This window comes from Tenrec ecaudatus, chromosome 1 (assembly GCF_050624435.1).
Source record: "Tenrec ecaudatus isolate mTenEca1 chromosome 1, mTenEca1.hap1, whole genome shotgun sequence".
In the NCBI taxonomy this organism is placed as follows: Eukaryota; Metazoa; Chordata; class Mammalia; order Afrosoricida; family Tenrecidae; genus Tenrec; species Tenrec ecaudatus.
The window spans coordinates 267,604,185-267,858,715 of NC_134530.1; the positions used below are offsets into that span (position 1 = coordinate 267,604,185).

At 43.2% G+C, this 254,531-nt stretch overlaps 3 protein-coding genes and 2 pseudogenes across 5 annotated transcripts; 2 read left to right on the plus strand and 3 right to left on the minus strand.

Moving 5' to 3' along the window:
• Positions 1-62,851: 62,851 nt before the first annotated feature.
• On the plus strand, positions 62,852-137,701 carry HEATR1 (HEAT repeat containing 1). Its single transcript, XM_075532296.1, has 45 exons — positions 62,852-62,954; positions 63,235-63,404; positions 64,710-64,926; positions 66,880-67,021; positions 67,825-67,926; positions 69,562-69,702; positions 71,445-71,656; positions 71,794-71,927; positions 72,650-72,752; positions 85,342-85,452; positions 85,800-85,917; positions 87,087-87,194; positions 90,190-90,285; positions 90,733-90,821; positions 91,442-91,653; positions 91,940-92,061; positions 92,701-92,892; positions 97,606-97,789; positions 97,932-98,068; positions 98,865-99,057; positions 107,165-107,334; positions 107,848-108,006; positions 109,834-110,076; positions 110,940-111,071; positions 112,914-113,017; positions 113,241-113,384; positions 114,204-114,322; positions 114,410-114,531; positions 115,325-115,453; positions 117,842-118,072; positions 119,045-119,171; positions 121,033-121,193; positions 124,144-124,190; positions 127,863-127,986; positions 128,744-128,884; positions 129,277-129,566; positions 130,005-130,155; positions 131,184-131,342; positions 131,467-131,601; positions 131,693-131,797; positions 131,909-132,077; positions 132,765-132,919; positions 133,667-133,825; positions 136,453-136,561; positions 137,401-137,701. The coding sequence occupies exons 2-45, from the start codon at positions 63,263-63,265 to the stop codon at positions 137,487-137,489; spliced, it is 6,429 nt and encodes a 2,142-aa protein (XP_075388411.1). The 5' UTR covers positions 62,852-62,954; positions 63,235-63,262; the 3' UTR covers positions 137,490-137,701.
• Positions 75,872-76,347, minus strand: LOC142429829 (large ribosomal subunit protein eL24-like; annotated as a pseudogene).
• A 1,260-nt stretch (positions 137,702-138,961) lies between the features above and the next one.
• On the minus strand, positions 138,962-156,535 carry LGALS8 (galectin 8). Of its 3 annotated transcripts, XM_075532303.1 has the most exons (11): positions 156,462-156,535; positions 153,689-153,827; positions 149,385-149,473; positions 146,463-146,673; positions 144,694-144,813; positions 143,890-143,946; positions 142,918-142,944; positions 142,715-142,822; positions 142,203-142,291; positions 141,365-141,530; positions 138,962-140,482 (listed from the first exon to the last, which is right to left on the minus strand). In XM_075532303.1, exons 2-11 carry the CDS (start codon positions 153,731-153,733, stop codon positions 140,333-140,335), a joined length of 1,062 nt encoding a protein of 353 aa, XP_075388418.1. In that variant the 5' UTR covers positions 153,734-153,827; positions 156,462-156,535; the 3' UTR covers positions 138,962-140,332. The 3 variants fall into 3 exon arrangements, with proteins under 3 accessions (XP_075388418.1, XP_075388420.1, XP_075388424.1); XM_075532305.1 differs by lacking the exon at positions 142,715-142,822; XM_075532309.1 differs by lacking the exons at positions 142,715-142,822; positions 142,918-142,944.
• A 10,802-nt stretch (positions 156,536-167,337) lies between these two features.
• On the minus strand, positions 167,338-167,787 carry LOC142437474 (calmodulin-alpha-like). The gene has a single exon (XM_075540621.1). The coding sequence runs from the start codon at positions 167,785-167,787 to the stop codon at positions 167,338-167,340; it is 450 nt and encodes a 149-aa protein (XP_075396736.1).
• Positions 167,788-218,992: 51,205 nt separating this feature from the next.
• On the plus strand, positions 218,993-232,930 carry LOC142440487 (N-acetyllactosaminide beta-1,6-N-acetylglucosaminyl-transferase-like; annotated as a pseudogene).
• Positions 232,931-254,531: the final 21,601 nt, after the last annotated feature.

Here is a 254,531-nt window from a genome sequence, read left to right on the forward strand (position 1 = left end):
TCTCTGTATATACTCGTCAGTTGTTTGTGTCAGACTGTCCTGCTTCTTCGTATGTTCTGAAACTGCTGTCTCCACAATGTCACAATGCAGGTGTAATGGATACGATTGTGGCTGAGTCTGGGGACTCTGTCAAGTGGTGTAATAATGAAAACAACAAAACATGGGGGAAAACCCACTCTTTCAACAGGTTTCCCTTTAGCCCCGAAGAACAGCAAAGGGTATGTGGCCTGAGTCTCTTTTGCGCTCCTTGGCTAGGCCCCACCCTCAGTCCCACAGAGCTTCAGTGGGGTTAAAGCTGAAGCTTAACATGCAGCTTCACAGGTGAGGCAAAGAGGGGAAAGAGTCATATTCTAACTCTGTTAGCTTTAGGTCATAGGCAGCAGCCATGCTGTCAGAGGGAGTAAGCTGGCTCTACCTTGATTGACAGCCTGTAAGTTCCATGAAGAATAAAATATGCCAAAAGATAAAGTAATAGGAAAATGTCATTTGTGGACTCTATAGTCCCTATATCCCTCTATAGCCCAGTGCACTTTCGAAAGTGTGGCCTGCACTCCTTTCAAGTACCCAGGACTCCTGGGGCAAAAGGACTGGTTTGACCTTCACTCTGCTCTCCTCCTAGACAGTGAAGCAGCTCTATGGTGAGTTCCACCCAGTCTTATGTCCACACTCACAGCCTTAAGGGTATGAAAGATTCTCAATGTGCTTATTTCAGTTCACTTTTTTTCTTCTTCTGAGCGTCCAGTTACCAGCTGTTTCTTTGTTGGTGGTGATCTCCTTAGTTGCTGCAGAAGGATTCAGTTGGAAATCTTTAGCCAAATATATTAAAAGTCCATCCATGTTGAGGATGTATCAGTATTTCATTTCTCATCATAGCTAAAAAAAACATTCCATTGTAGGGGTACACAGTACCACATTTTATTCAGCCACTTAACTTTTGCTGGGTTGTGTCCATCATAACCTCACAGCCAATAAGTGCCAGATGGGGAAGAAGGTAATGTTCTTCCTCATATCCTTTGTAAACGGGAAATTTTTTTTTTCAAAAGCACAGAGAGCATTGTAAAGTCAATTATGGCAGATGTAGTTAGGCTGAAATGTATTATCTTATCATTTGATCTCCCTTTGGGCCTATTTAAAGATTATTTCAGTTTAAAAAAGGAAAATAAATGAAAGGGAAGTACACATGGATTAAATGTGAGGGACCAGCCTCCAAAACAGAATGAGTCCTAAGGGACAGTTGTGTAATTGAAGGGTAAATTAAAGAAACAATAGACAAGGCATGCAAGGGCTCATCTCTTCTGTGGAGACCGGAACCAGAGAGTGGGTGAATGTATTCTCTCACAGGCTTTTATAATCTTGGGCATACTAGTCACATCATACTCATATGTATCAGGAAGAGGAGGTAATAGTGGCATACACATGACAGGAAGGTGCAGACATAACAAGGTGGGCAGGTTCTAGAGTTAAGACGGTCGATTTACTTTGGTCATCTCTGAGCTGGCTTGACCTTAAGTGTCCCTGAGCTCTTCTCCAGAGGAGCAATCTATGAGCCTTATCAGGAGGGAGTGGGTTATACTTGGGATGGGATGGCCTGATTGCTTTTGATGGCAGACAGCAGATTACCTTCACTCTATAGTGGCAGCCATGGACTTGCAAGCAGCATCTTAAAATTGGCATGATTACGAGGGGACCCTATGGGGAATATGTTGGTTAGGAGAATGGGACTGAGATTCTTCTCCAACCCAACAATGTGAAGGCCTCCCACCATGAGAGTCTAGCCTCCCAGACTCCTTAAAATACAGGTGTAGAGAATTTGTCCACATACATTCTTGTCCCAGTTCTCCGTTTCCCACAGAGTAAGTGTCTGGTGAATCCCCTCTGATCATGGACCAGGGAGGTGAACAGTCTTACTATCATGCAGCATGCATCGGACAGTGGATTATTGCAGATGCCATCAGGGTAACTCCTTGTCTTTTAAAATTCCTTTTTATTCACTTTAAATTTTTCTAGCTTTTAATATTTTCTGCTCTTTTTGATTGAGCTTTTTCTCTGTTGGACGTTGTTATGGTTGTTAGTTGGGTTTTCTTGTTTAATTTTTTCCATATATGAAATACAGGATAGGGACATCTATAGAGAGAGTAACCGGATTACTGGTTTCTTGGGAGTGTGGCAGGGGAGGCTGCAGGGAAATGGGGGGGCTAATGACGATGAGTACAAGAATAAGGAAAATGTTCTAAAATTTATTTGGCAATGACTGTACAACTCTTCTTAATGCGATTAAACTATTAGATTATATGATTTGTGAATAATATGTCAATAAAACTGGTTTTTAAACAGACTTCAAGAAAGCTGATGGTGCCCAGCTATCAAAAGATAAAGCATCTGGGGTCTTAAAGGCGTGAAGATAAATTAGCAGTCATCAAGTTGAGAAGCAACAAAGCCACATGGAAGAAGCACACCAGCCTGTACGAACATGAGGTATCGATAGGATCGGATATGAGACATCAAAGAACAAAAAGTCACATCATTGTGAATGAGGGGGAGTGCAGAGTGGAGACCCAAAACCCCTCTGTAGGCAACTGGACATCCCCTTACAAAAGGGTCGTGGGCAGGAGACAAGCCAGTCAGGGTGCAGTAAAATACCGATGAAACATACAATTTTCCTCTGCTTCTTCCCAACCCCCAACTATCATGATCCCAATTCTATCTTACAAATCCAGCTAGCCCAGAGAATGTACAGTGGTACAGATAAGAGCTGGAAGCACAGGGAATCCAGGACAGATAAACCCCTCAGGACCAATAATGAGAGTAGAGATACCAGGAGAGTAAGGGAGAGAAAAGGGGAACTGATCACAATGATCTACATATAACCCCCTCCCTGAGGGACAGACAACAGAAAAGTGGGTGAAGGGAGTCATTAGACAGTGTAAGACATGAAAAAGTAATAATAATTTTTAAATTATCAAGGGTTCCTTGAAGGAGGGAGGGGAAAAATGAGGATCTGATACCAAGGGCTCAAGTAGAAAGAAAATGTTTTGAGAATGATGATGTCAACAAATGTACAAATATGCTTGACACAATGGATATATGCATGGATTGTGATCAGAGTTGTATGGGCCCCCCAAAAATGATTTTAAAAATAATTAAAAGAAAAAGGACAATCCACCGAGGGGAAAAAAGAAAACATAATAAGATGTAAAGGCAGCACAAACATTAAATAAACATAGATCGCTCTCTGGGGGGAAAACAGACATCAAATCAAATAACATAATAAGAGACAGAATGAAGACAAAACAAACAAAAGCTGCAGTAGTCTTTTGTTGGTCAGAAGGGTGACAGTTTCACTCATAAGCCAATCATTAGCCAGATGGTACATTGGATGGTACACTGATTATATGTTACTATGTAATCTATATATACAAGATATATAAATAATATATAATATTATATAGAATAATACAATATATGGCATAATACTATATTATATATAATATAATACTATGGTATATAATAATATATCATATAGTGTTGTATAATAATATATTATATATAATTATAATACTATATTATATGGTACTATATTTAACAAAGAAACTTTGGTGGCACTATGACTTAGGTGAAGAGATAGTTAGCTGCAAGGCTGATGCTTCAAACTTATCAGTCACTCCCTGGGAGAAAGAAAAGACTGTCTGCATCCCTAAAGATTCACAGTCTCAGAACCTCTATATAGGATCACTACAGGTCAGATTCAATGCAATGACAGTGATTTTAATAACAGCAACACATTCTTGCCATAGAGCTGGTTCCAATCAGAGAGGACCTAAAAGACTGAATACGACTGCCCGATTGGGTTTCAAGGCTGTAAATCGGTTTTTTTTTTAATTGTTTTTGTGATGGTTACATAATCTGGTGTCAATTTGGAACTTTAGAGGATTAAGAGTGAAGGGGTTGAGTCTAGTCTGTCAATTGGGTCATAGCCAATGAGGCCTCTGTGTGGGCCTGGCCTTCTCCTGAGGATTCTGGGAACTCCTGTATTTCTTCCTAGGAAGTGGGAGACACACTCTCTCTCTTCACTCTCTGAGGGATGCTCTACTGACAAGACATATGGCACTACGTTGACAGATCCAGTGCCCTGGGAAGTGGAGGAGCCAGGTGGGGAGCCTTGCCAATGCTGAGATGCTTCCACTACCACTGGATCCACAAGAATTTGGACCCACTGGCCTGTGATCCTCCTGCCTTTAGCATCTTTGCATGTGTCTTGTGATTCTGAAGAGGACTTTATAGATTAATATCAGACATATGGGCTAATGTCAGACTTATGGACTTGATCTGGACTTGGCTGGGATCTTTTCTCAATATTCAACTGCTCTTTTATATAAAGCTCTTTCCTATACACATATAACTGTCTCCCTGGATTTGTTTCTCTAGTCTACCTGGACTGGCACAATTTTATTAGCATATACTTCTCACATCATACAAGGTAACCATTCAATCATATTAAGATTTGTGAAATCACACCACAATCAATTTCAGAACGTTTTCTTCTCATACTCATTGTTGTTAGCTCCCTGCTCTCCCCTCTGTCCTCCTCTGCCATGCCCTTAGGCAATTATCAGTCCATCATTGTTTCTAGAGATCTACCTATCCTGAATTTCATACACAGAAAATCATATAAAACACAAACAGGAAACAAACAAATAAAACACAACAATAATGACTTGAGAAAACAGAAAAACTTAAAAAGAAGTCAGAAAAAAATTTAAAACTGAAACAACTTTAAAATGGGTCACAAGGAAAATCAAATGATGAGGCTTTACATTTTAACGGAAGTACATCTGACAAAGATGAGTTAACAATACTCTCTTTCTGATAACAAGGCCAGTCACATCCTTGACTACAGTCATAGGGACTGAAGAGAAAGCTTAACCCATGTGGGAGACCTGCAAATGGATTTTGGGCTTCCACTGTCCTCCATATCCTTCTACAAACCAGGTGTTCACAATTTAAGCTCTGATGCCATACCCTGCTTCGTATTTGAATTAGATTATTTGCAATTTCCTTGAATCACACAGGCTGTGTGCTTCTTCCATGTGGACTTCGTTAATGGCTCACTTAAATAGTTGCTTGTTTGAAAATAAGCCTTCAAGATCCCAGATAGTTTTCTTTCTGATAACTGACACCATCTAGTTTCTTCACCACACTTTGTTATAACACCCATATTTTCAGTGATCTCTTCAGGAGGCCAAGCATAAAGCAAGACCATGTCATGAAGACTAATTGCACTTAAATTGGAAGTAGAATTAAGTACAAGACCCAAATCTACTACTATATCTATAGCTATGGTTTATATATTTTTCTGATTCGTTTTAGAGTCATAATTATCATTTTATGATGGAAAACATTATAAATCATCCCCTCTGGGGCATAAGGTACAAGGGGTACAACCCCTCCCCACCACCAGAGTTGCACTGGGCAGAGCAGAGTTTTCTTAGTACTCATTTTATCCGGTAGGCGAGAATTAAGCAATTCGCTTTGAGTTAGTGCACCCAGTGGCGTCACCTGGGAAGGTTTGCTCTGGTTACAGTGAATTTTTTTCATAAAAGCAGTTTCACTCGAACTTTTTTTTTTTAATGACCTATTTAAGAGAACAGTATGTGGCTGTGAAACTTTATTTCCTGCTTGGGAAAAAATGCCGCAGGAACTGTTGTGATGTTGAACACAGCTCACAAGGACAACACTATGGGGGAAACTAAAGTGTATGAGTGGCTTTTCTCATTTCAAAAAATGTGAAATGCTGATTGATGACAAAAAGTTGACTCGTAGTGCAGTTGGAGTTCATTCTACCAGGTCAAACTGTTAAGCAAGCTTTCTCTTTAAAGGTTCTGAAAAGATGGTGTGATGGTGTGCGACAAAAAAGGCCTTTGTGGCAGATGGGGACTGTTTTTTGCCACCACAACAATGCACCTGTTTTTGAAAAGATCAGCCTGCCTCTCTTGCCACATGTACCTTACTCACCTGACCTCATTCCATGAGACTTATTTTTGTTTCTGTGAATGCAGAGGGACATGAAAGGACAGCAATTTGACAATGTAGAAGAGGTGAAGAAAAAACAAACAAACAAGAGAGGTGCTGTCAGCCATCCAAGCAGATGAGTTTAAAAATATTCCAAGAATGGAATCGCAGCTTTGACAAATGAATTAAGTGTGATGGAGAGAACTTTGAAGGTGATAACGTTGTGTTGTAAAAAAAAAAATTAAATACATAGCCTTGAAAAAAATTCCAATTTGGGGGGGTACCCTCTCATAATCCTATAGAGTGTCATTAATTTAGTCAATGGTATAGAATTTTAAACACTGTTGAGAAGAGAAAATTATACAAGCATATTCTGGCTTCAGACCACAACACAGAAATTGTTGACTTGGACAGATTAAACTCTTAAGTAACTGGACGCTATTTACAATGGGGGTGGGTGACAGGGGAAACTTAATAACACCCATTCACAAAGGCAGAACCATGCCTATGAGACGAATACTCATCATAAGAAAGCAAGAGGGCATAAACATAGTAAACGCATGGTAGTGCGGGGCCACCAGTTATTGCGCACCCTCAAAAAGGTCTGAACCAAAGTCCAACAATCCCCAAATCCATAACCTCGAGGGAGTAGTCAGCTGCTCCTCACACTAGGGAGTTTCAGCGTTTAGTTCAAGGGAGTGGGTTGGGTTCTTAAATCTGGCACAGGTGAGTCTGAAGTTAAGCCCAGTTCACTTAGTGAGGTGGCTGGACATCTTTACAGAAGCAGACTTCGCCTTTTCCCTCTATGTAGTGGCTAGTAGGTTCAAACCACTAGTCTTGGGGGCGGTTGGGGGGAGTTGTTTGTTCCTTAGGCAAATGGGACAGGACCACCACACCTCTCTTGGCTTAATGTCGTGGAAGCATGCTGATAGCTCTACCATAGGAGTTAATGATGCAGCCGTGGCCTGTCGTTCCGTCTGAGATAAATAGACACTTTGCCCTGGCAGGGCAATTGTACTAAAGCCTTGACCTAAAGCCTTGTAATATAGCTCTGGACCCTGGAGTGTCTTACTACAGGGAACCTCGCGCCTCAACTGCATCGGTCCTTTGTCTTATCTATAAGTTTCCTCATTGCAGATTGTACCTCTCTCAAACCTGTTCAATTTGTAAGATAAGAGCCAGTCTCTACATAATCTTACAGCCTTGCTGTGAGCATGAGTGCTTAATCTCTGAGCCACCAGGGGTCCTACTAACCAATTGCCATTATGTTATTTCTAACTTGTGGTGACCCGATATAGTGTTTCTGAAGCTATAAATCTTTATAGGATCAGAGAGCTTCATTTTTCTCCCTGAGGAATGCCAACTCGTTCTTTTTAGTACAGTGACTCTGTGTATTCTTTCTATCTTCTTTGGATGCATCCTGAATCATTCAATAGTTTGTCAATAGGATCTTTCAATATTGCAATTCGAGGCTTGAATTTTTCCTTGATTTCTTTCAGTTTAAGATATGCTGAGTGTGCTCTTCCCTTTTGACTTTCTAATTCTGGGCATTTGCATATTTCATTAAAATATTTGGCTTTGAGATTTTCTCATTGACTTCATCCTTTCTTCCATTTGCTTTAGCTACTCTACGCTCAAGATCAAGTTTCAGAATCTCTTCTGACTTCCACTTTGATCTTTTCTTTCTTTCCTGTCTTTTAAATGCCCTTTTGCTTTCTTCATGAGTGATGTTCTTGATGTCCTCCCACAGCTCACCAGGTCTTCTGTGTTGAGTGTTCAATGCATCAAATCGGTTCTTGAGATGTTCTCAAAATTCAGATGGGATAGACCCAAGGGTGTATTTGGGCTCTTGTGGATTTGTTTTCATTTTCTCCACCATTATCCTAAACCTATATATGAACAATCGATGATCTGTCCACAGTCAGCCCCTGGCCTGGTTTTAACTGATATTGGTCTCTTTCCATAGGTGTAATCTTTTTTCCCCCCCGATGTAATCATTTTGATTTCTGTGTATTCCATCTGGAGAAGCCATATATATAGTTGCCTTTTGTGTTGTTTAGAAAAGGTATTTGCTGTGAACAAGTCATCGGGTTTTCACAATTCTATCAAGCTATCTCCAGTTTTATTTCTATCACCAAGTCCATATTTTCCAACTACTGTTCTTTCTTCTTTGTATTCAACATCTGCATTCTAATCACCAATAATTATCAGTGCATCTTGATTGTATGTTGAAGCACTTGATAGAATTCTTCAATTTCTCCAACATTAGCTTTGATAATTCCTGCATAAATTTGAATAATAATTGTCTTGATTGGATTTCTTTAAAGATTGATAGATATAATCCTATCACATACAACATTGTGCCTAATGATTGATTTTGCAATGTCATTTTTGACAGTGACTGTCACACCATTCCTCTTGATTGTATTATTCCTGGGATAGTAAATTGTATTGTATTCTGATTCAGAATGGCCAGTACCAGTCCATTTCAGCTTATGAATGCCAAGGAAATCAGTCTTCATGCATTCCATTTCATTTGGACCACTGAATAATGTAATACCTAAGTGATGTTAGAATTAATCTTTTAATTAACTGTTTGATTATTAATTAATTAATTACTATCAGAATTATCTTACAAGTAAAATGAAGTAATAGCTTTTGGAAAGCCAAACAATAGTTTTTCTTTTTATAATATTTCATTTTTAAAAATTTAATGCTATCCATAATTTTCTATTCTAACACTTTTATTTATTACTGTTATCCCTTTTGCACTGTAAATTGTACTTTAAAATTAAGTTATCACCTTATTCAACTATTTTTCTGTTTTCTTTCTATGGTATTTCTTCTATGATGATTTTTTATAACATCGATATTGCTTCGACACACATAAACTTTTTTAATCACAAGAATATTATGTAGTTATTAAATATTCAAAGATTCCAAGTGGGAAATAACTTGCACAATAAAAGAAACTAACTTAATATATACCTAACACAGTGTGCCCATCCCAACGGAAACCACACAGCTCGAAAGCTGTGAGGACTCAGAAGGGTCCTTTAAAAATAACATTGAAAGGAAGTCTGCTGTTCTAAATAAATTGAGCTGACATTAAGCTATTAATGAAGCAGCACTCATTGATACATATGACGACAGGTGGAGAAACTACAAATAGCATCAGCTTGGGAATGGAAAAAATGATTAGCTGGGTCCAAGATTTCCAGTGTGACTTAATGATAGGAATGCAAGGGGAAGACTTGGAAATACAGAATCGTGCATTACAGGCCCCTCAAAGGACCTGTGAGTGCTGGGTCTCTGGGCTGCGATACACCCTGGTCCACTCCCAGACTCAGCTAGTAAAACACAGATGTTAGTTCTTTACCAAGACTAGAGTCTACAACAAGGGAAGTGCTACCCTGTCCTGTGGGTTCGCTACGAGTCGGCATGAGTTTGATTTTTGGAATGGATCAATCAGCCTAACAACTTCATTTTATGAGGCAATTAAGGGCAAGGTGAGCTGTGTGAGGCTTCGAGTTTGCTCCACTCTCTTCTCCACATAATGATTTCCACAGCGCCAATTGGTCCATGCCATTAGTTAATTACTCATCATCTTTTCCTGGTAGAACCAGCTCATATGCCAATTTTAAAGAGGACATTCAAACACTATAAGTGTTCCAAGAGTCTGAAGGTGGAGCTGGGTTGAGTACAGTGCTCTTCAATCATCCCTTGGCCTTTTACAGGGCCGCTGGTTCATTTGATAGCCGACAGGTGGCCTGAACAACATCCATTCCTCAATAGCGTTGAGCCCCCTGCTGACCAGCACAGCCTGATTATTTCTGAGAATGGGGGTAATGACAGACTAACTGAGGGTTTTGTTTAAAATATGGGCACGCTTGAGTCACATTTTACGGATCCTTTGTGCCAGGCCTGTAGATTATGTAGAAAGTGCTGTTTGCAATCACTGAGCAAATGTCATTTTGAAAAGCAAACCCACTCCTTTGCCTTTGAGTGGACTCTGACTCATGGTGACCCACTGTATCGCTGTGGGACTGCACTCCACAGAGTTGTCAAGGCTGCAACCTTTCAGAAGTAGAAAGCTTAGCCTTTCTTCTAAGGCTTCTTTCCATGTGTGCACACTACCAACTTCGTGGTTAGGAGTCAAGTGCTTATCATTTGTGTCCCCAAACTGCTCCAGCTCTTCAAAAATGTTTATAGGGTAGAGAACTTGGCCCTTTGTATTATAATCGTTGGTGCATTCTCTATCCAGTCTATCCTTCAGATTGGTTTGCCACACGATCTACCCCTATTAGAGGCAATTGTTTAGGTGCCCAGCCTGAAAGCACACCCACGTGGGACTGATTACACGGTCAAGTAGACTGACCAAGGTCAAGGCTAGAGATTCTCACCAACAAAATGAAGACATCCACATCTTTTTATAGGATGGCATTTCCTACCTTGGCCTACCCGCTTGGTGGGTTTTCCTTTCGTTCAAAGCTGATTCTTACAGATGAAATTCAAGACTACAAACTTTAATATCAATTGCACTTAAAAAACACTCTAAACTAAAAATGTCATGACTGACCTGAAATAAAACAATGTGCAGTCAGCTCTGACCTTCTCTGATTGTAAGAGGGAAGGAGAAGCCAATCCCATGCCAGTCCAAGGCCAATTTCTATGAGGCAAAAGGCTGACATGCCGCCGCCCTCCATCCCGCCTTACCTCATTCGGAAACCAACCACTCTCCCACACACTCTATGTCTTTTCTGGGTTCAATCATCCATTGCAGTGACCACACAGAACCCACAGACAATACTCACAACTATGGGGGCTTACGAGGGAAGTTAACAAGCTCTATTTTCGTATTAGGAAAAAGGGTAAAGCTATGGTTCTTTCTTTTTTTTTTTTTTTACAATTTATTGGGGCTCATACAATTCTTTTCACAGTTCATGCATATACATACATCAATTGTATAAAGCACATCTGTACAGTCTTTGCCCTAATCATTTTTTTCTCTTTTCTTCTTTTACATTTTATTAGGGACTCATACAACTCTTACCACAATCCATACATATACATACATCAATTGTATAAAGCACATCCATACATTCCCTGCCCCAATCATTCTCAAGGCATTTGCTCTCCACTTAAGCCCCTTGCATCAGGTCCTCGCTATGGTTCTTTCATCTGCAGTGCCTCTTCCCAATCACGCTGGCAGGCACGTTTCTCTCGCTCGGGCCTGAGACCGCTCTGCCATGCAGCCCCTTGGCCTCTGCCTGCTCAGGGTTATAAGGCACCCAAAGCATCACATTCCGCAAGCATATTTCCTTCCCGACGCTACTCACCCTTGCTCTTTCTGTGGGTTGAAAGCTCGCCATTTCCATCGCATGCTGCAGCTGCCGCTGCCGCCTCTCTAGGAAGCGATCTCAGGTGTACTTCTGTGCTTCCTATTCCTACCTAATCTGTTTGATGGAAATTACCGAGACTATCGACAGAAGAACCACAGAGCGTAATTTCACAGTCCTCCATGAAGCAATAAGCAGCAGCAGGATTCATGGGGGAAAGGTTGAACCTGTCAAGGATTTCCTTGGACTTGGGTGCACAAGCAATTGAAGTAACATTCAGAAAATCAAATGATACATTGCATTAGGAAAAGCTGCTGGAGGGGGGGTGGGGGAAGCTCCAGATGTGCTTTATACAATTGATGTATGTATATGTATGGATTGTGATAAGAGTTGTATGTGCCCCTAATAAAATGTTTTAAAAAATGTTAAAAAACAATTATGTCCCCTTGAGCACTGTTGCGTACATGAACCAAGTCATTATATTTTCAGTTGTCTCATATGCATATTAAAGCTGAAAAGTGACTAAAGAAGACTGAAAATGGATGCCTTTGAATTATGATGTTAAAGAAGAATATTAATTATACCATGGACTTCCAGACGAATGAACCAATCAGTGCGGGAAGACGTACAGCAGAATGCCCCTCAGCAACAAGGGTGGAGAGTGTCTTCTCGTATACTCTGGAAAAGTCTCCGGAGGGATCAGTCCTTGGAGAAAAGGACATCATCCTTGGTAATTAAAATTCCCAAATCACTGCCATCAATCTATTCCGACTCATAGTGACCCTATGAAACAGGGTGGAACTGTCCCTGTAAGTCTCCGAGACTGTAACTCCTTATGGACATAGAAAGCCCTGTCTTCCCTCCCAAGTGACTGATAGTTTTGAACTTCTGATCTTACGGTACATGAATACTAAGCAACCTGGGTTCTTCATGGGCGTAGAAAGCCTCATCTTTCTCCCAGATGCCAGGTAAAGTCAGTGAAAACAGACAACTCAGCAGGATGGATGGACACAGTGGCCACAACAGGCTGTATAGTACAATTGATACCATTTATAAGAACAGCTGTTGGGACGGCACAGGACCAGGTAATGTTTAATTCTCTTGTACGTATGAAATGTTTAATTCTCTTGTACGTATTGCTATGAGTCAAACCAACTCAGTGGCACATAACAAGCACAACAATCTGTCATAAACCTTTTGCCCTGCAGTATCAAACAATCTGAGAAGAAGTGGATGGCCACCAATCATAACCATGACTGCAGAGTTCTCAGAACAGTGAGTACATGTTCAGATGGAAATTTGTTGTGTGGGATACCAGGAGGCCTATTTCACCAAGGGTGCCATCACCCACAACAAACTTGTTTGCTTGCATTGCTGAAATAGTTCTCTATTCACTTTATTTATGGTAAATTCAACACACACCTCAGCTTTCACTCCAGGACATTGCCCTTAGAAAGATTCTGGGTTTCAGAGTGGGGACAAGTCATGGGTACCTGTCCACCAAGAATGGGCTGACTAGGCTGCTGCTTTCAGTACCAGTCCTAGGAAATTGCCTAGATGACAAAGTGTTAGCAGTCTGGAGCGGAAAGGTTCTATTTCATCTAATATGGAGAAATCACTCTAAAAACAGCAAGAAAATTCACCCTTTCCTCCATGAATTTTGTGCCACCGCCCCATTGTTTGCCCACAGGTAGACAGTGCACGGTATGCAAGAGATCACCTGACTCAAAACACTTTCTGTTTTTCTGTCATCGTTCGTTTGTGAGGAACTTGAAGGGAATGGTGCTGTGCCATGCATAACCTAAAACAAACAAAAACTAGTTCCTGTCACTTCTAACCCTTGGCAACCACTCATGTGGCCAGACTGACACTGTGCTTCATTTGGAAGCCAACGTTCAGGCCTCTCATCTGAGGTAGACTCGAGCAGCCACTTTAGGAAAGAGGCTGGATTCTGCTGCCACATTTCAAGTTCAGAGGAATTTGAAGAATTTTCTTAGGCCCATACTGATGGACTCAATCATACCCTTCATTTGGTTAATGTTAAAATTTGTGACATGTTACATTAGCCGACATCATTTTCCATTTCATCCTGCCTTGTAAGAATAATGTGCTTTTTAGTTCCATTTCCTTGCTATGCTGCATTTAGAATTTGGTCAGTTTAGGTTGGACATAGGAGCAACAGTAAGCCAGATGCCTGTGACCTCATGTTGAAACTAAAACAAAGAATATCCAGGCAGAAGACTTGAACTTGAGGAACCAGCTGCCCAGCCCATGTGCACCTGCAATAAACAGCATGGAGGTGGGCATATCTCATCTTCTCCGGCTTCCTTATTGCCATGAGGTAGCGTCGGACAAGCTCTATGGTCTGTCTTTCTTTCCTTATCTTGGCAACAACCAGTCCTCCTGTGCCGCTTCCATCTAGAATGGGTTTGATAATTCATTGCGCTGGCACAGAGAAGTCCCCGACAATTCTCACAGTTCAGGGGGTTTATTAGAGAAGGAATAGGTTGCCACAAGTCAGGAGGAGCAAACAGTAAGAATATTTTCCCAGGCAGCATCCAGGCCTCTTTCTCCTGTTCTTAATCTCTCAGCCACTTGGCTCCTTAACCAGAGAGCCAGCCCACCTGTCATTCTGTCCTATAGTTCCATACTCTTGAGTCAGATAAGGAGAAGATACCCCATAGTCTCAAGGTACCCAAGTTTCTCTGCCCCTAAATCTGCGTGCCAGTCTTGATGCATCAGTTCTCAGCAGCCTCTGCCACTTCAGAGAGAGAGCTTGAACATGTTCTTCCAAACTCTTCTGGGTTTCTCTCATCTCTACAATTGCTTCAAAGAATGCTTCAGTGGGGGTGTTAAGTAAAACCAAACAATCTCTCTTAGTGTTACACATACCCTATTTGCATAGTCACGCCCAACAATTCGATAGGAATTACAAAAACTTGGGTAAAGAGCCATGTTAGAAAATTTCACTCCACCACAGCACCATCCCATAAAATGTAATGGCACCATACCCAGAAGCCTTTACCTTAGATTCCATTTCAAACACCTATTGCTCTCACACTCAATTACTATAATCTCTACCATATTGAGATCATTAAAGTTTATTGTGTCAACCTGGCCGATAAACATGTGGGGTTAATTCAAGGACGTAGAGATAAGTGGCTCAGTGAGCCTCGCCTTTCTAGTTCTCGGGTCTCTTGCTTTGTGATGGTCCAACCAGGATGCTTCTGCATTAGCCTGTTCCCTGCTTCAGCTGGCAAGGCTTACTTCCTGCAAGACATCCCTGAGGAGAAGCCTCATGGACCTACGCCGATGCAGCCCTGGGTGCTGGAGCAGCCATGTGGAGACCCCTGCCAGCGCTGAGATACTGACACGTTCACTGATTCAGCTTTCCTCCTGCAGTCGGCATCATTACGTATGTTTTGTGAAATGGAGGAGGACATTGTGGATTGGTGTCGGGCATATGGGCTAATTTTTGACTTGTGGGCCTGGGCAGCACTAGGTTGGGGTGTTTTCTTGATGTACACTTAACCTTTATATAAAACTCTCTCTTCTACATACGAGTTTCTGTGGATTTGTTTCTCTAATGTATCCAAACTAACACACATATCAATTCAATTCCTGGAATTCTTCACCTGTTCACAAATTAATATAATGTCCTTTCCCACCTAATCTCTCTTATGGATGACAGTGGAAGCCTAGAATCCATTTGCAGGATCCACACATGGACTGTGCCTCTGGTGAATCACCTCTGCCTCAAGTCGAGGGGTGTGACTAGCCTCGTTATCAGACAGAGAGCACTGTAATGTTGACTGTGCTGCATACAGTTAGGTTAGAGTGTAATATTTTATTTGATCTCCTTTTGAACCATTTGAAAGTTGTTTAAGATTTTTAAAATCATTTTATTGTGGGCTCCTACAACTCTTATAACAATCTATACTTCAATTTCATCAAGCACATTTGTAAATATGTTGCCATCATTATTTTCTAAATATTTTCTTTCTGTTTGAGCCCTTGGTATTAGCTCTTCTTTTTGCCCTCCTTCCCCAACCCAAGTTTGTTTGTTTGCTTGCTTTTTAAAGAAGGGGAAATACATGTGAATTAAGCCTCCTGTGAATCCCCTCTGACCATAGATTAGGGGTGTGAAGAGCCTTGTTATCATGCAGAGTTCACTGGAAAGTGGATGATGGCAGATGCAGTTAGGCTGAAATTTATTACTCAATCATTTGATCTCCCTGTAGGCCCATTTTAGAGATGGAGTAGTTTTTAATATATTGTACTTTTTATTTAGGTTTTTTTGGTTTCACTTTGTTATCCTTATTTGTGTTTTGTTTGTTCTTATGTTTTTCAATATATGAAATCCAGGGTAGGTAAATCTACAGAGACAGTAACTGGGTTAATGGCTTCTTGGGGGTTTGGCAGGGGATGTTAGGAGGAAATGGGGAGCTAAGGACAATCAGTACAAGAAAAAAAAGAAAATGTTCTAAAATGTATTGTGGTGCAAGCTGCCGAAGGGATCAAGTATCAAGCATGAAGGAACAAAAAAAAATCATATCATTGTAAATTTGGGTGAGTGCCGAGTGGAGACTCAAAGCCCATCGGTAGCCAACTGGACACCCCCTTACTGAAGGGTTGTGGGGAGGAGATGAGCCAGTCAGGGTGCAGGGTAGCAACAATGAAACATATAACTTTCCTCTAGTTCTAAAATGCTTCCTCCCCCCACTCTCATGATCCCAATTCTACCTTACAAATCTGGCTAGACAAGAGGATGTACATTGGTAGACATAGCAACTGGAAACACAGGGAATCCAGGACAGATGACTCCTCCAGAACCAGTGGTGAGAGTGGTGATGCCTGGAGGGGGGAGGGAATGTGGGGTAGAAAGGGGGAATTAATTACAAGAATCTATGTATATATAAAAAAAGAAAAGAATCTACGTATAGCCTTCTCCCTGAAGGATGGACAGCAGAGAAGAGGGTGGGGGGGAGACATCAGACAGTATAATATATGACAAAATAATAATAATTTATGAATTATGAAAAGTTCATGATGTAGGGAGGAGTAGGGAGGGAGGGGGAAAATGAGCAGCCGATATTAAGGGCTCAAGTAGAAGGTAAATGTTTTGAGAATGATGATGGCAACAAATATACATATGTGCTTGACACAATGGATGTATGTATGGATAGTGATAAGAATTGTACGAGCCCCTAATTTAATGATTTTTTAAATTTTATTGTGGTGATGATTGTACAACTCTTCTTGATATAATTGAACTATTGAATTGCATGATATTTACATTATGTCCCCCCAAAAAACTGTTTTTTTGTGCATGTGATTTTTGTTTTTTTTTTAATCTTTGGGAGTAGTTCTGCTGTGTACCACATGGTTCACTATGAGTCAAAATCAACTCAGAAGCAATGGATTTGGGGGAAATAAATAAAATATAATTTCTTAATCTCTTTTTCATCCATGACAATTGATATTGTATGCAACTTTTAATGATGCTTTAAAATATCAGGGAACAGAATTGCTATCTACTTGTGTCATGTACTGATTTAATCCTGTTCTAACATTCAGATCCAAAAGGTTAACTCAGGATACTTGAAGAATATCAAGTCTATTGAGTGCTATTTCTGTGCCAGTGAATCTCTGCTCTTGTCTCTGTAAACTAAGCCAACAGGAGATGAGCAATATTTTGTACATAGTCTTTTAGGAGACAATGATCTCATCTCAAATATACTGCTGAGCTTGAAATTAAAATTTTAATCCTATATTATATTTCCATATGAAATATTTTTGTTTCATTTCCAGAAACAAACATTTTAAATAATCTGACTGAAAATGGAGAGAGGCAGGGTGAAAAAAAAGTGGGGGTGTGATTTGATAAAATGTAGCATGAAGTATGCTTCTCGTTTTATTTGTTTATTTTGCTGGTATTGTTAAAAATGTAGGAGAGCTGATGAAGTGGTAGGTACACATTGGGGTGTGATCTATAAGGTAAGCAGCTCAAAACCCCCTGCCACTACTTGGAAGAAAGATGGGACTTTCCTGCTCGATACTCACCTTCATGAAATGATCACTGAAGATAAGGGTGCTACAGCAAAGTGTGGTGAAGGAAGAAGATGGTGCCTGGCTATCAATTGGAACAGAGTCTCGGGTCTTAAAGGCTTGCATTCCAAATAAGCAGCCATCTAAGTAAGGCATCAACTAAGTCCACATGGCAAAAGCACACTAGCCTATGTGATCCAAAGATAAAAATAACAAAATCCATTTACGATGAAGGGGAAAATATCAGAACTTAAATCGTGAATTCCCAATTTGTTGGAGGCTATGGAGGACAGTGGGAGTCCAAATTCCATCTGCAGACTAGCTAGTCAGATTAAGCCTCTGGCAGATCCCTCCAGCCACAGGGCAAGGGACCTGAACAGGTTTGCTATCGGGCAGAGATTTTGTAAACTTGCTTATGATGGATAGAACCATGGTATCATAAGATACTTAGTCAGTTGACCTCCCTCTTGGCCAACCTAAATTTGCTTCTAGGCGCCAATATTTCTTGCTTATTCCACACCAGAAATTTCTTCTCTGGCTTTTAAAATATTGATAGTAGTCTTTTCTTTCTTACTCTTTATTTGTAGTTCTGTCTTCATATTAATTATTATTTTCTTCTTGCCAGTTTGTTTTGTTTTTGTTTTTTATTGTTTCTGTTGGGTTTCCCAGTTTGTAAAGCACAGGAGTAGATGCACAGAAACAATAACTGATGCAATGGTTTATCTGCGATATGGAGGTGAGGTGGGAGGTGTGGAGGGTGGGGGGATTTGGAGAGAAAATAATGAATGCAGGAGGGGAAAGGGATCTCCAGAACTGATTGTGATGATGTATATACAACTCATCTTAAAAGAAAATTAACCTTGGAAGCATAGGATAGGTGAATGCTATATCAAGAAAACTATTAGAAAAGAAGATGAAGAAAGAAAGAAAGAAAGAAAGAAAGAAAGAAAGAAAGACACCAAACTTGACCGATGGTCACCATGGGTGAAGGAGAAAGAGCTGTTGCTTAGCAGGCATTGAGTTTATGTTAACAGTGGTGGAATAATTTGGAAAAGGATATCAATAATGGTTGCAAAAAATTAAGAGTATAATCAATGGCACTGAATTATATGTGTGGAAGTGTGGGGCTGTGGGGAGATGGGACTTTCTACTCAAGTAAACCCTTACCTCTCAGAAACTCACCCCTCACCTCTCAGAAACTCACCCCTCACCTCTCAGAAACTCACCAGGGCAATTCTACCTGCCCTATGAGTTGGAATTGATGTGATAGCAGTGGATTCTATTTTTTTGGTTTTAATATCACAAAAGAAATAGATGAAATCTGGACCTGAGATCAGAAGAACTAGATGGTGTCTGGCTACTACTACTAACTGTTCACAATAGATGGTCCTGGGTAGAATGAGAGAAAAATGCCGAACAAAACTTAAAATAACAACAACAACAAAGGTCAGGCTTAGTGCTTGTGTTAGTCTGGGTACTTTAGAGAAACAAATGCACAGAAATTCATATGTATAAGAGAGAGTTTTAGATAAAGGGTAAGTGCACATGAAGAAAACATCCCAACCCAGTACTGCCCAAGCCCACAAGTCCAACATTAACCCATATGCCCGACAACAATCCACAAAGTCCTCCTCCATCTCACAAAACAGATGCAATGATTCTGACTGCAGGGGAAAAGCCAAATCAGTGAACGTGTCAGTATCTCAGCGCTGGCAGGGGTCTCCACACAGCTGCTCCAGCACCCAGGACTGCATTGGGGTAGATCCATGTGGCTACACCTCAGGGATGTCTTGCAGGAAGTCAGCCTTGCCAGCTGAATCAGGGAACTGACTAAGGCAGCAGCACCCTGGTGCAACCATCGCAAAGCAAGAAACCTGAGAACTATAAAGGCGAGGCTCACCGAGCTATTTATCTCTCTGCCCTTCAATTAACCCCACATATGTTTATCGGCCAGGTTGGCACAATAAACATTAACTATCTCAGTGCTCAAATAAAGGCTGATGGAACCCATGAAATTGGGGTCCTTTGTTATCCTTCATGTCTGGAAATGAATTCATCCCATGTGTGTTAGGCTGGGTTGACGAGAAACAAATCCAGAGATACTCATATGTGTATAAGAATAACTTTATATCAAAGAGTAATTGTATATTAAGTCCGTAAGTCCAATATTAGCCCATAAGCCCAATAGTAATCCATAAACCCTTCCTCAGTGTGGGGAGCAGAGTATGGGAAGAGAGTATATATTAATGAATCCTTTAGTCTCACATATTAAGGAGCCTGGCAGGCTGGGTTTCTGGGGTGGAGGGAGGCCTTAACCCTTATAAGTTGGAGGTGAGTTCCAGTCCCATTCTCATAATTAATATTGTTCCCCACTATATCCTCCCATAATAGTGCTAACTTAAAGTTACTTCTTACAAACACATGGCTGGTTGCTGTGTAGCCGGCAGCTTTATCTATAGGAGCAAACACATGCTACAGCCACTCCCCCTTGCCTGCCCCGGCACTGGTATTAGGTTACTTCTCCAATATATTCAGGGACCTTAATGTAGATATTATCCACGTTGTGACATATGTAACTACTGAATATGCATGTCTATGGCTACCAATAAATGTCCCGAGATAGTGAAGGTTCTCTCTCTTCTCCCAGTTCCACGTGGACCATCAAGAGGGACTGAGGTGAGCATGCTACCATAAAATGTATCCAACTCCTTTATTCTCTTTCCTATCCTCTATGACTTTACTATAATTTTTATATATTATCGCCATACAATAGCACCTACTGGCCCTTAGTTGGAGACTGGTTTCATCTGACACTTCAGACTCATGAGTCACATGCAATGATGCAAAATGCAGGATGACCACAGGCCAGTGGGTACAAAGTCTTGTGGATCCAATGGTGGTGGAAGCATCTCTGCACAACAAGGGTCTCCACATGGCTCCTCCAGCTTTCTGAGTGCCTCAACAGCAGGAGGGTGAAGCAGAGAGATTCTCGCAGGGTTCATCAAGTCTCCGTGTGGCTTATCAACAGGAAGAAGAAGGCAGAGAGAGAGGAAATTCCCAGAATCCTCACAAGAAAGACATGCCCACAAAGAGGCATCATCAGGTTGTGACCTGATTGACAGATTAGACTCCACCCTTAAACTTATTTTCCAAGTTGACATGAAATTATGTAACTACCACACCATGGTTCAATTTTCAGCTAAATAATGCTGTTGCATGCTCTCCATCTAACTCCCAGTGACCCTATGTACAACACAACAAGACAGTGTCCGGTTCTGTCCCATCTGCACAATTCTTCCTAGGTTTGAGCCCCTTGTTGCAGCCACTGTGTCAATCTGTTTCGTGGAGGGTCTTCTGCTTTTGATTTTACTCATCGAATATTTCAATATTGCAATTCAGTGCCTGAATGTTTTCTTCGGTTCTTTCAGCTTGATCTATGCTAAGCATTTCCCTCCTTTTTGCTTGTTTTTAATTCCAGGTCTTTGCACATTCCATTATAATACTTTACGTTGTCTTCTCAAGCTTTACTTTGACATGATCCACTCAGCTCTTTCATTTCATCATTCTCTCATTGCCTTTAGCTGCTTGTGATAAATGAATGTATGTCAACTAAACACTCCTGGCTAAGGGTAGAGTAAGATCTATCAGTTAAGTGGTAGCTTGGTGACACTTCCTTGGGTGGGGGGGGGCTTGTAACCTTTTGTATGAGAGTCAGGGACTCTGGGAATTGCCTCTCTCACTGGGGCTTCACTGGGACTCTGTGTCTGCCTCCAGGGGTGGCCCCAAGCAGGCCCTGATAGTCCTTCCATGTTTCCACGGACCTTGGATCCATGTGACTCTGCACTCACCAGCCTGTGATCTCTCTCTTCCCACTTGACCTTTTAGCAACAGCTGCATAACTCTGAACAGGGCCCTGCCTGGAACTGGACCTATGAACTTGAGTTGGACTGGGCTGGGGCACCTTCTTGATGTAAAGGTGCATCTTGATATAAAGTCCTTTCTTATACATAAATGAATGCCACTGGATTTGTTTCTCTAGACAACCAGCCTATCACAAGCACCATCTCCAACAGCATAGACAGTGAATATATACATGAACTTCCCTAGAGGGAATACATAGAAATAAAATTGATTACCTTTGTGGGAAGAGAGGATGGAGAAGCTTAATATCATCAACCAAAACAAAACAGGTGCCTATTGTGGAACAGACCATCAATTGCTCATATGTAAGTTCAGATTGAACTGAAGAAAATTAACCTATCACAGGCAACATTGTACTTCAAAATAGATCTTGAAATGTTCTCTTTGATGCTGAATGTGATGTAATTCCTCTTGAATTTGTCATGACCAACATAATAAGCTCTATGACTGTTTGATTCAAAATGGTCATCACCAGCAGTCCATTCCAACTCGTTAATACCTAGCATATTCTATTGATCTTTATGTGTTGCATTTTATTTTTGATGACTTCCAATTTTCCTAGATTTATTCTTTGTACATTCCAAATTCCAATTATTAATAGATGTTTGCAGCTGTTCCATCGCATTTTTAGTTGGGCCTCTTCAGCAAATGGAGGTGCTGAAAGCTTTACTCCATCCATGTCGCTATGGTTGACTCAACTGCCTCAATCTTGTCTTGAGTGCCTTCTGAACTGAGGATGCATCTTCTGACACTGCATCTGATGTTCTGCTGCTATCCAGTGACTACATCCTCAGAAATGGACAGCTGTTCCTCCTTTGTAGTCTGTTGTTAGTCTGGAAGCTCAGCTGAAACCTGTTCACGTTGGGTAAACCTGCTGATATGTGAAATAACAGAGCAACATTTAAGCCACCATGGCGTGACAAACTGACAGATAATCATAGCGTTCCTCAAAGCTAGTGCTTAGAATTTAAGCTCTAATAAAACATCAAATTGAAGGGAGATTCAGGAATAGGGGGGAGGGTGGTGGCAGAAGGACCCTGTCATAGTTATATAATTTCATATCAACTTGAAGATGTAAAAGTGTAGGGGTGGAGTCTAGCCTGTCAATCAGGTCACAGCCTGATGGTGCCTCCCTGTGGGTGTTGCTTTCTCAAAAGGAGGTTCCTGGAACACACATACACACCCTGATGCCCTGCCTTCACCTTCTTGCTGGTGATCCATTCTGAGACCTGCCACAACCATGGAGATGCAACGACCTCCATTGGATCCACAAGACTTTGCACCCACCGGCCTGTGATCTTCCTGCATTCTCCATCATTGCATGTAGCTGCATGAGTCTGAAGAGGGACTTATGGACTAGTCTAGGACAGATGGACTTGAGTTGGACTGGGCTGGGATGTTTTCTTGATGCATGATTGCTGCTTGAGATAAAGCTCCTTCTTGGACCTATATGAGTATCACTGGATTTTCTTTCCTCTCTGTTCAACCCAGATTAACACAGACCCTTAGATTTCATTGAAGTGAACACTGGGCTAAAGAAGCCAGAATTAGGGACAAAGAACTGAGATTTGGGAGCTAGAGAGTTTAATTCAAACAGAAGCAGTGAGGCCGAATCAGGGGAGAGGCTGGTTTGAATGATTTCTTCCAGTCTGCCTCGCTTTGCCAGTTGGTTATACGGGCAGCACAGCATCGGAAAGAGTGCTGGTAGAGCAAGAGTTAATTTCTCAACAGCTAATGGATAGAATGTTTGAGCCCAAAGTACTAGTGATTGGCTTCCATACAGATTATAGCTCAGGAAACCCTATGAGGCGTTCCACTCTGTCACAGGCAGTCACTGTAAGTCAGACTCGGTCTGACCGTACTCAACAAGAACTGCATCGAAGGTCACCTCAAGGCAGTTGTCTCCTGGGGGTGATGGAAGGCTGGGTCTCTAGGGGATCAGGAAGAATGGCCTCTGGCCCTTGTTCATCGCTCCATCCTACAGCCTGTTTCTGGTGCTCAAACAGCACTGCTCTTGCCAGAACATTCGTACAGCTTTGTCAACTTCCGGTCTGTCCGCAACTTTCAAACACAACATGCTTATGCACAGGTACGTTTCATAAGTAGTCGTTTTCTTTGTTCATGTTCTTTTAGGCTCAGAGAAGTCTCTACATATGCTTGCCCCCAATTCACTGCCAAGTTGATTTCAACTCACAACTCCCAAGGGTTTCTGAGGCTGGAAGGCTTTAGGGGAGCAGAGAGCCTCATCATTCTCCTAAAGAGTGGCTGGGGGATTTGAACTCAATCTTAGCAGCCCAGTGCTTACCCAACAGTACCTCTAGGGCAGTGACTCTCAACCTTCCTTTCAGACAGTTCCTCATGTTGTGGTGACTCCCCAACCATAACATTATTTTCGTTGCTACTTCATCACAGTCATTGTGCTACTGTGATGAATCAGACAACCCCTGCGAAAGGGTTGTTTGACCCCCAAAGGGGGTTGTGACCCACAGGTTGAGAACTGCTGCACTAGGACTTCTTTAGTAACAAACTGCCATCAAATGAATTCTGCCTCCTAGTGACCCTGTAGAACAGAATCGATTTTTTTCTCTGAGGATTCCCAAGCTGTAATTCTGTAGGGGAAGAGGCAGCCTCATGTTTCTCCTGAGGTTAGCTGCCCCAGTTCTCACCCCCAAGGGCTACTTTAAGTAAACCTGGGCATGGAAACTGTCTAGCAAAGCATTTCAAGGCAACCAAAACCTGTAGTACTGCAGCCCCTCCTGTCATATAAAAAGTTCCCATGGACTTGAATCCAACTCACAGTGACCCGGTGCTCCAAAGGGTTTTCAGTATCTGAGTTTTCAGATATATTTCATCAGGCATTTCTTGTAAGGTTTCTCTGGATGGACCTGAACTTCTAATCTTTTGGTTAGCTGCCAAGCAAGTTAACTGTTTGCACCACTCGGGTCTATATTTATTGTATTGCACAGAGCAGGCTACGCCTTGGAGAGATTTTAGCACAATTTTCTGTCAATTAGGAAAGCTTTCGGAGACTGAAAACAAAAAGTGGAACTAACAGTAACTTAACCAAATAGGGTTTATCTGATGTGACAAAAAATTAGGAAGCTGCTTGATGATGCCATCCAGTCTTCCCCCTTTCATCATCCGAAGAAACCATATGCTTTCCCCCTCATGGTCCAACATGGCTGCTTCAACTCTGGGCACCCTGCACAACAGAGAGAGGAAACGGCTGCTGCTTGCATGTTCTTGCTTCCCACTTCAATTTTTATAAAGAAGCAAACGTTTTCTGAAAAGTAAACCACAGTTCCTTATCTATTTTTCTGGTGAGAACCAACATACATGGTGTGTTCGTCTGGGTAGACTTGAGAAACAAATTCACAGACACTCAGATGTGTATAAGAAAGAGCTTTATATACCCAGAGCAGTTGAACATTGAGAAAACATCCCAGCCAAGTTCAAATCAAGTCCATCAGTCCCATGTTAGCCCATATGTCCTTTATCAATCTAGAATGTCCTCCTCAGAGTCATGAAACACATGCAATGATGCCAAACCCAGGAAGATCACAGGCCAGTGTGTGGGAAGTCTTGTGGATCCGGTGGCGTTGTAAGCATCTCAGCGCTGGCAGGGGTCTCCACATGGCTCCTCCAGCTCAGGGTACTAGCATAGTTCCATATGTCTTATCAGCTGCAATGTCTCCCAGGGAGTGAGCATGTGTCCCCCCGCCAGAGAGCTATTTATCTCCTTAGCACCTCCAAATGAAGTCATCAAGCTGCGACCAGATTGACAGGTAAACACCACCCTTTCACGTGTAGGTCGCAAACTGACAATAGATTATGTAACTACCAGACATGGCCACTGAAAGGCAGGCCAAGAGTGCAAATACCTAATTGTCTGCTTGCATGTGTGTTGTCCAGCTTCTAGTGTGGGAGGCAGACAAGGAGAAGGGGGAATCGGGACTGAAGACACCAGCTCTGGTTTACCTTATATGTATTAGGATTTCAAAGGCGATGGAGTCATTTCAGTCAATGCTAAGACAAATAATGGACTGTATTTCACAACAAGCAAGCATCCCTTCTGTGTTCACAGCATGGGAGGGAGACAGTGGAAGAAAGCATTTGTTTCCTTCTTCAACCCTTGCTGCAGGTTCCATTGTTGTTTGTGCAGTCAGCCTGCTACGCAAAGACTATAAAAGACACACTTGCTAGCATCCACGCTCCAGTTCTTAGGCAGCTCCAAAAATCAAACCTAAGAACCTCAGTAAATTGTTGCCAGCTCTTAATTCCACTCACCCACTCTCCCTATAATATGAAGGAGGGCAACATTAGTAAGGGTGGCCCCAGAGTTAGGCTATCTGACCATGAGACTGACCATAAGTCCTTCATAACTTCCTTTTGAAATGTCAAGAACATTGTGGGCAAATTGCAGAAAGTGCCGCCTCCTATCAAAGAGCTGTGCCAGCGGTTCTCTGATAGATGTTGGGTTGGGAGGTGGGAGATAGGACCACCGGAGAAGATTTTGCAATCTAGACTCGCTCATTCCATTTTCCAAACTTCCTGGAGACTAGTGTCTCCTTCCTATACCCTGGATGAAAATCACGGCTCTGGGTTGCTCGAAAAGGGATTTTGAAAACTTAAATTTAGCATGTGTGGTTGTAGACAGCCCTCTGTCTGTTTCTGAGAAACAACTGTTTACTATTCTAACACCCCAGAAGCCTGGCAACTGATGAAAGAAGCGCTGGCAGATGCAAGCTCACAGGGTTATGCGGCAGCTGCTTTGGAAGGGACCCCAGACCTGAGCGCTCCTGCCCACCCAGCTTGGTGTCCATGGTAGAGAGTGTTCAAGCCCTAGAGCGTCACAGGGCTTAAAAAAGGCAGTTGGGATCTATTTTTTTTATGATCCCAAGGAAATTCCATAAAGTCCACACGGCTTTTCAAAGTATTTTGTTCCCTTCTTTCTTGATCCTTCTTGTTCTATTTCTGTGTTTCCCTGTCCTAAAGAAATATTCCTAGATAAAAAGTCGAATCACTAAAGATCTCTGCCTTCACGAATGGGACAGAACTCTGGTTGAAATTTCAGGGAAATTTGCAAGGTCACTGAAATTCTTTTGTTTTGTTTTGTTTTGATGTGGTAACTTATATTTTCATAGGAAGTTATTAATTTAATCAAACTTTCCAAAATTATTTACATAGAGTTGAATAATTTTTGTTTTGCAGTATTTTAAACTCATCTCTATTTCTATTTTCATCTCTGTCTATACTGAAAAATTGCCCCCTTTCCTTAATTGCCCTCTTTCCTTCTTGCATTGGTCACCTATTATTAATTCCATTAGTTATATAAACATATACACTCTTCTTTAAAGAGTCACTGAAGTTCTTGGTAGCTAAAATGAAGTTTTGTTTATTATCACTTCCTCCAAGGAAAATGTAACATAGTTATTATATATATATATATATACATATATATATATATACATATATATATATATATATATTCATCAAATTCGTTACCAAATGCTGAGTAACTACCCTGTTCTAATTTTCTTTTCAAAACGTTTGCAACAAGAAAAGCCCCCCTATTGAGACCCTCTTATGCTAAATAATATGCATAGCATGCATTTGGTATGGAGATGGGGTCACTGGACAGTAGTGGCAAAGTTGTAATGGGAGCTCTATAAGTGACATGATATGTACCCCATACATACCACGTGATCCCCAGGGCTAAACTGAAACTCGAGTGGATGGAAGGAACGATGATGCGCGATACCTGAGAGATATTGTGACTTCAGATGAAGTTCAGAGCCAGGATTATATAAACTGAACAGGCTGGGCTTAAGTATTTATGAGACATTATAGACAATGCTACGGAGTCATGTGTTAGTCCCTGCTGGAAGAGAGCATGTACTTGTTATAGATCAAATAAAATAAATCACATATAAACAAAATGCTAAATGTTTGGGTATGTGCCCGGGGGGAGAATAAAATGAATGCATTTCATGAAAGTTGCCCAAACCCACTACTTCTGCTGTCATCTTCAATTTATGTGCAGCACACCACCTATCAGTCAACAGATTTCTATGGAGCACTTAATGCTGAAAATCAGGAAAGATCAATTTCCAGTAAAGGCATCATGTTTGATAAATGGTCCGTGAAAAGGGTGAAGCCCTCAGTGCAGTGAACTTAGGCAATAGCGGCAACGATGTGTTCAAATATACCAATAATCGTAAGAATGGTGCACGGCTGGCCGACCTCCATTTCTTTGATGAGGCAATGGCCACTAACCGCATAAGCTTGTTTATGAAAATATTTTATCAAATGCTTCTTAAGAAAATACACAATTTCTTCTGATATCATAGTAATGTCCACAAGGATCGACACCAGGAGAGCAGTCAGAGAGGCGGAAGCCCCCACTTACTACTCATTTGTGACTGTAGGTTAGCCTTTAACACCATTTTCTCCAACTTCTCCTGGGCCTCAGGAAGTGGGGGAGGGGAAGGGGAGGCAGGAATGCAGAATACACTTCCTCTGGGACAGAGCGAGGGGAGGGATTACTTTGCTCTGAGTGCAAACAATAAAGTGAGGATGAGGAACATGTGGATTATGACAAGAATATGGTTGAGCCCGATTACAAGGAGCTACATGTGACCTCCTCCCTGGGGGACAGACAACAGAAAAGGGGGTGAAGGGAGACGTCGGACAGTTCAAGATATGACAAAATAATAATTTATAAATTATCAAGGGCTCATGAGGGAGGCGGGAGCGGGGAGGGAGGGGGAAAAAAGAGGACCTGATGCAAAGGGCTTAAGTGGAGAGCAAATGCTTTGAAAATGATTAGGGCAAAGAATGTACAGATGTGTTTTATACAATTGATGTATGTATATGTATGGATTGTGATAAGAGTTGTATGAGCCCCTAATAAAAGAAAAAGAAGGCAGAAGAAAGAATATGGTTGCACATGATGTTTCTCAAAAGCATACTTTAATGTTTCAATTACATGAAAGAAAATATTGCTGCTACATCACCAAATATATAGTCTTTATATTTTGAAACGGTTGTTGATTAATACAAATTTTATTTAATTTAAATGCTAGCCATTTGTAAGGTTTTAATAATTAAACTGATTCCATTAAAATTAAATTTAAACACTTCTGGTAATATTGAACTGGGATGTCAATGGGGAAGGAAAGGGTGAAATCCAACATCTTTTGTGTTCATTCTATTTTAGGAAAATAGTTCACAGTAGTGGAAAGTTCCTAAGAATTTTTCCAAAAGGTTAAAATGAGGAGTCGAAGTATATCCTATAAGCTTTTTCTTGATTAAAAGGGAAAAAAATTATGGTTAGCTAGCAGCAAATGGCTCGCATGCTCTTCTCTAATTTACACCCTCTTGTTCCTGACCTCTGAGAGCCATTCTCTCTCCGAAAGGTCCATAGCACGCTTGTGGAAAGTCAAGTAACTTGGCATGGAACACAGGAAATCTCCGTGATAGAATACCAACGCCAGGCCTACTGCCTTCTTGTCTATCATCTTCGTCATAACAATGGTGGTTGTACCCAGTAGATTCCTATGCTTCTTGTATGTAGCTATAGTCACTGACTCTACTACATTCACTTACTTTCTGTCATTCCATAACAGTCATTGCCCAACACTGTGCATCCACACACATACGCATGCTTCATCCCTCCTTTTCATTTCCTTTGTATTGTAGAACCACCGTTAAATAAAACCATGTTCAGCCAGTCCTTCCCACCATATGACTCACCCACCTGTCCTACAGCTCTCTGCATCCTCTGGAGCTCATATGAGCGTCTCCATCTCTAAAGTGAGGATGCCCAGCTCTTAGATGAAGGTAGGGCAAGAGAGAAAGCCTCTACAGAATGTCTTTAGCCCTTCCCTCTCCACAGACCTACCCCTCCTTTTAAAAAAAATATTGCTTCTAATATAAGTATCTCCATCTCTAATGTGAGCATCTCCATGTCTTTGGTAGACAAGGAGCAAAAGAGGAAGCCCATAGCCCTACCCTCTCCATCGGTCCCCAAACTTATTTGACTTCTCAATCCCTTTTCAGAAAAAACAAATTACTTAGTACCTCTCTGCCAAATAAAAGTTTTTGTACTATAGCTCAGAATTTAGGGTAAAGTATGTTGTTCAGTGCCCTTGCATGGATTCCACCCCACAGTGGACTTATGCACAACAGGACTAAACACTGCCCAGTCCTACACCAGCCTCACAATTGTTGCTGTTTGAGCTCATTGTTACGGACACGATGTCAATCCATTTCTCTAAGGGTCTCTTTTTAGTTCCCTGCCCCTCTACTTTATCAAACACGATGTCCTTCTCCAGGGACTGGTCCATCCTGACCCCATGTCTGAAGCCTGTAAGAAGTCTCGCCATCCTTGTCTCTAAGTCTCACCATCCTTCTCCAGGGACTGGTCCATCCTGACCCCATGTCTGAAGCCTGTAAGAAGTCTCGCCATCCTTGTCTCTAAGGGGCACTCTGGCCATACTTCTTCCAAGACAGGTTGGTTTGTCCTTTTAGCAGTCCATGGTACTTTGAATAATCTTCTCCAACATCACAATTCAAATGCACAGATTCTTTTTCAATCTTCCTTATTCAATGTCCAACTTTCACATGCATTTGAGTCGATTGAAAATACTATGGCTTGGGTTAAGAGCCCCTTAGTCCTCAAAGTCGTATCTTTGTTTTTCAATACTCTAAAGAAGTCTTGTGCAGATTTACCTAATGAAACTCATCTTTTGATGGCTTGACTGCTGCTTCCAGGAGCATTCATTGTTGATGCATAAAAGACACAATCCTTGACAACTTCAGCCTTTTTCTGTTTATCATGATGTTACCACTTGTGAGGATGTTGGTCTTCTTTCCATTGAGTTGTAATCCTTGATCTTCATCAGCAGATGCTTCAAGTCCTCCTCCCTTTCAGCAAGCAAGGTGTGCCATCTGCATATTGCAGGTTGTTAATAACCTTTCCTACGATCTTGATACCACATTCTTCATATAATTGTTTCTCTGAGCTCAGCGTACAGACTGAGTAAGCATGGTGAGAGGATACGACCCTGTCACCCACCTTTCCTGATCTGAAACCATGCAGTGTTCCCTTGTTCCCTCCCCTTTGGTGCAGATGCTACATCCTGAAATAAAGGTGTTAAATGATGAGATGTTAAATTTTAACCTAACTGCATCTGCAATAACCCACTTTCCAATGCATTCTCCATGACAACAAGGCTATTTGCATACCGGGTCTGTGGTGAGAGGGGTATGCTTAACCCACTAGTATTTATCCTTCACTATTTTTTAAGCTTAAAACAACTCTAAAATGGGTCAAAAGGGAGCTCAAATGATATTTCATTTCAACCTAACTACGTCTGACAGAATTGACTACACTGCTCTATGTCTGATAACAAGGCTATTCAACCTCCCAACTACGATCAGAGGGGATTCACTGGAGGCTTAGACCATTTGTGGACCCTGAAAATGGATTGGGGCTTTCACTATCATCCATGCACAGCCTTCTGCAAACCAGGTGTTCACAATTTAAGCTCTGCTGCTATTGCCTCCTTCAGATTTGGATTATATTATTTATAATTCTTGAATCACACAGGCTGGTGTGCTTCTTCCATATTAGGTTTGGCTAACACCTCACTTAGATGGCTTCATGTTTGAAGGCAAGCCTTTAAGATCCCAGGCGCAATTCCTTCTGATAGCCAGGCACCATCTAGTTTCTTCACCACACTTTGCTATAGCACCCATATTTTCAGTGGTCTCCTCAGGTAGGCAAGAATCAAGCAGAGCCATGTAAAAAGGACTGATTGTTCTTGGACTTGGGCTAGAATTCAGTGCAAGTTCAAAGTTCATTACTATCTCTATGGTTTATATATGTCTCTGTTTCACCTCAGAGACATCATTGTCATTTTTTGCTAGAGAACATTATCAATCATTCCCCTGGGGAAGCAATGCAATTGACATCAAGTCACTGCTGACTCATAACTACTTGCTGTAGGACAGGGTAGAACTGCCGCTGTTAGTTTCTGAGACTGTACATCTTTATAGGAGCAGAAAACCTCATCCTTCTCCCGTGCAGCTGGCTGGTGATTTCAAACCACTGACCTTACAGTTAACAGCCCAATGTGTAACCACTATGCATCAATAGTGTCATCCGTTTAGCCAATGGTATAGAATTTAAAACACTGTTGAGAAAAGGAAATGATATGCATATAGGTCAGCTATGAACCATAATAAATGAATCACTGATTTGCACAGATTAAACTCTTAAATGACTGGACAGTATTTGCACCCAAAAAAGGAGGCTGGTGATAGGGCAATGCTTTCAATAATATTCATTCACAACCACCTATTCATGCGTCACAATGAAGCAACTCTAACTTCTGAGCTGATGTTGACTCATGGTGACCCTGTAGGACAGAACTCTCTACAGGAGTAGAAAGCCGTTTCCTTCCCCCACTAATGAAGCAGGGAGGGCATTAAAGTAGTGACTATATGGTAGTTCTGGGTCACAGTTCATTAGGCACCCTGAAGGCAAGATTTTCAAACCAAAGTCCATAGACCATCAGTTCTATGCCCTTGGGCTAGCACTCATCTGCTTCTCACATGGGTGGGTTTCGGCCTGAAGTCCAAGGGCTATCGTTGAGTTTGAGGTAAAGCCCAGTTCCTTTAGTAGAGTTTCCACACTGTTGTGGCCTATGAAGGACGTTGTGGCTTTGAAGGAGCAGAATCTAACGTCCCAGCAGTCTATCAACACGTGGCCCGGGTTACCAAGGGCTGCACAGAAACTAGGCCAAGAGTGTCCAGTTAGGGACTAGTACCAGGCACATGCTCCCCTTGGGTTCTAGGTATGGAAGTATTGCTCATCTCTTTCTTGCTCCTGCTGAGGTAAAATCACTACTAGTAGTAGCGGTCATAGCTTGTAATTATTTAATCCATCCATTGTACTAAGCAAATGCTGAGAATTTTGTATTACTTCTACTCATCACAGGAGGAAATCAAGGCGCAGAGTCTACTCATAGTTCATGGATTGTAGTATTGCCCAACCCTTGGCAAGTTTCTTTACCTGGATTAGGGCTAACTCTTGACCCCTGAACTGGGGTTTGAGGCCCTGAATGTTAGCCACTTTTCTCCCTCCCTCCTTCCCTCCCTTCCTTCTTTTTTCCGCTTTTCTTTCCTTTATTGCCTTTTTAAAAATTAAATCATTATTCTTTTGAATACTGATTTAATATTTGATAGATATATAACATAAGAAAGAAACAGTTAATTAAATTATAAAGCACTCAGAAAAATGTAGCATATAGCTTTATTACTTGCAAAATGAACACGTCTGGGTACTTAGAGTCAGACTAATCATTAGAATATTAACAGCTTCCTTGAATATTAACAACGCCAACCTGGCCCCATTCGTGTTCTGCAAAGGTAGCCGCCACCATTACTTATCTTATACCATATTCATTTAGACTATCTTGGAGATTTATGTGGATACATCATCTGATGGTCTTTTGTATCCCGTGTCTATTGCCTAGCATGTACTTATGATATTTAGTCATGTTACTGTGCACAGCAATGCCGCAGTAGTCAGTGGTATGACCATGCCAAATCTGTGTATCCGTTGTCCTATTGGTAAACATTTGGATTGTTTTCAGGCTGGGAAATATTGCTATGAATATTTATGGATATGTTTAGGTGTGTGAATATATGCATACCTATTCATAGCAATTATGAAAGACGATTTTCCAAACTATTTGTATCAATTGTTACTTCACCAGCAATGCATGAGAATTCCAGTTGCTTCAAATCACTATTAACATGTGACATTGTTAGTGAGGTAGTTAGTTTATTGTGCCAACCTGGCTGATAAACACAGGTGGGGTTAATTGAAGGGCGGAGATAAATGGTTCAGCGAGCCTCACCTCTCTTGTCTCTTGCTCTTTGATCATCAGACCAGTGTGCAGCTGCCTTGCTTGTTCTGTGCCTCAATTTGCAAGCCACACTACCTGTGGGACACCTAACCCATGGACTGCGTCGCTGTAATTTGAGGTTCCTTCATGACCTGCTTCGCCACACCATTGGAATTTACATCTCTTGAACTGAGGACCGTCAGACCTGTCATCTGGCTGACTGTGGGTGACCTGCCTTGCTGTTTGCTGCCTGTGCCCAGATAGCCTGAATTGCTCTACAGAGGACTACCCGGCGGCCCTCAAGACTTGAAGGACTGCCAGTGTCTCACAACTGTCTCACGGGGTGAGTTGCACAGAGCCATCTGTACTGCTTTATAATTTAATTAACTGTTTCTTTCTTATATATCTATCTGTATAAATTCATATAAAATTATTAGCATTCTGGTTTTGTTTCTCTAGAGAACCCTAACACCGTTAGTTATTTAGTGGTAGTCATTCTGGTGTATATATAGTGAAATCTCATTGTGGCTTTAATTTGACTGATTGCAAATGAGACTGAAAATGTGCTCACATGTTATTATATATTCAGATATTGCCTTTTTGAGGTAACTGTTCAAGTCTTGTGCACTTTTCTGGTGAATTGTCTGTCTTACCTTCTTGATTTAAAGGTGTTCCTGGTATGCATATTGCAAATGTGTTCAGTGGCTTGCTTTGATGATTTCTTAGTGATATTTTTGGACAAACCCATCTCCGAATTATCACTACTCTTAGATTGGCATTGCTAAGCTCTCCCTCTCAGTGGGGTGTACCCAGTTTCCTCTGGGACCTCTCTAGCACTGACTGTTGCGTATACCCTTGCCCTCAGGATAACATCGCTGCTAGTTGCATTGAGCTCGCTTAGAGTCCAGCGCACCTGTTCCTGTCTCTCCAGGGCCCGTCTGCCTTGTCCCAGCAGACAGCTCTGGTTCCAGGTTCTGGCACCTTTCGGTCTGCTCAGACTCCCTGCAGTTAACTAGCTGTGCCCAATCATGCTCTGAAAATAAGTTCAGGATGTCCAAACAATTGACTTACAAATGAACTTTCAGAACTCATGCTTTTGTCCATTGGGAGAGTCCCTTAGATTCCATTTTCTTCTGTCTTAGTCACCTGGGATCAAGTCCCTCTTCTGGCTTCTACCAGCAAGTGAACTCACACATGAAAACCATGACTGCGAATCACCAAGACATCTCTGTAATCTAGTACCAGCCCACCAACCCATGGAAGAAATCATCCTATGAGAAATGAAGCTGTTAAATCAAATAGAGAAATTCCACAAAAAATTAATGATTACTTAATATATTGCAACCCATTAAAGAGGGCTTGTACAAAAGATTTACCAATGCCATGTGCCCTTTGATGTCTTGACAGCCGCATGTCTTGACATGAGCACTGATTATGGATCCCAGCAAAATGAGATCCTTGACAACTTCGATCTTTCCTCCGTCTATCATGATGTCCCCATTGGTCCCGTCATGAAGATTTTTCTTTTCTTTACTTTGAAAGTGTTAAAAAGCAAAGATGTTACTTTGAAGATTAAGGTGCACCTGACACAAACCATGGTCTTTTCAATCACCGCGTATGCATGCGAAGTTGGACATTGAATAAGGAAAACTGATCAATAATCCATGAATTTGAATTATTGTGAAGAATGCTGAAAGGACCATCGCCTGTCAAAAGAGCAAACAGATTTGTCTTGGAAGAAGGACAGCAGGCATGTTCCTTAGAGGCAGGGATGAAGAGACTTTATCTCTTGTACTTTGGACATCTTATCAGGAGAGACCAAGCCCTGGGAAAGGTCATGAGTGGAAGAGGAAGGCCTTCGACAAGCTAGATTGACCCCGTTGCTGTAACTACAGGCTCAAACATAAGAACAATTGAGAATGTCGCAGGACTGGCAGCGCTTTGTTGTGTTGTACAGAGGGCAGAGAGGAGTCAACTGGTTAGATGGCACCGAACAACAAGCACAATGTAGTCCATTCACTGTCCCAAGCACTGATAAAAGAGAAAGGACGTAAACACCCGCAGGGGTAAACACGGCACTTATATTCTAGAGAGAGAGATCGCAGACAAGGGAAAGAAGTGAGAAGTTAGCATTTCAGTTACGTGTCAAGGGAAGGGAGATGAAGAGTGTCACGATGGTAGATACTTAAGCAAAGACTTGACAGAAGAAAATAGTTGAGGAACGAACATTGAAAGTAGAGGGAACAGCGAGGGCACAGGCTGTGGAAACGTGTGTGTGTGTGTGTGTGTGTGTGTGTGTGTGTGTGTGTGTGTGTGTGTGTGTGTGAAAAGTCGTTCACAATAAAGAAGGCAGGTTGGCTGAAACTGAGAAACACACCAGTCTGTGACAGAGACACTGAGAGACCAAGCTCACTTTATATGTCGACAAGGAAGGTGGATCTAAATTGGGGGCTGTTAAGAATTGGTAATACAGTGGTTGAGAACTTGGCTACTCACTGAAGGTTTGGCTGTTCAAACGCACCGGCAGGCCCTCAGAAGAAAGATGGGCAGTTTGCCTCCATGGAGACGACAGCTTTGGGACCCCCAGCGGAGCACGTCCACTCTCCCTCTCACAGCTGTTACTAGGGGACCGAGCTCCCTACTCCAGGCGGCTTCTCTGCAGGGGCTGCTGGCATCTAGAGGCTCTCTCTCTCGTGCCTTAAGTTACTCTTGAAAATAGAGATCTTGAGTATATTTTGTTATTTTTATATGCAGAACAATTAGTCTCAGCAAACTACCATGACTAGAATTAAGACTTCTTTTAATTAATTTTTAAAATAATAAAATTCTATCTTGCTAGCTATACAGTGTGAATAGCACCAGGGGGTCCACAGGTGCCATCATAGAGTCAGTTTGTCTGTTGTGTGTGTCTCCTTGGCTTCTTGGGCACGGGGAGACTACACAAGTGCACGCGATCAAAGTTAATCCACCCACAGAAGGGTCCACAGAGCTGACTGTACATATTCTTCCCAGGATCCTCACCGAGACCATTGACTTCGGCTTCCAGGCACACAGAAACTGCTAAAAGTCTCAGGAGCAGAGGGTTTTTGTTTGGTTTGGGTTTTAGGTTTTTGATTTGTTTGTTTGTTTTTGTTTTTGTTGGTGGGGGAGTTGCTTGTTTGTTTAGGAGCAGAGGCTTTATTCACACCTACCAGCTGCTGCAGTGAATCAGCTCCGGCATAGAGAACGAAATTAGAAGTGAGCCTCACTTACCTGTCACATCCCTAAATTCCCCACCGATGTTCTAAAAAATAAGATCGAACCACTTTTCCAGCTGAAATATTGGGAAACTATTTAAGTAAATTACCCTTAAATTACATGTTGGTCTACTAACCACAAGGTCAGCAGTTCAAACCCATTAGCCACTGCATAGGGGAAAGATGAGGCTTGTGGAACTCCTGTGAAGATTTACATCCAGCCTTGGAAAGCCTCGTAGGGTTGCTGTCAGTCAGAATGAAGTCGCTGGCAGGGGCTTTGGTTTGAGAGTTATGTTACGTAGCTATGAAGGGAGATTTTAGCATGGGAAAGTGTTCCTGGAGAAGAATTGGTTTGCAAAACAGTAGATATTCCAAGGGAGACTCCTCTTGCCTTCGTGAACAGATGTGTATGTAAATGGTAAATGTGATGCTCTCTGGGATTAAGGAGAACAGATGGTTTTATAGTTCTTTTTACTCAGCCAATTCAAGAAATATCATGCAATGTATGATTTGTGTATAAAGTGAAAATTGTGGAAGTATTTTGCTTTTTTTATTTGAAAGGGTTTGAATTATTTGGAGTTTGGAACGCTGTGCTATTTATCTATGTATTCTCATGAAAATTCTTGGACATAGTTGTTATTTTTCGTCAGGTGCCATATTGTTGATTCCAACTCATGGCGACCCCATAGCGGAAGAGACGCTGCCAGGTCCGTGCCATCCTCGCCCCGGTGCTCTTACGTTTGCGCTCACGGAACACGTTATGCGCTTCTAACAAAGACATACACTTTAGGATGCTGAGCATGAAATTATGCAAACAAAACAATATTAATTTACATGGACAGCTGACAAATAAATCGGCAGTGGCGCCTGGGTCATCGCTCTCCATCCGGCGCTCTGTAGTGGGCGGTGTGGGTTTCCTATCAAACTACGAGGTTACCGAGGCCACGTGCAGTGCACTTGCGCTGACCGACATGGCATGGCGGGTCCGGCGGACGCGAGACTGGCTGCTGACCGGAGATCTGGAGCAGGTCGGAGACCCCAAAGCAGGTCAGAGATCCGGAACAAGCAGGAGATCTCGAGCAGGCAGGAGATCCAAGGGCAGTCCAGAGACACGGAGCAAAAGCCCGCAGCCTCCTCTTGGACGCTGAGCTAAGTCAAATTGCCCCCTGCCAACCCCGAACATCATAATTACGGCACCGAGGGTAGGGGAAGAGAGGAGGAGACCGTATAACCCCACTCAAGGGAAGTGAACTACAGAATTGCATGTGAATGGATATAGTGGATGGTGTAAGAGACGGCACAAATAAATAAATTAATTAATAAGTGTCCTAGGTGGTAGGATGGGGACGGAGGGGATCAAGGGGAGCGGATATCAAAGAGTTCAAGAAGAAGGAACCTGTCTTGAAACTGATTGTGGTCGCAATTGCACAATACTGCTTGATGTGATGGGACTATGGGATGTTATGATGTCTGTAAGAGGTCCCACAAAATGATTTAAAATAATAATAATAAAAATAAGCCCCCAAGTCTAGATTCTATTTGATGTGCTCAGTGATGAATTTCAAAGACCACCACCTTCATCATGGGTTACATTTGAATGTGAAGAGCACAAAAATCCTCACAACCGGACCAAAAATCAAAAGGATGATAAATGAAGAAGAAATTGAAGTCATCAGTAATTTCATTCACCCAACATCCATGAAAGTAGAACTCGGGAAATCAAATGATATGCATTAGACAAATCTGCAATGAAAAGACCTCTTTAAGATTTTAAAAATAGAAGCTGTCAAAAATGTCACAGATTAAGGTATGCCTGACCCAAATCTTTTGTATAGCTTCCTCTACATTTTAAAAGTTGCATATTGAAAAAGAAAGATAGAAGAATTAGGTGCTGAACTAGGTGTTGGCAAAGAATGTTCACTATATTGGGGCTTGCCACCAGACTGCTCCTCAGAAACAAGAAAAATGAATAATAATAATTCACAAAGTGATATAAACTACAGGGTTAAGTGAAGAGGGCTATTCGATGTGAATTAAATTGAGTTACTCCCCTGAGGAATGACCACATAATTACTTTAGTCGGGATAAAGCTGATAAATTAATTTAGTCAGGGTAAAGGATAAATTAATTTAGTCAGGATACAGCTGATCTTGATTGGATAACAAACTAACCACTACACCTGCTGCCTGTGTCCTGTACTCTTGTTAGGTTTGAACTGCAGATGAAATGAGCATGAAAGGACTTGGGGATCAAAAGAAGAAGAATCGCGAAGACGGTGAGAGTGGCTAGCTTACGCTGGACGTGCGGGAGGAAAGCTCAGTCACTACAAAAGACCATCACGGGTGCTCATTTGGAGGCTCGGCAAAAACAACAGGACCCCTCAGTGGGGTGGACTGACAAGACCGCGCTAACAGTGGGCTCAAAATACCAGTGACCACGCCGCTGGCCCAGGGCTGGGCAGGGCTTCATTCTGTTAACCAGAACCTGGTCAGGAGTGGAGCCCGACCAGGGTCAACTTACAGCAATAATAACGTCTATGAATTCTCCCAACCCTAGACTCAACTGCGGCAAGCTACTGTGCTTCGAGGCTACAGGGCTGAGGATGGAAGATGGCATGGTTGCTCGGAAGGAATTTTAAACAAATGAAATTCACAGATGACATACTATTTCTTGTTTTAATCCACAGTTTCTATATCGGTCCTGGCATGACTTTTAAAATGGGTGCTACTAGTAGGAACAAATGATGGATTTGTCGTAATCCTTCCCGTTTTGGAAGCAACCCTGGTGGCACAGTGGATTAAGCACTGCGCTACTAACCACAAGGTAAGGGTGGAGACTCCCAGCAGTTCCCAGGAAACAGGTGTGTGCTCTCACAGAGGTTTACAGTTCTGTTCTGTCCTAGAGGGTCACACGTAGTTGAAGTGGACTGACTGGCTGTGGGCTTGGTTTTTAGTTTTACTATTTTGGTTCACCTCCATAATGGTTGGTAGTGAGTATTCTATTGGTTTTGAATATTAGCGTGAAGGAGGAGAAAGAAGGGACCAAATGAGTCACCTTTATATAATCAGCTATTTACTCAAATGAATCCTTGCTATATATATTTTTTTAATTTTCCAAAATCTGTTACTCACCAAGAGTGAATGAGATTTTTTTCCCACCAAGAACACTAAACAATAATATATATGTTGTATATATGAAGAGGTTTATAAATTATGATATCAATGTGGTACTTTAATGCTTATATTATTTTTAAGAATGATGAAACTAAGTGTAACCTAAATCCTATTTTCCAGAGGTGAATGTGATACAAAGGAGGCCAAATAAATTTCACAGGGTTATTTGAAATGCTAATAAATAGATGTAACATTTTTGTTCAAGTGACCTACGTATAATGGAACTCTGGTGCTGTCGTGGGTTATGAGTTGACTACTAACTATAAGGTTGGCAGATCAAGCCCTCTGAACTGGGAGCTGTTTTGAGAGGGAGAGATGAAAATTTTTGCTCTCATAAAGATTTACAGCCTTGCTCCCTCATACAAGAACACTTTGTTCTAACAAAATGACATTTTGTGATACTCACACCCCACCCCACACGATTGCTGAAGACAAAATAGGTGCATAGGCAGATGTGGTGCCTGGCTATTAAAAGATGGTACCCGGCTATTAAAAGATAAAGCATCTGGAAGAGGCACACCAGCCAATGCAATCATGAGGTGTCATTGGGACCAGATAACAGGCATCAGAAGATTCATAACAAACAAAAAAATGCGTTGGTGAGAATGAGGGGGGTCGGAGCAGAGACCCAAAGCCCATCTGTAGACAATGGAGCATCCCCACACAGAGAGGTCGCAGGGAAGAGATGACTCAATCAGGGTGCAGTAGAGCACTGATGGATCGTACAGTATCCCTCTGGTTCCTTTAGGCTTTCTCACCCCCCACTATCATGACCTCAGTGCTGCTTCCCACTCTGGACTGGACCGGAGCATGTACATAGGTATAGACAAGAGCTAAAACTCATGACACATGGAATCCAGGAACAAGAATGGGAAGAGTGAGTGATACCCGAAGGGTAGGGGGAAGGGCTGGAGAGTTGGGGAGGAAGGAGGTACCAATCTCAATGACAGGCACATAGCCACACACACCCTACAGGGAGGAGAACAACAGAAGCGAGAGGGGAAGGGAGACAGTGGTCAGTGTAAGATATGTAAACAATAACAATCTCTAATCTATCAAGGGGCCACGGGGGGGTGGGGGTGGGGGGAGGGAAAACAGAGGAGCTGATACCAAGGGCTCGGCTAGAAAAGAACATCTAGAAAAGAATGATGGCAATATATGTACTCATATGTCTGACACACTGGATGTATGCATTGTAACAAGAGTTGTAAGAGCCCCTGATAAAATTATGTTAAGAAACAAACAAATTTAACCTCACTGCATCTGCATCCTGCTTGACACAAGACTACTCACAACCCTGGTCTATGCTCCGCTTGCTTTGCCATTGAGGTTTTTCTCTGTTTTGTTTTGTCATTGTTTGGTTTGCTTCCTGATCGTGTTTTATATGATTTTCTGAGATGAAACCCAGGAGAAGTAAACCATAGAAACAGCACCGGATTGACGTTTACCTGGGGGCGCGGCCGGGGAGCTTGTGGCCGGGAAGTGGAGAGGTAACAGTAGTGAGAGTATGAGAAAATATGGTGAACTGGAGTGTGGTGATGGATGTACAATTGTTCATAGTATGACTGAACTATTAAATTGTATCTTATGTGAATTATATGCCCATAAAACTATTTTTTAAAAAAGATTGACAGCCTTGGAGACCCACAGCAGCAATTCTCCTCGGTCTTACAGGGTCGCTGTGAGTTGGAATCAACTCGGCGGCAGTGGATGCAAGTCGAGACCTACGTAATGTGGTCAAGATCCTTTCTCTTCCAATTCAAAAGTTTCTGAACTCTTAAGGGAAAAGAAGGTAGCAACCAGAGATTTGTAGTTTTCCCTTTCTGCAATCCTAATTTTAATTTAATATGATCCTAATATTTTATGATGACTAATTCAGCATCACCTTTCTAGTCTCCCCTTTACCCAACTAGTGTGTCAGGACACATGAGAGAGTGCTTTGAATTACAGACTCAGCTGAATAACAAAGCTATCCGCCAATGTCATGAGCCAGCAGGGGTTTATTGGTATGGGTCATCTTGTTGGGTGTCCTCTGTAATTGTGGCTTCAGCCTTAATCCCTTTAAGTTCAGACAACTGCTACCTTTTCATATATTTATGATCCTTAAAAATTTTTTGAGATCCCCCCATGTCCTGGACACAATTGCTAAATCCTAGCTGGAAAATGGGATTGAGTAAAGCAAAACTGAGTAGAGATAGAGCATTGAAGAGTCTTTTTCCATTTTATTTTCACTTTATAACTGTATCCCTTCCTCTCCCTTCTTCCAGTAAGTGCCTGCCTGCTCTGGATTTGTACAGTCTGTATAAGATGCACTCCCCCCAGATGTATAAGAAGTTATCTTACTTCTGTTTCCTCTCTGTTCTTCCTCTTTCCCCTCCTTATGATTGAAGTTGTGTGTGTTTGTGGGACGTTCAATTCTTTTCTCTATTAGCAAGTGTAAACACAAATTAATATAAGATTATGTCACTCTCTTGTAGGAGTACGTAAATCTGACTATTGTCAATAGAAAAATATGTTTGGGAAGTATTGCTTTAGATTACGTAGTCTGTGATCAATTTCCAGACCTTCTGTTTTAAATATATTTTTCTGATGTCATTCTTTTGTCAAAATGAGCAAACTGAGAAATATAGAGAAGAGAGAAGCATCAGTCTGAGTCTCATCATCCAGGAAGTTATTACTAATATTTGCAAACATGTATTTCAAGACCTATTTTATACATATATGATTGTATACAAATTAGATTTTTATGAAATTGGAATTCTCTCAGCCACACATTTTGGCATCCCTTTTAGCTACCAACATAATTAAACTTTTTAGAACATGTTGTATTTCAAAGTCTACCTGTGAATTGCTTTCAAATATTTCCCTCATGTATTACTTGGTGAAAAAAAGTAAATCCAATAATTTATGATCATTCTAACTCCACCTCTCGAACTTTTTATCACTAAAATTACAGTTACAAAATAAATCTATTGAAAGTCTGTTGTTGCTGTAGATTTTAAGGGAAACTAGAAATGTGGACGCTTCATTTAACTTAATGGAGAGCAGTGGCGCTTACCTTTGTGAGCATCAAAATGGAGCTAAATATAACAACGACAGTTGAGTAATCGTGCAGAAGATGTTCTAAGAACACATGAGGAAACATGATAGCAAATTCCTCTACGGTTTGCTAATGGACTTCTGTGCTCTATTGGAAAAGTCTGGGTCTCTGTTCAACTATGAAACAATATCTGAGCTCTAGTTCTAACCCTGTATGTGTTAGTGGCTAGGGAAGTACTCATATCAGTAAAATGTATTCACTATGAATGAATATTTCTTTATTTCAATTGTATATGAAAAAAATCTTCAGAAGCATACTTTATTAACCAAGAACCTCAGAAATATATTTGGAGGAAGGGAGATGCAACAGACAGTGTAAGATATGAAAATAATAATTTATAATTTATCAAGGGGCCATGAGGGTGTGGGAGGGAGGGAGGGAGGAAAAAAGAAGAGCTGATACCAAGGGTCAATAGAAAGTAAATGTTCAGAAAAAAATGATGGCAACATATGTACAAATATACTTGATACAATTGATATATGGATTGTTATAAGAGCCCCCAATAAAATGATCTTTTAATTTTAAAAAAGTAGAAAGTCCTACATTTTATGTACTTTTGAAAGAAATGTAAGAGAAATAGAAAAGACCTGGACTGGATCAGAAAGCCTGAATTCCATTACTCTTTTCCAGCCACCATCTCAGTAACTTTGAACAAGTTACTTCACCTACCTGAGGCGCAGATTTTTCCCTTCAAAGAAGAGTAAAACATAGGGCAAAGACTGTACAGATGTGCTTTATACAATTGATGTATGTATATGTATGAACTGTGAAAAGAATCGTATGAGCCCCAATAAATTGTTAAAATTTAAAAAAAGAAGAGTAAAACATGCCCATTTAAAAAAAATGTAAGTAAATCTAATATATCTATAATTTAAAATATGAAAGTTCATAAATAAAAAATGATCTCATTGCACTCTTCATTTTAACAGAGGAGTAACCTGTTAAAAATGTGGTGCATCCAGGGTGGATGATACCTTCAGGACCAAGGGTGTGAGGGACGATTCTAGGAGAGTGGAGGGTGAGTGGGTTGGAAAGGGGGAACTGATTACAAGGATCCACATGTGACCTTCCCTGGGAGAGGGACAGCAGAGAAGGGGGGAAGGGAGACTCCAGATAGGGCAAGATATGACAAAATGACAATGTATAAATTACCAAGGGCATATGAGGGAGGGGGGAATGGGGAGGGAGGGGGAAAAAAAAAGAGGACCTGATGCAAGGGGCTTAAGTGGAGAGTAAATGCCTTGAGAATGATTGGGGCAGGGAATGTATGGATGTGCTTTATACAATTGATGTATGTATATGTATGGATTGTGGTAAGAGTTGTATGAGTCCCTAATAAAATGTAAAAGAAGAAAAGAAAAAAAAATGATTAGGGCAAAGACTGTACGGATGTGCTTTATACAATTGATGTATGTATATGTATGAACTGTGAAAAGAATTGTATGAGCCCCAATAAATTGTTAAAATAAAAAAAATGTGGTGCATATCTCTGTATATACATTTCTTTACAAACATTTAAAATATATTTTATAAAAATGGGTGCATTTTAATACAGTGTCCTATAACTTGCTTTTAAAATCCCCTTATTACCAAAGCCCATCTGTAGACAATTGGACATCCCCTTACAGAAGGGTCACAAGGAAGAGACGAGCCAGTCAGGGTGCAGTATAGCACCGATGAAACACACAACTTTGCTCTAGTTCTTTAATGCTTCCTCCCTGTCACTATCATGACCCCAATCTACCTAACAAATCTGGCTAGACCAGAGCATAGAAACACAGGAATCCAGGACCGAAAAACCCCTCAGGACCAATTAGGAAAGTAGTGATACCAGGAGGGGATGGGGAAGGTGGGGGAGAAAGGAGAAACTAACCGATCACAATGATCTACATATAACCCCCTCCTAGGGGGACGGACAACAGAAAAGTGGGTGAAGGGAGACATTGGTCAGTGTAAGACATTAAAAATAATAATAATTGATAAATTATCAAGGGTTCACGAGGGAGGGAAGGGGAAGGGGAAAATGAGGAGCTGATACCAAGGGCTCAAGTAGAAAGAAAATGGTTTGAAAAGGATGATGGCAACAAATGTACAAATGTGCCTGACACAATGGACTGATGTATGGATTGTGATAAAAGCTGTATGAGCCCCCAATAAAATGATTTTAAAATAATAATAAAATAAAATCCCCTAATTAGTGTGCCATAGACATTCTTTCATTCTGATGGTTATCGTTGATAAGCTCCAATGCCCGGCCTTCTGTTGGACAGTCTCGTATCTCTGATCTCTGCTCGGTTTGCGTTCACTGATGCAGCTATTGGGCCGATCCATTTCATGGAGATCGTCCCTCGTTGTTATTGACCGTCTACTTTATCAAGCATGATGTCCTTTCTAGGGACTGTCTGGATAGTGTGTCCAGAGGGAGAGAGCCTAATTCTCACCTCAATTCTAAGCGGCATTATGGTTATATTTCTTCCCAGCCTGCTTTTGTTTGTTTCTTCTGGTGGTTCATGGTGTGTTTGTTTTCTTCTCTAATACCACAGTTCAGAAACAGCATTTCTTCTTATTGTGGGATGTTGCCGTTGGTAAGTGCCATCAGGTGGGTTCCTACTCAAAGTAGCAGAACGAACCTCTCCCCAGTCCTCGGCCATCCTCACCGGTTTTATGCGGTTTGAGCCCAGGGATGCAGCCACTGTGCACTCCAGCTTGTGGAAGGTCTACCTCTTTGTCACTTCCCCTCCACTTTACCGAGCCTGATGTCCTTCTCCAGGGACTGGTCTCTCCTGGCAGCATGTCTAAAATCCATGAAACCAAATCTCACCATCCTTGCCTCTAACGAAGGAGTCTTCTGACTGGACTTCTTCCAAGACAGATCTTTTTTGTTTGTTAGGCTTATTAATCTCCATTAATGATGGACATTAAATTGACTCTAATTGCTCACTATCTATAAGTGCTGCAATAAGTACATTTGTACATAGATCCTTAAACAGGGCTTCTCAGTTTCTTTAGAATGTTCCAAATGAAACAAAAACCAACCCAAATGCACTGATGTCAAGTTGACTCAAATTTACAGTAACTTTGTAGGACAAACTAGAACTACCCCACAGGGTGTCCAAGGTGGTAAATCTTTAGTGAAACAGACTCTCACATCTTTCCCCCAAAGTCCAGACTGCTGATTGTTCACAGTGCCTCCAGGGTTCCTTTATTTCTTTAGGATAACAAACAAACAAACAAACTCAATGCCATTAAGTTAATTCTGACTCATTGTGACCCTAGAGGTCAGTAGGACTGTCCCTATGAGTTTCAGGGCTAGAGATCTTTATGGAAGCAGAAAGCCTCAGGGATTTTAGTTCAAAACCAGTGGCTTCTCTGTGGGAGAAAGATAAGGCTTTTTCTGCTGCAGAAAATATTTCGTCTCAGAAATCCACAGGGGAAATTCTACTCTGTCCTAGGGGTCACTGTGAGTCAGTGATCTCAGTTAATGTCCTCTTTCTGGCTAACTGTTGAAGATGTAGATGTTATACTAATGTAAATAATAATAACAAGCTCCAGTTAACCCTAAGGGAAGGAAAACGATTATGACAGTGTGATGGTTACATAATCTGTTGTCAATTTGAGACTTAAGAGTGAAGGGGTGGAGTTTAGCCTGTCATTCAGGTTGCAGCTTGATTACCTCACTTGGAGGTGCTAAGGAGATAAATAGCTCACTGGAAGTGGGACACACACTCACTCTCACTGTGAGACATTCTTGTTGATAAGCCACATGGAGCTAAGCAGATGGCAGCCAGAGCCTTGGAGCCGGAGGAGCCTTGTAGAGACCCACTCCAGCGCTAAGATGTTTCCACCACCACTGGATCCACAAGACTTTGCACCCACTGGCCTGTGATCTTCCTGCACTTGGCATCATTGCATGTGTTGTGTGAGTCTGAAGAGAAATTGACAGACTGGTACTGGACATGTGGGCTAATATCAGACTTAAGGACTTAATCTAGACTGGGCTGGGATGTTTTCTTAATGTACAATTCCTCTTATAGAAAGCTTTTTTCCTATAATTATATGAGTGCCTATGACTTTATTTTTCTAGTCTACCCAGAATAACACAGACAGTAATGGAAAATCTACCAGGGGAAGGTTAGTTTGACTGATGTGTCCCTTTGGCTGCAACACCAAGTTCTTCCATTGAGAGGTAGAATTTCTTTTCAATAGCAATTTGGAAGCCAGTTCCTAGATTTAAAGCATTCGTGAACTAACCCTAGGCTGGATAATGGCTAAATTCTTAATCACTGTTGTTAAGGTTTTTGTTGTTTTCTAGTGCCTTCTAGACTGGTAACTATTAATTTTATAAAATCTTTGTATAGTTAAAAAAAAGTCTTTTGGCTTTCTAGAGTTCAGTAAAAATGCTAAGAATAGAAGAAATAATTTCTAAATGATATTCATAGGGAAGTTCATTAAAATCTTGACTTAACCCCACTCCCACCCCCAGATGCTATTTAGTGGACCCCCACTTATGGTGGCTCTATGGGAGTCAGCGTAGAACTGTGCTTCCTGAGCTTTTGAGGACTGACTTTTCAGAAGTGGAATGCCAACTCTTTCTGCCTCCCTCTGGGCAGGTTTGCACGCCAACATTTGCTTAACAGCTAATGGCGTTAACCATTGGTACCCTAATCCAAGGACTGAGCTACTGCAGGGCCTGCTACACTAGTCCTTCTGCTCTCAGTCTCTCCCCACCCCCACCCCCGCCACTGCTCTTAGCTTCACGTTACTGCCAGAGTGAGTCCGCTCTACAAAGCAGCTGTCTTCTTTGACCTGACCTCCACCTCCCACTGCAGCTTCCTTCATTGCCTTTTTCCTCATGGCATACTGGCAGCTCCTCAATCACTTCCCCCTACTGCTGTCCTTTCACACCCTTATCTCTTCCTTGGAATGATTTGTCTTGCAGCATTTCATCCTCCTGTTGGTCTCAATTTCTCCTTTCAAGTGACAACTCAAATGTCACCTGCTCTGGGAAGCTGAACTCCCCAGGGAAAATTGACCATTTGATTATCACGCCCATTCAATAGGATGACATAAGATATTTTAAATGGCTGCCTTCTGCACTAGACTGGCTCCGACTCACGGTGACCCTTGTGTACCAGAGTAAAATTGTGTGTTCCATAGGGTCTTCAATGGCTGATAGTTTAGAAGCAGATCGCCAGGCCTTTTTACCTGGAGCACTTCTGGGTGGTTTGACTCATCAATCATTCAATTACCACCCCAAATCAACATTTTTCACCAACCAGGGACTCTACATTTTGTACTAGGCTCTGCTAATGCTTCTTTGCTAAAGAATAGGTCCTTCTTGTGCTGAATCTTAGCTCCAATTTAAGAACAATTAGTTCTTCCATCGTGGCCCTGCTTGATACGCACCCTCAGAAAGGGAACACAGGATATATGGTGCTCTAGTAAGGTGTGGTGAAGAAATTAGATGGTGCCCAGCTATCAGATAAAATAGCATCTGGGCACTTAAAGGCTCGCTTCTATACAAGCCACAATTGAAGTGAGATGTCAACTAAGTCCACATGGAAGAAGCACTGCATCAGTGACCACAGGGTTGCAAATCACATACTCCAAAGCCAAGGGAGGAAACTGTCTCCCAACAGAGCTCAAACGGTGAGATTCTGGTTTGCAGAAGGCTGTGGATGACAGTGGAAGCCCAAGATATATTTGTAAGATCTATACAGGAAATAAGCCTCCGGTGATCTCCCTCTATACATAATGGAGGGATAGGAATAAACTGGTTATGAAACAGTACAGTGGAGAGATGACTATAGAGCAAAATGACAAACCTGACTTGAACAGATAAAAACTTGTCAGTTGACTCCCTCTTTGATGCATGTTGGGCCTCATCTGGTTTTCAATATTTTCTGGGTTTTTTAAATTTTATTTTAATTTTTCTTTCTTTTTTTGTTCTTCATGTTGGAGCTTAGCTCTGATGTATTTTGTCATGGGGTGTGTGTGAATCTTTGGAATTTTTGTTATGTTTTTCAGTATATGAAACCCAGGATTGATGAACCTATAGAGACAGCAAGTGGAATGAGAGTTCCTGGGGGTGGGGGCTGGGGGCTGGAGTACAATAGGAGATGATAGGGGATAAAGGGGAAATGATATCAAGGAGTTGAAAAGCAAAGAGAATGTTTTGAAACTGATTGTCGTAGCAATTGTATAATACTTCTTGATGTGATTGAGCTAAGAAATGACATATTTGTATTAGCTACCAATAAAAAGGTTTGGGGAAAATTGTTTATCAATTGTAAGGTCTCTCTCTCTGGGACTAGATTTCAGCCTTGGTCCTTGGCTCCGCGTGAGAAAGATTTCATGCCGAAGCCAGGCTCGTGATCCAAATGAATTTAATGAGAGTTAAAAGAAGCTTCAGGTTTTACGCAGCACCCATAGGATTCCTTTGACCTTGCGGCCTGGCAGAGACTGCCCCGGGTCATGCAAGGATTTCTCCCTTCCCACGAAGACTACCCGACCCCCCAAGCAAGCCAAACTCCTCTTCTTTCCGGTCCCTGCCTTTTCAAGGGTTCCCGGGGGAGGCGTGGTGAACTACCCCAGGTCGAGCCCATTGGCTGAATTGCAATCACCTGGCCCAGGTGGGCTGCTCCAGGTGTAACACCCCTCGGAGCCCACTGGTGGGAAAATCCAGCTTTGTCCTTTGCTGGCTCTCCTGGGCATGCGTAAATGGACTTCCCAATTCCCTAGGCTAAGCTACCTAACACAATCTTTTTAAAAGGATCAGCCCTTGTGTCTTAATCACCTTCCCATCATTTATGCACTGGCTTGAGTTAAGGGACGTGGAGGCCAAGCTCCTATTAGTTAAAAACTCATTATATTGGTAATCTTGGCATAAGATCCATGAAAGAACAAATACGCTATAATTTTTGAGAGATCCCATTATAACAGTCTACTAATGACTAGTCAGATAAAAATGACTAATGATTCATTTCTCTGAGAAAACGTCAAATGACAGTAATTCCAAACTCCTTATTAGTGGTTGAAGGAAATACAAGAAAGCTTTCATTCTGTATTTTCTAGCCTTCTTTGATATATTTCTTATACGCTAGATACAGCTCCTTAAGACTCTGAGACCTTTTGAAATGTTTTGAAGTACATTCAACTAAAATGTAATACCAACAACTTGTATACAATACAATAGAATTTACACTGCTCATCTAATTAATTTTTTAAAATATGCAATCAGGTTTCCAACCTGCAAAATGTTCAAATAATTCTGACCAGTTCTATTTTTGAACCTTCGTTGTTTGAATTCTCCCTTTATCTATCTGACAGTCCAAAATAATAACTGTCTTATGAATAAGGCATCAAGGCCTTCATGTTCATCAATATCTAAAATTGCACTTACAATGACTCTACATAAGACTTCCAGACGTCCTGTGCAGTAGATTTACCCAATGCACTGTGTTGTTGGATCGCTTCACTACTGGCTCCAGGAGCATTGATTGTGAATCCAAGAGAGATGAAAACCTTGACAACGTCAATCTTTTCTCCATGAATCGCGATGCTACCTCTATTGGTCCGATGGTGAAGATTTTTATTTCCTTTACATTGACTTGTAATCCATATGGAAGGCTTTAATCCTTGAACTTCATCAGCAAGTCGTCCTCACTTTCAGCAAGCAAGGCTGTGTCATCTGCATACTGAAGGTTGTCAATAACCCTTCCTCCGATTCTGATGCCACACTCTTCTTCCTACAATCAGCTTCTCTGGTTCTTTGCTCAGCACACAGATAGAATAAGTGTGGTGAGAGAATATAACACTTTTCCTGATTTTAGACCATTATATTCACACAACTGTTGACCTGTTCACACAACTGTCTCTTGATCTATGTACAGGTTTTCCATAAGCACAATGATGTGTTCTGAAATCCCTGTTCTTCTCAAGGCCATCCATGATGGTTTTTATCCATACAGTCCAATGCCTTGGCATGGTCAATAAATCATAAATCAACATACTTCCAGTATTCTCTGGTTTCAGTCAAATTCCATTTGACATCAGCAGTGATAGCCCCTGTTCCAGAGCCTCTTCAAAATGCAGGTGAATTTCTGGCAGCTCCCTCTCAATGTCCTGCTGCCATGACTGTAGAATGATCGTCAGCAACATTTTGCTTGCATGTGATATCAATGATATAACTCAATAATTTCTGCATGCTCTTGGGTCACCTTTCTTTGGAGTGGGTACAAATATGAATCTCTTCCAACTGGTTGACCAGGTAGCTCTCTTCCAAATTTCAAGGTATAGACAAATGAGTGCTTCCGGTGCTTCATCACTTGGTTTATTAGGGAAGTGAATTAGTTATCACAAGTCAAGATCAGTAAACAGCAATACCTTTCCTCAGCCAACAGCCAAGTCTCTCTCTGGTCCTCAGCTTCTCAGCCCTGTGGTCCTTTAGCCTCTGCCTCCAAGGACCAGGAGAGCTGTCCTCACTCGGTCTCACAGTACCATGTCTCAGCCCTGCTCATTTGCTCTGTCTCCTGGTTTCCTGGCCTCAGTCTCAGGTGTGAGCCTGGCTCCTTTGCTCTGTTCAATAGTTCCCATGTCATAGTCTCTGGTGCTTCTGGTCTCAGCCTCCACCATGTTAGACAGGAGATCTTGAATGTGCTCTTCTTCCAGAGGTCCTGGGATTTATCTCTGTGTCTGAGATGGCTCTCACACAGGAATAGCTATGATGGAGGTGTGATTATGTATTTTAGCCAACCATACAACCATGGAAACAAAGCCTTTGACTTGGTTCACGCCCTCTATTAAAGTCAGGACTGAACCCTACTTTAATTTTGTCTATAATATAGCAGAGAACACTCTCTAACATGGGATTATAGCCACAGGCATAGAGTCAATGTATCACATCAGGAAGTATGGCTAGAAGGCTATATTAATTAATTACATCAAAACTGCATTTTGCATTTCAAAATTATCAGTAAAATTACTGTAATATTTTATGACCACACCCTCTCTCACTCACTTCCATTGAGTAGATTCTGACTCATAGAGACCCTATGGAAATAGTAGACTCATCGCTCCCTCAGAGCGGCTGATGAATTTAAACTATCTTGTGGTTAGCAGTCTAATTCTTATCTCATCATGCCACAAAGTGTCCTTATAACAAGACTATTAGTGCTCAGATTAATAATAATGCAAATGGATTTGTTTGGCAGACAGTATGAAGAAACAAATAATACCTTCCCTATCATTGACCTATGCCTGTATTTGTTGGTACCTAGCTGTGTTAGTCTGGGTACTTTGGAGAAACAAATCGACAGAAACTCATGTATAAGAGAGAGTTTTCTATAAAGGGTAAGTAAGTGCACATCAAGAAAACATTCCAACCCAGTGCTGCCCAAGCCTACAAGTCCAACATTAGCCCATTAACCCATATGTCCAACACCAATCCACAAAGTCCTCCTCCATCTCACAAAACACACACAATGACGCCAACTACAGGCGGAAAGCTGAGTCAGTGAACGTGTAAGCATCTCAGCACTGGCAGGGGTCACCACACGGCTGCTCCAGCACCCAGGGCTGCATCAGGGTAGGTCCATGTGGCTTCTCCTCAGGGATGTCTTGCAGGAAGCAACCTTGCCAGCTAAACCAGGGAACTGGCTAAGGCAGCTGCACCCTGGTCCGACCATCAGAAAGCAATAGACCTGAGAACTAGAAAGGCAAGGCTCACTTAGCCATTTAGCTCTCCGCCTTTCAATCAACCCCATATGTGTTTGTCGGCCAGGTTGGCACAGTCAACTACCTCACTAGCTATGGAGTAGTTGGCACCTGGGTGGGATAAGCTATTAAGCTTTGGGCTACTAAATGTAAGCTTAGTGGTTCAAACCCATAGCTAAAATACATACATCACATAGTGACTTGCCGTTGCTAATTTCATTCATCTTATTTTGTTTCTCATCAATAGATATATTTTCTAGTAGATGCTATTCTACCAGCTGTGATGGATGATGAATCAATCTACTAACAATAAAATCCTGAAGATTCAGAATAATTTAATAGTACCTCAAATGTTCCAAGTTATTTGTATAACAATGCTACTTTTATCTACTTGCATCATGAACTATAGTTCTTGAACATAAAAGAGATCTAGATATAGGTATGTCCATTTGCATCCATTCATTCATCAGCCAATAAATATATATTGCCAGCCGTGTGCCAGGCAGTCGGCTTCCAAGTGCAGATTCAGGAGTGAAAAAGTCCTGGTCCTCAATGCCACCCATGAGCCTAGTCAATACCCTGTACCCTGCATATCACAATCACACAAATAAATACATTTCTTTAGTAATGGGGGAGCCGCTCTCCTTCAAAATCTGTTATTAGTACAGCCCCTAACCCTAAACACTGAGTCTCGTGCTAGTTGAATGATTTCCTGTCAACTAGACACTTGTAACTAGGGTTGGAGTCAAACCTGTTAATCAAGTGGTAGCTTGATGACACCTCTTTGGGGGCAGGGGTGGCCTTTGGTGTAAGAATTGGGGATTCTGGGAACTGCTTTCTCTCTCTCTCTCTCTCTTCCCCCACCCCCACCCTGTAGCTTTGGCTTCCTGACTCCTGGGACTCTGTGCTTACCTCAAGGGGTGGTGCCATGTGGGAAGCCCGGCCCTGAGAACTGTGTGCACCCTGCCATGTTCCCGCTGCGCTTGGAGCCATGTGACTCTGCACTGTGATCTGTGATCATCCGCTTCTGGCTTCACTTTTCGGTGTCGCTGACCTACAGCTGTGCGAATTGGAGGAGGGACTTATCGACTATCATTGAATTTAAGGACCTGAGTTGGACTGGGCTGGAATACCTACCTTCTTGATGGGAAATTGCTTCTTGATATAAAGCTCTTTTTTAAAAAATACATATATAAGTCTCAGTTAATTTTTTTCCCTAGACAATGCAGCCTAACATATCCATGATTAATATTGTGTAGGTTCAATGAAACATGCCCTCTGTGCTGGGTCCGTCAACCAGATAAGCGTGTCTGAATGCTCTGGATGTATGTGGGTTGGGTTGTTTCTGAACACTGCTTCGGAGTGTGTGGAGGCTTGATGGCTTAGGTAGGGAAAAAGACAAATCAGTGAGCTTATCAAATCCTTCCTCTCAGACAACATAGACAGAATGGATTTTTTTCTGTAGAATTAAGTATTATTTCTGTAAATATTATTAAGTAGTATCAAGCATCTAATTACTTCCCCCCCTCAATGCATTGTTTTCAAAGTTCTCATGGAAAAAAGAAAGTACTCATGGATGAGAGTCATATTTCCAACCATCAGACATAGCAGCTTTATTGATTCAATATGTGTTCACTTATACTACATGACAATATCAAACAATTCATGACTCTTAAATTTAAAAATATGAAGACAGAGCTGTAACCTGCAAGGTGATATCAATTCTTTATATTGGTAATTTAGCAAACACCAAACAAAGTGAGAACAAATTCACTGCCATCAAGTCGATGTCAACTCATAGCAATGTCCCTGTGGGTATCTGAGACTATAACTGCTTATGGAAGTAGACAGCCCTGCCTTTCTCCTGCAGAGCAGCTGGTGGTCTCGAACTGTCAACCACGTGAAACATAGTCTAACACACAGATTGCTACAATTATGGATAACTCATTTCTTAATAAAAATAGTTAATATGGTGCTCTTGACTACTAGCTCACAGGTTGGAGATGTGAGCACTCCCGGCGGTGCCCAAGAGAAAGTACGGCAGCCTGCTTCTAAACGCTGATGGCCTTGAAAGTATACACAACGCAAGTCTATGGTGACACAAGGGGCTGAAATCAACACCATGGCAACTAACAACAATAATACTTAGAAAATAAATAAAACTTTAGCTCTCTTTAAGTAATTGCATTCAGAATTTTGTCATCAATTATAATTTGTATCTTGTCCTCTCAGAATAAAGATAACTCCTTGGAAAACAAACGGAGACTTGGATATATGATTTTTATATTGATAATTAATTATATATTTTTACTTAATCTATGTGACTAATGAAAATATGTTCACATGTTATAGACATTGAATATAATTAAGTGTTATTTTAAAATCACTTTATCATGATGAGTAGTGGGATACAATTATGTAAAAATTTGAATGAACAGTATAATTGGTGAGTTGGCTAAAATGAAGGCAAAATTTTACAAGTTAAATATGATTATGTTTCCAAAAATTTATGGAGAAATTCAATTACCTTTAGTTCTATTTTTTGCATGAACTTGTTGAAGTTTTCTCATATATAGGAAGTATTTCAGTTATATGTATCTTTATACCTATCCCAAACTATCAAGTAATCAACAGAATACCCAAACAAGTACACTAACATTTGAATTCAATAATTTTTAGTATTTTGGATTTTTAAAATGCTATCATAAAATGGCCATTTATCAAAGTGAAAGGGTATAGTATATTCTAGCTAACAGTGGCAAATCCCTGGGTAGGGCAAACAATTAAGTAGTCAACTGTTAACTAAAGGCATCTGGAAGACAGGTGTGGTGACTTGCTTCAGAAAGGTCATGGTCTTGAAATCCCCCAACACAACTAACAAGTGGCAACTGACAAGGAAAACAAGAGTTCATAGTGTGTCAGGCTGAGTTACAACTTCTAAATATTTATCCTTAGGGCAGTGGTTACACATTGGGCTGCAACCACAAGGTCAGCAGTTCAGGAGCGATCCAGCATCACAAAGAGTTACTGTCTTGGATACTCACAGAGCAGTCCCCCCACCCCTCCCCATCCTATGAGTCAGCAGTCACTCAATGGCAGAAAGAGCAGCTAAGTCTCCATTAGCATTCAGGCTCAGGCTTCACAAATCTGAGTGATAGGCCTACGAGCCTGCAGGAAGCCAGTGTTCTCATGGGGGACACAAGAAATAAACTGATTAACAAGGGCAGCAGAAAATTTCAGGTAGTGGTGAATTCTATAAAAACAATAGGAGCTTGGTATATTTAGTGCACAAAAAGAATTAGTTGTGATGGAGTGGCAGGTGAGAGCAGGCCAGCAGGCAGACGATGTCAACTGGGCATTTTGTTGCTGGGCTTGGTGCCCACCTGGGCGTTCCCAGTGGCTGGTGGACCAGCAGCTGCTTTACTGGAGTAGTCTCTGCAAATGGAGCAAGTGTAGGGGGACCTGGGAGGATGTCAACCGAGTATCCCACATAGCAGAGACTCCACAGAAAAGAGTGCAAGGAGCCACTGAAAGGTATATCACTTCCAGGCCACAGGATTTTCAACATCAAGATAAGGAGACTTAAATTTACTACTATTAGAGAGCAGCAATGTTGGCCAGTTAGGATCCCCTTGATTATCCCCTTGAAGCACTAAGGGACCAAACCGGGATTGGGGTGAATAAAAAAATTAATTGCTCTCTGCCCTGACCAGAAGACCCGCAGTGGATACCCAACAGCCAGGGGTCCCCAACAACAGGGACAACACAGCCTACTGACTGTGAAACTATAAGGATGGGCTATATATAAAAAACTTTTAATATATACATATATATATTACTTTTTCCCTCCCAATTTAATTAGTTTATTTTCTAGTCACAGAACGTACCATATACCCAGAAGTTAGCACCCACACAAAGACTAAGCTCCTGGGCCAAGCTTAGAGTACAAACATACGTATATTAACAGCTCTCCTGAATCTGACTCTAATATTATTTTTCCTTTACCATTCTTAAAACTTTAATCTCTTGATCTTTCCTTTAATTTTCCTTTCTTTAATCTAAATATCTAAAGTTTTACCTCATAACATGATTAAACTATCTTTTAGTTTCCCTTTTCTTCTCATCAAACCTTTGCTTAACTTCACATCCTCAAAAAAACAAAAGCTGGGAGGGCAGAGAACGAACAACAACAACAACAACAAAACAACCCAAAAGCTGACACTCTCACTACCTCTTTTAAAATAATTTTTTCTCTCAAATACCCATTCCTCCGCCATTGCAAATCAGGCAATTTGGGGGCCTAATCTCCCTTCCTTTAACCTACCAATTAACACTACCTGATCCCTCCCACTTTAAAAAAAATTGAGCGCTCTTAATCGCTCTTATCACAATCCATACATATAGCCATTGACTGTATGTTAAGCACATCTGTACATATGTTGTCATCATCTTTTTTCAAACATTTTCTTTCTACTTGAGCTCCTGGCATCAGCTACTCATTTTCCACCCCTCCTTCTCCCGTGTCCTCTTGATAATTTATAATTCTTTTTTTTTCATGTCTTACACTGACTGCTGTCTCATTTCACCCACCTTTCTGCTGTCTGTCCCCCTGGGAGTGGGGGCATACATCGATCGTTGTGAAAAGTTCCCCTTTATTCCCCTCCTCTTACCCTACTAGTATGACTGCTCCCCTTATTTGTCCTGAGGTGTGTATCTGCTCTGAATTCCCTCTGCTGAGAGCTCTTATCTATAGCAGTATCCATAGTCTGGTCTAGCAAGATTTGTAAAGTAGAATTGGGGTCATGATAGTGGGGGGGCATTAAAGAACTAGAGGAAGGTTGTGTGTTTTGTTGATGCTATACCGAACCCTGACTGGCTCTTCTCTTGCTTCCATCCCTTATGACAGGGGTGTCCAATTGACTACTGATGGGCTTTGGGTCTCTAGTCTTCCCTCCTCCTCATTCCAATTGACATGCTTTTTGTTTGTTTGTTTGTTTTGTTTTGGGTCTTGATGCCTTATACCTGATCCCATTGACACCTCATGATCACACAGGCTGGTGTGCTTCTTCCAAGTGGGCTTTGTTGTTTCCCAGCTAGATGGCTGTGTGTTTATCTTCAAGCCTTTAAGACCCTACATGCTATATCTTTTAGATAGCCAGACACCATTAGCTTTCTTCACCATATTTGCTTATGCACACATTTGGTCTTCAGCAGAAGGTGAACATCACAGAGTGTCATGTTAGTAGAACAAATTTTTCTTGCATTGAGAGAGTATTTGAGTAGAGGCCCAATGTCCATCTGCTACCATAATACTTTATAAATAAATATATGTACATAGATCTATTCCCCTGTCATTGTATACAAATGTATTTACATATACATGCCTGTATTTAGACTTCTATAAATGTCCTTTGCCTTCCAGTTTTTCCTCTATTTCCTTTTACTTTCCTCCTGTCCCACTATCATGTTTGGCCTTCATTTGGGTTTAGGTAATTCCTCTCGGTGTCATTGCCTTGATCAATCCTTCCCCCCTCCCCCCAAGCATCCAATGCCCTCCTCGTCATCAATTTTAGATCACTTATTTTTCCCTTGGCCCTGGGCTTGATGACACTCCCCCTATCTTTTTCCCCCATCTCTCCCTCTCCCATGTCCCCCCTGGAACCATCAGTCCCATTGTTCTCTCCTCTGGATTGTTTAATCCCATCTTTCTTGTCCAGATAGACTTGCATCGACAATAATATGCACGAAAACAAAGCAAAACAAAACATAACAAAAAATTAAGTCAACAACAGCTAATACAAGAAAACAAGCAAACAAATAAAGAAAAATCAATAGCAAAAACTGAAAAGCCCTCAAACAGTTCCAGGTCTGTCCATTGCCCTTTATGAGCGTTTCTAGTCGAGTCCTCTGGGGTGCCCCACCCTGGCACGAAAGTCCACCTTTGGCATTCCTCGGGGACTTTGTAGTTTTGCTCCCCTTGATGCTCCACCATACACCTTTAGTGCTCACCCTGGTGCAGTGGGGTCGGATTGGGCACATCTTCCACACCGTGTCCCCAGTGCTGTCCCTTTAGCACTATGTGTCAGTGAGGGGCATTGTCTTGTCTTGTGAAGGGGCCGGCCCGGTGACCCTCTCTGGGCATTGGCTGCTCTGAGCCAGAATATTTTCCTCGGGGCTTGGTGGGCTAGTGTGTGTTCCACTCTTCCTTTGCTCCTGATCAGACACGCCCCACTTCCTGAGATGCAGCTCCTCTGGAGTGGGGGGAGGGGGAGGGATGCCCACGTAGTAGGGATTGGGGGCTGGTCCGCAGACCTCTCTATTGGTTCCCTGTTCATGCCTGTATGTTGCATTCAGGTCTTGGTGCCAGGGGTTGGAGTCTGGTCCCTCTCTTCCTCCCACTTTGTTTGACCTACTGCTCCTTTCACTTTCCCTCCCCTAGCACTTCCTCCCCCACTTTCAAACCACTCCCTGAACACCTAATCTGACACTCTCCCCCAGAGAGTTAAACAGTCAATCACCCCTCTACTGCACCACCTAACGGAGTTAACCACTCCCACATAACACCACCTACCTGACCTCCCAATAGCAACTCCAAGATGTCAAGGAAACAACAGAAGATATCAGTGGCGTGCACACACACATACACACACACACACACGAATCCCCAAGAGAAACATAAACAAATAAATGAATTCCAACCAGACTTAAATATAGTGCCCGAAATTGAACAGGCTATGGATTTACAAGAAAACGAATTTAAAACAATCATTATCCCGGCTATCTAAAGATATAGCACCTGGGGTCTTAAAGGCTTGAAGGTAAACAAGTGCCCATCTAACCCAGAAGCAACAAAGCCCACATGGAAGAAGCACACCAGCCTGTGTGATCATGAGGGGGTCGAAGAAACCAGGTATCAAGCCCCAAAGAACAAAAAAATCATATCATTGTGAATGAGGGGGAGTGTGGGGTGGGGACCCAGTGCCCATCTGTAGGCAACTGGACATCCCTTTGCAGAGGGGTAGCGGGGAGAAGATGAGTCACTCAGGGTTCAGTGTAGCATCGAGGAAACACAACTTTCCTCTAGTTATTTTTTTAAATCATTTTATTGGGGGCTCACACAGCAATCCATACATAAATCCATTGTCAAGCACATTTGTACCTTTGTTTGCATCATCATTCCCAAAACATTTGCTTTCTACTTGAGCCCTTGCTATCAGCTTCTCGTTTTCCCCTCCCTCCCTGCTACCCCTACCTTATTAACCCTTGATAATTTATAAATTATTATTTTGTCATGTCTTATACTGTCCAGTGTCTCCCTTCACCCATTTTTTCTGTTGTCTGTCTCCCAGGGAGGGGGATATATGTAGATCCTTGTGATCTGTTCCCCCTTTCTACCCCACCTAACCCTTACCCTCCTGGTATTGCTACTCTCATTATTGGTTCTGAGGGGTTTATCTGTCCTGGATTCCCTGTTTCCAGTTCTTATCTGTACCAGTGTACATCCTCTGGTCTAGCTGGATTTGTAAGGTAGAATTGGGATCATGGTAATGAGGGGGAGGAATCATTAAAAATTATAGGAAAGTTGTATGTTTCATCGGTGCTATACTGCACCCTGACTGACTCATCTCTTCCTTGTGACCGTTTTGTAAGGGGATGTCAAGTTGCCTACAGATGGGCTTTGGATCTCCACTCTGCACTCCCCCTCATTCACATTGAGATGATTTTGTGTTCTTTGATGCCTGATACCTGATCCGATCAACACTGTGTGATCACACAGGCTGGTGTTCTTCTTCCATGCGGGTTTTGTTGCTTCTCAGCTAGATAGCCACTTGTTTATCTTCAAGCCTTTATGACCCCCCACACTATATCTTTTGATAGCTGAACACCATTAGCTTTCTTCACCACATTTGCTTATGCACCCACTTTGTCCTCAGCGATCGTGTTGGGAAGGTGAGCATCATGGAATGCCAGTTTCAAAAAACAAAGTGTTCTTTTTTTTTTTTTTTTTAAGAACAAAGTGTTCTTGCATTGAGGAAATACTTGAGTGGAGGCCCAATGTCCATCTGTACCTTAATAATAAACCTATAAATATATGCACATTGATCTATTTCCCCATCGTCCTATATATATTTATATATGTACATGCCTTTATTTAGACCTCTCAAAATGCCCTTTGCCTCCTAGTTCTTTCCTCTATCTCTTTTTACTTTCCTCTTGTCCCACTATCATGTTCAGCCTTCATTTGGGTTTCAGTAACTCCTCTGTTACATTGCCCTTGATCAAGACCTACCAGACCTTCTATACCCTCCTTGCCACTTATTTTGAATCAATTGTTGTTCCCTTGTCCCTGGGTTGGTTAACACCCACTTCATTTCCTGCACCTTCCCCTCTCCCATGTCCTCCCACCACCACCCATTGGTCCCATTGTTTTCTCTTCCAGATTGTTTATCCTGCCTATCTTATCTAGATAGACCTGCAGAGATAATATGCACAAAAAAACTAGAGCAAAATGATGCAACAAAAGAAAATAAAACAACAACAAACCAATGACAAAACAGAGAAAGGCCTGTAAATAATTCAAGGTCTGTTTGTTGACCTTTAGGTGTGTTTTCTCTGGTCAAATCTGATGAGGTGCCACATCCTGGCCCCCTAATTTATTTTTGGTATTCCCTCGGCACTTCCTTGCTCTGCTCCCCTTGCTGTTCTGTTGCACCCCTTAGTGTTTTGCCTTGGTATGGTGGGATCAGATTGGGCGCAATTACTACACCATGTCTCCAGTGTTGTCCCCCGTAGGGCTATGGGTCAATGGGGGCTGTTGTGTCTCGTAGTAGGGCCAGCCATATGGTCCTCTCTGCATTGGCTGCTCTGAGCAAGGATATCATCCTCAAGGCCTGGTGGGCCAGGATGTGTTCCACTCTCTTCCCCTTCATTTGTTCCTGTGTGCTCTGATAAGACATGTCCTGCCCCCTGACCTGTAGCTTCAGTGCTGTCCTCTGAAGTAAATTCTTCTGGGGGGTAGGGGGACTGTCCCCTTAGACTTCTCTATTGATTCCCTGCTTCATGCCGGTATGTTGTGTTCACATCTTGGAGCAACAGGTTGAAGTATGGTTCAAGGGGAAAGTTTTTAGGGTGATGTATATAGCTATGTCTTGGTTGGAGATAGTTACATCTACATAGCCAAAAATCAGTTGCTATGTACAGTTGTGTTCCATAAGTGTTTCCATGGCTGGTTTTTCAGAAGCAGATTGCTGGGTCTCTCTTGGAGGTGCTGGTAATCATAATTGTTTGTACCACTTAAGAACTACACCAACACATTACTTTGTTAAAAATTAACTGTTCAACTGAAGTATTTATTATAAATTGTTTGAACAAAGTTAGTTGGAAAAGAAAGAAGTACAGTAGGTGCCCTCCAGGAATGCAAACCAAGCCCAATGGCCTGGTGACCCTAAGACTCAGGATGGTGGTGTGCATTTATCAAACGGTGTAGGATCACTGGTGCTGCCCTAGTCATGCATTGGGCTGCCATCAGCCATTCCAAAGCAACGCAGCTCCGCAGAAGCAAGACTGGACTTTCTATTCTCAGAAAGTTAGTCTCGCAAACCGCAGGGGGTTGCTGAGGCAACATTGGCTCGTGGCAGTGAATTTATTTTGTTGTTTTGTTTTTTTTGGTCAGACCCTCGAATGAGAACCTAGCTCATCTCACTAATTCTCCGTCTGCTCCCATTTTAAAGAAGAGGTAATTATTTAAGAAGAGGTAATTATTTAAGTCTCTTGTGAGAGACTTAAATAATTCGTTAACGATTTCACAAATGATCGATCGGAGCTAGCATCATCATTTGAAACTAGGCTAGGTCACTTCACTGCCATACTTTTAGTCGCTTCGCGAAGAGTCCTGGTGATGTGTGGTGGAGTGTTGGGCTGCGATCCGCAAGGCCTGCAGTTCAAAACCACCGGCGGCTCCGCAGAAGTCGGGGTTTTCTGCCCGTAAACAAACCCACAGGGGAGTCGCTAGGAGTCAGTGAGGGAGAAGATGCTCGTACAAAAGTTGTGCTGTTTAAAAGAATGATTCCAATCATAGGTCTCTCCCTCGCCGCCATCGAGTCACTGCAGACTCGTAAGGACGCTATAGAACGGGTCCGAGCCGCCCTCGTGCGTTTCCGAGGCTGTAACTGCCCGGAAGTAGGAAGTCTCCTCTCTCGCCCGGCGTCCGCCCTGCGCAGGAGCGCCGCCCAGGCAGAGCGAGGCGTTCCAATCGCTCGCGGAGCAGGGAGTTGGGTCGAGCCCAGAAAACCAGTCGCCGAGCGCTGGGCGGGCCGAGGGGCGGAGCCTTGCCGCAGAGACGCGGCTTTGGGTCGTATTTCGAGCAAGCTTGGGCCTCTCCCCTTGCCGTAGTGACGCAACAGGAAGCCCGGGCCCGAGCTCCGCTCCGGGGTAGCATGTGGGTGCAGTAGCCGGGCGTTGGTGCCTTCCAAGTCCCGCTGGAGAGTCGCGCTCAGGTGAGAATGGGCTTGGGGGGCTCGGGCTCCGGGTGGGAGGCCGAGAGAGAATGCGGGGCGACCAGGTCGCAGAACACTGAACAGGACCCCAGACTGTGGTTCTCATGCTTTTTGCGTTTGCCTCTGGGATTCACGAGTTCCCTGACAGCCGATTTTACGTGTCCACGGCGCAGGAAGAGCTGCCCGCCCGCACGGGAGACATTTACTGCTCACAGTTAAGCCCCCTTCGCAGTTTTAGCGATTTCTCACGGTGATTGTGTCTCTTGGTCTATATTTTTAGAGATCCGCTTCCTTCCCTGGCGTGAGAGATGACATCCTTAGCCCAGCAGCTCCAACGGCTGGCCCTCCCTCAAAGCGACCCCAGCCTCCTGTGCAGAGATGAAGTGGCCTCTTTGTTGTTCGACCCCAAGGAAGCGGCCACCATCGACAGGGACACCGCTTTTGCTATTGGTAAGCTACTCTTTAACTTAGAAAAGCTCTCCGATGCGTTTGTTTTCTGCATGTTGATGCATTTTCTGTGTTTTTCTGCCCGCCTCCTTCTTAGCAGTTTCCAACTTGCTGATTTAGTTTATAACGTCGATTGAACAAATAATCATCTCCTAGGTCTGTACGAGATGCTTATAAGTACTCATTCTCACTGCCATCGAGTCGATGGGACTAAGAGTGACCCCCTAGGACAGATTAGAACTGCCCCTTGTTAGTTTTTGAAACTAAATTGTTTTTGGTACCCATTGCTGTTCATGGCATTATTTTTCTTCACCTGTGGCAAAAATATACACCACAAAACATTCTCCAGCTTCACAACTTCCAAACGAGTAATTGAATGTCATTGATTATATTCTTAATGCTGTACAGCCATTATTAGTATCTGTTTCCAAATTATTCCACCATCACTAACATGAACTCAATGCCCATAAGCAACAATTCTGTCTCCCTAACCTGTGGTAACCGCTGGCCAAGTTTGGTTTCTTTTTTTAGTATATATATAAAAATTCGTGACTGTAACTTCTCAGGAGTAGAAAACATTAAGTGCCTAAATTTCACAGGTGGGGAAACAAGGCTAAGGACTGGTTTTGAAGAGGAAGACTATTTAAAGGGAGAGCTGGAGGATGTGGCTGGTGTGGAGGAGTCTGCCCAGAGAACAGGCTATGGGGTCTTCAGTTTAAAAAATGACTGGGTTTGCCATCAAGTATTTTTAGTCCTGAAGTTGGAGCCCTTCAGCTTCTACAAGCTTCAGGGTCAGCAGTTTCAGGTGGCTTGGAGGCTTTCTACTCTAGCATAACTGTGAGTCTCCATGGCAGTGAATTTGGGTGTTGGGTTTGGTAGTTGGTGGAATAAAAGTTAACCTGTATGCTGCCGTTACAGGGCATGTGTTTGGACAGATTATACATTCTGGAATATTTCAGAGACTTAGGGATATTGTTTCCTAGCCAGCAAACCTCTTGTATAGCCACTCCCGTCTGTCAGTGGGGCCTTGTGTGCTGCTGTAATGCTGAACAAGCGTGGGTGAAGCTTTCAGACTAAGACACTGTAGGAAGCAAAGCCTAGTGATTACCTTAAGGATCACAGTGATAAGATCCACAACCAGTTATGGGGACCAATGCACAGCTGGGCCCTGTTTCCTTCTGTTGTCCCTGGGGTTACCATGACTTGGGGACCAACTCAACAGTGGCTTCACAACAATCAAAACTCTAAAGGAGAGGTGGCATTGTTTATGCTTGCAAAGAATTATGAAATCAATTCATCTTTTCCTAGGATGCACCGGCCTGGAAGAGCTTCTGGGAATCGATCCTTCCTTTGAACAGTTTGAAGCACCATTGTTCAGCCAGCTGTCGAAGACCCTGGAGCGCAGCGTTCAGACCAAAGCAGTGAACAAACAGCTGGATGAAAACATTTCTTTATTCCTTATGCACCTGTCTCCTTACTTCCTGCTTAAACCAGCACAGAAATGTCTGGAGTGGTTAATTCACAGGTATGCACTAGAATTACAAAATGAATTGTGGGCTAACTAATGCTTCAGTAAGATAATATTAGTATCTTCTAAAGTACCATAATGTAAAAACCAAAACAGTAACAGCTAACATATTTATTTACTGTTTATATTCTTGTCCCTTTGGTAATCATTTTGCATGCAGTATCTTCCATAATCCTTACAACATTCCAATGGGAAGATTACCTCCGTTTTAAAATTGAGAGCACTGAGGCTTATTAGAGGTATTGGGTTGTCTGAGCCACACAACTAGTGTATGGCAAACTGAAGTCCAGTTCTAAGGTCTTATGTTTCATCTATTTTGGGAATCTCAGTCAGTTTAGTTAGTGTATCTTCTCACTTGCATCTACTTACACATTTTATTCTCGCAATATGTGTGTTTTAGTTTTGTTGCATTAAAAACTGTCCTTTAAACCATTCCTAACTGTATCATTCCGTGGTACTAATTACCCTAGTTTGTAAACACCACAGAAGTTTTTCATCACTTGAAACAGAAGCTATGCCGTAATTCCTCATTTCTCTCTTTTTTCCAACCCTTGATAACCATTAATAAACTTTTGTCTCGGCGCATTTTGCCTATTCTACACATTTATTTAAGTGAGACCACAATTTGACCTTTTGTGTATTTAGCATATTATTTTCAAGGCTCATCCATATTATAGCACATATCAAGACTTCTCTTTATGGCCGAACAGTAGTATTCCATTACAGGAATTTGAGTATTGTTTAAATAATTAAATGCACAACTACTAGCTGAAAGGTGGTGGTTTGAACTTACTGAGAGTTATGGTGGAAGGTAGGCCTGGCAATCTGCTTCTGAAAAGTCACACTCATGAAATCCCATGAAACAGTTCTACTTTGTATACATGGGGTTGTTACGATTTGGAATTGACTTGAAGGTAATTAACAGGGAAAAAATATATACATACACACAGATATGTGCGTAGATGGATGGATCAGGTTTTTGCCCAGCAGTCTGTTGATGGACTTGCCGGGGGTGGATTGATACCTTTTGACTATTGAGCATTACTGTGAACATTGGTGTCCACATATCTTTGGGGTGTCTGCTTTTAGGTCTTTGGGGTCTCAACCTTAAGAGTAGAATTGCTGGTCATATAGTGATACTATGTTTAACTTTTGAGGAACCAAACTGTTTCCCACAGTATTGGCACCATTTTATCACAATTGGACAAGGGTTCCAATTTTTCCATGTGCCTACCAACACTTGTAAGTCTTTCTGATAACCATTCTAGTGGGCATAAACGCAATTGTCTTTTAAAGTAGAAGGATTAGTTCGATTTCATTAGTTAGAGTATGGGGATAGGGTGATTTCCCTTCCGGAAGCAAGTGAGGGTCTGAGAGAACAATTTTAAATCGGATCTTCTGATTAGCAGAATATTAGGGTAGAGGGATAGACAAAGTATGTGAATTTTCTGACCAAAACATGTAATCTGTAAGTATAATCTAAAGAAAGTAAGATGATTTCTTTTTAGTCTTTTGGTGTTGGAAGTATGATAGCTCAGGAAACTGAGGAGGCTGTGAAAATGGGCTTTGGGGCCTGGAAGGAGGTAGGCATTGTTGTGGGGAAGCAGTTGCTGTTCTTTTGGTTTGACTGTTGTGATCCCACAGCTACATTGACGTAGCAGTGTGGAAAGAGGGTGACAGAAAGTAAATGCAAAGTACATTTTGACATCAAATATTCAGTTATAACAGTGCATGATAATTGCCAGGACCGTATTTAATTGCCAGAACCAGGTACATTTCAATGTAAAATAGAAGGCTTAGAGTGTTAAGATCTGTTGAGTCTTTTTATAATTACACAGTTGTCATTACTAATACTCTTATAAGACGTCTTTGCTAGAAGAATTGGACATGTCAGGAAATGTGTGCCTTCAAGTTTGGGGTCAATTTGAATTGTTTGCTTCCCCCCCGCAGGTTCCATATCCATCTGTACAATGAAGATAGCCTCATTGCTTGTGTCCTGCCATACCATGAAACAAGGATATTTGTGCGGGTCATACAGCTTCTCAAAATTGATAATCCTAAACACAAATGGTTCTGGTTGTGCCCAGTTAAGGTATGATTGTTGAGTGATAAATATCTGTGGTCCTAACTAGGGGTTGTTAATTTGAAAATGATAAAGTTGTGTAGTCCAAATATTACCATTTATCTCTAACTTTCAGTTGAAACTATTGTTATTAGCATCTAGCTTCTAATATCTGCATCAGGCTAGGACATTATATTGCGTTACCGTGGAATCTTGGAAGTCTCCATTTTTACGGATCAGGGCAGGCCCAGCGAATTTCCTTGCTAGAGTTCATATCACTAAGGTGACAGCTGGATCTCATTCAAAAGCTTCTGTTTCCATTTGTACCATGCTACTTGGTATTTTAAGTTTGGGATCTGAGAGTTTAAAAAGTAGAAGTGAAGAAGAGCCGAAAACACCTATAAAAATTAAAAAGATAAAGGTAAGTTGGAGAACTTGAAGAGAGGATTAAATTATGAAAGAGGTGCTTGGAAGCTATTTCTAGATGAGTCAGAATAGGGTGTTTGCATAAAGGTTCTGGGTAAGATCAACTAGCATGGTTTTTTTCTAGTAAACCCAATGGATTTGCTTTCCCCCTTGTTACATAATATATGGTGGGGGTGGGGGTCTGCATGAGGTGTACATTAGCAGAAACTTCTCTGAATCTCAAGCACGGTGATCCAGGCCAGGGAGGAGAGTAAATGGAGACCACAATAGATTAATAGACTAATGGACTGGAAAAGGGTAAGATTACTGATGGTAGGAATTAATAAAAATGCAGGGATGGGAAATATCTTACCAGAAGAATAATGAAAGATTTGGGTAAAAGCACTTGCTCTTCCTATCGTCAACAGCAATCTGGCGTGCCCTTAGCTAAAGGAACTTTGATTACTCACTGTTACCGAGATCTTGGATTCATGGATTTCATTTGTCGTCTTGTGGCACAGTCTGTGAAGGTGAGTAATACATATATAAAACCCCAAACCAAACTCGCTGCCATTGTGTCAGTGCTGACTCAGAGCCACCCCTGTGGGTTTCTGATACCCTAACTCAGTGGTTCTCAGCCTTCCTGACGCCGCGACCCTTTCACACAGTTCTTCAGGTGGTGGTGACCCCCAACCATAACATTATTTTTGTTGCTGCTTCATCACTGTAATTCTGCTACTGCTATGAATCATCATGTAAATATCTGATATGCAGGATGTATTTTCATTGTTACCCATTGAACACAATCAAACAAAATTAAAGCATAGTGAGTAACAAAACAATATATAATTATAGTGAAATATTTGCGTTTTCCGATGGTCTTAGGCGATCCCAGTGAAAGGGTTGTTCGATCCCCAAAAGGGTCGCGACCCACAGATTGAGAACCGCTGCCTTAACTAGTTATGCGAGTAGAAAGCCCAGTCTTTCTCTGGGAGCTGTGCTTTCGAACTGTGGACGCGGATCACCAGGCCTCCTTAGTATGTATACAGGCAGTCCTCAACTTGAGATGGGGCTCCCTGCCGACGTCTGTGCTGTAAGTTCATTCTGGCATCGGTGGAACCTCCTCCCCTCTGCCGTTTTCATCGCCTGAGTAGTTTTATAAATCTGATCTTGGCCAACATCAGTGTCCTAACAGTGCCGTTGGAGTCATGAGGCTATCGGGCATGTGTCCACTATGCATATCCTTAGGGTTGAACGTGGCCCAACCTCCCAGTCCTTACTGTGATAACACTGGCACTGGCACTAACTTCATTGCAGGCCAGGCAATGTTTGGATCAAGTCAACATTGAGCATCAATGAGTGAACATCCGAGCACAGTAACGGCAGTGAGCTATGTACTGAAACATTGTATCAGCAATGTCAGTGAGCTATGTACTGAAACATTGTATCAGTAAAGTCAGTGAGCTATGTACTGAAACATTGTATCAGTAAAGTCAGTGAGCTATGTACTGAAACATTGTATCAGTAAAGTCAGTGAGCTATGTACTGAAACATTGTATCAGTAACGTCAGTGAGCTATGTACTGAAACATTGTATCAGCAACATCAGTGAGCTATGTACTGAAACATTGTATCAGCATGCTTTTCTAAGGCTCCAAACCAAACACCCAGCTGCACTGCAGTCAGTGAGCTCATGGCAGCCCTTTAGGCCACGGTAGCCTCTGGGTTCCTGACGCTGCAAGTCCGTGTGGGCGCAGAGAGCCTCATCTCTGCTGAGCCAGCCGGCGGGTGCAAACACGGACTGCTTTCAGGAGCCCATCGCGTAACCCGCTGTCCCACCTGTGTGCAAGGATGAGCAATTTGATCATCAGTATTTTCATGTGCAAAACAGGTCTTTGTTTAAAAACCAATCACTAGTGCTTGCTGAAGTGTGTTTACAGTGGCTATCCAACTAGGCGACAGCATGAAAATACCAGGGAGATTGCTCAGCAGGTCATTCTTTTCACACTAACACGAATCATTAAGTGCGCTTACTTGTTGAGAGTTTGCAAGTTTGACAGAATTAAATGCGTGGAAACATGGGATAGTTCAGGTTAGCTGCAAGTGTGTATTTGTATCTAGTGGGTCTCACTTTCAAATGTTTCTCGTTTGGCGTCTTTGTTTCAGGTTTTTGCTGAATGTCCTGGAAGCTCAGCTCAGCTGAGGGTGCTGTTGACGTTTTATGCTTCCACCATCGTTTCTGCTTTAGTAGCTGCTGAGGACATATCAGACAATGTAGTCGCCAAGCTATTTCCATACATCCAAAAGGTTTGTTATGTTCATGTGTAAAATGTAAAAAAATCTATACTTAAGGAATGGTTTTGCTTTTTGAAAATTCCCATTAGCCATAGATGTTTAAAAACTGACAACTTACTTCAAACGATTGGTAAGGCTTAATTTTTAAGTAAAAATAGATTTTTGCTCAAGAAATGATCACAGTAGAAATTTAATTAGAGCTCTTTAAGAGTAAATGTTGGACCACTATATAATTGCTATATCAACATCCTCTTTGCCTTCTTATGGCATGTATCAGTGTGATGGGCACGGCTCTGCATTTGTAAATGAATGTTGCTTGGAATTTTGCCCTATTACCAACTCCCATTGTTAGAGTCCAGTCTCTACAGAGGAACACGCATGTAGCACGCTTTGCATCCGTGCTATACTGGTGTAATTTCCTTTTCTCAACAGTGTGTTACGTTCTATACCAGTGTATAAACTAAGGACCTTCTCGATAGACCAGCCCTGGTGGTGTAGTGATTGTATGTTGGACTGCGATCTGGAAGGCAGCAGTTGAAAACCGTCAGCTGCTCCATAAGAGAAGGATAAAGTTGGTCTAGGAAACCCACCTTGTCCTCTAGAGTTGTTCTAGCACATCACTGACTCGATGGCATGAGAGAGATCAACAGAATTGCCCGTGCCTCGGGGGATGACTGAGTGTTTGCAGCATCCCTACCTGGATGAAGTCGCAGGGGAGCCCCCTTGATCGTCGTTGAGGAGTGTCCGTAATCTTGCTACTAGAGCACATTGTAAAGCCGATTATGGCAGAGGTAGTTAAGGTAAAGTGTAATACCTTATCTGATCTGCCTTTTGACCCATTTTAAATTTGTTTTGGATTTTAATATTTCCTGCTTTTCAGTGGAGGCTTATTTTTGAATGTTTTGGTTTTTCTGTTGTTGGGGGGAGTGCTGTCTGTTTTGCTTTGTATGAAATCCAGGACAGATAAATCTGTAGACGGTAACTGGATTAATAGTTTACTGTGGATTTGTGTGGGGAGGTTGGAGGGACATGGGGAACTAGTGCACTGAGAACAAGAAGGAAGAAAATGTTCTGAACCTGATGGTGGTGATGATTATACAACTCTTTTTGATATGACCTAGCTGTTGAAGTGTATAATGTGAGAATTATATGTTAATATGTCAATAAAACTTTTTTTAAAAGGATTAAGGTTGGCGTCTTGGTCTTGCCACTAACTATTAACAGCCATGTTACCACACTAGCAAGAGAGTGGATTAGAAAATCTGTTGTCGGCATTGACAGTCTGTTCATTGATTTCTGGTGCTTAATGCTGTCTCTTCTCAAGCACCTTGTTGCTGACAGCCCCCCGCCATCCACTTGAGGTGCTGCTCTTTTGCTTCTTACTAGTGTCTCTTAATTATTGTCATATTTAATCAGAACACCCCCCCTCCTTTTTTTACATGTTAGTCACCTGGTGGAAGTTTCTTTTATTTACAAGAAAATGTTTGCATATAAAAGAGGAACTAACAAAAAATAAAATTTTTAAATAAATAAATGAAGAACTTGCAGGCAGTGTTTGTGGAGCGGGAATGTCTTCAGTTGGGTTAGCCAAGGTCCCATTCTTAATCTAGAAGAGTAGTTTCATTTCTGTGTCCACTTAAGAGCAGGTGGACTCTCAATTTGTGCTCTTAACTATAACTACAAGGTTTTAATTAGGGTAAAGCCACATTTTAAAATTGGATAAAATAATATGTTTTTAATCTTTTTATCATTAGGGGTTGAAATCATCTTTGCCAGATTACAGAGCCGCGACATACATGATAATCTGTCAAATTGCCGTGAAGGTGACCCTGGAGGATACCTCTGTGAACGCACTGGCATTACAAATCATCAAAACATTAACCAAAATCCCCTCTTTGGTCAAGGATGGACTAGGCTGCTTTATAGTACTCCTGCAGAGACAGAAGCCAGATAGGCTGGGGAAAAAGTATGTATAATTGAATTGAGATGTGATGATAATTACAGGTGAAATTATTTTTTTTAATTTAGAAGTTGATAACCATTATTTTAAATAGCGAATTTAGCTACCTTGTAGAGTCATCATGTGTATTTGCTTCTTTGAAGGCCATTTCCTCACTTGTGTAATGTTCCTGATCTCATTACCATACTTCATGGAATTGCTGAAACATACGACATCAGCCCTTTGCTGCGTTACATGCTTCCCCACCTGGTTGCTTCCATCATTCGTCATGTTAGAGGTATGAGGTTTGTGCATTTTGTGTCCAGAAACTTATTTTCTAAGATTTGAGTCTCTTAAAAATAGGAGCCACATCCTGTTCAGTATCTTCACTATTTGGAATACTTGCTATCCAGTTATTTTCCTGTAGCTCATCTATTTTTTCTTAAGTGGGGAAATTTAGAGTGTGAATAAAGTTGGTTCAAGGGATAGCCTTGTTAACTGACTTCTGTTTGTTTGCTTTTTCCTTGCATCTGTATTCCTAAACAGTTTCTACATGGAAAAGAGAGATTTATACTTTTACAAATAAATCTGCAATAGAAAATGATAGGTCCTACTTCAGTATCAAGGTGTTGAAGTGGGAGTTTAGCTAGTTTTCAGAGGTAGTTTTTCCAGGACTTGGTTCCTTTGTGTATTAACCTCACCACAAACTTAAGATGTCAACTAGAGAAATAATGTATATTTTATAGACTTTTGTTTCCCTAATGAAATTGGTGTAACACTTGTTTAAAATATATAGACTCAGGTAAAAGACAAATGAGTGTAATGTATGAACATAAATCCTCTACACCGTTTGAGCAACATAAGCCACTAATTAGCTAGAATAACCATGAATATAGGTAGAAAAATACATATGTGTGTGTGATTTAAAATTTAAAAAACATTTCTGTTAAAAATAAATGTGATCATATGAGCATGTGAAAAATAGTTTCCCAACTGAGTTCTAAATTATTGTCTACTCAGGAGAAGAAACTGAAGCGTTAGATGGAGATGTCTGCAGGAGACACTTGGAAGCTATACTCACAAATATATCTCTGAAGAACAACTCAGACCATTTGTTGGCTAGGTAAGCTAATACTTTTATTTATTTATCTTTAGCAACTGTGTCTTTGGGTGCCATCAAGTCAGTTCCAACTCAGAGCAACTCTGCAGGATTAAGCTGAGCACTTCATCATTGATCCACTAGAGCTCCCAGTAACCACCTTGTTGCCTCTGACACTTGGTACAACAGACCGAAACACTGCCTGGTCCTGAGACATGCTCGTGACGGTTGCCTAGTTTGGAGTGTCAGTCCATCTTGCAGAGGATCGTGCTCTTTATTGCAGATTCCCAACTCAATTGCTGTCCTGCTTTGGGGATGGCCTCTTCCAATAAATTGCCCGAAGTAAATGGGGTAAGATCTCACCATCTTCTCCTCTAAGGAACTTTTTGACGATCCCTCTTTCATGGGGTGCTTACTCTTCTAGTAATCTATGATATATTCCATATTCTTTGCTAACACCAGATTCTAAGGCATCATGTTTTCAATCTTTTTCATTTATTATCTAGCTTTTGCATGCATATAAGGTGACTGAAAAGACCGTAGTTGGGGTTAACTTAGCCTTCATAGTGAAATCTTTGCTATATAACGCTGTAAGGAAGTCTTTGGCAGTAGATTGCCCAATGCAAAAGGTTTGCTTCTTTTGTTGCTTCTCTGGGTATTGATTCCAAGTGAAATGCAATCCTTGGCAACCACAGTCTTTTGTCTGCTTATCATGCTGGACGTAGTGGTTCAGGTGGGTTTCTGACTTTCTGTACCCTGAAGGCTGCAGCTTTCCCCTTTCTTCAGTAAGTAAGAGCTTCAGGCCCTTTTCACTTCGGCAAGTCAGGTTGTGCCATCTGCACATCAGTATTGAAATACCTGGATTGTCCCCACTCAGCCCTCTGTCGACCCCTGTATACACTGCCTCGCCCTGTGACCGTCTTCCCAATTGATTGTGTTTGAGCTCCTTGTGGACGGCACTGTGTCAGCGGGTCTTTCTCTTTTCCTGTCACCTTCTACTTTACTTCCACATGATGGGGACCTCCAGGAAGTGGTCCTTCCTGATAAACATGTCTGCCATCCTGGTCTCCAAGGAACGTTCTCACTGTACTTCCTCTAAGACAGATTTGTTCATTCTGGCAGTCTGTGGCATACTCAGTGTTCTCCAACACCACAATTCAAATGCGTCCGTTTATGGCCAGTCTTCCTTATTCACCGTCCAACTTTCACATGCAGATGAGGTAATGCAAAATAACGGCCTAAGTCAATTGTATTTTAGTTATTAAAGTGACATTTCACACTTTAAAGTTGTTTTGTAGCGATCTGCCCATGTTGAATCTGTGCTCCCTAATTTATCTTAGTAAAGATCAGCTACTAGGTGGGGCCTGGAGCCATTCTCAGTCAAGGTCAACTGTAGGGTGAGTCAGAAACTGACTGACCATTGCAAGCTGCTTTTGTGGATGGTAGACAACCAATCTTTGGTAGGAGCCCAGATGGTATAGAGTGGGTTACAGGCTGGGCTGTTAACCACAGCACAGGGCCAGCATTTCAAATCTACTCAGGTGACAGGTGAGGCTGTCTTCTCCCGTGAGTGTCTGTTCTGCTCTGTCCTGCAGGGTGGCTGTGTTTGTTTTTAGGGGGGTTAGGTAAATTGTCAGCCAACGAGGACGCTTTAAGCTGCATTTGTACACAGTAAACTGATCAGTCCTGCCTGCAAGCTGTTTATAATAAGAAAAACTAGCCAGTGCTTTGTATGCACCAGTCCAGCACCATGTAAGAGAAACCCATTGTACCGCACTTTTCAATTTTCATGTTTTTTCTTGATGTAACACTAGCTGCAGTGTTGAATAGTAGTGGTGAAAGCTTTCAGTTTTTCACCATTGAGTATCATGTTAACAGTGGGTTAATATAAATATTTTTGTTATATTGAATTATTTCCCTAGTTTGCTAAGTGTTTTTATTATGAGACATGTTAAAAGTTTTGTCAAATAGTTTTTTTTGCATTTGTGGTTCTTTGTTTGTGTTTTTTTGAGTTTTTTGTCTACATGCAAGGGTTGCTGGTCTTTTCATTTTCTTGCGGTTTCCTTGGCTTCACTAGCAGTGTAAGATGAAAGGGTATTCTATTTTGGGGGTGCACTTTAGTAGGAATAATCTTCACTCTTTAAATATTTGATAGAATTTGTTATTGAACTTATCTGGTCCTGAACTTTTCATTAGGAAAGTTTTGATTAATGATAGAATCTTCACTTAGCACAAGCCTTGAGATCTATTTTTTTCTTGAATTTATTTTAATAATTTGTACATTTCTATAAATTTTTTCATTTCCATCTAGATCAGTGGTTCTCAACCTTCTTAATGCTGAGACCCTTTAATACAGTTCCTCATGTTGCGGTGACTCCCAACCATAAAATTATTTTCGTTGCTACTTCATAACTGTAATTTTGCTACTGTTATTAATCAGGTAAATATCTGATATGCAGGATGTATTTTCATTGTTACAAATTGAACATAAGTAAAGCATAGTGATTAATCACAAAACAATATGTAATTATATATTGTGAAATATTTATGTGTTTTCCGATGGTCTTAGGCAACCCTTGTGAAAGGGTCGTTCAACCCCCAAAGGGATTGTGACCCACAGGTTGAGAACCCTTAATCTAGATTATTTGATTTGTTGGTATATAAATACATAGTATAATTTAAATCCTTTTAATTTCTGTAAGACCACCTTGTGCTTATTTCTTCTGATTTTCTTTCTTTTTTTTGTTTTGTTATTGTTTGACGTGAACTTGTTTATCACAAGACTCCAAGTCCATTTCAGTCTCACTTTCCTCCTTTTTCCTTTAAGTCATTCAGATCCCTGTTTAGGTTTGAGGGCTAAGGAATCTGATTTTCTTTACTTGTATCTTCTCAGTTATTCGATCTTAATCTAGCTAATAGTTTGTTAGCTTTGTTGATCTTTTCAAGAACCAATAATTTTGTTTTGTTGACTATTTTTCTATTCTCATTAATATCTCCGTTAATATTACTGTTTTCCTTCAACTAACTTTAATTGAAGTTTCTCTTTGTTCTTGTTCTGTGAAGTGTAAAGTGATACGTTCTTGATTTGATTTTTAAAATTTGTTTAATAGTTGCATCTTTATTGGAAAGGCTCATCTGCCAACTTACAGTTTTCCACCAACCCGGGGAGCGGACACGTTCACAGGCTTTACAAGCCTTTGCTTAGGTGCTGCCTTGGTGGGGGCCTTCATAGCAGCCGTGGCTGTCTTTTCAGAAGCCTGCTTTGCCCTTTTTGCTTCCTTGGCAGCCCTGATAGCCTGTTCTCGTTGGACCTTTTTAGCTTCAGGTTTCTGATTCCTCTTGGCTATTATGTCAGCAGAGATGCACCAGGGATGGCCCTCTGGAATGTGACTACACGGCGGCTTCTTTTCTTTTGGATTTCTTCCGATTGCCCCTTCTTGTGCTTCCTTCTGTAGAGAACCGTCTGGTTTATCTGCCGAGGGTTCCTCTTGGAAAGGAATGCCGATTCGCATTTTGCATTAGAGAACTGGAAAACCTTTCCGTCGGTGCTGGCGTAGCCTCCCGTGTCCGGGCAAATCTTGTACGCACTGAAACTGCACAGCTCAACTTTCACGGCAGAGGAACAGGGTTTTGTTTTTCATTTTCAGTGTAGGTATTGATAGTTACAAATTTTCTTCTGAGTACTGTTTCTCCTGTATCCCTTTAGTTTTATTGTGGTGTTTTTTGTTTTCATTTATCTTAAAATATTTTCTAATTGAGAATTTTTTTATGACATAAAATATGGTTTCTACTCAGAATGTTCTGTATGCACTTGAGAGATAAAGGTACTTTGTTGTTTGGGGTGTTCTGTGCTTTTATCTGTTAGATAGAGTTGGTTTAAAATATTGTTAAGCATTTTATTTACTTACTGATTTTTCTAAGTGTTCTATAATTTATTGAATGTGGGGTATTTGAATTCTCCAATTGTCATTGGAGAACAATAACAATTCAGTTCTGTCGACATTTCCTACCTTATGGACTTTATTGGTTTTAGTGCATATTTCTAACTTGGAGTATTGGTCCTCTTATGAGTATATTGTGTTCTTCTTTGTCTCTTATAATAAACTATTTTACTTAAAAGTCTCTTTTTATCTGGTATTAATATATCGACACCAACTCTTTTTCCATTACTGTTTGCATAGAATATCTTTGGTCAGCCTTTCATTTTCTTTTTTTTAGTCATTTTATTGGGGGTTCATACTACTCTGATCACACTCCGTACATACATCAATTGTGTAAAGCACATTTGTACATTCATTACCCTCATCATTCTTAAAACATTTGCTCTCCACTTAAGCCCCTGGCATCAGCTCCTCATTTCACCCTCCCTCCTTTCTACCCCCTCCCTCATGAAACCTTGATAATTTATAAATTATTATTTTGTCATATCTTACACTGTCCGATGTCTCCTTTCGCCCACTTTTCTGTTGTCCGTCCCCCAGGAAGGAGGTTATATGTAGATTCTTGTAATTGGTTCCCACTCTCCCTCCACCCTCTCAATATCACCACTCTCACCATTGATCCTGAAGGGATCATCTGCCCTGGATTCCCTGTGTTTCCAGTTCCTATCTGTACCAGCGTACATCCTCTGGACTAGCCAGATTTGCAAGGTAGAATTGGGATCATGATAGTGGGTGCTGGGGTGGGGAAGGAAGCATTTAGGAACTAGATGAAAGTATGTTTCATCGTTGCTACACTGCACTCTAATTGGCTCATCTCCTCCCCATGACCCTTCCTTAAGGGGATGTCCAGTTGCCTACATATGGGCTTTGGATCCCCACTTTGCACTCGGCCTCATTCACAATAATACGATTTTTTTGTTCTGATAATGCCTGATACTGATCCCTTCGACACCTAATGATCACACAGGCTGGTGTGCTTCTTCCATGTGGGCTTTGTTGCTTCTGAGCTAGATGGCCGCTTGTTTATCTTTAAGCCTTTAAGACCCCAGACACTATCTCTTTTGATAGCTGGGCACCATCAGCTTTCTTTACCACATTTGCGTATGCACCCATTTGTCTTCAGCGATCGTATATGGAAGGTGAGCACACAATGATAGATTTTTTGTTCTTTGATGCCTGATAACTGATCTCTTTGGCACCTTGTGATCACATAGGCTGTTGTGCTTCTTCCACTTGGGCTTTGTTGCTTCCTGGACACTATATCATTTGATAGTTGGGCTCATCAGCTGTTTTACATTTGCTTATTCACCTGCTTTGTCTTCAGAGATTGAATTGGGAAGGTGAGTATCATGGAATGCCAGTTTAACAGAACCAAGTGTTCTTGCATTGAGGGAGTTCTTGAGTGGAGGTTCAATGTCCATCTGCTGCCTTAATACTAAACATATAAATATATGCACATAGATCTACTTCCCCATCCTCATATATAAATATATTTACATATGTACATGCCTGTATTTAGACCTCTTTAAATGCCCTTTGCCTCCTAGTTCTTACCTCTATTTCCTTTCACTTTCCTCTTGTCCCACTATCATGCTCAGCCTTCATTTGGGTTTCAGTAATTTCTCTCGGTTACATTACCCTTGATCATGCCCTACCAGGCCTCCTACACCTTGCTCACCACTGATTTGGATCACTTGTTGTTTGTTCCCTTGTCCCTGGGTTGGTTAACACCCACTTCCTTTCTCCCCACGTCCCCTTCTCCCATGTCCCCACAGAATTGTTGGTCCCGTTGTTTTCTCCTCCAGATTGTTCATCCAGCCTATCCTGTTTAGACAGACCTGTGGAGATAATAACATGCACAAGTACAAGACAGAGCAAAACCAAGCAACAAAAGAAAACAAAACAATGACAAGAAAAAGCCAATGACAAAACCAAAACAACCACAGCCCAACAACAACAACAAAAAGATAAGCTTGTAGTTAGTTCAAGGACTGTTAGTTGACCTTTAGGAGTGGCCCCAAAGTCTATTTTTGGTGTTCCCTGGGACTTCATTGCTCTGTACTCCTTGCTGTTCTGTTGCACGCCCTTAGTGTTTTGCCTTGGTATGGACGGATCCGATGGGGCAGAATTCCCACACTATCTCCAGTGTTGTCAGCCTTTCCTTTTCAACTCTTTGCTTAGGATTTTCTATGGCGTCTTGGATCAAAATATTAATTATTGGTATCTAGGCACCATTCCGTTTATTATTTCTCCTGGCAGAGGAGGCAGTTGTTGATGGAGGAAATTAACCACATATTCCATATTCTTCTATTTATGATTTCCCTCTCCCTTCTATTGCTGTAGGTGAATATAGACTGTTGTGCCTTAGATCATTGTGTGTCCTTTTGGCTCCCCAGTTCTTCCATTCTGCGTTCTTTTGAATTTTATTTTTTTCCTTGTGTACCTCTTCGATTCCTTGATTCTGTCTTTATTTCCTTTATATATGTACACATTTATAATGTTAATTAATGGTTATTATGAAGATTACATTTAGCACTAAGTTTGGTTGGGCACTTGACTAACACTGCCTTCAAGGCCAAAACATGACATTGAAAGAACTGGGACTCGTTGATGGGCAAGAATTGACCATTGCTGTTACAGAGAAGTCATAATATATACCACAGGCTAGATCCTATTCAAACTTCATTTTACTTGTTATGGAAAATAAATCTTCACACAATAGCAAACTCATGGAAATACACTCTGTGACTGCTAAGAAATATGTAATTTTTAGTAATAGTGTTGCTGGAATTTGACATTAAAAAATACAATGAATCACCTTTAAAACTTTAATTTACCCTTGAAGACAGAATTTTGAGGTTGACACCTCTAAGCGTTTTCATTTATAATATGAAAAGTTAAGCCTGAACAATGACGTGTGATTGTGTTGCTTCTTTAGGGGAGGAGGCAGATGCCTTCTTGTGTGTGAATTTTGGTTGCTATTGTTCAAAAAACACATTTCTCAGCTTTCAGTTGTGTACCCACTTGCACAAAAGGTGTCTCTTTAAAGAAAATAAGAAAATGAAGCTTAATATATATTAAACTTTACCACTTATAGGATAGCTAGAGCATAGTAAACAAAATAGTTTTTGCTTGATTTAATATTCACTTATGTGGCTGTCCAAGTGAATATAAATTATTGCAGAGGGTTGTCTTGTCCATACTAATTTATAAATGCATATTTTCACATATTTATGGTAGCATATAGACCAATAGATACAAGTTTAAAACGAAAATGGTTGAAAAGGACAATAATAAGACCCATTGCTATCAAGTCATTTCTGACTTATGAACGGATGAGAAATTTCCCACAGGTCTCCAAGGTTGTAATGTTTATGGAAGCAGACTACTACATCTTTCTCCCGAAGAACCACCCACTGCTGGGTTTGAACCCCTGACATTTTGGTAGCAGCTGAATACTCACTACCAGCACTTCTCTTAGATCTTTTTACAAACTGCAAAAACCCCACACCAACTGCCCTCCAATCAGTCTGACTCACATCAACCGTACAGGACCGAATAGAAGTGCTCCCTAAGGTGTCTGAGGCCGTCGCCCAGTGCCGGGAAGGCTGCACCTCCTGGTCCGTTGCACAGTGGTTGGTGGAGTCAGATTCAGGACCTTGTCGTTTAGCAGCCTGGTGTATAAATCTACCATGCCTCCAGTGCTCCAGGATCCCTCGGGAGCTGCTTGTTCTTTGTTCTCGTTTCTCGTGTTCCTTAAACAGTCGTTTTCATTGCCCTGTATTCACTGGTTCTTCTCTCAGTTCAAATCTGCTGTTGAACTCTAGGGAGTTTACAATGACAGATTTTATATTTCCCAACTCTCGAATTTCCATTTGGTTACTTTCTATAATTTCCATCTCTTGATTATTATTACCTGAGTTAGTTAGTTTGTGCCAACCTGGCTGATAAACACAAATGGGGTTAATTGAAGGGTGGAGGGACAAATGGCTCCGCTCGGTGAGACTTACCTTTCTAGTTCTCTTGCTTTGTGATGGTCGCACCAGGGTGCAGCTGCCTTACCAATTCCCTGCTTCAGCTTGCAAGGCTCACTTCCTGCAAGACATTCCTGAGGAGAAGCCACATGGACCTACCCTGATGCAGCCCTGGGTGCTGAAGCAGCCGCGTGGAGACACTTGTCAGCCCTGAGATGTTTACACATTCACTGACTCCTTTCCTCCTGCAGTTGGCATCATTGTGTCTGTTTTGTGAGATGGAGGAGGACTTTGTGGACTGGTGTTGGACATAAGGATTAATAGGTTAATGTTGGACTTGTGGGCTTGGACAGCACTGGGTTGGGATATTTTCTTGATGCGCACTTACCCTTTATATAAAACTCTCTTATATGTATGAGTTTCTGTGGATTTGTTTCTCTGATGTACCCAGACTAATACATTACCTACTTATATTGTTTTGCTCATTGCCTTTAGTTCTTTGTGCATACTTAAGTAAATTTACAGTCTTTGCTTAATATATTCATTGTCTAGACTTTTTCAAGAATGATTTCTTTTGTATTTTTATTTTCCTGTGAACTAGTCATATTTTCTGTTTGCATGCTTTTGAACTTTTTGTTGAGTTCTGGACCTATTACAGTATTATCACTCAGGAAATTAGATTCTTCCTCCTCCTCAGGCATTATGTTGCTTCTTGTGGAGGCTCTGGTAGTCCTTTTGTTTAGTAATGGTTTCTAACTCTGCATGGTCCTTAAGTTTGTTTCATTACCTTTGCAATTAGCCTGTGATCAGACAGGTGGCGTAGTAGTTACTCATTGGGCTGTGATCTGCAAGGTCAGCAGTTTGAACCCTCTAGCCCCTCCTCGAGAGAAACATGGGACAGTTCTACTCTAGGGTCACTATGAGTTAGCACCGGCTCGAGGGAAGTGAGTTTGTTTTTTTTCACACAGATGTCCTGATTGACAGTTTATTTCTTCACCGAACCCTCTCTTGGATCATGCAGATGTTCAACTGGATGCCCTTGGTGGGAATGAAGTGATTCAGTAGCAATTTGTGGGGGACACTACCTAGATCTATCTATTCTGTTATCGTTCAGTGACATCCTAGATCTAAATATTCTTTTGACATGATTTTGGTTTACATTTTATAAGTATTTTTCATTGTGATAGCAGAAAAAGTTATTTATTTTGAGTAAAACTATGTATGATAGCATTATTTAAAACATAATAGTCAATCCAAGCAGTTTAGGGATAGTCATGTAAAGATAGTAGAACCATACAGGGAATTGCAAGTTATTCTGATAGGTTATTTTTTTTTTTTTTTGGCATGTTGGTAGTGCTTACACATCATGGTGAAAGTTAATAGTTATACCTAGTTTAGGGTATAAAACTAAATATGATTTGTTGCTGCTTAAAGTTTTCTATTTTAGTAAGGGGGGTGTAAAATGCCTGGAACAGAAATCACAATTGGTATTCAGGAAATATTAACTGAAAACTTCAAAAGTATAAGCGTGCAATAAAGATGACATTCCCCTCTTTTTTTAATTAATTAATTTATTTTTTTCCTTTTCTTTTTTTACATTTTATTAGGGACTCATACAACTCTTATCACAATCCATACATATACATACATCAATTGTATAAAGCACATCCATACATTCCCTGCCCCAATCATTCTCAAAGCATTTGCTCTCCACTTAAGCCCTTTGCATCAGGTCCTCTTTTTTTTCCCCTCCCTCCCCGCTCCCCCCTCCCTCACGTGCCCTTGGTATTTTATACATAGTTATTTTGTCATATCTTGCCCTATCCGGAGTCTCCCTTCCCCCCCTTCTCTGCCGTCCCTCTCCCAGGGAGGAGGTCACATGTGGACCCTTGTAATCAGTTCCCCCTTTCCAACCCACTCACCCTCCACTCTCCCAGCATCGCCTCTCACACCCTTGGTCCTGAAGGTATCATCCACCCTGGATTCCCTGTACCTCTAGCCCTCATATGTACCAGTGTACAACCTCTGCCCTATCCAGTCCTGCAAGGTAGAATTCGGATCATGGTAGTTGGGGGGAAGGAAGCATCCAGGATCTGGGGGAAAGCTGTGTTCTTCATCGGTACTACCTCGCACCCTGACTGACCCATCTCCTCTCCTAAACCCCTCTATGAGGAGATCTCCAGTGGCCTACACTTGGGCCTTGGGTCTCCACTGCACTTCCCCCTTCATTCAATATGGTGTATATACACACACACACACACACACACACACACACACACATATACACACATACATATATTCTTTTTTTTTTGCATGATGCCTTATACTTGGTCCCTTGGGCACCTCGTGATCGCACTGGCTGGTGTGCTTCTTCCATGTGGGCATTTTTGCTTCTGAGCTAGATGGCTGCTTGTTCACCTTCAAGCCTTTAGGACCCCAGACACTATCTCTTTTGATAGCCGGGCACCATCAGCTTTCTTCGCCACATTTGCTTATGCACCCATTTGTCTTCAGCGATCCTATCATGGAGGTGTGCAGCCAATGATATGATGATTTTTTGTTCTTTGATGCCTGGTAACTGATCCCTTTGGGACCACTCGATCACCCAGGCTGGTGTGTTCTTCCATGTGGACTTTGTTGCTTCTGAGCTAGATGGCTGCTTGTTTATCTTCAAGCCTTTAAGACCCCAGTCACTATCTCTTTTGATAGCCGGGCACCATCAGCTTTCTTCGCCACTTTTACTTGTTCACCTACTTTGGCTTCAGCAGTTGTGTCGGGAAAGTGAGCATCATAGAGTGCCAATTTAATAAACGAAAGTATTCATGCATTGAGGGAGTGCTTGAGTAGAGGCCCAAGGTCCTTCAGCCACCTTAATATTAAAACAATAAATGTAGACACTTAGATCTATTTCCCCATCCTCATATATATGTTTGCATGTACATGTCTTTGTCTAGACCTCCATAAATGCCCCTTGACTCCCAGCTCCTTCCTCCATCTCCCTTGACTTTCCTCCTGCCCCACTAACATGCTCCGTCCCCACCTGGGCTACAGCTATACCTCTTCTCTATGCAACCTTACCCTTGATCGTTCCCCATCAGGCCTGCCACTCGCCCCTCACTACCATTTTGGGTCCCATGTTGTTCCCTTGTCCCTGTGTTTGTTAACACCACTTCCTTCCCCTCCTTCCCCTCCCCCACCTGGAGCTGTCTGTCCCCCCGGAACTGTCTGTCCCATTGTTTTTCCTACAGATAGTTCATCCAGCCTGTCCTATTCAGACAGACCTGTGGAGACACTAACATGCACGAAAACAAGACAGAGGTAAACAAAGCAACAGTATACAACCAGACAACAAAACAACTAAAACAAACCACTGACAAAGAACAAAACAAAACACTTCACAAAAAAAAAAGCTTGTAGTTAGTTCAGGGATTGTTTGCTGGCCCTTAGGAGCGTTTTCCAGTCCAGTCTGTTGGGGCACCACGCCCTGGCCCCAAAGTCCACTTTCAGCATTCCCTGGGGACCTTGCCACTCCATTCCCTTGCTGTTCCACTGCACTCCCCCAGTGCTTTGCCTCGGTGTGGTGGGATCAGGTCAGGTGCAATTCCCACACTGTGTCTCTGGTGCAGTCCCCTGTATCGCCCTTAGTCACTGAGGGGCATCATGTCTCATAGTAAGGCCAGCATGTTGTTCTCTCTGTGGACTGGCTGCTCTACTCAGGAACATCATCCTCATGGCCTGGTGGGCCAGGCTGTGTTCCACTGTCTCCTCCTTCCCCTTCATCTGCTCCCGTGTGCTCTGATCAGATATGTCCATCTCCCAGAGCTGCAGAATCAATGTCATCCTTTGAAACAAATTCTTTTTGGGGGAGGGGCAGGAATCCACTTAATTTTTGGTGCTGGGGCCAGCCTCCCAGACGTCTCCACTGGTTCCCTACTCCACGCCGGGATATTGCATTCACACCTTGCGGCACTGGGTTGAAGTCTGGTGACATTCCCCTCTTTACAGCTGAGTGAGCCACCTCCTACCCGTTACCGCCCCCTAATGAAAGGGCAACTTGCTACTGTGGGAAGCCTAGGCATTGCAGTCCGAGCGACATTTGAATCCTACCTCTACCACGTCCAGTAGAATGGCAGTGTTATTTTTAGGGTTTTAAACCCGCCACTGTATAGCACTGGCAGGTACCCAGTTACTGCCGTGCGTATTTGTCCCCATACTCAGAGAATTGGTTTGTGAATTCCTGTTTGGTAGAGTAGAATTCTGCTTCATTGGAAAAGAAGACTCTCAAGGAGATGGATCGGGACCTTGGCTGCAACAGTTAGCTCAAGTGTAGACAGAGGTGTTCCTGGAGCTGGAGCGGGCAGTGTTTCCTGCTGCTGTGCACAAGGTCACTACGAGGCCGGCGCTGACTCGATGGCATCTACCAACGTGCATGGGGAGTACTGCTTAGAATTGGACCTCAGCTATCCAACTGTGGTCAAAATCCTCACTCTTTTTTTTATGGCACCAAACAGATCACCAAATGTTGGCCACTGTAATTTTACCTCGGGCAAGGGGATATGATGTTGTTGTAGCCATAGTTTTGTCGTCTGTGAACTTTCTAAGTTACATTTTGTAGGATTATGATCATTAGTGGGAATATTTTTAAAGCTCTGTAAATGGGAACTCTCATATCTGCTAATGTTTTTTTTTGTTTTTCAGCATTCTTTTTGAAGAATATATTTCATATCTCTCACAGGAAGAAAGCAATTCTAATAAAGTGTCTTTGCTGAATGAACAGTTTCTTCCACTTATAAGGCTTTTAGAAAGCAAGTAAGTTGTGTGTATGTGTTTTCCCCTTCTTTAGTGGGTACCTGTTATGGTTAAAGATAGGAGACACCTATTATAGATAGAGTGCATTTTTATCCCTCTTTGGGAAAGGATGGATGTAGGAATTATTCTTGAGATATAAGAGGACATGGGTTTGTGTATGGACTGTGTAGTCTAATTGTTTACACAGATATTTTTATTGTTGGAATATGTCAACTTATTTATGTATACCATTTGTTGAAATGTAGAGGTTATAAATGAGTCGCAGTCTCAGTAAGTTTAAAGCTTCATCTTGCCTTTATCCACGGTGCACTGACAACACTGAGTTAACTCATTTAATTCCCTCCTAGATACCCCAGCACACTAGATCGCGTATTAGAGGAGCATTTAAAGGAAGTTACAGATCTAAAATTGCAAGAGCTTTTTCACCAATTTATTTCTCTTTCCACGAGTGGAGGAAAGTATCAGGTAACTCATCTCCATAGAAATTGTGACATTAGTATATGTATCTGATTATTTGAAGAACTGCAAAGGAAATTTGCTACTTCCTTCCTCCGTTGGGGAAGAAGGAGATTTTATACTACTTGTTTAGTTATCTTCCGTTAAAATTTTGGTTTGAGAAAAGCAGTGATTGTTAAGTAGCTATGAACATGATGCTTGTTTTAAAAAGGTACTTCCTGGGATTTAATCTGTTACATGCAGTAACAGTCATGAAGACAGGGCCTTACATAGGCATCCAGCGTTCTTTGTCTTGGTCTCCGGTCTGCAGTGTGGAATTTACTAGCCAGATAAGTTACCCAGATTATTTTATGATGTTAGAATTGCAGAAATTATCCGGTGATTGTACCTGTCTTTAGGATAGAATTTAGGCATATCTAAACAGGAAGTCTTAAAACTAGCCTACAAATGGATCTTTTTTTTTTTTTAACAAATGGATCCTTTGAAGAGAAATGTGATTTAGTTTTTTCTTAAAAACTATCATCTCTAACGGTGTTTTTTAATATCAGTCTTATGTTACTGGACCTACTTTGGCTAAAAATGTAAGTGAACTAAATATTTATTGATTTATCACTTACTTCATTTAGATAAGTTGCGCTTTGTTTTCAGTGATAAACTTTTTTATCTCCATTTAGGTACTTTCCACTTTTGAATCAGATTTACATAAAGAGCATGAAAACATCATTATATTAAACCTACAGATAAACTCAAGTTACACAAAATTACTATTAAAATAGTTGTAATCTTTGCTTAATCTCTTGTAATTTACACCATGTTGTGGAGACAAAGATTTTGCTTTACTTATTTGTATGTAAAACTGGTTCTCAACCTTCCTAATTGCCATGACCCTACAATGCAATTCCTCATGTTGTGGTGCAAACATCCCCCCTCCCTGACCATAAAATTATTTTTGTTGCTACTTCATAACTGTAATTTTGCTACTGTTATGAATCTTGCGACCCCTATGAATGGGTCATTTGACCCCCCCAAAGGGGTTGCAACCCACAGGTTGAAAACTGCTGATGTAAAATTAGATGGTTGTTATTGAATATGTTGGGCATTCTGGGCTGGTTTTTATTGATTATTTGCTACTCAGATTTGACAGTAAAATCATTTTATAATTGTGATGAACCATACAGATTTTAGCAGATTCTGATACCTCCTTGATGCTCAGTCTGAATTATCCTCTTGCTCCTGTGAGACTCTTGGCCATTAATCATCTGAAAAATATAATGGAAACATCAAAGGTTTGTGTGAAATAGCTTTTTATTTTTCTTTAGAGTGAACGGTGTAATTCTTGAATAATATTTTCCAAATTTTTATCTTTTAAGTAATGCCTTCACAACTCTTGCTGTTATCACCTAGTCACTGATATATTTTCCTTAGCTTATTTAAAATGGACTCTTTTCTTTACGTCACCTCAGATCATAAATTTGAAGTGCTAATATACTGTAGAAACAAAGTAACAGTGTTCATCTGTGTGATGCATGAAATATCAGATATATCACTGTTTATATTTGTAAAATTTCTGGAATAGAGAAAATTAGTAACAGAGTTTAGTAGCATGCAGCAGTTTACACTTGCTGACCTTGAAAGAACTTTTCTCAGTAGTTATTAGAACCAGATTTCTATGAAAGCTTATATCTGATTTACAGACTTCTTTTATATTTTTAAGTAACTTATGCCTTTTTTAAAAAAAAAACAGGCTTAGGCATCAAAACCATATTTTACTTAAAGGGGTTGGTGTATCTAAATTTGACAGTTGTTTTATTTGATTAATTTTTAATCTATGCACAATGTTTCTTTCACAAATTGTGCTGATAAAATTGCATTGAGTTGTTGAATAATTGAACTCCTTGCATACTGGGCTTTCTCTTACTGGAGATTTAGAGATCTAGAATAAAAAGGATTCCTGGAATCTACTGGTGTTCCTAAAGCTGTTCTTGTCCACCCTTTTTAAATGTTTTCTCTGTTTCCCTTGTTCTCCTGTGGACTTGGTTGTTTATGAACTAAAGACTTTGAGTAGAATCAGGTTACATGCCCAGGTATTGTAATTGCCCTTAAGATCTGTGTTTGCATATTAGACTTGACTTTCTACTCAATGACAGGACATAGATTTCAGGTATTCCTGATTGGGATATTTGGCTACTTTTAGTGCTTACGAAAACTGTGGTGGCATTGACACATGAAATTTAAACTTAAATTTGTGAATAGGGATTTTAGTTTCTCTCACGATGGAGTAACCTGTTCCATAGCATTAAAAAACCATGTTGGGATGTGTTCAGATTGTCAGTCTTTTTTTTTCACCTTTGTTATGTTAAAAAAATAAGATCCAGAAGAAAGAAGATACTTAATTTTGTCAGACTGGCTTTGTTCTTATGAAAACGTAGATAATTGCTAGTTTTTAATAGCCTTTAGGAGTACATTTCCAGGGAACGGCCAGAGGTTCAGGCTGGATTCAGAAGAGGACATGGGGGAGCAAGGGATATCATTGCTATATCAGATGGATCTTGGCTGAAAGCGAGAATACCAGAAAGAAGTTTACTTGTGTTTCCTTGACTATGCAAAGGCATTCAGTAGGTGTAGACCATAATAAACTGTGGATAACCTTGAGAAGAATGGGACTTCCAAAACACTTCAGTGTGCTCATTGAAACTTGTACATGAATCAACGGGCAGTTGTGTATACAGAACAAGGTCATCCTGCATGGTTTAAATCAGGAAAGGTGTGTTCAGTGTTGTATCCTCTCATGATACTTGTTCAATCTGTGTAGTGAGCAAATCAGAGAAACTGAATTATATGCAGAGTGGCGTCAGAATCGGAGAAAGGCTTATCAACAACCTGTGGTACACAAATAACACAACCATACTTGTTGAAAGTGAGGAGGCATTGAAGCACTTGCCAATGAAGGTCAAAGACTGTAATCTTTGGTAAGGATTACAACTCTGTATGTCAAGAAGACTAAAATCATCACAACTAGACCAATAGGTAACATCGTGATAAATGCAGAAAAGGTTGAAATTGATAAGGATTTTGCCTTGCTTGGATCATCAAGGCTTAAGGAAGCAGCAGTCAAGAGATCAAATGACATATTGCATTGGGTGAATCTGCTGCACAAAACTTCTTTAAGAGTGCTGAAGAGAAAGGAAGTTACTTTGAGCACTAGGGTGTGCCTGACCCAAGCCATTGCCCCATCTGCATGTGAATGTTGGACGTTGAATATAAGGAAGATTAAAAGAATCAAAGCCTTTGGTTTGTGGTGCTGGAGAAGATAGCGAGCGTAAAATGGACTGCTAAAAGGACAGATCGATTTGTATTAAAGAAGTAAGGCCATCTTATAGGCAAGGATGGCAAGGACAACTTTGTTTTATATACTTTGGACACCTTGTCAGGAAAGACCATTCCCTGGAGGATGTTATGCTGGGTAAAGTGAAAGGACAACAAAAAATAGGAAGGCCTTCAACAAGAGGGATTGGCACAGTGGCTGCATCAATGGGTTCAGGATAGTGCTGGACATTGCACTGTTTGGTGCTCTGAGCACAGGGTGGCTGTGGGTTGGAGCAGACTTGTTGGCACCTAACAAGAGTGCTGGTGGTTCTTTGAGAAAGCCATTGAACTGGTTACCATAAGATGGGGAGTTCTAACCCACCAGCCACCCTCAGGAGAAAGATGAGGCTAGCCGCTCCTGAAACCCCATGTAGAGTCACCAGGAGTCAGATTCAGCTGGATGGCAGGGGTTTGGTTTGGGGGTTTGCTACATTACTGTAAGCAATTACTGTTTTAAGTCCTAGCCTACACTATTGAATCCTCTTACAACCCTTTGAGATAGGTACTGTTACTAACTCAGTGTCCAGGGTTGGGATCTGGAAAATTTTAAAACCTGCCCAAAGTCACACAGCTAGTGGCAGATCTGGGACTGAAACCTATACATTTTGATTCCTTAGTCTAACGCACTCTCAACATCCAAAACCTTACTTTGTGTAAGTGCAAAAATTATATTTGGATGATAAAATTAGATTTTCCATGGAAGCTGGAAAAAGTGTATTAATGTAACAGGATTAATAGAATTCTGTTAGATGTCTACTTTGATGAAAGTATGCTTTGAATGCTTGACTGTCTCAGCCAGGGATCAGCCTGTGCCCCTTGATTTGTTTATGGAGTATACCCCACTTCTTTCTCGTGTAAAATCGTAATGACAATTTAAGCCACAGGACAAGTCATCTATTTTTTCTTATCCCTCAGGAGTCTATTGATGAGTCTTTCATAAAAGAAGCTATTTTAGCTCGATTAGGTGATGATAATCTAGAGGTCGTTCTATCAGCTCTCAGTGCTTTCAAGGTGAGTGAATTGGTTGCTCATTGAAAAGTAGTTTTTATTTGTAAATATTTTCTTGCCCTTCTTACATGATTCTGTGTTCTAAGCATAAAAATATTTCAAATTATTCTTCCATTGGAAAGTTGTACTCTTGAGAGATCACAGTCTAAGAATTACCTGATTATACAATTTTTTTCATTTTTTGTACAATTCAGTATATATGAAATTCAGAAATTAAAGGTGTCTTGTATTTTAATAATTTTTATTAGTAGTCAATACCTTGGGGCCATAGAAAATAGATCCATGAATTCCCCTTTTTAGAAATTATTCCTATAATACTTTTTAAGTTACACTAGCATTCTTAAGAGATAACTTTTTACAAGTTCTTTTCCAAAGCTTATTGTAAAAGTATCGTGTATTTGAAGTAGCTGGAAATTCACTCATTTTTGTTTGTTTTCTTTTTCCTTTTAGACTTTCAAAGAACATTTTAGTTCAGAAATAACTGTTTCAACTCTTCTGAAACTCTTTCAAAGAGCACAACCTTCAAAGAATAAGGAATGGTATGTATTTATTTCTTACATACTTTAGAGTTGATAATTTTTGCTTCAAATTGGTATTCTTTTTTTAAAAACATTTTGTGTACCTTATAATTTAATTGTATGATCCTTCAGCTATGCTAGTGGGATTTCTTCTGTAAAAATAATTAATTACAGTTGAACTTTTAAAAAAACATTTTATTAGGGGCTCATACAGCCCTTATTACAATCCATACACACATTAATTGTGTAAAGCATATCTATACATTCATTGCCCTCATCATTCTCAAAGCATTTGCTCTCCACTTAAGCCCTTTGCATCAGGTCCTCTTTTTTTTTTCCCCTCCCTCCCCGCTCGCTCTAGAGTTGAACTTTTTAATAATAAAAATGTAAATAAGTATTTGATATATGAAATAATACTAAATTCTGAGAAGAGGGATTGGATAGGACTTGAATTGTCTACTCTTTTTATATTTGGTTTTGTTTTCCTAAGGATTACACATTACTTTATAATTAAGAACAAATGCCATTAGCTTTAAATGATACTTTTGGAAAGGAGAATGGAACATAACTAAAGCAGTGATGAGTTTTTGCTGAGTGGATTTAATGCGTCTCTCCAACCAATGAGCTTACCTGTCTTTCAGGTACAAGGTACTTCAGATCGCAGCAGACATTTTGGTGAAAGAAAAGACCCTGCGTGAAAACCAGCAGTTGGCAAATCAGGTGGTGGTGCATTTACTCCCCTATATGGTCATCATCAGTGATGATAAGGACTCTGCTGAGATAAAAATTGCTACCTATTTATCAAAATCCGGAATTTGTTCTTTGCACTTTCTGCTAAGAGGCTGGAAAGAAGGTAAAAAAAAATCAATTGTCTTTATAGAAAAACTTGATAACTATTTTGAAGTTGGTTAAAAAGAAAAAAAAAATTTTGTTTTAAAAAATTTTAAACATTTGTTAATATTAAAAGTATACCATGAAAATGAAGTAGACTTACAGGCAAAATCAGATTTTGCTGAAAGAGAAAATACAATAAACTTCATAGGAAAACAGTAGTTTCCTAGATTTCCTAGTTTACACGATTCTTTGGGTGAATGTTGGTTACACAAGTGATTTCTTTATGTCTCTTTTCTTAAAAATAGCTTTTGAAAATGTGTGTAAAGGCACAAAGTCGGGAAAACTAATTGGTGTAGCAAATCAGAAGATGATTCAGTTGTTGGCAGACAACTTAAAGTCAGGGGATCCTTCTTCAAACTTAAAGATGGTAGGTGCGCTGTCAGCGTTCACCCCTGGAGTTCCTTCTGAGAACTTCAGTGGCTTCTCAGCCTTGGCTTCCTGGGACTCTGCTCCTGCTCCTCTCCCCTCACCCCACTTCCTGTCCCTGCTGCTTTTCTAACCCCCTGTCTCTTTTGTCCTCCTCTTTGTTTTTAATATTCTTGTGCTTCATTATTTTTTCCCAAACTTATACAGTGTTTAATATAGTCTACAGATTATTTGAAGCCTTTAATATTTTCATTCATTTTTTTAAATGTGACTATTGGAGCAGTTAAAATAACATGTATATTTAACATTTTCTCTTTTCCTCATTTAAAATACTAGATATTAGTCATATTTGTTGTCAAAATAGTAAAATATAACAAATGGGAGAAAATTACTATTAAGTAAACTTAAGTGAAAGTAATAATTGTGATTTCTAAAACAGATCTAAATGTAGTCATGAGCTTTACAGTTTCTGAAATTATTTTTATAATTACTTAGAAATCAGTATTTAATCACCTTTTTCTAAGGCTTTGAATTTGTGCGTTTAGTTTTCACTTGAAACGCCTGGTCGTTTGAAAGACATGACGTAGAAGAATGACTTTTTGAAAACAGCTTGCGGTCATGGCTTGTGCTTACCTTCAAGGTGGAGGACTTGATCGGTGTTGTTGACAAGGACGCCTGTAATGTGAGGCAGAAAGTGACGTTTCACATCGTCACGTCTGTGCTCGTCGGTTGCTGTTCATCTTTGAAGGAAACTCATTTTCCATTTGCGATAAGAGTCTTCAGTCTGCTGCAGAAGAAAATCAAGGAGCTGGGAAGTGTCAATGCTGCAGTGGTGAGTTGCGGAGGGTCTCTAGAGAATTGTCTGCTGTGTAAAATAACCGCCTGATGGACGGACTGTAAGCGAGGTCTTGACAGTCGGCGTGTGCGATGCTGAGTTTGGGGTCCTTGCTCAGTGAAATGCAGTGCAGCCTGGAGCAACAGTGGCTCTCTGTCTTTTACACAGAATTCAGTTATAAAATTTCAAGATTGCAAAGTGATTTGTGAACTTGTATTATCTTTATTCAATAGCTATTTATGCTATACTTAATGTACCTCTGATGAATAGATCTTTTAGTGTGCCAGTGCATGAAAATAATATTACTTTGGTCTATTGATTTCTAAAAGTAGAACTTTTAGATTATTGTGATCATTATATAACATTAAATTTAAATTGACCGTGCCTTTTATTAGTTTTGGACGTATTTGAACCAGGTATACTTGTACATTATACTTAAGGTCATGAGATCATTGATGTTTAAATACCTACCATATCTAATAGCATTTTCTTTTTATTTGTTCTCCAAACCTCAGAGGGCTCCCTCTTCATTGTACAATTTTCTAAATGAATACTAACTTTTTTTCATATTTGTATGTGCCTTTATATTTTGTAAGTTTGGATCATAGCCATTTTTAGCTAAAGATATATAAGCTTTAAAAAAAGCACAACCTCATGTTTTAAAAAGAAGCCCAGAAGGGCCTTTCTTTTTCTTGTTTTTAATACTTTTTTGGAGGGCTCTTACATCTCTTACCACAATCCATACATTCCTCCAATATGTCAAGCACATTTGCACATATGCTGCCATCATCATTTTCAAAGCATTCTCTTCCCACTTAAGCCCCTGTTATCGGCTCCCCATTTCTTCCCCCTCCCTCCCCCATCTGCCCTATTTTTTCCATATCTTACATCGTCCTCTATTGCCCTTCACCCACTTTTCCATTATTTGTCCCCCTGGGAGGGGGTTCTAGTTTGGTTCTTGTGATCGATTCCCCATTTCCCCTCCCCTCCTCCTCTAATCCTCCTGGTACCTCTACTCTCCTTGTTGGCCCTGAGGGATTTATCTATCCTGGATTCCCTGTGTTGCAGCCTCTTATCTGTAGCAGTGTGCATGCTCTGGTCTAATCCGATTTGTAAGGTAGAATTGAGGTCATGATAGTGGGGTGAAGGAATCACCAAAGAACTAGAGGAAAGTTGTGTGTTCCATCAGTGCTATACTGCACCCTGTCTGGCTTGTCTCTGTCTTGTGACCCCTCTGTGAGGGGATGACCAATTGTCTACAGATGGACATTGGGTCTCCACTCCGTATCTCCCACCCCCTTACTCCCACAATTCACCTTGAATATGGTTTTATTCTGGGTTTTAGATGCCTGATACCTGATCCCATTGACACACCTCATGATCACACAGGCTGGTGTGCTTCTTCCATGTGGGCTTAGTTGCTTCTCAGCTAGATGACCGCTTGTTTATCTTCATGCCTTTAAGACTCCAGATGCTCTATCTTTTGATAGCCGGTCACCATCAGCTCTCTTCGCCATATTTGCTTATGCACACGTTTTATCTTCAGAGATGGTGTTGGGAAGGTGAGCATCACAGAATGCCAGATTGTTAGAACAAAGTGTTCTTGAATTGAGGGAGTACTTGCGTGGAGGCCCAATGTCCATCAGCAACCTTAATTCTTAACATGTAGATCTGAGTACATAGTTCTATTCCCCTCTCGTTATATATTTACATATGTACAAACATGTATGTAGGCCTCTATAAATGTCCTTTGCCTCCTGGTTCTTCTATTTCCTTTTACTTCCCTCTGGTCCCACCATCATGTTCAGCCTTCATTCGGGTTTAGTAATTCCTTGCTGCTACATTGCCCTTGAATGAGCCCCACCAGGTATCCTATGACTTTCCTTCCATTGATTTTGGTTCTCTTGTTCCCTTGTCCCTGGGTTGGTCCCCACCCCCTTCCTTTCTCCCATCTCCTTCTCCTGTATCCCCCCTGGAACCATTGGTCCCATTCTTTTCATCTCCCGATTATTTATCCCGCCTAGCTTATCTAGATAGACATGCAGATACATTAATAAGTGCAAAAACCAGGCAAAGCCAAATAAAACAACAAAGGAAGACAAAACTAACAAAACAGTAACAGCAGAAAGCAAGAACAAAATAACAAAAAGAAAGCCACTGACAAAAATGCAAAGCCTGTAAGTAGTTCAAGGTCTGTTTGTTAGCCGTTACAAGTGTTTTCCAGTCGGGTCTGATGGGGTGCCACACTGTCTCCCAAGTCTAGTTTTGGTATTCCCAGGGGGTTCATCACTCTGCTCCCCCTGCAGCTCTGCTGCCTGCCCTCAGTGCCTCGCCCAGCGTGATGGGGCAGACCGTGCACTATGCCTGCACTGTGTCTCCAGTGCTGAAGGGGGGGAGGGGGACGGGCTGTCTAAACAGTCGGGATTGGGACTGGCCCTGCAGCCCTCTCTGTTGGTTCCCTGGTACATGCCGGCATGTTGTAGGCGTGTCTTCGGAAGGACCTTTCTTAGTCTCTACATTGTTTTCATGTTTTGTAAAGTATTACAAAGTTGGTTTAAAAATTGCTACAAAATCATTGAAAACTTTATTAAACAGAAATAGCAAACATATGAAGCTATTGCTTCTCTATCTTCCCTCTAGGTCTGCGCATTTCTAAAGATGATGTTTTCATACCTCTACTCTTTTCCCAAAGAATCGTGTTCCTTCATTTACATCATGTCAAAATGGCCGTTTGGGCATCCCTAAGGGGCACGAATCATGCTGCTTTTAAATGTTTTTTGAGTAGTTTGAGAAACAAAAGGATTTTTAATTGGGTGATATCAAAGCTGTGGGGTGGTTGGTAAGATTTCCCTACAACATTCTCTTAGGACAGCAATTTTTACCCGCAAAGACAGAGCCAGGTGCATGGATTGTCCTGATGAAAATGTTTCTCCCTGCAGCTTTTCGGCCTTTCTCTATCAGTGCCATTTAAAATTTTCTCCCCCCCCCCCCCCAGAAACTCGCATGAATGTCCTGTTTCCATCAAGAACATGTTATCAATCCTAACTTCTAAGCTGACCTCTCTTTCCTTGAGCTAAACTGGCTCATTAGATTCCCTCGGAAACCCTTGATCATGTTTGTAAATCTAAGATTTATCTCCAGTTCCAACTTCATAAAATCATTTTCATTAGGCTTGGTCTTATTTAAAAAACTGATTGGCAGCCATTGGTGTAAAAGTTTACTGATGCTGAGATGTTTGCTTGTGCCTGTAAATACTACACCACGTGATATCTTGCTATCAGTAATTACTTTGATTCCTTTGACTGCTGGAAGAGTGAACAGATCTGTCTTGGAAGAAATACAGCTGAATGCCCCTCAGAGGCAAGAAGAAGGAGACTTCATCCTATGTACTTTAGACATGTCATCAGGAGGGGTCAATTCCTAGAAAAGGACTCATGCTTGGTGAAGTTGACGGCCAATGAGAAAGAGGAGGCCCACCTGGAATGGGTTGACTTAGTGAGTGTAACAGTAGACTCACACCTTGGTTGTGAAGACGACGGTGCCTTGTGTGTGTGGGCTCACTATGAAATGCAGCCAGCCCGGCAGCCACGGTAGTGGTCAGAACAATATTCATTCCACTCTTCTTTCCTGGCTCCGGGCTCTCAGCTAGTCTCTTCCTGACTCATCTTCGAGGTCTTCCCCACCTTCTCGAAAACATTTGAAACATTCAAACAGCATTACTGTAAACTGGTTGCAAGGGCTTTGGAAAGTTGTCCACTCGTGGGGATTTGCTGTGAGCCTGACCTCAAAAGCATTTTTCCCCCTGACTCAAAAATACTGTTTTTTGAAGGAACCCTAATGAGACATGCACATATTGCAGCAGTATGTTTGAACATATTTTGTTTGGAATAAATCCAGCATGTGTGAATTAGGACCCTAGAAGATAGGTGGTTTTACTTACCATTGTATTTCCCTCTGGCTTACTCCACCTTGGCAGACCCTTCGACAGGAGTGCATACCTCAAAACACTTGAATATGTGGTCCCACCATGCTCAAGCATGGAATTATTTTGAGAAAGGAACTTCCAAAAGTACCCAGGAACCCAGAAATCTACTTAACAAGGGTTCACCTCCATGACACGTCCGAGAATGTGATACCACCCCACAGGCGGCATCACCTCATGCAGTCTCTTGTAAAACTAATACAGCATCTGGTACTCACACGCCGACTTCCTCCATCGCAAGTGGGACCTTCTGGAGGGCCAAAGAAAAGAGTCTGCGTATTATGGAAGCGCTGGTGAAAGTTAGCAATGCTTTAGCAGAAAATGTCCAAGAAGGCTTCACAAGAGAGCCCTTCTCCATCCCGACAGTGCTCCTGCTAATTCCGCATATCAAACGAGGGCAGTTTGCACTCGTTTCTGTGGGAAAGCATCAGTCATCCACCTCACAGCCCTGATTTGGCGCCTTCCGACTTGGCTTTGTTCCCTAATCTTAGGAAATCTGTCACGGGCACCCAGCTTTCTCCAGTTCATGCTGAAAAGACCGCATGACTGTAGTTAAATTCCCAGCGCTCTCAAAACTGACACGAACTTGATGATGCTTACAGTAGACATAAAGTTTATCTTTTTATTCTCGGTTTAATTCCTTGTTCCTACATTTTTGATGTTCTCAAATGCAAGGCTTAAGAACCTCTTTAACTCTGTGCTGACGTTGGTTTCTTGTACCTTTCCAGGAGCTGCCTCCAGAGTGGCATTTTGAGCTGATGCTGGACCGCAGCATTCCAGCCGAGTTATGGGCGCACTACATAGAGCAGCTCCGTACGGGGCAGATGATTGCTGTGGAAGATTCTGTCTTACTGGTATTTGCACTGAAAAACTTTATTCACGCACTGAAGGCTCCGAAATGTTTTCCTAAAGGTAAGATAGGTTTGGATCTTTTCAGAGTGGTACTCTGGAAAAGCAAATATACGATTGATTATTTATGGTGCTTGAAAGGCATCTTGTTCACCTAGGTTTGTGTATGTATGTATGTATTTGGTTTCTCTTCCTGTCCACATAGCTGACGGATGGTGGGATCTGGACCATCTGAAAGATGACAGCAGGGACTACCTGCACATACTTATTGAGCTCTTCGAGGTTATACTCGCTGGCGCGGATGCTGTTCACTTCAGGGTTTTGCTGAAACTCTTCATCAAGGTATTCATCCTCCTTCAAGCACACACATATTTTGAGAAGGTGTTGCAGATGATTTCAGTTATCACAGTCCACACGTGGGAAATTGAAAGTAGACTTCCAAATAGTGGGGAGTAGGTGAGAATAGCGTGGCCTTGGGATAGCCAGGAAGGGACCAGTTATCAGTATGTCGGCCAGAGATAAGGCACATTGCCACTTGCCTACTATAATGTGTTAGTGCCCTCCTTTCATAATCACAGCATCGCAGTCAACTTCCAGTTCACAGATGAGAAAACTGAGGCTCACAGAGGGCATGCGTAAAGCTACTCAACTAAGAAATGCCCCCTCCCTGTGTTGCCGGTTCAGTCGTCACTTCATTGTTCGCATCAGACACAGAAGTTGATCGTTCCACTTAAGTTCCCAGACACTACACTTGTCTCCATTTCCTACATAGTGCCTTTGTCTCTTTTGTTCAGGATGTTGAATGAAGTAGAAAGTTATCAACAGGCCTCTGAATATCCCTGTTTGTTTATATCCTTCGCAGTGGTTTAAATGCCAAACACAGGATAATTTTAAGGGTCTGCTTGACTTCAAGGTTAGCAGATGAGACCCACCAGCTGCCCCCTGGGAGAAAGATGAGGTCACTCCCATGAAGATTCCAGTCCTGGGAATTGCATGTAGGGATGCTGTGACTTGGGATCAACTCAGTGGCAGTGGGTTTGATTTGGTTTCAGACAAAGCAAAACATATTGCTTGCCCTCTCTCACTGTACAGTTTTCCTCATGGCCAAATAAGTTTGTTGTGTTTTTTTCCAAATTAGGTACATCTAGAAGATGTTTCCCAGTTATTCAAGTTCTTCCCTCTTTTGTGGACCTATGGTTCCAGCCTTTCAAATCCACTCAGCTGCAGTGTAAAGACAGCGCTGCAGACTAGAGCTCTGTATATTGGTTGTACAATGCTCTCCCCCCAGAAGGCAAAGGTTAAACACCAGCTGGCGTCCGTCTCCTCCCCAGGTACGGGAAATCACGTGCTCTGTCTTGACCAGCTGTTAGTGCTTTCCTGCTGCTTGCTATGTATGTTGTGGTTTTGAAAAGTAGAACTTTATTCTCTTTGAAGTAACATACACACATGCACACACTATAAAACCTTTTTCTGATCACTTTTAAGTATTGCTGTTAGTTAAAAATTTCACCAAACACTAAAATATCATAGGAATGGCTGGTGACTACATGGGATTTAAAAATTTTTATATATAAACACATACACACATTCATTCTCTGAGACCCAGCAATTATAGAATCATATTAGGACATCAAGTGATCATAGCACAATTCAGTATTCATTTGACTACTTACTCTATCCTCAACTTGAGTTTGAGTTCTCATCAATGAAGCACCCAAATTCTGGAAAAGGCAGTTTCATGAAGTTGGTGAAAGTGATGTTGAAAATGACTCAATTGACTTCAAAGCTATTGACAAATGAGAGGACATGGCAGAATTGGACCAGCTAACATTGTAAATTGCAGTCGAGGATGTGATTGATGCATCAGATTAGAGTGTTTTTAATAACAATGGCCTTTGGGGTATTTGGAAATGCCCTTGATTGTATGTTTCCCCCAAATCCTTCTTTATGAATGTTGTTAAAGCAAAGTGAATGATAATTCAGGGTTCAGTGAATAATTTTTCACTTTAATTTTCCAGTTCATACATTTTGGCATCTTTCCATATTAATACATATAGAAATTTGGCCTTTTGTGAAATGCCTGCTGAGTATTTCATATTTCGTTATGGCCATGTAACATAATTTATGCAAACCAGCATCTACTCTTAAACTGTGTTTTCAAAAACGTCCGTGTGTTTAGAGAAGATAACTTTGAAGTTTCCTAATGAAGGATGTAATAGCTAGTGTACTTTGACAGGGAACGCAGTTGCCCTTGAGGAATAGATGCTCTTTGTCTCTAGTAGGAGCGAAAGACTGGTTTTTCACTGGTGTCACTGCAGGAGCCCTTCCCTCCTTCCTGGTCACCTATCTGCCTAACCCGACTCACCCCAAAGTGCTTGCACATGCTTGCGGCAGAGACGTGTCCGAGCACGGCACTGGAAATGCAGGAGGCACCTTTCAGTGGAATCCCTGGGGCCCACTAGCTTACTGCACCTGCCCTGAGCATGCAGAGTTTCTAGCCCTGCGCCGGAAGGAGTCAGGAGGACTGTTGGCCAGCCACTTTTATATATTTAGAAAATGTGATGATCAGTACACAGTATTATCAAAGGCTACAGCTTTGGGCTCTGTGAAATGGGGATATAAGTTCTGATATCAGATGGGTTTGGGCTAAAAGTAGAGAATACTATAAAGATGTTTATTTGTGTTTTATTGTCTGTGCAACCTCCTTTGACTGTGTGGGTCATAAAAATATAGATAACATTGCTAAGAAAAGAAATCCCAGGACATTGACCTGTGCTGTGTGGAACTAGTACATAGAGCAGAAGGCAGTAGACTACTGTGTGGTTTAAATTAGAAAACGTGGCGTCAGGGTTGTCTCGTTTCCCACCGTATTAATACATTCAGCAGGCTGGCAGAGTAATCTGAGAAACTGCATAAGGGGGATTGCAGCAACAGGAGTTGAATAAGACCAAGAAAAACCTTTGATAATGCAGCTGACGCCACCTCTTAAGCAAAGTAAAGAGGACTTGAAGCACTTACAGATTGTAACCTTCACTGTGGATTACCCATCAACATAAAGAAAACAAAAAAATCCCCTAACTGGACCCGTAAGCAGCATCATGATAAAAGGGGAAAATATAGAGGATTTTATGGATTTCCTTTTACTTCGATCCACAGTCAACACCCCGGTGCAGTGAGCACCAAGCAAAGCAAATGATGAATGAGTGTTGGGTAAATTTCCAGCAGAAGGCCCTTTTACATCTGTTGAAAGCATAGGTATCACTTTAAAAGCTGAAATGTGCCTGACCCAAACTAAGGTGTTTTCGATTACCTCCTGTGTGCGAAAGCTGGGCCCAAAAGGAATGGGTCCCTTTGACTGATGGTGGTGCGGGGAAGAATACTGACCACACCGTAGACTCACCTGTAATGGAAGCTGTACAGCCAGGATGCTCCTTCCTTTGTTCAGTAAATTGTGTAACCCTAAATTTTCTACAACACTGAGATTAAGATCAAGCACTTTTGTTTTCTGTTACTTTTGAAGAACAACTGAAATGGCTAAACTGCCTTGAATGAAACCATTTGATCACCAACCCCCCCCTTTTTTTTTTCATTTCAAAGTAGAAGGAAGACTTTTAAATAGACGAAGATAGGAAAGGTGGACTATGTATATGGGGTGTTAGTAACACTTGAACAGGACAACGACAGTAGTTAGTACTTTGAATTTCTCAGCAAGCTCGGCTCCATGATACAGGGACTATTAACAGATTCTTTGTTGGAAGCCACCCCTTGTGGGAATTTGCTTTTTCAACAATTTGGTTTTGACTCTTATTTTATCAGAGACGAGAAAGGTTTTCCATCTTAGGATAATCTCTACTTCTCAGGCAGGTCTGAAATCTTGCCAAGTTCTTTTTTAGGATTTAAGAAACTAGAATCACACCCAGTTTTCACTGGATGGATTCTGCCAGAGCAGAGTTGCTTCAAGGAGGTTTTCTTGCTGTATTGTTATGCAGGCAGCTTGCCAGGCTTTCCTGCATCTACCATTGGGTGAGTGAGTACCAACCACTTTGGGGTTAGGGGTCAAGTACCAAAAAAAAAGGTCTCTTTAAATTATTTGGCTAAGATATGAACTGGATCATTTTGAGAAAAATGCAGATTACCAGTTGGTTGAATGCAGTAAGACCTAAGTAAATAATTACCATGAAAGGAATATAAATATCGCTTTGTTCCAGAGAGAGTTCTTCAAATCCATCTTAGTTGAGTTAGACTCACTGGTGCTTTCTACCGGAAACTGATTGTTCTGCTGTTGTTAATTAGCTACGGAAGGGAAGCTGCTTGGTTTAAGACAGTATAACTCTAAGATGATTTTTGAGGGACATAGCAGATAAAAGACCACATCGTGAGGTGCCAACTCATCAGTTCTGGCCCACAGCGAGCACCCGCATGCACAGCAGACCGGAACACTGCCTGGTCCCGCGCCATGGGTGCAGCCACGGTGTCAGTCCCGCTTGCTGAGGGCTTTTTGCTCCACTTCACCAAGCCTGAGGTCCTCCTCCAGAGACCGGTTTCTCCTGAACACGTCCAAAATACATGAGGAGAAATTTCACTGTCCTGACCTCTAAGGAGCATTCTGGCTCTACTTCTTCTCAGACACATTTGTCTGTTTGTTTTGGGCAGCCCATGGTATGCTCAGCGTTCTTTGCCAGCACCATAAACAAATGCATCTATTCTTTACTCGTATTCAGTGTCGAACATTTACATGCATCATGAGGCCATTGAAAGTAGCCTGGCTCGCGTCAGGCATACTTCAGACCTCAGTCACACGCTTGCTTTTCAAAGGTCTTGTGCAGCAGGTTTCCCCATCTCGTGACCGCTGCTTCCGTGAGCATTGATTGTGGATCCAAGCAAGACAAATTCCTTGACAACCTTTATCTTTTCTGTTGGTCCAGTTGTGAGGATTTTGGTCGTCTTTATATTGAGTTGTAGTCTGTAATGAAGAATCCTGGGTCTTCATCAGCAAGTGTTTCAAGTCCTCTTCATTTTCGGCAAGCAACAGTGTGGCATCTGCACATCATCAATTGTTAATAAGCCTGCCTTCAATTCTGGTGGTTCATTCTGCATCTAATCCAGCCTCTGATCATTTGTTCCGTTTACAGGTTGAGTAAGTGTGGTGAGAGGACACAATCAGTGGGGCGCTTCAAATAAGTTAACACTGGGTTCACTGCCCTCATGACCGGGTTAAGTAAGATAAACTGAAAGGTAGTTTATTGTTGCAACGTGGTGTCAGAACATCACTGTGCACAGGTGAACGCTAAAAAGCAGTTAAGAAATGTAAATTTATGGTTTCCACGTTGGGCTTCTGCCCAGCCACCCATCTTACAGAGAACCCTGACTACAAGTCCATTTTAACAACCAGTCCACTGAATTCAACAAAAATGAGATAGAGTGTCTGCCTCTGAAGGTAGCAGCCCAAAGTGGAGCTCACTACAAAATTAATGTTTCGAAGAGACAAGCATCTTAATGGTTTGGTTTCTACAGTGTTCTAGACATAGGATAATAGCCATCCTTGCATCTGAATAGTTGAAATTATAGCAACCCCCCGTTTTTGTTTGAATCTTTGCTCACATACAGAAATACCGTGAAATTGTCCGTGTTGTTCCTGTTAGGTTCTCGGATTGGGGTACTTGGTTCTTGCTTCGCGGCACGGAAAGAAGTCATGTGACAGAGCACGTTTGTTAGCCAAGTGACTTTTATGAGGAAAAGGGAAGTTTTGGGTTTTACAGTCTCAAAATCATGTGCTGTTTTAGGAAAGTGTACAAGGTGCGCAGAAACTGCACAGGGGTTCGCAGTTGAAAGCCGACGTGGAAACCCCACAGAAACAGGAGCCCAAACCCACACTTGCAGCATTATGGAAATCGCAGAGGCCAAGAGAGAGGCCTGAGGGGGTCTGGGCAGCAGGAGTGTGCGCACACGGGGCAGAGGTGCCCACCCTCGGCTTGAAGCGTGTGGCTGAACAAGAGCAGAGTGAAAGAGAGCTGATGGCTTGCGGCCTGTGTATTTAACCCCTCTGCCTGGAGAGGGATGGTTGAAAGTTTGGCTGATCTTACTGGCTGAACTTAGGCCCACCTGTATGATGTCACGTAGCTGGACCCAGCCTGTGCACCCAGGTGGACCTCCTACCTGGACTAAGGGGCTTGTGCCTGAACATGCTCAGTTTGGATCTTTCCCATAGGTGTCAAATGGGTGCCTAATAAGGGAAGTTTCTAACCCTAGTATTTTGGCCTGGACAGCTAATTTTTGTTTAACACGGGCATGAGGGAAGTCAACTCCCTTTGTCCCTATTCTAGAAACCTGTCATTCCCACATAAAGAATCTCAGGAAGCATCTAGTGCTAGGTTCTGTCTTGACAATTTGGATGAACTATCACCTATTAGAGTTCTAGAAATCTTGATTTAGTCTGATGGCTTCCAACTTGTCATAAGTTCATAGCTACAGAAAATTTTTTTGTTCAATATCTTAGCTGATCCACAAAGCAAAGACTTATATGTAAGTGACAAAGCTTAATATGACTAAGTTTAAAGCACAATAAAATATGTACATATAAATTTTGAAAGACTTGGTGGGAAGTTCGCAAGCTAATGGAAAGATGAAAAAGTTTAATCAAAAGTCAGATGCAACATCAAACCAAAAGGAAATATACAATGTTTCAAAGTTTCAGATATTACATCTTATGCAATGTATTTAATATGATCATTGATATTTACTTGAACTGACTGTCGTTGCAGACTGGCCATAAACGTGCAGCCAATGAGTTGGGATCACAGTGACCCTACAGGACAGGGGAGAACTGCCCCTGTGGGGTTCTGAGGTCTTGCAGTTAGCTTAATGCTTAACTATTGTGCTGCTAGTGTGTACACACCAGCCTCCCCCCACCCCCCCACCCCGAACCAACAAGTTTTTCTACTTTAGCTAGAGTTGGCTACAAATGCCAAGAGGGATTTTCTTATGCTACCTAGCTTCTGACCAGCAGATCCTCTTGAAATGGAAATAGACTCTTCCGGAGAATGTACTAGATTCTATCTAATGTTATAAAAACCTTTCAAATAAAACTTTGTCACTGTTTTAAATAGCTCTTAAAGTAATCATTTATGCATATAAAAGAGAACATGCTAGTTATCAGATAACTTAAAGCTCTTGTTCCTAAAGTTGCTATAAACCAGTTTCATTCATAAGCATGCATGTGTTTAAAAAAATTGAAGTTAAGCTTTTAAGTAAACTTATACACTTCATCTAGTTATCATCCACAAGTAATCATATTTTACCAACACTTTTAAATGCCTTCTTTGTTTTTTGTAATAATCATTTTGTTGGGGGCTCATACAACTGTTATCACAGTCCATCCATCCATCCATTGTATGTCAAGCACATTTGTACATTTGTTGCCCTCATTCTCAAAACATTTGCTTTCTACTTGAGCCCTTGGTATTAGCTTCTCATTTTTTCCCTTCCCTCCCAGTTCCCCTCTCCCTCATGTATGTACCCTTGATAATTTATAATTTTTTTGTCATATCTTATACTGTCCGATGTCTCCCTTCACCCACTTTTCTGTTGTCCGTCCCCCAGGGAGGAGGTTATATGTAGATCCTTATAATTGGCTCCCCACTTCTACTCTACCTTCCTGGTATCGCCACTCTCACCACTGGTCCTGAAGGGATCATCTGTCCTGGATTCCCTGTGTTTCTGGTTCTTATCTGTACCAGTGTACATCCTCTGGTCTAGCAAAATTCATAAGGTAGAATTGGGATCATGATAGTGGGGAATGGAATGGGAGGGGAAGCATTTAAGAATTAGAGGAAAGTTGTATGTTTCATGGTTGCTACATTGGACCCCCCGAGACCCTTCTGTAAGGGTATGTCCAGTTGCCTACAGATGGGCTTTGGGTCCTCAGTATACACGCCCCTTAAATGCCTTTTTATACCAATTAAATTTAGTACTGCACCCTTCAGAGCATTTGTTATCAGGCCCGGGAGGAATCTGATTTCTGCAGGGTAGAGTGTCCCAGGCAGGCTCTACATGTGGCGTCCTGGCAGTCACTGACTTGTGTCTAAAGCCCATGCTTTTTAGAAATTAGCAGATTCCACTTAATGCCGACCTTTCCCACACTGAAGAACACAGTCAATTCATTTAAAAATACTCAGATGTTCTCTTCTCTACTTCAGATTCCCAGCATTCTTAATACAGGGCAGAAGAAGAGAAACGTTGAACAATTTAAGAGAATAGCAAATGTATAAGATCAGAACAGGAGCACTTAGAGGCCAGTTTCTCTGCCTTTCTCTCACACCCACCCCAGGAAGTAGGGGCAGCCTAACCAGACCTTAAAGACAGACCCCCATGGAAAAGAGAGGGAAATTTCTCTTAAGCTTTTTGCTCACCTCTGGGAGTTAGCTGGTCTACCAGATACTGGAGGGCTTTGGGTGGCAGTCACCTCTCCTTGAGGAAGACCCTGTCTTATCAAAGTGAAGGAAGGTGTGGGACAAACTCACCGCTCCCAGTTTTTTCTCCGGGCTTGGCTTTCCAGAAATGTTGCCAGAGCTTCAGGTTCTTGCCTTCCCAAAATGAAGATTTACTTTGAGAAGCATAAAATTAAAAAAATCATTTGGGGGCTCTTACAGATAATAACAATCCATAAATCAATTATATCAAGCAAACTGGTACATATGTTGCCATCATCATTTTTAAAACATTATCGTTTTATTTGAGCCTTATTGGCACCTCTTTTTTCCCTTCATCCTCCACTCTTAAAAATGGGGTTTTCACGTAGAGAAATTTTATTTAGAATCTCCTGGAAGAGAAAGAGAAATCACCATACCAGTCTCCAGGACTGGCCCTCTGGTGTCTATCTCCCTGCAATATTGGTTTAATGCCCAAACCCAAACACACCGTAAGTATTCACCAGTAAGGTACTGGTTTAAAAACATGGAATATACAGTGTGGATTCTTTGTATTTAAAAAACCAGACTGACTGCCATCAAGTCCATGCTGACTCATAGTGACTTTGTGTGGGTTTCTGAGAGTCTTGTCGTTTAGCAGAAAGCCTAGTCTTTCTCCCTCAATGCTGCTGGTGGTTTTGAACTGCTGACCATTCGGTCGCAGCCCAACATGCTACCACTACACCACCAGGGCTCTTCTGTGTATTAGAAAGGGTGATTTAATTTATTTAGACACATGCTTTCAGGAAACTTTAAAAGTATCAAATAGATTGAGAAGTAGTAGCAACTGGTGCAGAAAGATGGTACAGCATGTACACTTGTTTATGTATTCTCAAAAGAATATATCCAGATGGCATATGCCTCAAGTCTTTTTGGAATAATAAGCAGGGGATACATTTCGGAAGGGGGATTTCAGGTAGGAGGAGGGCTGTTACCTTTTCATGTTGTTTCAGACTTTTGGTTTGGGTTTCAGTGGTGATGTCACTGCTCACGTGTCTGGGCAGCCCTGTGAAGGAGGTGCGCCGGGCTGCCATTCTCTGCCTCCAGACACTCCATGGAGTGCAGTCCCCATTCCAGCCGATCGTAGATCATTTGGTTCCGAAAGCAGAGGAGATCACGTCCGACGCCACCTATGTTGTTCAGGTAAGCTCAGCAGCGGAGATGAGGGTGGGGTGTGGACGCCCGGGGCGTGCCCATGGATCCTGCGCTCTTGTTGCCTGCCCTTGTAGGAGCTTTGGTCATTGAGTTTCCAGTTTGTAGCTAAATGCACTTTTCTCCCGCATTCTTACAAAACCACAGTACCAACGAAATGGAATTAGGAGTGAAGGTGTCACTTAAAGGGCCCGTTAAAAAGGTGTCTTGAAGAACTAAACAATAAAGCAGAGATATTGACTGTGTGGTTTGGTTCCACAGTCCTTACTGTCTTGAAGATATAAACAATAAGGGACTAGAGACATTGGCTCAATATTTTCAATTCCAGTCTTTGTTGGCTTAAAGACCGACCAGCCTTTGGGGTTTTTTGATAGTAAGCTAAAGGTGAAGTTTAAAGGGAAATTAAAAAGCCACATCACTTGAAAAAGAATCTTCCATAATTAATACATTTCACTTTTGTAGCTCCTTAACCTGTTTTGATCTTTTCTTTTTATGGTGTCCTAGGATTTAGCTACATTATTTGAAGATCTACAGAGAGAAAAGAAACTGAAATCTCAGCAGAATTTGTCTGAAACCTTAAAACACCTACTTAATTGTGTGTATCACTGCCCAGTTTATATTGCAAAAGTTTTGCTGAAGGTACTTCAGCACGTCAACAACGAGGTATGTGTGTAGTGAAGGTAGTGTACATTCGTACAATGCTTTTAAAGAATGGTTGTACCTTCCCATCTGAGGAAGACATTTGCGAGAACTATACAGATGGAGTCAAACGTGTTCCATTTTCTTATTAATGGAAGAGATGAGCTACAAAATGGATAAAGCAAAGGAGTGGTGATTTTATTTAAGTTTTAAAGCCAAGTGTATCTAATCATTAATTAAATTTTAAATGGATTTTTAAATCACATCAGGAAAACTGCTAAGGATGCACTCCTGCAAGAAATATTGGCTAGTGTATAATTTTCGAGTGAAAAATCACGTAGAAGGTAATAATGTATTTAGGCCTAAAGGTTTGTGGCTGATTCGGAACCATTTGCTGATTTTTTAAAACGTGAATACATTTTTTTCTGGGTGAGTAAAGGTGATAGCTGTCATTTTGTCCTTACAGAAGACTGTGATCTAAATGCAAGAGATTATGTAGCACTGTTAATGACGGCATGTGTTGTTCACCCTCACTGCCATTGACTCTTTGCCTGCTCACAGTGACCCTATAGGACAGGGGAGATCTGCCCCCGTGAGTTTCTGCGATTGTGACTCTTAACAGGAGTAGAAAGCCAACCCTCTCTTTCACCCGCAGAGTGGCTATGCTTTCAAACTTGTAACCACTACTCCACCAGGGCTCCTATTTCACTGTGAAGGTTAAACTATTTAGTGACTGGCCGCTATTTCTACTGATGATGGGCCAAAGTTCCCAATAACATTCCTTCACCACTGCAAGCACCATGGCCGTCAGCTAATGCATGCCGTCAGAAAGCAAGGAAGGCATTACAAGTGTAAATACCCAGCAGTCCTCACTGCAGAGCCCGCGAAGTATTCTGGGTGAATGGAGGGAAGGCTTATGTATTGGATTATGTTTCTTGGTGGGGGCGGACCTTAACCGCTTAGCGTCCTCCGTGGTGTGGTTTATACGAGGAGTGATCAACCTTTGTACAGGGCCACAGTGAACATTTAGGCACCCTTACGGTATACTGTTTTAAGTGATGGCCAGATAACTAAAATTAGCCTGGTGTGGGGGTGGAGTAGAAACCTGGTGATCTACTTCTGTAAAGATTGGAGCCTAGGAAAGCCTACGGGGCGGTGATACCCTGCCTCCGCAACACGCTCGAGTAACTGCAAACAGGCCCCCTGGTCTGTGCTGTGAACACTCCGCTCGAACATTGCAGCTTAAAAACAGCCGTAAACAGTATGTAAATGAATGAGTGGCTATTTCAGTAAAGCTGTTTGAAGAGGTGGACATGCCATAATTTGATTTAGATTTTAAAGACTACTTGAATTAGTATTAACCATATTGAGTTGGAAACATTGGGAAGTGCACAATATATTTTAGGCAGTGTTGTTTTTATTTTTAGACTGTAAAAATGTAGTTTCCATTTCCTGTTCTCAGAAACATTCACAAGATTCTTTCTCTGCCTACCTATGAAAGATTTAGAGCTTTTGAGTGCCTTCCACAGGACTCGCGTCTGAATGTGAATTTAGAAGACTGCATTATTGACTTAGTTTCCCCCCTCTAGTCAAGTGTGTGATAAAACCCCGGGGGAGGCCGTGGGTTGCACTGCTGCAAAAGCAGATAGCCATACTTAGTCCTGGATGATGGGCTAGAGTACAAACGTTTTTCAATTATTGGAGGAGCAGGTTCTCAATAATTTTTTTTCTTCATCTTCCCTAGACTCAACTCTCTTATTCTAGGCTGATATAGCTCTGGATGTGTTTATACCACAAGCAAAAATGTTTATATTAATATTGATGACTATTAATAAGTTTTTCAAATTTCAGGTGGTACTTTCTCATCTGCTGCCTATGATTGAAAAATTACTGGAAAAGATCCAGAAAGAGCCCACTGCTGTCCGGAAGGACGAGGCCATTGTTTTACATCTGGCTCTGGGAAAATACAATGAATATTCCGCTTCCCTTTTACATAAGGACCCACTGAGCCTTGAGCTGTTCATCAAAGCTGTGCATACAGCAGAGGAGCTTGGCATGGGAATGCCAACAGTTCAGATCGCAGCCCTTGAGAAGGTCAGTAACTCCTTTCAGAAACCAAAGAACTTTCAGTCATGTCAAAATATGTAATATTTTACTTAGTGAAGGTAAAATTATCAGTATGGTGGATGGATTTATTTTTTTAATAAATCATTTAATTGGAAGGTCCTACAAAAATTATAACAACCCATACATCCATTATCTCAAGTGGACATGTACAAGTATTGGCATCAACAATTTCTAAACATTATCTTTCTACTTGAGCCCTATGACATCTCTTCTTTTTTTACTCCCCTCGCTCCCCCACCCTGCAACCGCCACGAGTCTTAATATATTATGTATTGTTATTATTTATACATGTCTTATACTGCCCATTGTATCCCTTCACCTACTCTCCTGGGATTCTTCCCCTCAGGGGGGTTATTCTGCCATCTTTGCTATCTCTTCTGCCTTTCCTCCCTTCCCCCCTACCCTTTCCCTATCCTCCTGGAATCGTTCCCATTACTGTAACTGAGGGGGTGTGTCTTGCCTGAATTCCGTATACTGAAAGCATTCGCCTGTGCCATGGTTTACACTGGTGGTCCAGCTGGAATTGTGAGATTGGACTGAGATCATAATCGTGGGGGAGGAAGGATGAAAGAACTAGAGGAATGTTGTGTATTTCCTAGGTGCTAAACTGCCCCTTGGGTCCATACCGGATATGTTTTAAAAGAACATGATATATTTAACCCATTTTTCAAAACTGAATATTGTACATGAGTAACTGAAAAATTTATTTTGAAAGAATAAAATGGAAAACAATTTTATATTGTGAGGGAGAATTTGATAAGGGTGCTTTATAAGGCCTTTTTGGAGTTCAGATTTGTTCATTGAATTCAATTGCTTTGTTTACTCTTTAGATTACAAAGCCGTTTTTTGCAGCTATAGCAGATGGAAAAGTTCAGCAGAAGCTTTTGGGAATGATGTTCGATTTGTTGGTGAACTGTAAAAGCACACATTGTGCTCAGACTGTTAGTAGTGTTTTTAAAGCGGTAAGTTGCATGCTTCCTGTGCTTTATTCGTTCATGTGTGTTCTAAACAGCACTGTGTATGTAAATATCCTCTGTCCTATAATACTCTTTAAAAGTTCAGTGTTAAATAGTCTTTGAAAAAGCAGGTGATTAAGTCTTCATCTTCCTTTTTACTTCATGGAATATTTGTCATTTTAACTAGGTAGATCTGTCTGGGTCCTACTGGTGCTAGGTGGGATCTGCCTGTTTTAGGTAGGAAATAGAAATGAGTGAATGTCTGTATTTAGTTAGGTAACAGATTAGTCTTATCTGACTTGAGTAATGTGGTTTAAGTAATTGTATACTGGCAGATTTATGATGATGGCATTGAGGAGCGGCTCATTGGTTGTATGTGTATACCCAATCTTAGCTGTGTATCAGAATAGCCGTGTGTGTGTGTGTGTGTGTGTGTGTGTGTGTGTGTGTGTGTGTAAGGAAAATGCACTTCCAAAAATAGATAATAGTCTGAAGAAACCCTATTGCTCCTATCATTTTTTCAGTAATCTCAATATTCCATGTAGTTTCATCCCCACAGACCTCAGTATGCATCACTGAAAAGGTGAATGCTTTCTTACTTAACCTCAGTGTCATTATTGCATCTGAAAAAGAACAAATTCCTTGATATTACCTAGTATTCCATCCAAAATCATATTTCCCTGGTTGTATGTCTTTTGCAGTTGTTTTCTTTGGACTTGAGTCCAGATAGATGGGATGTCAGGACCTTTTCTAAAGAAAAGGAGTTCAGGGTCCTACCCTGTGTGGACGGACAGAAATCCCTGGGGCTCTGACTGCATTGTTTCTGTAAAGCCTTCCCAGTCGTTAGGGTGTGTCTGAGCTGACATTTGGAAAGAGTGGTGGAGAGCTCTGTGTTGCGTTTTCCACCCTGAGGCACGCGCATGGCAGTGCGTAACTAGGTAACTAGCGCAGTGATCCCGTGTCATGGGCAGAGCCAGTGCAGGGAACCATGTGTAGCTATGACTTCATGACCGTGCAGGAACTTAGTTTAAAATGGAAATCTGAAGTGGAATTCATGTTAGTGTATCTTGAGTTTGGATGTATACCTGTCCCACCTTTCTTTTTTCCCAATTTTGATCCCGAGGAAGCATGAAAGTAGGTGGTAGAAGGAAAGGATGGAAAGGGTGGCCACTTAGCTGAGTAACCCCTGCAGCAGGGATGGTATCTGAAAGGCATACGGGGAAAGGCAAGATCACCGGCGGGGCGGCCATTGGGAACCAACTCCAAAACTCACGGTCATCGATTAAATTCCACCTCATATGGACCCTATGTAGAGCTTCCAAGGCTGTCAGTCCTTATGAGAACAGATACCGTCATCGCTGTCCTGTGGAGCGGCGGGTGGGTTTGAACTGTGAACCTGTCCCTGTGGTTAGCAGCCCAGCGTGTGTCCGTTAGCACTACCGGGGCTGCTCTGGCCACCGTGCTAATTCCGTGCTGGGTGAATTGCACTGACAATCAGCCTTAAAAGGAACATTTTAAAGCATTTACAAGGAAGCATTCCTCAAAGTTCTTTTATCTCAGTAAACAGCCAACTAGCGGGCTTTTGAGTTATTTGTTAGGTATTCCATAGCAGTCCAGAGATAAGATTGGCCTGGAATTCAAAGTGGTTGTATTTTTTTCATTGTAAACATTATTGGATTAATTATTGTGACAGTAAATAGACACTATATAATAAAATAGGTTTGTGCCCGTATGAGTCGGTTGCCAAGATCGAAATCAAGATACAGAACACATTGTCTCTCTGTGTGTATACATATATTAATGTCTAGATACATGAACCATTATTACCATATTGCTTCACTATTTCAGATTTCTGTTAACGCCGAGCAAGTCAGAATAGAACTGGAGCCACCAGACAAAACTAAATCTTTGGGTACAATCCAGCAAACAAGAAGACAGAAAATGCAGCAGAAGTAAGAGCTACGGATGCTATTCCTCAGGGCTTGCAATGAGATGAAACCATTGTGACCTCTTGATACATATCACTTTGGCATAATTGGGCAGTCTTTTTTTAATCATTTTATTGGGGGCTCGTACAACTCATCACAATCCATACATCCACCCATTATGTCAATCACACCTGTTGCCATCTTTAGCTTTTTAGGGTTTCCAACTTCTGATCTTGATGTGTTCCAGAAAGTCACAGGATGTAGAAGCTGCTCAGGAAGTGGAAGGTTCAAATTGGCAGAGAGTGACCCTCATCCTAGAACTACTGCAGCACAAAAAGAAGCTCAAAAGCCCTCAGATCCTGACACCAGCTCTTTTCAACCTGCTTTCACGGTAATGACCCTGTGCATCAGTTCACGCCCATCCTACTCCACTGGACATTTACTCATCGGATTCGTGTACCCTCAATCCCACCCAGTCTGTAAAGGAGCCCCTGTAGCATAATGGTTACACGGTGGGCTGCTAACTGCAAGGTCAGCAGTTCGTTGCCACTCTGGGAGAGAGCCGGAGCTTTGTACTCCTATAAAGAGTTACAAACTCAGAAACACGCCAGGGGCGGTTCTTCCCTGTCCAGAGGGTTGCTCTCAGTCCCCTTTGGCTCTGTGGCAGGGAGTTTAGTTTCTGAGTCTGTAGAATGAATACTGTAGGTGAAGATTAAAAGAACAGGTAGCCAGTGCCCAGATGGGTCTTCGTTCTTTTTATTGCTTAAGAAATTACCTTCCATCTTACTTTTCTTCTGGAATTTGAATGTCACAACCTTAAGAAAAAGGTTATGTAACCTTTTGGAGGCATTGTTACTTGTAGTTAAAGATGTAGAGAACCACCTGTATTTTTCACCTACAAAGTCTCAACAAATGTCGCAAGAATATGTTGTTGAATGCTGGAGATGTGCCTCTATCTGATAAAGTAATTTCCAAGGTTTTCCTCTAAAGAGTCGCTATAGGCAGATAGCACATCGAAGCCCTATGTTGCTGTAAGCACTTGCTACAATGATAAAATAGTACAGACTTTATGCATATGTTTAATCATAGTATTTTAGATATTCCGTCTTTAATAAGAGTTCTGAACAATGGTCATGGTGTGATGTCACTGAAATTGTACAACTCTTTCGTTTTCCATCCTCTCTTGTATGGTGGGGGGGCTGTTCTGAAGATGTTTAGAACCTTTGTCAGTGGACCAGGGAAATATGGAGTACACCAAACAATTAATACTCAGTTGCCTGCTCAACATCTGCCAAAAACTCTCTCCAGATGGTGGCAAAATACCTAAAGGTATGTCTTTTAATGGAAAAAATATTTACTTTTAAGTGTAAATGTGCCTGCCACTTACCCATGGTGTACACTTTCTGGCCATTGTAGACATTCTCGACGAGGAAAAGTTCAATGTGGAATTGATCGTCCAGTGCATCCGTCTTTCTGAGATGCCTCAAACCCATCACCAAGCCCTTTTACTGCTGGGCGTTGTTGCTGGAATATTTCCCGTAAGTATTTATAGAGTGACTCGCATTTCCCAGCGATTGTAGTTTGCTCTTCCATGGAAATGCACAGGCACTTGTAGATTCAATTCAATAGGCTTTGACTCATAGTCCCGGTTACTAACCTCAGCCCTCTCTCTTTAATATCAGGGACAGATTGAGCAGGTTGATCTTGCTAGACTTGTTTCCTTTTTACTAAAGGAGGCTTACAGAATCCTCCTTCAAAAGACGGTAGTGATGATTTGGTTGAATGGCTTGTGCTTCGCACTTGGCGCAATGCCTTGTATAATGTAACTGTCCAGGATATAGTAGGGAATGTTATTTGAGTAAAACCCAATAGCTCACTACTGTACCCTCCAGGCTAGGGGCCCTGGTGATGTAGTTGGACTACTTGCTGGGCTCCTGGCTGCACGTTCAGTAGTTCTACCCGATCCCATTGGCTCGTTATGAGTCAGAATCAACTCGTTGGCAGTGAGTTTGTTGGGGTTTTTTAAATCCTCGGACTGAGTTTAGGCTACTCTAGGTTGCTGATCTAAGCAACTTCCAGCCAGTGAAGAGGTGATTAACAGCCTATAGCTATTAGAACGTCATGCACAGGTTGCTGTTCACACAGATAGGCTCAGTTCTCTTGGGTTTATAGTAAGGAGTAGACTTGCTGGGTCACTCGACAGTGCTTATGTCTGACCTTTGGAAGAATTCCTATTTTAATTAGTTTCTCTCTCTTTTTTTTAAGTGATTCATTGACAGCTGGTATGATTGAAATAAAAACTATTGATAAATTCTGCTTATTGTTTTGCAGGACAAAGTTCTGCACAATATCATGTCCATTTTTACATTCATGGGTGCCAGTGTCATGCGTCTAGATGATACTTACAGTTTTCAAGTCATTAACAAGACAGTGAGAATGGTTATTCCGGCGCTCATTCAGGTAAACGCTTTCTACTCATTTTCTGCTACATAAATTATATTGAAAGCCTTTAGAAGATTACTAAGTATTTATACTTCTAAAATTTTTGAAGGATAAAAAGCAATCGTTTCTAAAAATATGAATAAATACAGCTGGTTCCATTTTGTGGCAAGTGTATAAATATAAAAGTATCTTATGACAAAATGGAATTATCTTTGCTATATGTTTCAGAACATTGCATCAGTTTCACAATAATATCATTCAGTGGTTTCTAGTTTCATTATAATAGACTGAAGATAGCTCATTTCAGGTCTACATACAGTGGCAAATATGCAATGCAACAGCCCTTTGCCAAACACTCTGTAAGTGCTAACTAAGACTGTAAATGTTTTCTTTTGCCCTGTGTCTATATAAGATAGGCAGGATGAACAATCCCAAGGAGAAAACAACTGGGCCACTAGTTCCGGGGGACATGGGAGAGGGGGGCAGGGAGGAGGAGAAAGGAACAATAAGAGCTCTAAAATTGATGGGAAGGAGGGCTTATAATGCCTGGTGGGGTTTGAGCAAGTGCAATGTCTCAGAGGAATTACTGAGAGCCGGATGGAGGGTGAGCATGATAGTGGGGTAGGAGGAAGGTGAAAGGAAATAGAGGAAAGAAGTAGGAGGCAAAGGCTATATATAGAGGTGTAGCGATAGGTATGTATATAAGTAAATGTATTAATTTATAATGAAAGGGATAGAGGCCAATGCACATCTATTTATATGTTAATAAAATTATAATAGCAGTCAGACGTTGGGCCTCTACTCAAGGCCTCCCTTGACACAAGAACACTTTGTTCTAATAGCCTGGCACTCTTTGATACTCACCTTCTCCACACCATCACTGAAGACAAAATGGGGCACAAGCAAATGTGGTGGAGAAAGGGCATGGTGCCCAGCTGTCAAAAGATGTAGAGTCTGGGGTCTTAAAGGCTTGAAGTTAAACAAGCAGCCATCTAGCAGAGCAGCAGCTAAGCCCACCTGGAAGAAGCACATCAGCTTGTGTGATCATGAGGTGTTCGCAGGAGCAGCTATCAGACATCAAAAGATCCGAAACAAACAATTATACCCAAAGTCCACCTGTAGACGGTTGAACATTCCTGCACAGGAGGGTTACAAAGAAGGGACGATTCAATCGGTGCGGTATTGTACTGACGAAATACACATCATTCCTCTGGTTCCTGAATGCTTCCTTCCCCCCACTATTATGACCCAGTTCTACCTTACAGATCCGGCTAGACAGGAGTACACACGTTGATACAGACAAGAACTTTCAGCAGATCGAATTCAGGACAGATATAACCCTTAGGAACAGTAGTGGGAGTAGCGATATCATGAGGGTCGGGGATGGGGGGACTGGGGTGGGAGTAGAAAGGTGAGCCCATCACAAGGTTGGATATATAGCCCCCCACCCGAGGAACGAATAACTGAAAGGTGGATGAAAGGAGACAACGGACAGTGTAAGACATGAAATAACAGTAATATAATTGACGAAGGTGGGAGGGAGAGGTAAAAAAGAGGAGCTAACGCCAAGGGCTTAAGTAGAAAGAAATTGTTTTGGAAATGTTGAAGGCTACATAGTTACAAGAGTGCTTAATACTATAGAATGATGGATTTTTATAAGCTTTGTAAAAGCCCCCTAATAAAATGATTTTTAAAAGAAAGAGTAAATGCTGAAGACTAGGGAAAAGTCCTTGGATAACCAGAAAGTTCCCAGGAAATGACCTTTGCACTGGCTGAAAGGAGAGTGGGGTTTCATCTCTGAACTGGCCACGGCGTTAGCCTGAGGAAAGTTCATCTGAAAACGCTCAGTGTGTTCGAAGAATTCTGTGTGCTGGGTTCCGCCTAAAGCATTCATTCAGGCATAGAATAGATGTGTGTATTTAACAAATATATTTGAAGACCAAACCAGAGTAAAACTGTTTGAATTTTATTCTGAAAGTACCAGGGGATTACTGACCTCTTCTGCTTTCTTCTTATGAAGATGACGCCCATTGGTCTCAACCCTGAACTCCCTGGTGGATCTTGGCGTCCCTCCCAGATTGCCCGAGAGCGCCTTTGCTTCTAACGCCATGGAGCTGCATCTGCCGTTTTGTGTTTCCCGCTGTCGTCTGTTCACGTGTCTGCTTTGCTTTGTGCAGATCATAAATGTCCTTTGGATGAGGCTTCACTGAAATCTTACACTTCATACCTCTACGGGGACCAGACAGTTGCTGGGCCATAGCTGTTCCTCACTGACTATCCATTGATTGATTGATTGGGCCCTGCTTATTAAAGTTCTTTGAATAACCTTTTTTTTCTTATGGTGCAATGCACTCATTTGGTGGTGGGTCCTTTGTTCTCATTCCTCGTCTCTGTGTTGTTTTACAGTCTGATGTTGGTGAGTCCATAGAAGTCACAAGAAACATCGAACAAATTGTGATAAAAATCATTCATGTGTTTGTGGACGCACTGCCACATGTGCCCGAGCACAGGCGCCTGCCTGTCCTGGTTCAGCTTGTGGAAACCCTGGGTGCGCAGAAATTCCTCTGGACCCTCCTCCTGTTGCTCTGTGAACAGCACGTCACTAAAACCGTGCTGGTGGCTGCCTATGGTGAAAAGGTCAGAACAAATGGGGGATAGAGAGGAAATGCTTGCACAGATTCTGTGATAATTGTCCGTCTGAATGTGGGGCTGGTTATGCTGACTATGCAGGATTTCCTAGTGTTTGCACACAGTGTTTTACTTTTTACTATTCTTTAACATTTCCTTCAGAGCCGGTGGCACTCTGCAGCTTCTTAGTCACAGGAAAACATCTGCCACAGGTGGTTTGACTTTTCCTAGATCTAGATGTACTACCATGCGGGATAATTTTATTTTTAAGTCCAATCGTGTATGGCTGTAATGTAATTAAACTATGATGTGTCTCTTAAAAGTGATGTTGAAGACCTTTTGGGTTGCAGATGTGTTTTAGATAGTGTCAGCCTAATTGAGACCCGTGATCCATACCAAGGCCTATGTCCAAATTACTTCCCATTCAAATCTCGGCTCTAGTGGTAAATGGAGGCCTACGCAGAGTAAACCACCATAACACTTTTTTTTCCAATAATGCACTCCCACCTAACATGTGTAGGAAACAAATGGATGCGCTGTTTGCACCATTTGGGGGTGGGGAGCCATACGTGCTTGTTAGTCATAGGGAATGAAGTATTTGGTTCTGCTGAAACTCACAATGCAAAGATTTTGGAATGGTGTCCTCATAATGAAAGAAATGACTGCTTTCTGTAAGGAGTGCTTTACCTGTCACTCATCTTGTGATACATGCCCATAAGCTATGTACATACATGAGTATGTAGTGACTTTACATGCTAAGGAATGTTTTCAGACATGCCCCCTGATTTGTATTTAGTGCTGAGTCGATTTGAGAGCTGCTGTGCTATCAGCTGCGGGAGAAACATGAGGCTGTCTCTTCTGGGAAAGATGTCGTCAGGGCCATTTTGCCCTGTCCTCTCGGGTCACTGTGAGTCAGAATTGGCTCGACGGCAGCATGTTTGGCTTTGACCAGGATTCCTATTTTCTCCTCTCTCCTTACAGGATGCTGCGTTAGAGGCAGACACTGAATTTTGGATTTCCATCTGTTGCGAGTTTAGTGTTCAGCATCAGATACTAAGCTTGATGAATATCCTCCAGTACTTAGCGAAGTTGCCTGAGGAAAAAGAAGGTACGCATTGGTGGTGTAACGTGAAAGCTAGATGCGCAGGGCAGGCTAGTGGTCAGAGCCATGCCGCATGTGGAGAAGGGCTTTCTGAAAGGTGGGTCAGTAATTGTTGACTTGAGCGCATACAGTAACACTGCCCGATGCAAAGTACGCGAGCGGCCTCTGGCAGCCCGCAGGCCACTCCCTGTGCAGCAGTTCTCCACTATTTACTGACCAGCTCTCACATACCTGTGAGATAATTGGAAATATGGTTTGCACCAGGCAAACTGTAGTCTTCAAAGTGACATCTTTGTTTTTTAACATTTGTAACGAGGTCTTCTGCAGCACCTTTTGATTTATTGATCGCTGCTTCCATAAGTGTTGATTGAAATCTTTGATAACTTTAGCCTTTTATTTAGCATGATATAGTTTATTGGTCCAGTTTGAAGATCTTTGTTTTCTGTAAATTGAGTAGTAATCCATACTGAAGCCTGCCGTCTTTGCTCTTCAGCAGTAAGTACATAATCCAAATCATCTTCAAGCAAGGTTGTGTCATGTGTCTATTGTAAGTTGTTAACGATTCTTCCTCCAATCTTTCTTCTTATCTCTAGCTTCTTGGATTATTGCGTCAGCATACAGATTGAATAAATATGGCGAAAAGATACACATTTAAACCATGTAGCATCAAATGACTGCCTAGTATTGGTCTGTGTACAGGTTCCAGATGAGCACAGTGAAGTGTTGTGGAATTCCCATTCTTCTCAGTGCTCTCTCTGCATTGCTTGTTGTGATCCACGCCGTCAAATTCCTTCACACAGTCACTTAAACACAGGTGCACATCTATCCGGCATTCTTTTAACTAAGATCCACTGGACATTAGCAGTGATACTTCGTGTCCTCTTCTGAATCTGGCTCGAATTCCTACCAGCTCCTTCCTTTGTGCTGCTGGAACCAATTTTTCATTCTCTTGAGCGACAGTGTTTCTTGTTCAGTGCCTGCATGACTGTGTCATACTGGGCCAACTAGTAATGTCACTAAGTTATTCGGATCTTGCCTTGCCGCCTTCAGTTACAGGAAAAGAAGGCGGTAAGTAGCACGCTAGCAGTGACTAACAATTTAAAATTTACCACCTATGGTCTTGAAGGAACCTCCACCACTCACAGCACCACAGGCCTCAATGAGTGTGGAGCGGACACTTTGAAAAGGTTTAGTTCTCCACCCTTTGAAGCAGAACAGCCAGGTGCGTTAGACATCAAGTCATGAGAGTGGACAACACAGGAACTGCTTCCTGTGGTGGCAGGTATTTCACCTCATCAGCTCTGGTTGACCAGGTAGTAGCTTGTCTCATGCTACATCTGCTCAGGCACCTGCTTGTCAGGAACAGAGCCAGGAAGGTGCGTGTGTGTACCGCACGCAATGTCTGGGATGCACATTGTTTGTCTTTTATTTGCTTGTCTCAGCCACCATCTTTCTGCTGTATTTGTTTTGTCTTACATCTTCTCAGGACTGTTGGGTACTTTCTTAGTAAACACAGTTAGAAAATATTCCATGTTTTTCATTAATTTAGAGGAAGAAAACCTGTGGGTACAATAAGAGAATAAATATCCTTCTGAAACTTATATCCCATTAACCATGCTGCAGAAAACTCCTGCTGGTGCAGTAGTTGCACGTTTGGCTGTGATCTGCATGGTTGGCAGTTCAAGACCAGCAGCAGCTCATTGGGGGAAAGACAGGGCTTTCTACTCTCATAAACCCACGGGGTCCCTATGACACCGCACTGAGTCAATGGCAGCATGTGAGCACCATGCTGCACTTTAAAACTTCTGTATATGTATCTATCCTGAGGATTCAGGTTGAGATCACTTATTTCATTGCTGTTTTTCAGAAACCACTTCCAGAGCAATATGTAATAAGAGTGAGTCGCAAGAAGAAACACTGCAGATTTTCAGCATCGATACGCACAGTAGCAAGCAACTACGGCATTTTAAATTTTTATCAGTGTCCTTCATGTCTCAGCTCCTGGCTTCCAATCATTTTATCAGAAAGGTGGTGTGTTCATTTAATGTTGTTGATCAGATGATTTTATTTATTTTTGTAAAGGAACTGTGTTTTAAACTAGTAAAAATAGCTTGGCAGAAGTCTCATGAAAATGTAGAGCCAAACACACCTTTAAAAATAAAATTTAAAAAAATAGTATGCTTTCCCATATGTTTGCCATGATATGAAAGGGTGAACACATGTAGATGCTGTGACTCGGTCATTACATTCTCAAGTGGTGTAGAGGCGGAGGGGCAGTAGCCGAGTCATTGCCAGCAAGGCAGTTCCAGGGACGGAGGGCCTCCTGTGTTGCACAGTAGAGCTGACTTTCCCTAGCTCTCCTCTCTAAGAGGAGCTGGCCAATCTAGGTACAACTGGGTGGGTCCGTTCAAACAGCCATCTTTCGGTCAGCTGTCAAGTGCAAGCCATTCGTACCACCCAGGGCCCTCCAGTGGTACCGACCCAACACAAAGGCAAGAACGTTGCGCCAAAAGCCATCTGTAGTCGTGGGAGCACCTGCCATGTCTAGGGGGTAAGGGGAGCCCTGGTGGTATAGTGGGCTGCATGTTGGGCTGCTCAGATCCAGTCGGCACTTCAGACCCAGCAAAGGACTCCGTGTGGGAGAGGACTTGAGGAGGAGAAAGGCCGGAGTAGTGAGAGAGCGGCACGGAAGTGCTGTTACCACGGTTTCCCTTTCTTAGAATCTCAGATGGCGGTTTACGTCTCTGTGAAGCTGTTGTGTTCTTCGTGTTTGATTTGTGCACTTTTCTATTTGTACATTTATTTGGAGTAATGTGAAACAAAAAGGAAAAGAATATGGCCAGAAATGCAAGACTGCTTTAACAGTAAAATAAGCATCTGTTAGACTGTAGAACTGTAGCAGACCAAGAGAAGAAACCATGTGATAGTTGAAATATTTTTGGAGAAATTATTTTTTTTAAATCATTCATGATTTCTAAAAGAAAACATGTCCTCTTAACAATATAGTATAGATGGGAGCTTTTTGGCTTGATAAAAGATGACTGTAGGAAACCTGTAGTTTAGATGAAGGCAGAATAAAGATGCCGCTCATCATTTCTCTAAAAGGGATGGAATGAAATAGTAAGAATTGGAAAAAAGAATAACAAATGATAAATTATTAAAACTAATGTGGGCACCACAGCTACTTGTACAGATCAGGATAAACACTGTCTTATCAGGTATGCTTACTGAATTTATTTATTTTAATGCTCATTATTGCATTATGCTACCATTAATCTTAGACACCTTTAGCGGTCAACTAGAAAACTCAGTAGAAAAAAGCCCATATAAACGTAAAAAATTATAATTCACCAAGAATAAGAATAAAATTAAGAAAAAAATAAGAATTTTCAATATATTACAGGATACTTTTTTCCCATTGGAAAATTAGGATCCTGAATAGGAAGATTCATGGTTAGAGCTATCAGTTTCCTCAGGTGAATCTATAAATTCAACATACTTTCCTAGTTGCACCCAGTTTTGGGTGTCTTGTCTTCATGACCATGACAAGTTGATCCTGGACTACAAAGGGTAAGGGTATTGCTGGTGTGAAACTAATCAGATGAATGTGGCTGAATCATAAGCGCAGAATATACTGTGCATGTGCAAGGGATGTAGACAAGCTGTGTTACAGAGCTGAGAGGATGAGATCCAAGAACATTTCTAAAGCAGGCTCAATTTGTTTTCCACTTGGGGGACTAGAGAATCATCTGATCTCACACCATATACCCCCAAACCCTAATTTTAATTAAAGTGAAACTTAAGAACTTTCAAGAAAATACCAAGGAAAAGATGACTAGGATAAGAAAATAATTTAAAAGCTTCAGTTCAAAAATTCACCGTAAACAAAGTAAAAAGAAAGTCCCAAACTAAGGAAAAGATTTTTGCTCTGCATATAATCAAAATGCTTCATTTTCCATTGGTGCCGGCAAAGAATGTGGCCGATTTCTACCTCCCTAAATAGAGCCCAGTGGCACAATGGAACGAACTTGAGGCTGCTAACTGTAAGGTTGGCACCTTAAACCCACCAGAGGCTCCATTGGATAACAATGAGGCTGTCTGCTCGTATCAAGGTATGGAGCCTCAGGAACCATAAAGAGCAGCTCTCCTCTGGCCTGTGCATCACAGTCAGCTCAGTGGAGCAGGAAAACATGTGGTTACAGTAAACGTCACTGCCGTCTATTAAATTTTCATAAATTTTAAGTAAGTTAATCACAGTGGCAGGGATATGGGGATGTGGTAATTTGTACAATGGTACGTCATGTAAGTTGGGTGGGTCAAGTAGTGGTATCTTATCAAGTGGTAATGCTCATCCCTGCAGTTTATCAATTCTCTCTTAGATATGTACTCTTATCTGCAAATATTTGCCAGGATGCCTAGAGAGAGATATAAAATGGTGGTGTTTTAAGCAATATTAATAAAAAACATTTTAATGGAGATAAAGTAAATGTCTGACAACAAGTAAATAGATGTACATAGCAAATAATACCACCATTAGTTAAGATCGTAATATTACCAGAACATACTGTTGAGTGACATATACTCTTTGATAACATCTAACGGCAAACTCAGGTGGTAGCATTTTTTTGGAGCGAGGGTAGTAGGAGAGAGAATCAGGGACAAGTACCTGGAGACCACAGCCTTGTGTGTGATGTTCAGCTCGGTTAGTAGCTCAGAGAAGTAGGTGACTAACTGATGTTCATTGTTTTCTAGTTTTCTGAATCTTTATTTTACTTTACGAACATCAAAAATAGAATACAATTAGATTAAGAGGAAATAGGTTTCATAGTAAATAGGGATGATCTGTACTTGGATCAAAGCGATACTGTCAGAAGTAAGTTGCTAAATAATATATCTAAGTCGGTGGGGTTCATTGAACCTTTAATTTTTTTTAATAATCCATTTCTGTACTTTCTAATTGTCTTCTTTTAAAAACTAGGTAGTTGAAAGTGGTGGTCCTCAGGTTTTAAAAGGCCTGGAACAGAGGTATGTTTACTTCTTTTTTTCTGTTTGCTTTTAATTTTAGATATAATTTCAAATTTAAAGAAAAACTGAAAGAATAGTACACAAATCTCTCTTTACCCAGATTCAAGGCTGGGTTAAGGCTTCTGTTAGTACTAAACACCAATAATCCGTGGTGCCCCTCCTCTGACTAATCCGTGTGGGTGAGATATGTGAGTTTTATCTGTATATCTGTATCTGAAGAGGCTTCAAAACATTCATGGAAAAATTCCATGATCTGTTAAGTCCATTTTTTGTGTTTGTCTTAGTTACTCATAATGTGATTTTATTTATTTATTGTAATTTCTTTTAAATACAACTATAATACTAGCAATTGAATCTACAAATATAATGGATGCTATATGAGACGTACTGGATTATAACATTTTCAGTGGCTATGGAGTACCAAGATTTTTTTTTGCTATATCCCACATTTTCTTTAAAAAATATACCATATATTCTACAAGGATGATGAGTCAGTGAACTTAGTTGTTTCAGCAGTCATAGAACATTCGCTGATGTCCCACGACCAAAGATTTACTTTTACCAATTTTGCTTAAATGAGTCATACAGCAGCCTTGAGTCTTGCCCACCTGAATTTCAAGATAACCTCTAACAGATTTGACACATTGGACATTAAATATGGAAGACTTGAGTAATAAAAGGACATCAAGAAGATCATGAAGAATGCAAAAAGGTCATTAAAAGGACCGGAAAAGAAGAAAAGATCACAGTGGCTGTCAGAAGAGACTCTGAACTTGCTCTTACTCACAGAGTAGCTAAAATAAATGGAAGAAAGGATGAAGTCAAAGAACCGAATAGAAAATTTCAAAGGGAAACGAGAGAAGACAAAGACAAATATTATAATGAAATGTGCAAAGACTTGGATGTAGAAAATCAAAAAGGGATGATATGCTGAGCATATCAAGGTAAAAAAATTTTAAACCTCAAGTTGTAATATTGAAAGAGTCAATGGGTAAAATATTGAATGATGCAAAAGAAGATGGAAAAATAGACAGATTCACTCTATCAAAAAGAACTAGTCGACGTTTCACTTCAGGAAGGCGTATGTACGCAATAACTAATGATGCCGAAGGAAGAAGTTCAAACTGTACTGAAGGCATCAGCCAAACAGAAGGCTCCGAAAAACATACGAAACCCATTCGAATGTTTCAGCACTCGCCCGCCTATACCAGGACATTCGAAAGAGATTACTATTTCTACCTATTCCAGAGAAAGGCGACCCAACAGGTGACTCAGACTGTAGAGCCAGGTCATTGATAATCACACGGAAGTAAACTCTTGCTGAAGATCATCCAACAAAGGTTGCAGCAGTACACTGATAGGGAGCTGCCAGAGGTTCAAGCCGAATTCCAAAGAGGATGTAGAACAGGATATCATTGCTGATGCCAGAGGTCTTGGCTTAAAGTAGAGCTTACCGGAAAGCTGCTTGCTTGTGTTTTATAGACGATGCTGAGGCATGTATTTGCCTGTATGGATCATAACAAACTATAGATAACTTTGAAAAGAACGGCAACACCAGAATACTTCATTGTGCTCATTCAGAACTTGTACGTAGATAGTCCCAAGAGATCTATCAAGAAAGGAAGCTTCGGTTACACAGGAAAAGCCCATAGGAGACAAGTGTGAACAAAGACATTCACGTGGCAGTCTGTTGCTCAGGTGCCCACGCAAGCTTGCGGGAGCTGTATCTTCAGCGCGTGCAGTCTCGAGCACTGGAGCTGGCACGGTTCTCATTGCGTGCTCTGCCCGTGCCCTTCAGCTACGGCACTTGCTCCCCTGTCCTTTCTGCTTGGATCTAGATCTGTGCTTGAGACAACTGACGGCTGCCCAAAGCATGTGCTAACCTTGCTTATGGACAGCCGTACCCTGGCTTACCACCGAACAGTGTTTGCCATGTGTGCTTTTGGCAGAGCATTTTTAACTGAACTATTGAGACGTATAGCTCCTTTGCCCCTAACTCCAGAAGTAAAGGTTTCCTTTATTTATTTATCTATTTATTTATTTATTTATTTATTTATCTATTTATTTATTTATTTATTTATTTTTGGTTTCCTTTTTTTAAAAAAAGTGTTTTCTTGTAAAAATTGCAGTACAATTACGAAAGTCCGAAAAAAAAATTTAACAATAAACGCTCATTGCCGTCGAATCCACTCTGAATGTACAGGATGGAGAGAAACTTCCCCACAGGTCTTCTCGGCTCTGATCTTACAAAAGCGGATCGTCGTACCTTCCCCCCCGTGGGCCCATGGGTGGGTTCAAATCTCCAGCGTGTGAGGGCAGCTGGGCACTGGGATGGTTGCGCTGCTGCAGCGTCTGCTTGATAAGAGGCCGTGCTAACAGCTCACGGGGAATTCCATCATCTTTTCATTCCGTTTCCTCGGAGCCTTTTAAAGCCCCTCATGCAACACTGTTGTCCAGACAATGTTTGACCCACTCCCTGATCCTTTAGGCTGTTTAAGGATTGTGTATTATGCGTAGTTGTCGCATCTCTTTAGTGTTTTGTGGGCTTTGTTCTTTTTAATAGTTTGACACATTATTCACAGATAATTCAATGGTTTAAACATATTGAAGAGTCGTGCAAGCTTCATCACCTCCATTTTAGAGCATTTTCTTTATTCATGTACCCATTATTATTAGCTGCCCTTTGCCCCCGCCCCCCCAAAAAATCTCCCCTGCCATAATCCTAAGAGACTATTAATCTAATTAGTGGTTCGCTAGTTTTACCAATCCTGGATATAATATAAAGAAAACATACCACCTCCTCCCTACCCACCTAACAACAATAACAAAATAAAACACAAAATAGCTTCAATCCAAAAAGAAAAATAATATTAAAAACTAGAAACAAATTTGAAATAGATCAAATGGGAGAACCAAGTGATAAGGTGTTGAAGTTTAATCTAAGTATACCTGTATTCATGTGTTTTAGTGTCTTTTAGTATTTTAGTTTTGTGGCTGCTTGTACATTGTTATTTTATTCAATGGATTATAATTCATATGCTGTCATCATGGATTTTGATACAAAAATTATTTCTCCTTGCCACATTCTTGAAATGAACCTTTTGACTTTTCTGTATACCCCCTCGAACTTTGCCGTCCCACGACCACCACGGGGGCTCATAGCCTTCAGGGCCCTTTCCCTGTAACAAGACTGCTGGCATCTGCCCTGTGATTCCCCATTTCCCGTGTCTGTGCTCTCTGCTCTCCTCTGCAGTGCCAGGTTCTTCTGCCTCGTCCCTTCAGTCCTGTGCCCACTCTGTACACTCGGGTGGGGCATGTGTGTGTGTGTGTGTGTGTGTGTGCGTGCGCGCATGCACAGTGTGCTCCTGATGAAGGCACTGCCACAACTCCCTGGGCTCCCAAACTTGTACAACACAAGTCGGGCTCACTAGTCACTGATTCAGTAGCTCGGAGGCTGAGATAGGATCATCTTTCTCCCTGAGAAAGTCGCTCGTTTGCGTTCTGTTGGTGTCTTTCTATATAATGGTAATTGCTCTTTTTCTTTCCATGTAGTTCAGAATAATTTATGACAAAATTGTGTTTTCTATTTGAAACCATCTGCATGCGGAAGGAATAAGGGTGTGCTTAAATGCTTGCTGCTACTGTTTGAGAAACAAGTCTCCTCTCGTTTAGATTGTTGGAAAGTGTTCTTGGCTATATTAATGTTGTGGCCCAGGCCTTGGAGAAAAATGCAGACAAACTGACTGTGAAGTTTTGGCGAGCTCTTCTTAGTAAAGCTTACGACATGTTAGATAAGGTGGGTTCCACTTTCCCACTAATTACTCATTTTTATGTCGGGAATTATTTAGACTAAGCTAGCAATATCTTTGATATAATGAAGCTCAATTTTGCTTGGAAACAGCTCATGACTATAAAGAAACTGGGGGGAAATTGCTTCTCTAATTATAAGAACATGTGCCTCAGAAAATGTTGTCAGTATTCAGTTGTGTAATGTACTGTAAATGAAAAATATTAGGTAGTGTGTGGGGCATATTAGGATCCCTGGCTGCATACTGGATCAATGTTGGGGGGCTGAACCACGAGCAGCCAGCAGTTCGAGCTCATCAGCTGCTGCTCGGGAGAAAGGTGAGGTGTCCGCTCCCATAAAGAGTTAAAACTGTGCAATCCCTTGGGAGCAGTTCTCCTGTGGCCTAGAGCAGGGTTTCTGGACAGCAGAAGAGATTCAACAGCAGGGGTTGGGTCTGTTTTGCTAGCATAATGTGGTATATTAGAAATATCGCTGACTTGTACATCAGGGAAGTTATTTCAATCTAGGTAAATTATTAATTAGATGGCCTTTACCAGTTTGCTTATTCTTGGCATCATTTTCTTTTTTTTAAAATAAATAGTTTTAACAAATAATGCATGCCTGAAAGATTTCAGTAAGAATGATAAAAGAAATGTTCCTTAAAATGGTGCCTGATGCGTAGGATATGTACAGTGAATAGAAGCCTTTCATAATCCAAGCTGTGAACAAATGTTCGTGTTCTCTTTCACATAACACTGCTCGATAGGTCAATGCCTTGTTGCCTACGGAAACATTCATTCCCGTCATCAAAGGGCTGTTGGGCAATCCATTGCCATCTGTGCGCCGCAAAGCACTTGACCTTGTGAACAACAAGCTGCAGCAGAGCGTGTCTTGGAAGAAGAACCTTGTAAGTGAATGCAGTGCAGGCGTGTTCCCCTCCCTTGAGTTTGGTCAGAGGGCACCTTACACAGTTTTAGAATTTCATTGTATGAATACAGGACTGTGTCTCTAACGTCGTGACGGCAATTCTAATCACCGTGTATGTGTAATAGGAGCTCTTTGACTGCACTGTCGGCTTAGCGGACTTCTCCCCTACTCGGTACAGCCTTGGGCTGGAGCACAGTTTTAAGCGTCTCTGCCTCCAAGCCTCTGTGTAGCAGTGAACAGAGGAGAGACACCCGTGTGTGTCATGGAGGTCACGGGCCATCAGACTGGGTTCCATGCCGATGGCCTCGGGCACCGTGGAGGGGCAGTTGTGTGCGTTTTTAATTATTTGGGGGTTTCTGCCATCCTCTCTAGGTTCACCAGTTCCTACAACTAATCCCAGTCCTTTTGGCCATCGTGCAACGTAAAGCAAAGGTGTTGGAAGATCAAGCAATAAACCGACAGACCGCTCTGTATACCCTGAAGCTTTTGTGTAAGAGTTTTGGTGCAGAAAACCCCGAGCCATTTGTCCCTGTCCTGGGCAGCACGGTTAAGTTGATTGCCCCAGAAGCAAGGGAGGAGAAGAACGTCTTGGGCAGTGCGCTGCTGTGCATCGCAGAGGTGACCGCCACGCTGGACGCGCTGTCCATACCGCAGCTGCCCAGGTACTCTGCTCAGGACTCGGCCCAGGAGCACTTACCGCGCTTTCTGGCACATCCTGCCAGAGCCTTCCCTGCCTAGAGGCACAGTTCCATTTGTGAGACTGGCAGGGGCTGCTTTCCCATTTGTTCATGCTGCCCGGGCTCAGGTGTGGGGAGCCGGGGTCATAGCTCTGCAGCCTCGGGCGTGGTGCCTGGCACACAGCAAGTTTCTCTCCTGGAGAGAATCGTCACTGCCCTCCTTAAAGTCAGTGCTGCCGGCACCCCTGAGGATGAGAAAGCCATTGCTCGTGGGAGCACTGTGAATTGCAGGCAGGCTTTGTAGACTCCTGAGATAGGGATGTAGCAGACGACATTTTTGCTGGCATTCTTTCGTAATGAGCTGTACTCCGTGCTCCAGTCTCCGTGTAGAGCTGCTCTGAAACGCGTGCTCTTTGTTTTAAGCCTGATGCCGTCGTTGTTGGCAACCATGAGAAACACGAGTGAGCTGGTCTCCCACGAGGTCTACTTGCTGAGTGCCCTGGCAGCCCTGCAGAAGGTTGTCGAGACCCTCCCTCACTTCATCAGCCCCTACCTGGAAGGAGTCCTGTCAGAGGTGAGCAGCGGGTACGACGGCCAGTGCTGACTCCTAACCACCCCTGCGAATTTCCGAGACGGCAACTGTGTTTACGGGAGCAGAAAGCTCAGTCTCTCTCCTGAGGAGCTGCTGCTGGTTTCGAACTGCCGACCATGCAGACTGCATCCCAACTCGTAACCACTGCATCACCAGGTTGCCGATTGGGAAGGAGTTAGAAAGTGGAAAAAGGGTTGACTTCTTGGTTTGATTTGTCCCATAAGTTTTCAGTTCATGTGTGCCAACAAAGATTCTTATATCTGAAAGGCGTGTTTGTGTTTTTAAATAGGTGCCTCTTTTTCTTGTCCATCACCCTTACTGCTTCCTTCTGAGATTGATAGGATGGGGTCACTTTGGACTACGATGTCTATCTTTGTGTTGCAGAATATACTAGATTTCTTTTCTCCCTGCATGACGTCTTTAGCGGCAGGGTGTGCGACCTGCCTGTTATTACCAGTGAATGAAAACGAGTGTGCTTATGATGGGAACAGTTTCAAAATCCTACCACGGCTTTCACTGTATTGCAGCCCGACGGCTGCCCTGGCTCGTCCTAGCGGTTCCTCTTCCGCTGCAGCGGTTGCTTGCTGCTGTGAGGGTGGGGCCTCACTGCTGTGCTTCCAGTCTCATGCCTGATTCACCAGGCTGTTGCCAGACTTCTTACAGAAGGATCTGTGCATCGGAGAAGCTGCCTAGATAGATTGCTTAGCAAGAACTGGACTCTTCTCTCAGCTCAGGATTCCCCGTCTTTGAAGAAAATCCCCAGTGGAGTGCTCCCTGGGCAGGGGCCGTGGGCTTCTGCCACCTGAAAAAGAGGCACCGGCCCAGTTCTAGTTTCAGAGGTGAACGTGGGCTTTTACAGAACTACTGTGTGTGACACTAAAAAGCACACGGGACTCTTTCTAAGCACTCGCATTTGGCTTGGCTTGCGGTCCTCCCTTAGCCTTTGGTGAGTGTGTGGAGGTTTTGGGAGAGTGGTCCGTGGTCTTGACAGCTGTGTCTTATTCCTGTAGGTGATTTGTTTGGAGAAACTCACTAGTGAGATGGGTCCTGCCTCACAGGCTAATGTCCGTCTCACATCTCTGAAAAAGACTCTGGCAACCACGCTACCCCCCCGTGTCCTGCTGCCAGCCATCAATAAAACATACAAGCAAATCGAGAAGACCTGGAAGGTAGGAGCCGTCAGGAGGGAGGAGGTGGCCCTCTTCACTTGAAGAGTACGGTCATTCCCTTACACCAATGCACTACTCGACTCTAAGACTAAGACAGCGGGCTCGTGTCCTTATTGTGTTGTAGGATCACATGGGTCCGTTTATGAACATCTTGAAGGAGCACATTGGGGTGATGAAAAAGGATGTCCTGACTGCCCACCAGCCTCAACTCACCACATTTTTCTTAGAGGCCCTGGACTTCAGAGCACAGCACTCAGAGGTTGGCTTATTTCCACCCCCTTTCAAAAGAACACTTGTCAGAATAATTGAGAGCTGAATGTCAGTACCCTAATATGTCGCCCCGTTTTCAGAATCATCTGGAGGAAATTGGAAAGACCGAACATTGTATCATTGACTGTTTGGTCGCCATGATTGTGAAGCTGTCGGAAGTCACCTTCAGGCCCCTGTTCTTTAAGGTCAGTCTTCCTCTCACACATCCTTGTGTTACAGGATTGGTAGGACGCATAGTTGCCATTGAATCCGCTCCCACTCAAGGTGAGGAAACGGATACGACTTTGTCTTTCTAGCTGTTTGATTGGGCCAAGACAGAAGATGCCCCAAAGGACAGATTGCTGACATTTTATAACCTGGCAGACTGCATTGCTGAGAAGCTGAAAGGACTTTTTACTCTCTTTGCCGGCCACTTAGTGAAACCTTTTGCAGACACCTTAAATCAGGTGAACATCTCCAAAACAGGTTGGTAAGCTCACTTCCGTTCTGCCTGTGCCTACCTTGTCTTGTGTGCCTTACACACACTCACACACCAAACTCCCTGCCATCGCGTCATTTCCGAGACCCTGTAGCACAGGGAGCCCTTGTGTAACTCTGTGCGACAGTAGAAAGCCTCATCTGCCCCCTGCAGAGTTTGTGGTTTCAATCGCTAGCCTGGTGTGACCTCTATGCCACCAGGCACAATGAGGACAAGACATGGCAAGGTGTCCCAGATGCCGGAATCCAAGGCCAGGAGTTCATTTTCAGGCATTGAAGTGTTTGTTGTAATTTAATGAAAACATGGTATTAATATATGATTCTGCCGGGGAAAAGATTAACGTCAAGACATTGGAAGAACTTTGAACGTTAAAATTAAGATTGGTTTATTCTCTGTTCATATGCAACCAATTTAGTGATTTGGGAGATTTAACTTGTCGAGCTAAGCATTAGGATCCTGTAACAGCAGCAGTCTCTTACGCACGAGGCCGCGCGTTCTGCGTTTGTCAGCGTATGTGATTGGTTTCTAGGCACGAGGCCGCGCGTTCTGCGTTTGTCCAGCGCATGTGATTGGTTTCTAGGTTATCTGCGCAGTGTCCTTCTGCTGGTCAGTAGTCTGTTCAAACTTACACTGCGGAAACGTCATCTCTGCCCATGTTTTGCTCTTGTCTGCAGATGAAGCTTTTTTTGACTCTGAAAAGGATCCTGAAAAGTGCTGTTTGCTGTTGCAGTTTATTTTGAACTGTCTATATAAAATCTGTCTTTTTGATACTCAGCATTTTTTGAGTAAAGAGAGAGCAGAAGCTTTGATGATGCCCCTTATTGATCAGGTAACTGTCTGTCTCCCTGCCGAAAAAGCCACCAGTGGTACTTTTGCTGCTTTCAGATGTACTAACATGAGGCTACTAGGCATTGTCTTGAGCTTTTTAAAATATTAAGTATTCTTAATGAAATTTATATTTCAAACTTGATTTTTCATGGATTTAACTCAACTTCATCGTGTTAAGCTATGGAGTTCTACTTTTGAGGTGTTTTTAGGAAAGCATGATGTCTTGTTATAAAATGCTTACTAAATTGGATTTCTCAAGCATGTTTTCGAGCAGGGGTCCGCAAACTTTTTAAACAGGAGGCCCGTTCACTGTCCCTCAGACCTGTTGGAGGGCTGGACTGTAGTTTATAAACCATGAACAAATTCCTATGCACACTGCACATGTCTTATTTTGAAGTAAAAAAAAACAAATGGCAAAAACACCTAGCAGGCCAGATAAATGTCCTGGGGGGGGGAGGGGGGAGCGCATGTGGCCCAGGGGCCATGCATGGTTTGAGGACCCGTTTTAGAACTTGGCTTCTCTCTGAAAGAACTCATCCAAGATGTTGAGCTGCAGGGGAAAGAACACTGATCCCTTTTGTGTTCCCCGTATAGTCAACCCAGAGAAGCCTCTGGGCACGGTGAAGGTGCTCTACTGAGCTCTCACATGCAGGCTGTGGGTATCAGAGCATTATTTGCACAGGGAGTTTTTCAAACAGAAGAAAACGCAAGGCAATGGGCCTTCCACCCCGCCTCTTACTCTCCACAGCTGGAAAACAGGCTCGGAGGAGACGAGAAGTTCCAGGAAAGGGTGACAAAGCACCTGATACCGTGCATTGGGCAGTTCTCCGTGGCTGTGGCGGATGACTCTCTGTGGAAACCACTGAACTACCAGATTCTGCTGAAGACAAGAGACTCCTCGCCCAAGGTGAGGAAGTGGTCGGCGTTCATCACACAACCCCAATGCTGCACACACTCACTATGGGCTGCAAACAAACAGAGTGGACTCCCGTGGTAAACTAGGAGGGGAACATGTTGCTACTGATTAGCTTTATGAGGCAGGAGTTTGCATCTGAACACGTTCAACAAAAACCCTCGCTGTGAATCCAGTTGGCTCTGGCTTCCAGCAGCTCTATAGTAGGGCAGAGGAGAATTGTCCCAGAGTGGCCAGTGGTTTCCAGGAGCTGACTCTGCAGTTACAGCCCAGTGCACAACTCACTGTCACTAGGACACCTCGACGCGTTAGACACACAAAGCACTGAAGCACTTTGTAAATGCATTTAAGTCTTGAATGGTGGAACCTAACCTGGCCTGTTATTTCAAAGTGACATTTCTCTTTCTGTGCGCTATCAGAATATACGTTTTTAGTTTCCACAGAACAGTCATTTAAGTTAGAGCATGATAGCCAGTCCTTGGATTGCAAATTATATTTCTGAGTGCCTTTAAAGCTAATTCATTTCTAAGTGGACACCACTAGGAACAGTTCACATGTAACATCAGTCGGTCAAATGTGCAATCTTTAGTTCTGTGCATTAAAAAATGGAAGCACCATTAAAACAGCTTTAATAGATACTTGAGGTCACATATGTAGGTGGTACTCATTGTTGTCATGACCCATTGAACAAGGGTGCGTCAAAAAGCGTCACTACTAGGATTCCAGTTTCAAGCATGTATGAATTAATTCCAAATAAAACATGTTTGGACAAGTCTCAGCAATCAGTGGGTAGCTGCAGGCTATTTTTCTTAGTAATACACTTTAGTCTTATTTAAAGAAGAAACAACTCGCTGCCATCCAGTTAGTGTTGGCTCATAGCTTCCCATTCGGACTACCTGTGTGGGTTTCTAAGACTCAGTGTACAGGAGTAAAGTCTCGTTTTTCCTCCCGAAGATTGGCTAGCTGGTGGTTTTGAACTGATCTTGTGGATTGCAGCCTAGCCTCTATCGCTGCACCACCTGGGCTCTTAGAGCTTTTTAAAAAGTTGTTAAAATAGTAGCACCTGAGATCCAATAGGCCAGTTAAATTCAAGGCAGAGCGGTCAGCTTACAAGGTTATGCCAGCTATCTGGGGGGATTCCAAAGGAGTGATCTTTATAGATTCTCTTGAAGGGCACAAGATGATCGTATTGGCTTATGAGAATGAATTTTTAAGAAAATGGAAAACGGGTAATGGTGATAAAAAATTGCACATTGGATTTTTTCACCTCAGCAGTGCACCTGCTAATTCTTCAAGGTTAGTAGGCATGCACCACGAGAATTTCATTAGGAAACCGTACTCCATCCACCCCAGCCTTCTTTTTGTTCTCCAAGTCCAGCAAACATTTAAAATTATTCATTCCCTCAAGGATGTCAAAACTTCCTTTTTAACATGTTGTTAACCAACAGATGCATACATCTTTGGGGAAGGGTTAGAGAGGTGGAAACACCACCTCTGTAAGCAAAGACCTAGCTAAGCATTTACCCAAGTGGGCAATTCTGCACCCCTGGAGGGTGCTGAACAATTCTGGGGGCTTGCAAAGTAGATACCTTTACTGTATCTTGGTTTGTGCACAGTTATTAAGGAGATGAGAAGTCTTTTCTTTCTGAAAAAGGGGTGGTGGGCCAAATAAGGTTGGAAGGCTTGTCTTAGATGGCGAGGAGGATATGTCAAGAAACAGTAACTTCACATTTTGATTACTTTTAATAAAGGATTTTGACTTGATAGCAATCTTTTTACATACCCGCATGTACTTAATACTTGTTAGCTTTAGAGGTTGGTTTTTAATAGGTTGTATATACAAAGGGCTCCAAAAACTAGAAAAATACCATTATTTTTTAATTCCATTTTTCCACTAGGTTGGACTTTTACAACCTGAGAACTGCCTTTTTCAAATGAATGAGCCTAATGGAACCTCAGTGGATAAAATAGACCAAAGCAAAATTTCATTAACAGGATTTATAAGTTCAAATTTATAACTTTATTAGGAAATGAGGCTATTTGGATAAACTTCCAAATTTTGAATTTTAAGTTCTTACACAAATGGTTATCAAGAAAATCTTTATTCAACAGTTATAACCCGTTCCCAAACCCGAGGGACTTTGTTTCAAGATGAACTGTTAGCTTAAGAAGTCCTAGCATCTGTGTATATTCTTGGGCATAAACAACTTTTTAAAGTCCCCAAACCTCTATGTTAGGACATCATGAAACAGTGAGTTGCATTTTCCTCGTGGTGGGAGATGCACGATTGTGCAGGGTGAAGACCGGTACAGTGGAATTTCATGACATAATTGAGTTTACATGTGCTGTCTTATTTTTTTGTTTTGTTCTTAAGGGAAATATGACTGAAATTTCACATTGAACATCTGTAGTGCTAAAACACAGCTTGAAAACGTCTGACCTACATGGCTCCCTGTATCACAGCCACGTCCCCAACCGTTAGCCAGGTGCTCTAGGTAAAAGCTAAATGAACAGAATGAAATGAGAGAGCATTCCGTTTAGAGTCAGTACGTGCTTCAGCTCCACTCAGATAACAAATACATCACGTTTTTAATCTTTGTTCTCTGCCCTTTTCTTGTCAGGTTCGATTTGCTGCGTTGCTTACTGTGCTGGCACTGGCTGAAAAACTACGGGAGAATTACATTGTCTTGTTACCAGAGTCCATTCCTTTCCTAGCAGAACTGATGGAAGGTAATTTCCAAACTTCGAAGTACAGTAAGATCCTGGGAAGATAGGCCCACAATAATGCAAATGCGGATCTCCTGTGCTTGGCAGTTGGCTCGTCTCCCACCCATGAGTCTTAGACTGGAGCTGATGGTTTGAGTGAGCTTGCAGGTGTACGTTTCACTAGCTTGCTTCATGGTTTTGTACCAGAAGACCACGGTGGAGTTTTTAATTGGCCTCATAACATTCATAGCGATTCTAGTGTCCAACAGGGAGGGGAAGGAGTGGTTAGATGTAGCTGGTGAGGGCTACTAAGGGTCAAGGCCGGGCGTGCACCTATTAATGACGACCCGGTGTTTATCCAGGGCTCCGTTAGTGCTTCAGGTCAGTTGTCTCGTGTAATCCTCCCAGTGAAGAACAAGCACTGCCTCAAAGCAGGAAGCTAGAGGCTTACAGTGTTAAACACTTTAATAAAGGCAACAAAGCTAATGATAGGAAAGGAAGACTTGGGGTTTAAACCAGTTTACACCACTCCAGTATGTGTTCGTAAGCACTGTCCCTCCACATACACAAGAAAATAGCAGGAAATCTTAGTAAGCGGGATGCAGGACACAATGTCATGTAGAGGGACCAGGGACCATGTGAGCTACTACAGGGGAGGCATTGCTGGGAGTGTTGGAGGGTGCAAACCTACCATTTCTGAGCCTGTAAGAGGGGGGGTACAGAGGAGGCCCCCTGGTGCTTTCTGCCTATTGAGGTACATCCTCTCAGGCTTCTGATTGAAGGACAGCCAGGGAATGTAGGAGCTGGGATCGTGAAAACTGAGGCAGAGAAACGGACTCAGACTTTAATTTTTTGTTTCCTAGATGAATGTGAAGAAGTCGAACATCAGTGCCAAAAGACGATTCAGCAACTGGAAGTTATACTGGGAGAGCCCCTCCAGAGCTACTTCTGAAACGATTTCCAGGCTTTGTTCAGAGTTCATGATCATTTTTCATGTTTTTATTTGGGGACTTTGGGTGCCATGTTTGTGTTGGTGCCGTAGCCCCGACCTATTTAAGAGTTTGAATTGCTCCCTTAGACCACTCCCCATCAAGTCTGTGCACTGCACGAGCTGCTCCCAGTTGTCTGTACAAAGAGAGTAAATGCTGCAGGTGTTTTTATACACACTGTTGTGTTTGTCTCTTACCGTCTTTTCTCAGTAGAAATGTTACAATTGCAGACATGTTTCATTCTAGTGCCCATAGTAAATGGTACTTGTTCAGACTGAAATGACCCCACTCAGAGTGCTCCCAGTTACTCAACCTTCAACCAGAACATCTTCTCTAAGCAGGTGCAGGTTGATTTTTCATCTTCCACTTTGACTGTATATGGATTTAAAGAGGGCGTCACACCTTCGTGTAGTTTTTACTCAGGAGTCTGCTGCATCCTGAGTCTTTCTGAGGGGGTTAGGAGGGGAGGCGGGGGTCATAACTGTTTACACAACAGAAGAGACCTGAAACAGTAGGCATGGATGACATGTTCTCCAGGATGATGAATTATCCTATTTCCATAGGGGACATGAGAAAAAGAATTTTCTGTATGTTTTCATTGCATTGAGTTATATTCTCTAATGCAGGGGTCAGACTTTTTAAACAGCGGGTCTGTTCACTGTCCCTCAGACCCATTGGAGGGCCGGACTATAGTTGAAAAAAAAATAACTGAACAAATTCTATGCACACTGCACATATCTTAAACTAAAAACAAACACCCAGCAGGCGGATGATCATCGTCGGGGCGACGTGGGGCTCGTGGGTCGTAGTTGCAGGACACCTGCGCTAATGCATGTCATCGTGAAGCTGAGGCAAGAGCTCAAGTAAGATTAAACAGATCTCCCCTTGTAAATCAAGTTTAAGAACAGTCCCATAAAATTGATGTGTATGTTGAGTCTGAAAGTCTCTGCTCGGACTTCGATACAGAAATTTAGTGGGGAAGTACGACAAAGGAACAACTTGTAGTTTACATGTACAGCTTGCTAGGCGTGCATATTTCACTTTAAGAAATGTGTCATAAAATGTACTAACATAATAATAGCCTCTTCCCCATCCTCCCAAAAAAAACCCATGGAAGATTTTTTATAGTCTATCGAAAAGGAAGTCTTAAGATAGTAATCCAATGTAAAATGAAAATTGTTTAAAAACTTAAGAGGAAGCCTTACAAATGGGCTCTTTTTCCTAACTGATCTCTAGCATCTCAACTCTGGACTCTAGAGCCTTCCCCTGCACACTTCCTTCCTTAGCCCCTCCGTGACATTTTGACCTTGGCAAGAGTATCTGCAGTAAGACTTTAACAGAAAAAGATGAAGAATTATTGAGGTCTAGCAGTTTATACAGAAAGTACGTTTAAGTGATCATTGTATTTTCATGGAAACAACACAACTAAAATCTCTTTAAACATATATTTAAATTTGCCAGAATCGACAGTTCCTGTGTCAGAATCATCTGATTTTGCTCTTACCTCTCACTCACTCCGCGGCACCCCACCCACCACCACCACCTTTGAAATTTCACAGAACATAACATGACCTGTACAGGCTTTACAAAAAATGTCTGCCAACTCACTTCAAAGACTAGAAAAGTCACGGAAATGTAAGCATTGAACTTGCTGATACAGGTTTGATTCACCTAAAGTAGAACAAAATTTAGGTCTTAGGTTGTAGTGATAATCGTTAGAAAGAGGCAAAAAACCAACAGCAGCAAGTGTTGGTTTGCACGTGGATAACTTCCTGTGCCTACTTTACTAGTTTTTCCATTTATATCTTTCTTTTCATTAACCAATAAAGGTTTTAAAACTTGAGTTCATACTGCCTGGTGGCGTAGTGCGTTATGAGTTGGGCTGCTACCCACAGGGTCGGCAGTTCTAAACCACCAGCTGCTGTGTGAGAGGAAGGTGAGGCTTTCTACTCCAGTAAAGATTTAGTTAAAGAAATCCACAGAATAGTTCCTCTGTCCTATGGGGAATCAACTCAATGGCAGTGAGTTTGGTTTTGTACCTTACTTTCTGCAGGAAGATGCCCAAGATTCACCCCAAGTCCAAATCCACTGAAATATGCATTTCCCAAACAAGAGCTTGACATCAAATTTGGGGTTTTTATTTTTTAACTGCTTTTGCCTTAATCTTTTTGCCATTTTCAGATTTTATGTTCTTTTTTTTTAACCAAAGAATTTTTCTGGCTAGTGGGAATAGGTGTTTATTATACTTAGAAAATTCACTACCAGATAGAAATTAACATCAAACCTCTCAGTTATGGGACGTGATAAAACCATGATTTTGAAAACCATCACTGTTGAAGAAGTAGTGTCTTGTAAAGGATTAATTAGTGTCCAGGTGAGTTCATAACTGGGTTGAACTTCTAGATGTGAAGGACGGGCGAATGTAAGTGACGGCTGTAATGCGGAGCTGCCACATGAAGCCGCACATACAAGTCTCAACCTAAGCACGCCACGGCTCTTGTCCACCACTAGCCTAGTGCTGACAGTCAAAACGTGCTCTTCTGCTGGCTGCTCTGTAGCACTGAACACTTGATTGACGTGGAATATCAATGTGGGGTTAATAGAAACCAAAGCAGGTACAAGACCAGAGTCGCCTTAACAAGGTGCTGTTGCCCCAAAGTTCCTCGTTCTGCGCCCAATGGCTGAGAATGCTCAGTAGCCTTATTATGCAAGCGCATTTAAACACTATAATGACAATGAGATGTTGTAACTAGGCTAGTATTACATTAGCCGTTTTGTATTTCATTTTTCGCAGCTGTCACGTCTACTACCAGCTCCTTACGTCCAGCAAGTTGATATCTCCATCGATTTCCAGTGTGTCAATGTTGCTAAGCTCTTTAAATCTATGCTTGTACTCCAGGCTATGTACACCATTTATTGCAACCTTGAATTCTTTAACATCACAGTAAATGATCATCTGGAAGGAAAGCAAACGCATCATTAGTGGTTTCCCTGGGTTTGTTACATAAAGAAAAAAATCTTTTGCTGTACACTGATAGCATGTAAAGAATTAAATGTCTCAGTATGCTTTCCAGAGTCTTCCCAGCTTGCTGTCTAGCCAACTTCCCTTCTGTGAGGTTTAAGGCACTGATCTAATAGAAGGAAATTGGTAAGAGCTCCCTGCTGCCCTGTCTCTTGCTCAGGGAAATTGCTCTCTGCTCAGTATCCGAGACACCTATTTTGAGAAAGGTCGATCTTAAGAGATCAAGTACTTGGGAACGTGGGAATTTTAGTTCCAAAGATCTAAATGTATTTTTCTTAACCATATCCAAACTCAAGGTCTTGGTGAGAACGGGGATTACACAGTCAGCTGCTTCTATAAAGATGCTCCCATAAAGATCACGGCTTTGGAAACCCTCTGGTCTCTTTTTAAATCCACAAATCCACGGGGTGAGGGGGCCACCTAAAGCTGGTGTGCAACAACATGGAAGAAGCTGGCTAATGGAAGCAGAGTAACGGTTTCTACTTCGGACTGCACCTCACAGTCACTAAGGAATAAACACTGTTAGTCCACACGTGAGAGAAGGTTCCTCTTCAAATGCCGACTGACGGATACTGTGTTACACGGTCATTTGAGATGACAAGAAACGTTCGTCCTAATTAAAGAACATGGTTGTCTCCATGAGCGGACATGACCATTTCTGCCAACTATGTATGGTATGATTGTCAAAAAAGGGAAATATCAAAAAGATAGTCTCCAAACAAACGATTCCACACATGGTCTACACATGATTGATTATCCTGCCCCTTGTTCCCAGGATTGCTTTTTCTGTCTCATTTTCAAAAAGTATCATCTCACCTCAAAGTACATTCCAGGAGCAAAGGGAAAACTGGTAATATTTCTCTCTTCTTCTCCCCAGGAGTCTTGAAGAAAAGAGTTTCTTACAAATGCTTTACTATTCAGGCGTGGATTCAAGTGTAGAGCAATGTCCCTTGATTTTCCTGCGACTAGATCTACATTAAAGCTTTGGATAAATAAAATAGAGAAGGTTTAATAAACCAAAAGGAGAGATGACAATAACTACAAAACTCAGGTCAGCACATGGACATGCACTGTCTATGGAAGCGACATGTAGAGCTTTCCATGAGAGAATTATGTTGAGGTGAAATGGAGAAACTTGGAAATCACTGTTGAGGTTTATGATCTGGTTGGGATGAAAAAAAAGGCTTAAAGCTAATAAGCAATAATTGATTCAGAATGCAGAAATTGGGGATCCTTTCTTCTGATTGTTTACACGTGTTCTGGTCTTGAAAGTACACTACCAACCATGAAAAAAATCTAATTTCAAACTCACAGTAGTCTGGGCTCCTAGGAAGCAGAATTTTTACAAGATTAAAAAAAAGCTGACACACAAAATGTCTGACCTTACAGAGTTGTGTGATGTTCAGCTTATGACAAGGGTGAGAGATGAGGGTGGGCAGGATGATTAGCAGCAGATCAAACGGGCCATAAATTCTTCCTGCCATCACTGCTTTGAGGTAGCCTAGGTCAGAACACTGCAATTCAGTCCTGGCTCTGCTACCAACTCACTGACATCCTAACCCTCAAAGTCCACAGGAGGCTAAGCCAATTGACCCTGCTCACGTCACACAGGACTGCTGCTGGAGAGCAGTGAGGGGGACTCAAGGACACTGACCCTTTAGCGTTTCGGTGCACTTCTCCTTTGATGACGACAGTCCGCTCAGGGCCCATGGAAGAGTTCAGCCTTGCAGCGAACGGCAGCGTCTGAAACGAAACCACACTCAGACCCAGGCAGTCGGGTGAAGGCGAGTTCACGAGCTAGCTGTCCAAAGGGCACCGCTGAAGCACCATTACACTATCAACTCTGTAAGGGAACAAAGTCTGTCGTGACCCAACCCTCAGAGAAGCACTCAGGAAAACCGTCTGGGGTGATGGGATGAGCACGCATGGCGTGGAGGAAACCTACTTGGGAAAGGGCCTCTGTTGGGGTCTGAGAGCAGGGTTTATCTCCCGCCTGCAGAGGAGCAGCCAGCTGAGAGCTAAAGGACGCACACTAACAGGCTGACCCTGCACCTGGTGACTGAGACGGGCCCAGGATCGCATGGCGCTCCAGGCTCCCACAGGGCAGAGATGACACAACAGCTAGGGGAACTTAAGTTTGTTACGGGAATTGGAGGCTCTTCAAACCTTTGAAACACAGTTGGTAGGTAGTATGTTGGCGCAAGGCAAAGTGTGACTGACAGTGGAATCTTTGTTCTTGCTGCAGGCCATTCTAGGCGCGACTCTATGACTAGGCTGCAGGGAAACAGTTCTGGAGTGAGGTCTGGGGCAAGCACCTGGTTTCCAAGGCTTAAATGCTAAAGTGTTATGAACTCATCAAGAATACGTACACGCTGTGAGATGCCAGAGCTCGGTAGCTATTGTAAGAAAAGAGAGCGACAGTTAGTAATAAGAACCGCCGGAGTCGAGCACTGCAGGCCTGTCTGCCAACACACAGCTTAACCTGAGGCGGGCGGGGAAGTACAGATTACAAAGATTACTGAGCCTCTTAGTCTGAGTCCTTTACCCTCCATCAAAAATCACTCATACATTTAAGAACTGTCAGCTCACATTCTTAAAAAGTACATCCTCGGTGGACCCGCTGAAGCCGGAGGACCCCCTGAGGTACTTCTTAACCCTTGAATTGAACTAAGGATATTTATCTGTGAGTACAGTGCTCTATATAAAACCAACTATGACATCATACGTTAACTTATTAAAGCAAAGAGGATAAGGGGACAAGGAAACGATTAGATAAGAAATTGCAATGAGAAAGAATGGTGCTACATCATGAAAAAGCAATTAACATGAATGAACAATTTTCTAATACGCTCTATAAACTTGCCTGAATACACAATAAAATATATTTTAAATTCTTACTTGTATTTTACAGAGTGCCTCCCAAATGCTGAAATTTTATTTTATTTGTAAGGTATGAATGTGCTGCGATCGGTTCAGAGCTTCCTTCCCTTAGTAAGAGCAAAGACTCACTCTTCACATTGTACTTGTCACCACAGAGCAAGAAGCTACATATGGAACAGACCAGTAGTCGGTATTTACAAAACCACACAGGGCCCGCAGCACCGTTCAGTGCGCACCAGAGTGCTTCAGACTACGATGAGGGGTAGAGGCTCCACAGCCATAGCTGAAGTCAGCACAAACACACACAAGGACACCACAGAGGAATGCTGCCTTGGCTTTAAGTGACGGCAGTCCAACTGTCTCAGATTGTAAAAGGCAATTAAAAAATAAAAGCTAATCACCTAATGTCAACTAAAGTAACAGTGTTAAACTACTAGCCCATTACAAGATTCAATATTTACATTTTCTCTACGTATATGTGTCAACTCCATGGAAGATGCTTGGCTACCTTGTAAGTCCTGAAGGGAAAAAAAAAAATACAGTAAAAATTCTTAAATCTATCCGAATATCTTCTAAATACACCTGCTTGACACATCAAAAATAATTATGTGATAATCATAAACTTATGCTTGAAAACACATTAAAAATGTATTCAACATTAGAATCTGCCCCATGAATTTGGCAAGCATTAAAAAGAATAACCATGTAAAAAAGAATGAGCGAATGGACACAGGTGTGGAGGGGGTAAATTAGTTCAATGTATGGGAACAAGATGGGAGTTTCTAGCAAAATTGAAAATGCAGACAGGCATTTTGCTTCTAGGGTATACAGAGAAATACTCCACTATACTTTTAAATACTTCCTCTTCCTACGTTGAAAAAAAGCACACCACATGTTTTCATTTGTTTGTTTAGCTAGAACCATAATAGACTGGGTATCTTGCAAAGAGCAAGGCCTGGTCAAAGGAGTCCTGGCTGGAACCAATAGTCCAGCATGCAACTAACTGACTGAAACTAGCAGTTTCCACCCACCAGAGGGGCCTCAGAAGATAGGCCTGGTGATCTGAAAGGTCACAGAGCAGTTCTGCTGCCCACATGGAGAGTGGTGGTGGCCACAAAGCAGAATGAACTAATGGCAACTACCAGCAATAATAACTAATGTGAAAGATTTACTTTGCAAAAAGATTAGTTATTAAAGATGATTTCCACAGCACTGACTCAGGAACCATTATCAAGGAAGGCACCAAGCTGTGCAAGGACACTCACCGAGCTGAAGCTGAAGCCGACGGAATGAATATTCACTCTGCCATAAATGCCCAGGGTGTCAACCTTCTCAGGGCTAATCCTGTGTACGTAGAGGAGTGTGTGTTTTCCATTCACAGCCACCTGAGCAGATAGAGAAAACATCTCCCACCATGGGAGAAAAGATAAGAGAGTAAATTATTTTCCCCGGTTTAAATTTTCACTTTCTCATGTCTGACCAAATTGGTGGAAAACAACTACAGTACCAGCATCGTTTCTTAACTTCTATTGCGGTCCTGGACCCTGATCCAGACAATACATGCATTGAGAATGTGTGTGCGTGTGTGTACGTGTAAGTGCATCCCGGGGTTCAAAGGCCACTTAGAATCACAAATGTGCTAGAGCCCTAAAAGCTCAGGGAAAGATAGGCCCAACGGGTTTACAACCACATTTCCTTAACAAGGACACTGGGCTAATACATGTGGGGAGACTCTTCAGACAGAGTTACCCAACTTAATTGAGATGCACTTTTTACGCTGTCAGTAGACAATCTCGTATGTGGGTCTCTTGCACAGTGCCTGAGAGGGGGGGCTTCAGGACACTGAGTTCCTCCTTTTCTTTCCCTCCGCATGCCAGCTCCTGCATGAGGTGCCACAGGGAAGATCGGAGCAGCACACAACATGGCCTCTGACTCGGGGAACTCAGGGCATCTCTGGGTGTGCTGCACCCTGAAGGACCGATTGGATTCGTACCCACAGATGAGAGTTTTCATTCCAATCAGTACAAATCTATAGTTCTGGGTACGCTCTACAGGCTTGAGGGAGGGGCAATGGTTACCGATCTTCAAAGCCTGTCCCACATATCCTGCAGGCATGCAATGTGGGATGAAGCCAGCGGAAGAGCTTACTACACACAAGATCGCTAAGATCCTGTCTGGGTTTCTCTTGAGCCCAGAGTTACCTTCTGACAAAACTAGACTGCACAGACTGTTTTTACTCCACACTGAAATCCCCTATCTACCTACCAGTTCCTGATTCTTTGCACAGGCTTGGGTCATGGCAATTACATTCATTATCACATAATGTTCACATGGTTAGTATGACAGGAGCCTGGGTGGCAGTGGTTACTTGTTGGGCTGCTAACTGTGAGGTCCATGCACAGTTCAAAAGCACCACCTGCTCCAAGGGAGAAAGATGGGACTTTCTACTCCAGGAAGGAGGTACAGCCTCAGGAACTCACAAGGACAGTGCTACCCTGTCCTAGAGTTGCTCTGAGTTGTCATCGACTCAATGGCACCGTTGTTGAATTAATATGATGCCTTGTCAATTCAGGATGAAGCTAAGAGATGAGCTCTAATCAAAAGAACTGGCCACAATTGACCCGTATTCCCACATGGCAACACAGAGCAGCGAAGCTCCTTCATGTGGTCAGGCGCCTCCAGAGAACCTCACAGGAAAGGCCCGGGGGCAGTTCTACCCTGTGAACTCAGGTTCACTCTTGAGTCAGCATTGACTTGATGGCAGTGAGTTTGGGTTTATACTTTCTCTGGATTAAAACAACGTATTCACAGCCATTGAGCCATTGCTGATTCATAGCAACCCCCTGTGGGTTTCTGAGATTGTAACTGTTTATGGGAATAAACTGCCCAGTCTTTCTCCCAAGGAGGTCCTGGTGGGTGTGAACTGCCGACCATGCAAATTGCAGCCCAAGGGTGAGAAAAAGAGGGTGCAAACCTTCCCTGTAACCTTATACCCACTAATGATGATTCAACTTTATCATTCTCCAAAACGAACCTGAAATTTCTCCTTCAGCACCATTATCACAATTTCAAAAGATTTTTCTTTCTGGAAAGGCGAGTCATAGGTGATGTCTTCCCGTCCCCATTTTTCATTAAGGAGAGTATTACAAACAATGCAGCTAGATCTTTTGAAGCGTGGGTTGAGATGAAAGGCCACATCCGCTCGGGGTTTCACACTGCTGCCACACTGTAAGTCCACCTGGAACCTGAGAGCAAAGACATGTGGACCGTGGGAGCCTGCACATAGGAGAGCCTACAACTTCCAGTCTCGCTGGATCTTTGCCACATACTTACTCCACAGAAGTGGTTACGAGATTTAAATGCATTTTACGAACAGCTGGTATTGCACTGTGGTAGTTACATAATCTGCTGTCAATTTGAGACTTACAAGTGAAGGGGTGGAGGCTACCTGTCAATCAGGATGCAGCTTGATGACCTCATGTGGAGGTGCTAAAGAAATAAATAGCCAGCTGGAGGGGAGACACTCGCCCGACTCCCTGCAAGACATTTCTGACAAGAAGCCACATAAAGCTACCCTGAAGCAGCCAGAGGCCTGGGAGCTGGAGGAGCCACAAGGAGACCCCTGTCAGCACTGAGATGCTTACAACGCCACAAAATCCACAAGACTTCCCACCCGCTGGCCTGTGATCTTCCTGCATTTGGCGTCATTGCATGTGTTTCGTGAGTCTGAAGAGTACTTTGTAGACAGGTATCGGACTTACGGGCTAATATCAGACTTATGGACTTGACTGGGCTGGGATGTTTTCTCAATATTCAATTGCTCTTGTACATAAAGCTCTGAATTTGTTTCTCTAGTCAACCCGGACCCACACACGTACCAACCACAAAAGTCACTCTGGTAAGCCAAACAAGATTTGGGTCCCAAGAAACATCAAAGATTTGCCTCAGCACCTCCTGCCAGGCATCTTTATCTACACAGACTCATCACCAACAGGTCAGGGGTCCTCCCTCATTTTTCTGGGTGGGGAGAACTCTTGCCCAGGCTCACTCATGATTCTCCTTAAGCTCACATTTGTGAGGGGAGGGGAGAGTTTACAAATAACTGCCACACCCTGACTCAACACTAACCTCAAACAGACAACAGTTGGCTGACAGTTTTATGCAAGCCAGTAAGCCATGGTGTGTTTTACTTGGTTGTCACCTGTAGACCCTCCATTAGCCCACAGTATGCCTACACCTATTTCCGTCAAGTCAGTTCTAGCTCACAGCAACCCACAATAGGGTTTCCGAGATAGGCACACGTTTCTCCTGTGGAGTGGCTGGCGGTGTGAGCTGGTGGTTAGCAGCCTATGCCCAGTGCCCCTTCATAAACTGGAGAGTGCTGGAAAACAACTGGGACGCTGTACTTACAAGAAAAGTAGGTTAGGTCATAGTTTTATCTTTCGATGAGATTCAGTGACCTGATTAAATATTCTGAACTTAATTAATATCTTCCTGCAAGTAAGAAAAATGACTTCCCAATCCAGTGTGAAGACAACTCTGCAAACATCAGACCATTTGACATACTATGTATGTATTAGGTGGTAGCACAAGAAGGCTAAGGGGTGTGGCCACCAGTAAAGCCCATGAGAATGACACTGCGACAGACTGCCGGAGAACAAACTCCTCTGTGCCAGAGCTTGCTTACGATTAGTGAATACATAAAGGATCCTCAGTGAGAACAAAGCTCTCATTTACTCTACTTAACATCTACTGAGATTAAACTATCATATCTACAACTGGTTCTTCACAAAAAATGGCAACTGATCATTTTCTGATGAGCCGATCTAAAGCAGCTATTGGGCTCTATCAGATTAGAATGCCTATGACATCAGAATACTACGGGGACGTCTGCAGATAAGGACCAGCAATTAGGAAAGATACAGACTGAGAGACATATGGTCTAATCCCTTCTTCCCTGATCGATGCATCTGGATAACAGGCTAACTCCCTTCCTTCCTTCCTCAGCAATACTACCCCTGAGCTCTCAATGGGCCTAACTTTCAAGGACAAAAAAGTGTCTTCCGGTCTCCTTTGCAGCTCAAATGAGATGTGAGTGGAAGAATTCAGAGACAACTACTGGAAATGACCTCAAAAGGCAGTTGACACCTGCCTTCGGTCCACCCACACATATGCACACCATCCAGCTCCCCAGGATTACGAGAACCAGGGAAGTACGGTAGTGATAGAACAGAGGGCTACCGGGAGAGGGCTACTTCTATGAGAACTTTAGAGTCTACTTTAAGCTTAATTTTTGCAAAACAAATGTAAGTCTATCTTACTGAAACCAGTTATTATTTGGTTGTTACTTACAAATCTGAACCCACCTCAAACGGATAAAAGTCGACTCCAGCCATTTGTACCCAGAGTAAGCATGCATTAAACCACCCAGATCAATCTAGATGAGATCTGACTACAATTCTCTTGTTTAGCTAGAGCTGGCCTTGCAAAGACGCACCCCAGTTTACTGCATCTTACAGATGTGCATTTTTCACAGTGAAGGTTTGCTGAGCAGCTGCATCGGCGTCATGGTGCTCCCTTTGTGCCTGCATCACATTTGGGTAATAACCACAAAATGGCAAACGCTCTCGTCATGGTTGAAAGAACACAGCAGAGTGTAAACAACTTCTATCGATACCAGGAAAACAAACACTTCGTGTACCTTGTTTTGTTGCGGTGTCTGCTATACTGTGGTGGTTCTGTGAAGTCTGTCTATCAGACTTAGAGCAGTAAAACATTTTAAACTCCAAATAACCTTTACTTCAGTCATTCAATCCAATCCCCTCGCACGTAGGCCAGAGCTGCTAATGAAAGCAAACCCAGGCCTTAAAATATCAAAATGGTCTCTCGTACAGTTTGTGGCTGTTCCAAAATGACTCAGATCCAGGTCAGCCATCCCTTCCTTCAGAAATGTTACCTGTCTGAGTCACTAGGCACGTGCCCACGTATGACAATCAAAGTCCCAGGGTCCAACTGCTCAGGAATGGTGCCAACATAAGGGATCACCTGGGGAGGGGAAAGAGAGTGTTTTTAAAACGATCATTTATACGAACACAATAACTAAGAAAGAGGACGCAAACCTCCAGGATCAAGGGGCTGTTCAAAGGCTGCTCAAGTCTGCTTGAAGTCTGGCATTTTCTAGGAAGTCCTTACAATTCAACTGACTACGGGACACACGGGAGGGCATTTCCATGAAGTCTTAGTACTTATATGGCTGAGGATTTTGTGAAAGCATACTTCCACTTAATATGGTCATTGTGACAGTAGGAAAAACATGTTGCAATGCCATGCCTCATATTTTCCCTGTCATTCTCCTGACAATCCCCAAGAGAAACCTCACGACCACCCTAGTTTCTAAGGCAACCTGGCCAGAGGTTATGATAGCCTGCCACTGGAGGGGCTGCAAATGAAGCTACAGTCCCACGCCGAGGCTAAGACACCAACTCTTCAACTCTGGGTTCCCCGCCGCAGGCCAGACTGGGCTGTCTGAAATGCAACAGTGAGCTGCAGGATCATAAGGATGAGCTTCAGGTTCTGTGGATCTCAGAAGACATGGAATCCACATGCCTTGGCTAGTCCTGCCAGCCGGCTTGAGTTCTAATAGGTTACTCTGGTAGTTACATAATTTCATGTCAACTTGAAGATACATAAAAATGGAGGGGTGGTTAGTCCGTCAATCAGGTGCCTGATGGTGCCTCCTTGAGGGTGTAGCCCTCTCATAAGGAGGGCCCTGGGAACCTGCCCTCCTGTCTTCACCTTCCTGCTGGCTGATCCTGGTTGCTGCCAGAGCCCTAGCTGCGTCCACCACCATGGGATCCACACGACTCTGCACCCACTGGCTGGTGATCTTCCTGCATTCTGCATCATTGTACTTGTCTGCATGAGTCTGAAGAGGGACTTATGGACCAGTATCGGACTATGGACTTGAGTTGGACTGGGCTGGGCTGTTGTCCTGATATACAATTACTCCTTGATATAAAACTTTTTCTGACCCACACAGGCGTGTCACTGGATAAATGTTTCTCTAGTCAACCTGACCTAATAGTTACGCTGCCCAGTGTTTAATGCACTGTCAAATATTGCCAAGCCTCTGCCCGAGCTAACTCCATCATACATCCTGACCAGTAACTCGGGACCTGTGTTATGCAGTGCCACTCTGGAGCATTTGACCATCCATGCAGCCAGACAGCTTTATGCCACATGCCTTGCTCTTCTCAGTTACAGTAAACATGCTAAGCTAATGCCAATGGCTCATACACTCAAGGTCCTGGATTAGGCCCAATCTCCTGAGAAACTAAAGTAGTCCCTCTGAGGACTTAGCTCAGTACTTCCTACCTTGTTTGTTCACATGCATCTCTGTCTAGACCAGTGGTTCTCAACTTGTGGGCCACGACCCCTTTAGAGTCAAATGACCCTTTTACAAGAGTTGCTCGATTTACAATAGCAAAATTACAGTTATGAAGTAGCAACAAAAATAGTTATGGTTGGGGGGGTCACCACAACATGAGGAACTGTATTAAAGGGTCACAGCATTAAGATGGTTGAGAACCACTGGTCTAGACAGAGGTCTGGCTCATCATGTGTGCACCCCAGGTCAGAAGACAACAGAAAATCACTAGCTCCGTGCTGAGTAGGCCCTCACCGACCTGGAAATGGGGCACCGGCAGGTCTCCCCCATGCATAGGAGAACCAAGCAAGCAGCTGCTGGGCAGAGATCTGAGGCAATAAGCTGATTATTGCTTTGCGCATTCAGATGCAAAATGAACAGAGGTATTATCCATTTGGTATCGTGGCCACTGCTGAGGGAAGGGTGGGGAGGTTGAGTATAGCACCAGCAGGTTACTAAAGGAAAACCTAACCACCTCTATTGATTCTGTTACTGCTCCCGGTGAAAGCCTCCTATTTCTCACACAGAGTGGCTGGTGGTTTTGAACTGTGGACCTGGTGGTTAGCAGCCTATGTAACCCACAACACCACCAGCATTCCTTCTCAATTGAACTAGTCTAAGAATATGCTAAATAAGAAAAATCACATAGGCAAGTCATAGAGTTTGCTTCATCTTCAAGAAGAGTTAACAGCAGAATTAATCTGGCACCAATGTGAACTCTAACTTTGGAAGGTACAATGAAATAAAAGCCAAAAGATGAGAGACCCCAAAAGGGCCTTCATATTGCAGAGCGTTGGGAGTTTTGGATTAAAGCAGCCAGAGGCCTGGAAAAGATCCAGTACTTCTCACTCTCAATCCCACCACTAGCTTCTGACATTTTACTTTACTCAGGCACCAAGTACTGACAGGCAAGGGAAAAACTAGACGTTAATTTTTAAAAATCATTTTATTAGGGGCTCATACAACTCTTATCACAATCCATACATGCATCAATTGTGTAAAGCACTTTTGTACATTCTTTGCCCTCATTATTCTCAAAACATTTGCTCTCCACTTAAACCCCTGACATCAGCTCATTTGTTCCCCTTCCCTCCCCACTACCTTCTCCCCTCATGAACCCTTGATAATTTATAAATTATTGTTTTGTTATATCTTTCACTGTCCGACATCTCCCTTCACTCACTTTTAGTTGTCCATCCACCAGGGAGGAGGTTATATGTAGATCCTTGTAATTGGTTGCCCCTTTCCACCCACCCTCCCTCTACCCTCCAGGTATCACCACTCACACCACTGGTCTTAAAAGGATCATCTGCCCTGGATTCCCTGTGTTTCCAGTTCCTATCTGTACCAGTGGACATCCTCTGGTCTAGGCAGATTTGTAAGGTAGAATTGGGATCATGATGGGGTGGGAGGGTGCGGCATTTAGGAACTAGAAGAAAGTTGTAAGTTTTATCATTGCTACACTGCACCCTGACTGGCTCGTCTCCTCTCAGAGACCCTTCTGTAAGAGGATGTCCAGTGGCCTACAAATGGGCTGTGGATCTCCACTTCGCACTCCCCGATTCACAATATGATTTTTTTTTCTGATGATGCCTGATACCTGATCCCTTTGACACCTCGTGAACGCACAGACTGGTGTGCTTCTTTCATGTGGGCTTTGTTGCTTCTGAGCTAAATGGCTGCTTGTTTACCTTCAAACCTTTAAGACCCCAGACGCTTTATCAGGGGTCCTCAAACTTTTAAAACAGGGGGCCAGTTCACTGTCCCTCAGACCCATTGGAGGGCCGGACTATAGCTTTTAAAAAAAACAAATCTATGAACAAATTCCTATGCACACTGCACATATCTTATTTTGAAGTGAAAAACAAAACGGGGCAAAAACACCCAGTGGGCCGGATAAATGTCCTCGCAAGCCGTAGTTTGAGGCCCCCTGCGCTGTATCTTTTGATAGCTGGGCACCATCAACTTTCTTTGCCACGTTTGCTTATGCACCCATTTGTCTTCAACAATCATATCAAGGAGGTGAACACACAATGATATGATTTTTTGTTCTTTGATGCCTGATAACTGATCCCTTTGGCACCTCGTGGTCACACAGGCTGGTGTGCTTCTTCCATGTGGGCTTTGTTGCTTCTGAGCTAGATGGCTGCTTGTTTACCTTCAAGCCTTTAAGACTGCAGGCGCTATATCTTTTGATAGCCGGGCACCATCAGCTTTCTTCACATTTGCTTATGCACCTGCTTTGTCTGCAGCGATTGTGTCAGGAAGGTAAGTATCATGGAATGCCAGTTTAATAGAACCAAGTATTCTTGCATTGAGGGAGTACTTGAGTGGAGGCCCAATGTCCATCTGCTACCTTAATACTAAACCTATAAATATATGCACATAGATCTATTTCCACATCCTCATAAATATATTTCCATAGGTACATGCCTGTATGACACATTAATTTTTAAAGTTTACTTCTAATAAAAAAACAATCCTATAAAGAACAAATTCATTTCCCTTTGAAAATTATTTAAGATTACCTGAAAATAATATGACCCTCCTCTTTCCCACCCCACCCCTTTTCCCAAAGTTGGTATCCCCTCCACTGTACCCCCACATACTCTGTTCATGAGTCTCATCACTCATTGTGTCCTTTCCTCCATTAGTCAAGTATAAGCACGGTATCTACTTTTCACTCAGCACAACCACAGTCTCTATTACATAGTATGTATCTGATACGTGTTTACTGAATTTTATTCTTGCCCCCTCGTACCTGCTATGGATTTCAATTGAGTTTGTTATCAAACCTGTCATAAGTAAACAGTGAGTGTACAGAAATCAGTTACCGGGTTAAAGATGACATTCTGCAGGTTGTTCAAGGACATCATCATCCTGTCGAGTGGGGGAGTCTCTCTTTAGTTTATGATCTATGACTTTAGGTAACTTTCATTTAAGGTTTCCCAGATTGAAATTGTGGTACTCTCCCTGAATAACACCAAAAGAGAAATAAAGAAAAAATAAGCAGGTATAGTGTTCCTTCATAACTACTACTTAAATTACAAAGTAAACATCATTGAGATTTACTAAGTAACAGCATGTTGTTAAAATCAAAGATCTCATCCTAATTCTTACTTAGTAAACTTACATATAAAGAAATTTTTACACAGAATCCAGGAACAGGAGTGGGAATAGTGATACCAGAAGGGTAGGGGGGAAGAGGGGAGAGGAAAAGAGAAAGGGAAGAACCAATTGCAATGATGGACACATAACCATACACCCCTCTACTGGCGGAGCCAATCGAAAACATGGCGGGGGAGACAGCAGTAGGTGTGAGATGAAAATAGTAACAATGTACAATCTATCAGGGGGTTATAAGGAGGGGGAGCTGATACCAAGGGCTCAATAGAAAGTAAATGTGTAAAGAATGAGGTCAACATATGTACAAAAATGCCTGATTCAATTGAAATATGGATTGTGATGAGTTGTACGAGCCCCCGATAAAATGATTTTTTAAAGAAATTTTGGAAATATAACTGTAGGAAGTAGTGATTTTAAAATATTGTCATATTGGGGAAGTGGAAGGGGGTGGAGATGAGGAGGGTGAGGGGATTCAGGGAATAAGCAATAAATGCAGGTTGGGGGAGGGAGCGAAACTGATTATGATGATGTTTATACAACTTTTAAAATGAGATTTAACCATGGAAGTATATGATATGTGAATATATCAAGAAAACTACTTAAAAAAAAGGAAACCAAATTTGATCAGTGGTTACTATGAGTGAAGGAGAAAAAGCTGTTGCTTAAAGGATACTGAGTTTATGTTCATGGTGGTGGGATAATTTGGAAAAGGATATCAATAATTATGCAACATGAAAAGTATAATCAATGGCACTGTATTATACATGTACAAGTTGTGGAACTGGAGATTATGTATATTTTTGCCACAATTAGAAAAAAAATAATTACATGCATAACAATGAGAAGAGTATGTTCTAGAACTGAATGTGGTCATAACTGTTGTCTTCTTGATATGTTTGAAATAGCAAGTGGACAAAATGCTAATAAAACTTTTAAAATATTATCAACAAACACTTCTAACAAATTATAAAAAATACTTAAGTAAAACAATTCTTTTAAATTTTATTTTCCTTTCCAGTTGCCATGAGCTGGTTCTGACTCAGGGTAAGCTGATGTGTGCTGAGTATAGCTGCCTTCCTAAAGGGCTGCTAACCGGGAGGCTAAGAGTTTGAAACCACCTGCTGCTCCTTGGGGGAAAGACAAGGCTTTCTATTCCCCTGAAGAGTTGCCATCTTGGAGACCCACAGAGGCAGGTCTACCCTGTGCTATGGAGTTGTCACAAGTCAGAGCTCAGTCAGTGGCAGTGAATCTGGTTTGGGTTAACCATCCAGAAGCAGATCACAAGGCCAGTAAGTAACTGCCTCTTGAAGGGGTTCAAATACCCTATTTGCCAACCAGGACCTCAAAGTAAAACAGCAGCAAATATAATTAAACAAATGTATACAATTAACAGAGAAGTGTTCATTTAGCTTCTCTCTTCTGGTTCTGTAAAGCGAGAATATTCACCTCACAAGTTTGTTTTGCGAATGGTCTGAGTTAGTAAGACTGTGGAATAAGTGCTATATGATTGTTAGCTATTATTAGTAATAGAAAGGATGGTTCTTCCATCTCCAAATTAGTCATTTGGCAAATTACACAAGTCAGGGTGAAAAAGAATCATCCCAACCTCTTGAATACCAACAATAGGTGTTTTTCCGCTGTTAGAGTGGGGGAGGGAGGACAACAGCTTAGTTAAAAACAATTACGTCGCTCCTGGGAAGGCTTGATGACGTTAGCAGAACTACAAGAGGACAGAAACTCAAGTTTTCTACATTCTACTGCTCAACATTCCGCCGTTACACTGGACAGCCCATCACCTCGGCCAAATCGATTGCTGTCTATATATAATGAAAAATCTCTCCCTTTTGGTCGACTACCTTTTATAACCCCAATCTTACAAATATTAGGTAAAACTGGGGGAAAAACGTCTTGGTTGTGCTCTGTAAAAATTTAGAAAGCGCCAAGAGCAAAAAGAAGGGCTATATGCTCGCCAGGGCCACAGGGCCACTCACGGTTACCAGCGCGGGACCCCGTTTAAATAAGCCCACAGACGGGCCCTGCCGTTGCTAACGCCCCCCTTCTGCCACACGTCTTTCCTAAGGTTTACGGAACCACGTCCGTTCGGTCTGTCTGACGGACGCAAGACGAGTGGGCAAGTTCCAGCGCGTGTTTCGGGCGGTCGCGGCGAGCGCTGCTGGCCCGCCGTTAACCCCCCAAAACAAAGGAGATGTCTTTGGAAATGCGAGGGACCACTGGGGCTTCGCTGTCGGGGCGGAAGGAAACGGAGTACTGGAAAAAAACCGAGAAGGAAGCCCCAAGGGGAAGTGGGTTTGCAGAGAGGCGCCGCGGCCTCCGCTCCTTCCCCGCGGGCCGTCGCCGCCCGGTCCCGGGAGGACCTGTGAAAATGTCTCCCCAACCGATCCGGGAAGGAGGGCGGTGAGTCCTGCGGCCGGAGAGCCCGCGCCGAGAGCCCCGGGAGGGGCGCCGCGCTCCCCGACTCACCTGGGGCGGACGCGCCCGTACCTCGGCCGGGCGGAAGCTGGTCGTCCCGGAGCAGGCGCAGGCGCAGGCGCAGTCGCGGTCTCCAGCGGGGGGGGGGGGGGAGCGGGCGGCTACGGGCAGCGAGAGAGGCCAAGCGCCTTCCAACGCGCGTTCCGCGCGCCGCGGGAGGCCGCCGTCGGCGTCGCGCCTGCGTGCTGCGTCCGCGGCTCGACGGCTGCCTGGTCAGGCGCACGTCCTGCTGCGGGCCGCCGCCCTTCCTCCCGCACCCTTCTTCTGGAGACGTGACCGGAGGCCGGGTGGCTGCGGAAGAGCGAGGGGACCCGTGGAGAGGGTGCGTGCAGACATCCGTCCCCGGTATCGAGATGGAGGTGCAAGGCAAGTGTGCTGCCTTCCACCCCGCTCTTCCTAGAAAGGGGGCCCCTCTTAGCACCGGGGACCCCTCGAGGCGGCCCGTGTCCACTTTTGCACATCGCCGCCCAGCCCAGCAACCGCTAAGAGGAACCCACGTGTCCTCGGCGACCTTCCGAGGTCACCAGGGCGGCAGGTTCAAGGCCTGGTGTTTCTCAAAGGTTACCCACGTGTGTTGGCTCTGAGCCCAGACAGTGCCATGAAAGCTAACTGGCACACATGCTGCGTTCCGCTGTATGGCCCGTGGAGGTGCCCGTCTTTGCCAATACCCTTAGCAGGCGACATGGTTTAAGAAATGGGTCCATGCGGATAGACAGTGCTCATTCCAAAGCTGATTATCTTCCTTGTGCTTCCTGTCACTGTGGATTACCAAACCAAAGCCCACGGCTGCGCGCCATTGTGGAAGTGTGGGTCTCTTAAAAATGAACTGTACATTTCTTTATGCAGCAAAGCAAGCATGTCAGCCCCATGCCTTACAAAGTACAGCTACTCTGTACTGTTTTCTGAGCCGTAGGCTTTATGGAAACATTGCCAGACTCCAGAGTGCCACATAAATTTGAACCACTGGCCTAATAGATGACTGGTACAGTGTGAATCCTCAACTAACCTCTGGGGAGCTCTGTGGTGTAATGGGTTACATGTGGGGCTGCTAGCAACAAGGTCAACAGTTTAGAAACACCAGTGGCTCAGCAGGAGAAAGAAGAGGTTTTCGCCTCCTGTAAATAGTGAGCATGTGGAAACTCACGGGAGTCGTGCCATCTTCTCCTGCAGGAGGGCTAGGAGTCAGAATGGACTCCATGACTGGTGTTTTGGGAAATCAAACTGCCTTCCTGGTGGTTCTGCTTGGTAGAATTTTTTAAATAAAAAATAATAAGTTTGTGCCGATGCACTGCTACACAACATTTTATAACAAATGCTTGACAAATTAATTTTCAGTTGGGCCCACATGACTGATCGGCTGACTGTTGGGCTATAAATGTATCAGAGAGAAATACAAAAATAAAATTTGGGACAGTGAGGCCACTAGGGGAGTGAGGGATGTGGACTACACCTGGCAACATAGTGGGGCATCACCAAAATGACTGTCTTTAACAATATGGAGCAGTGCGTCAGCACAAACTTACTATTTCTATAAACACATCGCTGTAGTTAACAATAACAAAAACATATTACATAGCCCAGCTTGCAGACCCATAAGGCCCAAACTCTATGCTGATTTACTTTTCCAAGTCTTCTAACGTAGGGCTTGTCTATCAGTTTGCTGTTCTGTGCTGGCTTATGTGTTGCTATGATTCTGGAAGTTAAGTCTCCAGTGTTTCAAATACCAGCAGGGTCATCTAAGGTGACAGGCTTCATCAGGGCTTCCAGATGAGAAATAAACTATGAAGAAGAACTAGGCCACTTCTGAGAGATTAGCCACGAAAACCTTATGAATAGCGGCAGAACATTGTCAGCTGTAAAGAGTCAACCATAATGACATCAATGGAGTAAGACCTTTGGGACCTTTACTTGGTGGGAGGTGACAACTCAAAATGAGAAGAAACAGCTGCAAACATCCATTCATAACTGGAAAGTGCAATGGTCCATGTGCGAACTTCAAAAAATTGCAAGTTGTCAAAATTGCAGAAACGGACTGATATTTCAAATCAGACGATCTTGGTTTATTATGCCATGAATGACAAATTCAAGAGGAATAATGTCAGGTTAATGTTCAAAAAGATCATTTCAAGACCTACCTTGAAAGCACAGTGCTGTCTGTGATAGGATAATATCTATACACCTACAAAGAAATCCAGTTAATACAACTATATTCAAATTTCCACAACAACCAGTAAACCTAATGTTGAACATACTTAAGAATTGCACCAACGGTTTCAGCTCCTTTTCACAGCAAACTCCTAAAATATATACAGCTTTCTCACATTCCTTGGCTCACTTCAGAGTCAGAATCACCGATGACCTCCAGGGGCTAAATTCCTTGATCACTTCTGTGTTCCTCGATCTAGTAGCAACATTTGACACAATTGGCTGTTCCTCTTTATTTAAACACTTGTCCTTAGACGCTGTCAAGTTGATTCCAACTCCTTGTGACTATGATAACAGAATACAAAGCTGCCGGGTCCTGCACCATTCTCAGAATTGTTGTTACAGTTGAGCCCATTGTTGGAATCACTATGACAACCCATCTTGTTGAGGGTCTGTCTTTCATTGACCTTCTACTTTACCCGGCACGTTGTCCTTTTCCAGAAACTAGCCTCTCCTGATAACACGCCAAAAATACATGAGACACATCTCACCATCCTTGCTTCTAAGGAGCATGCTGGCCGGACTTCTTTCAAGACGGATATGTTTGTCCTTCTGGCAGTCAATTGTACTGTCAATAATCTTTACCAACATTGTAAGTCAAGTGCATTAATTCTTCTTCGGTCTTATTTAATGTCCAACCTGCACACGTATAAGAGGCAAATGAAAATACCATTACTTGTGTCAGGTGCACCTTAGTCCTGAAAGTCCTGGCCCTTCAAGACGTTTAAAAGGTCTTGTGCATCCCAGTGGGGCCTCCAAAAAAAAAAAAAAGTCTTGTGCAGCAGATTTTCCCAATGTAATACTTTGCTTGATGTCTTGACTAGCACTGATTGTGGATTAAAGCAAGATGAAATCATTGACAACAAATCTGTGCTCCATTTTGTTGATGTTGTCTGTTGGTGCAGTTGTGGCGATTTTTGTCTTCTTTACATGGAGTTGCAATTCATGCTGAAGCCTGAGGTACTGATTTTCATCACAAGTGCTTCAGGCCCTCGTTTGCAGCAAGCAAGGTGGTGTCATTAGCATGTCACAGGCTTACTCATATGACCCAGCTTCTCTGATGATTTGCTCAGCATACAGATTGAATATTTTTTGTTTCAGTAATTTTAACTATCCATATAACAAGTTACAATATAAATGGGATTGGCTTCCGGAGTAGTTCTTAAGACAATCCCTCCCAAACCCCTCAAAAATACAACTGTTAGATCTCTCTGGAGATAGAGCTACACCTCGGTCCTTGGCTCCGACTGAGAAAGAATTCACGCAGAAGCCTGGCTCGTGAGCAAAGTGAGTTTAATGAGAGTTAAAAGAAGTTTCACGTTTTGCGCGGCACCCATAGGATTTATCCCGACCATGCAGCCTGGCAGAGACTGCTCAACGTCACGCAAAGAGACTGCTCAGCGTCACCCTGCGACTCTCTGTTAGATCTCTCTCCCAAGTTCTCCTCCAAAGTCCTGTTCCAAGTTCTCCCTCAAGTTCCTCTTCCCAACTCTCGGCTCCTGCCTTTTCAAGGATTCCATGGGGGGGGGGGGGGGGGCGTGGTGGACGACCCCAGATCAACCACATTGGCTGAATTGAATTCACCTGACTTAACGCCCACCGCGGGGGGTGGGGTGGGGGGGGTTGAGCCTAGGCCTCTGAGCATGCCCTTTGTTCTTGTGCTTGGCTCTCTGGGCATGCATCAATGGACATCCCATCCCTGCCCTATTTGCCTAACACAACCAGGAATATGAGATGTGAATGCAAATTCAAAATTCTCTTTCATCTATTTTAACCTTTCTCATTATCCAGGACAGCCCACAACTTTATAGTACAATGTGGCTGCAATTCAGAAAATGCTATATAAAATATTGTCTTGTAGGCAAAATGTGAAATAATATTTTGTCCAATACATTTTAATAGTAAAAGAATGATTTTCGACTTATGAACTGTATGTAGACTGTGTATGTTTTTGTCCCTTGGCAGCACTAACTGGTTAAACAAATTCACCACATCGTTTGTCAGTGCTATGAATCAAGTTACTTAAACTGAAGGAAGAAAGTTCTGTTCAGTCATCTTATTTCACTACGTTATTTTTGCTGTTTTTAAACTGGGCCTAGAATAATGTGATTTGAGCATTTATTAAATGGTAGTGCTAGTACTTAAAAGAAATGCCCCAAATCAATAACTTTGGAACACAAATTAGATGTGGTAAGCACTATTAAGAACTTAAAATAACTGCCTTAATATACCATGCTATGAATTTAGGAACTCAAACTTCAGCTTTTAGTGGTAATAGTGATAACCAAATCAAAAGATTAAAGCAAAAATTTGCCACAATAGGAATTTATGAGATCTGGAGATCATGTATGTACCCTCCCTTTCCATTTGTTCTCATGCGAAAATTAGTCTTGAGTTATGCATGTTTTAAGTTATTGAAAATCTTTAAGAATGGATCCTTTGCACCAAGGGTGTGAGGGACGATGCTGGGAGAGTGGAGGGTGAGTGGGTTGGAAAGGGGGAACTGATTACAAGGATCCACATGTGACCTCTTCCCTGGGAGAGGGACAGCAGAGAAGGGGGGAAGGGAGACTCCGGATAGGGCAAGATATGACAAAATAATGAGGTATAAATTACCAAGGGCATATGAGGGAGGGGGAAAAGGGGAGGGAGGGGGGAAAAAAAGAGGACCTGATGCAAGGGGCTTAAGTGGAGAGCAAATGCCTTGAGAATGATTGGGGCAGGGAATGTATGGATGTGCTTTATACAATTGATGTATGTATATGTATGGATTGTGGTAAGAGTTGTTTGAGTCCCTAATAAAATGTAAAAGAAGAAAAGAGAAAAAAATGATTAGGGCAAAGACTGTACAGATGTGCTTTATACAATTGATGTATGTATATGTATGAACTGTGAAAAGAATTGTATCAGCCCCAATAAATTGTTAAAAAAAAAAAAAAAAGAATGGATCCTTTGCAAAGGCACCACACTCATCCATATGTCTACCTGGCAAGAAGTTTGATGCTTGGCGTTCTCCACCTCTGCTGAGCTCCCACCCCTCTGAACGGCTTTAGTTCCTCTCTGAGCCCTCTGGAGTTGAGCTCATTGCACCCCCTAGCAGCCCTTCTGGAACTCAGCCTCCCTGCTTACCCTCAGGACACCTGTGTTCAGAGTCCTCCGGTTTGCTTCTTGTGTTCTACGGAGTCTTTTCAGATGTGAGAAACAAGCTTCAAGAATTAAGGTTCTTGTCACAAAAAAAGAATCTTGGGGATGGGATGGACCTTCAGATGAGTCGAAGTTAAATGAATTCATTCCAACGGCTCAAAGAATGTTTTTAAAATACTTCTCTTGAATGGATTAGTCGCCTAGATTATGCTGGCACCACATATTCAGCAGAAAAAGATATTTTGTGTGGCACCGATACACTAGGCAACATGTTAGGCACTAGATACACAATGGGTATGTGTGTGTAAGCATACAGATAGAGATATGTGTGGAGCGTATTATCTAGTTGTTATCAGACATTAAGTAACACACATATGAATTTAACAGAACACAAAAGAACGTTAGTACTGTTCATGTTCATTGTGACTTTTTGTTCCTTCTAAGACGCTGGGACCCATAATATTGTTAAAAGGTCTTCCTCCGTAGTCCAGTTCTTGCATATTGCCAGTCCTCTTCCAGCTTGCGTGTGTGTGCCTCATTATCAAACAAGATAACTGAAACCTCAAGGGAAGAGTTTCTGTAAGATTGAAGAAAACAACTCCATGTGATTTTTCAAATAGAAAATATTGAGTCCAAGTACTTAAAAAAAATACCATTTCGGACATTTAAAAACATATAAAATTTAGAGATCGTGTGATGGACCCCATGTACTCTTGTCCAGCTCCAAGAATGATCAACTGGCCTATCCTGTTTCAGCTACATCTCTTCCACCCGCTCCCTACCATGCACTCGTGTTGACGTGAATCTTGAGCATCATCACTTAATACATCATTGGCTTTTTTGTAAGTCTCACATTACCATATGTCTTTGAAAAAAATCTGCAAATCAAGTCAATTCCAACTCATCGCAACCCTACACAGGGTTGCTGAGGCTGAATCTATTTAAAGGATCACCTGGCTCTGATGGAGTAGCTGGTTAGTTCCAACTGCTGATCTTGCAGTTGCAACCCAACACATAATAAAGCCTTAAAAATATGTCTACAATACCATAAATCAATCTAAAATATTAATAATTTCTTAACATTATTCAATATTTCTTTAGAATCCAGATTTTTCTTATTGGTTTGGGTATACCAAAATGGAAAGAAACTATGCACATTTGATTAATATGTCTCAAAAGTGTCTTTTAACCTATAGACCATCCTATATCTTTTCTTGCAACCATATGTTAAATAGGCCAGATGTATGTTCTGGATTTTGCTGTTTGCATGCCAGTGGTGTCGTTTTAACATGTTCTTTAATCTGGATTTCCAATAAGCTAATAAGAAATAACAAGCTTAACTGGAAACACAGGGAATCCAGGACAGATGACTCCTTCAGGACCAGTGGTGAGAGTGGCGATGTCTGGAGGGTGGAGGGAATGTAGGGTAGAAAGGGGGAACTGATTACAAGAATCTACGTATAGCCACCTCCATCGGGGATGAACAGCAGAGAAGAGGCCAGGGGGAAGACGTCAGACAGTGTAGCATATGACAAAATAATAATTTATGAATTATGAAGGGTTCATGAGGTAGGGGGAAAAGGGGAGGGAGGGGGAAATGAGTAGCCGATATTAAGGGCTCAAGTAGAAGGCAAATATCTTGAGAATGATGATGGCAACAAATGTACATATGTGCTTGACACAATGGATGGATGTATGTATGGATTGTGATAAGACTTGTACAAGCCCCCAATAAAATGATTTAAAAAGATAGAAAAGAAATAACAAGTTTAACAGGTTTAGTTTTTTGACCAGAAGACTTCATAGATAGTATATAGACAAATGGAGGCACATAATATCTGTTTTTTACTTTAAAAACATCATTTTATTGGGGGCTCTTAAACAGTGCTTATAATCCATACATCTATTGTGACAAGCACATTTGTACATATGTTGTCATCATTTTCAAAATATTTTCAACTCAAGCCTTTGATATCAGCTCATTTCCCCCTTCCCTGACCCTCCCTCGTGATACTTTATAAATTTATAATAATAATTTATTTTAAAAATGTTCATGTCTCACACTGATCTGCTATCTCCCGTCACCCACTTTTCTGTTATTCATCCCCCTGGGAGGGGGTTATAGATTGATCATTGTGATCGGTGTCCCCATTCTTCCCCCACCTTCCCCTTACCCTCTTGGTATTGTTTTTCACTTTTAATAAAATCAAGATTAATCAGTGGTTTCTAATGTTATCAGCCTGATCCATCTATTACAATGTTCCCCATCAGTTTTTGTTCAAATGGCTTTTAGTAACTAGTTGTTTTAGGCTGGGTTCTCTAGAGAAGCAAAACCATTGATACTTATATCTATATGTAGATAGATTTGTCTCCAAGAAATGGCTCACACAATTGCAGAGGCTGGTAAGTCCCAATTCCATGGGTGAGATCTCAAGCTAGAGGCTTCTGATTAACATAGCTGCAGGGCCTGACAAACTTAGGTCAACTGGTCAGACAGTCGGCTGCTAATTCCCAGGCTCTGGAGGCTAATGAATCCCAAGGCCAGAAGGCAATATGACAGGATGCTGCCTTGAGTCCCAAGAGCCAGAGGTACGATGATGAGAGCGGATGCAGGATCAACAGAGGTGTCATATTTGAGGCAAGGTCACACTTCCAAAGAAATTCCCTTTACAAAGGATAAGATTGGGTAAATCTGTACAAGTGTTCTTGAAAATGTTGAGAATTACTTTGAGAACGAAGGTGTACCTGACCCGAGCCATGGTAGTTCAATGGCCTCATTTGCATGTGAAAGTTGGACATTGAATAAGGAAGACTGATATAAGAAATTATGCATTTGAATTATGCTGGCAAGGAATATTGAAGGTACATGGACTGCCAAAAGAACAAATAACTGAACAAACAAACAAACCTCTTCTGCAAGAAGCACAGGGGCCTAGGAGACCCTTTTTATGAAGATGGAGCTGAAGGCAGAGATGAAAACCCCTACCCCCACCTCCAAATTGAGGCCAAAGCAAAGGCATTAAAGGCTGAAAGGCATCCACAGCCACAAATAATAAAAAGATCCTCCCATCACCAATAATATTAAGATCCTCACATCACCGACCTTCTGGCAGCCCAAGACTTGAGGCTAAGATGGCAGCCCAAATGCCATGGAAGAGCACCCCCAGGAGAAACAAGCTTAACTACTATGCCATCATCAAGACCACAGAGTCTGTCATGAAGATTGAAGATAACAACACACTTGTGTTCATTGTGCATGTCCAGTCCAACAAGTACCAGATCAAACAGGCTGTGAAGAAGCTCTATGACATTGACGTGGCCAAGGTCAACATCTTGATTAGACCTGATAGCCAGAAGAAGGAATATGTTCCACTGACTCCTGACTATGACGTTTTAGATTTTACCCACAAAACTGGAATCATCTGAACTGAGTCCAGTTAGCTAATGCTAGATATAAAGTTTTTCAATACATTAAAAACAGAAGAAGTACAGCCAGAATGCTCCTTGGAAGCAAGGATGGAAAAACTGTGTCTCACATACTTTGGACATATTAGGACAGACCAGTCCCTGGAAAAGGAACATCATGCTTGGTAAAGTAGAGGGGCAATAGAGGAAGACCATTGTGGTAGTTACATAATCTCTTGTCAACTTGAGGATTAAGAATGAAAGGGAAGAGGTTAGCCTGTCAATTAGGTCACAGGTTGATGACCTCATTTGGAGGCATGATAGAGATAAATAGCTCACTAGAGGCCAGTCTCCTCTTCTCTCTCTCTCTCTCTCTCTCTCTCTCTCTCTCTCTCCTTCACCTTCCCATGGACAAGCCACATGGAGTCATACTGATGGCAGAAGCCTAGAGATGCTTCCACCACCACTGGATCCACAAGATTTTCTACCACTGGCCTGTGATCTTCATTTGGCATCATTGCATGTACTGTGTGAGTCTGAAGAGGTATTAATGGACTAGTATTGGACATATGGGCTAATATTGGACTTATGAACTTGATCTGGACTGGGCTGGGATATTTTCTTAATATACAATTTCTCTTTGATATAAAGTTCTCTCTTACATATGAGTGTCTCTGGATGTTTCTCAGGACTAAAAACCATCAATAAGATATATATTGACCCATGGCTGCAACAATGGGCTCAAACATAATTATGAAGCACAGAAAACAAGTGTTTTGTTCGATTGCACATGGGGTCGGGTTGCTATGCATCAGAACCAGATCTACGGTCTCTAACATTGGTGTTCCATCGACTTTAATCACAAAGTATGGTAGTGCTAAAAGATGTCATAAGGAATCTCCTGTATCCTAAACACATCCATCTTCACCTTCCATCATGTAGTATCAGTTGGGGTTCCCCTTGATAATCGGAATCAATTACACCACATAATACAGTAACTTCCTTCTTTGCCTATCGATCCAGAGGCAAGATAAATCCAAAATGGCCAGGTGCTATTCTTAACTTCTAGCTAAATGGAAGCAATATTGTGTCTCCAAGAGAGAAGATTCCTGTCTTTGAAAAATAAAGCCTTAGAGCATAGGGCGGTCAGAAAGCAAAATAATTTTCAAGTATGCCACTAGGGGTAATGGTGAGCAGGGTACCTTTTCTGTGGTAAACTGAGGACTTGGCTGAGTGTATTTAGCCTTATTTCTACGCTTGCAACCACAGGCATGGAAAACTAGGCCTGTTTTGAAAAAAGATCTCCATTGTTCCAAGATAAAAATGTTTTCTAATACACACTCTCCAGACTGAAAATGCACCCCCCAAAATAGCCCTCCATTATAGAGCAGTCATAAAGGAGCTACCATAAAAGATGTCTCTTACCTGTGTCTAGGCTGTTCACTATGCTGGAAGGTTATCTGTAGATAAGAGCAATCAGGTTCTGTAGCCCAACCCACTGTAAAATACAGCAAACCCTCTTCTGACATCTCTTGCTGATACTGATGATAGATTACTCCCGAGGAGGTTACTGGGGTGTCGGAGGTCAACTAGCACTAGGTCAAGATGACGCTTCTCATTGCTTGCTCATTATGTTACCTGCCTATGATATGGCCCATTGACTATATGTTTGCTGTGTGACATGCACGTCTTTTGAAAGATCTGTAAGCCCCATTACATATACCACAGGATAATACAATACATTCACTTTCTTGGTCCTGACATAGGGACAAGGAGCCCCTGTGCCCCGCTGTCTGTCTATCTTACTTTCCATAATTGCAAAGTCGATCCTAAGGATCTATTCAACTGTTGGGACCAACACATTTCCACACCTTGATTCCCAGTACTGCGAATTTTAGCTATTGGAGAAACAGCTATTTCTTGGACACTTGTTTAGAGCAGGTACAGCCTCAGAGAACATTGTCCCAGTCCCGCAAGATACTTCGACATTCAGTTTTGCTGTACAGAAACAATGAATAAATGAACATTTTTTCAAGAGGTAAGTAAAAGATTCCATTTGATTCTTGGGGTGGGGCTGGGGTGGGGAGGGGATAAAGGAGTTGAAAGTAGGTCTTCATTTTGAAACCATCTTATGTACGAATTCTTCATAGTTGACTTCTCCTTCGCCATGGACGTCTGCTTCTGTGATCATCTCGTTTATTTCTTCGTCTGTTAGTTTTTCTCCCAAGTTGGTCATGACGTGGCGCAGCTCGGCCACACTGATGTAGCCACGACCGTCCTTGTCAAAGATTCGGAATGCCTTGCGGATTTCTTCTTCGCTCTCTGTGTCTTTCATTTTTCTAGCCATCACACTCAAAAACGCTGGAAAGTCAATGGTGCCATTATCACCGGTGTCCAGCTCGTTGATCATATCCTGCAGCTCAGCTTCGGTTGGGTTGTGACCCAGTGACCTCAGGATAGTGCCAAACTCCTTTCTTGTGATGGAGCCGTCGCCATCTTTATCGATGAGGGAGAAAGCCTCCTTGAACTCAGCAATCTGCTCTTCGGTCAGCTGATCGGCCATGGTGCCGGTGGAGAGAGGAGGCTCAGCGGGGCGAGGGGCTGCCCCAGCGCAGGGCCAGGGATGGCGGCGTGCTTAGAGCGCTGGGCGCAGGGGCACTGTGCGGTCACCTCCTGCGCGCTGCCCAGGCCACGCCCCCACGCCCCCCACCCCCACCTCCTTTTAAATGTGCTTTTCATGGTTTCAGGGTCTAAACATCCGAACTCAGGGTTCCCGTTATAGGGGAAGGCTTTCTCTCAGTCACATCCAGCTACTGTGTGTCCGCGATCTTCACGTGGCCCGGCCTTTATCATTCCCCGCGCGTGTTTGCTTCTTTGTGCCCTAATCTGTTGGTTTTATATCTCCGAGGGAGATGATTTGCGATGCCCTATCCTGAGAGGATCTTCGTAACAGGAAAAGAAAATCCTATTCCCAAATGGGATTATATTAATAAATGCAGGGGTTTCAATTTAACAGCGCATAAGTAGAGGCTTCTAAAAAAGGGATGGAAAAATGGAACTAAAAGATTATTTTAAAAATTGTCAATGCAGTTTTTGAAGCCTACTCCCCCCTACTCCCCCGCCCCCAGTAGTTGGGGAGTACATTCCCAGTAGCCCTGGTGGTGTAGTGGGCTTCTCATTGGGCTACTAATGGCAACATCGGCAGTTTGAAACCACCAGCCACTCTGAGGGAAAAAGATGAGGCTTTCTAATTTCTGACGAGTTACAGTCTCAGAACCCCAGAGAGACAATTCTACTCTGTCCTATGGAGTCAAAATCTGCTCAGTGGCAGTGAGGCTCGCTGCATTAATACAGTTCCTCATGTTGTGGTGAACCCCCCGACCATAAAATTATTTTTCATTGCTACTTCATAACTATAATTTTGCTACTGTTATAAATCTTAATGTAAATATCTGATATGCAGGATGTATTTTCATTGTTACAAATTGAACATAATTGAAGCATAGTGATTAATCACAAAACAATATGTAATTATAGATTGTGAAATATGTATTTCTAATAACAAGTAGATGAAATTTTGTCTTGAAGCATGGCGTATGTAGCATGGGTAACAGTCTTCGTGCTGGGTACTCATATGTGGGCATATCTGCATGTGGGTGGACCCGCCTGGAGATGGATAGAGGAGTGTTGTCTTGGTTCCTAAGACCATCAGAAATATGTGTTTTCTGATGGTCTTAGACGACCCCTGTGAAAGGGTCATTCGACCCCCAAAGGAGTTGAGAACCACTGCCCTAGGTGAACACCTGGATGGCCCCACCGCAGTACCTAACACATGGAAAGTAGCTCTCAGTGCTTACGCAGAGAAGCAAGCAGGCAAGAGTTCCCGCTGTGCCTCTAGTAACTCTAGGGAAGAGATGGAGAGCTGTTCCCCGCATGCCTCCACTTGGCACTATAGAGGAGGGATTCGAGGGGGTCTACCTTCTGTCCATATCACCCACCCCCAAGACACGTAGGCCTCTTTGTTGTTCGATGTCATTGAGTGGGTGCTGATTCACAGCGACCCCATCCACGTCTTGCGTCATCCCAATAGTTGTTTAGTTGCAGCCACTGTGTCACCCCATTTCACCGAGGACCCTCCTCGTTAGCCAGCATGGCATCCCCCTCTAGGTAGTGCATCCAAAGTACAAGAAGTGAAGAATTGTCATTCTGGCTTAGTTAGGTGGGCTCTACATTTCTTGTGAGCTTCAGTTCCTGGGCTGTCGTCCATTGGGGAACTAGCTCAGAACCCAGGTGGCTTATTAGGGTCCAGAGATAAGTCATGCTCTCACACATACACACCAGAGCAGGCATGGGTTTGTTAAAGCATAGAGTCACTCCAGAAGAGAAGAAGCAGGTCACCTCTCGTGAGTTTGAGAAGGACACCTGAAGCACAGAAAAGGTAACATGTTGCTCTGGAGGCGAAGAGGGGAAGATGTTGTCTAGGGGCAATGCTTCTAGCTTTTAGATGGTACTTTCAAAGGGGTGGGGTGGCCACTCTCCAAATGGTCAAACAACTTTCTAATCGGTTACTCACTTTGTCCTCGGGGCTCATACATCAGTTCTGTCTGTTCTATCTGGGCTGCTGCTTTGAGTCAGTGTGTCTCAGAATGAGCTTCGAGTACAGTCCTGTCCCAGACTGGGGCCTGACTTCAAGGTGAAGGTATTTACCAAGCTAGGGCTTACAGTCTTTTGTTTATCACTTGTTTCACAGGGTCCTCTGTTCATTCCCTTAGCAGAATTCCCTGTCGGTCCCTATCACTTCTGCTATGTGTGTTCCACTTAGCCACATAGCTAAGGGGACCATGAGTCTCCCATATGTGACCTTAAAGACTTACACCCGGCTCTTTCACTGAAACATGGAGCCTGGGTGATGTGGTGGTTAGGCGTTGGGCTACTAACTGCAAGGTCAGCAGTTCGAGACTACCAGAAGTTCCACATGAAGAGTTATAGTCTTGAAAACTCATAGGGGCAGTTCTATCCTGTCCTATAGGAGGGTCGCTGAGTCAGCATTGACTCAGTGGTAGTGAGTTTGAGCTTGGTTTCTAGTATCAACATAGTGAAGTTCAGAGATGAGGTCTTTATGCAAAAATTGACATTATGCAAAGAGGATTGGGATTTCCCCTTATGTTTGTTTTTTTAAGTCATTTTATGGGGGCTCATAAAGTTCATCACAATCCACACATCCATCCATTGTGTCAGGCACATTTGTACTTTTATTGCCATCGTCATTCGCAAAACATTTTCTTTCTACTTGAGCCCTTAGCATCAGCTCCCTATTTTTCCCCACCCTCCCTTATGTTTTTGACAGGCAAGAAGATTAGGGGGGAAAAAAAGTCGCTAAACGAAAGTTAGCTGGCCATGCCACAATAAAGGGGTTTGAAAGGAATCAGGTACACATTAGAGGCCTTTGAGGGGTGCTTTTGGCAACAGAAAGAAGGAAAGAAGGCAAAGGCAGAAAGTAATTTCAAAGGCTTATTTCGGAGTTCCCAGGCCTAAAGGGTCCCCAGGTGGGGGCCTGCGAAGTGGTGTGTCTGAGACAGAGGAGAAGCGTTTACAGTACTAGTCTGAGGCAAAGGCAATTGCGGCATTTTCCATTGCAGGCTGGCTGTCCAGCAAGGGGTTGCTGCGCACCCTTGCGCACTGTCCTCAAGGCATCGCTCCGCTACCCCCCAGCAGTTGCCATTTCTAACAGGAATGGGCTCAAAACTGGGCGTATGCAGGTGAGAGCCGCCCGGCCAGGCGCAGGTACGCCACATGCGCATGCACACTAGAAACTAGCGCCTCCCAGGTCCTGTGCCCCCTAAACGCAGCCACCACCACTCCCCCCACCCCGGTGGAGCTGGACAGGGATGAAAAGCAGAAACCGGGCAGGGCTCTCTCACTCTTGATTCTATGGCCTTTCTTTCCTGCCATTTTCCACGTGGTTTTTCGGGAAGTGGCCATTCCCAGCCTCCTGCTGCAGCTCGGCTCCGTGTGGCCTGCAGACCTTCCAGAGAGCGCTCACTCCCCGGGGTGCATCCCGGCACCTCCTTTCCCTGGTCCAGTGTCCAGTTACCCGCTTCTGCCACGTGGATTCTCTCAGGGGGCAAAGCAAGAGCCGGGGAAAACCGTCCCCCAACCTAACACTTTCAGACTCTAAATTTGTCCGTTATGATTACAGTAAGACTAACAACTAAGACTACTGTCTGGTAAAAGCATGGACACCCTTCCCCCAGACTGAGTTTCCCAGAAACGGGCTAGTTCTGCGAACAACTGTACCCTCTGAAAGCACAGACCGCCCATTTCATTGTTCCTACAACCAGAACTGACTGACCTAGTACAAGGAGCAAACAGTCACGTACACCCCACTGAGCAAAACCGCACCTTACGTCAACTCTCCAGAAGCTTCAACAGTTGGGGGGGGGGGGCGGTATAAAAAACCCTCAAGCGCTCCCCTGGCCCGGCTTCAATAGCGCAATTCCCTGAGTTGCTGAACCAGCCGCAAGCTTCTCAACAAAGCCTGCTTCTAAACTTTGCCAATTGGATCTTTGGTTCTGTTTCGTGCTCCAATAAACCTTACAATTACTAATATGTTCATCATTGCCATCAGTTCACTTATGAATTATTTCTTTGCGTAAAGGAGACTTGGAGGAGATAAAACTGGATAAAACCTCGAGGTGCTGGGAAGTCGGGCAGTCCCAGACCTTTAGAGACAGAGGCTTCAGGTGCAGTAAGACTAACGTTGAGATGTCACCAAATGTGAATGTCTTGCTTCCCCAAACCCTCTCCACAGCCACGTTTTCCTTTCAGTTTTCACCCCAAATGGCAGGGTCCTAGGCCCTAGGAGCTGGAAACCAGGAGACTCTCCTCGCGGGAGGGGGGCACTCAGCAGTCATTGTTGCCAGGCTCAATGTCTTGTTAATGTGCCAAATGGTGGGATAGTACGGTTTTTTCACTCTGGTCATAAATGAATAATGCCTGATAGCAAGCTGATGTACTACATCCATTTCCTCCTCCCTCCCATAGAGAGGATTTTTTTGAAAGTCAAAGGATCTTTAAATTCAAATTTGTTCTAGTTTTTCATATTTTCTACTTTCTTTTTGATGGAGGGTTTTCGCAGTTTTACTTTGTTATTGTTAGTTTCTTCTTTTAATGTTTTTCTGTATAGGAAATGCAGTAAAGGTAAATCGATTGAGACATTCTTTGGGGCTATGGCAGGAGAAATTGGGGGGCCAGGGAAATGGGGTATTAATAACAATGAGTACAAGAAAGAAGAAAATATTCTAGAACTGATTTATGGTGATGATTATGCAACTCTACTTGATATGATATGTGAATTCTATGCCAATAAAATTTTTGAAAATAAAAGATATTTGCAATGAAGAAGGTAAAATTCTCTCCCCCCAAAAAGAAATGAAAGGAAAATAAATCCCTAATAGGAATAGGAAACACGGTGAATGACCAGAGACAACATTTCCCAAAGGGTTTAGTAGAGGCATTTTTTCCCATGAGGCACTAGTTGCTGCTCAACAATGTAAGTTCAGAATCCAATTGGTTAAAAAGCTAAGAACAAATTTGTTTCTCAGTAAATGGAAATTTATGATCTCTGGAGACATGAGTATGACAGAGTATGAAATCCATGCACAATTTACATACACCATGAGAACGGAAGTGGTCCCGGCCAGAATGCACACCCTCTGCAGGCATGCGCTGTGGGAACCAATGAGAAGGTGGTTTCAGGAGCACGGCATCCAAACAAGAGGCTTGACTGGCGTCAACTTCAGTAGCAGGATCTAACGGCCCTGGTGGGGTAGTGGCTATACATTGGGCTGCTCACTACAAGGTCAGCCATTCACATCCTTCAGCCACTCCACGGAGAAAGATTGCTATGGGTCCAAATAAATGACAGCCATAATGCCTTGATAATTTAGAACGGTCTTTATTTGGTTCTAACCGGACTGCTAGAATCTAAAAGCGATTCTTTTATTGCAGTCTATTTTTTATGGCAAAAAACTCATTCATCCAAAGACTTACACAAGCATGGACAGATGTAGGAAGCAAAAGTAATGTTAATATTCTTCAGAGTTAGGGAGCTTTACAGGGTACGGCATCGATTATAACAACCTGGTTATAACATCAAAAGGAACAGTATTATTTATTGATTGATTTTAAAATAATTTTATTGGGGGCTCATACAATTCTTATCACAATCCATACACACATTGTGCCTAGTACATTTGTACATGTGTTGCCATCATCATTCTCAAAATATTTGCTTTCTACTTGAGCCCTTGGTATCAGCTCCTCATTTTCCCCCTCCTTCTCTGCTCCCTCCGCCCTCACAAACCCTTGATAATTTATAAATTATTATTATCTTGTCCTATCTTACACTGTCCAACGTCTCCCTTCACCCATTTTCTGTTGTCCATCCCCCAGGTAGGTTATGTGTAGATCCTTGTAATTGGTTCCCCCTTTCTACACTAATTTCCCTCCACCCTCCCAGTATTGCCACTCACACCACTTGTCCTGACGAGGTCATCTGTTCTGGATTCCGTGTTTCTAGTTCTTATCTGTATCAATGTACATCCTCTGGTCTAGCCAGATTTTTAAGGTAGAATTGGGATCATGATAGTGGGAGGAGGAAGCATTTAAGAACTAGAGGAAAGTTGTATGTTTCATCGTTGCTACTCTGCACCCTAACTGGCTCGTCTCCTCCCCACTACCCTTCAGTAAGGGGGTGTCCAGTTGCCTACAGGTGGGCTTTGGTTCTCCACTCTGCACTCACCCTCATTTACAATGATATGATTTTTTTAGGAACAGTATTATTAATTCCACTGTTTTGATCTTGAGCACATGAGAGTACATTCTAAATCAATCACTAGTGGGACTTTCCGAGATGGGAAGGGGAAGGTGGCAGGTTACTCAGCAGCTAACAAAAATGGAGTTTCTTTTGCTGGTCTGCCTCAGATGGGGCTTTCTACTACCATAAAGAGTGACGGTCCTGCACAAAAGCAAGGCAAAGCAAAACATAACAACATAATCAAACAAACCAACAACAATAAGGGTGGGGTGTCAACAAACCCAGGGACAAGAAAAGGACAAGTGATCTAAAATTGATGTCAAGGAGGGCATAGGATTGGTGAAGGGCAATGTAGCCGAGAGGAATTCCTAAAACTCAGATGAAGGCCAAAAATGATAGTGGGACAAGAAAAAAGTAAAAGGAAATAAAGGAAAGAACTAGGAGGCAAAGGACATTTATAAGGTCTAAATGCAGGCATGGAAATATGTAAATACATTTATATATAATGATAAGGAACTAGAACTATGTACATATATGTATTAAGGCAGCAGATGGAGATTGGGCCTCCACTCAAGTACTCCCTCAATGCAAGTATACTTTGTTCTACTAACCCGGCACTCTATGATGTTCACCCTCCCACCATGATCGCTGAAAAAAGAGCAGGTGCATAAGCAAATGTGGTGAAGAAATCTGATGGTGCCCGGCTATCAAAAGATATAGCCTCTGGGGTCTTAAAGACTTAAAGATAAACAAGCGGCCATCTAGCTGAAAAGAAACAAAGCCCATATAGAGAAGCACACCAGCCTGTGTGATCATGAGGTGTTTATGGGATCAGGCATCAAGCTTCAAAGACCCAAAACAAAGCAAAAAAATTCATATCAATGTGAATGAGAGGGAGGGCAGAGTGGAGACCCAAAGGCCAACTGCAGTCAATTGGACATCATTTTCAGAGGGGTCACAAGGAAGAGATGAGCCAGTCAAGGTGCAGTATAGCACCGATGAAACAACTTTCCTCTAGTTCTTTAATGCTTCCCCTTGCCCCCCACTATAATGCCCCCACTTCTACCTTATAAATCTGGCTATACCAGAGCCTGTGCATTTGTACAGATAAGAGCTTGCAACACAGGGAATCCTGGACAGATAAACCCCTCAGGATCAATGTACCGATACCAGGAGGGAGAGGGAAGGTGGGGGAAATAAGGGAGAACCGATCACCCAGGAGGAAGAACCATAGAAAAGTGGGTGAAGGGAGACAGCAGTAGGTGTAAAACATGAAAAAAAATCAATTTATAAATTATAAAGGGTTCATGAGGGAAAGAGGGAGGGTGGGGGAGGGAGGGAAAAAAACGAGGAGCTGATACCAAGAGCTCAAGTAGAAAGAAAATGTTTTGAAAATGATGATGGCAACGTTTACAAATGCTTGACACAATAGATATATGTATGGATTGTGATAAGAGCTTTAAGAGCCCCCGATAAAATGATTTTTAAAAATAGTTACAGTCTTGAAAACTCACAGAGGCAGTTCCACCCTGCCCTATAGACTCAATAGGCGTGGGCATGAACTCGATGGCAGTGAGCTTGTTTGTTTGCTTCTTTGTCTTTTGAGCTTATCAGAACCTGACTCTGACTTTCATGTGTTGACTTGGCCAGAGCACGGTTTCCAGGACAGTCCTGACATAGATGTCACCATGTGACCTCCAAGACCACTAACCTTTCTCCGTTCCTGGTGTGTTCCTAGCAATGGCTGTAGCCAAGTCCCGTTTCTTGTGTTTTGTTCTGAAATGATTTTACACTCTTAATTCTCTCAGGGAAATATGTTATTACCAAATTCTTGGGAGAACTAACAACCCCTCTACTAGTCAATGTCCTTTCTTGTTCAGAGTCCCTCCTTCTTTCAGTTTCTGGGTTCATTAGGACCTCTATTTCGATTTTAATTTTCAATGTAACTCAGATTTGGTGAGTGGGTATCTTCTGCTTACTTAATCTCTGTTCTTTTGTGTTGGTTCTACATGTTAGAAGTCCACAAATATTTTTTTAAAATGAGGAGCTGATACCAAGGGCTCAAGTAGAAAGCAAATGTTTTGAGAATGATGATGGAAACAAGTGTACAAATGTGCTTGACACACAATGGATGGATGGATGGATTGTGGTAATAGCTGTATGAGTCCCCAGTAAAATGATTTTTTTTAAAAAAAGAAGTCCACAAATATCTCTACCTTCTACCTTGAGTTTAGAACAATGTTGGGCACCACCATGCATTCCTTTCTGGAGCCTATTCTTTATCCCCGTTCTGACTTTAAGCATTCTTAAGCCTCTTACCACAGTTTTTTTTAAACAATGTGTGCTGGTACAGGCAGACTAAAGAAACAAATTCACACTCTGTGTGTATAAGACAGAGTTTTTTTTTTTTTGCTTTACAAAGAGAACTTTATTCTGTCTTCCTTGAGGTACAGGACAAAGAAATGTAGACATGGCTGTTTAAAAAAATAAGGTTCTCAACAGGTTGGCTGTAGAAAGTACTGGTCTCTTTTCAACATCTGAGGTGCCTGCATTCCTCGGAGATCTCTGTGTCTGGGCATTCATGTTTTACTGAGTCAAGAATGTTTCCAGGGCAGGAATCTTGGCTTCAAAGGAAATGATTGTCTCCTAGGAGCCTGGTGGCGTAGTGGTTATGTATTGGGTGAAATCTGCATGGCGGGCAGTTTGAAACCAGCAGCAGCTCCACATGAGAAAGACTGGGCTTTCTACTCCCTTAAACAGTCTCAGAAATTGCTAAGAGCAATTGCAGTGAATTTGGGTTCCTTGTTTGCTGATGGGAGTCAGCATCCTCTCTGCCTGCTGGCTTTGCTCTCCTTTGATGTCTTGTAGAGGAGAGACGGGAAGCAAGCAGGGGTAAGACAGAGTTTTATATACAAGACCGATTGCACATTGAGAAAACATCCCGACCCAGTCCAGATCAAGTCCATAAGTCTGATATTAGCCCCTGTGTCCAATACCAATCTATAAAGTTCTCCACAGACTCATGAAACACATGCAATGACACCGAATGCAGGAAGATCGCAGGGCAGTGGGTGGATTCGGTGGCATTGTAAGCATTGAAGCATTGGCAGGGGTCTCCATGTGACTTCTCTGGCTCTAGGGGTCTGGCTTTATCAGTCTCTCTCCATGTGTCTTCTCCACATGGATCCTCTCTCTATATGTCTATTCTACATGGATGCCTCGCAGGGAGTGAGCAGAGAGAGAGAATGTCTCCTACCTTCGAGAAGGAATACCAGAGTTCCCAGAATCCCCAAGAGAAGGCCATGCCCATACAGAGGCCTCTTTGGCTCTGACCTGATTGATAGGTTAGACTCTACTCCTTCACGCTGAATCCTCAAATTGACACCAGATTATGTAACTACCACACCATGGAAGCCCATTTCTTCTTTCCTTAAAGCACAGATTGCAGCAAGTGGCGGGAGTCTCTGAATGGTACAAAGGGTGAATGTTTGAGGCTGGGAACCCTGAGGTGCCTTGGAAGAAAATTCTGGCGATCTGCTTCTGAGGACTCAAACATTGAAAACCCTGTGGAGCAGTCCTACTCTGAAACACCCAGATGTCCCTGAATCAGAACTAATGGATGGCAGTCCTTTTGTTTGTTATGTTTTTGTTTTTTTCATAGGAAGTGGCCGAGCCAGTGCTCAAGAGGTCACCTTTGCCGCCCGTCTGCCTTCAAACTCTTCCTTCAGGAGGATCTGTCGGTAGAAACTGTTCCTGGCAGGTTTGCTGCGGAATCTCCTGGCATTGCTGATCCCGAGCCCTCTCCTTTAGTGTTGCCATGTTTGCTTCCTTAAATTGTTTAAATGGTCTTCCTCTGCGTCTACTTCTCTTCTATCTTAGACTGTTTTGTTTGCTTTCTCTCAAGACTCCTGATTTAAAAGGACCTCTAGGGGCAATTGGCTGTGTGGGTAACTCCAATTCTGCGAGAGCGAGAGCTAGCTGCAGAAATCGTCACATCAAGGGGCCACTTGTCCGAAACAACCCATAAAACCAAGACCCAAAGATTTCTGTACCAAGAATTGCAAGTCCCATCGTGAAGTTTCTGAAATGGGGTACCTCGGTTCTTGCTTCGCTGCGCTCAAAGAATTCGCACGGCAGAAGCACTTTTTATAAACTAAGTGACATTTATGAGAAGGGACGTTTCCGATACTACAGTCTCAAAAAGTGAAGCGTACACGGCCACGCAGGAACCGCAGGGAGTTCTCGACTGAAGGCAGAAACCCCATGCGGAAAGAATACAGGTACACGAGCATGAAACCACGCTTTCTGAACCCATAAATCCCAGGGGCCAAGAGAGAGGCCTGAGAGGGCGTTTCCGCCCAGGCCCAGTGGCACGTGTGCACATCCCCACCCTCCGTCTGCCAAGAACAGCCTGCAGACTGGTATTACTCACTGGTGGGGGAGGCGGGGTTGAGGGCATTGGCTGATTTTACTGGCTGAGTTTAAGCTCACCTGGTGGAGGCTAGGTTTGGTTTCACCTGCGCTTAGGTGGTCCTAGTCTGCGCATGCTCAGTTTGGATCTTTCCATAAGTGTCTAATGGATGCCGGATTTCTTTCCAACCCCTTTGTTGTGTCCCTTCGCAGGCATTGGGAGACGGTTCCCACTGCGTCCCGCTTCTGGCCACCTAACACAATGAGGCACGTGGCTGTCCCACAGCGGCTGAAGTACTCTCCCATTTTTAAATATATCTTGGATTGGATGGTTGTCATGGTTTCTGACATTTAGATGCTATGGGGCAAATTTCTATAACACAACACAGCCTTGAACTTTCTTTACAAAAGAGAAAACCAAAGAAGAAGTAAAGTTTTTTCGTTAAAATGTTGTTGAACAATAGTGCATGTGCCAAATAAAGGGTCCAGCGGGAATGCTAAGTTAAGGTTCGCGGCCAGCTTCTCCATCCCCGCCCAGTGACACCCCGCCTCCTGCAGACGGCTCACCTGCCCCCTCGCTTCACCTTTCTGCTGGTGCCACAGCCAATGGGGGTTAGCACGGGCTCCTTTTAGACATGATCATTTAGCTCCGTCCCCAAAGTTTCCTCTGTGGCTCTCTGGCTTTCTTCACCTTCTCGTGCGGCTGCACGTCTGTCCCTCTGTCTCTTCCTCTCTCTAGCTCTCCTTTTCTTACTTTCGGCTCTTCTCACTTTACCCCGCCTTCCCATTTCCCCCCTCACCTTACGCCCTTGACTCTCATTCTATTCTGAACACCCGGGCAGGTCATTACGGCTAATACAACCTGTTACTCAAAACCCCCGCTCTGACCCGATTTCCTTTGATTCTGAAAGAAGTACAACAGGCATTCCTTAGAAGTGAGGCTGATAAGACTTTGTCTCAGGAGCTTTGGGTATGTTCGCAAGAGGGACCAGCCTCGAGGGAAGGGCTTTATGCTTGGTAAGATGCAGGATTAGTGGAAAAGAGGAAGGCCCTGCAATGAAGGGAAACGGAGGGGGGCCCATCTGACCAGACCTGACCTCCCTGTTGCCCCGAGGCAGTAGTCAGCCAGGCCTCCTTGCTCCATCCTTTGTTACCTATTCTGACACCAACCATTCCGCCCACATCACTCTACTTCTGTGCCGGGCTTGATCTCCTTGCAATGGTCATACCGAACTCACAGACAACGCTCACAGGGAAGAGCGTTTAGTAGGAGAGCTGATAGGCTACCTCAGGCCAGGGTCAGCAAACAGTAAGGACTTCATAACCAAGAGTCAAATCTCTCGCTGCTTCTCAGCTACGAGATGCGGTAGGCAAGTTAGTCTTCAATTCTTAGTCTCTTGGCCTTTACCTCCATGGGCCAGGAGGGCAGCCCGCTGGTCATTCTGACCCACCCTTACACAGCCTCGGGCCAGGTAAAGAGAAAGGATCCCTAGTCTCGGTGCTGCTCCGCTGAGTCTCTGTGGCACCATCGATGATGCCTCTAGTCTCCGCGGCCTCTGCCGCTGCAGACAATGATGCTGAAGGCGCTCTGCCTAGGTCCTCCAGGTTACTCTTCAAAGATGGTGCGTTCTTTTAGCTGTGGGTGGTAAAGAAATTGGCCAGCCCCTTCTATAATTGGTATACATGCTCTGTTTGCATCGTCCCACCCAACCAAGCCACGCATAGAAGAGCCATATTTTAAAATTTCACTCTGCCACCGACCCTCAACGAGATGGACTGACACAGTGGCTACAATAACACACTCAATCATAGCAAGAATTGTGAGGATAATATTGGGTTGGACAGTATTTTATTCTATTATATATAAGGTCTCTCTGAATCAGAAGGGATCTCCTGGCATCTAACAACAATATACATATAAAGCCTCCTCTTTCTCCTGCTGAGAGGTTAGTGGTTTCAAACTGCTGACCCGGTGGGTAGTAGCTCAAGAAATCACCCACTACGTCCTCAGGGCTCCATTCAGAACCATATAAGATCATATATTTATCAATCCACCCATGTCCCCATCACTGCCAGTTCCTCATTTTCCTTATTTGGGAATGAATGGTCAAAGCAAGAGCAGAAGGCAGGAAAATGTTTTTGGTCTTTGATTGCTGGTCCTGGGGCAGGAAACAAACACTGCTTTCTTTGTTGGTTTTCACAGCAGGAGGAGAAGCTTGTCTTGGGCATTCCTGAAGATGCCATTATTATTCAGCTTTGTACTCTGCCGTAGTTCCTCTATTACAGAGCCAGCTGAAAGGATTGCGTAACTTTCTACATTAATGATTAAGAGGCAGGCATCTAGTCCAGCAGATTAGGATCTGGACCTCCCACCATTTGTTAGCAGGATTCCAATCTTCCCTGAGGACTCTGGGGGGCGGGTGGTAGGAGGAAGTGCATTCTGAAAAGGTTCGTCCATGTAAAGCCAGCTTTCCACGTGTCAACACTGGCCACTTCAGCGCACATCAAGTATCTAGGCGGAGTGAAGAAATAAGCTTGCTCTTGCCCCATTGAAACCTTGCCTTGAGGAAAATGAGGTCATATAAACCTGCCTCTTTAACATAACGAGTGCTTTCCAACCTTTCAGGTGTGGGCAGCCACCAGGGAACAGTGGCTCACCCTCTCCCTCTCCCGGAATCAGCCAGGGATTTGGGGAGGAGCCTTGCTTTCGAAAGGTTTGTTACACATTTATCTGGTCCTTTCTTTAGTTATGTTAGCATCTCTTACCGTCAATGTAACATCAGTGAGGAAGACCAGGCTGATGTGGAAGCGTCTGAACGGGGGATTCTGGGGCTTTCCTGCACCGGGTGGCCCTTGGTGAGGCTTCCAAGGATGGGGATCTGTGGAGCGGCTGCACTGATTTCCTCAGTGAGAAAAAAGGAGAGGGCAGGGCCTTTTTGTGCGAGACGGCTACAAGGTGGGCCGAGGATAGACTTCCTCAGTGCCAAGGAGCTGCTTCACGGAGGGGTACCAAAGACCCACTTGTAACTCCCCTCTGAATGACAGGTGGTACTGGAGCAGCTGCTTCGGATGATGGCATTCCAACATCTTACTCTGCTTGCTTCCGGCTTTGGGACTTGGCTGTTTGCATGAAACGTCCGTCATGGGACAGCAAATGTAATGCTGGAAAGGCAAATGGTTCATTCCACTGATAGCAGCATGATTACCATTGAGGCCTCTCGCCAGCCTCAGAAAGTATTTCCAGGTCGAGAGTGCACGGTGCCAGTAGCAGAGTGCAGTGTCTGTCCGGCGCCTTGGGATTGGCTGTGTTGGCAAAAACCGTGCCGGCTTAGGAGCTCAATGATTTCTTTTTTTGTTCCCGTTATTTATTTATCTATTTATCTATCTTATCTATTTGTTTATCCATTCATTCATTTATTTATTTATTTAAATCATTTTATTAGGGGCTCATACAACTCTTATCACAATCCATACATAGATCAATTGTGTAAAGCACATTTGTACATTCATTGCCCTCATTCTCAAAACATTTGCTCTCCACTTCAAGCCCTGACATCAGATCCTCATTTTTCCCCCTCCCTCCATGCTCCCTCATGAACCCTTGATAATTTATAAATTATTATTTTGTCATATCTTGCCCTGTCCGACGTCTCCCTTCACCCACTTTTCTGTTGTCCATCCCCCAGGGAGGAGGTCACATGTAGATCCTTGTAATCAGGTCCCCCCTTTTCCAACCTACCCTCCCTCTACATTCCCAGTATTGCCACTCACACCACTGGTCCTGAGGGAATCATCCAACCTGGATTCTCTGTGTTTATGGTTCCTATCTGTACCAGAGTTCATCATTTGGTCTAGCCAGACTTGCAAGGTAGAATTCGGATCATGATAGTGGGGGTGGGGGAGGGGGAATAAGCATTTAGGAACTAGAGGAAAGTTGTATTTTTCATCGTTGCTACATGGCACCCTGTCTGGCTCATCTCTTCCCCAAGACCCCTCTGCAAGGGGATCTCCAGTGGCCTACAAATGGGCTTTGGGTCTCCACTCTGCATTTCCCCCCTCATTTACTATGGTAAGATTTTTGTTCTGATGATGCCTGATACCTGCTCCCTTTGACACCTTGTGATCACACAGGCTGCTGTGCTTCTTCCATGGGGGCTTTGTTGCTTCTGAGCTAGATGGCCGCTTATTTATCTTCAAGCCTTTAAGACCCCAGACGCTTTATCTTTTGATAGCTGGGCACCATCAGCTTTCTCCACCACATTTGCTTATGCACCCATTTTGCCTACAACTGTTGTGTCGGGAAGGTGAGCAACATAGAATGCCAATTTAGTAGAAGAAAGTATTCTTTCATTGAGGGAGTACTTGAGTGGAGGCCCAATGTCCTTCTGCTACCTTAGTACTAAACCTATAAATATATGCACGTAGATCTATTTCCCCATCCTCATATATAAATATATTTGCATATATACATGCCTTTATTTAGACCTCTATAAATGCCCTTTGCCTCCCAGCTCTTTCTTCTATTTCCCTTGACTTTCCTCCTGTCCCACTATCATGCTCAGTCTCCACCAGGGTTTCAGCAATTCCTCTTGGTTACATTACCCTTGATCATGCCCTCCCAGGTTCCCAACACCACCAATTTGGATCACTTGTTGTTCCCTTGTCCCTGGGTTTGTTAACACCACTACCTTTCCTCCCACCTCCCCCTCTCCCATGTCCCCACGGAACTGCCAGTCTCGTTTTCTCCTCCAGATTGTTCATGCAGCCTATCTTATTTAGACAGACCTGTGGAGATAATAACATGCACAAAAACAAGACAGAGCAAAACCAAGCAACAATATACAATAAAGCAACAACAACAAACCACTGACAAAGGACAAAACAAAACACAACAAAAAAGAAAAGCTTGTAGTTAGTAAAAGCTTGTAGTTCGTTCAAGGATCGTTTGTTGGCCTTTGGGAGTGTTTTCCAGTCCAGTCTGCTGGGGCACCACGTCCTGGCCCCAAAGTCCACCTTCAGCATTCCTTGGGGACCTCGCCGCTCCACTCCCTTGCTGTTCTGCTGCTCCCCCTTAGTGTTTTGCCTCGCTGTGGCAATGATTTCTTTGTCGATTCTCACTGTCTCCATCTGGTTTGTCACAGATACTGTTTCCTAGAGTCAATGGCTTTCAACTGCCCACCTTAATGTAATGATTTTTTTCATGAAACAAATTGAATATAAATATGTGCATATGCACATATATATTTGGATATAAATGTTTTGGATATTTTGAATATGTATCCATTCGAAGCTGATTTGGACTCTGGCAAACCCCGTGTGTTACAGAGTAGACGTGCTCCCTACTCTTCCTTTCATTAGCTGGGGTCTTTACTGGAAGCAAATCACAAGGTCGCTCCCTTCTGGGCCAGCTGGAGATGTTCAATCTGCCAACCTTCATGTTCATGGTCACGTGCAAACAGTTTGCACCAACTAGGGACATACGTATTTACATGCTTATGGTTCAACAATGGATTTACAAGCAGACATTTATTTATAGTTGTGATTGCATAATAGGTTAGCCAAACCTGAGATTTTCTTTTTAATCTCTCTACCAATGATCTATCCTAGAGCATTATCTCAGGACAATAGTTTCCTTAAAAAAAATCCTATGATCTATGGTTCATTTTTAGACTGGATCAGGCTTAAAATAGAATCAGACCCTGTCCCCACCCTCCCCAGGCACATGATCGCAGTGTCCCACACTGACCAAGTCTACTTTCATTTTAATCTCTAAAGCCATTCTAAGAGAAACAATTAGTTCTCATTATGGATCAAATGGTTCACATGCTCACCATAAGGTTGGAGGTTCAAGTCGAACCCAAAAGCACCTCAGGGAAAAGGTCTGGCAATCCACCTTCCTCCCACTTCCCTCCCTCAAAAAAAAGAGTACAATTCCACTCTGGCATGAGGTCAGTAGCAGCTGGAATTGGGAACATAAATTAATGCCACTTGTAGAACAAAATCAAAAATTTTAAAAAGCAAAACAGAAGTCTATGGAGCTAGGATGTGAGACTGATGAGATTTTAGGGGCAAGATGTGGAGGAGGTCTGGGAACGTCTGAGATTGTACTACTAGCATTTGGAACGGGGGAGGGGACCTCCAGGATCTGCTGGATCAACAGAAAGGAAAGATTAAAGAGAGAGTTTGTCCCAGATAAATATATGAGGGTCACATATGTCTATCAACCCATCGGTGTCTGTCTGCCTACCTACTTGTCATTTATCTTTGTCAAACTGTGAAGAATAAAAGTGAAAAATATCTGAAGTCTTAGTTCACTGACATAGCCACTGTTTGCAATTTGATGTCTCCTTATGAACACACACGGTCGTTTGGACATAAGCAGGCTTTTGAAGACAGACAGGCCATTGGGAGGCACCCTCTGAGCTCAGGGTCTTGCTCCGGCTTAAGCACGGGGCCCGTGGCTTGTCCCCAGAGCAGCAACCCCCAGACCAAGTTTCTTCAGGCTACTTTTTTTCTAAACTTTTCTGGAATATTATCCAATCAGATTATCAAGGGACACCACCATTACTGAAAGAGCTCTTAACTGTACATTCTTTGAGGCCGCAGAGGCTCTGAGGGCACTGAGAGGAAGGTGAAAGCAGTGAGTGTTTAAGATCCTTGAGCCCTGATGGGACTGTGAATTAAATGCAAGGTTGGCAGTTTAAAACCGGCAGCTGTTTCGAGGGAGCAAGGTGAGACTGTCTGCTCCCACAGAGATTTACAGTCCTGGAAACTGCCCGAGGTTTATGAGTCAGAATTGACTCTGCGATGGTGGGTTGAGTTTGGTTTGGAACAGCACAATGAAGTGAGAATATTAGGAGAACCTAGGTGATGGGTGGATGGGGATGCTGTACTATATTTGTAACTTTCCTATAAATTAAAAATTATCCCCCAATAAAATTTATTTTAAAAACCTAAATAGTAGCTCTTATTTAGGCCAAGGCAGGTATTGGGCTGCTGACAGCAAGATGCAGGGTTCAAACCCATCAGTCACTCCGCCTGTGTCTGCTCCCATGAAGATGGACAGTATTGGATCCCTTGTATAGGGTCGCTGTGGGTTGGAATAGACTTAGTGGTAGTGGGGTTTTGTTTGTTTGTTTTTTAAATTAAGGTAATGGGGGAGGCAGTGGTGGTTCCATGGTGTAAATGCTGACTTCCATGTGGGAGACCTGAGTTCACTTCGCAATCAGTGCGCCACAAATGTAGCCACCACTGAGATGGACTAGGAGGAAAGATGTGACGATCTTTCTGATCCTCAACCAAACATGGGGATGGCACAGGGTCAGGATCCCACTGCATAGAAATGAACGGTTAAGGCCAGGGATGGGGAACCTTATTTCTGTGAAGGGCTGGTTAGGTATTACAACATCACTTGTGGGCCATACAGAATTATCAACTTAAAGATTAGTGTGGGGGCAGCATTTATACCATTGAACCACAACTGCCTCCCCCACCCCCTTATTCAGGCATGGGTCATTAGTGTGCTAAAGTAGAAGGATAATATAATTTCTACAATTGTTCTTAAGTGCAAAATATCTGATGAGGTAATAGATCTAGAAATTGGAATAAAAATATTAAGTCTGTTGGTGATGTCAATTGCCTAAGACAAAAACCTTATTGGGAATTCTTTAAAAGCAAGTGCCTGCAGTAGGTGTAGAAGAAAATCCACTTATCCCACACTTTATGGACTGAGGTACAAGCAATGGGAGACATGGAAATTCTGGTGGTGTTGGGGCAACATCAATCTAGCTGAGAGGGTTTACTAAGAAGAAGAAGAAAGGCAAGCGTGATGCAGCAGGAGGAAGGTAAAAGGAAACAGGAAAGATCTAGGAAGCAAAGCTATGAATAGAGGTATAAACATAGGTGTGCACTTATGTAGATATACTACTTCATAAAAATAGAGGTTTTGGCCTATGTACCTATATTTATAAGGCAATGCATGGAGGAAGTGGGTGGACTTTGGGCCTCTGCTCAAGACCTCCCTCAACATAAGAACACTTCGTTCTAACAACCTGGCACTGTATGATGCTCACCCTCCTGACACGAATCCTGAAGACAAAATGGGTGCATAAGCAAATGTGGTGAAGAAAGCTGATGGTACCGGCTATCAAAAGATATAGGATCTGGGGTCTTAAAGGCTTGAAGTTAAACAAGCAGCCATTTAGCAGAGAAGCAGCAAGCCCACATAGAAGACGCACACCAGCCTGTGTGATCAGGAGGTGATGACAGAATCAGTTAACAGGCACCAGAAGATCCGAAACAAACAAAAAGAAAACACAGTGCTGAGAATGAGGAAGGTCAGAGCAGAGACACCCTTCTGTAGACCATAAGACATGCCCTCACAGAAGGGTCACAAGGAAGTGATGAGTCAACTGGGGCGCAGCACCCGAAACAAACAAAAAGAAAACACAGTGCTGAGAATGAGGAAGGTCACATGCCCTCACAGAAGGGTCACAAGGAAGTGATGGGTCAACTGGGGCGCAGCAGTATAGCACTGATGAAACCACAATATTTCTCTGGTTCTCTGAGGCTTCCTCAACCCCCACTATCATGACTCCAGTCCTGCCTTTCAGTTCTGGCTAGACCTGAGTATATACACTGGTATAGATAAGAGCTCACAACACACAGAATTCAGGTCAGATAACACCCTCAGGAACAGAAATGGGAGTAGCTACACCAGGAGGGTAGGGAGAAGGTGGTGGGAGGAGGGGAAGAAGGGGGAACCGATCTAAATGATCAATAGACAACCCCCCCCCCAGGGAGACGAACAACAGAAATATGGGTGAACAGAGACAGTGGTTGGGGTGAGATATGAAAACAATAATCATTTATAATTTCTCAAGAGGTTATGGGGATGGGGGGTGTGAGGCGCTTACACGAAGGGCTCAAATAGAAAGTAAATGCTTAGAAAATGATGATGGCAACATATGTAAATACATGTTTGATACAATTGATGTATGGAATGTTATAAGAGCTCTAAGAGCCCCCAGTAAAATGATATTTTTTAAAAAGCAAGTGTCTGCTATTTTTCAGTTGTGCTCAGCTCTGAAGGAATGTATTCTCTCATACTTGGTGTCTGGATTAGCCAGCATCACCCGATTGCTTTCCACGGAACACTGAATCATTAGTGGGGTAATTTGAATTGTCAGTCTGCAGGGGGAAAGGATTGGTACGTACTAATTCCGAAATCAAAGCACTGGCAGTCTCACCTTTCGTGGAGATCTGGGTTGATTCCCAGCTGGAGAACTTCATGTGGAGTAGCTTCATTTCATTTGTTAGCAGAGATCTCTGTTGCTAAGATGCTGAACAGTTTCAGCGGTGTTTCCAGACTCAGGTTGAAAATCCCGTGGGTCACAATTGGCCGAATAGCAACTGGCCGTGGGAAGGTATAAGACCAAGCAGCATTTACTGCATTTGGTTGTGCATGGAGTCCCCATGAGTAGAGGACCAATTTGACAGCAGCTAACAACAACAACAACATCTCCCTACTCTGTAGAGTAAGCCCATTGTAAATATTGATTAATAACTAAAACTAAACCACCTGCCAGCAATTCTGACTCACGGTGACCTTCTGTGTGTCAGATTAAAATCACTGGCCATTTTTTCCTGAAGTAGATCTCCAGGCCTTTCTTCTGAGGCACTTCTGGGTGGACTTGCAATTCCAACCTTTGGGTTAGCAACCAAACATGCTAACCATTTACACCAAGCAGGGATTCCCCATCAACAACTAGTAGGCATGAGGCATATAATATTTAATCAAAGTAAGACAAAACCTAGACCTCGGGCACTCTTTTAATAAATCACCCACAATTTCACGTTAGTAAACATGTAACCCAGGAAAGATCTAAAATGTTGGACATATGTGTGCTTTGGGAGCCAGGAGGTCAGACATCAAGGAAAGGGCTGAGATAGGAAATACGAGGCAATGATTTACTCCTTCCTCCCAGCCAGTCTTCTCTGGCTCCAGAAAGGACACGCAGAAATAAAGGACAGCATCTCCTTTATTTTCCTGACTCAGCCCTTAATTTCATTAAACAGAATCAGATTTTTCAGGACATGGAAAATAATGGACTACAAATGCCCAGGCACTCTCCGCAGTCACGTGTGCTAGCCCGAGGTCCCCCAGTGTTTCTCCTGGCACCGTAGCTCGCCTACGAAGCTTTTGGAGCGCAACCTGGGAAACCCTTTACACAAAGCGCAGGTGTACTTTGCAGCACAGCGCGCCACCATGAGGTGGCGTCAACTCAATGGTCAAGGGGTTGATTTGGGGGGCTGGGGGTTACCTCTCAAGCATAGATTGTTCTCGCTTTGACATTTCTGGACTCCAGTATTTATCTTTTTTTTATTAAAAGAACATTTTATTGGGGGCTCTTACAACTCTTATTACAATCCATATATCAATTGTATCAGGTTCCAGTATTTATCTTATACATATATATGATATTACTTTATTATTGACTGGGAATTGATACATGTAGCATATCCTCCCATAGTTCAATCACTTTTGTACTGATTTGCAACCACAACCAGTTTGCAAACATTCCTTTTCTACATGGACTCCTTCAAATCATCTCCCTTAGACCCCGCCCCCACCCCCACCTCTGTACCCCTCTAGCCTGGAGATCCTTATTCGACTTGCCATTTCTTCAGGTAAATCAATCCTGGGTTTCATATAATGGAAAAATATATAACACAACTTCAAGAGGGTGACCCCCAGTGACCTAACACCTAATGTTAGGGATACACACTAATACATACAAACAAAACAATACAAACCAAAATTACTGAAAATTTTGGAAACCAGATCAGGTCCAGCATGCGTCATGGCGGGGGGGGGGGGGGATCTGCTAACAAAGTTTTAACTGTTCAAATCAGGTTTATGCCTTTGATCTTCTATACTCAACTCTCTAATCCACTGTGTTAACTCTTTCCACCTATACCTCAATTGTGGATGAGGGAGTTTATTGGACGCTTATTTCCTCCACAAACGGATATTGGGCTTCCACTGTCACCTATAGCTTCTGCAAACCAGATTCTCACTCTTTAGGCTCTGATAATATTCTCTCTTTCGACTTCAGATTATATGCTTCATAATCCTGTGGGGACTGATGGTGGAGTGCTTCTTCCATGTGGACTCAGTAGACACCTCCCTTCGATGGCTGTATGTTTGGAGACAATCCTTTAAGACCCCAAATGCTGCTTTCTCTGCTAGCTGGACACCATCCAATTCCATCACCACACTTTCCTACAGCATCCATCTCCTCTGTGCTCCCTTCCTGGGGGCGAGGATCGAGCAGGGCTGTGGTGTAAGACTGAATTGTTGTTAAGCTGGAGCTAGGACTTAGTGTAAGCCCCAACCCTATTCCTGGATCTGTTTTTGTTTTATATTTTTGGTGGTGCTCTTTTAATATCTTATTACTTTGGCATTAACACAAATGTCATGTCATTGATCCATTCGATCACTTCACGCAGGCTATTGCTTGGACAATGTACAGGTTCCGAATGAGCACAATTAAGTGCTCTGGATGCCCATTCTTTGTGGTGCTACAGATTTCACAAAGTCAATAAAACACAAATAAACATCCTCCTTGTATTCTCTGCTTTCAGCCAAGATCCACCTGAAGTCGACATTCCATGTCTGCTCCTGGATTTCTGCCTGAGTTTCTGGCAACTCTCTATTAATATATTGCCGCAACCATTTTGGAATTGTCTTCAGCAAAATTTCACTTGAATGTGATAGTAATAATCTTCTTTTATAATTTCCAGAATCTGTTGGGTCACCTTTCTTTGAAATGAGTATATATATCTTCCAGCTGGTTGGTCAGCTAGCTCTCTTCCAAATTTCTTAAACTAGACTAGTGAGTACTGCTAGTGCTTCATCAGCTGGTTGAAACATTTCAATTAATAGTCCATCAATTCCTGGAATCTTGCCTTTTGGTTTTTTAAAAAATAATTTTACTGGGAGATCTAAAAGCTCTTATCACACTCCATCCATCCATCCATTGTGTCAAGCACATTTGCACATATGTTGCCATCATCATTTTCAAAACATTTTCTTTCTACTTGAGTCCTTGTTATCGGCTCCTCATTTTTCCCCTCTCCCTCCTTAACCCTCCCTCCCGCATGAACCGTTGATAATTTATCATTTTCCCCCCATGTCTTACACTGACCGCTGTCTCCTTTCACCCACTTTTCTGATATCCATCACCCAAGGAAAGGGGTAATATGTAGATCATTGTGCTTGGTTGCCCCATTCTCTTCCCACCTTCCCCTTACCCTCTTGGTATCTCTATTCTCATTATTGGGCCTGAGGGGCTTATCTGTCTTGGATTCCATGTTTCTAGCTCTTATCTGTACCCATGCGCTGTCTTCACCGCCATCCACAGCATTACTGATGCCGCATTTCTGGAAGGCACGTCGCACCATGTCCTGTGGAATCTCCTCCCATGCATCTCGAACGCACTTTACTATCAATTCTATGTCAGGCTTCATCAGATTTCCAACTTTGTCAGTTGGGCTTGACCAGATGACATCCATTCATGCCACATCTTTTGCACACGGTCTTTAAAAGGCTTGTTTAAATACACATCTAGGGGCTGCAATGCATATGTAAGCCCACCTGGAATAAAGCCAAAGTAACTTGAGAAGACTTTGCCAATTTTTTTATGTCATCAGATGTGTGGCCTCTGGACATATCCCAACCTAGCAACGATGGTTGTGTCTTTAAGGCTGCTCCTGGTCGTCCACTCCAAATTTCTTCCAGCCATTTTCTGTTCCATCTTCACTTAGCCAGCCATTAATATGTGCACACATTGTAATGCACGGTGGGAATTTGACCTTTTCAGACAAGGTCTTTCTTTTAAAAATAATAACAGGCCGCAGCTTATTTCCATTAGCCAAACATGACAGAATGACTGTGAAATGTTTTGTTTTATTTTGTTTTCATTTCCTGTGGTTCTGAGTAAAATAGTTTTGTCTCCCAAACTTGCCACAGTTCTGTTGCTTGGAAGATCAAAGGTCATAGGTGCTTCACCTATGTTCCCAATATCTCCCACGTCATAGTTATGGATCCTTCTCTATTTTACGATGAATGAATGGAATGACATCACTTTTTCATCAAGGTCTTTTGGCAACTTCTGTAAAAGCTTTGTTCTCTGCCGCAAACATAGGGCAAACTTGTTCATGAAGCGGGGACCCATCCTGCTGGTGCAACAAAGATTTCAATGCCTGGTGCTTCTAATGTATCGTCTTTAGCCATTTGAAGGGCACATAAGGGAATTCCCATGTGTGTTAGGCAGTAACCATTTTGACAACACTCCATAACCCATTTATGCAATTCAGTTTCTAGAGCCCCGTATGAAGTCGGTAAGCCATGTTGAGCTTTTTTTTTGCCTTTGGAATCTTTTCCAAGTCAGTTTTCATTTTCCACCACTCCTTCACTTGTTTTTTTTGTCAACACAAAAATTCTCTACTTGCAATACTGGTATTGCTTTCTTCTGCTCTTGACACAACCTTAAGTTTGAAACCAGCTTTGTATGACCTGCGTTTTTGTTTTGATCCAAGATTAGAAGTATTGGGATATATTTCTAACAGGATTTTAACAAAAGACTTTGAAAAGAATTCCATACCATCGTGATTGAATTCTCAAAATATACTGTAAGCCCTACTCCAAAAATATGCCCTAGTGATAGTTCTTAAAAGAGGTCAAGTTACAGTAAAAATGGTGGTGTCCAGGCAACTATACATATAAACAAGTAAATCAATTTGCAATAGAATGCAGCAAGACACACAGACTTCACCACGGAAAACAGATACCCCCAAAAGAATTGCACTCAAAAGACACCACGAGACCAAAGCCTGCTGGATCACCACGGGAGCCGCCAGTAACTTAGGGTTTGGAGAGTTTGGCATGATGGTATTCCAGAATGTGATGGCCTGACTATGTTTGCATAGAGCACTCTGTGTTACTGCATGTCTCTTGATAATCTGATCTGAAAACATTCCAGAAAAGTTTAGGAAAAAGTAGCCTAAAAAAATTTGGTAGCATATGTACATAACGCAGCTTGTATAGTTTGAGGCCGCACGCAGGCTGATGATACTCCAGACTGTGATGACATGACAGTTTGCACAGAGCAGCCTGCGTTAGGGCTCTACTATACACACTGCATTATGTATGCACCGTGCTCCTGCATGCGCTGTGTTACCACGTATGTACGGGAAGTGCTAACACAACACATGCAGGAGCACGGTGCATACACAGCGCAGTGTGTGTATTATGAGCCCTAACACAGGCTGCTCTAGGCAACCATAGTCAACACTGGGTCCAGACAGGGGTTAATAAGAAAATAAAAATAAAATATAGCAGTCTACCATAAATAAATGCACAGTATATCCAAGACCAGAGGTATATGGGTGCTTGTATTCAGCAATGCTTGGGCGGAGCAAGGGGGCGTGACCAAGCAGTGGTAAGACTGTAAAGGCTACGTCATTGGTGGAGAGAGGGGGAGGAGAGCGGCCACACCCATGTCGTAGAAGGCATGCGTCCCTTGAACATGGTATGTATAGTCCAGTGGAAAATGAAATACTGAAATGGTGTCCTTCCTCCTAGTCATATGTTTGTCCCCCTTCCCCCTATGAGTTGGAATCGATTGATGGCATTGAGTTTGGAGGTACTTTTTGGTAAATGGGAAGATAGGAGTCCTAGTGGCACTGTCTGGTAGGCATCGGATTGGTCACTGAGAGGTTAGCGGTTTGAAGACACCAGCCACTCGTGGGAGAAAGCTGAGGCTGTCTGCTTCTGCAAAGATTCAGGGCCTGGCAAACCCCCCAGGGAAATTCCACTCTGCCCTAGAGAGTCTATCTGAGTTGGAATAGATGTAGTGTCAGAGCGTTTTGTTTTTAGAGTTTTAGATGAAAAGGAGTCCCTGGGTGTTTTCAGGAGTCCTGGGGGCGTAGAGGTTAGGCCTTGGGCCGCAACCTGCAAGCTCGGCTGCTTGAAACCACCAGCTGCTCCCAGGGAGAAAGATGGAATTTCTCCTCCTGTGAGCAGCTACGGGGGCATGAAAATTGGTAGGGCCAGTCCTACCCCCTGCTATAGGAGCATTGTGAGTAGGCACCGAGAGGGTGGCAGTGAGTTGGGTGTAGTTTTTGGGTGGTTTGAATGGTTAATGTGCTTTCCTGATAGCTAAAAAGTTGCTGGTTCAAGTCCACTCAGAAGCACCGTGGAAGAAAGCACTGGCAATACTTATTTTTTAATGTACCATTGGAAAAATACCGTGGAGCATCGTTCTACTCTGAGATAGTCATTCGGGTTTCTGTGAGTCGGAACTGATTCCTTGACAAGCTTGTAAAATGCAAGGAACGGAATGAGCACTAGGTGGCAGCACGACATGTTGCCAACGTTTGCATCACAATGGAGTCAGGCCCTGTCCCGGGGTTCGCTCATGGTGTCGGTAGACTTGAAGGTGACCATGTGCAGACAACAACAACATTAGTGGGTCGCATCTATGCAGTGTTTACTATGTGCTAGAGATTGCTTCAAGTGCACTCAGCATATTAACTCATGAACTCGCCAAACAACCTTCCTGCTGGGGTCTTCATGTTATACAAATTAAAAAGCAATTTAAAAAGTAAACTTTTTTTTTACTTTCGCATAGCTCAGAGCCAGCAAAGCCGGGATCCAAACCCATACAGTTTCTCCGGAGAGGCCACATGCTGCTATGAAATATGTCTTCCTAGCGTCCACACGGGGCTCCAGAAAATAAAGCACACCGTTGTAAAATGGTAATGCATCCACAATAGACATCTATAAATTCAGGGCAGGGATCAGTAAACTTAGTCTGCAAAGGGCCAGGTAGCAACTATTTAGGGCCGCGCTCCCAACTACTCAACTCTGCAGTCGTCGTCTCCCAAGCAGCCACAGACGCACGTTAACAAGAGTGGCTGGGTCCCAACCAAAAGCCAGTTTCCCTTGTCACAAAGAGATGCTATAATAACTAAAGTGAAAACAGAACAAGAAGAAACTTTATTTATGGACACTGATATTTAAGTTCCATATAATTTTTTAGGTGTCACAGAAGTTTTTTGTTTTTTTTTTAGCCATTAAAAAAAATGTATCTCCAAAAAAATGTATCTCCATGTATAGCCAGCAGGCTGCATGAAAACATGTGGGCCGGATGGCGCCACCCCTGGTAGAGAGGAAGGGGTTTGATTCAGTGCTGAGCGCCTACTGTACACCAGTGCTCCAGAGACACAAAGAGCAAACCTGTAAGTGGAGGGAGTACAAGGTGCTGCAGGGCAGGTGGAAGGGTTTCTAACTGAAACTTGGCGGGGCTGGAAGAGAAAGAAAGACGATTACAGGGTGAAGTCGCGTAAGGAATTCCAGTCTCGGAAGCCACAGAAAGTTCTACTCGGTCCAATAGGCAGTCAGCTTGGTTTTGATTGTACTCCGGCCTGACCTCACGTTAACTTAATTGCATTGACAAAGATGCCACTTCCAAATGATGTCACAGGTGCGGCACAGGTACCAGAGTTTAGGACTTGAGCATATCTTTTGGGGGCGCACCACTCAACACATAATAAAGGGTGAGAGACAGGTGTATTTCTGGCTCCCCCTACCCCAACCCTCAGTCACTAACAGCAGCAACCAAAAGTGGAGAGAATGTTCATGTTGATCTCACAGGTTGGCTAGTGAGATACCGGAAGCAAATATATGGCAGATTAGTTGCAGTTCGTTCTCAATGTCTTCGTTTACCAGTTGAATGAATTGGTTGAGGTTGCTTCCGGCTCTTGAAGTTCGTTCTCTCTCTCTCTCTTTCTTCTTTGAAAGGTAAAAAGAGACACTGCTATTGAGCAGTTGTGGAGGATGTCGCTGTAGACTGCCACCTCCCTCGGGACCTCTGTGACTCCTTCTCTTCCGTGAGTGTCGATATTTCTACTCTCACTGAGTACCAGAAGTTAGAGCACATTCCCCAGCCACCTCTGCAGCAACCTGCAGGCTGACCTTGGCCACGGTAGAGAAGTCAGGCAAGTGGCAGGAGCTGGATGACAGGGGGCAACGAAGCTGCTGAAGGAGTTTGGGTTTCTTATTGGGTTTACGGCCATGTCTCTGATTTTTCCCCCTTACATACCAACTACATAACTCAACACAATTGCCTGCAAGTGGGGAAAATCTCAAGCACATCAGTCCTCGCAGAAGTCTGTGATTTGCTTGTGGCAGGAAAGAGCTTGTCCATTCTACAGAGTGCCTATAAAGTCCATAAAGTCCGGAACATTGCGGCGGTGCTTCCGACACTAGTCGCTATCCATTCACAGAGATCCCGCGTGCGTCCCAGTGAACTGTGCTCGGCAGGGTTTTCGGAACTGAGTTTTGGAAGTAAATCACCAGGCCTTTCTTCTGAGGCACCGCTGAGTGGACGTAATCCTTCAACCTTCTATTAACACTCGAGCACATTAACCACTCGTGGCACCCAGGGACTCCACACACATCCAAATACATACGCATGTCCATCTATATGCATACGTGTCTGCATACTGTAAAGAAAACAAACGTCTTTGATGGCGGTGTGCATGTCCACCGATGCTCCCAGACTTTATGGGCACTTGTGACATTTTTTTGTCTCTGTTTCAATGAAAGACAATAAAAAATGTATTACTGTCTTTACATGTCACTAAATGAAATGTGTTTGCTTGTAGAACATGTCTATTAAATTTCTACTGGCATTGTAGCCACGTAGACACACGCAGTTGTTTTGAGAGAGCGATGGCATGCTGGCTGAAATTCACTATCTTTACAGTAGCTTATTCGTTACGGTCTCATTTTGTGCGTGTTCATTTGAAGAATGTGAGTTTCAAAAATCTGAGATCAGAAAAAGGCAATAAAATATCCACAAGAATAATTTGAAATGAGACAAATAGTTCAAAATTTAAGAAAAAAAAAAAAAAGAATTTGAAGGCTTCAAATCTGGCCAGGTCATGAGGTCATGACCTCACATTCTGGTGAATATGAACCCTGTCATCTCTTCCTAAGCTTAGCTGCCAGGACCAGGTTTGAATTTATTTTCAGGAATTGCCCTTTTGCTATTATTATTATTTTTAAAAATCATTGTACTAGTCTGGGTGCTTTAAAGAAACAAATCCACAGAAACTCATATGTATAAGAGAAAGTTTTATATAAAGGGTAAGTGCACATCAAGAAAACATCCCAACCCAGTGCTGCCCAAGCCCACAAGTCCAACATTAGCCCATATGTCCAACACCAATCCATGAAGTCCTCCTCCATCTCACAAAACACACACAATGATGCCGACTGCAGGAGGAAAGCCGAGTCAGTGAGCGTGTGCGCATCTCAGCACTGGCAGGGGTCTCCACATGCTGCTCCAGCACCCAGGGCTGCATCTGGGCAGATCCATGTGGCTTCTCCTCAGGGATGTCTTGCAGGAAGTGAGCCTTGCCAGCTGAAGCAGGGAACTGGCTAAGGCAGCTGCACCCTGGTCCGACCATCAGAAAGCAGGAGACCTGAGAAAGGCGAGCCTCAGTGAGCCATTTATACATCCACCCTTCAGGTAACCCCACGTGTGTTTATTGGCCAGGTTGGCACAATAAACTAACTACCTCAGTCATTTTATGGGGGTTCTTACACCTCTTATAACATTCCATACATCAATCGTATCAAGCATATTTGTACATATGTTGCCATCATCATTTCCAAAACATTTTCACTTGACCCCTTTTTTCCCTTCCCTCCCCCACCTTCGTGCCCTTTGAATCCTTGGTCAAAATTATTATTATTGTTATTTCGCATTTACACTGTAGCCTCCTTTCATCCACATTTTTGTTATTCATCCCCTTTGGGGAGAGGGGGTTATATACCCAACGTTGTGATGGATTCCGTTTTTCTCCCCCTTCCCCCTCCCCCCAAAATCCCCCTACCCTCATGCTATCACTACGCCCACTACTGTTCCTGAGGGGTTTATCTGTCCTGAATTCCATGTGTCGAGAGCTCTTATCTGTACCAATGTGTGTTCTCCCGTGCAGCCGCAGCCAGATTTGTAAGGTAGTGGTGAGGTGGGGAGACGCATTCAGGAACTAGAGAAATGATGTGCGTTTAGTCGGTGCTGTAGTGCACCTTGGTAGAATCATCTCTTCCTTATAACCCTTTTGTGGGAGAATATCCATTTGTCTACATATGGGCTTTGGGTCTCCATTCCAAACCCCTCCTTTGCATGGATATAGTTGCTTGATTTGAATCTTTTGATACCTGATACCTGATCCTGTCAACACCTCAAGATCACTTTATAGGCTGGGGTGCTTCTTCCATGTGGGCTTATTTGCTTCCCTGCTGGATGGCTACTTAATGCATAAATCCCAGTAAAGATCCAGGCACCTTGGCAGGAACTGCCCTTTTAATGTAAAGATTGAAAATCTCCTACTAGATATTGGTGAGCAGAAAAAAAATATATATATATATATATAATTGCAAAACAGACCCATTGCAGAAAATCTATTAATTACAGAAGACCATGCACAAGAAAGTAAACATGGCCACTGTACAAATTTTTATGTATCTTCTTAACGCTTTGCCTCGCTTACCTTCCTTTCCTGGGTATAGTTTTGTGTAGGTCGCTTGTAGTGGCAATATCATGTTATTCTCCTGGCTTTTCTCACTGGACTCTATGTCATAGTAATTTCCCTGTGTTATTAGGATTGTGATATCACTCGCTTTCTTTTTCATCGTATGCGTGTGCCAAGATTTACTGAATTTGCACATTCACTTCCAGTTTTTTACTGTGTACAATGCTATTGTAATCACTGCAGAACAACACAAAAAAGTCATATCTGCTCACATAAAGTTTCAACATCCTCTAGTGTCATTACCTATTGAGCGGCACCTGAGGACTTTAAAGATAGGAACATTCTAAGTTCTACACGTCTATTGCAAATTTGTTTCCTGATACATGTTCTAATGATCAACCAGCCCACCAGTGCATATAAAAAAAAAATCAAACAACCAGCTAAACAACTCCCCTTCCCCCTCCCCTCCACACACACTACCATTGAGTCTATTTCAACTCACAGTGATTTGATATGGCAGAACTGCCCTGGGGTTTTCTGAGACTGTAACCCTTTATCGGAATAGAAAGTCTCATCTTTCTCCCGTGGAGCGGTTAGGGGCTTTGAACAGCAGACCTTGCAGGTAGCAGGCCAATGGTAACCACTGTGCCACCAAGGCATGCATACATAGAAGTTATACAATTTCTTTTAGTATACCTTTTCTAGCAGTGGGTAACCTAAGATAATATGTATGTAGGTATATATATATATATATATATATATATATATATATATATATATATATATATATATTCTCAAATTGAAGAGAAAAAGAGTTGATTATTATCTTTATATTTTATTTAGAGTGAATATTTTTAAATGTATATTTATTTCTGTTTTCTTTGTAGACTGCCTGTTTTCTCCATGATGGACAAAGAATCCAATCACCCTCTTGTTACAAGGCACCCTGGTGGAGCAGTGGATTCTGATTGGACTACTGACCTGCTAACTACAGCAGTTCACGCTGGCTCTCCGGGAGAAAGATGAGGCTGTCCGCTCCCATGGATGTTTATAAACTCAGAGGGTGAGATGGTTTATATTCAACTAGTAACCCAATGGTTGACAGTTTTAACTCACCCATCAGGGCGGTAGTGAAAGAAAGACTTGGCGATATGCTTCTGGAAAAATTACAGCCCAGGAAACAAAACCAAGAACCCATTTGTACTACCCAGGGACGGCCAATATAAAAAATGGGGTCGCGATGGCAAGGGGTCTGTGCTTTGCTGTTTGTGAATTATGCGGAAGTAAGGGTTGGGTAGACCTTTAGAAGGAAGGAGCCGTAAGAGACAAGGAAGATCCGTGATAAATTGAGTGCCCCAGATCCATTAATGGGCCTAGTGACATAATTCAGTAATTTCCCAAGTCATGGTAAGTCAGCTCTTATCATACCTACCACTTAGATGATTTGACTAAACTAGTTCTTTTATTTTAATTATTTATTTAAAATCATTCTTATTTATTATTTTAAATCAACAAATCATTTTAGTGGGGGCTCTTACAGCTCTTTTAATAATCTACACATCAATTGTATCAAACACATTGTACATATGTTGCCATCATCATTTTGAAAACATTTTCTTTCTGCTTGAGCCCTTGGTATCAGCTCCTCTCTTTGCGCCCCACCCCCCATGACTCTTTTAAGAGGAGAGGACCTAATCCTGAATCTTCAGAACAGTGGGTGCTTCTCCTGACCTCCATCTTTAAATTTGCTGGAAAAGTTTGTAAAAGACTGATGTGTGCAGTCATGGAAAGTAGGTGATTTTATTCCTTTACTGGTAAAAAGTATAGAATCTTTATTTACCTCTCTAGCAGAAGACCAATGGATTAGTGTCTGTGATTTTTATATGTTTACAAATGTAGAATATCAAGGAGAGGAGACAGAGAGTCATGTGTACTCAAAGAAGTTGAATCCTTGATCTAGGTCTAATCTGGGTGGCATTGTGGAGGATGAAGGGCAAGTGAAGTCATTAAAGGTTTGATTTGGAGTTAGGAAAATAATTTATGATCCTTTCAGAATTATGGGATATATGAAAATGTATTTTCCAGTCACTAGTTGCCATTGAGTCAATTCTGACTCACAGATACCCCAGGGGAGTCATGGCTGTGCCCTGTCTTCTACTCAGGCCTTTCTGATGAAATGCCTCTGGATGGGTTTGAACTGCCAACTTCAGGAATGGAGTACTTTATCCATCTCATGGACTCCTGAAAAAGCACAGACCCACTGTCGTCAAGTTCATTCCGATTAATATCAGACCTCTAGGACAGAGTGGAACTGCTCCTTAGGGTTTCTAAAGCTGCACGTCTTTATGGGAGCAGACAAGTTCGTCTTTCTTCTACAGAGCAGCTGGTGGGTTTGAACCACCAACCCTGTGACTGGGAAGCCCAACTTGTAACCCACGGAATCACCAGGATGCCTTGACAATGTTTATGACCCAGCAAACCTGCTGATAAATCAGTGGAGCCTATGTAGAATTTCTGAGATTATAAATCTATGCGGGTACACAAATGGCCTCACCTGTTGCCTTCAGAGAGACTAGTGGGTTTGAACTGCTGGCCTTACCTGACATGGTCATGAGAGGGTCCTGAAAAATCTAGCAACTCCAAAGCTCAACTCACTGCCATCAAGTCAATTCCGACTCACGGCAACCAAGTGGAGCTACCTCTGTGGGTTTATGAGACTGTACCTTTACGAGAATAGAAAGCCTCCTCTTTCTCCCTCGGTTTCCAAGTCATAATCACTATGTCGCCAGGTGTCCCAAGAAAAAGTCTATAGAAGGTTATAATTGTCCCATAATTCTACCATTTGGTAGAAAACTCTTAAAAATGACCCATTTTCTTTTAATCTTTCCTGCAATAGGTAATCTTAAGATTGTATGGGGCCACCCCCAATCCCAACTATGTGGATATACCCCAACCCTCTCAGAAGAATGCACTTCAGAGGACAGCACTAGGGCTACAGCTGGGGGCGAGGGGCACTTCTGAGTAGAGCGCATGGGAGAAAGGAAAAGGGATGGAGAGGGAGGGGAGGACATCCTGGCCACCAAGCCCCCAGGATGATATTCCTGCTCAGAGCAGACAACGCACAGAGAGGACCACAGGGATGGCTCCACCATGAGACATGACGTCCCTCACTAAACCATAGCACTGTGGGGACAATACTGAAGACACAGTGCAGGAATTGTGCCCAATCTGACCCCATCACGCCGGGTGAAATTCTAAGGACATGCAACAGAGCAGCAAGGGGAGCACAGTGATGAAATCCCTGGGGAATACCAAAAATAGACTTTGGAGACAGAGTATGGCACCCCATCAGACTAGACTGGAAAACACTCATAAAGACCAACAAACAGACCTTGAACTATTTACAGGCCTTTCCATTTTCGTCAGTGGCTTTCTTTCTGTTGTTGTTGTTTTGTTGGTCTTGACTTCCTTTGTTTTATTTGGCTTTCCCTGGTGTTTGCATTGATTACTGTAGCTGCATGTCGAGCTAGATAAGATAGGAGGTATAAATAATTTGGAGATGAAAAGAACAGGACCCGTGGTTTTGGGGGACACGGGAGGAGGGGAGGTGGGAGAACGGAAGGGGCCACGGGAACCAACCCAGGGACAAGGGAACAACAAATGAACTAAAATCAATGGCGAGAAGGGTATAGGATGCCTAGTGGGGCTTAATCCAGGGCAATATAGCAGTGAGGAATTGCTAAACCCAAATGAAGACCAAACATGATGGTGGGACAAGAGGAAAGTAAAAGGAAATAGAGGAAAGAACCAGGAGGCAAAGCACATTTATGCAGGTCTAAATACAGGCATGTACATATGTAAATATATATTATATATATATTATGAGAGGGGAATAGAACTATGTACTCATATCTATATGTTAAGTGTTAAGGTAGCAGATGGGCATTGGGCCTCGACTGAAGTACTCCCTTAACCCAAGAACACTTTGTTCTAACAATCCGGCATTCTATGATGCTCACCTTCCTGATGGGATCACTGAAGACAAAATGGGTGCATAAGCAAATGTAGTGAAGAAAGCTGATGGTGCCCAGCTATCAAAAGATAGAGCTTCTGGCGTCTTAAAGGCTTGAAGATAAACAAGTGGCCATTTAACTGAGAAACAAAAAAGCCCACATGGAAGAAGCACACCAGCCTGTGTGATCATGAGGTGTTGATAGGATCAGGTACCAGGCATCTAAGACCCAGAACAAAATCATACCCAAGGTGAATGGTGGGTGGGGTGGGGCATGGAGTGGAGACCCAAAGCCAATCTGGAGACAGTTGGACAGCCCCCTACAGAGGGATCACAGAGAAGAAATGAGCCAGTCAGGGTGCAGTATAGCACTGATGAAACACACAACTTTCCTCTAGTTCTTTGGTGCTTCCTTCCCCCACTATCATGACCTCAATTCTACCTTACAAATTGGATTAGACCAGAACATACACACTGATAAAGATAAGAGTCCGAAACACAGGGAATTCAGGATAAATACCCCCCCCCACACACACACACATACCCAGGCTCAACAACGAGAATAGAGATACCAGGAGTATTAAGAGAGAGTGAGGGGAGAAAGGGAGAATTGATCACAAGGATCAACGTATAACCCCCTCTCAGGGGGACAAACAGTGGAAAAGTGGGTGAGGCGTGATGGAGGACGATATAAGATATGAAAATAATAATCTATAACTTATCAAGGGTTCATGAGGGAAGGCAGGTGGAGAATGGAGGGAGAAGAAATGGGGAGCTGATATAAGGGGCTTAAGTGGGAAGAAAATGCTCTGAAAATGATGATGGCAGCATATGTGCAAATGTGCTTGACACACTGGATAAATGTATGAATTGTGATAAGAGATGTAAGAGCCCCCAATAAAAGTATTTAATAAAAAAAGAAAGTTAAAAAAAAGATTGTAGATTTCCAATAGCTCTACTTCTGTACTTTTTTTTTAACCCCATTGCATTTTATCAGCTCCTTCGAGACATTAGTGTTGTCATTAATTCATGAGAAGTGTTCAGAAATGTGAGTAACTCTGTAGTGGCACTTAGCTTGTTCCCCAGAATATGAATCATAAGTATTTCCTGGAAAGGTACTTAAAGAGCTCAGAGCCCTCCCATTGCTCTGCCTAGGATGAATCTGAGGCTCAGAGGAGGCAATGACTTGCTCAAAGAACACATTCTCTCAACTCGACTGGCTCCTGACTCCACTCCTGGCATTATCCATTAAATTCTGTTGGCACTTTGCGGTTTCCTTTCCCAGCTGGGGAGGCTTTGGGGGAGGGATGCAGATCTGGTTCTGTGTTGGAGGAAAAGTGTGTGCTGAGGAGCTGATGTGGACTCCTACTGACACCGTGTGACAAAGAAGGGCTATCCATAGGGGTTTCTAGGCTGCAGCCTTTACTGGACCAGTTCTCTAGAGGAGCTGCTGGGTGGATTTGAACCATGAACCTTTTAGTTAGAATCTGAAGACATAGCCACAGCCAGCCCAGCTCTTTCATCGAGTCTCCTGGAAGTAATATTCAGGGCCGGACTTTGAGTATGGGGTGTTGGTAAAGGGAATCCAAAGGTTTTTTCTCTGGGAAAAAAAAGCAACCCACGTAGGTAAATTGGAGACACACACACACACACACACACACACACACACACACACACACTCCCCCAAAATACTAGAAAATTATTATCCTGAACCTGTATTGGAGTGTCCTCTTGGGAAACCCAGCAACATCAAGAGCAACTTCTAAAGGACCGAGTACATTCCAAGGTGGAGGAATTAGATGGTTTTGAGTAGCACCCGGACTATGGGAACCTGATCAATCACAACATCAGACACAGCTCCTTTTAGCTCTGCATTCTGTTCTCTGAGACTCAAAGAGCAGGCCTTTGTGGGTGGGGTGGAAAGCAAGCAGATCTTTCTGCACATACAAACTTTTGTTATTCTGTGCCGGACATTGCATATAGTCTGCCCTGACCCTAATGGGGCCTAGAGGGTTCTTATAGGACACTTCCAACAACTTAATCCTCCTGGGACTCAAGCGAGGTAAGTGGAGGCCAAAGTGCTGGAAAATTAGGAAAGGGAGGACATTGAAGGGTGTAGGGAACTGTATATCCCCCTACCCTGGATTTAAGCCGTGTTCGACCTTTATGAATTTACTCTGTTTCCTGCCATACAAACTGCCCTGTGATTTTACTGCCTTTGTCTCAATTCCTGCCAGAGGGTGGCTGCCTTGACCCTTGCTAGGACTGGTGATCTTTCACTAGCAGCTGCTATGCTCATTGGTCAATGCATGACTGGTGGCATCCCCCCCCCAAGGCACCAGGTATGCTTCATTAGCATACATACCTGTTTGATCAGTTGTCCGCCATTTCTTCCTTATTTGGAGATGCACGACTATTGGCTACCTCAGCTATACCTTATTTTACATGTAACGTAAGGGTGCCCGCCCTTCGCTGGCTATTTAAACCTCTGCTCTCAACTCAATAAACGAGGCTTGATCAGATTCCTGTCTTGCCTCCATTTCTCGCGCCCTTGCCCATCTTCATTCCCAGTCCCTCTTTCAGATGTCCACGTTGTTGATGTTTCGCGGGACGGGTCAGAAGGGAAATGGTTGCTCATAGCATAATTACCATTTAATCCCTCGTAGCACATTATGGCCCAGCAGATTTGTATTCATTAGATTGGCATTTGCCTTTTATTTTCCCCCCAAAACAGCACAGAGCCTGCCATTCAGGTAAGTAAAGGAAAAAAACTGTAAGGTTTATTGGGGTGTGAAACAAAACTAAAGATCCAATTGGCAAAGTTTTAGAAGCAGGCTTTATCGAGAAGCTTGCGGGCGGGTTCAGCAACTCAGGGTATTGAGCTATTGAAACCGAGCCATGAAAAATCCTGGTAGCGTTTTTTATGCCCACTGCTGACAGGCACAGCTGGGAAGGATCAAAGCTGGGGAGGATCTGTGCACACAGGTGCTTCAGAAGGGAGAAGGTCGTTAATCTTAACTATTTGTCAAGGAAGGGTGGAGTGACCATATCTTCAAAGAACGCCCTGGCTCTGGAGATGTTTGGTTCTCAGAACTTGCGGTTTTCAGGGAGGGGAGGGGAGGCCAGAGAGTGGTGAGTTCTGGGAGCTAAGGTGGAGGCGCTGAACTCAAAATGGAGTCCCTTGTGCCAAGACCAGGCAAAAACCACGTTGAATGGGTGATAGAATCATTGGTCATGATATATATGCACTTTTCTATTTGGAGAAAAAACACAACCGAATAAACTTTTAGGATGAAGACCATGTGCTGGCGCTTTGTTTCCCAGAAACAAATACTAGGAACTAGAATTTTACATCACTGTTATTACCAGTTGCCATTAAGCTGATTCTGACTTATCAGGATCCAAATCGATGTCCAGGACTTTCTTCTGAGGTACCCGGGGAGGTGGATTCAAACGTTCCATCTTTAAGTTAGCAGACAAATATATGAACCATTTAAATCCAACCAGGGACTACTATTAAACCATTAGTAATAAGCAATCATCTTTTTGTTTTAACTCTCTTTTTTTATATTAAAGAACAGTGTTCATTTCCAACTGATTGGTTTACATTATATTCTCAGCTCCCTTCAGCCAAGAGAACATGCCTTTGGCGCTGCCAGATAATCAAATATGGTTCATAGGGCTGGCATATGGGGGTTCCTCATTGGTTTTCAATGCGGGCTGGTGGCTTTGAACCTCCAACCCTGCCGTTAACCTCCAACCGTCACCCACAGTGCCACCAGAAGGAACGGAGGCCACACTGCTTGTAGAGCGCATTTTCTGTATTCGGTAACCGAAAGTCTCCCTTTGAGTTGCCGTATTGCTTCCCTCCCACCCCCCAAGCATTGCATTGCTATAATTCACATAGCCTACAGCTCAATAACTCATATAGAGGGGGTTGGTTCACCAGGGGCTTAATCCCCTTCACTTGTTGTTGTTGTTTGTTTTTAACGGAATCAGCTTTAAAGTGGGTCAAAGGGGAGATCAAATGATCGACCTTTAGGTTCTAAAACTTCTCAATCAAATGAAGGGCTTTCTGAGGAAGAGCGCGAGGAGAAAACAGCAAAACCCGAAGCGGTAGAACCACACGCACTGAGGATCGGCCTTGATTTTACCTTCTCCCAGTTTCAGTCCAGCCCAAACGCAAACTTCGGGGTGTTTTTTTTGGCAGCTGAGAAAAATTAAGCTATTTAAACGCCCTAGGCTGTTTTAACCCATTTCCTTAGCACTTGGCGGTCAGGTCTACATAGCTCTCCAGGTGCAGCAGCTGGAAGTGCCTACAGACAGGGAACCTCCCTAAAGTGGGGTGAATTTCTGGTTAGCCTTGGCCTTAAATGACCCCAGGTTGTGAAATTGGGCAGGCAAAGCACCAGCTTCCCCTCGCTTTTCTCTGTTATCCTGCGTCCAAGCTCCACGTAACCATTGCAAGCTCCTGCCTGGCGTTTGCCCACCAAGCCCTGTCCACGAGGCTTTCCCTGCGCAGAAAGCGGGGCTGGTCTCTCGGCCAGCAGCGAGCTAGTGCCCTACACGGCCGACTCTAGAGTCGTGCACGCCCCGCGGGGACGTTAGCGTGGTCTAGACCTTCACGTCGAACCCCGAAACCCCACTAACTGCAAAGCCTCTGCCGGTGAGATTGTGACGGTGAGATTGTGATGGCTGAGGGCTCAAAGTCCTCAGAGGGGAAGCTCGGAGATCAAAGGACTCCGTGAAGGACTCAGAGCTGGGGGGTGGGGTGGGGTGGGGTGGGGGTGCGGGTGTAGACCTGGCCCAAACCAAGGCTTTCTGACACAGAATCCAGAGATCTTGATTTTCTCTTTTCTTTCCAACTACACTGCCTAGCTCCATCGTTTATATTTTAAATGCACTTCCTTCAGCCTATTCCCTGTGGTTACAAAGACACTTTGAAGCAGAGTAAGAGGAGGGCACAGAACGTAAGGGACGTTAAGAGAGAGGATGAGAGGGGAGGGGAGGGGCACTGGAGTTGTGGAGAGAAAACCCTAGGTCGGGCACGTTGCATTTGCCCGGATGCTTTGCCTCCCAGCGCCTCCTCTCAGACCTCGTCTTGCGACGTGTTGATCACAGAGGTGATGCCATGGTACCATGAATACACGAAATCGCACTTTGGCCAGTTGATGGCTCCCACCCCCGCCCCCACCCCGGGACAGTCAGATGAGCAGTAGGGCGGTTGCGTTTTGTCCGCGCCCCTGCCTCAAGTGAGTTGTTCCTAATTTGGGGAAGAATTTGCTGATGTTTGGCGCGGAAGTTTTTAAGGGTGTAAGTTATGTAGACATGAACAATCGTAAATTGAACTGTGGGATCTGAAACAATACCACCCCGAACTAAAGCTGTCGCAATAGCGTGGACCCTCACTCCTGGCGACCCCGTGTGTTACCAATTAGAACTGCACTACAGATCCATAAACAGTACACTGGGCCTTTCCTTCCTGGCGCTGTTGTATGAGTTTAAACTGTCAACCTTCAGGTTAATGGTCCAATGCAAACCATCGATGCCACCTCAGACACTCACACAAAACCCAAGCCCATTACCATGACTCACAGCTGCCCTGTTGGACAGAGTAGAACTACTCCCTAGGGCAGTGGTTCTCAACCTTGCTCTTGGCCGTGACTCTTTCATCCAGTTCCTCAAGTTGTGGTGACCCCCAGCCATAAGATTACTTTTGTTGCTACTTCATAACTGTCATTTTGCTACTGTTATGAATCGTCATGTAAATATCTGATGTGCAGGATGTAGTTTCATTGTTACAAATTGAACATCATTAAAGCATAGTGATTCCTCACAAAAACAATTCTATAATTATCTATTGTGAAATATTTATTTCCAATGACAAATAAATGAACTTTTGTCTTCAAGCATGGTGTAGCATGGCTAACAGTCTTCACGCCAAGTACTTGAATGTGGGCAAATCTGCATGTGAACAGACCTGCCTGGGACAATAGAGGAGTGGTTTCTCGGTTCCTAAGACCATTAGAAATATGTGTTTTCCGATGGCCTTAGGCAACCCCTGTGAAAAGGTCATTGGATTCCCCCAAAGGGGTCGCGACCCACAGGTTGAGAACCACTGCCATAGCGCTTCCAAGGCTGTACATCTTTATGGGAATGCCACATCTTCCTGCCATGGATCACCTGGAAGACTCACACCTCTTGCTTAGCAGTCTAGTACTTTAACCACATTCTTTAAATGCATATGCTCCCATTGATTGCGTGGCCAAGTTACCAACTCTGGTCTGGCTCTCAGTGTCTGTCCTGCCTCTTCTTTGTCTCCATCTTAAGATTTTGAGCACATGTTTGGATCTCATGTTCAAGCCAAGATGCAGAATCTCTTCTTCTCGGGCATTTGTTACCCTTTCTGCCCCCATTATTCAGCACAAATACAAGGACGTGGCGTCTGGAACCCAGAATGCAGAAACCGAGGGGAGAGAGTTTTGCAGAAGGGCAGGGGGAAAGGTGGGAGGGTCAGGAGACTCCGCGTTTCCCTCGTGGCCCTCTGAAAGCATTGGGTTAATGGAGAGAGGCAGTGGGGGAAGGATGATACTAATTCTTTTTAAAATAGCATCATTACGGATAAGGGTTTAAATCATTCTAGATGTTTCCAGGACTCAAAAGCCACATCCTAGCATTTCAAGGACGCTGCATGAGTCACAGCAGCAAAGGACTAAGTCTAACCAGGAGGTCACCAGGCTCTTCTGAGCATGATACGGCACTGTTGCTTGCTTCCCATTGTTCCTGTAGTCGATTATATTTGGTACAAATTGCTGGGACCTCCTTAAAGGGATTTTTTTTTTTAATGTAAAGGGCATTTACATGGTGGGGTGGAAGGGAGCTGGGGTCATCACTGCAGACAAGAGTGGTTTTTTGACTGAACTGAAGAGTAGTGATCTGTTCAAACGCATTCCAGATAGAAACATGGTAGGTGGGTAGGCAGATGGAATCGAGTCAGCTCTGATTCATAGCAACCCGATGTACAACAGAAGGACACACGGCCCTGTCCTGCACCGTCCTCACAAGGGTGTTCATATAAGGGTGTTCCTATGTGAGCCATTGTTGCAGCCACTGTGTCCATCCGTCTCGTCTAGGGCCCTCCTCTGCTCACGGCCCTCTTCTTTACCAAGCACGATGTCCTTCTCCAGGGACAGGTTTCTCCTGACACCGTGTCCACAGTACATGAAACAAAGTCACCTCCTCCCCTCCCAGGACATTCTGTCTGTACTTCTTCTAAGACAGATATGTTTGTTCCTTTGGAAAACCATGGAATTTGCGGTTTGGTTTTTGTCAACACCACAATGTAAATGCCATGATTCTTCTTTGGTCTTCCTTATTCAATGTCCAATTTTCACATGCGCATGAGACAATTGAAAATATCATGGCTTGGGTCAGGTTCACCTTAGTCCTCAAATTTTTTAAACTTTTCCACACTTTAAAGATAAAGATTTGGGTTGGTTTGACTCTAGAGAGGCCATATGGACAAGATAGCATCTAAATCACAATGTAGAATCTGGTTCTATTAAGCAATTGAATGCTGTCTTGGAAAGTCCCTGGGTCTTTTCTGGTTATGTTTCCCGTGCCTTTGATGTCAAGAAACACGGTAAATAACTCTTTGACTAATGCATTAACTTCCAGCTGGGTGATTCCAAGCCAGCAACATAGAATGGCAGCATTGTGTTCTGAAGTACAAGAGAGTTTCAAAAAGCTGGTGGGAAAATGGAATTAAAAGATAATGGAATTTTTCCAATAAATGTTTTGAAATTCCCTTGTAATGCTGTGAGGACAATCTCTAATGAAGGCTGAATTGAACTGTGGTCAATGTCCCAGTATGACTTTAAGTGCAAAGAGCAAGATGCAAACATGCATGGTCTGTGTTCGTCTATTTTCCCCCCTCCATTTTATTGCTAGCTCCACAGATATCCTAACCATCCACAGTTGAATTAGATCAAGCATGATTGTACAATTGTTGCCACCATCATTTCCAAAACATGTTCTTTCTTTTTGTACTCTTTGGCATCATCTCTCCTTTATCCCTGCCCTCCCTCCTTTCCCCCAAGAGCCCTTGCTATTATAATAATATTATTATTGTTATTTGCACACACACCCATCATATCTTACACCATCCAATGCATCCATTCACCTGCCATTCTGTTATCCATTCCCCTTGAGCAGTGCTGTAGAGCCAGCATGGCTCTCCGTGCCCCTCCCCCTCTTTCTGAACCCCGCGGGAGTCATCACTCCCTTTGCAATTCCCGAAGGGCTTATCGTTCTTGGATTTCATGCATCGAACAATCATAATTACACACACGAACATATGCAGGTGGAACATGATTATCTCCTGCGTTCTTGATAACATTAAAACGCTTGTTTCTTTTGCATCTACTAACCTTGCTTGCTGAGAGTGAGGAGGACTTGAAACACTTGCCGATGAAGGTCAAGCCTTCAGTATGCACGATGACTCAGTGTAAAGAAAACCCAAATCAGGGGCTTAAGTGGAGAGCAAATGTTTTGAGAATGATGAGGGCAATTCATGTACAAATGTGTGCTTTATACAACTGATGTATGGATGGATTGTGATAAGAGTTGTATGAGGCCCTAATAAAATGATTTTTTTTAAAAAGAGCTGTAAGTGCCCCCAATAAAATGATCTTTCAATAATAAAAAAAAGAAAACCCGAATCCTCACAACCGGACCAGTAGGTAACATCATGATAAACAGAGAAAAGTTTGAAACTGTCGAAGATTTCATCTTGCTTGGGGTGCATAATCATTGCGCATGGAAGCCACAATCGAGAGATCAAGCAATGCATTGCATTCGGTAAGTCTGGTGCAGAGACCTCTCTAACGTGTCGCAAAGCAAGGAGGCTACTTGGAGGACTGAGGTGCGCCTGACCCAAGACATGGCATGTTCCTTCGTCTCCGTGCATGTGAATGTCAGACGTTGAAGAAGGAAGACTGAAGACTGCCATACGGTGCTGGGAAAAACATGGCAAGTAGCAATATTTGCACTGCCAAAAGAACAAACACATCTGTCCCGGAAGAAGCCCAGGCGAAACTTGGTCTCTGAACTTTGGATATGTGGTCAGGAGAGACGAGTCCCTGGGAAGGACATGGCGTTTGGGAAGGCAGTGGGGCAGGGAAGAAGAGAGAGGCCGTGGACAGGATGGATTAACACGGGGAGAGCAGCAATTGGATCACATAGGAGACAACTGTGAGGAGGGAGCAGAGTTCCGTTCTGTGGGTCGCTTTGCGTCAGAACTGTCTTAAGGGCACCTAACAACAACAACAACAACAACGGAAAGGCTGGCCGCTGGAACCTAAGCGACAGTGACAGTGCCGCTGCAGAAGACGCGCCTGAGGGTCTCCCTCCTCCGAGACGGCAGCCCCCAAACACTAGGGCGCGCAGTACCACTTTGTACCACAAGGCGTCGCCATGAGGAGCACAGACGCCACAGCCGTTGTTTCTGTTTTGTATTTCTGGCCAAGTGAGGTGGAGCACAAAAACATTTACTACAAATGATCTGTAACATTAAGTTGTTTTTTGTAATTAAATTGTATCCGAAAGGAATTACGTTGAATGTGTCCACATGCACGGATTAAAAACAAATGTGTTTGATACAATGAATGGATGGATGATGATCAGAGTTGCAGGAGCCCCCAATACAATGATTTAAAAAAAAAAGAAAGGAGAAAAATACATAAGGATCAGCAGACAGACCGCGGGGGGAAGGACACCTAGAAATCATTATTTCCTAGAATTGGACTCCTCAGGGACCTGGGAAACCCAGAAATGTAAATATGAATGTCTAGTCAAATACAATTGTGTACCATATGTCAAACCCCCAAACCCAGGGCAATCAGGTCTAGTGTGACTCAGACTGACCCCATAGGACAAAGTCGAGCTGTTCCATCTGAAAAAAACAAACAAACTAACTAAACTCACTGCCATCGAGTCAGTGCTGACTCATAGCGACCTCCCTGTGGGTCTCCAGGACTGTAACTGTGTATGGGAGTAGAAAGCCCAGTCTTTCTCCCAAGGAGCTGCTTGGGATCTCAAACTGCTGACCATGCAGACCACCGCCCAGCACACAACCACTACATAACTCGCAGGGCTCCTTGGGCTCTGAAATGACCAGTCTTTCCGGCAGCAGCCATCTCTTCTTGCTCCCACACAGTCGCACCTGTTATTTACCTTTTGCATCCTGATGCTTAACTCATTGCACCACCAGGGATCTTTGTACTGTGTGTTGTTAGGTGCCTTCAAATCAGTTCTGACCCAGAGTGACGCCCTCTGCACAACAGAAGGAAGCACGAGGTTTGCATCAGCCTCACAATTGTTCCTGTACTCTCTGTGTAGACAGTGCTAACAATTAAAAAGAGAACCAAGAATACCCATGCTTAATGTTCCTGCAGCTTCTTCTGCGTGGTTCCAGGGCCCTTAAAAACCTGTGACTCATGGTAACGCGTACACTCAGAGGAAAACTGTGCCATATGGCTGTGCCTTGTCAGAAGTAGATTGCCTGGCCTTTCTGGGTGGGTTTCAACCTTGCACTTAATAGCCGAGACCCTGAGGGTTTGCTTCACCAGGGGCATCAATATGAAAATAATACAGCTGGCCAAGGCTATTCTAGATGTATAATCTAGCGATAGGAGTTCCCAGAGGAAGGAGTGATTCATTCTGCCAGGCAGACTCAGATGATATCAAAGAAGAGGTGACGTTTGCCCCATTCGTTTCCTTACGTGTGACTGTGAGGAAAGAGAGGGTATGTGTCAGCTGGCTCTTGGGTACTCTGGCCGTCTGTCCCGTCTCTCCCAAGGCAAGCTTTACTTCATCACCTAATTTACCACACAAGTGACTGGAAAGATAATAAAATAGGCTAACTACTTAGAAGAAGAAGAAACTGTTCTTAGCCACCCCCAGAACTCCAGAGAGGCTAACGCTGAGATTGTTATTATTAGCTGCCTGGTTGTTGGGCATGCTGATGAACCTGTGCTGATGACATACAGCATCTCACACATGACCTAGGAAGGTAGTATAACTGTCCTCAGCTTTTGCAGACAAGACATGAAACTCTTTTTAAAGGGTTCATACATATGAATCTCATGCATTAGTTTTGGAGGTTTCTAAACCTGTGGCTTATCTCTCAGACACCAGTGTGATCCATTGTGCTCATCCAGGTCGGCTAGATAAACAAATGCAGGCAGACCCTCATATGTGCGTAAGAGAGGGTTTCATATCAAAGAGTAATTGTATATTGAGAAAACATCCCAGCCCAATCCAGATCAAGTCCATAAGTCCAATATTAGCCCATATGTCCAATACCAGGCTATAAGTTCCTCTTCAGACTCACGCAACACATCCAATGAAGCCAAGTCCAGGAAGATCACAGGCCAGTGAGTGGAAAGTCTTGTGGATCCAGTGGCAGTGGAAGCATCTCAGCACTGGCATGGGTCTCCACGAGGCTCCTTCAGTTCCAGGGTTCTGGCTCCATCAGTGTAACTCCATGTGGCTTGTCAACAGGAATGTCTTGCAGGGAGATGAAGCAGAGAAAGAGTGTGTCTGGCCTCCAGTGAGCTATTTATCTCCATAGCACGTCCAACTGCGGGCATCAATCTGTGACCTGATTGACAAGCTAAACTCCACCCCTTCACTCTTAATAGTCTCAAGTTGGTAACAGATTATGTCACTACCACATCCATCCTCACTTTATTGTACAGGATGAAATAAAGTCGGCGATGACTAATTTTGGTTTGGAGGGGCATTGATTGTTTAATGGTAGGATTATCATCTCCCATGAAGGAGACCTGGGTGCAGTTCCTGGCCAGTGCATCTGTCAGTGGAAGGTGACTCAGAGTGGGTGAAGGGAGACATTGCACAGTGTAAGACATGACAAAATAATAATTTATAAATCATCAAGGGTTCATGATGGGGGAGTGGGAAGGGAACGGGGAAAATGAGGAGCTAATACCAATTTATAAATCATCAAGGGTTCATGATGGGCGGCTTAGAAGGGAGGGGGGAAATGAGCTGATACCAAGGGCTCAAGTAGAAAGCAAATGTTTTGAGAATGATGAGGGCAACAAATGTACAAATGTGCTTGACACACAATGGATGGATGTATGGACTGTGATAAGAGTTGTACGAGCCCCCAATAAAATGATTGAAAAAAAATAAAGCAAAGTAAAATTTAAAAAAGAAAAAGGAGTTAGTCTCAGAAACTCACAAGGGCAGTTCTACCTGTGCTCTAGGATCCCAATGAGTCCGTCAAAGACGGCAGAGAGTGTGGGGAGTTTGCTCAATTACACGATGACCCTGTTCTGGAGCTCTCAAAAGAGGGTAGATGAAGCTCTCAGATGCTGACCTGCCTGCGAGTTTTGTCTCCGAATACCACTTTGGGTCCAATGAATACTTCACAAATGCAGTGTCGACAAAGACATACTGGATGGATCTGAACCCGGTGTTTCTGATCCCTTTTCTTTTGATGGACCAGAAGTCATGGGTTCTTCAGGGTGCCATGTAGATTGGGGGGAAAAAAGGAAAAAAAATGTCTCATTGAAAACCATTAAGAAGACGCAAAAGCACAGGGGACATGGGACAGTTCGTATCGTGACTGAAACGGGTTCCAGTGACTCTTTCTTTAATCCTTTGCCCCTCCGGAAGTTTCTGAGAGTAGAGGCTTGGATGCCACTGCTAAAGCTATCTTTGTTGCAGATTTGGAAATTGGTCACTTTATTATTACGAATTGGGAGTTAATATATATATTATATCATTCCATAGTTCAATCACTGTGATAGTCTGAGTAGGCTAGAGAAACTAATTCAGACACTTACATGTTTATAAGAAAGAGCTTTATATACAAGAGCAATTGAATATTGAGGAAACATCCCAGCCCAGTCCAGATCAAATACAAAAATCTGGTATTAGCCCATATGTCCAGTACCAGTCTATAAATTTCTCTTCAGACTCACACAGCACATGCAATGACACCAAATGCAGGAAGATCACAGGCTAATGGGTCTTGTGGATCCAGTGGCAGTGGAAGTATCTCAGCGCTTGCAGGGATCTCCACGTGGCTCCTTCAGCTCCGGGGCTCTAGCGTAGCTCCATGTGTTTTCTCACCAGGAATGTCTCAGAGGGAGTGTATGTATGTCCCACCTCCAGCGAACTATTAATCTCTCTGGCGCCTGCCAATGAGGTAATCAAGCTGCAACCTGATTGACAGGCTAAATTCCACCCCTTCACTCTCAACAGTCTCAAATTGACAACAGATTATGTAACTACCACAATCACGTCAAGCAGAATTGTACAATTGTGACCACAATCGGGCTCCCTAAATTATTTTTCTTCTTGAACTCCTTGATATCGTCTCCCCTTTACCAGCCTCTTTACCACCACTTTACCTCACACGCCCCCCAAAACCTTCTTTTAATTGCTGTCCCTATTGGTTCATCTGTCCTGAGTTTCATATACCAAAAAAACCCTCCAAGCAAACAGAAAAACATATAATACTACTTCAAGAGGCGACCTCTGGTGACATAACACCTCTGAGATACAACCTAATGGGAATGAATAAAAACAAAACATGAGTGTACAATCCCCAAATCAAAGGTAATATGTTGATGATGATGATGAAGACAGCGAGGAAGCAGACGCAGAAGGGGAAGAAGGAGATGAAGCAAACGATCCGCACTATGATGTGAGGACAGGTCAAAAGCTAGCTGAGCGCAGGCAACTGGGGATCAGGAGGTCGGTGGCCTTGGGAAGAACCTGTACTGTCGTAACCTCAACACAACTAGTATTTATTCACAGCTTTATGTTTTTGTATTTTCTTTGTAGACTCAGCGGCTTTGATAAAAGAACTGATTGTAAAGACAAATTTGTTTACCTATCATTTTAACTATAATTTTTCTGCCAGATAAATTCTCAAGCATATTCATTGTTGTAGAGTTTGGTTCTTGTTGACTATTCTTATTATGTAGTGATTAGATTACAGTTTATATAACTTAACAGAACTGGTAAATGAAACAAATTTCTTGCTCTGCAAGATATTTTCCTAAAGAACCAAAGTAGTTTTTCAGCCAGTAGGTGAATGCGTTTAAGTCTGCTTGCATTAGCTGTGCCTTGCATTACTTCCTGACGGAAATGCAGTGACTTATACAAAAAGAGACACCTTATTATTACTTTAAACATTTGAATCAGTGAGACAAGTGTATGGCTTGGCAACAACCATTGTGGAAATTCCATCATCTCCTGTCCACGTGAGCAAAGGGGTGGAGTCTAGCCTGTCAATCAGGTCATAGCCAATGAAGCCTCTGTGTGGGCATGGCCTTCTACTGAGGATTCTGGGAGGTTGATTTTCCTGTTTTCCTCCCTGGTGGCAGGACACACACTGTCCCTGCAGGACATTCCTGTTGCCAAGCCACATGGAGCTACACTGATGAAGCCAAAGCCCTGCAGCTGGAGGAGCCATGTGGAGACCCATGCCAGCACTGAGATGTTTTAAACACCACTGGATCCACAAGACTTTCCGCCAAATGGCCTGTGATCTTCCTTCATTCGGCATCATTGCATGTGTTACATGAGTCTGAAGAGACATTTATAGACATAAGGACTAATAGTAGATTTATGGACTTTATCTGGACTGGGCTGGGATGTTTTCTTAATATGCAATTACTCTCTATATAAAGCTCTTTCTTATACACATATGAGTGTCTATGAAATTGTTTTGCTAGTCACCCCAGACTAACACAGCCACGTTAGATAACTGTGATAGTCACCTAATCTGGTGTCATTTTAAGGATCAAGAATGTAGGGGTGGCGTCTAGGCTGTCAATCTGGACATAGCCAATGATATTTCTGTGGGCCTGGCCTTCTGAGAATTCTGGGAAATCTGGTACTTCCTCCTTGGAGGCAGAAGACATCTCTCTCTTTCTGCCACTTCCTGGGAGACATTGCAGATGACAAGCCACATAGATGCAACCAGACCCCGGAAGCCGGAGAAGCCACAGAGAGACCCCTGCCAGCCCTGAGATGCTTACAATGCACTGGACCCAAAGACTTTCTACCCACTGGCTTGTGATTGGCCTGCATTTGGCTTCATTGCATGTGTTTCATGGGTCTGGAGAGGACTTTATAGATTGATATCTGACATATGGGCTAATATCAGACTTATGGCCTTGGACTGGACTGGGTTGGGATGTTTGCACAATATTTAATTGCTCTTGTATATTAAATCTCATTCTTATACACATAGGCGTGTCAATGAACTTGTTTCTCTAGTCTACCCCAGACTAACACAATAACTATCAGATTGTTTATGGCTGTTTGGATTTTAGTTACAATTAACTATGATGATTCACTTATAAAATTGGCATTGGTTGCCCAAGGAATGAATAAAACCTAGTTGTTTTTGGAAGTTAGTCTCAGATTTATTTCATGATACTTTAAAATTTAATCTCAGTTAACTAAGCATCTTTTCTTTGTGGTAGGGTCTATTTTCTGCTTCCCTGAGAAGGATGAATTTCCAAGTTTTGTTGTTTGCTTGTTTTTGCAGCCAAACACCAAAATGTCCAATACAAAAAAGGAAAGCAGTCCGAAGGACTAGTGAGTCACACTAACACAGCCTGAGACCAGAAGCAGTGGGGAGTAACTGACCCCCACTGCTGACCACTCTGATCACGATCATGACGGAAGGTCCTGGACAGAACGGGAGGGGGAGAAATGTAAAACAAAATTCAGAATCATAAAACAGATGAGACTTATTGGTCTGACTGAAACCAGCGGCACTTCCAAGACGATCTAGCTGTAAGACACATCGACACCTGGAACTGAGCCCACTGCCAGGGACAGCTTTGCACCACGCAACAGACAGGCCTCTAAAATGATTGACACAAGAGAGGAACTCAGTCCTCAGCACAGTCGGCCTTGCAAGACCACTAGGGGGGAGTCTGTTCTGAAGCAAGACTCTGAAAGCAGAGAAGAGCAGGACAGAGGATGACTGAGAACAGGAGCTCAGAGGGAGGGAGCGAGGAGGGTGCCGTGACATTGAGGGGAGTGAAACTAAAGCCACCACAACATGGAAAACGAGTTTGCTCTGTACACTTGCACCCACACTACCAAAATAAAATAAAATAAAGGAGCGAATGAAAGAAATGAAAAACCCTGGAAAGAATTAGCTAGGCTCCACAGCTGTCATGTGCCATGCTTTATAGCCTCTGTAGCCAATGTGGAGAGCGGGGGAGGGTGTGTGTGTGTGTGTGTGTGTGTGTGTGTGTGTGTGTAAAGGCTGGGGTAGGTGATTTATCTGTATGCAATAAGGACTTATTGACCTGCTCGCCCTCTCCAGGCAACGTTCACATGCTTGAAACCAAACCGTCTAACTTGGCAGTTCAGTTTAAGCAAACAAGCCCAGTCTGTTGAGCGCAATGATTAACAGGAAGCTGAGGCGCTCACATGCTACCAGCCTGTGGTGGGGACAAGGCGCTGGGGTTAAAAGGTTCAGGCAGTGACTTGCAGAACGGCCACCTTGGCCCCAAGTGATCACTGCCCGTGGGACTATGTGGTCGCCTTGGGGCCGGTACCCATCTCCGGCCACTTGTCCCTTTGTAGGATTCAGTTACAGGTTGGGGAGCGGGAGAAGGAGTAACACAAATCAAAGGAGCGCCTTCAGCAGTGTGGCCGAGACCCGGGCCATGCCCCGCAGAGAGAAACAATGACGGCCGGAGGAAAGAAAAGGGCCCAGAAACTGGATCCAGGAGGTGGGCGCACAGACGCTCCCAGGAGGACTTTCCTGGATTCTGGAGGAAAAGTAAGTTAAGTGCTCCCTCGCTCTGAACTGTATCAGGGGAGAGCTGTCGGACCGGTCCCCCGATTCCAATGATGGGGTCTCGCAAGTGCTGTCTTTTCAGCGTGCCTCTCATGACGACCCTGGTTTTCGTATTTCTTTACAATCACCACCTCCAGGAGAGTCGCAAGTTCCTTAAGGCCGCTCTGTCCAACATGTCCCTGTTGGCGAATGTCTGCCATCAGATGTCGGAGGGGGTTGTCTTTTATGCCACAGAAAATGCCTTGCAAATGCCCCACGGCCAGATGGCCTGTGCCGAGTACCGGACCCACAGTCACTACATAACGGAGCCGCTCTCCTGGGAGGAATCTGCTTTCCCTCTGGCTTACGCCCTGACCATCCACAAAGACTTTGACACCTTTGCGAGGCTCTTCCGGGCGATTTACATGCCCCAGAATGTCTACTGCGTTCATGTGGACGAGAAGGCCACGGGCGAATTTAAAGAGGCAGTGCAGCGATTACTGAGCTGCTTCCCCAACGCTTTCCTGGCTTCCAAGACGGAACCAGTCGTCTACGGAGGGATCTCCAGGCTCCAGGCGGACCTGAACTGCATGCGCGACCTGGCGGCCGCGGAGGTCCCCTGGAAGTACGTGATCAACACCTGCGGGCAAGACTTCCCCCTGAAAACCAACAGGGAGATCGTGCAGTATCTGAAAGGGTTCAGAGGGAAAAACCTCACCCCGGGGGTGCTGCCCCCGCCCCACGCGATTGGCCGGACTAAGTACGTCCACCGGGAATTGTCATTCAATAACATTTCCTACGTGATCAAAAGCGGGAAATTAAAAACTCCTCCTCCCCACAACATGACCATCTACTTTGGCACTGCTTATGTGGCCCTCACCCGGGGATTTATTAATTTCGTCCTCCAAGATCAACGTGCACTTGACTTACTCTCCTGGTCCAAGGACACCTACAGTCCCGACGAACATTTCTGGGTGACGCTCAATCGGATTCCTGGTATGTGTGTCTCTTCCTTTTCATTTTTATGAAGAAATGTCGTGTTTTCTGATACTGACAATAAGGAGCTTAGAGCCGAATATTGGTTAAACAAAATGAAAACTTTAACATTGCAAACTTCTTTATCGTCTCAATTTTTAAAATGTCTTCTAGCGACGTAGCTCACAGAAAGAGCGCCACAACGCATCTCCATTTTATTAATCTTTAAATTTTTAATACATTTTTTCCTGAATTAAGTGGAAGGTTTCTTTTTCAGACCACCGAGTCTGTATTCCACAGTCCAAACTACCCATCAATCCAGAATTCTTCTGTCTTCCCTCCCCCATCCCCCGCCCCCAATAGCTCTTCTCCCTCCTTAGACTCCATCCTGTTTCACCCAAGTCAATACCAACCAACCTTCCAGTTCGTTGCTTAATCTTTCCATCCTCCTCTCCTTCCCTTGGGAGCCTATGCTCCCTTTGGTATACAAGTCTTTGTCTTGGTGTTTCTCCTGATAGTGGTGGTAGCGTGCAGTATTTGGCCTTTTGTGGTCCACAAACTTCACTGTTCTCCCGGTCCATCCGTGTCATGAGATGTTTCAGGGTTCTATCACAGTATTTTAGGGATGCAGAGTCCTCCACTGTGTGTGTGTACTGAAGTTTCTTTACCATTCTGCTGCTGCTGCAGTGAACATGGGAGTACATATGTCTGTTCATGTCATGGCTCTTACTTCTTTAGGGTATATACCCAGCAGAAGTGTTGCTGAATCATATGAAATCCCCCGTTGTGTGACGTTGCGCTAGATCACTTGCCACAATGGTTGTACGTATTTACAGAAACGCCAGCACTGTACGAGAGTTCTAATCTCGCCACACCCTCTCTAGCATTTGTTAATTTTAAACTTTTTCATCTCAATTTTATATATGAGGGTGGAGATGAAGAGCTCTCAGATGTGTGGCTTAATTTTGCTGGTGTACCAAGAAGCTTCTTTGTTGGGCCCACACACCCATTCCAAATAGGCGCTAAAGTCTTGAGACAGTAAGAGATTAAGGATCCATTGGCCATGTGAATGAAAAATTAAAGTTAATTCTCCATAAAGTACGGAACCTGGACAGTACAAATGGTTTGCAATTGATTGTGAACCTAAAGGTTCAAACCCGCCTGGACCCTCTGGTTGCAGAAATGGTCTGGCAAGTACATGTCCATGGGGCAGTTCACTGAGTTGCCGTGAGTTGGAGACAGACGGGAGCGTTTAGCAACAGCTGTCCCGTGCATGTGACACTGAAAATCAGGAATAAGTATTGTAAATTAAATGTGCGTGGCAAGTTGAATGTTTAAAAAATATGCTTCCATTGAAGCTCCCCTAGCAAAATTCCCATCCTTTCAAAATGGGTGCAAGATGCCTTTGAAATGTTTCCATTTATGTATTTATTCCTGGAATTCAACCAGAAACTTAGCACACCTTAGAAATTTCTAGTACAGTCTTCATTTTATAAATGAAAAAAACTAAGTTACAAAGGCTCGTCTCACCCAGCTAGTAAGGGAACAAGCCAATCGTAAACCAGGTATCCTAATTTGTTCTTTTAAAATTCACTTTCAATTAGGAACCAGTTGTTACCAAATTAACCCAATTTATAATTTGGGTCAAGTTCCAACTGATTTGAGTCATCTCAAATTATTTATAGTGGAACAATCCAGTTGAGAATAAACCAAACCAAACTCACTGCTATACAGTCACAACTGACTCAGAGCAACACTAGAGGACAGGCTAGAACCACCGCTGTGAATTTCCCGGACAGTCAGGGTTCACGGAAGTAGATATCCCCATCTTTCTTTTGCCGAGCAGCTGGTGGTTTCGAACTGCAGACCTTGTGGATCGTTGTCGAAGGTGTAATCATTATGCTACCGGGGCTCTTCTGTTGAGAGTATGCACAGCAAACACATGCGCCAATTCAACAGCTTCCACATGCTCGAGCCAGTGCCATTGATCGGGGTCTTTGATTTGTGCGCCATTTTCACCCTTCTTCTGTGATAGGATGGAGTGGAAGGAGCTGTTCATAGGGATTCCAAAGCTGTAACCCTTAGAGAGCACACTGCCCCTTCTTTTTCTTTTGGTGTGGCTGATGCCTTCCAACCACTGTGCTTCCAGTTCGATGCCAAGCTACTAAGCCACCCAAGATGCTTAAAACTCCACCAGTGATTGTGATATCAGGCCCCGTCCACACCTGTCTGTTGATCATTCTTCTCTCTATTCCTTCCTCCCCGCTTCTCTTCCCTGGGGGCATCGTGGTTTACACACTGGGCTGCTCACCAGGAGGCCAGCAGTTCAAAACCACCAGTAGAAAGATCGGGCATTTTATTTTCATAACGAGTTGTGGTCTTAGAAACTCCCAAGGGCCTTTCTACTCAATCAGTTAGATGGCAGGGGATCTTCCCTAATCCATCCTGCAGTCAGATGGCGACCTTTCAGTTTACCCTCTGACTCAGATGAGGGTGATGCTGTTCATCTGTCTCCTATTTTTCTTCTGACGTCACCCCCTGGGTCAGCTAGTTCTGCCTGGGACAGGGACTCGGAGACGCTTCTTTCATGCTTCTTGTGGCTCTTGGATTTAAAGATTTCAAACTTGACCACCGACTTCTGCCTCACTGGTTACAAAGATGTATTTCTAATATGACTCCGACAACCATTCATTTCAAGCTCATTAATACTCGATTGACTGAAGACGAACCTTTCTTGAGAGCAGGTTGTGGGCTGGAGATTAGAGAGGAGGGTTGACTGGGTGCCTAGATCAGAAAGACAAATAGGAAAAAGACAGACGTTGGGCCCTGTGAGCCGGGGAGACAGAGTCTAGCCACCTTCCAGTTTAGGGTTTTCTTTCCCTATCCTTCCTGGAGCTAGCCTGTGAGCTAGCCCAGGGGGTGTTCTGTGTATGCATGTGCCCCTATACCCTTGACATGAAAGGCTTGTTGCCTGTCCCTTTGCTGTAGAGTGCATTGCCATAAGCGGGAATCTACTTGACCTGCCAGCAGCTGGTGCTTTGGTAGAGTCCAAACTAGTTTGGCTCTTTGCCAGTCACTGAGCCTGGAAAACCACTTTCCTATGCCGAATTCTAGATAGACCCTAGAGCATAGAGCTGCTTCCCAGGGTTTCCAAGGCTGTCAGTCTTGAAGGGCTGACGGGTTTGAACTGCTGACCTTATGGTTTAGTAGCCCAACCCGTAACCCACTACACCACCAAGAAGGGGGTGGGGGCTGAGAAGAGCGGATCAAACTGAGGTAGTCTTGGGAATCCCTACTCACTGCCTGAGGACCCCTTTTGGCACAGAGTTTCCACTTGACTACTACACTAAAGTTAGGGGTTCAAGCCCGGCCAGCGGGGCAGCAGGAGAAAACGCGAGGGAACAGCTCTCTTCTGCAACACACGGGGTCTTTGTGGGTCCAAACTGACTCGACAGTAATGCTTTTGTTGGTGGTGGTTTTTAAGCTCATTAGTGGCCTGACAGTTTCCCCCGTTTATCTGGGTAGATGGTGAAGAAAAACTGGCATTTGTTTGGTAGCTTCTCGAGGAGAAACGGACGACGGCGGACGTAACCTGAGAGTGAGCGCGTTCCTGTGCTATATAGACTGTGCTTCCGCCTTGGTGGGTCACTGGGTTTGCTCTTTGGTTTGAATCCCTTCTAGCACTTCCCGCTCCTTCTCCAAGTAAAACTTCCCTGGCTCCTGATGCTCAGGAAGAACCTTTATACCTGTCTGCTTGGAATGAAATACTGATTTCCACATTGGGCTGTGACCTACTCGGTCATCCTCAGGAGAAAGACTGGGTTTTCCGCTCCCGTACAGTTACCAGCTGTGAGTCCGCATTGACTCGATGGCAGGGAGTTTGGCAGTGAGGTGCTTCGTATTTTCTGTGTTTGCAGAGATATCAGAAGAGATCAATCTCTGGAGATCCAGGATATCCTGCTTGGTAAAGTCGAGGATGAATGGACACAGGGGCTGCAACAATGGATTCAAACATAGCAGCCTTTCTGCGCATGCTCGGCACTGCGCAGTGTTTCCTTCTGCTGTGCGCAGGGTCGCTGTGCGTGAGAATGGACCCCACAGCTATGTGTAAGGCGCCCTGGTGGATTACGTGCTGGGCTGCTAACCACAAGGTCAGTGGTTCAAACCCATCCGTCACTCAGTGGGAGAGCTATCAGACTGGCTGTTCCCAGATTGATTTACAGGCTTCCAAACCCTGGGGAGCAGTTTTATTCTGTCTCATAGGGTGCTCTGAGTCAGAATCAACTTCGTGGCACTGCGTTTGTTGTTTTGAAAAGGTAGGAGGTCGTTGTGTTTAAGTTACCGAGGAACAGATGCTGGAATTATACAGTAACTTGGCATGACCAAAGATAAAGCATTTTATTGAGGTTTTAAAAGAAACATTTTAATCTCTTTAAGTCAGAAATGTCCTCAATGTGCAGTGCAGTGTATTGATTTATACAATTTTACATGACTGCAGAAATTACCATAAAAATGATTTGCGTAATGATGAGGATATATAGGAACAGGTTTGCTTTGTTTATCCACCACCTGGCTGGCTGTTGGTGTCCCTACGGTGGCTTGTGTGTTGCTGGAATGCTGGCAGCTATGTTTCTGGTCTGTCAAATAGCACTAGGTCACCAGCGGCGAACAGGAGTCAGCAGAGTTTCTAGACTGGAAAAGAAAGGCTTGGAGTTCCGCATGGAACATCAGCTGATGAGAGGCTCACTGATCACAGCAGAACATTGCCCAGCCTCTTGTCAGACGCTGAGTCTCTCCAGTTGGAAGCCACTCAAAACACAATGGACTAACACAGTGGTTCCAACCAAAGAGCTCAAGCACAGACAGCCATTGTGGAGATGGCCCAGGACCAGGTGACACGCCTGTCTCTCTATCTAGGGACTCCACGGGTCAGGCCAGCTCGACAGCACTTGACAGTGGCTGCGTTCATTGTGACCTCATCTTCTGGCTCCTCTGGACAACACCTGCAGTGTGATCCAGTTTTAATACTCAGTTGCCCCTCTAACCAACCATTCCCTTTTTGAAAAATGGAAGATAACACCTTCTACCGTAATTTCACACTGAGGAAGCTGCAAGGAGATTGAGGGGAAAGAAACAAGTAAAAGCTAGCGTCTGAGGTGATGGATGGGAATGTGTTTTTTGACTTCGGCGGAACAAGTGATCTGAGGGTCTTTTACCCTGCAGCCTGAAAGGAATGCAGGCTCTCAATGGAGCTGAGAGTTAGAAGCCAACAGAGTGGGGCCTTAGTCGAGTCAGAGCCTCCAGTTGGTGTAACTTTGGTTGGGTGAGCTGAATGGCGACTCTGAGCTGAATTCTTCCAGTATGTACAGGGGACAAACGTATCTCCTGACAGGGCTGTTGGGAGGAGTAGCGAGGCTCGAGTCGCTCCTGGAAGATTGGGATACTTGCTCAACGTTAGAAAGAGAGGAGGAGCAGATGGGCTTCTGAAAATGTGGATTATTATTTTTTTTTAATGTTGACTTTTTTTGTGGTTTCAGTGTTAGTGGTCAAGAAAAAAACCTATGTACACTAGCAACCACAAAATGCTTGATTTTGAGGCGACAGAGTGTCATTCTTTTTCCATTTTTGCTAGAAATCCAGTGTCCCCCAGCTGTACTTCTTGCTGGTCATGTCAGAGTCACGAAGTGACTGGCCTTTCTGTCTTTTATCAGGAAGTAGCATTCCGTGAGAGTTGAAGGCCTCTCAGCCGGTCAGGCTTCTGTCACTTTCCGTGGATCTGGAGACTGATGGCCCCCTGTCCTCGCTCATACTCCGTGTCCCGGAATGCACTCTGTCTTTACTGCGCTCCCTTGTCCGTCAGTTCTCTGCAAGACCCAGTTAAAATGGCACTTCCTCAGAGAACCCTTCTTGGCTGCTTTCCTCTCCCACAGAAAGAGTCCCCACTTCCCCCTCCACCCGCCTCACCCCGGCGCCCAGGATCTAGAGTTTTTCCTAGCCTCGTCATTTCGTGGAGTTTCAATATGAGGAGGTGTCAAAAAGTCCATGCCAAAGTTCTAGTTTCATCATTCCGTTTTCCAACAAATGTTTTTGAAGCCTTCTTCATAAAGTAATTGAGCAAAGAGTGATGTTATGTTGTTTAATAAAAAACCGTTTCTTAGTTATTTGTCAATCTTGATTCAAATGTTAAGTTTTCTCCAGGGTGGGGACTCGATACCCCAGCCTGTGGGAGTGACTATTTAAGGTCAGTATAAATGAACTTTGTGTGCTTAAGGACTGAAGGTGCAGTTCAGGTCTTTATAAGAAGAATTCAGAGAATTGTCTTATTAGTGTTTCGTTGGTGGTAAGGAAAGCCAACAGGAGAGTCATTGTTTAGGGGACACAGAGGTTCGGTTAAGGATGCTGGAAAAACTTGGAAACGAGATTGATAACGATGGCAACCGCACAAATTGATGAAGGTAATTGATATCACCGAGCTGATCATGTGAAAAACATTGACGTGACAAATGTTAGCTATATATTCTACACAGGGAAAAGTGTGTGTGTGTGTGTGTGTAGGGGGAGGGAGAAATTCACTGCGGTTGAGTCAATGCTAACTCATAGCAACCCTGCAGAACAGAGTAGAACTTCTCCTGTGGGATTCCTGCAACTCTAACTCTCTGAGGGAGTAGAAAGCCTCGTTTTCCTCCAGCTGTGTATGGGAGGTGAGGGAGGATTGATAGAACTGAGCAGAGTAATTCTGACCTGAAGAGTCTCTGGTTGAAAAACACAGTAACTGTAATTTCAGTGGTTTGTCTGGCTCTGACTGGAATCCTTATGTGATCACTGTACCCAGAAGAGACCGGCCTAGGACCCCTCCTTATCTTGCGGGTCCATCTGAGATGTCCTGTCCTGTGCTCTGTGCAATTTTTGGCTCTCCCACGCCCCAGGCAGAGCTAACCTTTCCTCCTCCGTGACCTGGATGTCCTCTGTTTAGACCTCACCAATGGGAATCACCTGCCTCTGGTAGCCCTTGTCATTTAAGCCTGGGTTTGTGCTGGCAGAAAGTTGAGTCCTGGAGGGTCGAGAACTGTCTTCACCTGGCTTTGGTGTTCCCTGGTTTTAATTTATCATCTGCAAGCAGTTTGCACTTTTAGATTGGTAACCTCAAAGGTTGGCAGTTCAAACCCACCCAGAGGTGCGTTGCATGGAAGACCTGGCCATCTGCTTCCATCACAGCAGAGAAAGCACCGTGGAGCTCAGCCCGACCCCATAACATATGGTGTCACCAGGAGTCAGCATTGACTCAGTGGCTATGGGCTTGGTTTGGTCATCTGGTTTTTGTTACTAATATACAATGAACAAGGGTTATTTTATGCAAATACAGATGTTTTCTACTGCCCGGGCTAGAAATATAGCGCTTACACAGTTGAATGACAAAATCAGCAACTGTTTTTGAGTTCCCATTTTAGGGACTAGAAGGCATTTCTAGAAAGTGTAACTCCTTATCACCACTTAACAAGTGTTTACATGTCAGGCAGGTTTAAAATTTTTTTATATATAACAGTTTTATTGGTATAAAATTCACATATCATACACTTCTGTAGTTAAGTTACTTTTTAGAAAAAGAGTGTATATACATTATCACAATCAGTTCTAGATATCCCTCCCCCACCCGCATTCATTATTCCCCCCCCCCCCCCCCGATTCCCCTCAACCCCAGCTCCATCCCCAATATACTCTATGCATCCACTCCTTCAGTGCTTCATAAACTGGGGAAAACTAACAGAAACAATAATAAAAAAGGAAACAGAAATAAATAACAATAATACAAAAATAAAGCATATGAAAGAAAAGACCACTAGCAATATTAAAAAGCCAGGGAAGAAATCTCTGTCATGGAACAAGTGAGAAATATTTAAGTGTAGAGCAAATTCAGAGTGGGTTCAGAGAAATCAACTGACCAAGAATCATATTATACTATAGTCTGCTTCACCATTATCAATTGTACAATGATCTCTGTGGGAGAGTACAAGAAGCTGTTCAAGACCTTTGCTTATGTCTAGAAGGGACCTGCCAGAGGCTTCATCGGACTCGTTACCCTGCAGATGAGTTTGGGGCTCCCACTGTCCTCCATAGCCTTCTACAAATTGGGGGTTCATACTTAAAGCTCTGATACTTTCCCTTCATCTTGTTTGGATTTTGTTTTTCTCATCTTTGGATCACACAGGCTGGTGTGCTTCTTCCATGCGGACTGAGTTGATGCCTCACTTACATGGCTGTTTATTTAAGACCCCAGACACCCCAGTTGGTAGCCACGCACTATCTGCTTTCTTTGCCACACTTTGAGCTAGCACCCTTTTCTTCAGCGCTCTCTTTAGAAAGGCTAGTATAGAGCAGGGTCACGTTAGAAGATGAACAGTTCCTAGATTGGGGCTAGAATTACGTGGGATCCCAGAATTCATCTGCTTGTCCCAGATTATGAATGACTCTGGTTTACTTTAGTGGTCTTATTATTTTATGACCACAAACAAGCAACAACAACAAAACAATAAAAGAAGAGCATTATTAAGCACCCCCTGGGGTATAAGGCTATTGTATTGATAACATCAATAATTTATCCAATGACATATAATTTAAGGTCCTGATGAGATGAGGGGTTTATGCAGGTTCAGTCCAGCTGTGAACTGCAAGCCATGAGTTGTTGCTTTGTACAGACCGAGTTCTGAAATGATTGAGCATGGCATTTGGTGCTAGGGGAAATTTTCCTGTAACAGTCCTTACAAGGGCAGATTAATATCTGTCATATTAATGCCAGGGGAGCATAGAGATAATATATGGTGGTTCTGGGTCCCCTTTCATTGGATGCCAGGGTGTCACCCACGGTCCAGTGATGGCCATTTCCACAGTCTTGAGGTGGCTGGTATTTGGTTTCCCTTCCATCAGCCCTAAGTCCAAGGGCTACAATTAGTTTTGGGGTAGGGCCCAGCTCGTTCAGTCGGGCTCCCGTGGCAAGTCCTTTGGGTGTGGCCCTTGGGTTAGGCAGTTTTATTGAGGCATAATTTACCTCCCACAAAATTTAGATCTAATCGCATACCATAAAATTCACCCATTTTACTATACAACTCAGTGAATTTTTAGTGTATTTTACAGGGTTTTACAGCCATTATTACAAGCTAAAGTTAGAACATTTCTATCCCTCTTCAAAGAAACCTCACACCCAATTAGAGCCATTTTCCATTTCTACAGTCACCCCTACTTTCTGTCTGTCGGGATTTTTCGTACACGTTAAATCATACCCTATATGGTCTTTTCACATTTGACTTCTTTTAAGCAGCAGTGTTTTGGGGGTTCTTCCAGATTGAAGCACATATAACAACAACGTCCTTATTTCTTATTGCTCGATGGGATTTAATTGTATAGACGTACCACATTTTATCTGTTCACCAGTTAGAGGTGTCCTGGTGACATAGGAATTCAGTGTTGGCTGTGAGGTCGACAGTTTGAAACCACTTCATGGGGAACAGATGAGGCTTTCTATCCCCGTAACGAGTTTCAGGCTCAGAAACCCACAGGAGCAGTTCCACCCTGTGCTATAGGGTTACCATGTGTCAGAATTGACTTGATAGCAGTAACTGAATTCACCAGTTGACGGACTTTTGGATTGTTCTCTACATTTTGTCTATTGGAGATTATGCTATTGGGAATATACTTGAACAAGTCTTTGTGTTTTTACGCCTCCTGGATATATACTTACCACACCCACTGCCATCAAGTCAATGCTTACTCATAGAGAGCGACCTCCTGTGAGTTTCTAGACTCTACTGTTCACAGGAGTAGAAGGGCCCATTCTTTCCGCGGAGCGGCTGGTGGTTTCAAAGTGCCGACCATGCAAACCTCAGCACAACATATAACCACTGTGCCACCAGGCCACCTCTGGATATATACTTAGGCGGCGAAATAGATACTTAGGATCTATACTTAGGAGTGCAATTGTATGGTGGTAGTGTAACTCTACTTTTATCCACTTGAGAAACTATCCAGCTAGTATCAAACGTGGTTGCACTTTTTATTTGCATTCCCCAACATGGTATGAGGATTCATGTTCTCCCCATCTTGCCCAAGGTTTATTATTGTCTCCCCTCCCCCTCCCTTTTCTTAATGTTAGCATTCAAGCACATATGGATGCTGGGCATTATGGTTTTGCTTTGCAGTTTCTGATGACCAATGATGACTAGTGGAGCTGAGCATGCTTACTGGCCTTCGATGCCTCTTCTTTAAAGAACACTCGGGGTCTTTTGAAGGAGTGCCGGAAGCTCAGCGGTAAAGCACTTGGTTGCTAGCAGAAAGGCCAAGAATTTAAACCTACTAGCAACCGTCCCCTTCAAAGATTTACAGCTTTGGAAACCCTCTTGGGCAGTTCTACTTTGTCAGATTTGGCTCAGTGACAGTGGGTTATTGGATTGCAAATGTCTTCTATGGAGCCCTGGTGGTGCAGTGGTTTGAGTGCATGCGTGTTCACCAGAAGGAAGTTCAGCACTTTGAACCCACCAGCCACTCTGCAGGTGAAAGGTGAGGCAGTTGGCTTCTGTAAAGCTGGATAGCCGTGGACATGTCGTCAGAAAGTTTTACTTTGTCCTAGATGGTTACGGAGTCAGCATTTAATAAATGGCAGTGTGTTTGTGGGTCTTTAGCGGTACGTGAGCACTCAGCAGTTAACTGAATTACCAGCAGCTGAGGGAGATCAAGGCCCGGTGATCTGCTCCCATGCAGCCATCTAGAGTCACTCTGACTGGGAACTGACTCACTGGCACTTAACAATCACAGCCAGCGCCTTTCAGCACTTTAGGCGTGGTTGCCGGTCCTGTTTTAGAAACGAGGAAACTGAGATAGAGGGAGTTTGTAACCTGCCCAAGGATGCCAGACAGAAAGTGACAGAGTCAAGCTGACCACATTTGTTTTAAAGAGGGAGTCTATTAAGAGGTGAAAGTATCAGTGTAAGACATGAAAAATAATCATTGATAAATTATCAAGGGTTCATGAGGGAGGCAGAGTGGGGAGGGGAGAATGAGGAGCTGATACCATGGACTCAAGTAGAAAGAAAATGTTTTGAAAATGATGGTAGCAACATATGTACAAATGTGCTTGACACAGTGGATGGATGTATGGATTGTGATAAGAGCTGTACCAGCCCCCGATAAAATGATTTTTTTTTAAGAAGAGAGAGATGAAATTATCTAACATTGAATTGGGGACAAGATCCATGGAACCAAAATATTAGTTCGAGTTTCTGACTCCTGAGTCCTTGAACAAAGTTATTAGCTCAGACTCATTAAATAAATGAACAATCCGTTTATTCAAGATACTGTCCTAATAGGCATGTCTACCATTTGAACCTATTTCCATGATTTTATGCGAACCCCGTTCCTTCTCTTTTTAAGAATTGTTGTTGTCAGTTGCGTCAGTTTCAACTCCGTGTAGGAAACCCTCCCTGTTCCTGGCCCATCTGCGTGCATGTCTCTGTGTGGGCCATTCGGTACAGCCACGCTGCCAGCCCATCTCACCGAGGGTCTTATTTCTTGTGCTGACCCTCTACCGTAAAAAGGATGATGTCCTTCTTCTGGAAATAATGTCTACAGTATGTGAAAAGAAAAAAAATGTGTTTCATCATCCCAACGTCAAAGAAACTTTCAGGTCATATTTCTTCCAATGCAGATTTGCTCATTTTGCTGGTAGACCATTACATCTTCAATTTCTTTGCTGACGACATAATTCCAGGGATCAGTTCTTCAGACTTCCTTGTTCATTGTCCAGCAACCCCATGCATATAAGGCGAAAACACCATCGCTTGGGTTCAGCGAACGTTAGTCCTCCGTGTGACTTCTAACATTTTTTAAAAAGCTTTTTTTTTTCCCAGCAAAATTGCCCGGTGCAATATGTTATATGACGTCTTCTTCCAAAGGTAGTGGTTGTGGGTCTAAGTCATGTTAAACCCTAAAGAACATCAATATTTTTTTCTGCTTATCATGATGTTGCTTATGTGTCCCATTGTGAAGATGTTTGTTCTCTTTATGTTACTGTATAACACGCAGTGAAGCCTGTCCTCTTTAATCGCCATCATGAATGCTTCGGGGCCTTCTGGCTTTCCTCTCAGGTTGCTAAGGAGTGGTCCTGGAACCCTAAGACTCCATTCTTCTCCTGCGGGCAGTTTCTCAGCTGATCCGATCAGCATCCGCAGGTGAAACCACCTGCAACCCTGGTTCTGTTTGCGCGATTGCCTGGCGCTGGAGAGCACAATGCAGTGCTTGGGAATGGCTATTCTTCCCGATGTTATACTTGAGTTTTGTGATGCTCCCGCTATATGGATGCCTTCGCGGAGTCAGTGAAACACCAGTCGGTCGAGCCTTCCGGAAGGTCCCGAGGATGAGAGGCAGGGGGCACTGCAGCAGGAGCCGCCCCCAGGTAGTTACCTGGTGAAAGCATGCCCCTTTGTCTGCCTTTGTGTGGGGGCCTCTCCCAGACGTGGCGCTGCAGCTCACCCGCGGCCAGGGCCTCACCTCTGTGGCTGAAACCGCAGCCGAGCTCTCCTAGATCTCCATTAACAGCATTTTACATCAGCAGGGCATCCATCCATCTGAAACCTTTCCTTGAGTGCAGGACTGTGGATGCCCTTTCCCTGTGACTATTCCTAAGCTGCCCGTGGTCATCTCAACTATTGAAAGAGGCAAGGTCCTGCAGAGACAGCAGCTTGACATCGAGTGGGACAAGACTGCACCCAGAGAACAACCTTGGAAGCGCCCCAAGATGAAATTGGTTCAGTGACAAGACAGATGACAGCCGCAGTCACATTTCTGCCACTGTTGGGAATTTCTTGTTCGTTTGATCTCCTGATTTATACAGATGGAGATCTGGTTGTGCCTGAAAAATGGGAAGGATCGGGACCACACGTCATTACGGATTCTGAGGAAGTTCATCTTCATTCATTCACTGCTACGATCCACAAAGTCAACAGCAAGGTGGCCCACAAAGTTGCTGTCATTGACGGAGGAGTGAAATGAGAAACATTATGGATTTGCAATTCGCAAAGGTGTTTTTCTGAAACTAAATGAACTCTAAGTTGAGATGTTTCACTTCACTGGTTAAGGGGGGAACATTATACTCTACTGAATTGAATTTACTTTGCCTGTTGAACATTACATGGAGTTGACATCCTGAATTACAGGGGGTTATGCTGTTTCCTTGTTACTGTGTTTGGCTAACGAGATTAGTGCAAAAGAACATTGCTGTTGTTCTAGACCGGGCCAGCAGATTTCATCAGCATTGCAGTGGCAGTTTCTTTAAAGGTGTTAACTGTAGTTGGCAAAACTTTGACTATAAAGCTAAAAAGGACTTTCCTATGTGAGACATTTTGAGTTAGAATACAGGTAGGATGATGAATATAGTTTACAACTACAGCCCCCAAAAGTGGATATTCAGAATCTTTGTTTAGATCCAGAAAATAACTAACGTAGTCCATGAGTAGTGACACATAGGGGCCCTTCTACCATTTCTTTAGATGTATAATTCTTAGGTTGAAAGCATTTCCAATTATTTGATCTTAATTTATATAGTTTGCACCTAGGAAGATGTGGATGTTTCCACTGTTTAATTCTCTGTGGTAGAGAACTTTAAAAAATGCAATATTTGATAAAATCAAGCTTTAAATGATGGTGAAATAAAGTGAAATTTGTATCTTTAAAAAAATAAACAGAGGGGAAGCGAGACGATGGTCAGAGTGAGATTTGAAAATATTTAGCAATCTACAATCTATCAGGAGGCCACGAGGGTTGGGGGTGGGGAGGAGGGAGGGAAAAGAGGAGCTGATCCCATGGGCTCAACGGAAAGTAAATGTCTAGAAAAGAACGATGGACTATATGTCAAATATGTCAGATACGACTGATGTATGATTTGTAACAAGAGTTATAAGAGCCCCCAATAAAATGATTTAAAAATTAATTAACTAGTAGTAAAAATAAGCAAACAAATAAATAAATAAGCATCTTTCTAATATTCTCTGCTTCCAGCCAAGATTAGCAATGATATCCCTTGTTCCACATCCTTTGCTGAGTGCAGCTTGAATTTCTGACTGTTTCCTGTTGATGTGCCCATTTTTAATTATATCAGGCTGACTTTTACTTGCCTGCATCACTACGGTGTTACGGTGTTGTTCCGTGGACAGCTGCAATTCCCAACTTTTCTAATGAAGCCTGTCTCTGTGTTCTTTGCCTCCCTGCTTTTTCCCACTGGGTGATAGTCCTATTTAGTGCTTTTGTGGTTTCTCTCAGGGTTTTTTTTGGCTTTTTTTTCTACTACATTTACTTTCCTCTTTTGAAACAGGCTCCTCCCTGGCTGTGGTTCCCATTTCTGTGTGCACATTTGTCTGTGTGGAGACTCCGAAGGGATTTGTATAAATGCACGTTAGACCAGACTAAATAAGGCTTCCTTCTTGGTTTTTGCTGCTTTAAATACTAATCCCGTGTTACTGAACTTGACAAATTTAGGGTGGTGCCTGACAGGATCCCACAGCCACTATTTTCACATAGAGGATACCGAAATGCAGTTCTCTCTAGTTTTCTCCTTATTAGGAAAGAAGAGAATGTCAAGTTTCTATGATCTTTGAAATCCTAGCTAACCTCCTTCTAGCCTTGGTAAAATCATAACGGTTTCTGAGGGTGATAAATCTACCACCCTAGTGCAGTTTTCCATTCAAGTGCCGGCTTGTGTGTAGTTGCCTTTAGTCATTCTTGCACCTTCACATGGCTCAGTTCTGCTCTGTGTAACTAACTACATGGTGTCTTCAGTTTCATACGCCAGCCCCAAACTAAGGGCAAGATAGGAGAGAAGGCTCTTCTTGCTTTCTATCTTTAAGAGAAAGGTTAAGATCAGAAACTCAAAAAAATCACTGTCATAAACTCAATTCAGACTCATATTGACCCTACAGGGAAGAGTCGAACTGTCCTTGTGGGTTTCTAAGACTTTAACTCTTTATAGGAGTACAAGCCTCATCTGTCTCCTGAGGAGTGACTAGTGGTTTTAAACTGCTGATCTTTAGGTTAACAACCCAATGGGTAACCCACTACACTACCAGAGTCCTGCCTGAGACAGGGAGGGAGCTAAAATTAAGACAAATGCAGAATAAAATTTCTTGCAGCAATAGGTCACTGTTGATAAGGTGTGGGTTGACTTGTCCTGAAAGTTGCAGGCCCCTGCACAACCTAGTCCCGAGTCTACCTGGATACAGGTCATCTCTTTCCAAAGCGTGTGGAGCCAAAGACTGGAACTAGAACTACAACTGTTTCCCATAATGACAGTCCCTTTCTCTGCACACTGAATGCTGGGAAGGAGTGACAGAGTGGCCACATATGAATCTCAGCAAATATATGGCACACGAGGCTTGGACAGCTGGAACCCCTTTTTAAAGCTATGTAGTACAGAAACACCTTGGACACCATTATGACCTCGTGCTAATGGCCTCCTTCACTGGATGATAAGTCTCTGAAGCTGTCCTACCCTTGCACCATTTAAGACAGCGGCACAGTAGGTTACATGTTGGACTGCTAACCAGAAGTTGGACAGCTTAAGACCACCAGCCACTCCTTGGGAGAAAGAGGAGACTTTCTACTCCCCCAAAGATGTACTGTCTCAGAAACCCTCCAGGGCAGGACACAACAGGGTCACCGTGAGTCAGAATGTACTTGATGGCAGTGAGTTGGTTGTTTAAAAAAGAAAGAAAGAAAAGAAAGAAGCGATTGATGAGACCTAAGACTTGCTGGGACACAAGACTGGAATTTAGCTACCTTTCTGATCTGGGACTAAGTTCACTCCTGGTTTAGAATAATCTACCATTCAAGATCAAAAGGGCAGCATTTAATTCAAAGACAAAGTTTGCAGAGTTGGTAAAGAAGGAGGAGTTGAAACAGGAACCTCAGAGAGGAAGTGGGCTGAGGGGACTGCAGTGTACAAGTTAAAACAAAATATATGTGAATGATTGAATGTAAAATGGATGTTCTCCTCTGTATACTTTCACCTAATTCACAATAAAAATTGGGGGGGGGTTTGGGGGGCCTTGGGGGTGGAGGACAATGGGAATCCCTTGGCCAGTCTGACCACAGTAGCCTTGTTCCTTTTCCTATGGGGGTCAGACAAATTATTCTTTTCAAGGTGTGCCATGATGTGTACAGTTCTCTGAAAAACACGTCCTTAGTGTGTAGTCCCACATTTCAAGCTAGGTTTCGGAACTGCAAAAGCATAAAACTTCCATTAGATCATGTAAGGCAGGGAAGACTGAAATCTTGTACACAAAAATATCAAAATGTGAAGAAGCTGTTGTTTCTTGACTTACCCTTCATCTAAGTCTATACAATTCTGTATGTTTTCAGCTCTGTAGTCCTTTCGCAAAGAAAGAAGTCTGCACCCTTTCCCATCGAAAGGGCAGTTCCAGCATCCTCCAAGGACTCCGGCAGGTTCCCTTTTAAACGCTTTTTGAGTTTAGAGAACAAGAAGTCTGGTGGGGTAAGCTCAGAACTGTAGCACGGAGGGGAGAAGGTTTCCTTCTGACATTTACACTGAATCGCCCTTGCTGCCCTCGAAGAATAAGCAAGTGCACTGTTGTGATCCAAAAGAATAATAGTAATACAAATCCGACATGCAATTTTTCTGGTCCTTTTCTCACCAATGCAGTTTTCGGAATTCTAAGAGTTTCCTGCTAATACGCTCCCAGGATCATCAGTATCGTGTGAGAAAATCTGTCACGTTTACTGCTGTGGCGTCCCAGCAAACAGTCAACACAACCTTCTGAACTGACCTCTCTGCCTTCAAGTTAATTGACCTGGCAGATTCCCATGGAAACCACTGTTTTGATGGACTCTTGCTCTCTGGGTCAGGCCCTGGTGAAGGACATAATGCTTGGTAAAGTGGCGGGCCAACAACAGAAGAAGAGGCAGGCCTCAACCAGATGGATTGACAAAGGGGCTCACGCCTACGGACATGTGAGGCTGGGGCAGGATTGCGCAGTGTTTCACTCTGTTGTCCAGGGGGTTGCTATGGAAGCCGCACAATAGTACCCAGCAACCACAGCCCCGGATCATGTTGCAAAGTGTCAAATGATTTGGGAAGATATCCCCATGAGCTTGGTTAACCATTTGATAGTAGCCCTGACCTCAAAATCGTGTTTACCCATGGCATAAAAGTATCCCACCCACCCCCTCTTTTGAAGACACCCTAATGAGTCTAAGACAGGTGGATCCCTGAGAGACCTTGTCTGCAACCATCCACTGACTGCAGGCACCGGTTTAAATAGATCTTGTTTGGAATAATCGCATGCACACGTGACCCGGAACTCTACTAGTAATCCGGCTTAACACGCCCTTGTGTAACCGTGTCCTGCACCATCAGCATGATCATGGGCTAGACGGTTTTAACACACTGTCTGTTGGCTCAGGGAGGTAATACACATTTCCATTGAAGAAGACATTCCATCGATCATGTATTTTTTTCCCCCAAAGAGAAAGGAAACAGGCTAATGTTGCTTGTTTGATGAGGTCATTTACATTTCACAATCCCAGGTGGATCTTATTCTCTCCAATTTGCAAACCAGGTGACTGAGGCTCAGGAAGGAAAATCCCTTACTCTGTATTTGTTTGAGTCCAAATCAGGTTCCTTCTCATCTGACAGACGGCAAAGTTTCTGCTGCCTAAGCAGGCTCTTTAAGGAAAACACTCTGCTCCAACCAGCTGTAAAATGTCTCGAAATCTCAGCCCATTTCTGACATCTTATTTTAAGCGGTGTCAACCTGACCGTCCTTACACGAATGGCATAAGTGACTTCCCTTCCCCTTGCCCCAGAGTTCTGAGCTCAAACTAGTTTACTTCATCTGCCTCACCATAATTCTTTTTCATTTGCTGCCTTCTTTCTTTTATGTATACTTGTTCACGTGTGCACTTTCCTGAACTGCTTGTGAGGTGCAGTCTACCGCCCCATTATCCTCTAATGTCCAAGAGGGTGTTTCCTAACAAAGACACTCTCCTACAGGGCCACTTAATGATGCAGTGTAAGTCCCAGTGCTCTTCGAATCTCATTAATAAGGCCCTGCACAGAGAGGGCCTATCTTATTAATCACTTCCATTTTAAAGCAGTGCCTCGGTTTTTCTCTTTCAAGATCTTGCCCCTTTTGAAGAGTTTCCTTATGAAACTTAGATTCAGGCTACTCTTACATTGGACATGTCACCAGGCGAGACCAGTCCCTGGAGAAGGACACCGTGCTTGAAGTAGAGGGGCAGCAGATGAGAGAAAGGCCCTCCGGGAGATGGAGGCACACAGTGGGTGCATGAGTGGGCTCCAGCATCGCTGTGAGATGGTGGGAGGGCAAGGAAGCATCGTGTTCTGACATACCTGGGGTTGGGATGAGCCTACTTAACGGCACCCAACAACAATGCCAACACCACGATTCAGGCAATTCCTTCTCAGCAAGACACCTCGGGAATAAGGCTGTGGAGGCACAGAACGTGGGCAGATGCCACTGTCTGTCCAAAACTTCCACTGTAATGTTAATGAACAAGTATCTTCTATGTGAATCCAAACTAGGTATTTGGGGAGCACGCCTGGAGACTGTTTAGGGATCCCATTTTTTACTCCTCACCTTTACCGTACATTGAGGATTCTCGCCTGACTCAGTTCTTCCTGCGGTGGTGGCCAAATTGTGATTTTTCTAATCCTGCCTTTATTCTAAATTCCTTAGTTGACATCACTATAAGGCTGCGCTTTCTTGTCTCACCAGTTGTCTGTCTGCTTCCCTGTCTTTATATCCCCGCGCTCTTCTGCTTATAGGCCGTTACGAGCGTGCCATATTTTGCTGCTCTAAGTGTCGCAGACCCCGCCAGTGGTGGCTCTTTGAGGGAATTCCACTGTTCTTTAGTGTCGCCCCAACACTCTCTGAGCATTTCCTTATCCACTGGCACAAAGACATTCCAAACCGTCTCACTTAACCGGCTTTGATCCTAGAGCCAGCCATTTTCTCTAAAAGCTCTGCTTTTATTTAATAGAAAATGATATTTAGAAGATCTGAGCACTAGAACTGCTTGTTAGAGCTTCCTGTTATGTTCTGGGCACTTTCAGGAAGGAGCCCTGGCGACACAGTGGTTATGCATTGGGCGGCAAACTGCATGGTCAGCAGTTCAAAGCCACCAGCCACTCTTCGGGAGAAAGATGAGGCTTTCTGCTCCCATAACAAGCAGCAATCTGAGACGCTCACAGAGGCATCTCCGCCGCCTCCTATGGGGTCACTATGAGCCAAAATGGACTCGATGGCAGCGAGGGTTTTTTGGAGGCACTTCCAGGAATTCCCGGGCAAATGGATCATGTGCTTCCCAGCTAACTCAGAAGTTGGAGATTTGTGCTCACATAGAGGTGCCTTGGAGGAAAGGCCTGCTGGTCTACTTCTGATAAATCAGCCTTTGAAAACCTCCTGGAGCACAGTTCTACTGTGGTGTCTAAGGGGCCCACCATGAATCAGAGTGGACGAGAAAGCAACTAGAAAAATGGACAGGCCTTTCCATGGGTCAGTGCCAGGAAACCATCTGTGTCTGTTTACACATCATGCATGTATGTACTTGCCTTTACTCTTGCTCTCCCCAGCACACACTCAAACTAACTCTCACTGACTGCCATTGACTCAGTGTCAACTAAGAGCAACACTCTGACTCGCTCACTCACTGCTGGCCAGTCAATCTCCACTCATAGCAACCCTGAAGGACAGATAAAACTGCTCCACAGGGTCACTGAGGCTCCTAAATCTTTACAAGGGATGACAAGCTCATCTTTCCTTCTGCAGAGGGGCTGCTGGGTTTGAACCGCTGGCCTCTGACCAGCAGTCCAATGCTTAACTCACTAGGGCGCCTTCACATGCGTATCTATATTTCAATTATTAAAATATATATTAAAAACCACAAGCTCACATGACCTCCGATTCCAATTTAACAACCCAGAATGTATTCTTTACCTATTTGTGACTTCCGTCGGCAACCATGAGAAGCCTGGGTCCCATTAAACTTGGTTGGCTCACTTCTTTTTTTCAGTCCTACCATAGGGAGCCTATCTCCCCTACAGAACATAGCAAAAGCCTCAGTCTAAGTGCATGACTCCCTGCCCCCTTCCAGATAATGTAGGCTTAGGCTTGGAGAAGGGAAGAGAAGCTCCTAATAGATGTTTAAACTTTTATGGACTAGTAGGAGTCCTGGTGGGGTAGTGACTAGGAGTTGGTTTGCGATCTGCAGTGCCAACAGTTTTCTACTCCTGCACAGAGTTACTGTCTTGGAAACTCAGAGTGACAATTCTACTCTTCCCTGTAGGGTCACTGTGAGTTAGTATGGGCTCCGTAGGAGTGAGGTTGGTTATGGTTTTGAGGATCCTTCCTGGTGTAGTGGTCATGCATTGGGTTGCCAACATCAAGGTCAACAGTTTCAAACCACCAACTGCTTTGCAGGAGAAAGACAAAGCTTTCTACTCCCATGAAGAGTGACAATCTTGGAAATCCACAGGGGCAGTTCTACCCTGCCCTATAGCATTGCTCTGAGATGAATAACTCCTGACAGTGAACTTGGTTTGGGTCTGAAAGGATTAGTATGTTGGGAGGCGCTAATGCTACCTGAATTCATGACCTTGGGCAATGTGTCGGTCTTTTTTGTTCATCTATGAAATGGGGATAAAACACTTGTGGCTTCTCCAGAGGGTTGTGGTGAGCCTTAAGTGATAACCTTCATAAAATATTGACCAAATACCCAGCACAGTATGTGTGGATTATGATGTGTTGTACGAGCCCCCAATAAAATGATTTTTTAAAAACCCTAGCACATTATAAGTAACTTCCCAATGTTATCCTTTCTATTATTTCATCAGGAAACATGGTACACTCATATCTGCTTGTTCAAGAAGGAGTTGATAACGGGGCTGTTTTACAAGGTTAGCTGTGGGGCTGCTAACCTCAAGGTCGGCTGTTCAGAGAAGCCTTTCTGAGGTAGAAATCCGAGGCTTTCTGCTCTGGTAAAGATTCCAAGTCTTAAGAGAGAAGCCTTGGGTTAGGATTCAGCATTACCATTCACCTGCTTCATCAACAGCCAACTGTCATTGTTCTTAGTGGCCTTTGAGTCACTTCTGACTCTTGGTGACCTTATGTGTAACAGAATAAAACCACCCGGTCCTGGAAAAATAAAAAACGAGAGAAAGAGAGAGAGAGAGGTGCACTCTTGAAAACCCAGAGTGACCGAGTCTCTATTTACTTGACATTGCTTTCAGTTTTTGTGTAAAAGATGTGGGCAGGACGGAGGGGAACTACAGGGGATTTTGTCATACCTACGACTTGTCATAATGAAACTTACCGTGCGTAAGCATCCGGAGAGAGTGGTGAGAAAAAGTGCTGTGGACAGGCCCTGGGAGAGGCACTGTGATGTGACGGCAGAACTCTGGGGAAAAGCTGTGCCTCTTCTGTCATGAGTAGCGAGAAAGCAGACACGAACTCTCTCCTCCAATTGGCAAACCCAACGAGAGCCAGACCCCATTAATATACCCTTCCTGCAATTATTATTAATTTCATATCTAACACCAACCGCTGTTTCCCTTCCCCCATGGTTTCTCCCCCTGCCCCCCACTCCCCACCTTTCCCCTACCCTCCTGGTATCGCTACTCACATTTCTGTTCCGGAGGGGTTTATCTGACTTGGATTCCATGTGTTCTGAGCTCTACCTGCATCTGTGTGCACGCTCTGGCCTAGCCCGCAGTGAAAGGCAGGATTGGGGTCATGATAGTGGGGAGATGGGGTGTGGGTGGTGATGGTGGTGAGAAAGCTTCAAGGAACCAGAGGAATATTGTGTTTCATCGGTGCGATACTTCACACTGGTTGACTCATCCCTTCCTTGTGACCCTTCTGTGAGCGCAAATAGGGGTGCCTCACAGGTTCACTCTCACGGGAGATACTTCCAGGGCCTGGTCTGTAAGGCCATGGGCCAGACTAGGTATAGACCTACCCACTGGATCACGCTTTCTGTTTGTGTGGGGTCAGAACATGCAGAAATGTGCTCACCTGAAGAAGGGGCTAGAGCGATGGAATTCAGAAGCTCACCATATTATGAGGCATAGCGGTTACCAAGAAAAGGGCCAAGACTTCTCTTCAGAGGCAGAAAGAAATGGAGTGGAAGGAAAAGGACAATAAATTCTGAGTTGCTTCCAGCCTGAGGCCTGACGGATTGCGTTTGAGAGAAAGAAATGGAGTGTTGAGGGGAGAACGGCGGGCGCCTCCTGAAAGTGAGCTCGCGATCTTTGTTTCTCCTTCTTGCTCCACGAGGCAGCTCTGGGCATTGACTCCAGGACACTCCAGGGCCTGCTGGAGAGAGCCCGGGCTGGCACCGTGATGAAGAGCTAGGGCCAGGTCGCTCACATTGGAATACTGGGTCAGCTCCAAGATGCATGAACCTGGGCAAAGAGCTGTCCCGCTGGGACACGGGGCGGTTACCGTCCTTAGGCCACCGTTTAGCTTCCTCGTTCATGCGTCCCACCATTCATTCTGCGTGTTAGTGTAGTTGGTGCTCTCCCCGCTACCCCTCCCTCTGTACTCGAGATTACAGGTGCCCTAAGGGCCAATGTTCTGTTCTGTGCAGATGGCCATAATGTGGCTTTTAATTGAGTTAAGTTTTAACCTGCTGTGATAGACACTGGTTGGAAGAAGTGGTTGGGGTCATGGCAGAGGGTGGTGGTGTTGGCAAGCAGCCTGATGACAGGATGGGTGTTGGTTCTGGTACGTGCTATTGTAGACTATTTAGCCAGACGTGATAGCCATAAAAATGATATTTACGTTTATAAGATTCTCCTGATCGCCACTGCCTTTGAGAAGCTTTTTCCTGAAGAAGGATCATATGGTAGGTGTACATGCATTTAGGAGTAAAATGTTATTGATTTTTCACAGGGGAGTGCCCATCGTGATGAGTTTTCACAAGCTAACCACACCAGATCACCTACAGCAAAATTCAACATGACCAGCGTCTCCGGCACCAACCTGATGCTTGATCTGTTTTTATACTTAATAGGAACAGAATCTGTCATCTCTAGTCTTTGTGTGAAGGCGTCCTGGTGGCGTCCTGGCTTAGAAATGGGGTTGCTGTGCAGAAGGGTGGCAGTTCAGACTAGTCAGCCCCCCTGCAGAAGAAAGATGGGGCTACCCGCCCCCCTGAAGACTTAGTCCGGGGAACGTTGCACTGGCTCACTGTGACTCAGGATCAATTTATCGCCAGTGGGGTTTGGTTTTCTTGGGGTTAGCCTTTCTTTCAGTTTAATTTTTCTTTTGCTTAGGGTTGCGTTTGAAAGCCTGGTCTGTTTGGTTGTATACAGTTACGTTTTGTTCTTTGGCAGGAGTTCTCAATTGGGGGTGTGTGTGGTGCCCCAGAGAACCTTTGACAATATCTGAAGACATTTTCATTGTCACAGCTGGTAGGGTTGTGACTCTATTGGGTGGAGACCGATCATGTTGCTAAACACCATACCAATGCACAGGACAACTTCCACTGCTAGGAATAATCTAGCACAAAAAAATAAGCCGGCAATGCCAACATCGAACAAACACGCTGCATGATAGTTGGTGGTAGGCACTGGGGACATTTTCGTTGGGGGGCTATTATGAATACAGCTGCACTGAATATTGTAATGTACATTCTTTAATATGTATGCATCTCTGGTGAAGAAGTACCTGGAAATGGAATTGCTGAGTCATAGGATATGCAAATATTCGGCGTTAATAGATGTGGCCAGTTTTCGAAAGTTGTACCAATTCCTACTTCCTCCTGCATTGCCTGAGAAATCCCGTTCTTCCACGTCTACACTAAAACTTGGCATTTTCTGGTTTCTTTTTTTTTTTTCTCATTTATTTTTTCTTTCTCCTCTATGCCCTCTTCTTGTTCAGCTTGGGACACGCCCTAGATACCTGATATATCGCTGTATTTTATCCAAACTCCTGTGCCATATTTTTGAAAGGCAGAGGTCATGCACAGCTGTGAGAGCTGTGTACAGTAAATTAGCTGCTGCCCTGGTAACTAATTGAACTAATTAGCCCTCAAATTTAACTAATAGCACAAGCTCATTGCTACACTCTTATTTTCTTCCATTCTTCCTCAGGGTCAGAGAATGATTTTCTTCAGTACATTTTCCTTCAGGAATCAGATGATCTATCCTTTACATTCACGCATTTCCAAATTCCACAGTATTGTTTATCCCCACACATCGTCTTTTGCTAACACTAGGTATAAGAAAGTAGATCAGGTGAGCTCATAAAGAAAATCAAGTTTGTTCGCAAAGTTTGGTACTCAAACCCCCAGCATAAGCGCTCTTTGGAACCTTGTTGGAGATGCAAGTATCGTCATTGTCACCACCACCACCGTCCTTGAGCCGAGCCTGAACCATCGGTGGAGCTGGGCCTGGAAAGGGGTGAGATGTGGACTGAGATGCTCCATGCCAATAACCACAAGGAGCTTGGGAGCTCTGGTGGGTTAGCGGGTTACCCTTTGGAATGGTCAGCAGTTCGAAGCTCTGAGCGGAAAGTGGAGACTTGCTCTTGCAAAGATTGACAGCCTCAGAGACCCGCACGGGGCAGTTCTCCCCTGTCACTGTGAATCAAAACCGACTGGACGGCAGTGAGCCTTTCGAGATGATTTGCATGAGCTTGGAGATTTGCATAGTTGAATACTTTTTTGCACTTGCTCTTGCGAGTATTTGCTTAGCATCATTTTATCTAGCATCCAGAAGTATTTCCATGATACCTTCGATGCATCCAAACCAGCTGCCGATCACTTCCATTCTGTGAGGACAGGGTTTAGTCAGAGCAGCCTCTGGGCCTGCCATTCGGGTCTTTTCAATGCTGCATTTTAGGATTTCTTTCTCCTTTTAGAGCCAGGGTGCTGTCATGGGTTACATGTTGGTTGGGCTGCTAACTGAAAGGTCAGCAGTTCAAAACCACCAGCTGTCCCTTAGGCGATAGATGAGCTTTTAAACTCTGGGAGAGAGTTACAGTCTCAGAAACCCACTGCAGCTGCTGAGTCAGACCCAATTTGATGGCAGTGAATTTGGTTTTGATTTTGAGTTTCCCCTCTGAGGTGAGGGTTTAAAAGGATGCATTCGGTGGTTCTGTGTTCTAGACAACAACTTCTTCTGTTACTAATTAGATGAATCAGAGAGAAAGAAAAATGATTGGGTCCCAAGAGGAGGATTTTCCCCAGTGAACCCTATTGGAAGATTCCTCCGTTATGGGAGAATTGTTGTTTTACTTAAAGATGTGCTCAGTAAGTACCTTCTTTCTCCATTCCTTTAACATCATGTCCATCATCATTTTAAATAAGCAAAACCACCGTCATTTGCATACCATCTGGCCCCACTGAGCAGCAGGCTGTCCAAAGTGAATTATATTGTCACCGTGTTCTACTCTCTCTTCAATTACTCTTGATTCAAGGGTATAAACAAATCCCTCTATTTTAGAATTCGGAATGACTTCCTGAGTCATCTGGCTTACTCCAATAACAGAATAAGTGTTCCCTTCCAAAGAAAAGCCCAAGAATTGACACAGCCTCACCTCATTTATCTGACCTTTCCTAGCCAAAAAATGCTTGCTGATACCTCAATCCCACCCCCCTCCCCTCATGAGAGAAGGATGTGGCGGTCTGTTTTCATGAGGATTTACAGTCTGAGAAACCAGTCCTGCAAGGCAGGTCTACTCTGTCCCTAGGATTGATATGAGTCAGCCATCTGGCTTGGTTTGGACCAGCAAACTTTATCAAAGCCAGATCCCTTAAGAGTCCCCTTTTATTGCTATTTTTAAACCTCATAAACATATATTGCGTTTTCTACTCAAACCTATGTCCCTTCTAGTTCTTCCCCAACTAAAGGATAACAGTTAATTGGGAGTGGAAAAATGAATCCCAGAGCAATTACGACAATTTAATGAACTTGGCATTAGTACATGTAATTATTACACAGAGAAAGGGTGCATGAGGAATAGTGTACAAAGATCAGTATTGATGTAGTCTGGTCATAATTAAGGTTCTGAGTAGGCATAAGCTAACCTAGAAAGTTCTGCACTGGTTGCTGTTGTTGTTAGTAGCTGACCCTGGCTCTATTGACATCATGCATGTTGGAATAGTATACTATCCCCCATGATTGGTTTGGGATCACATATTATCATCCATAGGGTCCCCCGCTTCCATTGGATAATCTTTGAAAGTAGACTGCCAGTCCTTTCTTCCCAGTGTGCTCTGCACGCTTCACTGAACCATCATCATGGTATTACCAACAGAGGAGTGGTAGCTATGCGTTCAGTGCATCGCTGGTAACAGAACTCCAGTCTCCTGCATTGCAGTCTAGGCTTCTTACTCTAAACCCCGCAATACCTGCTCCTTCCAGGATGAGTACCAGTGGAGTAAAATAACACAAGCAGATCACGAAAATCTATGTGCAAGAAAAAGTCGCAGCTGTTAGGGACTCCGATACCAGTTTTAGGGGACACCAGGGTCAAGAAAACACCATTCTACATCCTACTCTCGCGAGTAGCAACTAGAGTCGTGAGAGTTTGTGAGCAGCCATCTGAGGGGCAATTACTGATTTCTCTCCCTGTGCAGGAGGAAGACAAGTTACCCCTGCTCTGACAGGGATCGCATTAAAAGGCCAGAGATCAACTGGGAGAAAACTGTGGGACAAAACACAAAATCATTAAGGAAAAATTTTTAAAATGCCTAGTCTAACCAGTTGGATACAAACTGGAGTCCCAAGACTATGGTCCTTAATCTCCTTTTAAGTTTGGAAATGAACTCACCCCCATGGCTCAATTTTCAGTCAAACCATAGTGGGGGCTCCAAGGCCAACCAGAGCACCTGAGAAACACTGACTGAGATCAAGAGGGCTGAGCTTACCCAGGGACAAAGTTCAGAAGAGTTGTGAAAGGAGGATCAGAAATGGGGAACTCTGGGAGGAAGTGATGCTTCATTGTGAGGAACTATAATCAACACGCTGGAACAGAATGTGTGTGAGCTGTTGGACAGAAAACCGACAGGCTTGGGGAGAGAGGGAGGGGAAAGAGGAGCTGATACCAAGGGCTCAGGTAGAAAGAAAATGTTTTGAAAAGGATGCTGGCAACAAATGTACAGATGTGCCTGACACAACGGATATATGTATGTATGGATTGTGTGAAGAGCTATAAAATGAAAAAATAAAAAAGAGCTATAAAATAAAATTTTAAAAATGATAAAAAGAATAAACTATTTTTTAAAGAGGTGAAAGGACATTAGAACCTAGAACATGGAAACCACGTCCTTTTGAACTAACACTGTCTTAAGAAGGAGATGAAATTTAGTAGTAGATAGGAATGGGTGCTTGTCCATTTCACTTTGCCAACCCCCTTCCCTCACCACCCTCATTCCTAAAAGAAGTGATATAAATTTAATGTTCTCTTGGTGTATGTGATTTTTCTAAATTTTCATGGGTTTGTTCTGGCATAAAGGGTGCCTACTTCTACACGACCTTCTGTTCTTAATGCCTGAATGCCTGCCCTTTTAGTTCTCAAGAAATACCAAGTCAGTGTCTGCATTGACCTTGACGAATTCCATACCAAGCAAAAGTCAAAAAACTCACTGCTATCAAGTCAATTCTGATCCATGAAGACCCTATAGGGCAAGGCAGAACTGTCCCTGTGGGTTTCTGAGACTGTAATTCTTTATGGGAATAAAAAGCCTTGCTCTTCCATGGGAGAAGCTGGTGGTTTCGAACTGCCGACCTGGAGGTTAACAACCCAACTCACAACCAGTCCACTACGAGCCATCCAGAGTTGCCTGAGAAATCAAAGAACAACACAAATTTGAGACTTGGTATTTTTAAGGGAAAAAGTATTGGTCCAAGGTTTTCTGAATATCTAAATAAGTCAAGGTTTGTACCTGTCATTTAAATAGTATCTTTAGTAGCCTGAATTGTTGTTCTCTGCCAAATGTAAATTGAACTCTCTGTGACCATTTTATTGTCAGGAAAGGGCCCTTGAGAGATTGAGAGTGGCTGCAACCAAAGAGGACCAAGGGAGGTGACACAATACACCCACTTTTGATTTGTTCTCTGAGGTTGCATTGGCCTTCCAAAGACTCTGTGGGCTATTCCCAGAGTCCCCTGTTCAGTTGGGTGGCAGTGATTGGTGTCAGGTGGCACAAGTAAAATTCCCTTACTGCCATGAATGATTGTGCCAACCATTGTTTTACCCAAATGCTATGCCCCTCACAGTGTTTTTGTCTTGGCTTTGTAAGAGAGAATGAATAACTACATCTCAGGGTATAGCTCTCAGTGTATGCCCAAGTACTTCTGATAAGATGTATGTTCCCATATCTGATTATGCCTCATGCATATGCTCTATTTTATCCCCAAACTCAAAGCAAGTTCTAAGGAACCCCTCAAATTGGTGTTTTCATGACAGAAGATAGTATTGGAAGCAAAACTCTCTCCGTTGCCACTGGTTGCCCCATTCTTTCTGTACGTGTAGCGAGAAGGCTAATGATCAGTGTTAACTCTTCAGTTCTTGTTGGAATCAAGAAAGTAATGATGCCTGAAAGGCTGCCATGTGTAACTAATCTGGAGAAAAGCAACAACAGTAATAATGCGTGTGTGTGTGTGTGTGTGTGTGTGTGTGTGTGTGTGTGTGAGAGAGAGAGAGAGAGAGAGAGAGAGAGAGAGAGAGAGAGAGAGAGATATTTACTGCCCTACTTGCACATGACACTTTCCAAATTCCCAGTTGATTTTGGACCCGTTCAATGAACACTGAGTACAGTGAGAGCCCAGCACCCCTGGAGTTTGACCTACAGAAGTGAGCAGGAGGCAAAAATCCCTGCTCACCAGAACTCGTTTCCAACCTGGACTCATCTTTTGAGACTGTGGGTCACTGAATGCTTTTATCATGCAGGAAGATTCTAGAGTCCCAGCTCCACCCAGGAAATCTCTCTCCACTGAGCTTCCTCGCTTTGGTCTTTTTGGCTCCTTCTTGTAATTCTCCACCTGGACTGTGTGCCCTCTCCTGTCTGAGTAGCGGAGTCTAGCCATCTGTAACTCTTTGTAGCCATCGCAGCTGCATGGACGCCTGCCCTGAGAGCTCTCTGTCCCCGCATTTGGAACGGAGCCACAACTTCATTCTTTTCTTTCATGCTTCCCTCACAGCGTACCACAAGCTGAGTGATATGAAATAAATGTGTTGTCTGGAAGCTAGAAATCTGAATGCAGCCTTATCAGCAGGGCCAGACTTTCTCCAAAGAGCTTTCTTTGTCTCTTCCAGGTTCGTGGTTCTCGTCCTCTGTTCCCATCTGCACATGGAGGTCTTCACTCTATCTCTGGGTCTCTTCCCTCTTAAGGACACCAGTGATCTTCCACTCCCACCTTACTCCGTGTGACCTACGGTATAGTAATAGTTTGTCTGTGCAAGGGTGCTTTCTCCACAGGTACTGGAGGTTAGGGCTTCAAGGCACTCCCATTTTGTGGGTCTTTTTGGAAAACAAATCAACCCAGAACAATCACCTTCCTTGTTTCGTTAGCAGGCTTTTCGGTTTTATGCCTGTGAACCCTAAAGGAGATGCAATCTCCTTGGGAACCTAGGTCATAGCTTACATATCCTGGATTCCAGCACTGTGCTTATTCAGAGACACCTTGTTCACTTCGGTGCATTAGCACTGAGTCAACTCTGACTCACAACCGACCATTTGGGCAGACAAGACAGAAAGTCTCTGTAGGGTTTTCCCCCGAGGCTGTGACCATTGGAAGCAGTCCACCTGTCTGTCTTCCAAAGCTCCAAGGTCAACTTTTTAGCTAGTAGTTGAGCACTTAATCATTTGCCCCCCCCCTTGCCCAGTGACCCCTGGATAGATGCTGTTGCTGTTGTGTGCTATTAGGTGGATCCCAACACACAAGGACCCTGTGGTTCAGAGGAGAACTGCCCCATGGGGGTTCCTAGGCTGGCATATCTGTGGAGGCGGAGAGCTAGCTCTTCTCTTCCACAGGGCACTGGGTACATTCAAACAACCGATCTTTGAGTTAGCAACAGAGCACTGAATTATGCCCCCGGGCTTCTTCAGACAAACTTCTGCACACTGAACTTGAGCTAGAAGAAACTAGCGAGAACCATCTTTGTTTGTAAAGATAAGGTAGATGGGCACCTAAGATCGCGGAGACGTTACAGGAACGCAGAGCTGGATTGTGCACCACATCCTGTTATTGTGGGTGTTGACAGGCAACTTTTCTTGGGCAGACGTGAGAAAGCACATCTTATTTGGTGTCTTCCAGAACTTTTATTAAATTGTGTGTGTGTGTGTGTGTGTGTTAACGTCGTATATTCTATCCGGTCAATCAACTTGCCTAGAGTTTTTGTTTACCAGAAGAAAAGACACCAGTTATTCGTTTTCCCAATTCCGGTTAAGACTATCTTTCTCCATGGGTGTCTGGAAGCTTTAGGAGATGGGGGTAAACTCCATTCATTCATTCAACACACATAAATGGGTCAATCAATGATATAAATGATTGTATATAATTCTACACAATACAAAGTATGAAGGGGTGAAGGAATAGGCAAATCAATCAATCTAGACTCCCCACTAATTACCACTCTTCTAATTCCATAGTCATTTGGAACTTTAAATCCTCCTCCTCCTATCTAAACAAGAAGGAAACAGAGCATGTCTTCGAGGCAGGAGCTGATGGTCTCTGAAAATCTATGGCACAAAAGCTTCATGGGAGCCTTGGAATTGATTCTAGGAAATAATTGTTTATTAAGACATAGTACCTTTACTTCATGCTTGGCTTTCATCTGTCGATGTTATTCAAGTGTGTGCTATGCATTTACGGGCTGACCTGTACTTTCTGGCTAAGATTACTTTGATCTTGCCCCTCCTCTGGTTCGACTCGATGGTGGAGAGGGCTCCTCCACCTTGCATCTTGGGGCGTTGCTCCTGAGCCAAGTTGAAGTGCACGGTTTTTAGCACAACAAACTCACTCACTGCCATGAGTGAAGGCCGACTCATGGTGACCCTACGGGACAGGGTAGACTGCTCTGGAGTTTCCTACACTGTGACTGTTTGCAGGAGTAGAAAGCCCCATCTTCCTCCTCAGGAGTGGCTAGTGGTTTTGAACTACTCACCTTTCAGATCGCAGCCCAACTCATGACCACGATGCCCCCAGGACTCCTGCATAACCACACACGGGGTCCTTTTCCTTTCCTTTTTTTTTTTTTTTTCACGAGGTGTGTTTTAGTTTCATTAATCCAACAAATAATTTTCTGTAGTATCCCAGGGCAGACCGGAGAACTTGGCAGTCCCTTCAGAGACCCGGAGGCCGGTGGGCTCACAGTGCAGCTTGTCGCTCGCTCGTGTCCATCTTACAGGTGACTCTTCCTCCACATCCGTCTGGGGCACGATGGAGGGGTGACTCCTCCCGGATTAGGAGCTTTCACTGCGCTCTCCTGCTCCGTGCTCTCTTTGGTCGGCAGGGGGTTCCTCTCCTGCGTCTCCGTTTTCTTCAGCTTGGCCTTGTTGAAGCTGGCAATTTCTCCCAGGTCTGGCTTGTCTGCTGTTTTCTTAACACGATCGATGCCTGGCTTCCAGCTCCCAGACGAGCCCTGGGCGATCGATTGCACTCTGGGCACTGCGGCAAGAGACCCACACCAGGTCTTTTCAACCCGCTTCTGTTCCCCTTTCTAGTTGGCCTCAGTCTGGCAAGCCACAAACTTAGAATATGGTGCCATTCGCCAGAGCTCTTCTTTAGGCTTTTCCAACTCAAACAAAGGCCACCTTGCCTCTTCATTCAGACGAAATTTTGCCTAGGAATTGCCTCCTGAGCAACAAAGAAAATACGTTGGAGGGAAAGATAAAGAACTCCCACAGCCTGTCAAGCCTGCTTGAATCCTCAAGAAATGGATGGGAGAGCAAGCCTGGAGGAACTGAGCACATGCAGAACTGCTTTTTATTAACATTTTATTAGGGGTTCATACAACTCTTAGCACAATCCATACATATACATAAATCAATTGTATAAAGCACATCTATACATTCTTTGCCCTCATCATTTTCAAAGCATTTGCTATCCACTTAAGCCCTTTGCATCAAGTCCTCTTTTTTCCCCTCCCTCCCCGCTCCCCTCTCCCTCATGGGCCCTTGATAATTTATAAATTATTATTTTGTCATATCTTGCCCTGTCCAGCGTCTCCCTTCATCCCCTTCTCTGGGGGCGTTCCTTCCCCCAGGGAGGAGGTTACATGAAGAGCCCTCGATTGTTTCTTTACCCCCATGAAGATTCTAAATCCTCTCTCATCGCAAATAAAATATGGGCTCTTGTTCTCGGGGTGTTGTTTCCCTATCTTTACAATGGGAAGAATCCTGAAATAGGGCACAGACAAAGAAAGACTTCTGAATGGAATACAGGGAGAATCTTGAAGGCAGCCCCAGGGGAGGGTAAACATGTCTAGCCTGATTAATTGGTGAGTTCTGGAATAATCGCTTCTCAAGCAGTGACAAGACCTGGTCCTAGGCTAACAGACATCAGCTTTGTCCTTGGTGGCTGAGAGTCAAGGAAAAGGCAAGTAGGGAGGGCGGGGCTGTTCAGACTCCATAGCTATTCAGTCTCTGGTCTGGTGTATTAGACATGAAAGGTAACAGATAGAAGCCACCCTCTGATCCAATAAACTCAGGAGAAAGATGAAGCTTTCTACTCCTGTAAAGAGTTACAGTCTCAGAAACCCACCGGGGTGTTTCTACCTTGTCTTGTAGGGGTGCTATGTGTCAGCATCGACTCAATGGCAGGGCACTGGGTTATCAGTTTTAATTAAATAAGGGACTAAAACAAATTTTTTAAGGATGTGTGTGTGTGTGTAATATCAGTGCCTGAGGATGTGAGAAGCCAGTCCAAGGAAAGCAAAAACGAGCAAAGAGGAAAAACTGTTCTATTTCTTCACACAAGCAATGCAATTTGAAGGTCGCATTGAATACAGGAGTATTACGAAAGTTGCTCCTTTGGTCAGTATCTCTGGTTCTTAATATAGTAACATTAGTCATGTCTGTCCTCGCAGCCTCTGTTAAGTCTGGTGTTCTTTGCCACTCGGAACTAATAATGAAAACACGCTTGGCTAAACTGTAGTTCCCTAATTCAGTTTTGCGTCTATAGGCTGAATTCGTTGTCAGCGCTAAATCACAAAGACCTTGTTGTTGTTTCAATATAAAGTATTGTTAGCTGCTGTGGAGTCCGCCCCCCAACCCAGGGAGATCCCAGGTATAATGGCATTGGATCCATAGAGTGCTCATTGGCTGGTTTTTAGAAGAGATCACCAGGCCTTTCTTCTGGGCCTTCTTCTGAAAGCTCTACCGAAGCCCGGTTGGCATCATGCAACATGCAAGCCCCGACTGGCAGATGAGTGTGGACCGGGCAGGAAGAGCATCAGCTGGGAATGGAACCTGGTCTCCCGCATGGTAGGTGAGAATTTTGCCACTGAACCACAACTGCCCTCAAAATAGAGCATTGCCCCTGGCTCCCCACCCCCACCCCCCAAATCCACTGCCAGTGCACTGATTCCTTCTCCTCGAGGCCCTGCGAGACAGAATAGACTGTACATCTTTCTGAGAGCGGACCGCCTCAATTCTGACTCGTAGGATGCAGAGGACAACTATGCTCCATAGGGTTTTCTTGGCTTTGGTTTTCACGGTGCTGCTGGGAGAGTTCTGTTCGTGCACTTGTTAGATGCCATTGAGTTGATTCCAACTCACCCTCAAGAACAAACCATTTGTAATACCCAAAGGCCATCCCCATTGGACAGTGTTGAAGCCCATCAAGTCGATTTCAGTTCATAACTAGGAGTGGCTCTGAGTTCTGGAAAACTCCTAGTCCAAATGTGCACTGCTGAAAAGGACAACTTCAGAAGTAAAGGCGCCTGCTTTTCCTTAAACAAATAGGAGTTCTCAACCTACATTTCTTAAGGGACTGGTAAGAGTTAGTGGGGTAGCAGCCCAGGGATGTGGGAAGAGGTGCGCTATCCCCTAACTTCAGGGGGACAGGACAGGGAGGTCGGCCACTTCTCACAGACTGAGACTAGAGCTCCATCCACAAAGCTCGGTTTTAGCAGGGAGCACTGCTGGCTGAAATGCGTTACGATGGAGCCAGAGTGGAGGGGGTCTTCTTTTATTTTGAATGTCACCTGGACTGCGTTTCCTTGCAGCAGAGTGCTTAGAATAGAGGCGATGCTACTCATGTATCCTGTGAAGCGGTGGATCGCTGCCATGAAACAGGGGAAGGCCTGGGCTGGGGGTTGGGGGCCGGGGAGGGCAGCCATCGGGGAGTGGAACAACACTTGCGGGAAGCCACTCATCTGCCAGAACACATCATTTCAACTTTGGCTTTCACTGTGCAAAATTCCCTGCACAGTAACGGCCGTGGAGGAGGGGGTTTGCAGAGGGGGGCGCGGCACACAGGGGAAATTGAAAGACAGTGAGAAACTCAATCTCCAGGTGGCAGGTTGTGTGTGTGTGTGTGTGTGTGTGTGTTGGGGGGGGTGGTTACTGGAGTTTGCATGACCTATAGGAGAGCAGCAAGCAGATGCAA

Bases quoted from the DNA above. Each gene is read 5' to 3' on its own strand.
- HEATR1 (XM_075532296.1), top strand. From the start codon at position 63,263: ATGACATCCTTAGCCCAGCAGCTCCAACGGCTGGCCCTCCCTCAAAGC. The intron at 113,018-113,240 runs GTAAGAGCTACG...GATGTGTTCCAG, and splicing joins AGACAGAAAATGCAGCAGAA to AAAGTCACAGGATGTAGAAG. The intron at 129,567-130,004 runs GTACTCTGCTCA...CTTTGTTTTAAG, and splicing joins TCCATACCGCAGCTGCCCAG to CCTGATGCCGTCGTTGTTGG.
- LGALS8 (XM_075532303.1), bottom strand. From the start codon at position 153,733: ATGATGATGTCCTTGAACAACCTGCAGAATGTCATCTTTAACCCG. The intron at 146,674-149,384 runs GTAACATTTCTG...CTTTGCTCTCAG, and splicing joins GTGCCTAGTGACTCAGACAG to GTTCCAGGTGGACTTACAGT. The intron at 142,945-143,889 runs GTAAATATTGAA...TTCTTACAATAG, and splicing joins CACATATACGTAGAGAAAAT to CTACCGAGCTCTGGCATCTC.
- LOC142437474 (XM_075540621.1), bottom strand. From the start codon at position 167,787: ATGGCCGATCAGCTGACCGAAGAGCAGATTGCTGAGTTCAAGGAGGCT.